The sequence below is a fragment of the Rattus rattus genome, chromosome 15 (assembly GCF_011064425.1).
Source record: "Rattus rattus isolate New Zealand chromosome 15, Rrattus_CSIRO_v1, whole genome shotgun sequence".
In the NCBI taxonomy this organism is placed as follows: domain Eukaryota; kingdom Metazoa; phylum Chordata; class Mammalia; order Rodentia; family Muridae; genus Rattus; species Rattus rattus.
The window spans coordinates 51,275,465-51,541,326 of record NC_046168.1 but is presented as its reverse complement, the minus strand read 5'-3'; the positions used below and the strand labels follow the sequence as shown (position 1 = coordinate 51,541,326).

Here is a 265,862-nt window from a genome sequence, read left to right as displayed (position 1 = left end):
AAGCTCCAGATCGACCCTCCGAGGCTTGCTATCCCATCATTATTAGGATTACTCTTACCACCTGGGCCCTGGGCGAGTGGAGGACAGAGCGCAGGAGCCAGGCTGAATCTCAGGTGCTAGGAGACCTGGGCTCTTGGGTTTCCAGCCAGACCCTAGAAGGGTCTCTGCCCTGTCTACCTGTTTCAGATTGGATGAGAAGGAATAAAGAAAACAGGGAGGACAGATGGAGAATATTTCCCAAGAGGATTTTTGTGAGAAAGGAACTGCATAGCCTCTCCTGCTCCTCCTGCCCCGGGGCAGGCTCGACTTCTGCATACCCTGCATTTCTCCTGTGCACCCAGCTTCCTCTTCTACACCGTGCTTTTCTCTAGCCACCGAGCGACGGCCTAGCAGCTGCAGCCGACCCAGACTCGTATCGCTGATGTTTTAATCATGAGAATGCTTTAGGCCACACCTGCCACGCGGCGTTACTTATGAAAAATGAAAACTGAAACAAACTAACACACTATCTGGAACACCGCGCAGGCGAACACCGGACAGAGCACACCGAAGTCACAGAAGACTTCTGCCTCGTCCTACATCTCTTGGTGTCCCAGTGGGGCGGAAATAGTTGCCAGTCAAGTTCTGAAAGTCGGTTCATTCTGTTCAATAAGGTGGCCACCTGCAGGGAAGCCACTGCCATTTATGGTTGTTTGAAGCACGCTCCCTCCCGTCAGCCATGACTCCCTGAGCTGTCGTGAGGCAGATGTTCCTCAGTGATCATGAGACGCAGAACAGTCTGGACACCCTGGCCCAGGGTTGGAGAACCCTGCACGCGCAGCCGAGGTTCTGCCTCCTGCAGAATTAACAACTGCCATGTGACCCCTATGCAACGTGCCTCAGCTCCCTTCCTAGCTTAGGAATTCTAGGCCATTAGTGTCAAGAGCTGCCCTGGGTTTCTAGATTCTAAGTTCTGGTTCCAGCAAAAGCAAGGTCATCATAGAAAGTTACCGCCTGTAGCTGGCCTGGGACTTTGGACACACAGCCACAGTCAGCTGCATGAGTTAAGCTGGGCATTTGCACAGGTCTCCGTCTATGTCATGCTCATCTGGGCAACCCAAGTGGCTCCTGTTCTGGAAGCAGCAGTTTATAAAGCAGGTGTAGAGCTGGATGGCCAGTCTATGCAGGAACAAGGTGCATGGCCAGTCCTATACCAAACCTCCTGGTGATGCTTGCATCGGAAGAATACACGCACATGATCACCATGTCCCAAAGGAAACCTTCCAACGGGGCTGGAACACTGGCCATCGTTGACAGTGACACACGTCTTGTCTAAGCTATTATGGCAGGTGAGTCCTCTCTGCCTTATGGGCGATTCACCTGGCAAAGGTCTGTAATAGTCCCTTGGACGTGGGACTTCAGGAGATCTGGTAAGTGTTCTCCTAATCCTACCCCAGATGCAGCTTCCCTGCCTACTATTCCAAGTACGGCGATGCCTGCCCCCAGAAGGGGTTTCAGAGTAGATGGCAAAAGGACAGACAAGGGACCATGGAGATGGCACCGTTAGCAAAGTGCATTGCAAGCACAGGGATGAGTTTAGTCCCCAGAACCCACAATCTAGGGGAAAAAATAAAGCCAGACCCATGAAGGCAGAAAACAGGTAGATTCCTTTCTGCTGTTCCCTGGCAAGCTAGCCTAGCCTGCTTGGCAAGCTCCAGACCAAAAAGAGTCTTTCTGTCTGTCCATCCGTCTGTCTCATTCTCTAGGGAATGACAGCTGATGTTGTCCTCTGGTCTGCACTTCCCCGTACATGCACACTCACACACTCAGGCACACATGCATGTATGCACACACCCACACCCCCACACACCCACACCCACACCCACACCCCCACACCACACCCACACACCACCACACCACACCACACCACACCACACCACACCACACCACACCACACCACACCACACCACACCATTGTCTCCAGCTGGGTTTCATCCCTAGGCAGAGATGTCGCTCCACAGGCAACCCCCAACTGTAACTACCAACGACTTCCCACAACTTTCCTCAGATAAAGCATGTGAGCAGAAACATGACTGCTTCATTTGTGGTCACTGGGGCATGTGGCCTTAGACACTTCCTCCCAGTCAGGTCTCTTAGCAATATGGGAAGTCTTAAAATTCAGACGGGGGAAGGCAGCAGAGGCAGAATAGTCCCAGACCTGACAGAACAACCTAGAACAGACACAGCCTACTCGCCCTCCTGGGGACATAAAGTTACATTTTGAATATTCTGAGACTGGCAACAATTAAGTCTAGATGGTTACACTTGAAAAGCCTGAGCTCAAAGCCTCAAAGATTGATGTCATCTTGCTCTCCCCCAAAAGGAGGAAGTGCACGAGTTCCGCTTTCTTTACAGAATGCTCAAAGGAAAACCAAAGGCCAGCAGCCCCCATACTGACAGAGCTTCGAGTTCACAGCCTCCTTGAAAGTCCGAACAAACACCAGGCTAGCTTTCCAGGCAGAATGAGGCAAGGCCCATTCTCCAAGTATCAAACTGTGAACGGACATGAGGAACCAGCCTCTCAGTCACCCTGTACCTCGGCAGAGGCACGAGGGGAGTGAATAGAGAATTCCATAGACAAACCTCCCAGGTCTTATATGTGGCATCCATAACCCCAAAGGCCCTAGAAGACAGTCCTATTCTCTAGGGTCTGTGAGTTCTCAGGCTCTGGCTCTGAAGCTCCCCCTCCCCCAACTATGTCCTTCCAAGGAGGGATAGGTTCAATCCTGCTCTGGAGCGCCTGCTGCCCCCATAGAGCATAGAGCACATTCGAGGGCTGACTCCACAGAACAACTAAGAGTGAGGAGCACACAGAGCTTACACGGGGTTCAGGCTTTAGGGTCAGCCATAGCGTCTGCCCTGGTTTTATCAGTTAGCATCTGGGCGTGTTCACAAGGGACCACCTTGGTTTTGTCAGTGATGAGGTAGCCGGACGGAGACCTGACACAGCCTGATGCTTCTTTCTCTGCAAAGCCTCCCTAAGATGTGGTTAGGATGACAGACACTTCTTCCCAGTCCCAAACTAGCCCTTCCTCCTCCTTCTCCAAGTCTCCAGGGATATCCAGGGTCTCTAGGAAGATGGGTATGGTACCCCACCTAGTGAGGCTGGCAGCTTGCTCTGCAAACTGGGGCAGGGACATCAGAGGCCAATCACAAAGCCAAGAAGAAACAACAGATATCTCTTGAGACCACAAAGCACATGACTGTGGACCCACTTGTCGCAACCTCCTTCTTTCCCACCGGAGCCTCTGCCTGGATGCCTTGTCTGTGCCTGTCACCTGCTGGGTGGGGCTGGCAGTCTATGTGGGCCCTCACATAGGCTAACTAACTAACTAACCAGGCACTAACTTTTCCCAGTCAGTAAGTTCCACTTAAGACCTATCTTTGAACACTATGCACCGTGGCCACTGGTTCGCTTGCCCTCCTGTGTTTTAGAGAGAGTCGGGGCCTTCCTAGACTCTTGCTTGCATCCAATCTACAACCATTATGGACCCAACGAGCCCACGAGAGCCAGAGACATGTATATTCTTGGCAGATGTCAGAGGTACAATTTGGCCAACAGAGCTCTGAGGTGGGCCATCACCCCTAAGGACCTGAGGACCCAGGAGCCAAAACTATCTTTCACTGATACCGTGCCTTCCCCAGGCTATGGGGACACCAGATTCACTGAACAGCTGTCCAAACCGAAAATCCCCAGATGAGAGTGGTAAGCAAGTGTGGAGGAAGGTAAGAACCGGATTTATCGTGACCCATCCACAGGCATATTTTATCTTATTCCCACTTAGGATAAACGCTGAGCTCTTCTGATAACCTCAAATGCAAGAGGACTTGTCAGACCTTTTGAAGCTAGCCCTTGTGTGGGTCATCAAAGCCACTGGTATCATCAAGGCGTCCAACATCACAGCCAAAACCCGAAAGAAACAGGGTCTGACCTAAACTGATTTGAACGCAGTGCCAGCCCCTTATCATCTGAACCAAGCCGCTGTCTGAGTAAAAGCTGTTGTTTGCCAAGTCTGCCCCACCCCCTGGGAGTTCTATCCTTTAGAAAGCAATGGCCGACCTAACTCAGCGAATGTGCCTCAGTGTCACGGACGCACTTAGTTGAAACGCTTCCGCTAGCCCCAAACCAGTTCCTCTTTCTCCGGATTCCTCATGTAACTTTGCCTTTCTATAGGCCAAGTCCAGGGATCATGCTGGCTGGGGACATTTAGACACTTCCCATGGGCCTGTCTCAGAAGGAGAGAAAATGCTACTGTGCAGAGCTGACCCGAGCTCTGTGTTCTGTGAAGTCTTGGCTCAGGATGGAATGGATCGATGAACGGCCATCTAAACTTCAGTTCTCTTGGGTTAATATGAAAGTTCTCTAAAGAGGCTGTGGATGGAGGGCGTTGGTGAAATGCCCGTTGTTTATGTCAACACGAGGACCTGACCTTGGGTCCCCAGATGTCACATAAAAGCGGGGTGCTGTGGGACGCATTTGTAACCACAGCACTCTGAGTAGGAAAGCAAGCAAGCGAATCCTTAGAGCTTCTCTGCCCACCAGCCTAGGCACGTTGGTGTGTTTCATATTTAATAAGGGATGCTGTCTCAGATAAGAAGGTGGGGAGAAATAAAGAAGACACCCAAAGTTAACCTATGACCTCCACATGTGCTCTCAAGCATACATAGACACAGACATATGCACACATGCACACATACACATGCATGCGTGCATGTGCATACACACACATATACTCACACAGACACACACATGCACACATGCATGCACACATGTGCACACATGCACACATGTACACACACGTGTACGTACATACATACATACGTACATACAACCACACACAATTCCCTAAAAGCTACCCTCTGAGAACTATATCCAGGAACCATCTCATGTAAACTGTCACCTCCAGATGCGCGTGCTCTGACACACACCCTTCCCACCTATGGGTGCCAGCACGCTGTCCCACACTGTCCCTCCTGGACTGTTCCTACCCACGCTCAGCAGGGACATACTCGGTGGCTCTACCTGCACAGAAGGTATCTGCCATCGGCGAGGCTCAAGCAAGTTCCCACGACCTCTGTGCCAGTTTCCCACAGCAACAGGCCGTTAGAGCCTGCATCTGAAACAGTGAAAGCCTTCGCCCTGTCCTTATTAGCTTCACAAATACAACTCAATTCAGTGGTAGCGAGAGCTCGGTGCCATTCCTTGCCCTGTTCTGTGGAGCTGACTGGAGCGCCCTGAATAGGAGAGGGAGTGGGTACCACAGAAAAGAACATCAAAATCCCTAAAGTAAAATGGCCCCAGAACAATAGGAGTTCCGCTCCGCGGGAAGCCCGCGGTGTGTTCTTTCTAGGCTGGATGGAGTGGAAATCCTGGAGAGGACACAGTGCCCGGCTGGGCGTGGAGGTGGATTCACACTGTGGGAATTCTCCAGCCCTACTCTAGAGAACGTGTGTGAACACAGCCTTTCAGGGGGACCTCCAAGTCCCCGCTGCCTGGTGCTTGTCCACCAAGAGCATCTGTGGGGAGGTGATGCTAGCTTCTTCACGGTGAGAGCCCAAACACTCCACATCATCACATGCCCTCCAGAGCTTCCAGCTGCCTAGAGCAGACATTGGTGAGTTTATGGAAACCCATTAAAAGGGACCAGGAAACATATTTTGAACCAAAACAGTGGGAAAAGGTGAACTTCAACCCCCAGGATGGGGCGGTGTTTGTTTGTGTAAGCTCATAGGAATGTAATGGCACCACAGCCACCCCAGGGGCTCTGAGACCATGAGATAAAGACCAGGGGATCACAGGCCACTGGGCCACGGTCAATGCTCCTAAGTAGAGGGAAAAACACAGCAACTGCTTTCCAGGGGCTGTACCACTGGCAGGCTGGGATGGGCAGGTAGCCAGCTGTGGGCCACCAGAAATGCTCAGCATAGTCTCTGAGAAGATAAAAAAAAAAACACACAAACCAAAATAAAACAAAACAAAAGAAAACGAAACAAACAAAAAAACAAAGAAGAAAAGAAAAGAAAAGGTGGATTTTATGTTTGAAGACATTTTTGCCATTTCCCAGAAAAAAATAATATAGGTAGCCATGGTCCCCAAGATCCTAATTTGTACTCTTAGCCCCAGCACCTCATGAGGGAGAAAGGACCTTTAAAGGTGACCAAGTTGGCATCACTTGCATGAGCCTAGATCCAGGTCTGAGGTGCTTAAGGGACTGAATGGCTGTGGCCCAGGGCAGGGTGGGGTGGGGGTGGGGGGTAGGGTTGATAGCTAGCGTAAGCCAGGGTAGCGTGGAGGAGGAACCAGCCACCACACATCCTTCAGTTTGAGCTTCCAGCTCCTGAGCTGGGGGAGAACATGTGCCTGGTGTAAAAGCCAGGCGACTGTCACTCCAGGCCCACATGAGACGCACGTGTGTGCCTGCAGCTTACCATGCATGTGTGTGTCTGATCTTAACTTTACGTACGTACAAGGTACACTGTCACTGTCTTCAGACACTCCGGAAGATCGGGGTCCATTACAGATGGTGGTGAGCCACCGTGTGGTTGCTAGAAATTGAACTCAGGACCTCTGGAAGAGCAGTCAGTGCTCTTAACCCCTGAGCCATCTCTCCAGCCCTGATCTTAACTTTAAAAAGCTTTTGCTGCTCTGCCTCCTGGTGTATTTTCGTTACATTTCTCTTCCCTAGATCTCAGGAGTTCTTCCATTAAGTCTCTATGCGCAACAATGACCCTCGCTCTCCACGCACCGCAAATTAAGAGTGTGATGCTGATGGCCGAGCTGAGAGGGGGCCAGCGTTGAAATATTCTTGGTTGTAGTTAAATAAAGGTCATAATGACGACATGTTGGGCACAAGAGTTCTTTATGGATTTTGGGCTCCTGACATGCTCTAATGACATGGCCAGCCCTCTGGGAGCCGCAGGTGCCTTAGTTCACGGATACATCCTTACTGACTTCACATGCACATCCAACAGCCCGCGTGGATGTTTTAATGCCTCAATGGAAAACTCTGGAGCAGAAAGCAAGGCTGCCAGGTGTCACACGTGGCACACCTGACAGGAAAGCTGTTTAGTTCAAAATAAAGGCACTGAGCTGGTTCAATGGAGCCGGTGAATGGCAAGGAGCCCTGCATCCCGTTAAAAAGAAAAGCCAACAGCTCGAGACTAGGGGTTTGTAGCACACTCTCGCTCCCTGTTAGCAGACGGCCAGAAAGACTGCGCTGCTCTCCCGGGAGGCTGTGCTGTCGTTGGAACACTGGTGAGCTCGCTGCTCTGAGGGACTGAGGAGCTGAGGGGCCCATCTGCCCCAGTGTGGTGATAGCGATGAAGGCATAGAAAGGAAGTGGGCGAGCAGGGAGCAGGAGGCAGAATGCACACAGGGGGATGGCTGCCTCACTCGCTTACTCCCAACACAGCTGTGCCTGTGTGAGGAACCTCGCTATAAGCAAAGCTATGGGGCAGCAAGGCACTCAGGTGCTGCGACCCTGACACCTTTGAACTCGGCCTCCAAAAGTTAGGGTCCCCTAATCTAGTTCAAGACGTCCTCCGAAGAGGGATAGGCAGGCGGTGATAGCCGTCACCACAAGAGGAGACAGAGGGGTCTCTCATAATTCCATTATCTCCAAAGAGAAGCCAGGGCAGGCTCTTCTCTAACATAGCCACACCCCCTACCCCTACCCATATGCCCAACTCTACTTGGAAGCTGCTTACCTCATGTATGACGTTGGGGATAGAGACTTGGGCTTTGCCCACTGATACGAGGCCTGTGGCACCGACAGATACTGCTCACAAAAGGCACCCTTCCGAAGGTGCTGGAAGGCGAACTCCTCGGGTGGGAAGTCAGAAGTGGGCGGTGTGGTGCCCAGGTCTTCCCCAGCCGGCTCTACCTTGAGGGCCACAGAGGGCACGTGCTCCAGGGCTGTCTTTCGAGACTTGATAGGGACACCGTCACCCAGGTCCAGGGTGCTATCAGTGGTCAGGGCGTTGATGGCCGCCACAATAGCAGAGCTGGTGTACTGGGTGGTGTTACCAAGCCAGGTGTCTTCCGTCACGCTGACCCGAGGGGAGCCATGGGGGGACGGTGTGGGTGAGTGGTGTGGTGAGCAGGAGGGTTGCCTGCCGTTGAGACTGTATTTGCGCTTGTTGCAGGGGGACGTGGGCCGGGAGCCACGGGCACCGAGCCAGCTCTCCTCGGTGACGCTTGCACGAGGAGAGGTGGATGGGGAGTGCCTTGGCGATCCCAGCAGGTGGCAGGCACCCAGGCTTCGGGGAAAGCCCTCCTCTGGGTCCGTGGTCTTGGGAGACACACAGGGTGACTGCCATGGAGAGGTCTGGGGGGATGCGTACGGGTATGAATAGTTGGACTCATAGGAGGACGCCTCAGAGTTACAGCTCCTGGAGGACAGGCTGCTGGCTGGGCTCAGGCAGGAGGGGTCTCTGTAGGCTTCCAGACTGGGCAGGTGCAGGGTTGCTGTAGATGGTGACCGCTTGCAGCTAGGAAGTACGTCTTCCACCTCCACGTCGTGGAAAAATTGGTTGCTGCCGTGGTGAAGGCCCAGATAGGAGGTGATCTCAATTCGAGGACTCTCCAGAGTTGGGGCCCCGTTGGGTCTCGTGTTGCCGGAGGACAGGAAGTATCCTGAAGGCCCACTGTCCACAGCGCCCCCATAACCAGAGGGATGATTGGCTGAAGGAACAGCTGAGATGCCCGGGGTGGACGTCTGGAGGTCATGGCATGCCGCTGGCAAGGCGGGGTGTGCTGTGGGAAGGGGCAGAGTTGAGGTGACGCTAGGGGACGCATAACTGTAGTGTTCTGGAAGAAAGAAGAAGAGACAGCCGTGAGGCCAGTGAGCAGCAGGAAGCACATACTCACAAAGGCAGTGAACCCAAGACCTGGTGCCAGCCCTGAGGACTCCAGGCCATAGGCGTAGCCTTTGGGAATGTCCTGAGGTCAGACTGCTGCAAGGCCTCCTGCTAGACTACAGACCTTACTCTATACTGGCACAGCAGCGTTCTTCAGACAGATGTCCCCCGCCTAATGTCACAGGGCTGACTTACTGTCTACTCTCTATTCAAACTCCACATCCCCTAGCCAGTTGTGATTTCAAATCCTTACCCAATAGCTGAGTTGCACCTCTCCCCCTCCCCTCCCCTCCCCCCCCCTCCCCCCCCCTCCTCCTCCCCCCTCCTCCTCCTCCTCCTCCTCCTCCCCTCCCCCTCTCTCTTCCTCCCTCTCTCTGGCATATATCACAAGTTAACACAAAGTTTTATCTATCCATCTCTGGCCAACAGAAGCCAGCTTCCATAGCAGCAAGAAACGTGCCTGCCCCATGGTTCACGGCTGTCTGCAGAGCCTCAAACACAGCCCAGCACAACACTTCTGCAGTTCTGGTATCTCAAAGGCTGAGCGAGGCAGGGCTATTTCAGATTCCACCTCGCGTGTTCATTTTGTCTCATGAGTAGACAGACTAGCACCTGAGAGGCAGGCGATGGATGGACAGCGGCAGAAGGAAGGATGGACAGCAGCTAGACAGACTGCAGAGGGAAGGAGGAAGAACGGTGGTATGTCGGTGGAGGGAGGCGCTTCAGACGTAGGGATCCAGGTGTTTAAATAGGTTTTAAGAAGCAAATGACCACCAAGCAGGCCAAATGTTTGACTCCGAAGAACATACCCGAAGGAAGGATGGCAATATGGATTCTAAGGTCGCTCTTGTAGCTACCTGAGGCTGGCTGGTCCCTGGAAATCTACCTTCCAGAACTTCTAAAACAAAACAGATGCTTCTAAGGCACGCCCTAGATCTCGCAATCATTGTGTGCTAATTATACTCTGATAAGCACGTTTAAAAAGTCATTGTTATAATTAGTACTCAACAGGAAAGCCATGCTTCTGGATTTCTTATTGGGAGAGGCTCTCGCATCGCAGAGCCCATTCTCATGTGTCTGCAGACAAGCAGTTCCAGGTCTCTGAATAATGGAAATGAGCCGGAGGAAGTCCTAGATCCGAGCCAGGCTTCAGTGACTGGCTGGGAGATGCTGTGTTCAAGGACGACGCTGCTCTCTGCTGAGCCCTGGCTCAGAAACCAACAAGGGAAAACTCCAGAAATATCATGGTCTCCAGGCACCAGCCAAACCCTAAGATGCTTTGTAGAGGAGCAGGCCAGGCCTCAGCTAGGTTAGGAAGTTTCCACGATTGCTCACTCCCAGTCTTCGACCGTCCCTGTGCAGACGGCCCACAAACCCTCTGGGTACACAGCAGCCTCTTTATGAGGTGGACAAGAGTCCCACTCCAGTGTCCCACTCCAGCGAGAGGACATGCTGCAGTTAGTTCTCCATCCCTGGGTCACAGAGACCCTCTGGCAAGGCCTGAACCGAGACAAAGAGGAGAATGGGGACAGCTAGAGGCATCAGAAGCAACGCAAGGCAGGGACCTGCATCTGTGCCCAGTGGATTCACTAACCAAGGCTGTGGTTGGAGGGTCCTTGTCATACGAAAGCACCATGTCCCAGGAGGCTGGAGCCTAACACTGAAATGACACTGTTCTAAACAAAAGCCACTTTCTAGAGAGAGTAACACTTCTGGAGAGACGGGATCGGTGGCTGGTGGCATCTGGGACTTTACTAGAGGTTTTTGCTGGGTTCCTAAGCTCAGGTTGATTCTATAAGCACTGGACCTGACTGCAGAGCTGTCCACTGCCAGTAACCCCGCTTCATGTCCAGCTAAGTAACCCAGCCTCAGACAACAGACACAGGCCACTCCACTCCCCCAAAATGCAGCCCCAGGGAAGACTGATCGGTGGTACAGGCTGTCCGTAGTACATAATGAGAAAGAACACTAGTGCCAATGATCCCAGTTGATAAAGATAGGAGACAGGTTCAAGTACAAAAGCTTAAAGACTGAAGGCTGGTTGGTGAGCCCAAAAGATGGTCTGGCTCCTCTGTGAGGTCACCAACTGAAGAGTCTGGAACAGGTTACCAGGGACCCTATTCAAGAGCAGCAGTACCAGATACCTATGCCCAGAGCTGTCTGCTCTGCTGTTCTCACCAAAGGCTTTCTAAACATTCATTTCAGCAAAAGGAGGGAGGAGGAGGAGGGGGGAGAGGAGGAGGAAGAAGAGGAGGGGGAAGGAGGAGGGGGAGGAGGGGGAAGAAGAAGAGGAGGAAGAAGAAGAGGAAGAGAGAGAGAGACACATGGAGGAGAAAATAAGAGAGAAGAGAGTTCTCTGTGCATCCTATGTTTTTCTGTCCCATACAGATGACAGACACAAAGAAAGACATTGCTGGAGAGATCTCCCTGAGGTGGCCCAGCACTTCCCAATCTAGAACTTTCTATGGAAAAGTACAGTCAGTGTTCCACAGCCCAGAAGATGTGGCCAGCATCTGCTCATCTTTGGGTAAGAAGTCAGTTCTTAACTAGTCAATCAAAGGCAGGAAGTGTAGAGTGAGGACCCCAACATGTCACCACGCTATTGCTAATTACAGTATTGATAAAAGGGAGGAAGGATTGATCCCAGCATTCCTTTCTTTGATGCTGGTGTCTCACAGTCTTGGAAGAACGCCTGTGTCTTTGCTCCGCCTCACCTCTGAACTTGGATTTCTGGCTTGGTACTGCCTGAGGTACCACACCCTCTGAAGCACGCCTCTGTCAGGAAGTAGCTCTCTGTCTTGCTGCATTCACATCCAGCTAGGCCTCTTCTGGGCATCTCCCAAGGTCTTCAGAAATTCACACACCCACCACCACCCACAGATGGGCGTGTCCTTCATGACCCCACCCGCTCATCGCCTAAAGGGGCCCCTCGGGATTACATCATCTGTGCGCTGTTCTCCAGCCTTCTGGGCCTCAGTACCACCACGGTTCAGAAGGGTTCGATACCAAAGCCCAGGGCACGGTCTCCAGCAGATATTGGGCACACAGCACAGCAATTCAAACTTCTGCCAGAGGCACCACTTCTAAACGAAGGTGCTCCAGGAACACATCCCGAGAGTGGTGGCACCCGTACCATATGGGTGTCATGGGCTGCCCAGACAGCACCCAGGTAAGATGGCCTCAGAGGCCCCATGCAGGCAGCTCATCTGCTTGGGAAGTCAAGTCTTGCCAATGGTGTATGCTGCCTCATGGTTCTAGAGCTCTGTGTGCTGTATGAAGCCTGCCAACGCACAACACTGGGCTTCCGGGTTTGGAGTGGGCTTAGCGGTTAGAAACACTTGTCGCTCTTTCAGAAGACCTGGGCTCAGTTCTTAGCACTCCCATGATGGTTTACAACCATCTGTAACTCTAGTTTCAGGGGTTCCGATGCCCTTTTCTGACCTTTGCAGGCACGTCTGTGGTATATATCTACACATGTAGGCAAAACACTCACACATTAAATGCATCTTTAAAAAAAAAATCCGTTTCATCTTAAGGGAACCCAACTCCAGAAGAAAAGGAAGTTCGAGGCTAAGGATCATGGGAGACATGGGCAGCATAGCAGCTGTGCACACACGGGGAAGGCTGAGCCCAGTGCCTGTCCAGATCTCCAGATGCTGAAGACCCAAACCAGTCCTACGTGGCCTTGAGCTGCCAGGTTCCAAAGGAGGCACACCTGCAGTTGGGCAGGGCCCGGTTCCTGTGTTCTCTCGCCCAAGTGAAAGATTCCTATTTAATCCAGACCAGGGCTGGCCCCACAGCTGACCACCTTCTGTTGAAGGGAAGGGAAAATTGGAAGAGTTCTCTAGAAAGTCCTAGCAACAAGCCAAGTTTAAGTCCAGCCTTGACACCCCTGCTTCAGTGTTTAGGCTAAGGCTTCGGCCGCCTGGGGTACTGGAAGATTCCAGAAAAATGGCATCAGGTAGACATACGGCAAATCTCTGCTTGTCTCCTCGGGTCTGTCTTAGCAACAGGGCGTCTGAGGCCCAGAGAATGAGGAAGGAGGAGGTCTCTCTCTCTCTCTCTCTCTCTCTCTCTCTCTCTCTCTCTCTCTCTCTCTGGGTCCAGCCAGATGCAGAAGAGGAAGTTGTGGAAAAGACACGTGGCCCCAGGGACGTTACAAGAGTGGCCTTTACTTTAACCAAAATGTTTGAATAAGATATGATTCAACAGGGCAAAGAAAAAAAATCCATAAACCATTTATTAAAAAACAGAAATGGGGGTTGGGATACAGCTCGGTCAGGAAGCACTTGACTAGCCTTCAAAGAGTCTTGGGTTCAATGCCTAGCATCACATATGCACACATATTTACCCATAAGCCCAGCGCTCAGGAAGTGGAGGCAGGAGATGAGGAATTAGAAGCTATCCCGCTACACGGTGAGTCTGAGACTAGCCTGGGACAACACAAGACCCTTTCTCAAAAACAACACATTAAAAGCAAAACCAATTAGCTCACACTTGGATTCCCTGGGTCAAAGTCCAAAACAAAAGCTTAAATGCCTAGAACCAGTCTGCGAGAACCATCTGCCCTCTCCTCAGAGTCCTCTGGAGCAAGAGTGCCCACTTGACTCCATGGTGAGCTCTCTCTCTTGCTACAAAGCCTGGACCAGAGGGGGCAGGACTAGCCCTCCACATGCACCAACTTCCACTTCAAAGGGTTCACTCATTGGGTCAATCGGGAATGCCCAGCTTCCCAGGAAATTCCTTACCAATCCTGAGACATTGGGGCTGATTACGTAACATCAGATGCTGAGGTGCCTGGCAGCCTGGCTTTTGCTGAATGGGTCAGTGAACTTGAAGTGTAGGAGACCATGGTAGACAAGCACAAGACCTCCCACAGGTCTGTTATGTCTCTGTCAGGTAACTAAAAGGAAGGTGCAGCCATCACCTTGAGGCATTCAGTCTTCCACAGTGGTGCAGCTAAGGTGCTGGCCAGCTCCCACCAGCTTCAGCACACTGGACAAGCTGGTCTTCCTGCAGCTATACCAGGGCATTGCACGCCACAACAGCACCTGGTGTCTGTCCTCTTAAGGCATGTGGAGAATGCCTGCTGCCCACCAGGAGATCTGTGGCTCCTGCTGGGAAATCCCTCTGTAGGTGCTCTAGTTCAGGGCACTTGGTATTTTACCTAGGGTGAGGAAAATGTTGTGTGTCTGCCACACCACATGCTGTGTGGCACTGCCATCGGCATGGCCTTCGGAGCCCCCACCCAAACTCATTGTTCGCAGAGCACAACGCATCAGAGCCAACTTTCACCGTTTTAAGCCTTTCCTGGAGCTGCACTGTGGGACTCGAAGCTAGAAATAGAACCAGGAAAATCTTGCCAGCCAGGTCCTGGCCTCCGATGCTCGCCCACCCTGGTCTTTCTACAAACCATAGAGCCTTCGGGGTTTGGGTGAGGGTGCAAGTCTCCATCCACACTTAGGGATGAAATAAAAGAATACAAAAACAGTTCCGGGGTAGCATAGTTCTTGTGCTTACTCGGTGCATTGGACGGTGCTCCCTAATGGGGACAGCATGGAGACTGGGTCAGTCCTGACATGTGACAGACAGCAACAGGTTCTCAATACTGTCATGCAATGATGTGCCGAAGGGAGATTTACAGCGCAGAGATCTGGGCTCGCTGGAGCAGCAGCAAATGTCACCCAATGATCCTCAAGTAAGCTCGCTACAGTACGCCTAAGGGTCCTATGTCCAGTCTGGGTCCGAGTCTTTCCTCGAAGACCTCCCGACATTCCCCCAGGCGCAAACTAAAGCCCTACTTTCCCATGGGTTTCCAAGGTGCCTCTGCTTAGCCGAGGGCTTCTTTTGAAAACCTGATCCCGAGCTAACATATCCTGCTGGCATCAAGGTTTGTCCTTGATTAAAACATCTATAGAACTTGAGCTCAGTGGGGCAAAGACAGAAAAGCCCTTTTCCAAAACCGCCAAACCTTAGCATTCTTGGGGGGCTCCTGGGGCAAGGCCCACTCCTCCCATGGACTCCTGTGGTGGGAATGACCAACCAACACAGGCTCCCCCACATCCTGCTGAAAAGAAAAAAGGTATGGCCCTCGGCAGAAAACAAATAGAGAATAAAAACTCTTCCGAATCCCATGAGGCAAAAGCCCCCTTTCCACTGGTACACTGTTTAAGCCTGGAGCTGGTGGGCAGAGCTGTCTGGGCCCAGGCCTTGGCCAGTTTCCTCTTGAGTTACCACGGAGACAGAACTAAGCGGTCAGGCCAAAATAACTTACAAAACAGGAGCCCTGGGGCGGGGACAGGCACACCCGCCTCCCAGCTGACGAGCAAAGCAGCTATTTCCTGAGCCCCAGAGGGGAGACTTTGGCCCTGCCTTCTCCCCAAAAGACAGACCCCAGCCCACTGGTTGGCAGGGTGGATACAGAAGGATGCCTGGTCCTAGAAGAGAATCTTACTCGGGTCTTGCTCTGCCCCAGACTGCTTACTTTAAAATGTTCTCTTTCTGCTCCCCTCACAAATGCCTTTTGTATTTCTACCACTGGCACCTGCTGTGTGCACTTTGGAAATAAAACAGAAGACAGTCCTTCCCTCCTAGCAGCCTAGTAAGGACCAGCAAGACGGGGGTAGGAGCAACAAAGGCCCCGCCCAGGCCCACTGCAGCCCAGCCTGTCCTCTATGGGTGAATTGGGGGAGGGGCCGTGTCCCCTTCATAGGGCACTGAGGAGGTAGGCTGTGCAATGAGGTAGCCATGTCCTCTTTCATGACGTGGGTTTGTGTGTTCAGTACCAGACGCAGACTCAAATATAACTCTGTAATTGATCTCAGAATTGTTCAGTCCTTCCTGAATTGATGTTTGGACCCCGTTCCAGATAACGTGGAGCCTGTTCTACTGTTAGTAACTTCATATGACTGTGCAGTTTAAATAATGTAACTGGACAATTGATAAAATGTAACAACATTTAGTATTAGTAATAAGAGACAAAAGCCAGAGTCAGTCAGTCTGTCTGTCTGTCTGCCTCTGTCTCAAAAATGACGAGTGTAACCTGTATTATACATGTCGCTCTCTAGCCCTTCTTTCAATACTGTAAAAGGGAGAAAACGTTCTTCCCGAGGCTGGCCCCCTTGCCCAGGGCTCTCTCCAGTGCCCTACAACCTGCAAGTGCTGGGCTTGCACTTGCCAAGTAGAAGTCAAGATGTAGCATCTTGACTTCACTGAGGCAGTGACTCACAGCTCACAGGGACATCCACGGGCATGTCCCTGCAGCTTCTCTGCAGTTCTAGGGAGCACTCACCTGTGTGCAGCTCTAGGGAGTGCAAGGGAGCACTATGTTATGGTCACAGCTGGCCTGGGCATCGGTGAGACGCAAGGCTTCACCTTTCTACCTGATCGACTTCAAAGCAAAACCCTCACAAGCATGTCTGAGGAGCATGGTTCCTCACATGTGTGAGGGGAGGAGGCCACCTAAACACATTTGTCACCCAAAGTTCAAGGAGACACCTATTTCCCAGGCCAAAAGAACAGCCTGGGGCTCGCCAGAGCCCCTACCGTATCTCCTTCATGAATAACCACTCAAGCTGACTTCCTCTGTGCCTTCCATGAATGGGCCTAGACGAATCTCAACTTTGCTGTTCTGTGTCCCACCAGTACAGCTCAGAAAGACGCGGTGAGAACTGCTGGGTCAGCTATGAGTTGGAGACTCTGGTGGGGCTGGGGACTCAGATCTACTGATGTTTTCCCCAGAACGAAGTGCAGCACCTTCCCCTCAAGGCTCTCAGTGCTGAGTCTATGGAGATGACTACCAAGTTTGCAACTTCCCAGGTAACTCTCTCCTCTCCCCAAGCAGTCCACAGGCCACCATGAGGTATCAAATACCACCTTTAGATCTTTGTGTCTGTCCCCAGTGTTGGACCTGTAGTCAGTTGTCCACTCGGAGTAAACAAGGCCACACAGGAAGGCTGTGAGGCCCTACCCAAACAGCAGGTAGCTTGGAGAGTCCAGGAAGACAGACAGGAGCTAAAGGCATCATAAGGGAACCAGAAGTACAGTGGTGCACACTCATCCAAATCCAACATGGAGACCCTAAGGGGACGTCAAGAGTAAGCTCTTCTGTCTGGAGCTTGAGAGCTCTGGAGAGAACTCAAAAAAAAAAAAAATGCCCCATGCACTGACACAGCAGCTAAATCCATACCCCGACCCCACAAAGCAACAGGGCCAAGAGCTGTCAAGGGTCTCCACGTCTAGCCCCAGATCTCTTCCCAAAGGTTATCTCTCTTTCAGTCTTGCCTGCCTTGGCTACCATTGACCCCAGAGCCTGTAACCTGGGCCCTGAAGAAGGGAAAGCTTTCAGAAAGGGGTCTTATTGAGGACGTTTGACAGTTGTTGGGTGGTGACAGCCAAGTTGGAGAACTCGACTTCAAAAGAGGACAAGATGTTTAGCTTTTTAAAAAGGGTGGTGAGTGTCATGGGATACAAGACAAGCTCGTTTCAGAGATGTTCTTTGCTCTACAAGTGTCCTGTCTGTTCTGTTGCCCTGCGGCTGGGAAGCAGACCCCAAGGAAAGCACAGAACGCCGCCGTCGGGGCTGTGTGCGACTTGGAACGGAAAGTCAAGTGGAGAAAAGAGCGAGACTGCCTGGAGGGGGACTGGTGCAAGGAATGGGCTGCCACTGTTCAGGACAATCAAGTTTGGGGAAACAGCACAACGATTGTTGACCTAGCTGGAAGCTTTACTTTTGACAGAGAAGAGAAAATGAAAGACAGCGAAAGCTCTCAGGTTCTGGTTGCTGAGGGGTGGACTGGAAACCCAAGTGGCGGAGCCTTCCTGCTGAGGGAGCGGCGGTGGCGGTCAGCACCGGGCCGGGCCTCCTGGCTCCAGGTCCCCCGGGCCAGGCGGTAGCAGCCGGGCTCTCAGAAAGGGCGGCTTCCGACCGCCCTCTGGCAGCACCGCTGACCATCTGTCCCCGGACTACGAGGTCCAAGTCCTGCGCCGGACACAGCCTCCCCTTAGGTGAGGGCCTCCTGGAAGGAGGGGGAGCCTTCTCCCGCGGCCCGGTGCTTGGATGCCAGGAAGTGCCCGGCGGGTGAGCGTGGCAGGCTCGCCCCACAGGTGGCCTCCCGCCTCCTTGCGGCCGGCGGCAACTTGGTCCGCGTCGCTCCTGGCTGCGCCAGGCAGCGGCCCGGGGTCCCGGCTGGTGCCAGGTTGGGGCGGGCACCGGCGACCTCAGCAAACTCGGGCCCTCGGCGGGGTGCAGTCGCCCGCCGCCCCCCGCCGGACCCACCTGCGGCCGCGGCGCCCCCGCCGCTCTGATCGAACTCGAAGAGGAAATCGAAGTCGAACTCCGGGTCCTGCTCCAGCCCCGTCATGTCGGGGTCGCGCGGCACTGGTGCGCCCGGCGCTCGCGCGCGTCCCCGGCGTGACGCGGCCCCCGCCTCCTGTCCCCTCCCCTGTCCCCTCCCCGGCCTCCCGCCCCGGTCCCGCCCCTGTCCCCCCGGGTGTTTCCGGGTTTACATAAACAAGCGGCTCGCGGCCGCCGGCTTCCTAGTTTTAAATAAACTCCGCGCGCGAGCCCGAGCGCAGCCTGGGCTCCACTCGCGCCCGCAGGACCGCGCGGTCCGGCGTCCACCCCCGGCCTTTGGCAACATGCTCGCTCTCCCACAGGACCCCGCGCAGCTCCCCCGTGCCCCCGCCTCCCGTGGGACTTGATCTCCCTTAGGATACCTCCCGCCACGCAGGAACCCAGCCCCCTGCCAGCAGCCGGAGCGTCGCGCCCCAACCTAGGCGCAGTCGGCCGCTGCCAGGCAAGCGCAACAGCCTAGGCCGGGCCGCGCCGTCGCTCCGGACCGAGCGAAGGGCCGACGGGGGCTGGAGCTGGGTCCTGGACCCGCCGCCGCCTGTCGCAGCTGGTCCCCCGGTTCCTGTTCAGCGTGGTGCGCGGTCCACAGCCGAAGGAGGGTGCCCTGGGTCTTGCTGTTCCCCTGCACCAGGAAAAAGACCAAAGCTTCTGAATTAGTTCAAAAGTTCGAAAAGAAAGGAAAAGGAATATATGTATGTGTATATATATATATATATGTATACATATATATATGTATGTATACATACATATATATATTCTTTCCCCCCACAAAACATGGCCTTTCTTGCTTCATCTAAGGCTTCTTCCAAGTTGCTGCCCGAGCAGAATGACTAGAGGACACCCACCTTCAGGAAAGCATCCCACAGCCCACCTCAGAGCTTTGCAACTTCAAGCAGTAAAACTCTGGGGCTGTCAATTTCTAGCCCTGCCTTTACTAAAGAAATGATCTGAAAGGGACAGGAACATGACAGTGGGGTTTCCTGGGGCCTGTCCTCTCCAGAGCACCCAGTTGCTTCGGAACCATTCAAGTTTACCCATGGTGGCCATCTCTCTCTGTGGGCATCTAACTCAAAGTAAATCTGGTTTTCATGCACTAACGACCTCATTAATCTTTCAGCTCCTAAAACACCACACACTCCTGTTTTAGTAGGGGTAATTTCAAAACTCCCAAAGAGTTTTGGGCGGGCGCTGGGTGTTACCCATTCAGACAGGGTACCAGGCACACAGCAACCAGAAGGAAGAGGCTGGGCCTGGAGAGCCCCGTCCATCTTTTCCTGTTCCTCCCAGCTTTTTGTTCTAACTTTCCTGGTGTCTTGGCACCACATAAACCAACATCTGGAATATCAGGAAAATGGTGGCCAGGGCAGGAGAGGCCAGTATCAGAACCCAGCCCTAGAAGGAGGCAGGAAGGAAAGGAGGAGGGAGATTAGTGTCTGCCACCAGATGCAAGTGTCCCCTGTGTCCTCCTGCCCTGCAGCCCTGGCTCTGGGGGATGGCTTTTTTCCGGAGGCTAACTTGAGTGTCACGTGGGCTACCACTTCTCCCAGGACCCTGTTTCAATGGCTGCTTTTCTCCCGTGATAAACTATAGTTCGGTCTGGCCTGATTTAGTTTCTAATAATAGTTCTCACTTTGAGATGCAAGTTGGAGGGTTGTTTTGTTTTAGTTTCCTTTTTTTTGCTGACCTTTGGGGAAATGGAAGTTCTGTTTTCTGTGGCAAAGCCTCCATCTCTCTTTTATCCACCTTTCCCACAGTTTACACACACAAACAGACCTTCTTGTCTACTTTTTGAGGAAAGCTTTTTTTTTTTTCTTTTTCCTAAAGTTACAAAGCACCTGGCTTCCCCTGGCCATATGCCCCCAGATGTTGGGACAACAGGAAGTCACAGGGCCTTTCTCTTAGAGGCTGGCCTGGCTCCCTCCGTGTCTTCTCCCTAACACAGGAGTCAGTCAACACAACGACTTCTAAAATGCTAGCCTGTGCCTCTGCCAGCCCCCTTGCCAGCCCTTCCTACAGCGTGAAGCTTGGTCTGCCACTTCTTCGGCAGACTCTCCAGTCTTGATAGAAGTGTTTAGCTTGGACCATGTCCTCCCAACTGTGCAAGATGCTAATGGGCCAGCCCCAGAGCTGGGTGTGATGAAGCAGGGTGCAGGGCCGCAGCATTTTCTAATCTGGATTAGGAAACAATGCCATGAAGCTAACTAACTGGAGAACAGGGCAAGCTTTGTTCAGCTCCCGCAGAGCCCCGTGGGGCATTGTGTGAGGCAACTCTGACGCCTGCCGTGGCTACCTACAGGCTTGTGTTTCTTGGAGTTCTTCAGAGCAGAGCAGCACAAGGCCTTCGAATATGGCCAGGCCATATCCAAAGGCAGCTTCCATCCAAATGCCCACCAAACTGGAAGAAGGCCTCAGAGAGCAGCTGGTGTCCCCATCAAGGCCTGCTCAAGAAGGACAGGGTGTTTCCCCCATGGCCCAAAGCCATGGCAGATACCGACCTGCAGCGTACAGTTCTTTTCCCTACCTGGGTCTGGCTGTCTCAAGGCTGGGCCACAGTTTCTAGTTAGCTCAGTTATATCTACATGCTCTCTACAAAACATGACCATTATTGTTTGGTCAGAGGGCATTAATGCCTCCAGTCCACTGCTTCACCGGGGACATTGTCAAACGTCCTTTTCCAGGTAGGTTACACCCAAGAAATGACCGCTACCCTCCACTCAATAGCTTTTCCCTTTGTTAAAAAAAAAAAAATTGTTTTGTTTTGTGACACTGGGTCTTACACTGTAGCCCAAGGCAGGCCTGGTTCTTATTTTGCTACCCAGGCTGGCTTCAAACTCATGCTCAGGTGCTGAGATTACACCTAGGGTTACAGGGGTGCACCATCAAGCCTAACTTAGAAGATTTTTTTCACTAATGGAACAGTAACCCCGAAAGTAAAGAATGTGAGCATTAAAGGCCTGGAGGAAGAAGAGGAAGAAGAAGAAGAAGAAGAAGAAGAAGAAGAAGAAGAAGAAGAAGAAGAAGAAGAAGAAGAAGAAGAAGAAGAAGAAGAAGAAAAAAGAAAAAAGTGACTGACAGATGTGTGTGGAAATAAATGTCAAGAAATTCACAGCCCAGACCACAACAAAAACACTGTAGCCTTCCTTGTAGCAAGAGCTCATCCTGAGAACACTTAGTAATATTTAGACCTCTTTAAAAATTGAGGTTAGCAGCATGAGACAATATCTGCCCCCTTTAATTCAAAGTTCACACAATGCTTTCCACCCAGGACACCTGGGCTCTGAGAATCTGGATCCGTTTGTGTTGAGCTGATGGCTCTTGAGGCTAAAGATAAAAAAGGTGTCCAGGGCTGACTCTCTGGGAACTGCTTCCTCCGCCTGACCCACTCATCAGACGCTCACAGGAAGCTAAGGTTTCCTTCCAAGTGCTAAAGGATGGCCGCCCTTGTAAATCAGAGTGCCCCAGCCCCAGCAGGGATCCAGCTGGCCTTCAGTAATTTTAAGTAACTTCTTTGGTGCCAAAAAGGAATTAGGAGACATGGTTCCCTGGGTCCACGCTACACAGGTCAAGTTATCCCCTGCTGAAAAGCCAGCCACCTTTTACCGGGTGTTTCAAAGACACCTGCAGGACCCTAAATGTTTTAGAAGTCATTTTGCTAGCTCTTTTGAGAAGACTTGAAGGCCCCTGACAGAAGGTCTGGGCCATGCCATTCTTGTGGCCCTGCCAGGTTAAGGCAGATTCCAGCGCATATTCTTTACTTGGAAGAATATGCAACTTCAAACCCGGCAGTCCTTCTTCAAGCTTTCCCAAGGCATTTTCCAAGGCAGAACTCTTGTCTGAATGCAACATTTGGCCACAAGCTTGAGAAACATTTAGAAGCCTGGACCACTTGGGACCACTTGGCCAAACCCTTACTTTTAGTGAGAGGCATCTAAGGCTCGACTCACTCGGGAGGATGCAGGACTCTTAATACTTCTGGTCATGGATTTGCTTGCCTTCCTGAGGTAGAGGCAGGGTCAACTTTCCCTCTCCAAAGCCGCCTCACTTCATCCCAGGGTGGGTTTATTTGTTTGTTTGTTTGTTTGTTTTTGGTTCTGATGACCCCCGCCCCCACCGCGCCTCATCCTCAAATCTCACCCCTGTGAATCTAGTTTCCCCAGCTGAGATCTCTGAGACCCCAGCCGAAGCTGTTTGAGTACTCCGCGCTAGAGAAGAGGAGACACCTATTGGCAAGAAAGCGCGCTAGAAATCTGGGCTGCGCCGGGGAAACACCAGGGGGACACCCTTCACAGTGTGTGCCACGCTGTCCGGCTGGACGCCCGCGCCCCTCCCTGGACGCGCAGACCAGCCCCGGCAGCCTGGCCGAGGAGGAGGACTCGAGATGGGTGTGGGGCGCGGGGAGCGGGCACGAAGGGCCAGGGCACTCGGGGACGAAGGGAGGGGCGCGGGGCTTACCTTCCTCGGCCGCCTTCATGGTGCCGCCGGCGAGCGGCGCGGGCCGCAAAGTTTCTCCGCTCCCGCAGACTGCGGCCGGAGGGCCGAGTGGAAACTTGGAAGGGACTGGAAAGCTGGTACTTGGCATCCACGCGGCGGTGGCGGCAGCGGCGAGCAGCAGGAGGAGGAGCGGGAGCTGGCGCCGGGAGCAGCTCCGGGCCGGCTCCCGAGTCCGACCTCTCCTTCGCCGACACGCGCCGGGCCGGGTTCAGCGCCGCGCGCCGCGGGGAGGTGACATGCGGGGTGTGTGCGCGCGTGGCAGGCCTGCTTGCGGCCGGGGACTCGCCCCAGGGGAGGAGGTGTGTGCGGCGCCGGGGAGCTCGTGCCCCGCCGCTCGAATCCGCGAGGCGACTCTGCCGCCCAGTTCGGAGCCTCTCGGTCTCACTCTGACGCAGGGCCGGGCTCTGCCTTCTGCCTTTTTAAAGCTGGAAAACACCTCCCCCGGCTCCCGCCCGCCCGGCCGCTCCCGCGCCCCCTCCCTGCAGTGACATCACGCCCCTGCCCGCCCGAGCCGGCGCGGGGCCCGGGGGACAAGTCGCGGAGCGCCGCCCTCTGTGTGCAGCGGCTGCCGATCGCTGGGCAAGCGGGGCGCCCTGGTTTGGACAGGGGTACCCTGGGGAGGACCAGCCGGGCGCAAAGGGAGAGAAGGGACGCAGCGGGGTGGTAACGAGGACTTAAGGGACCGGAGGGAGCTCCCAGAGGTGCGGAGAGGCACCTGGAGGACGGCAAAGGTGTACAAGAGGGAAGATGGGGAGCGAAGGGACACTAGGAGGGAAAGGGCTCATGGGGAAGAGTTGGGGGACTTAGAAACAGGCGGGGACGAGGTGGGAAGGAAAGGGCTTGTCAGGGAGCGATCAGTGAACGCGCCAAGCCAGGATGGTGGCGGCTTCAGGAGGGTGCCCTAAGAAGGCTACTCTCCCTTTTAATGAGGGGCTAGGGGTACGAGAGGCGGGGGAAGGGTGCCGAGACGCCTTGCATGCTGAAGTCATTATGTAAAATCGCAGGCTTCCCCCGCTGTGGAAATTTGGAAAAGCGCTTCCACTGGCAGGCAGGAGTAAGGAAATTCCCATCCCGCTAAATTACTAACAGATTGCATGGGCGTCCCGGGACAGCCAGATATTGTCATTTTTACTCTGTAAATATCTGAGCGAACTGGATTGCTTGCTGTACGAGAAGGGGAGGGGCAGCGCGCCTAAGAGCGCGCCCACCTGCGCAGCTCCTCCTCTGGGTCTTTGCCCCGGTGTGGGCAGACTCATGCAGGGACCACAGGGTGCTTTGTAGGCGCGACCACGAGGTTTCTGGCACCGGAGGCTAGAGCAGGGGAACTTCTGAGGATTCTGTCCCGCCTCGCTTCACACTTTTTCTCTTTCAAATCTCCCCGCATCTCCTAGGGCGCAACTCTGCTGCCAAACCCGACCATATTTTCTTGTTGGCTTTGGATGGAACGGATTGGAGGGTTGGGCAGTTAGAGCGTCTGGTGTATAGAAATCATAAATCTATTGGCCTACACCTCATGTGCTTTAAAATAAACCCCAAAGCAAAAAAAAAAAAAAAAGCGTGTCTGCTGTGGGGCGGCGAGACTGTGGGGCGCGCGGGGCGTGTACTGAGCCAGTGGGTGCTCCAAAGTACTTCACACCTCAAGACTTAGGGAAATCTGATCTAACCAGCAAGAACCAGCAAGTGGAACTGGCCAACTGGGCTCGCCGTTAAATAATAGGAAAACTTGGCTAAAACCCATCCACTCCACCGGCAGCATCGAGCGGCCCTTTCCAGTGGCCTCAGCGCCACAGAACTAAAAGCCACCTTTTTTTCTTCTACCGCGGCAGAGAAGCGCGGCCGTGGGGGCTGCATAGCCACAGGTAGTGCCCAGCATGTCTCAAACCCTGCTGGCCCGCTGCTACTCACTTGGAGAGCTGGGCGAGGCGCGCACCTCTCTACCTCTGGCGTTGAGAGGAGAGAGCCACTACTATAGGTGGTCGAGAGGATAGCGAGGCTGGGGGTGTGGGGCATGATCTATTAAGAAGCTGAAGGCTCAAAGGAGATGTTGGGATGTTCAAACCCTTCAGGGATGCGCAGGCGCCTCCCTGCACTCCTTGAAAGAGGCTGCCGCTAGGGGGTGCCAAGACCCCATTGCCCAAGAACCCCCCTCCTCCCTCCCCAAAAAATCTATTCTTCAGTGAGTCCCGGTGTCGCCAGACCAGGATGCCAAGATTTTGCCTGAAGAGTTTCCGTCCCCGCCCTCCCCTGTCCCGGACCGGGCGGGGCGGGGCGGGGCTGGGCGGAGGCATCAGCGGCGAGGCGTGGTGAGAAGACTAAGGCCCACTCGAGACCTTGGGGACTCCGGAGGGCAGAGGAGTTCCCACACCTCGCGTCAGAGACGCTGACCTGTCCGCACTCTTGGACTTGCCGAGCTGTGCAAAGCTGGAGGAAGCTGGAGGACTCTTCCGGGATCTGCCTTTATCCCCTCTCCTTCCTTTTCCTTTATATCCTCTTCCTTCCCCGGTTCCTCTTGATCTCTTTTCCTTTCTGCTCTGACCCTTCGTCTCCCCTCCCTTCATTTCCTCTCCTCCCTCCTCTTCCTCCCGCTCCTCCTCTTCCTCCTGTCTGCTCCTCCCCCTCCCTCTCCAATAAATAACTTTTCACCCCATCCAGAAAAGCCCTTTCCTGTCTGTCTCAATGCCCTCCTTATCCCCCGCGGGTGACGGAATCCCGGGCCTGTTTCCCTCTGTTTAATGCCGTTGCCGGGACCACGGTGGCCGCACGCCAGGCGCAGGGAGTTCCGGAGGCAGCGGCGCAGGAGTGCAGCCAGCTCCGAGCTGTCCGCCAGGCCCTGCGGCCACCTCGGGCTCAAGCCTGGTCCCGCGGCCGCGCTCCCTGCGCGTCCCTACCGCCTTCTTTCCTCTTCCTTCGGCCTCCTCGACAGGAGGTTTGTTTACAGCTGCTACTAGGAGAGACGTTACACGGGTTTTATTTTAAGGGTTGGCGATGACTAACAGAGTTAAAAGGAGCTTAGGACAGAAAACAAGACTATTTTTAGATTACTGTTGCTTCTGTGGATCATTGGGGCAAGTACACCCCAGAAGCTTACAATCTAAAAGGTGTCTTTGGGTGCTAAATCCTTCCTTCTGGGGCGCATTTGGGTATCCACCCAACGCTCAAAGTTTCCAAAAGCCAGACAACTGTTGATTCTAACTTGGTGTGAAAACATCCACAATATCAACAAGAACGGGGTGGGCTTCTTAGGCAAGAGCAGGGGGACCTGTGCTGCCAGGGGCACCGATTCTCAGTCCTGCAACTCGGAGCCTTTCTTGGCCTACCCAAGAGCTGTACCCACTGCCCTGTGGGCAGGTGTGGAGCAGCAGGCTAGGAGGGCTTCTTCGTACTGTGGAGCCACAAACCCATGCACATCTTGCTTGCATAAACCATGTAAAACACCTGTAACTAAATACACATCTCACTGCATCTGCAGTCTGAACCACAACAGCGGTTACTTTAAAACCCCCACTACTGCACCTGGGGCTTCAGGGAGGAGGCCCCAATCTGTGGGGCAGTGGGAAGGCTGGGGAACTGGGTCTTCCTCCAGAGCCTGTATAGGAGGGTGAAATGATCCGGCAACATCCTTTTTAAAAAGATGGTCTCAGGGGTTGGGGATTTGGCTCAGTGGTAGAGCACTTGCCTAGGAAGCGCAAGGTCCTGGGTTCAGTCCCCAGCCCCTAAAAAAAAAAAAAAAAAAAAAAAAAAGAAAAAAGATGGTCTCATGTAGCCCAGGCTGGCCTTGAACTCCCGGTCCTCTTGCATCCATCTTCCAAGTCTTAGGGTGACAGGCGTGCACCACACCTGGCTGGTTTGAGTTGGTTGGTTAGTCATTGGTGCCAAAGACCTCTCCTGACGTGCTGCACACTGATTGGTGCCCAGACAGGTTACTTTTAAAGTGCTTTAAAAAAAAAAAAAAAAAAAAAAAAAAAAAAAAAAGCTGGTCAAGTAAGCCTCACGGTTGCCCTTGAGTTTTTCACAGCAACCTCAGCCACTCCCTCCCAGATGCTGGTGTACTTTGGAGGACCACAGGTTTGGGATTCAGAGAGCTCAACCCTACAGTTTTACTTGTGAAACATCTGTTTAATCTCCCCCTCTTCCCCGGACAAGTGACGAAACCGTCTATGAACTGCTTTAACCAGAGCAACACCAATTTCACTACGACACCTAATGGTTTGGGTCAAAAAAGGTCTTGAAGGCCATTGTGAAAGACCGGTCTTCCAGTTTGGTGGGGCGTTGTCAAGTGGTGGGGTCGTAGGGGGCAGAACCTCATGGGAGGAGGCACTGGATTCAGTGGCATACTGAGACCAGGCACCCCACTCTGTTACTCAAGGTCATGAGGTCACCAGCTCTGCCCCAATGTGCTCTGTTGCCAGAATGCTTTGCTTTGCCACAGGTCCGAAGGCAGTGAAGCCAAGAGCCTGTGAAAGCAACAGTTGAACGCAGGCTTTCATCCTTTTAGGTTGACTTTCTCTGGCATTTTGTCAGGATGAGAAACTGACACAGCCCAAAAAACATCAAAATAAAACAAATACCACAATCAATCCGTCAATCACTCAGTCAGTCACTTTCCCCCAGGGCATATGTCCAAGAAATCAGGATAAAGACCAAATTGCCTCCTTTGACACCCAGAGTTCACTTTCCTTATCTTTTGCCTAAAGTAGCCACAAGGGAATTCCTCACTGAAGCCATTCTGAGTCACACTCACCCCCTGATACTAGAGTCAACCTGCTCCACCTCGGAAGGCAAGTACACACTGTCTCCCTGCCTCTGTCTGGGAGACCTGCCCTGCCCGCCTGCCTGCCTGCCTGCCTGCCTGACTGCCTGCGTGCCTGCTGCCTGCCCTGCTTGCCTGCCCTGCTTGCCTGCCTGCCTGCCTGCCTGCCTGCCCTGCTTGCCTGCCTGCCTGCCTGCCTGCCTGCCTGCCTGCCTGCCCTGCCTGCCTGCCCCCTGCCTGCCTGCCTGCCTGCCTGCCTGCCTGCCTGCCTGCCTGCCTGCCTGCCTGCCTGCCTGCCTGCCTGCCTGCCTGCCCTGCCTGCCTGCCTGCCTGCCCTGCCTGCCTGCCTGCCCGGCCTGCCTGCCCTGCCTGCCTGCCTGCCCGGCCTGCCTGCCTGCCTGCCTGCCCTGCCTGCCCCTGCCTGCCTGCCTGCCTGCCTGCCTGCCTGCCTGCCTGCCTGCCTGCCCCTGCCTGCCTGCCCTGTCTGCCTGCCCTGCCTGCCTGCCTGCCTGCCTGCCTGCCTGCCCTGCCTGCCTGCCCTGCCTGCCTGCCCTGCCTGCCTGCCTGCCCCTGCCTGCCTGCCTGCCTGCCTGCCTGCCCTGCCTGCCTGCCTGCCTGCCTGCCCTGCCTGCCTGCCTGCCTGCCTGCCTGCCTGCCTGCCTGCCTGCCCTGCCTGCCTGCCTGCCTGCCTGCCCTGCCTGCCTGCCTGCCTGCCCTGCCTGCCTGCCCTGCCTGCCTGCCCGCCCGCCCGCCTGCCTGCCCGCCTGCCTGCCTGCCTAGTGGCTAAAGGAGAGGCCTCTAGCACGAGCTGGAACTTGCTTTATTGCCTGGTATAATTTATCCTAGATAATGGATGCTTAGGGAGAGCATGAGTTCTCTGTTTCTCTTTGTTGTTTTGTGTTTTTTCCTTGTTCTGTTGGGGAACTGTGTTGTTAGGCACACCTAACACTTAAAACTGTTTCTCTTTTACAGCGATTGGTTCTTTTGTTACTTTGAAGCAGCGCTCTTAATCTGTATGGGTCAGCTTTCCATTACTGTAACAAAAACGCCAAAGACAACATATGAAGAAAAAGGGTTTTTTAGTTTACAGTTTGGGGCTGTTCAGCCCATTATTGAATGGCCTCATTACTTTTGGACCTACAGCAGTACAACTCATCACAGCAGGATCATGGGCTAGACCAAGACAACCTCATCTCAGCAGAGAAGCAAAAGGAAGGTGGGGGGGGCATCAACGTCTTGAAGGGCCTGCCTCCAGAAATGTGAGGCTCCTACCAGTAGCCTCACTGCCCAAAGGTCCCACTCATTTCTTCATGGCTCCCATCCCTCTCTAGAGACCAAGTCTCAATTGGAAAGACTTGAAGGGAATTCAGGATCCAATTCAGCAACCTTTGACAACGTTGTTTCTCTTTTGTCTCTTTTTCCACAACACTAGCACAGCCACTCCAGCTTTTGTGAAGTTTCCTTTTGCACGATGTATGTTTTCCATCTGGGTAGTGAATGTATGCTTTTCCGCCTACAGCTTTGTCTCCAGAAGACAAAATGACATTGTGCAACGTTTCACTCTCCAGTCTGACTGTTGCTGCCCCATGACTGGGATGTCAATCTCTTCACAGTTCATGTTTCAGGCAGTGAAGATGAACTTTACGTTTTCTCCCTACGTTCTCCATGTCCCTTTCCTTCGGTCTGTTTATGTCTTTCTTTGCGTTATGGGGTGTGTTTGGTGAGGATGCGCTTCCCTGGTTTGCAGCATCCCTTAGAGGCCTCTCGTGTTTGTCAGCTACACGTAACTTCACGATGGGCCTTAGGTTTATCCTGAGTCCATTTCAGTGACTCACAGAGGCTTTACTTCCACACGGTTCTCCCATTGCCCAGTGCTGTGATGCTCTACAGCACTACAGAGAGCGATATAGACAAAACTCACAGTGCATTGTGGGAATTGTTTCTTTGCCATCTGCAGTCCCTTAAGACCCTGTGTGTTGTTATTGGCAAACATATTATACCTGGGTTATGTTTCTGTAAGCTATGGACAGAACACTACAGTACGCACACATTGTTTTTATATGATTGTTTTTTTAAGTGAGTTGTCAGAAGAAAAGAAAACATGCGTGTATATTGTCTTGTAAAATCACGTGACTGCCTCCCGGCTCTGCTGAGGTGCAAGTTACAGTCCCAGCATTCCCGCCTTTGCCTAGGATTTCTTGCAAGGAGGTTCTTTGTGCTAGCAGCATATTCTTGGTTCCCGTTTCTGTGGCAAAGCATTTAATTCATCTAAAAGTTAGAAAGAAGCTTTTGTTGAGCACAGGGGGTCTGTCGCAAGTTTTTCTTAGTGCCTTTCGGACATGCTGTCTTCAAGTCTCAAGTTGCCGCTTCTAGAGGCAGAAGTTAACCTTACTGGGTTCCTTTGCAAGAGCTGACGCCCCCCCCTTCTGTTTTTGATATATCTCCTTTGGGGGGTCAGTTTGTTGCTGGTCTCTTGAAGTTTACCTTCCTTGGAGTTTGCTGGGATTTTCCTGGTGGCATAGGTTAGTTTACACATTTGTAATAGTTTCAGCGACCCCTCTTCCTCTCTCCCTCCTTCCCTCCTGCCCTTCCCCTCTCTGTGCACATGCTCTTGCTCTCTGACTCTCTCACTTCCTCTCCCCCTCTCAGTCCTTCAGTCCACGGCCTGCATAATCTCAGCTGGAAGAGCACCACATCCCCAGTTCTTCCCTGTGCCCGCTCAGAGCCATGGCTAAGCCCCCACTGGGGCACCATTTCCAGCACTTACTGGATTAGTGTGCCTTTCAGCTCTGGAAGTCCCACTTGGCTCTTCCTCACGCTTTCTTCTCTCCGCTGGCAGACTCTATTTAGAATTTACCTTCCTTGGAGTTTGCTGGGATTTTCTTCATGTGAGCTCTTCGTTAGCTAAGCCTCACTTCAGATCCAGGGACACTTTTACAGAGGAGAATCTAGAGGCCAAGCATTATTGCTTTGGTTAGATCCGACGCCTGTTAATTCTGCTAGGCAATTTCTATCTTCAGTGTTTGGATATGCGTGGCTTGTCTCTCTTTGCACATCTCAGGAGTTTGAGTTGGGAACGAGCCAGTTTAGACAATATATTACAGAATCTCTAGATCCTGGTTTCCACACATGCCTGCGACCTCATGTCCAGCTTGTTATTGCCATAGCTTGTGGTCAGTGCCCTTGGGACCACCATTAGTGAGGTCTGTGGCCTCTCCCAGCAGCTTAGGCTATTGCTTCTTGGGAAGCAAAGGTGACTCTCACAGTCACCTGCCTGACCAGTCTGATTAGAGACCCCATCCTCCCCTTTTGGTGGACTGGTTTGTCACTGTCAGCAATGTTGTCCCACAAATGACCTTTTATGATGTGCCTTTGTCCTGGGGTCATTCTTGCTGCTGCTCTGACCTCAGGGAGGCTCTCTCAGCGGTGGCTTTCCCAGCTCCTCTTCTGACAACCAGGCATTCTGCACTGTAGGCTGTATATTTCTACCCCATGACTCCCTGGCCCTCTCCAGAGCACCCTTATGTGTGAGCTTCACCATGTTCTCTGCTGGTGACATTGGTTCCTTTGGGAGAAGGCAGCAGCTGTCTCTCCCAAGGCGTAGATGAACCAGGGGACGAGAGCCAGGGATGGGGATGGGGACACACTTGGTCTAGATCATATCCCTCTCTTGGAGCTAGGCACTCGGTGAATGTGTGGCGACCTTTCCTCAATCCTCTCACTTCGCTGCCCCTCTCCTTGGTCCACTGCATCGTGGGCTGAAATGACCAAGCCATCTTCCTAGCATTCCACACGGTGGTGCAGCCTGCTGTTGGCTTGAGCAGAAATGGACCCCATCTCGGCAGATCAGAGCAGGCATTCAAGCACAGTGGACCACTCTTCCAAACCAAAAGCTGAGAGAGAGAGAGAGAGAGAGAGAGAGAGAGAGAGAGAGAGAGAGAGAGAGAGAGAGGTGAGGGGGGGGGGCTGTTTGGATTCCACAGATGCCCAGTCTCTCATTAAATCCCCAACGGGTTTTCTCCACAGATGCCTCTTCATTTGCTGTTTGCCCCTGGGCCCGTTTTACAGACTTTGGGGTGTCAGTTCCTTTCCAGAGACTTTAAATGGGGGTTTAAAAGTAATTTCACCAACCCCCTTGGGGATGGGTTAGCACGACTCATCAGCCTTCCTGCTGGGAGCTGGTCTCCCACAGACTGCGTTTGAGGTTCAGTTCCTCATCTACCTGTACTGCCATGCCAACAGACTCCGCCCTCGCAGGGCAGCTGTGAAGGATGCATGGCCTGGCACCTTTGAGGGATCAATCGGTTTTAGTTGTGGGTTGACCCCTAGCACCTGTGTATGTGAGCTGGCTTAGATATGGGTCAGTCACACGGAACTGGCTAAACTGAAACCAGAGCTCTCAACCCAGAAGAACTTCCCACAGAGGAGAGCAAGACAGACACAAGGTGGATACCAAGTGAGGACAGTGACAGAACTGCGGGAATGTTCTGCCAGCCAAAGGGTGCAGAGGGCAAAGACAGACCACCCTGGACTGGAAGAGGTAGGACTCCTGTGCCCTCTCCAGGTCTCAGGGAGCTTGGGCTTGCTGACACATTGATTTTGAACTTCTGGTGTATGCAAATAACTTTAACTTTCTATCCATTCAAAGCTAGTTAGTGGTTCCTGAGTATTGTCTCTCCAGAATGTAAGGTGTTGTGGCTTGATCACGGCTTGAATGCTTCCAAGGGATTAGTGTTGAAACATCGCCCCCTTCTGTGGCATTACTAGGGTGGGAAAAGTGCATTTGGCTATGGTGTTTAGAGATAAGACCTCTAGGGGTAATCAGCTAAGGTTGTTGGGTTGAACACACACCCACACATGAACTCTGGAGACTGTGTGAGACACCAGAACAGACGCATCTTCTTTTCTGTTTCTCCTCATTGCCCTGAGCTGCCTTGGAATTGTACTGGTAAGAAGCTATCACACAGCACCATGGACTTCCAGAACTGTGAGCAGAAACAACCTTCCTTCCTTGTTTCCTTCCTCTTTCCCTCCCCTCCTTCCTCCCTCCCCCCTCCCCCCTCTCTCTGTCTGTCTTTCTTTCTTTCCTTCTAAAGTGGCCTGCTCCAGCATAATGGCTATTCTTGGTAGTCAAGTGACTTCACCTGGAATTAACTAAAACCCAAGTGGTTGGGCACACCTGTGAGGGATTATTTTTCTTAATTAAATCATTTGAAGTGGAAAGATACACGTGTTCGTGAGTGTGTGCATGAGTGTGTGTGTGTGCATGAGTGAGTGTGTGTGTGTGTGTGTGTGTGTGTGTGCGCGCGTGCGCACACACGCTGCCCCAGTGCTTGAGAGAGGCTATCATTATGTCACTTTGGATGTCCTGGAACTCACAATGTAAAACAGCTTGCTCTCAAACTCAAAGCTCCTCCTGCCTTTGCCTCCTGAGTGCTGGGATTAAAGGCATGAGCTATTATGCCTGTTTGGGAAGACCCATTTTTTAATCTAGATCTTCTGAAATAGGAAGATTCACCTCTAATCTGGGTCACACCTTCGGCTGGCAGCCTACCAAAAGAGCAGGGAAGAAGGAAACTTGCTCTCTGCCTGCTTGCTCTCGCTGGCAAATCCAACCCTTCATGGGCATTAGAGCCTATGTCCTCAGGATTCTGGCACATATGGAAGACCAGCTGGGACAGTCAGCCTCATGGATTGAACAGCTGCTAGATTCTTGGACCTTGTATAGGTGGGCGGCTATCGTTGGACTAGCTGGACCACAGCCTGTAAGCCATTCGAATAAATCCCCTCTTCCCAAGTTCAGTTCTAGAGACCCCACCAAAATATATATTACTCAGGTTCCCACTTCAAATGATTTAATTAATTAAGAAAAAAAAATCACAGGCGTTCCCAGCTCCCTGGGTATAAGTTAATCCCAGACGTAGTCAAGTTAACAACAAGAATTGCCATTAGGGTCAAGTATTTGAACTCAGTGTCTTATCACACCACATGGCCATGTCCTGCAATGCTAGTTTCCTTTTCCTGGGGGTGAGGTGTTATCCCTTTTAGTCTTTTCCAAAGGAGCTACCATGGAGAGAATGGGATGACATCCCCTCTGGGCCAGTACCCCAACAGGTATAGCACAGCCAGGCCATTCCTGCCCAGTGTGTAGCTTGACCCATCCTATGACGTTTGCTGGAGGAAAGTCTCAATTCTGTGCGGGCCATTGGCTGCTCACTCCTCACTACCTGCCCTGGCCCAAGACGAGCACCTGACAGACACTAGCCACTCAGTGCTCTCCCCTAACAGAGGCTACAGAGACTCAAGCTCTGAGCTGTCTACTCCATCCCGAGGAAGTCACTCAATATGGGACCCAGTCCGGGGTCAGAATCTGAGACTAGTCTAAACCCACTATCCCTGGGAACCTGCCCCTAACTTCTCAGCTGTGAAGCACAATCAGTCCCCTTTTGGGCTGAAACCAGGCTGATTTGAGATCCTCCTCCTCCTCATATCTAGCAAGAATCTACAAAGCCCCAAAGCTATTGCTTGGGTGACAGTGGCCACTAGATGTGGGTGGCCAGTATCTGGTCTTCCTTCTCCTTGATGAAAAGAGTGGTGTTGGAAGGTATTGGAAAGCAAACACCCTCCAACTAGGAAGAAGATAGTGAGGGAGAGAGATACTGTCTCAGCCAGCCATGGCCCATAGACCTAGACATGCCATGCGGGGCAGGAGAACCTCTCATGATGAATGAAGTCTTTTGGAAAACTGGTGTGCAAGGGCGTGCTCGGTAGGGCTTCTGGCTGTGGGTGCAGGTTGGTTCAATCCCCTGGTAGGCTGAGAACAGATTGTGACTGCACTTGGAATTCCTGCTGGCCAGGTCAGCAAGGGGAGCTATGTTGGTAAGCAGTTTGTCATCCCAGTCTTCTGGGCTTCTTTGCTCCATTCTATAGGACAAGAAGTTGCCACAAGACACGACTGTCCTTTGCTTTCAGGTCTGTCCCTTTCTAACTTAGAAATTTCCGTTTGTTTGTTTGTTTTATGGCAAAAAGCTTGTAAGGAGAAACAACAGTTCAACAGTTTTCTGATGGCAACATTGTAACCTCCTGCAAACATTCAGTTTCTTAGACTACTTTAATGAAGCTGTAACCCGCAGTGAGCCACTTTGCCCCCAGCCCTAGGTAACGAGGCCACGCTTTTTCTTTTCCTCCTCTGATATCAGATGACTGCCGTCATTTCTCATGGGTGGTAGTTTTCTCCACTGCAGAGCATGCGGCTCTGGCTGCCCCAGGAGCCCCTCAGCCCTGGCGAGACGCAGCTTCAGCCACCCAGAGCAAGCCCAGCTTCCCAAACTATTTTTAAACTGTTTTGGTTCAATAAAGCTCTAAACAAGTTTTGCCAGGCACTTTTTCCATTAATTTTTAAACTGGAGTAAATCGCGAGGGGAATTTAATCCATGTGTCTCCACTTCCCTTACCCTCAACCCATCAAGAGGTTGTGTGGGGCCGTTTGATGTCCAAGAAGAGGTGGGGCTTTTTAAAAGTCTACTCAGCCCCTTATTTCTTCTTAGAAACAGGAAGTGGCATCGTGCCAAAGTGTAAATGAACGTGCGCCACTGCAAAGCAAGGCTTCAAGTTACCAGTGCAGCTTGCTCAGGCTGTCCCCACCGAGCCTGGGGGCTTTCCCCAGGGCTCCGGCTCTATCCAGACAGACAGTCTATTTTAAAGGTAGTTTACTTTTCCAAAACTGTTAAGTAAACATCACATGAAATTGACCATCTTGACCTATTTAAAGGATATTTTGTGTGTGAACACATGGGTATCCCCATGCCATGTGTGTGTGTGTGTGTGTGTGTTTTGAGTGTGGAGTGTGAGTGTGAGGGTGTGTGGTAGGTGTGTGAGTGTGTGTATGTGTTTGAGTATGTGTGTGTGGAGTGTGTGAGGGAGTGAGTGTGTATGAGGTGTGTGTGAGTGTGTGTGTGTGTGTGTGAGTGTGTGTGTGTGTGTGTGTGTGTGTGTGTGTGTGTGTGTGTGTGTGTGTGGTGTGTGTATGTGTGTGTGTGTGTGTGTGTGTGTGTGTGTGTGTGTGTGTGTGTGTGTGTGTGTGTGTGTGTGTGTGTGTGTGTGTGTAACAGAACAACTTCAGGGGCTGGCCCTCAACTTTCTTGGGGTTCTGTCCACCACTCATCTGCTTCGTGAGGGAGTGCTGTGTTACAGAGGTACCGCTGTGCTCAACTATGGGTTCTGGGAATCTGAACTCAGGTCCTCAGGTTTACACGGTGACAGCCTTCCCACTGGGTCTTCTCTGTAGCCCCGTGTTGCCCATCTGGTGCCTATTCTATGCTGTGTGACAGTTCCACTTCCATCTCTGGAACTTTTCTAAACGGAGCCTGTTCCCACCATGTCTCTGCTGGACTCCAAGCACTCTACTGTCTACTGGATCTGACACTCCCAGGCTCCATAGGAACCCTGGGGGCCGGACAGGTGGCTCCACACCGGTGTGGGGACTCAGTTCATCCGGATTCTGTTCTCAGTACACATGGTAGCTAACACATCCTTGACTTCCGTTTCAGGGGATCTAGTGCCCTCTTCTGACCTTTGTGGGCACCAGGCACCCACAGGACACACGGATTAACGCAGGCAAATATTCATATACATAAAATGAAAATTATTAATGGAGCACTGTTACACCCTGTCAGGCTTAACAGCAAATGCCCTTGAGTTTTACTGTACCGGGGCATGCACCAGGGCAGTCCCTCTTTTCTGAAGGCTGAATAGAATGTGGGATTGATGCGTTCATCTCCTTCCTCCCTCCCCTCCCTCCTCCCTCCCTCCCTCCCTCCCTCCCTCCCCCAGTCCTTCCCTCTCTACCCACTTCCTCCCTCCTTTTATCTTCTCTCCTTCCATCCCACCTTTCTCTACCTCCCTTCTCTTTCCTTGTGCTCTTTCTCTTTTCCTCCTCCTTTTCTTTCATTTCCATTCTGAGACTATCTCTAATCTCATTGGCTAGGCTGTCCTTGAACTCTTGGGCTCAAACGATCCTCCTGCCTCAGCCTCTTGAGCAGCAGTAACCATTGACACATGCCACGGTGACCAGCCAAACTTTTAGTTCCTGTGCGTCTCCCTGCCATACGCTTTGTCCTCCCCCTTCCCTCTCCTATGCAGACTCTCAGTGCCCTTTACCCATCAGGCAGTGCCCTGTACCCTATCAGTCAGTGCCCTGTACCCCATCAGTCAGTGCCCTGTATCCCATCAGTCAGTGCCCTGTACCCCATCAGTCAGTGCCCTGTACCCCATCAGTCAGTGCCCTGTACCCCATCAGTCAGTGCCCTGTACCCCATCAGTCAGTGCCCTGTATCCCATCAGTCAGCGCCCTGTACCCCATCAGTCAGTGCCCTGTACCCCATCAGTCAGTGCCCTGTACCCCATCAGTCAGTGCCCTGTACCCCATCAGTCAGTGCCCTGTACCCCATCAGTCAGTGCCCTGTACCCCATCAGTCAGTCAGTGCCCTATACCCATCTTCTTAAGCACCTACTGAGCACCTGACCATTATGTCATTACGCTCACACTGGCCTCCAGAGGAGGCCTGGGAACAGGCAGTGTGTTACTCTACAGTTTCAGTATCAATGCTCAGCATGAAGGAAGACACAGTGTTGAGACAGGTTTCTTTCTGGGACTCTGGGGTATGAAGCCACAACAGGGCCAGCGACAGCAGCAGGTCACAGTGAGGGCTCTGATTTGCCTGCTAACTGGTAGGGAGTGGAAGCCCGCTAGAGGCCTTGGCTATCCGGTGGGCAGGCTGCCCCGCAGGGCACACTGCCTCTCTCATGACGGTGATGCCCATCAGTTTTCAAACAACACATGTGGGTATTTGAGGTGCAGGCTCCAGAAATGGGCTCTATAGGAGCCTCCTTCCCCAGAGCCAATGGTATTCCCCGGCTGGTGCATGGCAAGGGTGAGAGCCAGCCTGTGGGTGGTCAGTGAAGGGGAATGGGGAGCAGGGAGAACCCAAAGGGGCAGCAGGAGATGGGGAGTACGACAGTGCTAGTATGTATTAAGAGATCAAGTGGCCCAAGGGACAGGATGTCAGCAGGCAGCCCTGGAAAGGGGTTCTTAACATGTCATGCCGTATCAGGCATGTTCTTGACGGTTTAAGTATGCCGTTACCAGGAGACCCATCATGCCCTCCAGGTCCCAGGATGCCGCTCTCCCCATTTCTGGATCCCGGGCTCCTTGGCAGCCCCCGGTGGCTCGCTCCATCATGCCTGGGTATTTTACAGTGTTGTGACTTTCCCCGATTCCTAGCTAAAGATCAGATCATGACCCATCTCTGGAACACCCCTTGTCTCTAACACTCCAACCATCCCCATGCTGGTGTTTTGGCTCCTTGATCCAGAACTGAGAACTCTGATAGGAGACACCCAGGCCTCTCATCCAGGCTGGCTTGCTGACCTACTGTTCCCATTTTCCTCCCTTTTTGTTTTGTCACAAATGGAGGGTGACAGCCACTCAGGCTGTCCCAAGAGAGGTCCTCACCTGCATGAGGCACCAGAAGATGGTGGCAGCCAGGGGATCCCCAGAGCTTCCAGAGCCTTGCTCCAGAAGCCTCTAGGCCTCTCCCTGCCCTCCCTGGACTTTCAGTTTCTAGTCTAAGACGTGCCCCACCTTCCTTCCTGGAGGTCCCCAGCCAGCTTGAGGCAGGGATGTATGGTCCCCAGCCAGACACATTCTTCACATAGCATCTGGAGCTGATATAGCTTGGAGTCAAGGTCACTCGTGGCGGAATGACCATAGGATTAAAGTCCAGAAGCTCTGTACCCATCCCTGGAAGCCATTCCATGTCCCCATTCCATGTCCCCCTGCAGTGAGAACAGCCACTGGGTTTCCTCATTCTCCCCTCATGGAGGACACCCTGGAATGGGATGCACGTGGCTGTCCTAAAGCTGCTGCTGGAGAGCTCCTGCTGAGGGCTGTTCCATGCATGCTATGATGGCGGCCATCTGTGGAACCCCATAGATATGTCATGGACATGAAGGGGCTCATCCTGGGAAACTGCATGTAGGGCATGCATGTGAAGGTGGTTAACCTGGGAAGCCCTGACACGAGTGACATGAACACACCATTAGTTACAAAACTAAGATACCCAGCAGCGCTTTCTCCCACGGACCCACAGCAGGTAATGTTAGCTTCACAACCAGGAGGAAATAACAAAGGATTCTTTACACACACACAGAGAGAGATACCAACAATTAACAGCACCCGGAGGACACAGGAGTCGGATGCATAATTGAAGGAAATGGTCCACATCTTTCTCGAGGCCCAGGTTAATCTCCTGTGTAGGACTTGACCTACATGCAGGGTCCTGAGCTGCTGCATGTAGAGGGGTCAGGCCAGGTAAGGTAGGACCTATGCTTTTGTCTTCTTTGCACTTCACCTGCCCACTCCAAGCTTGGGGGGGTGGGGTGGGGCACAAGCATCTCCAGGCTTATGGAGCGAGGTGGAGAGTTCCTAGTGTGGTGAGCACCTTATTCAACAAATGGCCAAAAGGAAAAATAAAAAAGAAGGATGCTGGGGACAGCAGGTCCTGGCAGGGTACCTCTGTTTCCAGATTAAGGATATAATGAGAAGCACAGCCTCTTTTCCAGGAGAGCCCAGGATTGCTCTAACACTGCTCTTTTGTCTTCAAAAACAGGCTGTTCTTCTCAGGGGGAAACTGAGTCAGGGCCACTCAGCGTTTAGGTCAAGAAGAAGGCTGCTGTTTGGGACTCTATGCTGGGGGACTCTATGGCTTATGGATGACACCCTGGCTGGGATGTTAGCAGTCCTGCGGCTTCTTAATGCTTCAACCCCATTTTCACATAAAACCCCAGATTTCCAACTTGCACTGATGTTAAGGCCTCATCCTCCTCCAGAGAGAAGTAGCACTTGACCCATGGCACCTTTGGGAATGTCCCAGTACATTCCCCTTGGGGATGGGCTTTCAAAGACAGCAGAACATTTGCTGCTGAACCCCACACTTGCAAAGCTGCCCACCTATGTCTGGATGGGCGCCCAGGAGGAAGAGGCATCTAGGCTGAATTGTCCAGGGCCTGGAGGGAGCAAACCAGTAGCTAGCGAGTTCCGGATCAGCAGAATGGATGGGAAGGTCTCAGCCCCCAGAGACCCCTGGCTCCTCAGGTATACAGGATGTCTCCTGTGAGCGGCAGCTCGTGAACTTCTCAGTCCCTGGCCCTGGGTTGTAGTCCTGGAGCCAGTCTCACTTGGAAGTCGGACACTGGGGCTCCATTGCAGAGGGAAATGAGCTCCCCACTTAGGCAAAACCAGATACCATCTGTACGCAAGCACCTGTGAGCAGCAGCATGTCCGTCCCTCTGTTAGAATAAAGCCAAGATTTCTCATCGGGCTCCATGAAGATGTGGCATTCAGGGACTGCTCATTCTGTCCAGAGGCATCCAGAGCAACTTGGAAGCACCGTTTCTTGGTTTCTACTGCCCCCTCCTGGGATGATCTGGAATTGCACCCACACTCAGGCACCAAAGCAGTCTGAGGGAGGGAGGGACAGTGATGCAGGGCAGTTCTTTTTAGAACTTTGTATTGATTCTTGGTGAATTTCACACCATGCACCCCAATTCCACACATCTACTCATACATTTGTATACAGCTTCCGCCCTTGTACCCTCCCTGCCAAAAGAATATTAGAAAAGTCTTTCCGCGGAAGCTATAGTGTGTCACGGTGTCACACAGCATACCCTTTCGTCCACACATCTTTACCTACAAATGTTCATTGCGAGGAGTCCTTGATCTGTTTGGAGGCCTCTGGCTTCTGCTACACTACACTGGATTCTCAAGGGACTTGTCTTGGGTATTCTGTTGTAGCCCTGTGTCATGGAGATCCTATAGCTTTGGACCTGCAAGATCAACCCTTTCACGCACTCCAGTAGATCATAGATGGGGTAGATGTTGGGGTGAGCCAACTCAGAGCTTTGGAGCTAAGACTGGGAGCTAGCTGAGTTGGTCAGTCCACCAGTTCTCCTGCTCCCATACCACCAGGATGAGCTCTCCAGCAGTGCCTCTCAGCTAACTCACCCAATCCTGTAGCAGTAAGGGTCAGGGTCAGCTCTTCTGTTCTCAGGTCCTCAGGGTTGGCTCACCCACGCCTTTGCTACAAAGGCCAGCCCTGCCATGCTGCTGCCCAGGTGAGGTGCAGGGATTCGCTCTTCTGAGTGCTGCAGCCAGAGAAAGGTGGAGCTAGCTCTCCCATTCCCGTGACCTCGGGACTAGCTCACCTACCTGCCACAGGCTGTGAGGGGCACAGGGTCATCTCTCCCAGTGGAGGACATTTTTATAAACTGACAGGTTGGTGTCATGTGCATGGGTGGGAGCCAGAACTAGACACTTTTCCCCTAGGGCCCTTTTCAGATGGACATCCTGGTCTGTCAAGTCTCTGACCAATAATGCCCAAAGGCAGGCTAGAGGGGAGTGGAGAGATGAACACATACCCTGCCGAATCCTGAGGACACCTGCAAGGAGCAGGGGGAGGATGAGTGGCTTGGCATGGTTGTGCAAGTTATGGTCCTAGCTGGGCAGCTTTGATAGAGGGATGTGAAGGTCAGCCAGTCTTGGATGAGGAGGGAGGTGTGGCTAAGGTTGAAACTGGTACCCTGTGGAGTCCCTGGTTGGCGTACTTGGGGATAAGGGAGAGGTACAGGTCCAGCTGGGTGGACAAAGGTGCTTGTCATTGTCCAGCTCTATGACCTCAGCCCATTCAATCCCTTCAGGTCTTGTATGGTAGCCGGGATGTACTAGCAAGGACGATTTAGGGACTTGCATGAGTGTGGCCCTATAGTTTGAGAAGCCGCATAGCCAGGTCCACACACGTACCGCTCTGAATGCAAGGCCAGTTCAGCTCTCTGCACTCTGAGAAACCTGTTAAACTTCTGTGCCTCAGTTTCTCCAGCCCTTACTTATTGCTACTGCACTCTCCAAGCACATCTGTGGTACTATGCTGTTCTCAGGAGGAATGAAGTCTTGCTAGGCCAGTCAAGAATGCCGGTGCAGGTGCAAGACTCCAAATGCGGTGGGGCAAGAAGATGCATGAGGAAGATAGCATGCAACAGAGCTGTGGGACTGACCCTAGCCAAAGTGACCACTGGGTGGTGAGAGTGACAGGTTGCAGCCTTCCCTCCTGGATCTACAGCACCCCCTCTGACCCCAAGGTGTCCTGTCCCTTGGCAACACAAGGCTCCAAGCTTTGGCAGGCAAGCATTTCCTAGGGCACGGGACCTGAGCTTTTTGATCCCTGGTTCAGGCAGGTCCTTCCCACCTGGGCTGGTTCATAAGTACTGGCCCACACAGGGGCCGTCCATAGGTCATGACTTGGAGTCACAGACAAATATACTCACAGTCGACTGGGTCTACCAACTGGCTTTCCTTTCAGAAAGAAACCAGTAATCCTAAGCGCTGCTGCCCAGGTCTTACATGTCTGACCTGGCCACTCAGTAGGTGTTCACTCACCTGAGCTCTCAGTTCCCGGTAGGTCTGCATTATCTTTAGAACTTTACAAAAAAAGTTAAAACAATGAATTGTGAGGAAGACCCCTGCCCCTGTCTCTGAGCTAAGGACCAGGGATAGGCCACAGTGCCACTGTTGCCTGCCTGTCACAGGATGTTCTGCAAGCCCCAAGAATGTTACCAAAGGCTGGGGGTGGGGGGCATTTCCAGACAAGTGTTGTGGACAAGTGTGGGTCCTAGTCAGAGGTGGGGCCTAGTGGGAGGTTCTAGGTCACTGGGGTTGTGCCTTGAAGGGGTGTTGGGAACCCTGACCCCTTCCTCTGCCTCTCTGCTTCCTGTCTACTCGAGTACAGCTGTGATCCTAGCACGCACTCCTTGATGCCCCAGAAACTGGGAACTAAATGAACCTTTATGCTTTTCTGACCTCCCTGGGTCTGCTCTGCACTGACCCTGGAGACCACCTGCTGCTGTGTCTGGTCAATGCAACCACTGGTGGGAATTTAGTCTCTTTTCCTCAGCAGCCTTGGCAGCAGGGTCAGATGACCGTCTGGCTTCTGGGATTATTGGCCACAGTGTGACCCTTTCTCTGCTGATACATTTTTTGCTTCTAGTCTTTGCTTGCTTTGCTATTTCTCTCCCTACCTTCCCAAAAGTGAAGTCTATAAGTGTATAAGCATTTAAATCTATAAATCAAATCCCTCATTTGATTGGCATTGACTCTGTCAAATTTTGACATTAAGTTCAAAATTGTTTTGCCTACTTTAGAAGTAACCATCTGGCTCTTCTGTTTTGTGAAACAGGGTCTTGTTACGTAGACCTCTCCGTCCTGGCTATTTGGGCCTCTCTTGTTTTGTGAAACAGGGTCTTGTTACGTAGATCTCTCTGTCCTGGCTATTTGGGCCTCTCTTGGGGCTCTGCTGGTGTTTTCTGCAGAGGCTGGGTGCACAGAACCTCGTACTGCGGGCAGTCTTGACAGTGTCACTTTAACTCCTCCATCCTTCCAGGTTTGCCACTACTGATGGTGGTAAAGATGCCAATCACAGAGGTGGCTGCTTTAGTGGGTGTCAGCACTTGCTATGCAAGTGTGAACTTAATTCAAGTCCCTAACACATAAAAATCTAGGTGTGGTTGTTTGCAAGCTGGTGAGGCAGATGAAGGATCACTGGGGAAATGTTGGCTACCGGATTGAGGGATTTTGTCTTAAAGGGGTAAGTCAGGGAGTGACAGAGTGGGCCATCTAATATCCCTACCTGGTCTCCACATACGCATATGTGAGAACACCTACATATACACATGCACACACCACACACACCTTATAAATACTAAGGGAAATCTTCAAAACGTAGCCTAGAGTGTTGTTGTTCATCTACTTAACAGAATTTCCATCAAGGGTTCTCTTTGTCCTGAGTGAGTTTGTATTATGCAGTCTGCTGTGAATGGCAATGTCGTAGACGCCTGGCTTCATGTTGGCACACTGCCATTGCTCCATCAGTTTGCTTCCGGTCCACTGTGCCTTTGTCCAGTATGTAGTCTGCTTGCTTGCAGTTGGGTCACCTGTCTTTTGAGTAAGACCTCTAGTACACGCATGGAAGTCACCTTCACACGGAGCACCCCACACCCCTCTTTGCAAGGATGGAAATGTAGATATGCTTGAACGCTGCACAGGAGGATGGTCCCTAGGCCTCCCTCAGAGGTGGAGGAGCACCTGGTCTTTCTACTAGTGTCTCTGCAGGGCTCTGAGCACCACAGGAAGGAACCAATGGGTACTTAAACTATCTGTTATGGTTCTATGGGACTTGCAGGCTTCACAAAGTGTCAGAAAAAAAAAGCGTAGTGGGTCCTAGGCTGAAATGTTATGAGGTCATGAAAAGTTCATCCACTCACCCAACCACCTAGCATCTATACCCATCTGTTTAGCTACACATCTATTTACCTGCCTATCTGCTTTTTACTTACCTACTGGGCTGGCCATCCATCCATCCATCCATCCATCCACCCACCCACCCACCCATCCACTGATCTGCCTCTTCACCCATTAATCTATCCACTCATCTATCTGCCTGCCTGTCCACCTCTCTGTCTAGCTACCTACCCATCATCTGGCCACCTGGCCACAGCTTCCTCATTCTTCCTTGTACAGGACCACCATGCCTGCCTCCCTGGCCTTCCTGTAGCACTGTTGCAGCTCTGCTCCACTGTTCCGCACGCTGCCTCTGCTCATCAGCTCCTCTGTCCCAGTGCTGCTTACTTCTTGGCATGAATGGATCTTTTCTGGTCTTGGCTCAGCTCCACCTCCGGGGAGTTTCTCCACTCGCTATCTGTCCTGCCAGTTTCCCTGCATACACATTTTTATGTATAATGAGCAAGGTCATGTGTGTCATGTCATACATGTACTGGAGGAACTTGGGGAAGGTTTCCTGCCTCGGAGTTTCCAAAGGGGAGGAAGGTTGGGACCAAGGTCAGGACCCTTCTTTACAGCAGAGGAGGGAGGAGGCCCGCGGAAGACACAGAAGCAGTGCTCACCAGCAGGCAGGCCTGTCCACGAGAATCTCTGGAGCCACGACAGCTTCAGAGTTGAAAACCACACCCAACAAGGTTGTGTCAGAAGCCAGCAGGAACGCAATGCTGCCCCTCAACATGGCTTCTCCCCGACACTTGACAAGCTACTTTATAGGACTGAGGTAGATTGGGTAATGATCCTTCATTAAGCAGCTGTTTTCTTCAGTCCGAGTCACCATGTGCCAGGTGTCTGCCCAGGGCTTCCTCTTGTCCCTGTCACATTTGACCTGAACAGCGGCATCCTGAAGGGGAGGTGATGTTCACGTCATGGATGAGAAACCACACTGGCTTCCCACAGCCTCTAATAGGACTTCATGCATCTTGACTTCTGAAGTCTTAAAGCCCAACTCCTGCTCTGTATCCATCACCGTGGGCAGAAGGCCTGGGCATGAAGGCAGCTGAACCACGGAGGGTCCTGGCAGTTTTCTGAGGCTTTCTGCAACTCTGACAAGCATGCTGGTTGGGTGAGTGATCTGCCTATGTCCTGACCCAAGCATCGTGTCCTCAGTCCATTGCCTTCCGGCATTTTCTTAATTGACGCTGTATCAATGAGGAGATGGGGCCATCACAAAGTCAGGTCATACATGCTGGTCAGTGACCTCTGGGCTCCCTCGTTCAGCAGGGAGAAAACCTGCCTGTGAACTGACAACAAACAGTGACACCTTGTGGAGAATATAAGGAACAGCTTTTCTGGTGCAATTGTGTCTGGAAAGAGAATGTGCTCGAACACCCAGAAGGTTCCTAACTAACAACAAAGACACTGCAGTCAGAAGGCACTGTGGGATGGAAGCGGCTTTATTTGCGGCCACTGTCTCTCCTCTGGGACGCGGTACTCACAGGAGGTCCTGCAAACACTCACAACCTGCTAGGCTAGGGTGATCTCAGGGCTCCACCCACAGCTTGTGCTTCCCCAGGGGTCAGGACCTGAGGGGCCCACATTTGAGGGGAAGTCGAGCTGAAGAGCACAGCATATACAAAAGACCAGTGCAGAGGAGACTCCCACAGCCTGCTTTCAAGCCCGAAGAGCCGAGGCCGAGAGGTCCACTGTGTCAGGCACACAGTGTACAGTGTAGAGCTGCACTCACAGTGCCTGGGGCTAACTCTAAAGAGCTCCATCAGCCCTCAGTGCAGCCCTGGACAGAGGCTCTGCCGTCCGTCGCAGGCTCAGAGGGTGTAACACATGGACTGAGCGTGTAACACATGGACTAGGTTCTCCTACTCGGGAAGCAAAGCACTGTGGTTGGTGCTGTGGCAGCACAGGACAGCCGAGCTCTACGTAAACAGTCTGAGTATGGTTTACAGGTATAAAAACGCATCAGCTAATAGCAATGCCTTGAGGGGTGGTTTACATTCATAGCTGCAACGGAATCAGGACAGCAGAAGTGTCACTGCTTGGCCGCCTGGGCTTGTGTGTGTGTGGTGTCCACTGAAAAGCAAGACTGCATCTGAGGAGGAGTGCCTGTGGCAGAGGGTGTCTCCTGAGGTGCAGTGGCATGTGCAGCCATGGCATCAGTCTTAGCAGGAATTACGCATCTGGTGCTCAGGAGCAAGCCTGCCCAGCTCTGCTGAGGCTGTCAGCAGCTGTACACTGCTTCAGTAGAGACACTAGCGAGTGAGTGGGGCCAGGTGAGCTCAGCCCTCAGCCCACCAGCAGTGCCAGTCCCTCATGCTGCCCACCGCATGAGTCATACTCAGGAGGACAGCTTGGAGTAGCTGGGAGGGGACAACTTTCTCTTCAAGTACTTGAGTACGTAGAGTGGGAGGCAGCTGACCACAGTGATAGCTGATACTTTCCACAAGAAGGTCACAGTTGTGATGAAGGCAACATCTGTCAGGAGGAGGTAGAGGAGAATGAGTGCCAACTATGGGAGCTCCCGGTCCCTAAGATTGTAGCCACAGCCCAGACTGAGCCCCCTCAGGATCCCCAGAGCCATTGGCTGCATCCTGGCTGTGCAGAACAGGTTTGTCCTTGACCTCAGCTGTCTTACTGCACAGTGGTTTAATCTGTACACCTGTCCAGTGTGTGCTTCTCTCAACAGTGAGCACAGCTGGCACTGGGAAGGGCTTGCACACGACCGACAGGCAGCCAGTACCTGCAGTATGACTTATAGGCCATGCGCCTTGCTGCTCTGAGGACACAGGTTCCCGTTCTGTTAACCAGGCCATGGGTGCCCTCATGTGCAAGCCTCATGCAAGCTGCAGAAACTACAAGCTGCAGAGACCTCGGACTGCTGAGAGCAGCCGCACTGAGAGGCCCTGCTCCCAGTCACACTCTCATATCAGGAACTGGAGCCCAGGCTGTGCTCACGTCCAGCTGGAGGGAGCCTCCAGCAAGTCTGTCTTAGGGAAGGACCACAGGCTAGACCCCAGACTTCCCTCATCTAGCTAGACAGCTCCTAGGAGCACACGTGTAGAGCAGGGGCTCAGGTACATTCATGAGGCTTCCCTGAGATAACAATGCCAAGTTAGCGGAAGACTGGTTTTTATTTAAAAATTTAAAGAATTAGTTTAGCATGCTTATCAATGTTATTTTTGCTAGATTTCTATACTCTGGAAGGGAATAACAACTTTACCTACCTAAGAAAGCGCCAAAAGACACTCTGCCTATACCTGTGCCGAGAGAACACATGAACAAGGCAGGTGAAGGACAGATTAAAAGAGGCTCAGACATTTTACGTGGTTAGTTAGCTGTTGATTAGAGAAATGCATTAAAAAGCAGTAGAATGTAATGTTAGCATGGAATGCACTTAGTTGGGATTTTAACCCTTCCTTCCATTGCCTGCTGCCACATCCTCCTTTAAGCAGATGACAATGTAACAATTATGTCACTAGCTTGGAAGCAAACACCCACACGTTCCCTGATCTGCGTCAGTGTCTAGGAGTGCCCACTGTACAACTCTGCCCCACCTGAGCGGCTTTCAGGCTTCTAATGCCTGCCCCATGCATGAGAAGGGGGCCTGACAGGGGTCAGACAGCATCAATCTGCAGGAGGAGCATGGGGCACAGAGGCAACAGCCCCGCCTAGGGTCCTGTGACAGGCTGTTCTGTGTCATGTGTGTCACTTCCATGTATAGACTCCACTGTACGTGTGCCTGTTACAGCAGTGAACTACAGAATGACCATCTGTCTTCCACCCTAGCGCTTTGACTGTCTGTGCACAGTGATAGACACATGCTGAAATGAATGCTATAAAGCAAACCTTTCCCTATAGGAGAGTGTGGTTCACATATTCTCATTTGAAGCCCTTTCTTACACGCCAGATACACCATGCTTCCTTTAGTGTCCAGCTAACTTTCCACTTCCCATTCGTATCATTCCTTGCCTGCTGTAAAGAGATGGCCCTGTAGCAACTGGACTCACTCACTGTGGCTGTGATTTAGGACCTGGAGCGGGTTTGTATTCATCAGTGTGCAAACTTCACACTCATCACCCAAAGTCACAGTGTCCCCATGTTGATGTGCAGGGTCCACAGGAATGTGACTAACGTGTGTGGACCACTGCCAAGATGAAAACTTGCTGCTGTCATGGGTGTGAAGATCACAAGAGGAACATGGAAAGGTTTCTCCTTTTGGAAGCCTGGGGCCTTTCCTTTTGTATCAAGAAGTCTCCTGCCTGGCTTTCAGGCAGCTAGAATCATGGGTGCACGGACCATATCCATACCATATCCCCACTCTGCTTTCAACTCCAGGAAGCTGGGACTTCCCACACTCTAGGAGCCCAGTGAGGCCCCACGCTTAGCAAGACGCAGACAAGCACATCATCCTCTCTGCCCAGCCACGCAGACCAGGTTGACATGATCTGGCTTCTTCCATTTGGAGCCTCTGGCTGGGAAGAAGAGTGATGAAACCTAGCTGTTCGTGACAGAGTGGGCCAGGAGCGGGCAGACCAGTGCTAAGGGGCATGGGAGGACAGAGGAGTGTAGGTTCTCAGATAGGGACTCCTGAGGAAACCCAGCACACTTCACGTAGGATCTTTTTTCTTAGGAACCTGAGCTTAGGGAAGCACCATAGTCCCCAGGCCTCCTGACAAGTAAATCACAATGAGCTGGGTTGGGGAAAGGTCAGGAACGAGATGGAAGCGTCAGGCCTGGGCTCCACGCTAAGGAGGCACTGGTGAAGACACCCTCTTTACATGGTGAGGAGCCTAAGGCTGCCATCGAGAGCCTGACTGGGCTGCTCGGGCTGCTGTAACTTCTGCAGACAGCGGAAGGAAGTGGGACACATGTGGCTCAAGCCTTGAAGCAGTCAGTGTCTCCACCATGAAAACATAAACAGTGCAGCTCTATAGGGAACATGAGTGAAGCAGGCATCAGTACGGTGCTGAAGGTCTTCATTTTATAAATCACTACCAGATTTTTATCTTTCCATAAAAATAGCCTGTGTGGTAAAGCTTTCTGCTATGGCATTTGTCCATAAGAGACGGTGGAGGTGATGATGGCCAAGGGTTAGGATCACTCGCAGATAATAAATCAAAGCCTCGAGCACTTACCAAAATACTCATTGAGAAAAGCGAGGGAGGCAACGTAGCAGCCCAGGCTGAGGAACTCCGCCACCACCATCAGCCAGTGCCACGTCCTGATAGTCAGGGCCACCATGAGCAGCTCGGTCAGGATCAGTGCTGTGAAGGAGATGGCCACAACATGGACAAACTCGGCCTCGAAGAGCAGCAGGGCCCCGTACATGAGGATGCCTCCTGGAGGAAAGAGTGGCCTTTCTCAGGGCAGCGTCCTTGCTGGCCTGGAAACTGCACTGTCATGTGACCTAGCTAGAAAGGGGGCATAGTAACAGCTGGCTCAAACACAGAAACGGGGACCAGGGACACAGACGGTCTTCACGGGGATGGAAACTGAACTGTGGTGTTTGCAGAGACTCACAGACTTTAAAGATCTACAGGAAGCCAACTTCCCCTTTGGCTGACTTCGCAGTATGTCTCACATGAGCCCTCTGATCGGCCGGCCAGTCAGTCATGCTAGGATAATCTGTCCCTCACTGGAACTCTAGCAGAGGGCAACGGTTTCCCATTTCATAACAGATGTCTCAAAGCCTCACTCTCATCGCTCTATGAAGAAGACCACTGTGCTTATTAAGGTGTTCTGACCAGCTGACACACGACAGTTAACAGTACCAGTTTGGGCTGGGGAATGCAGCCGAGTAGGCAGAATCCTGGCATCACACAAACTGGGCAGTGACACCCCTGGAACCCAGCACTTGGAAGGAGGGAATGAAAGGGTCAGGAGGTCAACAACAGCTCAGTTACATAATGGGTTTGACCAAACCCACCCTGGGCTACATGAGACCCCATCTCTAAAATTCAAAACCCCACAACAAACCCCAAAACTCTCCCCAGACTATCAATCAATCCATACATCCATATGCTGGAAGGCCAGTCTACCAGAGAGACACAGGACTGTATTTAACTATTAGAGGTATTTTAAGCTGTTGCTATTTAATTTGCAGGTGAAGACAATATTGCTAAGACAACACAGACAAACAGACAAATCCCCACGTTGTTGGGGACGTTCAGTGATGAACGGACATGGATGGGAAGATGCATGTTACAGGACACGTCTGGTAAAGTCAGGGTCCATCTTACCTTGGTAAATACTGATCAAAACCCAGATGAGGAAGGTCTTGAAGGAAAGGGATCTTCCCTGGGGAAACAGTGGAAGAGTCTGTTAGGACAGCAGGACAGTATGCCCGACTACGTCCCCAAGGGTCCTGGGCCTACCTCCACGCTGTCTAGCTGCCTTGCTGGGCACCGTGGGTGTGTACTGAATGCCCGTGGATGGCGGGACTTTCATGTGCCCTCTCATCTCATCTGTGGATTCTGAGTAACCAAGAAATGGGTGCCTACAGACAAACGCTTCACTGAACTAGGAGATAAAGACTGACAAAATGTTTTTCTCTCTCCTTTGCTACTTTTTGGAAATAATGTTTATTTCTCAGTTTCCTCTGGACCCCACTCCCCCAAATGAAAATGGTGATGATACTTCAGTTATGACATCCTAGCTGAAGTAAAATTTTCTGACTTGTTAATCATTTCAGGAAAATCTGCCACAGTAGTAAACCCAGCATAGAGAGATGGAATGGACTCTCATGGACTCTGCTTCACCATTTGACCTGAGCACAGGCTACCAGGGCGAGCCAGGGATAAGAGACGCTGCCTATGCACTCATCCCACCGAGTCTCTCAGCTTAAGACACTGCAATAAAGGAAACACAGTCGTGCGCTCAGTCCCACTCTCCGTGCTAGAGAGCTGCCGGGACGCATGCCGGAAGGAGGGAGGGTGTGCCTCTCATCTATGGAGCTCTTGCACACATGGTCCACAATGGGGGAGCCTGGTCAGCCAGCCTCAGCTTCTGCTTCTACCTGTGTGCCTCCCTCCCGGCACACCGTGATGTGAGTGAATCAGAGTCCAAAGTTCTACATTTAATGTTTCCCTTTCCTCAGCCTCTCTCTCCTGGGAGCCTTTCTTGTAGCGAATTCGGGCTTATGTGCCTACAAGGAAAGGCTGACTGCTGTGGGGCCCAGAAGACACATCAGGTATGCAAGGCAACAACACACCAAAGCTAGAGCCCACTGCACTGGTGACTGTTAGGAACCTTAATGATGAACGTATGCAATGGGAGGATGAAGAGACAGCTCAGGAGTTGAGGGAACTTAATGCCCTTCCAACTTGCCACATACAGCTCCAGTTCCAGGGGATGAAGACATTCTGTGGCCTCTGGACCCCTGCACACATGCTGGGCACGTATGTATGTATGTATGTATGTATGTATGTATGTATGTATGTACAGGCGCAGACTACAATTCAAGTTGTATTTTAACTGTAAACAACAGCTACACCTTTATTAAATATTTTCCTTGGTTGCTTACAAATGGATCTGTTAAGAGACCTCTGTGGTAAAATATATCAGCCACAGAAGCAATCCATTTACTGTGGACTTCAAGCTGATTATGAAACGGCTTTTCCTGATATAAAATGTCTGCTCTGTTCAGTGACAAAATGTCACTCATTCACGTCTCTGCCCATGGCACAGTATGAGCACACAGCTCAGGAGTGACATCCGTGTCCAACATACACCTCCTGCTTTGACCTTGCAGTTCTTCTCTTCTATGAAAGACAGAGAATAGCATGCACCTCCATATGCCATACAATGAACACATAGAGACTCAGAATGACAGCACATTCAATGGGTGTCACCACCGATGTGTCTCCAATTAAATATTTGACTGTAGATAAAAAAATACAGGGGTTGGGGGGTTTAGCTCAGTGGTAGAGCGCTTGCCTAGGAAGCACAAGGCCCTGGGTTCGGTCCCCAGCTCAAAAAAAAAAAAAAAAAAAAAAAAAAAAAATTCTACAAAAGGGTTTATTAACCTCAAGATGAATAAAAAATCATTAATATGAAAGCACAAAGTGTCACTGGTATAGAATGCATGTGCAGCTCACAAGTGACATGTGTTTATGACACACAGAAGTGGACTGGAACCATGCTGTAGTTATGTGCAAGCTATAGGTGTGTATACTACTGTGCACACATGAGCAGATCTGTCCTCTGGGTGCCAGCAGAGGGACATTCTTGGCTTCTCAGATGTTTCAGGACTCCCTCTTTCATTACAGTATTCTTCCAGCCCATCTCAACTTACTTTGTTTCTTAACAGAGGCACAGCGAAGGATCCCTTTTCTCTCATATTCCCAAGGTTGGAATGGGAACGAGGGGTGCGGGGTGGGAGGGACAACACAACTGTAGTACAAATATACGGCAGAGTCAACCATGAAATGAAAGAGAATGGGATAGAAACTCACAAAGAGCAAACCACAGGTTGTTTGATGCACAGAGTGATGTCACAGAAAGACCTGTTAAGCTAGCTGGTCACTTTGCCACTGCTCTAGACTGTGCAATCTGATAGGTGGCTTACTGCCCTCAGTCAATCTGCATCTGCGCCAGAGGCAGGGCTGACACACACAGTTCAAAAGATCACTCGGTGCTCCCAGGGAAGCTGTGATAGCCGAGGACAGTTGCCACAGTCACCAGCCTGGCCAGCACTTGCTACACCCACAGACAATCAGCAACAATTGGTACTAAATATTGAACGGGGGTACCACCTTGGCTATCCTAGTTGGATGTCACTAGTTTTCCATTAATGAATTGGAAATCATTAGGACCCCTTGCTATCACAGACATTCCATATACTAGTCTCAACTGCCATCTGGCCAGCATTCCAGGGTTTCTTTGCCTTCAAGAACCTTAATTCTCCTCAAAAGCACTAGCCAGGTGTGAGAGAAAGATTCTTTAAAAATAAAACAAAGCAACATTAAAACCTGGCTTTTTTCCTTCCTTTTTTCCTTCCTTCCTTTTCTTAGAGTCTTGTTAAGGAGCCTGGCTGGGCCAGTACTTACTGTATAGCACAGGCTGTCTGTCCTTAAAGGCAGGGCAAGCCTCCTATCCCGCCTCCCACGTGTTAGGATCACAGGTATCGGCCATTGTGTCCATCTAACAGTGACTTGAAATGGTGAGGACAGTACCAGGGGGCATTTGTACTCAAAAGAGTTTAGGATCAGGAGGCTGTGGCATCCACTGGCTGTCACTGGTCATATGGACTAGGATGGGCTTACTGAGGCTGTATCTACTGGGGTTTCACTGCTAAAGTGCTGCTGTCTGTGACCAACCAAGCATCTTGGGAACACACGTTCAGACAGAAATACCCACGTAGTGTCTTCACCTGTTTTATCAGGCACACCTGGGGGCTACTCAGAGCAGTTCCTGGTGTTCCTTCACATCAGGCATAGAAATCCTTCCTTACGGAGAAGTCTCCTTTTCATATTGGTGTAAATCTAGTAAGACTACTATGCGTTTGGTTTCTCCTGGAAGGGAGCTCCTTCTGGTTGAGTCACATGCTAGGCCAACGTCACCATCAACAGCTCTGCAGCCATACTTGCTTCCTGGTATCACATGGTGCGTCAGGCTGGCCTTCATTTTCTGTGCCTGACCTGGGATTGACTTCTCCGTCATTGCTCAACCCCACTGGTTGGAGAACACTGTAGCCCCAGATGCGCTCCTGGTCACTGGTTCTAGGGCATTATCAGGAGTTGGCTGAGATGTGTATGTTTCTTGGTGAAGTCATGCTCATGGCAGCCCTCTTCCACCTGAGCTCTGTTTCTGTCAGAGTTCAGCAGTGTGTGTGGCTTTACTTCTGGATTCTCTTCCACACACTCCTGTGTCTGTCCTGTCAGTTGTCTTTACTGTTATTACAGACCAAGTGCTGGAATAGAAAAGTGAGCCAACCAACTGTGCTCTTTCCCGAGTGGTTCTGACAAAAACCAGTTTCCTTGCTGTTCATCAAAATCTTAGAGGGGGTTGGGGATTTGGCTCAGTGGTAGAGCGCTTGCCTAGGAAGCGCAAGGTCCTGGGTTCGGTCCCCAGCCCCGAAAAAAAAAAAAAAAAAAAAAAATCTTAGAGCCGGTTTGTCAATTTTCAATGAAGTCCAGTCTCTAAATCAAAGTTCTTCCAAAAGTGTGTCACAGTTCCCATGCATGCTTTTTGCAATGTCTTATCAGAGTTACACTAGAGTGATTTGCTTGTTTAATAATGCTAATATTGGTATTATTTTTATATCTAACTCTTGCTAGAATTTAAGAATTAGAAATCACATAACATAATAGATTTTACTTTTGAGATTTCAAAATAATTATGGAACTTATAAAGAGAAATTAAAATTGTGCCTTTGCCAGGGGGTGGTGCACACTGAGGCACAGGCATGACTGAGTCTGAGGCTAACCTGGTCTACAGAGTGAGTTCCAGGAGAACCAGGGTCATTCAGAGAAACCCTGTCTAAAAAAGAAAGCATTATTTTAAAAATCACACATTTTAAAAGACAGAATCACGTTGGGAATATTTTACAGAAGAGAAGAAGTGACAGCTGCAAGGTTCATAAGAAGGGCCAGCCGCAATTACTTACTGGGTCTCCTTGCAAATGGTTAAAACCAAACTAAGTCTGCCGTTAGCCAGTGAGGCACACTGTGACCTGTGAGCCATGCCACTATCCCTATTCTCGGACTCGCTAGCTCCCTAACTGTTTGTCCATCCATCCAGGACACATGTACAAACTTGAAGTGCTAGGAGAGGCATGGGCATGTCGATTTTCTGTTTGATAGGGGTATTCCAAGATTGAGTGAACTCACAATAACCAAAGTTTAATACCTCAGAGCGTGACTGGGTTTCAAAAACAGAACAAGAAATACTTCAGTTACAAATACATTATTTTTTGTAAGGAGAGCAAGCTGGTATTTTTTTTAAATGAAGGAAATGTTGCTTTTTTATGTAGTTGACTTATATTTACTCCTTCATTCATTCATCAACTATCTAGTGAGCAGAGAGATACAGTTACATCTTCAAGGCCTAAAACATGCATGGCGACACATAAGAAGGGGCAGGTAGAGCTCAATCCGACCAGAGTAGTAAGATGGACCTGAAATGCTTGTACTGTTTACATTCTTGACTAAATGACTAAGTTATCAAGTATACATAGAAAACAGGATGTGGTGGCTTCAAACAAAATGTCCCATAGGCTCAAATTTGAACACTTGGTATGGAGTTTCTCTTTGTAAAAGATTAGAAAGTATGGCCTTGTTGGAGGACATGCATGGGTTTCAAGGTTTACAAAGCCCATACCAGGCCCCGTCTTGTGTTCTGCCCAGCAACTGCAGCTGCCATCCCTGTGAGAGGCCACACTGACTGGGAACTGTGCTCTTAAGAATAAGCTGTTCCTAAGGAGGTTGGAAGTTGGATGTGTGTGATGTCAAAGCATAATTTTAAAGCCAGAAACAATGAGGACAAGAATTTGAAGTAGATCATCACATCTTAACAAAACAGATAGTACAAAGATAAAACTGACAGATTTCTGGATCAAGGAACAAGAGGACTTAGAGACAATGGGGGCTGAATTGCTAAAGTAAGGCAGGGATCAGTCTGGGATGTTGAAACATTCTACTTTGTTGACCTTTACAGAACCGGAAACTTGACTGGGATGTAACACAGTTCAGACTGCACATGAAACTCCTTGTGCTTACCCAGTGTGAGCTTGAGTATACAGCTTGAGACTGAGTTACCTATTCTTGTCACTAGTGACAAGAGTTAGACGCCTGTACTGATGTGGGCTGGTCCTTACAAGGTCTAGGTCTTCACAAGTGGTGAAGGCACGCCAATGCCCGGGAGCCTGCACCATCACTCTGAGAACATGAATCAAAGTGTCCTAACTCCAATGGGATGCAGACTGTCTGGATATAGAGAGGGTAGGGGAGGAGACTGGGGTATTTAAACTTGTATCAAAAGCTGGCTTCTACCAACCTTTTGTTAACCAAGCATTTGCAGTATTTCTGGAGATAAGGAAATGCATGAGTTACTAAAACTCTGAATTATTTGCAGTTAACTTCCTACAGTTTTTGTTTCTATGACCTCCCCATGATCCTATGACAATGGTCTCTTTTTAGGATTCTAGACTCAAATGTTCCTTCTCGCTGTAATATGTATAAATCACAGAAGCTACAACTATGTTATCACTAGGACAATAGCTCACATTTATAACTTACTTATGGGATCACAGTGAATTTAATAGGAAAATAGAATTATTTGGATACTTTATAGCTCTTTTAAGAGGCTTTAAGTTTTACAAATTTGGTCTTTATACTAATATCATGAAACCCCCAAAGTAATGTGATTTACCCCACACCTATCCGGTGAGCTGATGGTTGGATGACTACAGTCTGGCCTGCTGGCTAGCAGCCTGCTGGGTTACAGTCTGGCTTGTTAGCAGTTAGCGAGGTTACATCTAATGTGCTAACGGTCAGCTGGGAAGCAACTAATTCCTCCTCACTGTACCATATTGCTACTGCTTTAAAATCAGAATTGAAAATTTCCGGTTATCAACTGAAAACCTAAATTTAATTGAAAGTTGGTGTTTTTTTCCTTCTATGCCAGTTTAGGAAAAGCTAGCTATGCAGAAAATTCTGAAGTTACAATAATTTATACGTGCAGGGCTCAGCTACTCTACTACCCTTGCCCTCATTGTTTCTGGATTTAAAAATATGCGTTCATGTCACACATCCAACTTCAACCTCCTTAGGAACAGCTTAACAGTTCCAAGTCAGCGTGGCCTCTCACGGGACGGCAGCTGCAGTCTTTGCTGGGCAGAGCATGCTTAGCACTGTCCCCACAGAAGAGTGCATGTTCCCAGGTCAGGAGTGAGAAGCACTTTTCAAGTATAATTCTGAAACCTACAACTAGAGACCTAGGGATGTCAGGCCACCCCAGCCAGGAACTCTAGGGCTCTGGAGAGCGCTAATTATGCACTGGGTTAAAGGCGATACTAGGCTAGGCAGGCAGAGCCATAGCTATGGAGGGTCCTTTAAAAGAATCCAAACACAGGCCTGGATGTCTTTGCTAAATTCACAAAAGTTCCATAAATGGTTCAAAACTCTGTTAAATTCTTATGTATAATATCACATGACTATTACAAAGAGTAGAAAACTTAAAAAAAAAAAGGATATTTTAAAATATGTTTTCCTAAGCTTGCCAAATGTCAGGGTGTATGTTATCTGAGGCTGCTGTCTCTGCTTTGCTGGAACACACAAAAGACCAGCTCTGGTGTGCTCTCACTGGACAAGATTAGCACTGGGGTCCTACCTTGGTGAGGTCCTTGTACAGCTCTGGGTAGAGAATTGCCATTTCTGGCTTTACATCTTGGTCCAACACTAAGGAGAACACTGGGAACATGGTGTAGATAGTTGCATACCTAGAAAACCAAGACTGAGTGAGTTACCCTAATAGATGCTTGTGACACAACTCTGATCGTGTTTCCAGGGTCACAGGGAAGTCAAACTCTCAAAAAACAGAAAACAAAATCTTACTCTGGAGCTTAGGTACCAAATGCAGCACAGACTGCTGTATAAACCATAAACACAGAGAAAAGCATCCATTTAAGATCAGCGTTTTCTCATTAACCTTTGCTATTTAAACAGGGTTCTTACAGCCAGGGACACAGAGTAACTTCCTAGAAGGAAGGCTGGGATTACATGGTGCTGCACCACCATGTCCAGTTTTCTTGTTAAATTTTGGATGATCCCTGCAGACTCACAGGCAACCATCTAATACAGAGAAATCTTAACTTCTTCACACTAGCACTCAAATGTGTCTCTTTCTCTCTCTCCTCTCCCCCTGACCCCCTCACCTGTCTAGATTATAGGTCTACTGTGGAGACTTAGGTAGAAAGTAAGTTTTATGGGTGGCTCTCCAGATTCCATGCCATGCCTTGGAGATCTATGCTGTGGGCCTACACAGGGCCTTTCTTACAATTTAATGGTGTCTCATGGTGGACAAGCCACAGCTGCTGAACCACGTCTTCATTTGTGTAAATATATATTGGTCATTCCCAACTTGGGTTATTAAAATAAAACTGGTATAAACATCCACTCCTTCCCCTTCCTTTTTGATACAACAGGGTCATACTCTGTTGCCAAGGTTAGACTGAAACTTACTACATAGCCCAAGCTGGCCTCCATCTGTCCCGATTCAGTCTAGTAAGTGCTGGGATTATTTACAGACACGCACCACTCTCATCAGTTTGTCTCCATTTTTGTGCAGATAACCTGTCACTCCTTTGGGATGCAGTGTCACGACAATAGGTTCTGGTGACACAGCAAAGGCTTGCTCATTTTAGCTTCTTTTGCATGTCTGTGATGTGTTGCACTCAGTGCCAAGCACTTGCAAACAGCCTATCTGTACAATCCCACCTGAAGCTCCTAATAATCCTGTTGGATCAGACAGGTTCAGGAGAGCATGAACATTTTACAGGGCCATAGCTACTAATGGTGGGAGGAAACCAACACATCTGGGGCTGAGATGTGAGGTCACTTAATGTGGTCAGAAACACACTGGTTTCCCAGAAGCCCACACAGATCCTTCAAAGAGGGTGTCTGTGCTGTGGGAAAAGACATGCTACTGTGCAGACACAGTCCCAGAAGTAGTTCTGCTTTGATGATGCGGTGAGATGGAAGACGGCAGGAAGCCCAGAGAGACACAGCACTCACCACAGATAGCAGATTCTGACAGAGGATGGGTGACTCACAGGCCCTTAACAAAGACATAACTCACCTGTTTTGGCTAAAGTCACTGAGAATTCTGGGAGGGGGTCACATGTACTCAGGATGTACTTGGACCAGCTGGCAGGTGGGAGGTCTGGCTTTGTCTGCCCTTTACTGGCCAGGAGAGTAGCAGAATACCGTAGAGAAAGGGGCTGGTGTGACTGCAGTGGAGGACAGCACCCATGCCAGCCCTCCATCTGACCCAGCAGGAGCCCAAATCTCACAAGCCTCACAGGGACAGCGGGATGGCTGCAAGCAGGGCAACACTACGGTCAGGGCTACTTTCCAGGTGCTTTCTGACCATAAGCTGGAGCCCTGGTTTGAGATGCATTATTAGTCTTAATGGGCACAGAAAGTGGCAGGGAGAGCTTTATTCTGTGGTCACACACAGACACTAAGACTTCTATGATTTCTCGGGGTAACAGCTGAGGAAGAGGAGGGAGAAGTTACTATTTCTTTACTTAGAGGGCGTTTTCCTTTTCACACTTGGTTGACAGTATCATCTTGGCACATGCACCACTATGCTTTTGAAGAACTTGTCCAGGGTTTCTTCTCAGTGACTGCCTTTGAATGCAGGGCTTTGTCGCTGCTAGGACAGACTAGTCATGTCTCTCCCATTGCTTTCTATCTCGTTTCCTGGATGGTGGCTGGTCCCATTCCCTCATGGTAAAGTCATATTCCCACTAGGACAGGGCAGGCTCAGGAGGCCTGCAGCTGTGGCCTGCAGCTCCAACCCCTGCTGATGGTAGTGTTGGCATGTACCCGCCCCTTGGTTCTGCCCCTCTCATTATGCTACGGGGCCCTTTTATAAAACCTCAGATCTGCCGTGGTTCTTGACACAAATTATGGCTTCCCCAAGAATACAAAGTCTAATGAGAAACTTAGCACAGTCTTCAAAGGCATATGCGTACAGGTGTTTTTCAAGTTTCTTCAAACTTAACATTTCATAGCAGTTAAGTCACCTTAAATGTCTATATGCAAAGAATTACCCCGAACACCTAAAGTACTACTCAATACGCTCTACATCTTTTTTAAATAAAAGTTCTCACACACACGAGGCTGAGAGGCACTGAGAACATGTTTCACTTACCCTACCATAAGGAATCCCTGGTACAGCGGGACAGACGCAAAGTAGAAGACCGAGGAGAACACAGCCTTAAAAGACAGAACATGGTAAGTTACACCAGCGCTACACTCGTACCAACTTTACAGAGGGATCTCACTACAGCACGATGACATCCAGTGGACCTCCCACGACACTGGCACAGCCCTCAGAGAAGCCACTGCCTGCTGCAGGACGGCGGCACAGGCTTGATACCTGCATGGTGGAAATGATGAGGCCCCTGTGCATGACAAACTGGCCGAGTGCTGCAGACCGCTTGTAGCTGTTCCGCCCATGCACCATGAGCAGCCGGCCGATGTGTCTGAACTGTGTGATGGAGAAGTCCGCTGCCAGTGAAGCCTGTTTCCCTTCCTGAAGAAACACAAAGAGCCTCTGAGAAACATCACATACTGAGAACCACATGAAGCTGGGTTTTAGAGCTCATATGAATTAAGACGCTAGGGGCAGTGTCTGCTTGACACCCAGAGCATCACCCAGGATGTCATCCATCTGTCTGTACGGACAGTGTGGGTGAGGTAGAGGACGCTGTACCACAGCCTGTGCACACATAGACATCGGCTGCTCACAAGAAAGCGGCTTTGATCTATTAGCCACATAGAAAATAGGAAGGGAGAGGTTAGCACTGGCTATGGGGTCACCTTACCCTATCACGTGGTTCCAGGCTACGTCAAGACAATTCTCTAAACCGTAATCTAAAAAAAAAATCTACCTCTGATTTTTCAAAGCTATCAAGGAGAGTAGAACAGACCAGTCAAGGGAAAAGCCAAAGTCAAGTTGTACAAGTTTTCTAGGTCTTGCCGTGTGTATTTATGTTTGGGTGACTATACAGGAACAATCAAAGTTAACACAAACACAAACGTCATCTGTGGCTTAATTGGCAGGAGAAAGGGACACCTCCAGAGAGTGAAGCATGTAAGCAGGGAAGAGGGAGGAGCCCAAAACAGGCAGAGAGGGCAATAGTGACACGGACCTGGGTCTAGGTGCAGAGGACCTGACAGAGTTCCTAAAGAGACGCCCATGCAGCTGGGAAGGCTGCTAGTGTCCTACTGTCTACCAGCATCACATGGCAGGATGTGAGGACAGAGCACAGACCTACCTTCCCTTCAATTCCAATCCCACAGTCAGCTGCCTGGATCATGCTCACGTCATTCCCTCCGTCACCTGAGAGGTGTCAAGGGGTGGAGAGTAAATAAATGTCTTTCTGTTTTGTATTCTGTACTACTGTTAGGGACTATTAACAATTTCCTGTAACACAGATGAAATCAATTTTAGGGACATAACAATTGACCTGTAAATGTTAAAGAGTTGGCTATTTTCACATTTCACTGCTGACAGGAAGATGGAACCCATCCCACCACCCACCCCTGGCCTGGCTGAAGCTGGGTGGGCTCACCAATGGCACAGGTGCGCTTTCTGGTATGCTGGCGTAACAGGGTCACGATGTGGGCCTTCTGGGTGGGTGAACAGCGGCAGCAGACCACAGCAGGGCACTGGCAGGCCAGCTCCACAAGTTCATGCTCGTAGTACCTCAGGCAGACCTGGGGGACAGTGCTGTGACTCTACTGTCTACACACAACCCTGGGCTCAAGCGGAAGTAAGCAGAATTGCAGGAAAGCCTCAGCCCCTCCAGTGAACAGACTGTGCTGCCTAACTTTACAGCATAACCTGTCCTGGGGCAGAGGGCTCAGTTGTTCAGGAGGGCAAGATGGGAAGATGAGCAGGGGTGGCCAGGCCCCTAGTAGGAAAGAGTGCAAAGTCTCCTAAAGGTACTACATTGTGGGTGGAGACAGTTCAAACAGAGGACAGGCTCAGTGGCTTCAGGACATTCGCCAGGCAGATGTGATCAAAAAATGTGTGTACTTGGGGTTGGGGATTTAGCTCAGTGGTAGAGTGCTTGCCTAACAAGTGTAAGGCCCTGGGTTCGGTCCCCAGCTGTGGGAAAAAAAAAATGTGTGTACTCCCCTGGAACCAGTATACAACAAATTCTGCCTGTACTTGGTTTCGGTGTTTCCCAGGCATGCATGCGGCTGATAAAGATCTTGGTTTGACCCATGACATCAGATACTCAAGGCCTTCCAAAGTGACAGTTCTAGTTCTTAGTTCTCTGTCTTTGAGAACTAAGTTCTTTGAGAAACCGAAAATCCAAAATCTCACAGTCCTGTCTGACAGGCACAAAGTCTTATTCATTCTCCAGGAACTCTAGCATCTTCTTGTCATGAAGGGACAGGTACTGGAAGAGTGGGTCTTCAGGTCCTGTGGCCCTAGAGGCTACCAACAGAAGAGAGACCAGAGACCTAACTGCCAGATCCGTGGTGGGCAAAAGGTGTACACTCTGCCAGGAGCTGTGGAAAACTCCTCCAATTGTAGCCAGGATTCATGCACCCTGCTTCTCCCTGTGTGCCTGAGCGGAGCCTGTAGCCACTCTGTTCTCCTGTTTCCCTCTGCTCAGAGGATGAAGGTGCCTGCGGTCATGTTCAGGGATTGCCTTGGGAGCCTCCCAGCACTCATTTTCACACACTACACCTGTCTTAACCTGCGCCTTTGGTGTGACTTCTTCTACAGCTTTCCCTCTCCTGTAAGAGGTGTGCTTTCTGTTAGCTACTTAAACGGTGTTTCAGAACACATAGAATACAAGAAAAGCAAATTAAAGAAATTGATAAATAGAAAAGACTATTTGAAACATATTAAAATATAAAAAACACAAAGTGAATGGCATCTTCCGATCCTGAGGCACCGATGCACCAGAGTCACAGTTAGCTATGCTGGGAGGTGTCAGCAAGGAGGGGACGGAGCTGTCAGCCCTTACCAAGCCTTGAAAGAACCGCAGGGTCGCTCTGAGGACACTGGTACCATATGCTACAGTGTGAGGCCCAGGTCCTAGGTGTGTTAAGAGGAGGATGGCAGCAGGGAGCACAGGAGAAGCTGGCCCCTCAGCCATGTGTCCATGGGGCTGAAGACCATGGTTAAGGACAAATAACAACTGCCCAGTGGCCTCTCCCACACGGGTTTTCCTGCAGTCTCCCGTAGGGCCCTACACTCTGAAGTGTTGTGAGAATCTGAATAATGCCACAGGCAACCTCTGTACCACGGGTGCAGCTAATAAGAAATGTATGTTTAAAAAGCAACATACGGTTTTAGTAAGTTGAGTAGAAAAGTATGTAGCATGCCTACTTACAATAGGGACTAACAACACAGGAAACTAACTGGAGGCCACTACCTCTTCTCAGGTAGCATCTGTCCCACACGCACAGAAACAGTGGTTTGGACAAACACAGAATATGTATGTGGGCAAATGTCATGACCACTGGAGGCTGATGCTATTAACAATGACCAGTGGACCCAGAACCAGAACAGGGCCTTGAACTGCTTAACTTAAGCAGCTTCTAAACAGGAAGGGACAGAAGATGCATCAGGGATGGCTGCCACATGTCCTTAGGACTGAGTGTCCAGCAGTCTCATATTCTACATAGGTACAAGAAAAAAACCCTCACAACTGCCACGACAGGAGTGGCTGGTTAGGCTGCTGAGGAGTAGGTCATCCAAGACCCCTGGTTCACTGGCCTGGAAAGACAGGCAGACACACACTTAATCAGAGATCAGTCTTAAGTGACAGATGGCCAATAGAATATGGTACGCTACTGACCAGTCCTATCTTAGAATTAAGATACACACTGTTATAGACTAGTCTGACCTCTGGAGACAGAGGTGCATGCACACAGTTAGTACATGCACATGCATGCACAGGGTTAGTACATGTATGCACACTAAGGCTTACCTCCAGAGAGTCCCCAGATATAACCAGTGCACAGTCATGCTTCCTTCTAAATGCATTCAGCTCCAAATGGGCCTCTCCCCGATTGGTTACCTTCATTGGAGGAAAAAAAAAATCATGAATTAAAAATGCAGGTAATAAGACATTTTCCAGGAATCGCAGTAAGATCCTTTAGGAACTCTTTAGAGTCTACAGGGGCTTAACCTCTGAACAGAAGTCCTGTAGCATGCATGCACCTCTCACAGGGACTGGTTTCTGGATCGTGGTCACAAAAGCATGTGAAGGAGACTACTGTCAAAAAACATTCTCAGAAGAAAGTAATGACCATGCATTTCCTACACTTTCTATAAGATGATTTATTAAACTGGTGTTGGGGTAAGTGAGTATTGGGAGCAGTGCTGAAAATTATTGGTTTATAACATCACAAACATAGCTGTAGAGAATTATAAATCGGAATACCAGGGCCCATGGAAGTTGAGCTTCCCTTTCTCACACATCAAGTAAAAGACAAGAAATTATATAAACTGGGGTACCATTTAAACACGTTTCTTCATAACAAGTGGAGTGATACAAAATAATCCGTGAAGTTGCTTCTATGTTCTCTGCCATGAGCTTCAACTCACCCCATCCATGTTTTGCTTAAACTGCTATTTGGAAATACTAATTTTAGAGTGAAGATATGCCAGGAATCAATGCGCTGGCTTTGCACATGCATTCTGTGAAGATTTTATGGGGCATAAAAGAAATGATATAGGAGTGAAATAAATTAAAAGTTTCACATGATCCAAGTTAATCTCCGACTCATCCCTAAGTAGGTAGGTTTTATTGTGAAAATTTTAATTTGTGGGGCCATAACTCTGAAAAGTCAACAAAAATTGATCGGAAGTTTTATCAGAAGCATTAATAATTTAATTGCAAATAGTAGTCTGCAGGGCATAATTTGTGATTCTGATGTTTCAAAATAAAATACATTTACATGTAAATGATACTGAAATAACCATTTCTGTAGGTGCAAGCACTTTATTCAGACAGCTAGAGACACATGGTGTCTGCCTGCCCACCATCAATCATGACCCAAGGAACTTCTACTTCTTGTTTGAATTAAACTCATTATTCCTAGTATGTACAGTAAACACATGCGTTCAGCTCTCTTCTGTCACTTTCCCTGTTCAATCACGGAAGAGCTTCTAATCTGAAATGGCAGTGGGCTTGAGGGGCTTCTGCTCTGGGTCCAGCCTCCCTGCACGGGAGCTGCCTCTGTTCTAGTGGTAAAGCTAACTAGGAACGTATGCTTAAAAAGCAACATACGTTCTTTAAGTTGAGGAGAAAATTATTCAGTATGACTACTACAATAGGGAGCAACAAAAATGATTCATGCAGTAGAAAAATGCTTCCCAACTTGCAACCTATTTACCATCAAAAAATATCTCAGTCATTCAACACGCATTTACAGAGTAAGAAAGCATCTCCAACATGGACTTAAGAGACGTCCAGCAGCTACTGTTAAGTACATTTAACTGTAAGAGAAAACACTCTATGACTCAGCTCCATGTGGTGTGTCCACCATTACTTAATCTCAGTACTTAGGAGGAGAGTCAGGTGAATCTCTGAGTACAAGGCCAGCCTGGTCTACATAGGGAGTTCCAGGACAGTCAGAGCTACACAGAGAAACCTTGTACGGAGGTGGGGGGATCATAAAACAAAATAAACTTCAACCCTTCAAACCAAAAAAAAAAAAAATCATTTAGCAATTCAAAGTGATTTAGGAATCTACTTACTGGTCTGAAAATATGAATGTCTTGTGTTCTGGACACCAAGTGGGAGCTTTTGGCAATGCAAGTAGCTGTTTCCAGTTTATCGCCAGTTAGCATCCAAATCTGCGAAATAAAGCAAAGTGTGTGAACCTCAGTTCTGCATTTCTAGTTCTTTAAAGTGTCCCTGTGCACAGATGTTTGCACACCACATTTACAGGATTTTCTCAACAGGGATAAGATGAGTCTATGGAGAAATGAAATGTCACTTTACTGATCCTTAAAATGGAGACAAATTCTGACAGGTCCTCGGGGATATTATACTAGACACAAAAGGACAAATACTATGTAATTCCACATATATGAGGTGTCCAGAGAAACCATATTCGTAGGGACAAGGAGTGGGAGCGTAAGCGGGGAAGTTTCAGGTTGCGAAAATGAAGAATTACGCAGATGATGATAGCAATGGCTGTGGAACGGAAAATGAACTCAGCTGTGCACCTAAAAGTGGCTGAAAGCCACTGTGCTTGTGTTTGGTACTGACTTGTGTAGGGAGAAGTCATCAGAAAGTGGTGCTCAGACAAACAGCTGAGACTAAGGCAGAAGCCTGAGGATGTCAGGAAGCAGCACAGAGCCAGAGACCACACAGACCTTTGTTTCAACATCGCTCTTCAGCTGGGAAGTGAAGTTCAAGCAGGCAGTGGGCCAGGCACGAGCCGAAATGGACTTTTATCAACTAAGGCATCAAAGTGCTCCTTCAACATTAAACTGCACACACATGCAGACACACTGTGAAGGCACACACTCGGACTCCAGCTGCTGAACTGTGGGTTAGGATTGCGTATGCAGTCACATGACCACTGGTGAGGGTTGTTAAAAAAAAAAAAAGGTTAACAAAGAAGTCTCTGAACATGCAATGACCAAGAAGTAATTTAGAGTCAAATGCATAAGGAAGCTGCAGTGCTTCTGGCAGTGCTGGCTGGATGCCCTGCAGCCTCGGTTCTGACCACACAATACACACACTCTGCACTGTGCAGATCCCATGCTATGCAACATCCACGACTTCTGTGGCCTGGGCTCTAGACTATTGACCGTTATGAAGTACTCGGCTTGCTGTACAAACTTTTTATTTCAAAAACATGTGAAATAATTGTGAAAACAAAGACTGCCAATACAATACGACTGTCATTCCTCAGTATGTAAGTATTTAGTATATGTTTGGATTGTATTGTGCTAACAATGTTTTATTTTAAAAGTTGTTTGAATTGTTGGTGTGAGTTTCACAAAAAAAAAAAACAAAAACAAAAAACTGTTCAATTCTGGCTTAAATTTGGGACAGAATTCCCAATTTTTGAAATCATCCTAAATAAACCTCTGCTTCACAATGTACTTATCGTAAAGTGGTATTCGCAGAGTAACTGTGTTGACAATACTCTGTACGTACACTGCTCTACCAAACAGTCAGCCAAGGCTTAACTGTATAAAATAAGGACATTGGTCTCATCAGTATGCAAATTTACTTGTCTTTAATGGTAAAATCATATGACTAAAGAATTATTTTAAAATAAATTTATCATTTATCATCAGTAAATATTTGGTTTTTAATTCTACTTAGGGTAATGGTTCTCAACCTCCCTAATGCTGAGACCCCCTAATACAGTTATTTATGTTGTAGTGAACCCCAACTTAAATTTCTTTCATTGCTATTTCGTAACTGTAATTTTGATACTGTTATAACTTGAAGTGTACATATCTGATACATGATCTTCAAAGGGGTTGCCACCCGCAGGTTGAGAACCACTGACTTAGGGTCATGTAAAAATAGTTCTCTCAGGCAAAAAGGGATCGTGAGTGGAAAAAGTTTTCAAAGGCCAGGACTATAAAGCAGTAGAACGATCAGGGCATTTATACAGAGGACAAGACAGCCATGCACACTAGTTCGCCGTCATCCGAGTCTCTTGGATTCTTTATCATGCAGAAAGATGTACTTGTGGAATCAGGAAATAGAGATGACTGTGTGGCACACTGATCACCCCAGTGGTGTAATCCTGTGCTCTTCTGCTTAATCAGCGGACTCTCATTCGCTTTGCTGCACCCCCAATGATAAAATATCACTATCATAAGCTGGGGAAGCACAGTCTGCACTGCCACTGCTGAGCGATCCCTGTCACTCAGGACAGTGAGCCGTGGCTGATAATCACTACACCTCAGAGTGGGATCTATCAGGTGGTCCAGAGAAGAGTTAAGAGGGCAAGGCTGCAGAGACAGGTCATGAGCCCAGAACTACTGCAAATACATGACATTTCTATACCGAGGAACTTTACTACTTTAGAACTGATAATCTAGCATGTACAGTCATAAAACAGACTATAGGTATCTACAACAGTCAGGTCATCTCTTCCAACTAACCATTTCTTTCCCTGGTGTGTTGGCTGCAAGGAAAGCTGAGTGCAGACGCCTGAGGTGCTGAGTGTGAGCTGAGGAAAGCTGAGTGCAGACGCCTGAGGTGCTGAGTGTGAGCTGAGGAAAGCTGAGTGCAGACGCCTGAGGTGCTGAGTGTGAGCTGAGGAAAGCTGAGTGCAGACGCCTGAGATGCTGACTGTGAGCGGCTTTCCAGCATGAGCTCTGCTTGCTGATGCTGTCCTGAGTGCAACCTCCTGTGCCGTCTGCTACCACTAAAGCTGATGCTCTACCCCTCTTGCCAGGCCTCTGCTCAGTGCTCAGACCCAGGTAGTCAATCAAAGTAGAGCCGGGTACCACGGTGCCTTCCTTTACTTTCTCTTCCTCATCCAGCTGGAGTGTTTTTCTTTCAAAGCCAAGTGGTACATTTCCCACACCAACTAAGAAAGCGGCTAACAGCACCGAACCCCTATCCCTAACCCTGGTCCTAACCCTAACCCCAGGACGACAGTTCCCACAAAGTACAATTTACTCTCTGAGTGCTAGACTTAGCCATAAGAGCTGCCAAGGAAGAGGACTGCAGTGCAGCAGGTAGGGAGGATGTCTCCAGGGACAGTGCTACCCTGGAGACCAACTCCACTGGGAAAAGGACTGGCCCTCACAACTCACGACACGCATGCCAGTTAGCTGGACTCTTGCAGACACTGTATTCCAACTGCCAGTTTGCACACAGAGCAATCTGGGAAGCTGGGCACTGAAGGGGAGGACCTCGGACAGGAGAGGACCTGAGAGCTGTGTAGTGGCCACATACTCATGTGCGGTGACAAGGAGTGCAGGGAGAGAAGCACTTCTGCACCTGAATGGCATTCTTGGGCATTCCTGTAGCAAAGACAGTGCTTCACTCGTGGCTGGGCAGAAGCAAGTAGTCCCTTCCTTCTAACTCTGGGAATGGACACACATTGCTTCAGAAGCATAGGGGAGCTGGGCAGATAATAGCATCTGAATGACCCTGCCTAACAACTGTCTACCCCAGGTCTAGAGCAGATAGAGTCTACTCAGTGTGAGTGGTCAGTAGCAAGTGAAGCTCAGAGACTGCACTGGGTGTCTCCTGCACAGAACTCCATAACTAGTGCCACTTGCAATGCAGTGTGACACTTGAATCTACTCAAGGCCCACCAATGCTTACTGGGTGATTTCTTATGGGGAGTATACAGGATGCTTCTGGATAGGTTCTGACTGTGCAGGATGTTGACATTGAACAGAAGGTGAGGAAACAATCACCAAGGCAAGTGCTGAACAGAAGGCTGTCCAGACCTGCCAGAAGCTGACAGGCCCTAGACTACTCTCAGGAAGTGCATGTGTTATGCGGAAGGACAGATCAGAGCTCTGCTTCAGGAAGGCTATGCTGTCTTGAACATGGAAAGAGAGCCAGAGAGAGGGGGCATTGTGTTAGTTTGATTCAATAAGAAAGCGTTTTAGCAGTCAGAGACTGCATGCTGTACCTTGATCCCTGCATTCCGCAGCATCTCTAGTGTGGGCCTCACATCCGCTTGCAGCTGGTCCTCCACCCCAGTGAGGCACAATAGCTCCATCTCTCTCTCCAGGCTTTCTACAACCGCAGCTACTTTCAGAGTCCGGTCATGGATGCTCAATTTGGCTTGACTGTATCGGCTCTGAGGACAGAGGGGATGGGATACGGTATACACATCTGAGGACAGAGGGGATGGGATACACATCTGAGGACAGAGGGGATGGGATACACATCTGAGGACAGGGGGATGGGATACGGTATACACATCTGAGGACAGAGGGATGGGATACACATCCGAGGACAGAGGGGATGGGATACAGTATACACATCTGAGGACAGAGGGATGGGATACACATCTGAGGCAGGGGGATGGGATACAGTATACACATCTGAGGCAGGGGGATGGGATGCACATCTGAGGCAGGGGGATGGGATACGGTATGCACATCTGAGGCAGGGGGATGGGATACGGTATGCACATCTGAGGCAGGGGGATGGGATACGGTATGTGCATCTTCCATGGTTTGACTCAGAGTTGCACCATATCAATCTGAGGGCACAGGAGGCAGGTAAACATGTATGTAGACACTGTGTGGAGTGCATCAGGTCTTGGGGTCAGGTGATCTGCTATGTTCATGCTTTGTATACATGCTCCGAGTATTTAATAATTACTACTACATGAACTCTGGTTTCATTTTCCCTAATATGGAAACCTGAAGTATTCGCAAGTCAGACACATCTTTTTTTTTTTTTTTTTTTTTCCCGGAGCTGGGGACCGAACCCAGGGCCTTGCGCTTCCTAGGCAAGCGCTCTACCACTGAGCTAAATCCCCAACCCAAGTCAGACACATCTTGAGCAATGACATCATGTTAAAAGAGTTTCAGATTCTGGGACATTTTGGATTTGGGGAGCTTGGATAGTTAAACCTGTCTTTGTGCAAATATTTCATAATCCATATAGCTACAGGCCTGCAGCACCTTTGTTTCCAAAACCAGCAGTGAGGGATGAGGTACACTCAGCTTCTGCTGAGGAAATGGAACTATTGTCTTTCGTGGACACTGACTTCACTTAGATTAAGAGGAGGGATGATCGCAGGGCCCCCAATCACTAAGATAGTCCATGCCCCCAAACTTGAGAAACACTGGCCTTGTACCTGTACAGGAAGGTTGGCCTTCATCAAGAAAACGGTTTTCATAAAGGAGGAAGAGACTTAAGCAGCAAGGACAGATGTAACTCACCTCAAAGTCCTGGTATTGCTCTTCTGTCAGAGTCCTCTTTGCCACCACAAGGGTCCGCAGGCCCTCTCGTGCCATGTTTCCACACTGTAAGGAAAGGGCTCTTAATTGTGGCTCCCAGAGAATCTGAACTGATGCACTGAGGTCTTGGGGTCCCCTCAAGAGCACTCACAGGCAGCGCTGCAGTCTGGTCCTCACTTCCCTGTAGGTGGCTACAAGGAAGCAGGGCACCATCAAGGACCACAGACTGCAGCGAAGCCTAGGAAGACACGTGGGATGTGTCTTCAAGTTATCCAACTTTGTCCAACCTCAGGAGGTCTCTACCATAACTGAGCCACTGAGGGGTGACAGAGACTAGACAGAGGCCTAAGATGGGTGGGCTGGACAACCACAGCAATCTGTGCTCCTGGGCAAAGAGGGACTGCTTCCGTTTCATCATAGAAATTGCTTCAACAGGGCTACTCTGTGATATTAGTCCACTGGTATAGTCACATGCCAGTGTCTGACAGAAATACAGCACCACACACATGCACAGGGGTGATCACACAGGATAACCAACCCCACGCACCAGGTTTGGGGCTCAGGTCTAAACTGGACAAGGAAGGAGGAGGCCTTAGATAAGTCATTATTCTATGGATGTAATAAGTGGGCAATGGAAATACATCCAATAGGTAGGTGTATAAAACATGCTAGCCTATTTACCATGTCATAATACCATGATGATTAAGACACTGTTTCCACTACAAGTGGAATGCTGGGCGAAGGTAAAGAAAGAGGCTTGGGGTACAGGGCTGCTTGTATTCTAGGTGCACCTGTTTGAAGGCAGCTGGTGACCCATTTCAAAATCTAAACTGCTCCAGCAGCATCGATCCCACTGCTAGACATGCCACCTATACTTGTAAACAAGCTGTGGCTTCCAAACAAAGGGGTCACTGCCACACTACAGGTAGGGGTCAGGTTGAAGGAGCCTGAATCCATATGCGTATCGGGAAACACCCCCAGGAATTTTGCTAAACCATCATTTCATTTTGTTTTGTGCTTGATAAAGCGAAAGGCTTTGGGGCTACAACAGAATTACAACACACATTCTGGTGAAGAAGAGGTAAAGATTTATCTATGGAAAGAAAATACAGTGTTGAGCACATAAATGTGCATAAGGTTTTAATGAAGTTATCTTTCTGAACAGCAATCTGACATTGTCTGTCTGTGGCAGGACATTTATTGATTTGACCTCATAAAGCTAAATAAATTAAACAAGTATTTTACAATTAATTGCATGTCATTATGACCAAAAGTAATTTTTATGGCATTTTACTAGGTCTTTGGGGAGTTTAATTTATTCATGTCTCTGATGAAATCAAAGTGGCCTGAAGGAGTTATTGATTCATATTGCTAAGCCCACCGTGCATATCGGGTGTGGCTGCTGTGCTGGCAGACCGTCTATGAGGTCTGCGTGGAACAGGAACAAGGACTAAGGCAGCTGCAGTAGTGCAGAGGAGGGCGGAGTCGGGCACAGCCTAGCCACCTCAGTCTCACTTTGGAACCCAATTACTAATCAATACCCAGCCTTAACAGTGACGATTATATCCTCACAAAGCTGAGTACCATCTATCTGTTTAGCAATAATAGTATGGGACTGCTTATGTCTGTATCTTTTCTTCTGCTTTTTTTTAAGAGAACAAATTAGCAATATTAAGTCTAATTTGTTATATACAGCCAACACTATTTTAGACCTATATATTATATTTTATATATTTGTACACTTCATACATAAATACAAATAGCAATTATTTCTATAGGAAGCAGAGTTTTTATAACTAACCAGGGTTCTTAAGTCTTTCTTTATATGTACCTACAAGGAACTATAAGCATTTTGAATAAATTTAGGGGAAAGAAATACGCTCCTTGGCTATGGATTCTGGTTTGAAATGGTGATGGCACAGTGTTACAGGTGTGGGAAAGGGACTACTTCTCTGTCGCTGCCTTACTAAACTTCACGAAGATTCTGTATGGTGCTGAGAACAGCTTGCTTACCTCCTCTTCTAGCCAATCATTGTACTGCACAATGGTGGACATTGCGACATCAGCACCTTTCATGTAGAATGTGATCTCGGCTGTGGCTTCATCCTGCAGTAGAGTAAACAGAGACAGTTGGGCGGCACTGCTTCTTGTGAAGCCACTGGACTGAAGACGCAGCTCTGGAGGAAGCAGGTCTTGGAGAATGCATCATGGGCTTTCTTTATAGAAACTGCTCTAAGACAGCAGTGCAGAGAGACCCAAAGTTGGCAAATGCCTGAGATGAGCACTGTAACTCTTGAAACAGTCTGGCCTAGCATAAGTAGTGATTCTCTTCAGTTTCTCAAGTGTGACAGAACACTGCTTAACAAATGCAATTCCAAAATACAATTCTGGTACTGAGTAAGATAACTTTAATAAAGGTATGTATTAGTAACTTTGTGGACATAAATATGCTATGCAATTTATGTTGAGGACAAAACAATTTTAATTAAAAAATTACTACTGTCTTTTACTTGTTCTGCTTCAGTATTTCCAGGAGAGTGACTTTATTAATTGGAGTCACATCAGCTTCTCAGCTGTGTTTTTTGTTTGTTTTTAAGAAAATAATAAAGCACAAAGTATTTGAGTAAATATTTGACTTTGAAATTTTCTGGGGGTAGTTTCTGTATTTACTTAGAAAGCCTGGAAATGACTGGGTAACTGATGTGTGGGAGTTGCCGTAAGCCATGACGTACTCTGACTATGATGCCCATCCGCTTGCTCTCCGAGGTGAAGGGGAACATCTGTAGAATGCAGTAGGTCAAGACCTGGCCACTGGGGGTCTTCAGCTGCATGGAAGCAAGGTCCCTGCTGACCAGAGTGAGGCCCACACTCTCTGTCCATCGCACCAGTGCCACCTGAGGAGACCAGAGTGTATGAGGAGCAACCACCCAGGGACAACTACATGCAGTTTTTTATGGCTGTTTTTCAAGAAAAGGGGTTATCTTTAAAAGCAATCTCATTTAAAGACAGTTCAAACAGTACATAATCTTATCAGCAACCAAAGAAACATGAGCACAGCCCAGCAAGGCCACAGCTTCCTGCGGTGCTCTCTGGGTGTCCCCCTTGCTTCTGTCTTGAAGGTACAGCTTTGCAAACTGTCAGGAACACGCATAGCTCTTGCAGACCATGAGACTCTGTTTTCAGTTTACTACCATTGTATAGCCAGTATTTATCTTAGGCTGTGAGAACTTAAGAAATATCAAGAAAACTTAATTTTGTGTTATGCCAGGTATCACGAATTCAATCTTAGTGTCTTGTGAAGGTCACAGGATGCTATGCCCACCCCTAAGAAACAACGTAGTAACACTTCCAGTAAAAGATCAAAAGTGTATGCAAATGGCGGCCTCCTGGAAAACTGGTGAGGATGACACTTTCACAGCAGAGGGTCCCCCAACAGGATGCATGTGCGGTTACCAGACAACGGCTGACCCTCAGTCCTTTGCTTCAGAAGCTGTTTTCATTTTGTGGGAAGCTCAGAAATCATTTGAAAATCAGGGTTTCTAGGTAATTTCCAGAAACCCAATTGGAAAATACTTTCAAAAAAGTTTCCCCCCCAAGAACCTGGGATAGAAAGCTGTTTCCTTTCCCTCAGTGCTGAGCTCCCAGGGCGCACAGCGGCACACGCTTTAAGACAGAAGATCTTGCACAAAGGGATGTGGGACAGGGAAGCAGTGCAGCCGCAGTGTCTGGCGCCCCCTACTGAGGCAGATGGGATGCTTCCCCGTGGGTTGTTGGGGTACAGCATGGACAGGCCTACAGCCGCACTGCAGGCGTCATGCACACGGTCCTGGGGTCTGCATGCTCTTCCGTACACTTCCTAACAGTGTGAACTTCACAAGTATGGGGGTTGCTTTAGATGACAAACACACAGATTTAGGCAGTTACCAGTTATACAAATAAAATGCAGTTAATTGCACTAGGAAAAATAACTATCTTCTTTACAATGTTTTGATACTTTTAAAATGTGAATAGTAGAGTTATTAGCCTATGATACATTAAGTGAAACCATGATCAAGCTGTAAAATATACTCAGCAGGCTAGACTAGAAAAGAAGACAGATCAGGGAGCTAGAGTAAGCTCAAGCCCTGACTTTCTATGCTCTGACCTGGCCAGCCCTCATCAGAGGCATTGTGCTCCATCCCCTGGATTTTGAGAGGTTTTGAGAGATTTTGAGAAATCCCCTGGATTTCTCTTTTGTATACACAGAGAAATTTGCCTCCTTAATTTGAGTCCTCCTTTCCCCTTTCTACACACGATTGATAGCCTTTCTCTTTTGTAAATAAGCATAGAATCAGTGAATCACAACTTCTGTACACTTGCTAGTCTTAGAGCTCTGTGCCCTTGTCCTAGAAGACAAATCACACGAACAGTAACAGATGCTCAGCGCCTGTCAAGTGCTACGAGAGACTGCCATCTAGAGATTACTTGCTCTGTCATTTCCTGTTTGTGAGGGGACAGCTAAAGACTATCTTCTAAGGACGCCTCTGACAAGGCGGCCGAGTCACTGCAGCTCTGTGGCCTGGCACCTTCACTGAGGGCAGGGGCGTAAGCATCAGAAGACTGCATGTGGACCTGCATGGCTGTAAAAGGATGTGTCTGTGGAAGTCGAATGGCTTTCTAGGCCCAGGTCTGGGGTGTTTTGCAGCACAGCACCAGCACCAGCACCTATCCCCTCAGCACTGGTGCTGTTTGCTGGTTAAGAGGTCACAGGCCACGCTCAGCAGTGTGCTACCGTAAAGCTGGAGTCAGGACTACTCCGCGGCCCTGCACCTGACGGTGATCTGGTGCTGTAACCAAGAGCATCAGCAAACCTGCTCCAAGCTACAGCATCAGAGGCGGCAGGTGGATGTTAACAATCCCACTACAGCAATCCCGGTACAGCGAGCCTGGCACCTGACCACAGTGTCTCTTCCTACCCAAGACAATGACTCCGTAAGTTGCAAATGATCTAATATGCCAAGGTTAATTTTCAATTTCCAGTGAAAGGTTACTATTACACTGTGACCCGTAAATTGCATCTTTCCGTGAATACCCTATCATCTCACAGTGCCCCGCTGCAGGCAGGACCAGGCTTTCTATATTTGGTGACTCACATCTGTGTATTATTTAGTTTATGCCTGGCTTCACAGTTCCTTTGAGTTAGGAGCTTATAACAAAATTAAGCTTAGCTCCTGACACCTAGCCCAGCACTACTACACTCAAAAGGTTTAGTCACCCCCAGGATGACATAGCCATATCCAGCCAAGCAAACAAAGGGCTTACATTTTGCACAACACAGAAACCTTAATTACTGTCCAGTTAAGCACTTGGGATTGGATAGAATTCTTTTGATAATGTAAAGTTGAGCACTTGGGACTGGGCAGAATTCTTTTGATAATGTAAAGTTGAGCAAGTGAGTGCAGAGGGGGCAGCCGTAGCAGAGCCTCGGTGCCTGCTGTCACCTAGGCTGATCTACTTCTTAACAGACAAATCCAGCAGCCGACTCCCAGGGCAGACAGCCCATCCTCAGCAGATCTCCAGCTCCAGGCTGAGCTTGGAGCCTGGTGCAGTTACTGGAGAAGCATGTAGCGGAGGAGAGTTCCAGTGACCTTCCTCTGTATATGTGAAATAAACTGAGGTGTTCTTTTAGGACTGGTATCTGACGACATTAAATACTGAGACAAAAGCAAAGAAGCTTTCAGCAGCACTGGCAGCTGGGCTCTACCTTCCTCCACAGACTGGCAGCTGGGCTCTACCTTCCTCCACAGACTGACAGCTGGGCTCTACCTTCCTCCACAGACTGGCAGCTGGGCTCTACCTTCCTCCACAGACTGGCAGCTAGGCTCTACCTTCCTCCACAGACTGGCAGCTAGGCTCTACCTTCCTCCACAGACTGACAGCTGGGCTCTACCTTCCTCCACAGACTGGCAGCTGGGCTCTACCTTCCTCCACAGACTGGCAGCTGGGCTCTACCTTCCTCCACAGACTGGCAGCTGGGCTCTACCTTCCTCCACAGACTGGCAGCTGGGCTCTACCTTCCTCCACAGACTGGCAGCTGGGCTCTACCTTCCTCCACAGACTGGCAGCTGGGCTCTACCTTCCTCCACAGACTGGCAGCTAGGCTCTACCTTCCTCCACAGACTGGCAGCTGGGCTCTACCTTCCTCCACAGACGCCAACAATTGAAAGCACACACTCCTGGGGGCTGGGGATGAGCCTCGGTTATAGAATTTATGTCCCACACCAATAAAATAAAGCATCCTTTAGAAAAGGATGCCTGAGGAGAGCATGCCAGCAGGCACCTAAAAAATGGATAAACTATCAAACTGTGTGCGAGCTTGAGGGGCTGTGGTCCTCTTCACCTTCATCCTTAGAGAGAGTACTGATTCTAAGACTAGAGCAAAACTAGACATAAGATGTGCCTGGAGCGTCTCTGTGCACACAGAAAACAAGGCAATGCTTAGATATGGAAAGCAGCACGGGAATTAAACAGGTATAAAACAAGTATCCAGGAATCCACTGTGAGAAGTAAATGGTTGATTAAATAAATCACAGAGAGTGTGTGGAGTGGGAGGGTGTGTAACTCCCCTTTTGGTACAGGCTATGTCCATGGGAGCTTCCAGACCAAGAATATGGGTTTTTTTGTTTGTTTGTTTGTTTGTTTGTTTTTTTAAAGGCAGGGTCTCTCTTTATTTCCTGGAATTCAATATGTGGACCAAGCTGGCTTCAAACTCACAGAGATCCTCCTGCCTCTGCTCCCCAGGTGCTGGGATTAAAGGTGTGCACCATCAAAGCCTGTTAAATGAAGAAATGAAACGGAAACCTTCAGTGGAGACACCTGACAAACACACACAGGCCATGTGACCAAGGGCGGCGGCCTCGGATTCAAAACAAAAAAAGAAGACCTCAGGCAAACACAGAGGACTCATGTAAAAGCAGGGGTGTGCTGTTTGCCCATTTTCCCAAGGAATCCAAAGTCACACTGTGCTTGCCCTGATGCAGACTACCAAGTGACAGTTCAGAGTGTTTACAAAGGACGTCGTCCTTTTCCACAGTCACTCTACAGTCATGACTTACGTGCTTCTCTAATGGAGTGCTGGACACCTAGTATTTGATTCTAAATTCTCTTATGTAAAGGGCACCAGGGTCATCAAACATCACCAATACCTAGAGCTCAAAATGTGAGTTTTCTTTGACACTTTCATGTAAAACTAGGTGAGAGCCCTGGGGATCATGTTCAAGTGCTTACTATTGTGGCCCCTGCACCCCCTTTTCCCTATTTCCCTTAGATGCTGTCATGAATGTAGAGGCAAAAGAATACATTTCTCAACCAGCACTGCTGTCTGCTTCTGTGTACCCAAGGCTGTCGGTTGGGTCTATTTTACAAGGCAATTTCGTAGGTAATGAAATAACTTACGAGTAGGGTATCAAATACTCCTTGTGTGTATCTATATTAAATGGGATTAATTGCTGCCTGGCATTATAACAAGAAATAACCTCTGGGATATTTTTCTCTGAGATATAAAATGATAATCTAGAGGTAAAAGGCTTCATATATTTCAAATGACTATTTTTATGACTACTGAGCTTTCTGAAATTTCTAATTCATAATGTGACTATTGATAATAATTCAAAGGCAAGAATAATTAAAATGAGAATGTACAAAAAACCTATCAGTGTGCGCCCGTGGGATCCTCTTCGGCCACTTAGCAGTCACTAAACAGCTGTCACAGGCACCTCCTCTGCACACGCCCATCCCCCAGCTAAGGAATGGAGTAGGCCAGTGCGTCCCAGGGCTACGGCAGCATTTTATCAACCTCCTTCTCTATAACTCCATTATCTAGAAATTTCTGTGCCACTATTCCTGAAACGCTTGGCAGAAATTTCTTTTATTCTATTAGCAATTATGCACACAGATGCCAGCCGTAACCCTCAGAGAACATATTTTACCATGTACTTTATAAATCATAATTTAATCATTGACATCTCATCATTTTTGATTGTGGTTATTACAATCATTGTTATAATTTAATAGAATTATTAACTTAAGATGCAATTTGATCATCTGGAAAAAGTGCTAATCAATATTCACAGACAGGCTATGCAGTATTTATTCTCTATTGGTCTTGAAGGTCACAGAGTGAAGGCTTTGTGTCACTGACAATGATTTGCTCCTCACAAATATATTGACAAAACACCACAATTAGTCTTGCTTCAATAGGCGCACACAATAAAATGAATTAAAAAATACAACACTCCACAGACATTAGTTCTTCGGTAAATCCAAACGCAATGCTAGTAAGGACATATTGTTCCTTCATTTAGAATAATAAAATATTACTTGTGATTTGTCAATAATTCTAGATGGTTCTTGCATATAAATGGCTGAGCAAGGCAAAGACAGCTGCATCTTGAAATAATATTTAAACAGAGAACTCACTAATGTGAGTAAATGTAGCCATCTGGGGAAGGAATGCTACTGCTAAGTAGCTAGGTTACAGGAATAAGCACTCATCACAGAGCCCCAGCCATCGATCCTTTGGTCTACAGTCAGCAGAGGTCATGCTAGGCCTTGATCACTTGTGTGGATGACCTCTGCACTGAGCCTGAGCTTATGCTGTCTTGTGAGTCAGTCCTGACTTGAGTGCAGTGCTGGCTTCCTGCAGCGCCACTGGATTTTCACTCTGTGAAGGGATTTCTGTGGAGCAGTTAACATTGTTCAGCTTGAGTTTGCTATGCTAAGCCTGTAGACACAAATTACAGGCAAGCAGAACTTCCTTCTGTCTTAGAGAAAATGAAATATTGATCACTTATCATAAGAACCAATGACCAGGGCGTAAATAGGTTCTGCCTCACACACACAAAGTCAGCTGTTGACGCTCTGACATCGCTATCTGTTAGACCTCCGAGTAGACATACACATGCGGCAGACAACGCACCACTGCGGGTACTGTGCCTAAGAGGACCTTTATGAATTACAAATGACTCCCCCAAGACTTCTACTATTTGTAGATTAAAATTGTTCAACTACATTAAAAGTACTGGTATAGAAAAGATCCTTCTTTCGTTCAGAAAAATAAATATCAAGGTGGCTTATACTACAAAGAACAGCACTGGCTCAAAATCTCAAAACCAGGAGCACTCAGCGACTTCCCTTCATCCTAAGTGTGTGGTGATGCTGCTGTGAGCGGATGGGGATTAGCATAGGGCAGTGTGAGACACACAACGTGGCAACAGTTCTCTGTAGGAATAACTGCTAGAGCCACGACGAAACGGCATGGTACGAATGCAGTGCTGATACGACTATAAAACTAGTTAAGTCTCTTAAATGATAACACTGCTTATTAACCATGGATATTGTGATAGGTCAACACTGAGGTTAAACAGAAAACATCAATTGAACCATTTCCCTAAATAAAGCTCCAGGGTGCAATATTCTGAGCACTTTATTCAATAAAAAATGCTTTTACCATGGTACTTTGGTGATTGGGAAACACTGCTGTCATCTGTCAAGCTAACGGCAGTGAGTTCAATATGCCAACACAGGCTATTTGGACGCCTTTCCTGCGGCTCTGGATCTGCGCACACCAACCACATCAATACCACACTTTAAAATCACGATGAAGCTCACTTCTCATTTTTAGATTTAAAATAGGAGTTACAGATCTTTTTACGTATTACTCATTCTGTCTTTAATCACTGTAAATTTTCCATGCAAGTCAAAAAACTTAAGTGTAAGGTTAGCAGTTTCTTTGTTATAATTTCTCTAAGCTCTTAAGACTTCAAATCAATGCAATGTCTTTCTATGGCAAATTCCTAATATTTTATCATTAAGACATGCAACAATTTATGATTTTGTAAGAATTTCAAAAAATTTACACTTCGTTTGGCAGGCAATAAAGTGAATATGTAAGATAGTATATTTTTGAACTTTGAATAAGAATTTCTTTGGAAAAACTCTGGTTTAGGCTTTCAAAAAATAAGGATAAAGAAATTCCTTCTCAATATGTAATTGTATAGAGTTGCTGAAGAGTTCAGGAATGCTACAGTAGCAAGAACCAGTGTTTAGGCCTAGCTGAGGAAGGGAACAGTAGCCCTTTTCTCCTTTCGTTAAGCAGTATGTCTGTCCTATATATGTCTCGAAAGCTAAGACGTCAGAAATTTATATGTCATACAGATATGCCCTACATACCTAAAATTTCCAAATGGTTTAGTTAGGACTGTTGAACTGTACATCCGGACTCCCTACCAGCACGCACATACACGTACACGCATGCACGCACACTAGTTTGACACACTGTAATGGCTTCAAAAGATGTAGTTAAGAGCTGATCAGCCTAGTCCCTAGACACAGTAGGGCAATAGTGTAGGGACACTGAGTTGAAGAGTATGTATGTACTACAGGACCAGGTAGGCAATGATGGAGCTCATTTCCCTAGCTTGTCCCTTTTTACCAAAACGGGATTTTATTCTGATACTTTTTACATATCATTTATGAACTATTGTTCAGCTAATTCTGATTTTCCCATTATGTCAATATTTTTATTGGACATTTTATGTATTTACATTTCAAATGTTATCCCCTTTCCTGGTTTCCCCTTTCTGAACCCCTTTATCCCACCCCTCCTCCCCCTGCTTCTATGAGGGTGCCCCCTCCCACCCAGCCACTCCCACCTCACCGGACCCTGGCATTCCCCTACACTGGGGCATGAAGCCTTCAGAGGACCAAGGGCCTCTCCTCCCATTGATGTCCGACAAGACCATCTTCTGCTACATATATGACTAGAGTCATGAGTCCCTCCATGTATACTCTCTGGTTGGTGGTCTAGTCCCTGGGAGCTTATCTTTTGTGGGGAGGGGAGATGGGATTTATCACTTTGTAGCTATGGTTGGCCTTAAACTCGCTATGTACATCAGGCTAGACTCAAAACTCAGAGATTTCCCAGCCACTACCTCTTGAGAGCTGGATTAAGAATGTGTACCACCAGCCCAGATACTCAGTGTTTCTAAAACAGTTGTGGTGTGATTAGAATCTTAAGTTCCTTGTCACTGTTTTATTATGCCTAAATAGGCAAATACTTGAGAGTGTGAAATGTAGCCTTGCCAATCCATAGAAATTAGACTCCACGTGAACTCTAAGGGTTTAGACCACTTGTTCTTCTGTTTCCTCCTCCTACCTTAAGTTTGTCCTGGCTTCTTTCCTCCACAAGAATTCTACATTCTGGCCATCTACAATTTACCTGGGGGTTTCTACTGAATCTTTAATTTGTCCCTGAATGCTGTGCCTTGCTTTCTCTGTAGCCCTTCGCAGGAATCCTAACTTTGCCACCTATTGCCTGGCCTGACAGGTTTTCTTTGGAGTCTCAGAGGCAATCTCCATGACTCTGTAACTGTCACATTCTACATGCAGGCAAAGTCAGTCCCAAGCAGACAATACCAAGGCCTACTTGCCAACTCAAACAGAACCTCAGACCACGGCCTATTGAACCTTCTAAGTCTCTATAGCTGAACCCTGGGAGCAGTGCGGTGGGCGGCCTGTAAGAGCAAGTCACCATGGTTCTCCAGGGAAACTCTTGAGATGAGTTTACAGTGTGAAGCCCTAGGTCCTGTGGGGGGTGGGATTTAATTCCTGAGGTGCCCTCACAGCGTCTTTCCACTGTCCAGTGCGTAGTCCTTGGCTGCCTTTAACAATGCTAGCTCTTAAACAACCATACCATATTTGTCTAAAGGTTGGCAGGAGCTCTAGGCCAACCTGCATACAGTTCACGCTCTCCTTTGCTCTGCTTTATGTTTCTAATCCTTACTACAACCTCCATAAGAACAGCCATCAATACACATGCCAAAATGTCTAGAAATTCTCTAATACATTAATTAGAATATTACTTTTAAATGTATCCATACTCAAAGTCTCAGAACACAGCCAAAAGACACAGTTTTGCTTGCTTGTTTGTTTCTCCAGAATGTGACGTCAATGTCTTTAGTTTCCGGCAGGATCCCTGCTCTCACAGGAGTCCTTGGAACCTGGCTCATGAGCCACACACCATTTGGTATTTCCATCTCTGATCTTACAGCACAACTACCTCTTAGGTCTGTCCACTGCTCATCAGCAACACTGGGGGTCTAGGCCTACCTCTCTATTACTTCCAGAACCAGAATTTAATAGCCTCCCTACCCATGGTGATTATGTACTTATATGATCTCATTTTGCAGGGTATTGAAAACTCTAACTTGTTAACACTGTCTCTAACGTTGGTTTGATTATATTACAAAACTGTCTAAAGTACTCTGCGGGGACAGATTAGACAAAGCTGTGTAAACACTCAGAATGGCTGCATAAGAAGTGGAAATTTTAATGACTTTTACCAACTCCCAATGGAGCAAAGCTGGAAAGGACTACGTTAACACATCTAAGTTTTTTTTTTTAAATCATTTCTGTAGGTTTCTCAATTATTTATACTCCAAATCTTTTAAAAGAATATTTATACTATATGTATGTATGCATGTCTGTATGTTCTACATAACAACTAGAAATCTAATATATAAGCCCAGTGACTCACTGCAACATAAGGACATAGCAGACATGAGGTACAACAATAGGATAAAGCCAGCTGACTTGTCTCAAGTTATTTCCAGTAAAAACTGTGGAATGTACTGGTATAAAACTACAAGACCAAAGTCTTTGCGACTCTTCCCTTAATGTCATAAGTAAATCTAGCCTGTAATAGTATGAATTTCAGAGGCCTGGTCTGTGGCTAACAAGGATCATGCAGATGAACCCTTAGGTATTAACATGGAAAGGTCAAAGGGAGCCCTGAAAAGTTTGGACTATATGCCCAGAGGGTCACACATACTTAGGTTAATGTCAGAATCCAGGACACAGTTGAGTGTCCTTGCCTTTGAAGTAACCTTCAAGCAAGGCTGTAGACTCCATGTGGAAACAGATCATTCAGGTTTGCACTGTGAAGACTGTCCTCCCCAAGCAAGATGCTCTAAAGAAGCAACTGACCTCATCGGGGCTGGAGGCCTGGTAGGTGCGGTTCTCATCACTAAAGTCTTGGTCTGCTTCAGCGAACTCAGTCTCTCCAGTGATGCCAGTCCGAGCCTCATACACAGGAGTGACATTATGACAAAGGGCGATGGCTTTCACTGCTTCATGGATTCTACTGCTGACGCTCTTCTTAACTTTAGGCGTTGAGGACTGGCTTCTTCTAAGTGGAGCAGAACTTGGGTTGTGCCCACTTGGTTGGGAGTGTACCTTTAAAACAGAGTGACATGGGCAGACAGAAAACAGTGATCCACACAGAATTACTGTCATGTTTCATGAACTAAAGAAAACAAGCTGTTTGAGACAAGAACAGTGATTGATTCTTTCTCTTACACTGTACAGAGGAATATAAATTATTTTTTATCAGTGATGCAAAATGCTTGGCCCTTTTGAGATTGTCAAACACACCATATATGTATTTGCTATGATATTTAAAGCCCGACATGTTCATTCCCTTTTCCTAAGTTCAATTAACTTTTACTTCACTCTTTAAGACAGCAAGATGAAGACCAAAGCGGAATGGTGTGGTCCACACTACACATGAAACAATGCCAAACAAAGCAGACAGAGCCCTTAAGACCTTCTCTGAATATCATTAATAAACCCACTTTGACTGTCTGGTTTGTAGCTAACAAAGATTAATACAGTAATGGTGTCAGGGAAAGCAAACGTCAGAGCTCAGTCCTGCTCACAGGAAGCACCTGCCCGCAGCACTGTGTGTCTGTGTAACTCCCAGCAGGTCAGGAATGAGTGAGTGAGCCGTCACCATGCAGGGGTGGGTTTCTATCGCTCACCTCCTACCAACCCCACAGGAAAGAGACACATTTTCCTGTTAACCTCAGGGATTCGGGACAGTACTCAGAAGAGACTAGGGTCAGAGCAACTGAGAGTCATTGACTACGAGTCCCTTCCCACTACGCTAAGGACTGCATGCAGAGGGATCTGCTCGGTGCCTAACTGTGCTACCCACAGCTGCATGGCAGCCCCCATCCGTGCCAAATGACGACGAGTTGCTTCAGCCATGGAGGAGCTCAGCCCTTCCTTCCCCTTCTGAATTATATAATGCTCACTGATGCTTGTACAATTTAATTTCACACAAATTCCATTAAAGAATAAGCTCTCACCCAGCCAGTGCTTCCAGTGGACAAAGATAATCAAGTTAAGAAAGATCTGTGCTACATTAAAGTGGGCTACAGACAACCATCATTACAACAACAACCTAAGTATGGGCTAACGCGAGTTCTACAGTCTTACCAGAAAAAAAGCCCACAGACATCCTTAGTGAAAAATCTCCAAATGCTCTCAGATACAAGTAAACATTAAAGAGCTGCTATATTTACATAATGATTCAACTCTTCTGCTTATAATATGATCCTGATAAAATGTTATAACAATAATCATGCCATGGATACAGGGTGTCCAAATGCCTCCTTAAAATGTACAGGGTATGGTCATCGCCCGTAGACACCTCCCTGAGGCTGCAGGCGGGCCCCTATTACTGAACACACTGCATACTTAGGACCTGAGAGTGCACTGGAGTTGGATTTAACGGGAAAGCTCCCTTCCTGTAGCACAGCCTCCAGTGACAGAAAGCACTCTGTGAGCTGCCCAGGAAGCACAGTGCTGAGGTGCCTACCTTAGTCACCGGAAAGATGGAGAACAGAATGGCCTGCTTGGTTTTAATGTGAGAAAGTATTAAGTATAAAGAAAAACAAAGGGGTTATTAGGAAACAGCAAAGCCAGTATCCTATTACCCTTTAAAATACTGTTTACTATTTATATAAATAATTCATTAAAAAAACAAATGAATAATTTGAGCGCATTATATTTGCCAAGAATCTGCTGATACAGATATGCTAGTCTTGGTCTCTTGATTGAATTGATAGAGAGGTAATAATAAAAAGTGAAATAATTGAATTAACATATTTAGCTCACCAATGTGGGTACACTGAGAGAAGACAGCATTCAGAAGTACATTCCCATACCTGCAAGTAGGAATTCAGGACGTGGCTTTGGATTTCGTCCATAGTGTCTGTTCCATAGGAGACAGTACCCAGATGGAGCCGCTTAAACACCATTTCGTTCTGAGTGAGCGTTCCTGTGATAGGAAGAGGAGCAGAGTGAGCAGAGGCAGAGTGAAGCAGCTCTGTCTGCAGTGCCATAAAGAGGGCTGGTCACATCCGTCACTGTGCCCTGGGACATCTGTTAGGTAGGCACCACAAAGTGCCTGCAGAATGGTCACTCTGACAGGGAGGCTTCAAAGTTTCTCTCTAAGCGTATCATGTTAATAGTCTTTAACAAGGGAAGGGGCTCTAGAAAAAAGAAAATCTAAGTCTCTGTGCCTGGTTCAGATCTGTTAATTGGTATAACAGCAACTTCTGCTCCTCTAAATATGGCATAAACTAGGAAGCTAAGCCACAGTACTGGGCTGGAGAATGACACTACCTAGCCCCAAATCAGCACACTTTAGTAGCCTTAAGACCTACTTCTGAAAAGCAATCATTATTGGAGAAAGATAATACTCCAGATGTTTAACCCTTCGTATACTGCCAGGAGCCAGCCTGGCCCGGAATGGTTAAAGTGGGACACAGTGTTGGAGGTAGAGGCAGCTTTAAAGACTGATGGCCTCTGGCCTTCTAGCACTCTAACCATACTGAATGTTTGCTGATAACTTCTAAAAAGTATCTTAAAAGTGTTCTTGTTTACTCTGTTGTTAAAATGATTAAGACCTGTTGCCTAGCAGTGGGGAATTAAGTAAAAAATGTATTGCTATAGCTCCCTTCTCTGTCCAGGCAGCCAGAAGCCTCTCTGGCTAGGCTGGTTAACTCTTTGGGAAGAGTTTGGAAGGAAAGAAAAAGAATCAAAGTGCTTTATACAGGCAAATATGCACAGACACATGTATATTCATACATCCCCACACTGGTTGGGCCCAACTATCTGTCTCAACCAATTCCACAAGTACTCATGCATGTTTATATACATACACATATGCCTACATAGGTGAGTCCAGACAAAATACACATTTGGATGGATGGATGGATGGATGGATGGATGGATGGATAGCATAGAGCCCCCCCTAAGCCAAAACATCCTACTAACAATTTTGTTTCTTTTCTCTGGCCTTTTTATACCTTCTCAGATAAAAAGTTCTTTAGAAAAGTATGTTTAAAGCAGTGTTTCACTCTAAATGCTCATTGTAAGATCAAAGCAACAACGTTTTACATGGCCTTGCCTTATCATCATGTAGCTTTATCTTTGACTTAAACTCTTTTCCTTGAACACAAATTTGTCCCAAGTCTGTATCTCTTTCAATGTAATTATGAAAGTGCATTGTGTTTCTTATTATGCAGCCTTTATTTACTATTATGAGGAGTGGGCACAGTCTGTTCTTGATTCTAACTTAATTATATCTTTTTAGCAAAGCAACTAAGGCCATCTCTTAAAACTTTCTTCCTAAAATTATCTGAATCAAATCAGGAATTCTATAGGTTTATTAATTCATCTAAACAGTATTAATTCATGAAAGTTCATCTTTACATTGATCTGCGGGAAACTGGATCCAAAGGGTGGGCTAATGCCCAGGGGTTCTTATATTAATTTAATGTCAGGAAAGGCATATCGGCTGCTAGAAGCCTTCCTTAGATTGAAGTCTCTCAGGGCCTTGCCTCCCATCAGTCCATGCAAACAGGTGGGCCACCTCCAGGAGGGCTACCTGCTAGCCTTAGCCTTTCCTGATGATTCCTGATATATTTATATCACCTGAAATGACAGGAGGTTTATGAAATGGGAGACAATTTCATAGGTGAGTTTCTGAGAGCGCCATTGGGATGTACTACTTAATACTGTCTCCTCAAACCAGAGCAGAAGCTTTAAAGTGACTATGCCCAGGACTGTCAATAAAGCGGCGACACACGTCTCGCTTAATGCAATACTCAAGCAGTGCGGGTTTCACAGACATCAACAACAAAGGGATGCTCCCTCAGAGCAAGAACAAAGGTGCCTCTGCCTCAGGCGCTTGCGTCTGGTCGCCACCGGGGCCTCAGCACTGGACTTAAAGAGCATGTCGCAGGGTTCCTGACCAACAGACACAAGAAGTGAGAGGCATGACAAGCAATGGCATAGCCATTTCCAACGAAACTTGGGCTTTCCCCACATCTCTACGCCTTAATTTCCGTTGGCACACATGAAGTTGACAATACCCATCATTGACAGTCGGGATTTACATTCAGAGTGAAATAGGTTATTGACTTGGAGCGTTCCTGAAGAGCACAGGGTCTTCTCTACAGAAGAGCAGCTTTTGTCTTTGTTTTTAGACGCTGTTTTGCCAAGCATTCTGATAATGAACATACTTTATTAGAGCTTTACAGACTCCTCAGGAGCAACAGTGGTTGTAGCCCTGTGCACTGACCATGAGTCCATACATCTTGAGTACACGGCTTCAACTTCAGAGAAGTGGAAATGAAACCAGTTATGTGAGACTCAATCTATGCCAGTCTCAAAGTGGAATTAACTTAAAATACATGGTTACATTAAATATTAAAGTCAGCAGCAACCCAGCTTCCAAAAAAGTGAGGAGCTCTGTAGGCAGCATTTAACAAAGTTGGACAATCAGAATTCTAGTGCTGTGTAGTGGAAGGCAGTGAGATAATACACGGCTTGGTAAATACGATGTTCACAAACCACCACAAAGTACGTGTTCCTGAAATCTGCAATATTCTAAATGTATTCCATATGAACGCTGTCTGTTTCAGATCGCTTGACATAAATGACAGATTTCTATAGACTTCTCTCCTTGTTAACTTACAGGAGGTCAACTTTTGATTATGAGCAATTTTATATGTAAAGTTAAAAGAATACTACAACAAACACTGATATACATTAGACAGACAGTGAGTTCTTTGTTTAAAAATAACTTAAAATATTTTACTAGTTAAGAAATTTATAGATTTGAGTATATTCATTCATCCTCCCCAAATCTTTCCAGCACAATCCACATCCCTTCTCACCTGACTCGTGTCCCTTTGCCTGCCCCTCCTTCACTCCACCCACCCCAGGCAGCATGAAGGCCAATTTGGAGGATCAAGCATTTTTAGATGTGTAGCCTTCCACTGGAATGTGGTTGATTTATTCCAGAAGCCAAGAACTGCCAATAACTCCTCCAGTGAGGGTGGAACTTCGAGCCCAACTCCTAGACTGTAATTTTCCGCAACTGTATGCAGGCACTAAAAGATCTGTGAGGAGCTCTTGCTGCCATGACGTGGCGCTGAGGTGCTTTGCTCAGAGCGTCAGTGGGTGTGGTCAGCATCTCCTGCTCCTGCAAGCCTCCCTGGGTCCACAGCCCAGATGTGCTGCTGCTGTGCGGCTTGGCATCCTCATCAGCCTTCTTTCCGTCAAGAGCCGGCAAGATTGATACAGGGAGGGACGACGTTTCCTTTACAAGCTGCCCTGCAGTCATAATGGACTCTTACCTCAGATCTCTATTAACTATGCTATAGGGACACAGTGGCCACTCTCAGGAGCCTTGGCTGATATGCAGGTCCCCACCACTGCCTCTTCAGTGTAATGCCACCAAGGGTGGATGTACAAAGTCCCAAACAGGCAGAAGGGGTGCCAACACAACCTCTACACATCGCTATGAGCATGTGCGCGTGTACACACACACACACGCGCGCGCGCGCGCACACACACTCTTCTTCTTTGCTCTTTGTGTTGAGTAATCCTGAAACCTCTCAGTTCTACCTCAAGAACAACATACAGCACAACTCTTCCTTCTCTGATCTCTACTTAGGAAAGCCTTGGCACGTCCCTCTTCACCTCTCATGCTAATTTGAGAACCTCTTGCAGGTATTCTTAAACTCAAGGTCTAATAGTTTCTAACACATTTCCCACCTGTGCTGTATTTCCGGAATGAAAATCTCTTCGCATCACTCTCATGATTAAGGTAAGCAGTAACTTTTTTTTTTTTGATGTATAATTGATATTTTTTTTGATTAACTTGAATATTTCTTATATACATTTCGAGTGTTATTCCCTTTCCCGGTTTCCGGGCAAACATCCCCCTCCCCCCTCCCCTTCCTTATGGGTGTTCCCCTCCCCACCCTCCCCCCATTGCCACCCTCCCCCCAACAGTCTAGTTCACTGGGGGTTCAGTCTTAGCAGGACCCAGGGCTTCCCCTTCCACTGGTGCTCTTACTAGGATATTCATTAGGTAAGCAGTAACTTGATCTGGTTCACGCGTTTCAACACACGCTGCTCGGGACAGGAACCGGGATCTCCTGTGCAGTCCAGAGCTACTTTCTTCACCCGGCTTTCACAGTCCCAACTGTTACCTTCCTCAGCCCCTCACCGCCCACATCCCACAGACGTCAGAGGACTTGGGAACTGCTTATCTGGCAAACACTCATTACAAGGCATCAGCAAACCCAGGGGTTAATGTAGTAGACAGCTTAGGTCCAAATGCCTGTACCCTGTACGCCAGCTGCTTTCAGCACTCCAAATCTTTGTCTTTAGCAGTGTGTGTGTGTGTGCATGTGTGCGCGCGTGTGTGTGCGTGTGTGTAAAATGTCCTGTAGGATAATGTACAAAGTCACCAAAACATAAAGCACGGTAGTGTGGATTTCGTCCCTCAAAATTCTGTAGCTAAAAAGAAAGGCAGGAAACAACCTTATTTCCAGAGGTCCCAAGTTCAGGGAAGGCAAGGCAAGGCAGAAAGACCACCAGTGTGATGTGGAGAGGAGCCCTCAGGGGTGAGCATGAGGCATGTCGAGAACTGTAGGCACACTGATGCTCCTTGAAGGCAGAGTGAAGGGACGGGGCCTATGAGAGGCCAAGAGGGTAATGGGAGAGTACGTCATGTCAAGAGGACACTAAAGAGGAGGACGAGGTGAGGAGGAAAGTCTGTGTTCTGTCACAAGGACACTATGAAGAGGAGAGCCTGTGTCACGTTAGGGTTTTTAGGTCAGGTGTAGAGGACACTGTAAAGAGGAAAACCTCTTTCCATCAGGATGACACAGATGAACCCGATTCCCCTGACAAGACTCTCCTTCTCAGAGTACCCTCCTCTTGTGACACACAGTGTCCTCTCATGGTCCCTTACAGAGTATACCTCACGCACCCTCTCCCACTGGCTAACTCTTATGCATCAGATGAGGAATCAGGTCCTGGCATACCACCTATGTGGAAAGTCCAGCCGTGCCCATGAGGAGAGGGGTGTGGTGCACTAAGGGTTCAGAAACGCAAGACTACTTATGTAACTCCACCCTGCAGAGCCTCTGACTTGTGTTTCTCTTGTTGCTTTTCAACTCAGTGTCCATGCTGCCCAGGTCAACGACAATTCCTTCCTAGTCACAAAATCACATGTCAGGATTAGTTTAAATATTGCATGACAGCATGAGCTACTTAATAAATGTTAAAAAAAAAACAAGAGACCCTCAAGTGATAAGACTTTTACAATTACACTTACTGATTATATAAGCACACATGCATGCATTCAGGCAGGCAGGCACGGGCACAGGCACTGGTTACATGTGCACGCCCACGCATGCACACACACACACACACACACACGCACACACACACACACACACGTGTCTGCCATGCTAGTCTCCAACTCTTGATCCTTTTGCCTCAGCCTCTGAAATGCTGGGATTACACACACCTATGTGCCACTGTCCCTTGCTCATGCTGTCCACCAAGGTGCTGGGGATCAGACCTTGGCTGGGCCTTGAGCGCGTAAGGAACACTTATCCCCCAATTCTACGTGCAGCAGAGTCTCTGCATCTACCTCAATGTCATCCACAGTCCAGCTCTTACCCTGCAGTGAAGTAAGGAAGGTAAAAGTTCAATTAAAACTGAAAACTGACAGGTGTGCTGCGGCCCACAACTTTAGTTCCAGCATTCAAGCTGCAGAGCCAGGCAGGTCTCTGAATTCCAGGCTATGCTCGTCTACAGAGTTCTAAGCAGTCAGTGATACCTAGTAAGACCCTGTCTCAAAAACTAAACCCCCCCTCCCAAAAAAAAAAAAAAAAAAACTGAAAACAAAACGAAGCTCCCCAAGCAAAGCTGGAGGATTAACAAGCCATGGAGAAGCAGACAACTCTCCATACACTTGAATCGTGTGTCAGTCACCTTTTTTTCCTTCCAGAGATTTCTGGCAAAGAAAAACCTAGCATTTCAAATCCAACAGGTGCACAATGATATCAGCTGCTTTCCAAAACAAAGACATATCATTACCATCATTCCATTCAGACTATTTCTGGATAGTAAATTTAGGGTTTGAATGTGGTTCCTATTTTAATACATCACTTTAGTCAGCCATTGCCTATGATATCACATTTCCAATCTAAGTTTCCTAAGTTCAACAATATCAACTGCATTTTGCTTCTGAGCATTTTGGAGAAATCTCAAGAGTAAGTCTACACATGCGCAAAGCCTGTGAACAAGAGAACGCAGAAGACATGAAAACATCAAGCACAGCGTTGCACAGCATGTTCAGTCGAAATGACGTAAAAGGTAACTGAAGCCCGGGTTACAGCTGTTATCTCCCCTCCTAGATCGAGCTCTGGGTTCAGATGTCTTTCCCTGTCTCGTAGCCCAGCTATCCTCACTTGTAAGCTTCCTGCCTGTGCCTTCTGAGTGTAGGTGTGTCATCACACCTGTCTCAGTGTTCACATCACTAAAAGACTTTCATTCCATGGTTTAAGATGACATTCTATTTAGGGGTTGGGGATTTAGCTCAGTGGTAGAGCGCTTGCCTAGGAAGCGCAAGGCCCTGGGTTCGGTCCCCAGCTCCGAAAAAAAGAACCAAAAAAAAAAAAAGACATTCTATTTAGGAATAGCATCCCTTGTGAGTGAACTTCATCATGAGGCAGGGTTCACCGTCACTGTGCATACAGATATCCACCTCTCCCATCCTAGTTCTGGGGCAGTCTGCTTCTTTTCTAGAGCACCATCTGGATACCCTTGTTGACAGGAGGCTGACTCCACCTTCTGCTTAACCTGGCACACCGTGTTTCAGTTCTTTGTTCTGCCACTCAGCCCTACTGAGGGCAGTCCTGTGGTCAGTTATGAAATGAGGCTGTTCCAGTCTTTCTAATTTCCTTCTTCGAGACTTTTAGTTTTCTGGTCCCTCCCAATATATCCACATGGACTTTTAGATGAACTATCAAGTATTAGAAAAGATAAGTAGCTGGGATTTAAATAGTTAGAATTTATAAATTAATTTAAGGAATTTAGTTGGCATACTTACAATAAGTATATTCATTTTTTATACCATTCTAAATGAAATTGCTTTGTAATTCAACTTTGGGACAGTTTAATGCTAGTATATAAAAGTACAATTGGTTTTTATGACTTTGTTTTATGTACTTTGGCTGTTGGGTTTGTAAGGGATCCATGCGGATTCCTCTATGTAAGTCTGAGTCATACGTAAGCAGATATGTTTACTGCTGCTACAGACAGACGGATGCCATTTCTCTTCCATGTCTACTTTGCCTTGGCTAAATGTCTGAATACTTTTTAGGAGAATTATCTATAATAAGCAAAAAGGGAGAAGCAACCCAAATGCCCATTTATTAATAGGTAGATAAATTAAATGTAGCATGTACATACAGTGGAATAGTATTTATCAGAAAAAAAGTGAAGCACTCACCATACACTGTAGATAAACCTTGAAAATAATTCTACTAAATGAGGCTCAATACACACAGCCCATGTGTTCTATATCATCCATGTGATGTCCACCAGGCAAATCCACAGGGTCAAGGTTTCCTGGGACTAGGGGTGGAGAAGCTACCGAGTGAGGAGTGACTGTCAGTGCTTGTAAGCACTTGCCTTGGGGGGGTGGGAGGGAGTAATAAGAAATTTCTAAACCGGAACTATGATATGCACTATATAATAATTACACAAAATGCTGTGCAAGATAGATCAAGCCTAAGTTTTTTTTTCATTTAACTCAAGCTATAATGTAATAACTGTATATCTAAAGTTTCTACGCTATAACAATGTTTGAATCAGTTCAACAATGATATACCCAAACCACTGACTCGTATTGCCCACCAGATCAAAACCTGAAGTGTCTCTGATATTCCAGTGTCCTATATAAGTACATCGTCTCTGGCTGGGTCCCAGGATCTGGGATGTGTGTGTAGACAGCGGCTCATTCCTTCAGGTGAATGCAGTCTTCACACAGCAAGCAGGATCTGGAGAATGTTTGTTGAAGGTTTCAGGGCTGCACTGTGTCTCCTTCCTACCCATCCAAGTCTCTTTACACCGTCAGTCACAGGTGAGCACAGCGATGCGCAATTCCTGTCTCACCTCTAGAGTTTCTCACAACGCAGTCACACGGTGATTTCTAGGCCCTTCTCATCTTAATATGTCAGAAACCAATGGGCTCCAAACTGGAAACTGTTAACAAGGAGATGCTGGCTTGAAACCAGACGGTAAGGCAGCCACCGCAGCAAAGAGAGTGACGTTGAGTTATTTATGATACTCAGGTCCTGTGACAACAGGCTTTCTTGTAATTTCTAAGACTAAAAGAATGTAGTAGTTTTTTTATAAAGCAGGCTTTCTGGACTGCAGTGAGCAAGGCAGGCAAGGAGGAAATTGATTTTTAGGAAAAATGTCCTGTGGGCATCATTTTCATGGTGGCAGCAGATGCAGTCCACGCTGGGAAGCAGATGCGAAGCCCCTGATCAGAGCCACTGGGCTGCAAGTTGCCGGCACATCAAGATTGTGCTGAGCCATAATACATGGACAGACAGGTGGTTTAAACAGACAAACAGAAGAAGCCACCTGCAGTGCACGGAGATAAGCTCATCCCAGGACAGCAGGGTTTCTTGTGAAAAGCGGGGCAAGGCAAAGGCATGACCATGACTGGTTTGTAGCAAAACAAATGAGCAAATGAAAACGAAGCTCTCAAATGATGAGTGAGTCACTAAACTTGAGCATCAGCACTGGTCAGTAAAATACTGTTGGGCTGGGCGTGATGGCACACACACAATCCCAACACTCAGGAGGCTGGGCAGGGGTATGAGATCAAGGCTAGCCTCGGTTAAACAGAGCTGTCTCAAAAACTAACAGGACTGGAAAAATAGCTCAGTTGGTAAAGTACATTATTCACAAGCATGAAGTCTGATCTCTAGAATCTGCCATCCCCCGCCCCCCTTTCTTTAAATATTTGGCTAGGCATGGTGGTACACGCCTTTAATCCCAACACTCAGTAGCAGAGGCAGGCAGGTGTCTGTGAGTTTGAAGCCAGCTAGGTCTGCATAGAGAATTTCTAATCAGGTTGACATAGTGATCCACTGTCTCAAAACCAAACCAAACCAAACCAAACCAAACCAAACCAAACCAAACCAAACCAAACCAAACCAAACCAAACCAAACTGGGCATGGTGATGCACGTGCACCTGTAACACCGTGATGAAGAGCTGGAGACAGGCAGATCCTGGGGTTCGGTGGCCAACCAGGCCGGCTTATCTGAAATTCCTGGTGAGTGAGAGACCCTGACTCAAAACACAAAGTAGAAAGCATCTGAAGAACAACACCTATGCTTGTCTCTAACACACACACACACACACAAACACACACACACACACACACACATCTATGCATACACATATACACATCAATCACACACACACACATACACACACATCTATGCATACACATATACACATCAATTACACACACATACACACACACACGCACGCACACACGCACACACACATCTATGCACACACATATACAAATCAATCACACACATATACACAGCTATGCACACACATATACAAATCAAACACACGCACACACACACATACACATATACAAATCAATCACACACACACATATACATACACATATACACATATATATACAAATCAATCACACACACACACTACTCAATGTACAATCAGTCATTTCCCCTGTAAATCAGGCCTTTTCCAAAGATTCTGATTCCTAGCACTTGTGTTAAGTGTCTCAATCAGTCCAAACTCCCGGAATGTTAATGATACAGCTCATATCCAAGTGCTGACTTTAATGAGTGACTGTCCTCAGAAGACAGCAAATGTTTGCTGTAAAGGAAGACTGTAGCTACTGTCATCATGATGGAGAGACCTTATGGCCTTCTGGTTTAGAGGACATTAAAAATTTACTCTAAATCTTACTTTAGATCTGCCTACCCTCTAACACTAACTAGCACACACATCATTTTTTGCTGGTTTTAAAAACGATGAAAACAGCATTCCCCTCCTGATGCTGTCCTATGAAACGCACAACATTCAAATCTGAACAACACGACATTTGGGGTAATGGATGCTATAATTAAATATAGGTCCAAAAGAAATCCTGTTGTTTTACTGGTTATTTCTAGTAATGGTTTTGTTCTACATGAAGACAAAAACTTCCTACCAAAGGAATTAATGTATTGCTTTAATAGGCTGCACCGTGAGTTAAGTTTTAAAATTTATGAGTTCACTGCAGCATTGTTCTTTAAACAATGGCATTGTCAGATGCAACCAGTGAGAAGATTAAAGTTCTCCCGGCAGATTAAGTACAAATTATCCGTCCTCCTGTTTCAGCATCATTTGTTCATTTATCACATAGTGTCTAGTGTTCCTGGTCAGTGTCAATATGCTCTGCATCCTTGCAGCTAACAGATGTCGACTCTTGTCGAATGAATTACTTTATGTTTCACGCGCTGCTGGCCGCAGATGTGTCACTATAGCAACATCATTAATTTCAGATCTTACCGGAAACGTGCACTCCAATCAAACCTAATTATACCACATTGCTTTCTTGTCCACAAGAAGGAAACTATAATGCAATTATTGGGACACTTCATTTTCTGTTCTGCTGTGGCAAATGAGAGAGCCACTGTGATGGACGCTTCTTGTCAAAAAGCTTATTGATGAAGCACAAACCCAATTTACAATCATAGGAAGGACCACCTTACAATTATGTTAGTAATGTAAGGCTCCTTGGGTGCCAGCTCATACTGGACCATCTCAGCAGGAATTAGCCCCTGTAAGATGTCTGAGAAGTGCCTGGCCCCAGTGCTGTGCCTCTGTTCTCCAGAACCAGAGCTGTGCATGCCACCATGCACTGCAGAGGACGTGCGGTATCAGCAGTTCACACTGATCAGCTCCCGGCACACGTGCTGCAGGGAACACACATACTCACTCGCAGGAGAATACAGGCCTTTGCTTTTGTGACTGAAACAGAGAAGATGAGACAGAACTAGAAGTTACACCCTGAACATAATGCTAGTCAATGTCGAGTGTGCACTGTCTCGGCAGGCACGATCAGGGCAAGAGGGGATGGTGGGCCCTGCTAGACTTACACAGACTTCTAGTTGTACTCTCGTACTGTCTTAGAGCTGTCCAACGAGCGGCCTTTGAGCTTGCTTGGCTGACAACTCTCACTCAGCAGAGGTGAGATGTGTCTGAGATCACAATTAGAGGGGTGGCCATCACTGAGTCTCCACTCTCTTCACCTGACTGTGTGGAACGCGCATGCGTTTGTAAGACTGAGGTGGGATGGGTACTGAAGTGCCACTTAGCTGATGAAAACAGTGGCTCTCTGTTATCTATCAGTGTGGCCTTCCTGAGAGGCCATGGCACATCTACACCTCCAAGAACCCTGGAACACTCAGGAAGCAGGGATGCAGAGACCACCGCCGCCACCTCAGCTCCCAGCAAGACAGGTCAAGATCCTGAGAATGGGTGATGTGCTAGACGTCCTGGGAGACAACTTCAGGGAGAAGACTGCAGGTCGAGGTACAGTAGGAACATTACATTTCTAAACAAATGGCCAGACAACTCAAAGACTCAGCCAAAGACGGCATTTTCTTTGGTAGCTCTTACACTGACAGACTTTTTAGAGAAGCAGGGGTGAGCAGGCATGGCAGCTCATCTATAGTCCCGAACTTGGGAGGAGGAGAGGAAGGAGGAGGAGGAGGAGGAGGAGGAGGAGGAGGAGGGGAGGGGAGGAGGAGGAGGAGGAGGAGGAGGAGGAGGAGGAGGAGGAGGAGGAGGGAATCAAAGTCAGCCTACAATACACAGTGAGTTTCAGGTCAGCTTAGGGAGCAGAGGAAGAACCTTTCTCAACAAATAAGCAAAGTGAGAAGCCATGCTAAGCTCCTCAGTACATTCTACACAGTTCTGCTGGGATTCTTAACCTCATGCCAATGTAAAAAATAGGACTGTCATGGACCATTTTCAATGTGAAGACAGTGTGTGAGCTGGGGGCTGCCCTTGGATGAGCCTCGGATGGGAAAAGGGGATAGCAGGAGTCTCAGGCCCCAAACTGTTCACTGAGAGAGGAGGATTTGTGCCCTCAGCCTGTGTGAGCTGGGCCGAGGGGTGGTGGCAGTACATTTGAAGCCACTGTCTATTGCCAGGTCAAATTATATATTCAAAACTGCTGCCCATTCTCTAGTCTTTTAGACTGCTTGTGTCTGAAAAGCCCTGATTTAGCTTAAAAACAACAACAACAACAACAACAAAAACCAAGTGGAAGGAGCTTAGACTCTCAGGAACCTTCCTTCTGACATTTTACCCTGATGACTTGAAATTTCATAATGGAAATGAGGAGCTATAAGTAAGAATCTTATCCTTGATTTTTAAAAAAGGAAACCAGCATTTTAAAGATTGTTGTCACAAAACATTTACACATTGTGGCCAAAGACATACATTGGAAGAACTTGTTTGGGAAGGTGGCTGGCATGGGCCTCTGGACCCATACAGCACAGAGCCTCCCAAAGTCTACCCTATGGAGTATCTGAGACCTGGCCTCCTGAGTTGTAGCCAATCTCTCCAACCTTCCCTCTAGATTCCATGGAGTCTGCCACCACTGGGGGTGTCAAGTGACTTTTAGAAAGCAATCAGGAAGGGAAGTGCTGAGGAAGCAGAAGACCTGCACTCCCCTACCCATCAAGTGAGAAGCTTCCCATGGACCCATGGGGTCCAAGGAAAAGCTGGTGGGAAAGAAGAGCAGTCAGGGACGACCCGCGGCTGGCAGGCTGGAACACTGCAGAAAAACGCGCCCTCTGCCTTGTACTAAGCTCTGGCATACTTTGTCCAAGGGTAAGCCTCTGGAAAGTAAAGGTCAAACGCTATAGAAAGTGTACTCTTTGATCACAAGGAATACAATCTATTAGTTACCTTAACTTTATGTCAGTGAACATCACTCTGTAAAGTTTTCAGGTTTTGTTATTTGTAAGCACAATAGATTTTTCTACACTGGTTTTGCTAAAATGACCTACAATTCTAATATCAGTCTATAAACTTATTAGATTTTCTGTGTATGTACTTCACTGTCCTTCCCACAACCTTTGGTAGTACTAGGGACTAAACCTAGGGCCTTGCCTATGCTAGACAAGCCCCTGCCACTGAGCTATGGCTCCAGCCACGGTTGAATTTTATCTTAAGGCAGAGTCTTACTAAGATGCTCAAGGCTGGCTTTGTTTTCGGGCATTAGCTAGTAACTCAAATATAATACTGACTATGCTATCTTTTCCTTGTTCCTAGTCTTGGGGGAAAGCTTTAACATGTGACTGCTAAGTTAGAATGAAAACAGTTCATCACTCCCTCCCCCGCCCCAGTTTGCTAATGAACTCCACGTGAATAGGCCCTAAACTGAAACTCACCAAACACTTCCCTGGACTGAGGCCTGAGGTTTTCCTCAATGCTGTGATTTCTAGCAATGAGCTTCTAAATTTAAACAAGCCTGAGGTCCTGGAGCACATCTATCTAGAGCGTTACATTATATTTTCATTGATTACAGGGCTTCAAACAGCACAGTTAGGGCATCCCAATGCACTCAAGCTCATAGCTGGGCAACGACTTCTAACACATGCCTTTCACCTGCTATGGCTCACCTATACCTCACTGTGGTTTTCTCCCTAACTTGTGCATAGAGTTTTAAATATTAAACATAACTAGCTTTGGCACTTTATTTAGAATTTTTAGATTGGCATGCCAACACTTTAACTTTTCTGGTTTTGCTCCCTCCTTACCTTGATGTGACTTCAAATTTCAATCAATAAATTATCCCGTTTACTTTTTCTTCTCCAAATGAGTGAGTTTAAATTATACAAAGTATGCCTTGAAAGGATGATAAGAACACCCATAGAACTATTTGGGGCTGGTGTTAGGAGAGCTTTTGGAAATAAGTTTTCATAGATTCAGCATGGGGTAGGTGAGATGGCTCAGCAGGAAGAAGCAATTGCTGCCAAAACCAGGGCCCCGAGTTCAATCCCCAGAAGCCACAGAGCAGAAGGAGAAAATGACTCCTTCAAGTTGTCCATGATCGCTTGCGCCCCATGATGTATGGTGGCATGTACATGCAGTATCTACCCACACAAGATAAATAAATGGGAAAAGTAAAAGTTTTCAGGTGCTAGAACCATTTTTATGGTCTAATTTAATGGCTTATATTTCCTTGAGAATTGTTCTCTTGGTTTCATTTTAAGCTGGTGACAATAATCAATGTTCTCTTATGATTTACTTTAAATACCATGATTGTAGCTTTGCTCAATATGCTTCTCTATTTTTGCCTTTTTTCCAGTTTTATTTTCAAGTTACACTTATTTCATAAAATCTTTTCAAAAGACTGTCCAGTTGTACTATGCTCCCTGTTTTATCTTTACAACTGTAGTTATGTTTTCAGACAGGGTCTTGCTGTGTTGTCCAGGCTGACTTTGAACTCAAGATTCAAGGGACTCTCCTCCTTAGCTGTCCAAGCAGCTGGGACTACAGATGTACCACTCCATTGGCTCTGGAGACCATGCCTGACTTCTGTTCTTATCTTTAGGGTTTCCTTCTATGTCTTTGATTTTCACTGCTCTTAAGATTAATCTTTACTCTCTCCTCTTTGGGGTTTTTCTATGTAGCCCTAGATGTCTGGATATTGATGTGTAGATCAGCATCGCCTATCTCTGCCTCAGAGTGCTGGAACTAAAGGCATACATTACAATGCCCAGTCAGGTCTTTTATTGGGAAAACAAAAACAAACAAACAAAAAAAACAGCTCACCAAGCTCTTTGAACATCCACAAGGCGAAGATAGCAATGATTCTATCTGCTAATTCCTCTGTGCTCCTAGCTTCCACCATTTCTGCTGTTTTACTCTGAATAGGAACACACACTGCCTGGAGTTCACTGAGATTACGTAAGTTCCCCACACATCACATGAAAACATGCGTTCCCTGGATGGCAGACACAGAAGCCAGTCTATCCCATGAGATCAGGGCTATTTGGACCTTCATTTGGCTGACCACTTGGATAATTGCTTGGATGATCAACTACTTAAGGTGATGCTAAACGCTTTCTTCTGTGACAGTAGCTGCTGTAATTTCCCCTGCATTCATCACTGTTCTTGTAGACTGAGGCCTTTAAAGTGTAAATGTATCTAAACTTCAACCTACTCGTCACATGTCTCGCACTCTCAAATCGTGCTTCTTAGAGTCTATCTTGTTTGATACTCAGGTAGAAGCCACTTTTCTTTCGATTCCTAGTTACTTCCATGATAATTTTTGCTTTCGTGTTTTGTCTTTGTTTTAAAGCATGATTGGTTATTTTTCCTTAAGTGTTAAGTGGTTTGTTTGCTTTAACACTCTCAGAACCAACAAACACCATGGACTTTGTTTTTCTTCTGTGTCTCTTAGTCTCTCACCACTGTGATTTAAAATCTCCCCACACACGCACATCTATCCTTCTCACTGCTGGCTGTGGCTCTGGGCAGCAGAACACCCCACACTTACCTAGTTTTAAAAATTAGGCTTTTTTTGAGACAGTGTTTCGCTTTGTAGCCCAGGCTGGCCTTCAACTCACATCTCTTCTGGCTGCCTCATTGGTTCCTGGAGTGCAGCACCAGGTGGCCCTAGATTCTACTTTGACAAAGGTTAGTTTGTGTGTACTCTAACTAGACAGCTTTGCTTCTGTTAAGGGACGCAACATCATCAGCATTTCTTATACTCCCCCAACCCCTTACAGACTCGCAGGCATTTCTTCTGGGAGGGAAAAAGTAGAACAACTACTGAGAAGTACAACACAGACTTTTTGATGATACAGCCAAAATCCATTCATAATGTGGTACACACCATCCCAGCACAAAGCAAGTAGGGACTTCTACTTTATCTTGTGCTTATTAAACTGAGAAACCCTGTCACAGGCATCATATCTATTAATTGAACTAGGTCTTCTTTAAGGGTTTCAGGTTTCAAAATTATATACTTGGATCTTGCAAACTTTGAACTTAATCCTGACTACATTATACTATCTGTGGCATTCTGATTGGTTTTTTCTCCCCCACTGAATGCTGTTGTGACACAGGATACTAGGTTTATACATTAAACTCTGTTAAGGACTAAAATTTCTCCAGAAGATTCTCCCCGGCTCTGTGCTCTTTGGTGCATACTGTTATTCTGATTTGACTCTAGAGACTCTGGAGAAAGCGGCTCACAGCAGTGGGGCACTTTTACCTGGTACAGAAGTGCACTCATGTAGTGCACTCATGTTCAGGGGCTGATTCTGATGGCCGCCTGCCTGCATAGGCATACTGGCTATGCAGTAGCCCCTCTCTCCAGGACTCTGGTCTGGAGAATTCTTCCCTCTGAGTGACTCATCCTAGCAGCCATCTTGAGCTTCAGGATACTTTGTGTTGACTTCCTCCTTCCTCCTGCTCTTTTCGGTTTTAGAATGGTGGATACTTTGCTAGCAGTGCACTGTCTTCTGCAAACGTCCTGTCAGGAAACTCCAGTGCACTCCCTTAGTCTACTCTTGAAGCAGAGACCTCTGATTTATGAAGGAACCACTTACACTTAGGAGCATCCCGTTTCTGATGGTCTTCACCAGGGGCTGTACTGACATCGAAATAAAAATCCCCAAACTGGACCCTCAGTTACACTAAACTTCCAAATTCCCCAAAGGAGCTGACACAGCAGAATACTGAATTCAGTTACATTTATCAGCAATGTCCAGTTGTTTTTTTTTTTTTTCCACACCCACCCACCCAGGTCCTCAAGTTCACAATCACATGTTGGATAACTGCATGTTATGGGAGCTTTATTTTCCAGTGTACTTTCACTTACACCCTTGTAAGTGGGATATCTGTGAGTGAAATATTTGAACCTGTAACTTGCCATTTTGCTGGGTTCATATATTTTAGAGTCATTAGTTGACTGCCTTGGTTCTCACACCTATAAATATGTGTTCTTTACTGATTATATACCTACTTCTATTTCTTACTTTTTTGCAAATTGAGAGCTTTATAACAATGTCGTCATGTTGTAAGTACATCTGTATTCTTTGTAGTTTAACTACTAACATTAATTAAATGTGATGTTATAGTTAACTACTAACATTAATTAAAGGTGATGCTAAATTGTGTTTGGAACATGTTTTATTTAATTATGCTATGCATGTAATTATGCTATGCATATAAGCTGTTATTTCTAGTTCAGTAATGATTAATTTAATAAATTTAAATCATTATTTTTTTATTTAGTACAATATAGATTAAGAATTCTTTAATAAAAAACACAAAATAAGGACAAAATAAAAATGGAGTACAGAGTGAGACAGACAGGTGTGGTGATCTATGTAGGAAGGTGCTGTTGTTAAAAGACTGAATTGCCAATCCTTCCAACAACCCGAGGATCACTCTACAATAAAGAAATACGGGCTGGAGAGATGGCTCAGCGGTTAAGAGCACTGACTGCTCTTCCAGAGGTCATGAGTTCAAATCCCAGCAACCACATGGTGGCTCACAACCATCTGTAAAGAGATCTGAAGCCCTCTTCTGGTGTGTCTGAAGACAGTGACAGTGTACTCGTCATATATAAAATGAATAAATAAAATCTTAAAAAAAAAAAAAAAAAAGAAATACATGTTTTGCTCTTAAGCCATTAGAGAGATATGAAGTAGCAGCAAGAAAAAAATTACATAAAATTCTAAAGATTCTAAATACAGAAAATAAGTGATTTAAAGCTATAGCAAAATTACATTTTGCTGATTGTGAAGATATTGAACATATGAAAGAACGGAGATTCAATCATATAAACAGTTTTCAAAAGTTGAGTGTAGAAATCTATAAATCCAACACATACATATGCTTATGTGCAAACAATATTTGCGATGTGACCTAGTCCGTTGAGAGTTAACAGACGTGAACAGTACCTGTTTTGTCTGTCAGTAAGTACACCAGGCGTCCAAGTTCCTCTGGTATAGTGCTGGTCCGAACTACTGTACCAGGAATATTCTCATCTTTCATAATCATCCATCCATATGCTGCTTTGCCCATGTCCAAGTTCACTCGCAGACTGCCAAGTAAAACATCACAATGGTCAATGTTTCCACACCTAGCTAACAGGTCCACAGCCATGATTTCACCTAATGTACTTGTATGTAACTTTAACTTTTATAGGAATATTAGATTTCAGACTTTAACAGATCCGTGTAGATTTAAGTCAACAATGCTTTTATACTGTAGATGTTTACAGGTGATTGTTGGGTAGACAATTCCTTTACAGTATGAGCTAGAAGAGAAGCAGGCAACTGGTTCTCAGTATCCAATTAACACCCAGAGGACTGTGGGTTTACAGAGGTAAATGTATATGCTTAGGCCATCATGAAAAGATTACTGTGCAGAAATATGTGAAGTGGGACCAGAAGCCTCTGGGGCAGGCGCATGCTCCTTACTGAGTCTTCAGTTATCACATATTTCTATCTGTAAGGCTAAAACATGTATGGAGTCATTCCACCTATCCCAGGTAGAAACTCTCATCACATCATAAAGTACAGGACTACAACAGATGGACTCTGGAGGGCCTTCCAGGCTTTAATTCAAGGGTGGCTATATGAGAAAGTACTCTAAAACGGGCCACTGGAGAAAACAGTCACAGCACACCGATCTGTGTCAGTTTACCCAATTAATCTACAGAAGCTCAGTGGACAAGACTGTGTAAACCAGTAGTTCTCAACTTGCAGGTTGAGAACCCTTTGGGGAGTTGAACAACTCTATCACAAGGGTCACGTATCAGATATTCTGCATATCAGATATTTATGGTATAATTATAACAGTAGCAACAAAGATAGTGCTACGGTGGATTCACCACTCATGAGGAGTGGTGTATTGAGAGTGACAGCATTGGGAAGGTTGAGAACTTCCCATGAAAACCATGGAGAATGACACTGCTATTCACCAACCATTTACTACCTATCAACATGGTCATTCAGGAGGTTCAATCTTTTTTATTAAAATACTTTATTTACATTCTAGATGTTGCCCCCCCCCCGCTTCCTGCCCTCTCATCCCTTTTTTTCTTAGAGGGTACTTACCCTCCCAACCCCCCCCCATCCATTAGCATCCCCCTTCCCTGGGGCACCAAGTTTCTACAGGATTAAGTGCATCTCTCCCACTGAGGCCAGATAAGGCAGTCCTCTGCTACATAACCTTTTAATAAATATAACTTTGAATAAACAATCTTGAGGAATCAGTCAGTGGCAAGTGTCTAAGAAGCATAACTTTATTAATCTGTACATAAAATTCACACCTTAAAAATCATAGGAATTACACTAATTGGCAGGAAGCTGTTACCTTGCAGTCACCTGTGGACATCTCTCCATCCTGTACCTCCCTATCTTTTGTTAAGAGTGAAGCTAACTAATAAATGGCATCAGCCCTTAAGCTGGAGGGATAGAAAATGTCGTTCTAGAAAGGACCAGTGGCCACACAGTGCAGTCTACCAATCAGAACCACCTCACACACATTTTCCCCAAGTCTCTGTGCCACAATGGCTCTACCTCTACTAGAATCTGTGAGAAGTGGGTAAGTCTGCATGTGTTAAGTGTGAGGGATGTCTTTGTCAACAGGTGTGACATCCTGTACCTTCTAGGCATGTCTGGGATGAAGGGGGGATCTGAAGAGGAAATGCAAAACATTCCCTTTGGGCTCTGATTTGATTTGGGCTGAAAAACAGATTCCTTATGAACAAGAGAGGTAATGAAGACCACAGCCCTTGTTGAAACAAACACAGAAGTTGGGAGGGAATAGAGCAGGTGAGGTGAGCACACGCCGTGAGATCTGACTTTCATCTAGGTTTTCCACACCTCCCATCACTTGGCTCATACACTTGCCTATGAGTTGGGTTCTTTCGGATTTTGGCCAAGGTGTTCTGAAAATGTCACCCTGCACTGGGCTCCAGCTTACAGCCCTTACCAGGCTTGGGGTGGAAGAACCAAAGAAGCCGCACCAAACTTATTTTGCATAGTTCTTTTCGAACCAGGAGCAACTTATGTTGTTAGAGAATTACAAGAACGTATTAGTTCATAGAATACTGCCTTATAAATAAAACCTCTGGGGCCATTCTAGGTTGAATACCAAGGGACGCAGAGAACACACGTCAGTGGTTGCTAGTGGCAGAGAGAGAACAGAAAGGAGGGAGGAGAGGAGAGGAGCAGGAGCCCAGCACTGAAAATGAGTCAACCAGGAACCACGGGTCCGCCTGGGCCATGATTCACGCTGTGAATTTGGTCAAATGCTAAAGGATAATTTGCTTTACTTGCTAAGTCTGTAAGACATCCAAACTCTATGGCAGCAAAGTAAGAATTGCACTGAATTTACTTCTTAGTAATGCCCTGCCTTTTTAGTTTCTAAACAGACCTTTATCCAGGAACATGCCAACTCTGACATGCTCTGTAATCCATGAAGCACATGATTAGAGAGTAGCGGATACCAGATGTACGGCAAGTCCAGTCTACTGCTGAGTAACCACCCGTGACACTCCTTCCCACAGACCTGTTCCAGGTGGAAAGCCGTTGACTTCAGACAGTTCACCGAGCCAGGACACAGTTATGACATTTACTACCATGCACTATGAAAAACTGACTGTCTGAGTAAGTAGTCTTTCAGGGATACATAAGAAAATGGCTACTTTTGCAATACCTATAAATATGAGATGTATTTCAAGATGTAAGACTGCCTTCATGATAGTTTATTTTTGTCCAAACAGTCTAATCTCACAGCTACAAATACTTGAAGAAGAAACTCAGAGTCTGAATAAATTTCAAGTGCTTTTTCCCAAAAATACACAATGCAATCCATTTAGGCCCCAGGATGCTTGCTATATTTAAGCTCTAATTTGTTACAATTAAACCTTAGCACTTATCACTGCCAGGTGAGCCCAGGCCCTGGCCCGCCTGAGAAATACGCACAATTCTCACTGGGGAACGAATCTACCTGAAATAATTCACATGCCAATTCTAATCTGAGAAAAAAAAAAACAAAAACCAAAAAACCCAGAAGCTACTTTCATCAGAACTTTTACCAAACATAATCAAAACCGTTAGACCCTTAGATGTTTGAAGGACACAGGGGTTTGACCTGAAATCTCCCTGCACCTCTTATTCTGATGTTACACTGTGGGCAGGAGCGGACAGCATCAAAGGCTTTAGCTGGGGAACTGCTATGCACCTTACTGTAGCTAAGGCTGTCATCTCTAGGACTAGTTGAACCCCCTGAGCTTTGTATCAGCACTGCTGTCTGAGCAACCTCTAACCTTAGATGTATCAAAATACCTGTGTCAACAGATCAACATGGCAGCTTCCTCACTTCCTGCTCAAAGCGCTCTACTACTGTGCTATATCCACTGTCCCTGACCACCTCTCTGGTTTTAGTCAAGGTCCATAAATGGCCTGGTTAGCTTTCAATTTACTTTGTAGTTGAGGTGGGCCTTCCCCGAACTACTGTTGCTAAAATGTTAGAAGTACAGTCTTGTGCCAACAAGCCCAGGTAAGGCCTAGTCCAGGTCTAGAACTCAAAATCCAGCTTCACCTTTTCCAGCAATCGGTGTACCACCAAATGCCAACACCGATGAGCCTTTCTGCTTACAGATGTATATGCTAGTTAGCATAAACTCATGCCAACCCATCTTTCTACATTCTCTGGTGAAGGAAGTTTAACAAGCTTAATGTTAGGTGTAACTTGTAGTTGTTCCTAATTTTAGCATATGATAGTTCTGTAATCTCTTACTAAAGGCTGACTTGATCTTCATTCCAGTGGTCAACCAAGGTTTCAACAGAAGGTAGACCTTAGGCCAAGCAAGATGGATTAAATCAAAGTGCATGCGCTGCAAGCCTGAAAGCTGAGGTAGATCCCCAGAACACGGTGGGGGGGGGGGGGACCAGTTCCCGCAAGTTGTTCTATGACTTCCATACACAGGTCATGGCATGCATGACCCAACAAACACATTTTTAAAACATTTTAGAAGTACCACAATCAAATCAAAGGTCCAATAAGGTACTAAATATATTTGCAAATATGAGAGAGATACCAATTATTAAAAAATTAAATTCAACAGAGCAATGGAAATAGAAAAAGTTCAGTGTGTAGGGCACAAAGAAGGAGAGCAAGTGCTTTATGTGCTACCTTCGGTCTAGTCATCCTTCTCGCTCACCGGGACTGTATCCCAACATCCCCAGTGGATCCCTGAAGCCAAGACTGGACGCAGGCCTAGGTATGCAATGTTTATTATAATCTGTAATATTTAGTGAAATTAATTTATAAACTAGCCATAGTAAAATAAATAGTATAAATATATTATATATTGTATAAAATATTATATAATATATAATATAATATAAATTATAATATAATAGTATAATATAAAATAGTAATATACTATTTTATATTGTTAAAATTATATTTTACAATATAATTGTTACAGTTATATATTACTATATACTACATATTACATATAAATAATTATATGCTATATAATATAAAATATATAACAATTATATAATAATATAAAAGTGACAGATGTGGTCCTTCTCAAAATATTGTATTGAGTATTTAATATTTTTAGACTACAGTTGATCACGGTAAGTAGATTAGTAGAGAGTGAAGCTATGTGCAAGCGATGGGGCTGACGACCAGCTTCACTGCGGGAAGAAAGAAAACAAAAGGGAGGCAGGTTGAGCTCTGCTCTGCATGTAACAGTAGGTGTGCACCCAACAGTACACACTCTTAGCTCCTTGACTACAGCACCTAAGACTTCAGCCTCTGATGTTAGGAGCTTTCACAAAGCAGGCTGACTCTGTTTTGTTTCTTCTTTTTGTAACATCTTCAAAGCAGAGGACTGACTGGCAAATCAACTACGCAGACTTGAGAGGAGCTTTGCGAGTTTTATAAACAGTTAAATTTTGTACATCACGATCCAATAGATGTGTAAGGCCAAGATATTGCCCACCCCTGGAAGTACCTGTAGTCGTCAGACCCTCTCTGTGCCACCCCTCCAAACTCAGAAACCCCTGAGATCATTTCAATTTCGAGATGATACGAACTATTCACATGCCGTATATATAGCTTTCTGTTTTACATAGTTTGAGCTTTTAAACTCAACATGGCACCTGCTATGTGTTAAATGGCTTCTGTCTTTGTCTTTTTCTATAATCCAAAGCTTGGATGAGGAAGAGGGCAGTGGCAGGAGGTGAGGTGGGGTGGGGGTGGGAGAACTAGTAGTTTGAGGCCATTCTTGGTTATATAGTTAACGTCATGGCAAGCTTGGGTTACAAAAATCATGAGATCCCGTCTAAAAAAGCAAAAAATAAACCCCAACCCATTGTTTGATAATAATAAAAATACTATAAATAAAAATTTTAGAGATGCAACCAACATAATATTAACAGAGAAATGAATTACTTAAATACATGTATTCAAAAGGGGAGGAGAAGCTCCAAATTAACCAGTTAAACATCCATATCATTTAGAAAAATACTAAATCAAAGTAGAAATAAAGTAATAGTATGAAACAGAAAATAGCATACAGTAGGAAAACTCAGAAGTATGCATTTACAAAAACCTACCAGTTTTAAGTTGGTTATTGGGAAACTGATTTATGTATATTTAACAAGGTAAAATGAGAATATTTTTCTCAGTTAAAAAAAATGTCAAGCTATAGAGTAAGATGTCAGCAAAACAGGAATAAAAACATAACAAACTGCCCAGAAAGACCACAACAAAGGACTTTTAAAAGTTCACAAAAGAGAAACTCTATATCACTGGTTCTCGACTTGTGGGTCATGACCCCTTGTGGGAGGGGTGGTCGATGCCCCTTTCACAGGGATAGCCTAAGACCATGGGAGATTACCATGCATAACCATAGCAAAATCAGTTATGAAGCGGCAACTAAAATGATCTATGGTTGGGAGTCAGCACAACATGAGGAACTGCTAAAGGTCTACAGCATCGGGAGGCCGAGAGCCACCGGCCTCTGTTGATGACGGGCTGCTGACTCGGAATCACCACTCAGACACACACTGGCAGTGTCAGCAAGCACAGCACAGCCACAGACAAGCACAGCACAGCACAGCCACAGACAAGCATAGCACAGCACAGCCACAGACAAGCACAGCACACACAGCACAGCACAGCCACAGACAAGTACAGCACAGCACAGCCACAGACAAGCGCCGAGCCAGGCACTCCCGTTCCTAGACTTTGCTACCAGCTCCAGCTACACACGTATTTACTGATCAGTGTGTACAACGACATTACAACACCCCAACGTGTGTCACACATGTACTTACTGATCAGTGTGTACAATGACATTACAACACCCCAACGTGTGTCCCATGTTCAGTGGTGCAGTGATAAATAAGGATGGCAAGGTATAAGGAATGGATGACTCTATAAAGCCATGTTAAACATAAGATGCAACACTGTAATGTAAAAGGATACGCTTCAATGATTTCAACTATATAAAGCAATAAAACCTTCACACGTTTTCATAAGCAAACATACATGCAATGTTCTTGAGGAAAAACATTCAGCCATGTAGCATGTGCTATATAGCATTCTACTGTACCCCATAAACATACAGGATTACTATAAACTAAAAAGAAAACTGAAATACTCCATTTACAGTAGAAGCCAGTGTTAATGCTCAGCAGGTTGCTGGAACACACTGACGGTATATAACAATGATGGTATTACAATCATTTCATGAGCAAGTACTTTAAACGACCGTAAGAACTGCAATAGCATATGCTGATACACACGAGGACACGTCACCCCCAGATGTGAGTGGCTGCATCTGAGTGCAGTACTCTATCAGAGCTGCTCAGAGTGTCTAAGGGTCAGCTGTATGCTGCAGTGTGAGAGAGAACTCACCCACTCAGTGTCTAAGGGTCAGTCACCTGCTCCAATGTAAGAACTCCTCCCTTCTCAGGTAGAAGAGTGGTTGGATAAGAAAACAATCAAACAACTGTAAAATGGTCCAGAACTAGCGATACTCGCAGACACTGTTAAGACGTCTCCTTTGGAAGGAAGAGTCCATTGCTAACCCTGGGGCGGCGCTGCACCGCTATCCCCTGGCAGGCATTTGATGGGGCCCTTCTGGGTGCAGATGCTGCCAGCTCATCTTCAGTCCCCAGGTCCTAGGAATTGCTCTGACGGTGACACAGGCAAAAGGAAAGAGAAACTATGTCTCCACAACACACAGACAGCCCTTGCAGCTCAGTGCTCCAGGAAAGACACTGCCTGACAAAGGTTCTTAAGAGTGCCTCAGAAGGGATATAATTATCTCTTTGTCTAACAGCATTTTTGCCTCTCTTGCTTATGTATGCCTATGCAGAAGCAAGTCTCTCTGACCCAGCACCGAGACCTTGGTTTTTGGGTTATCAATTAAAACACAGGCATTCTAAAGCATCTCAAGAAATCAGAGGAGGGACAGCAAACATGTGACCCTGGATCTGCTGATGTGCTAACAATTCCACTGGTATCTTCCAGTTAGGAGACACACACAGGACTAAAAGGACCTATGTTCATTTTAGAATTACAATAAAAGCTACATCATGCAATATTTCTCTCTGGATGACAAAAATATTGTAATTAAATTGTGATCCCAAAAAACCTCACAAAACAAACAAAAAAGACAACATAAATTTTATCAAGTACCTTAAAAATTATATTTAAAAGGTATAAAAATTATGCCTTAAAATTTATTTCATTATACTGAATAATTTTAATAAAATACTTTTGTAAATTTGAAAAGATTTCTGATTCTTAGAACACTAAAGGAAAAATTACTTCCTAGATTTGCATATTTTGCAAAATAACATATATTTAAAAGTCCAAAAGCACATTTAAACCCTAAAATGAATTGGTGTCCTTATTTTATGAAAACTTGGCAACAGGAAAACAAATTTGTTTTCTTTAAAGATAATTCTTAATTCTCTAAATAAGCCTCTCAGGTCCAGGTGTGCAAACACCAGTAGCGTGTTGTGTTAAAGTGAGCATGCTCATGGTAAGCTAAAGCAGAGGAAGGCCGCGAAACTGTCTAGTCAGGCTCGCACACCTAGATGAACATGCTTAAATACTCTCTGAAAAGCCAGAGCCTAAGACACTGTAGGCGGTCTGGTATTACCGCCATTTTTTAGCAAGTATTTTAAACGGCCATAGAGATAAAAATAGGGGTGTATGCAGATACATGTGTTTATGTATGTGCAAACACATGTTCACAAAGATAAGCATAAAGGCACATTGATATTTATATGTTTATCTAAACATATGAAAAGGTAAGAGTGTGTGTATGTGTGCACGCAAGTGTGTATGTGCTTGTAGGGGGAAAGGGTCAACACTTAATGTCCCCCTTTATTACTTTCTATTTTATTTTCGGAAGTAAAATTTCCGAAAATTTTATTTACATTTCTCATTGAACTTCAAGCACATGAGTTTGGAAAGGCTGAGTGACCAGCAAGCGTGAGGAGTCTCCTTACTCTACTGTCCATCACTGGGTTTATAGATGTGTAGTGCCATGCCTAAGTCACTTCCTTAAACCACTAGGCCGTTTTCCCAGTTCTAAACACATGAAAGGTTTTATATAGTTATATATTGATAATTATATTTATTTTCTTATTAGATATTTTCCATTTTCCAACTATTCAAATATAAAAACAACAGAAACCATTTTTAGTTCCAACAGTCCTAAGGCATAATTTTGTTATGATAACTTTATTAAATAAATAAAAGAAAAGAGGGGCGAGTACTTTTATGGTTTTTTTTCCCCAAAAGACCGAAACAAGACAGATAGTCTATAAATTTGAGTCCAGATCTCACAGAAGTGCCTCAGATCTAAGGAAAGGGCTCCTTTAGCCTTCTTCCCACTAGTGAACAGAAGCAGTTGTCAATGTATCACCGGGCTTTTAAAAAATCAACTCAAAGGAAGAACACAAGAAAGAGAATCTTGTCATCTGCCAGAAGATGGGAACTGCTACTCCTTCAGCAGGTGAAAGCAGGTTCCGTGCACAGGCAAACATGGAGAACGGGTGGTGGGTGGTCAGAGCAGGCAGGCAGTATCTTTTCTCCCTCTCTGTCTGCTTTGGTGCCTGTCATCACCCTCGCCACAGATGGAGAGTGTCAACAAGTGTCCTGGAATGCTTTCTGATAAAAACCACGGCCAAAAGCAGCTTGACTTTTGTGTATTTGGCTTACGTGTCCACATCACAATCCACCAATGAGGGAAGTCGGGGCAGGACCTCGAGCAGGAACCTGGAGGTAGAGACTGTAACCTCGTCCATGGAGAAACCCTGCTCACCGGCTCGCTTAGCTTGTTTAATCACTCGGCCCAGGGTCACCTGCTCAGGGTGGCCCCACCCATAACTGTTGGAACCCTTACACATTAATTAATCAAGAAAATGCCCCATAGACTTGCCTATAGGCCAATCTGATGAGGACATTTTCTCAACTAGAGTCCACCTTTCCCAGGTGACCCTAATCTTGTGTCAGCTCACATTAAACTGACCAGAAGTTGGCTACATAATGGGGAAAGGATATTAAGGTGGCAGGATACTGACTTGTTTGTGCATTCCGAGTGTCCAAATGAGCCTGATGCATTGAGTGTGGCCTACATCACCACCTAGAGTTGCTTTTCAATTGTTTTAATTATAAACAGAAAAGGATATAAGTAATAAAAAAAATCCAAGTCTTATTTCAAATACCATCCCTAAGGGTATCTGTAAATGGCATCAGCACTGCTCAGAGCCCATCCTTCTGTCTGCCCTGGATAAGCAGATGCCTCACTATTAGAACCTTGCACTACCAGGCCAGTGTGCAGGTCAGGCCATAGAGGTTGCATGCAAGTCTTGAGTATGAGGAAGGACGACAGAGAGATATGAAGAACAGAAGCCCTAAATACAAGTAAATACCACTGTGTGTATGTTGCAGGGAGGCATTTAATGATGAAATAGGGGGTGCTAGAGTCCAAATATTTTCAGGTCCTTGAGTCATTTTAAAGAAATGTTTTGTTTTGTTTTGTTTAATATGTACACTTGTACGGGAATAATAGGATATAATACAAAGAAATACAAGGATAGAAAGGGCTTTAAAACATTCAAAGGGCACAAAAATATAGAAGTAGAACAAAGAAAGTAAAAATAAATGCAGACAAGTCATTAACTGTAATGAATGAGGAGATCATAAAGGACTGAAAACCAACACTCTCCGCCACACACTAGTTCTAAAACCCTCTCATTCACACGAAATAGCAATTCTAAGCCTGTAAGCATTTAATAACATAGCTTTAAAACACACAAATACACCATGGGAAATGAATAAAACCATAATTACGATGAGAGATAGTTTGCTTATAAAGTTAGGGAGAGTTCCTTTAAAAGGAAGCATATAGATGATTTTAAAAACCCACAAGATCCATCTAGTAACATTTGTACAAAAACTCACTCCATAGAATAAAAAAATTTCTAAGCACACATGAAAGGTTTATGATTGACTACACCATGCAGAAATAAAAGTGCAATGAGGATCTGGAGGTAAGTTCCAGAAGCAGCCCTAAAATAGTTTGCCATTAAACGCAGATTAAAAACGAATGTATAACCTAATATAACCCGAGAGATTATATTTCACAGTGTCTACCAACAAGTCTGGAAGTCGGTATCATTGTTCCCACAGGAAAGAGCCTGCAATTTTCCGCCCAGGCACTAAGAAGTTTCAGCCTCTGCCTGGGAGGTGTGCTGCCTGGTTCAGGAAGAGCTAGTATGTGGGACTGGCCTAGCTAGAGTCCCTAAGCAGGGGACACATTCTTCTTTTTACAATAAACAAGTGAGTCTCCTCCTGGGCTGATGTCCAGTGGGAGTGGGTAATGTACAGGAAGATCTGTGTATACACAGGAGTGCAGGGAAACAGTGGGGAGAAGGACACGAGGCAGAAGGCCATGGATGATGCTAAGACACAGGAGGCTGGGATCACAGCGAGCCATGCATCTGCAGGCTGAAAGCGTACCAACAAATAGCTCCCCAAAGAATCTGCAAATCTGGGTAAACTCCGTCTTAACTGTTCAACAAAACAGACATGTGACTTCACAGTTATATACTCTTTGGAGACACATACGTCTGTCCTTGAGCTCACTTATGGTATTCAATACAAGCATACCTGGAATCTATGATGGTTTGTACATATGTAACTTTCCAAAGCAGTATGCCAGGAGCCCTTCCTGTCCACTGTGTCACCTGTCTCTGGCACTGGATACCAAACTGATTCTTCAGTCTGTATCCCTTACAGATTTTGGTGGTCAAGAGTGGTGGCCAACAAAGAAGACAGAGCCACACAGAATGGCAGCCACTGACAGACAACAAGTGCGTTGGGATGGCTGGGTGCGACCTTCCTCACACCTGGGGGTGTACTTGGGTGATGTCTGACTAAGAACTAATGTGGGTACCAGCAGACACCACAGCGAGGTGTGAAGAGCTTAGTGTGCAGTCTTGCATCATACGTGAGGATGGGAGAGAGAAAGCGAGCCCAGCCTGTCTGAGACAAGGCTTCCCAAGGATAAGGTGGTGGAGTTAGCTGGCTTTGAGGCTGTGTCAAAAGGTGAGGAATATCCACATGAGAGGTGCGGTGGGAAAAGCAATGGCAGCTACACACAAGAGCCTTGTTGCCTGGATCTCTGTCCCCTTAACTGACATTACAAATGAGTCTAGGTTCAGGCTTCATTCATGAGTCACAAGGTTTACTCATAGGAAAAATCTCAGTCTTTTATCTATGTAAGCATAATACACGCAGACACTTAAGGATATTTCTCTGAAGATATCATTTTGAGGTTGTTTGAGTCTTTAAATAGGGACTGGATAGTAACTGCTTTATACGCCGATCTCTAGCTGCACTGCTTATCATTTTGAAAACTAGTTCCTTCTGAAGAAGCCTTGGTCAGCATCTCATCTAATATGAGCCATCGATCAGATCCTCCTTAAACAGTGGGGACCTTCCTTTTTGTTTGTTTCCTGAGATAGGCCCTTTCTATGTCCCAGGCCTTGGCATCCTGGCCGTGGCTAAGGATTATAAGTGAACACTACTAGGCTTGGCTTTTAAAAATAGGTAATTTCAAATGTCAACAATGCACACAGGCCCTAGAGCACTGGAAATAAGACATCAACCAGCAATTTGCAAAATTTTTTCATAGGTTCATATTTATGTTTGAACTCGAAGCATTTTCCAACTGCTCAGACAACGCTGTTAAAACCAGGAACAGTGGCACTTTTCTCTAAGTTACCCTAGCAAAGCAAATCATGTTCTAAATTCCACTTACAGATAACTTGCTCTATTCATCTGGGTTCCCAAGCCCTTCCTCTACAGTTATGACTGGGTAACCTCTTTCACAGTATGGTAAGACAATTTCAGCAAAATCATACATTATAAAATGAGACATCTGTATTCTTCTAATTTTAAACATACCTTATGGGAATGATGTAGGAAAAGAGGAGGAGGAACCGAAAAAGATTACGGTACCATGGGCCTGCAAATCCCTGTAAGGTTACCATAACAACAGAAAGAACAACTAAAGCCAGAAATAGCGCCTTTGTCAGCTGATTGAGTTCGAGGTCCAATAAACCAACCTAAAAAAAAAAAAAGTGCAGCATTAATACATGCTCAGGCTGCCACCCATCCCTAGTGTCCTGATCAGAATGCCTGAAAATGACTTGAGAAAACGTAAGATTTTAATAGTCTTTATAATAATTCAACACAAAACTATTAATTTTCTCTTCACACACCTCTCACAGTTAGGTAGGATTTCTGAAAATGTACTGTAACCTGTACAGAGTTCTCAGGGAGAACTGCTGGCCAACAGTAGAGCAGAGTGAACAACCAACACACAGCTTAACCCGCCGTGTGCTGACAGGGAGAAGCCAGGAGGACGAGACCAAGAATCGCAAAAGCAGGGCTGCATCACAGCTCTGTGACACAACGGTCATGCTCTGTGGCATGCCAGCTGAGCGCATCCCTGTTGTTGCTCTCAGGTGTCCTCTGGACACCCTCCACTCAGACCCAGAGTCCCCCAACTGCAGGACAGTTTGTGTCAGTCATTCTGCAAGTTTCTGCAAAAGCTTGCAAAGAAAGATCAAGCATTGGGGTCAGTTTAGAATTGGAACTTTATGCAAGTCCCACACTTCTGATTTCTCCAATATGACATACTGCACTGAAATGCATCCTGTGGACTGATTGCTAGCTGAGCACAGAAATATAAGGGAAATTACACCAAAGAGCGCAATCGTTTCTCCTTGACTTTGGAAACAGGGAGCACTGATATCCGAATAGCCCCACCCTCAACGGTAAAGAGAACACAACCTGGCTCTTCTGAACTGTGCAGCTCCATTCTGAGTTCCACCAACTTCGTGATGGCTTTTCCCACTTTACCCATAAAGAGCAAAGCACAGTTCTGTGTGTGGGCAGGGAGGGGCAGTGCCTAAAGTTAACACAGAGAAGCAGGAGAGGGAGAAGAGAAGGCACACGGTGGCCAAGGCTATGAGCTGAAACCTGCTCACTTGGACTTGTACTCTACCTCCCGAGGGTGCATGGAACCCAGGGCCCTCGGCTCCTTACTGTACAATAAGGACCCAATCAGCAGCTTCTTGACAAGGCTCTGGGAGGAAGCAACACTGCCTGTACACAGCGTCCTATGGCACAGCTCCCTGAGTCTAGCAGGGAAGGAGGTGACACAGTGTCACAGCTGTGAGTCAGGCAGGCGTACTATCTTCACTGTTTACTCTTCAGAAAAACCGTGACTTTAGGGATTAGCCTCAAAAATATTTTAATTTATTGTTTTTTGAAAAATCAGGATCTTGCTATGTAGCCCTACTTGACCTGGAACTCCCTATATAGACAGGCTGGCCCCTAACTTACATTGATCCTCCTGCCTCTACCTCCAAAATATTAAAAATAGGCATGAGCCATTACATCTGGCCCAGCGCCAAACGCTCCCTTCCCCACTGAGGAGCGGTGGCTGGAGGAGCTAGGCTGTTGCACACACAGGACTGGACGAGGCCATGGCCATGGGACGTCTGACTCAGGTGCTGCCAAGAGCAGACCGAGTTTTCAGGCTAAGTATCTCCCTGCCACCCTGGATCTGGCAGTTTTTAAAAAAAGAAAGCAGGGCAATAGAGTTGTGACAGGGAAAGAAGAAAGAAGAGGAAAAGAAAAAGGAAGAGAAAAATGGAGAGGGAAAGAGAGTACAACTGTCAAAATCTTAATTAAAAAAATAAAAGAAAACAAAACACTAGCACTTAAATGTAAATAACCGAGAATTAGCTGGAGTACTCTGGTTTGTTTCATAGTGCCTCAGAAAATTAGCTTTTCCCATAGCTCATAATTTAGTTTAAATCTAGTTTTGATTAATATTTGCCACAAACTCTTATGAGACCATGAGAAGCTATTGCTAGAAAGAAAAAAAAAAAGCCAAGTTTCTCAGAAAGTTCATTAAGTTCATTGTAAAGAAAACTAATTAAACAAGTAATTACATCCCTCCTCCACCTTGTGTGCTAGACTCTGAGGTTATGAAAATGAGTTAGTTATGAGAACCTCCTTTTTACCTGCAAGAGTCTACTAAGAAAACAAAAATGATCACTAGTACTACATGTCTTATGAAAGAAAAATATCCAAACACAGTGTTCTCCTCTGTCCAGATTCATGTCTGAACTATGTGGGTAAATACATCATGACCACGGAAAGCACTACAGAAGCCAGAAGCACTGACCAGTCCCCAGAAGAACAACTGCAGTCTGCACCCATCCCAGTGCCCAGGCTGCAGAGGGCAGGGAGCAGAGCCAAGCGCATCTGCAGCATGTTCTCACTCAGGGGCTCTGGCCCTGCCATGACTACGTAAGAGGCCTAAACAAGCAATCTCAAACAATACTACACGGCCGCCTCACGCAGAGCATCACCTCACTTTGATGGTGACAAATGGGGCACGGCATGCTGCACAGCACACAACGGCTTGTGTCAACAGTCTCTGTGGAGACTGAAGACTCTCAGGTCTAAGCTCCCCTAAGAACATGTGCTCTAGTTCTCAGCAGCAGATGGACTGCCTCAGAGCCCAGTAAATCATGGAAAGCTACCCCCAACCCGGCTTGGCCCTTCCCACCTTCAGGTCTTGCACCAGAACAGTAAAGTGACGACTTCCCTGGAGCATGAGCTCTGTGAAAGGGCCGGAATTCAAGAGTCCTGACAATTCCCCGGCCTTGCTTTCCTCCTGAGAATGAGGCAGCTCAGACCTCAGTGGCTGATTTATCAGCTCCATTTAAAAAGCAGCACAAGGAGGACAAATACCATGCGATTTCCGCTACTTCACTACTACGTAGTTTATGCTTGAATTATTGAGAAAAATAGGGTTTTGGATTAAAATGAAGAAAAATTAAGCCAGGGAAGTAGAGCATGTTTCAAAGCCCAGATCTTTCTGCTGTGACAAAGGCGGTCTAAGTTTCAGGCCTCACTGAGGATCAGATGAAGTCATTATTCATTCAGTCAGGGAAAAAAGACTCAATTACCTCAACCTAAAGATGCTATCAATGAATGCAAAGTGCATATTTTACTCTATTCATCCAAATCCCATTAAAAAGTGAAAGGAATGATTTAATCTGGCCTTCCAGAGTTGGCCTTTTTTTTTTTTTTTGTAATAAAGAATTACTGTCTTGCAAAATGCATAACCACTGTCTCACACTTCCCCCTGCATAAGAGCAGTGAAAGACCAAAAGGTTGCATAAAACCTCCAAGAAACAAATGCCACATAGAGGCTGAAAACACTAAAGTTGCCCATACGCAGGATATGCAGATAATTCAAGACATTAATACCTTTCTAATTGACCAAGACAGATGCAGTTGACTGCCAACCAGTGACTATTAATTCTGAAGCCAAGAGAATGCTCCCTTCTCCCACTCCATCCCAGGGACAGGAGGAGCTGACAACCGGTGGCTCAGCAGGTCGGACCCACTCTCCGCACTGGGCAGAGTTACCCCTCGCACTCTTTCAGGAAGCCTTTCCTCACCTTCCTTGACTGAACAGCAAGCCTGACTGTGTTAACTCCAAGAAAGGGCAGCAGTAGGAAAAGAGGTTTTTAATACTAGATTGTTTTAAAAAATGAAATATTTCATCCAACAAACTTTTTATATTCAAGTTTTCTGTAAAACTTTTAAAAGTACTTCATCTAAAAGCTAAGATTAAAACCTAAAAAGAACTACAAAAACAGTCACAGATTCTATAAAGTGTCACCTTCAGCTTTGATGTGTCTTCGGTATTACTAAAGAGTTTCTTAAACACTTGAACAGGCCAGAACTTCCTGCTACGACTGTAAAATCTTTTTAATTTTAAGGTATATTATTAATCACTTGAAGTAATTATGACTATATGAAAAAAGGTAAATTAAATACTCTAGGAAGTAATCTCTAACATTTACTACTAAATTCTTATATTAGTAAAGCAAATTTTCTTCTACTTGTCATAATATTTGTTTTATTTGAAACAACTGTGATAACAAAATTAAATACGCTACTGGAAATTTTAATCTCCACGGGAAAATTTGTGCATAATGCCTAAGACAACCACAATGGCTCTGCAAAGGGGTTGTTCTAGGATAATGAACACAATAATTGCCTGTATAATCTAAAATGCTACTAATGGCAGCGATCACAAATCCATTTAGCTCCTCTTTAATTTATGTACCAAGTTTTAAATAGCTAATGGTTCTCAGTAAAATAATGGTTTATACCAACAATAAAGGGTAAATACGGTGTTCTCCTGCTTAATCAAGAAAAGATCAGTCAGTTGCTTTTTTTTTAATGAACGTATGGACGAATGAGAATCGGACTTTATCTCTACAGCACAGCACCACTCCCATCCATCTCAGAGTTAAAAGTACCCGCATAGACTAAGTTCCTAAGAAATCAATGTGCATACCAAAGTACAGCAACAACAATACGTTACAAAGCCTTACATCCTATGCATTCCTTAAACGTCCAGCTCTGAAGTTTCCACTGGCCACATCGCTGGTAGATTCAAAAATGGAACCATCAGAGCGCTTTTACCAGTCCTCTGGTTTACATGTGCTCATTCCTTACATAGAAGTATTTCAGAATCACAAAATTTCAGAGTCAATGTACAGCCCTGAAGAAAACTACATTTTAAACTGCCCTGTATTTTCCTTGTGCATACAGTGTTATTTGAAAGAGCCCTGGTAAAATGTCTAATTAATCTGAGACTCCATGAACATATATCTTTAGATAAGATGCATAAGAAGGAAACAGTAACTGTTCTTACCAGCTACCGTGGACCAACTCTTGCCTCTTCATTTGGATTTAGTACAACACTGACGGAGAGCTGCCATGAACCTAACTGGGTTCCTATGAAAGGACTACTTAACTTCAGTATCTTTGAAAGAAATCAGTCTGTACTATCACATTTAATCCAACATTTAAAAAAAAGTAATTTTAAGATCTGTATTTATTTAAATAAATGAAAGTTATACATTACATCTAACCCCTAACTCTTCCTGTCATGGAGCTTAAATTATTAGCAAAAATTTTTAAAGTTATCACTTCAAACAATGATAAAATGAGGTAGCTTTTTGCCACCTCAAGTTTGTTTACTTACTCATTTTGGGATATGAACTACTAAGTCTTAACTGTTTGCAGACATGCAGCTGGCCACGCATTGACGATATATCTGACCATTACTGTTGCCGCCCCAGTGATCTGTGAAATAAGAATTGCTTCTTTGGGCCATTATTGTCTATTGGCTCAATAATCTGTGCTTTAAAAGCTCTCTAAGTATGTATTAGTGTGACAATGCCTAATATTATAGTATATTTACCTTAAAATATAAACTCTGTGTAAGCCCTTCAGGTCTACAGTGAAACAATAATTCATAACCCCCGTTCTTATTTACATATAAATTTGACTATTTTCCGTTAGAGTTGAGGGTTCCTGCTTGGCTTACTAAATTTATTAGACAATGTGTTTTTTCCTTGGTTATTTACATTTATACAGAAAATGGCAGGTGCCCTGAGGGGACTGACCAGTTGGTGAGGGGCTTACAGTATAGCCATGAGTACCTGAATTCAATCTCTGATGCATGGAAAAGCTGGGTGTGTCAGCCCATATCTGTCATTTCCCTGATGAAAGGGAGAGGCAGGGGAATCTTTGGGGCTTGTTGGTCAGCAGACCAGAAGAATCAGTGTGTTCTGGGTTGAAGAGAACTTGCCTCAACTATAAAGGTGCAGAAGTGATTGAGAACATTCAACATCAACTTTGGCCTCAACATGTTTACTCACTGCATAAACGTGCGTGTGTGCACGTGCGCACACACACACACATACATTACACACACACACACACACACACACACACACACACACAGAGTCATCATTTGTTTCTAAATATAAACAAATGTGTGCCCATACAATTATCATGTACCAAACAAAAGAGGAGGTAATCAGCAGACAAAGGCTTTCAAGTGGCTCTCATACAAGGTAGGCCTCATTCCTTCTTAGTGAGTGACATGGCTTTGTCACAGTGAACCAACAACCTGCTGGCATCTGCAGGTACCCTCACTGCTGGCCTGAAGAACACTGTGATACTCATCTTCTCAAAATGCTGCCGTTCACACAGTGGCTCTGGCCTTTACTGGGACATATTTCATTCACCAAGACATTCCTCAATAATTGGCAGTAATGCCAGAAAACAGCACAGCACATGTGTCCATGCATGCATCAAATCTCAGGTCTACTCCTGAAAAGCTTGTGTGATTCTTCATGTTCAAGAGGGATCACCCTGTCCTGATTGCTGGCGAGCAGCCCTTATTAACATTAAAACCTTTATTGAAATGTAATCAATAGAAGCCAGCAAATATAATGGAATGGTTTTAACATGTTGATGTGCAAAAATTTTATTTTAAATAACTATAGATTTCAAAATTTTCAACAGTGAAACATCAAAATTGTGTTTAAAATTAAAATAAATGAGGGAAACATGTAAAAGATCTATCTGGCATCTTTGTTTTTACTTCATATATACACAGGGCATTGCAATCTAGCATGGTTTGAAGAGAAGCCCGTCACCTCCTACCATCTTACTTAGGTACTTAGGATCGCATCATGCCACAGTGCCGTTCTTTCTAAAGTTGGTGGTAGGAGGAGACTAAAGCCTAGTGTTAGGGCTCACTCTCATCGCTATCCTAGCCCATATTCCTGTGTTGGTGTCACTCACTGCTTCTTTCCACCAGGGAAACAGAAACCGAGTGTGCAGCATGTTACGGCTGCCAGCAGAGGGTGCTCCAGGCTGGCACAGTCTTCTGGAGTCTGTTCTTAGTAACTACGGCTTCATCTCCACGTCAACAGCACAGTTTATTAACCACATGGACTCCTTATTTTTGACAACTTATTTTGACCTAAATCTCTTCTTATCGTGCAGAATTCAGGGCAGAATTGGTAGGCTCTAACACTCCGGAGTATAGGACCGAGAGGTTCCTGCATGAAAATCTACCCGTATAAGGAGGAAATCCTATTAAAGATCTGAAGCCTCTGCCCCAGCTCACACTCAAATGCTATCTAGACAAAGTGTAAGCCAAGTGTACGGAATGGCAGCTAGAGCTTGCAGAGTGCTCTGAATACACTGAATACATTGATTTTTGTGGTAACAATACAAAAAAACTTTCAGTTTTAAACAGTTTAACCAAATCATCCACCAATTTACAATTACTTCAACAGCTTATGTTACCCACTCACCTCAGTTCTCAAACCCTTCATGTAACTGCTATCTAAGGTCAGTCGTTTGGTTAGCAATTTAGTTTAACTAAATGAAACTTGCAAGCTACACCTAGAGTCTTTTTGAACTATTCAAAGATTTTGTAGTTACATATGCACCTACTTGGTAAAAATTACTATTTACTCTGGAGTGAATGCTTTGGCAGTCTTTTAAAAATGTGTGTGGAGTAGCAAAACAAAAACAAAATACAAACCAAAAATCCACCTCCCGATGCTAGCATTTCATTGACCAAGCCAGTGAGGCAGAGCTATAAATTCCCTTCACACACTCCAGGAATCAAAGAACAGAGTGTAGCCTTCCACTTAAAGACTGAATGGGCTGAATAATTGTGATGAACAGCATCATTCATTTTTAACCTTACAATGTGTCATATATAACATACAAATGAGTGTCTGCATATCCTTGAGAAGACACACAGCTTTACTCAACTCAGATGGCCCTGTCTCAGGACACTTTCTCTAGGAGCCCAGTTCACTGTTCAGGGTTCTATGGTCACATGAGGTCATCCCTGGAAACCAGTGCCTTCTTTGGCTTGGCTCATCCATGATCCGATCCGATCCGATCCGATCCTCTCCTTCTCTCCTCTCCTCTCCTTTCTTTCTCTCCCTCTCCTCTCCTCTCTTCCTCTCCCTCTCCTCTCTTTCTCTTTCTTTCCCTCTCCTCTCCCCCTCCTCTCCTCCTCTTCCCCCCCCTCTGTGTGATAAAATATATGGTAGGGTTTTTCCATCTTAAGTTTATTTTTTATTTCAAGATATAAACTATGAAGTCTTAACTATCTGCATCCATGCAGCAGACACTTCAATTTATTTTGGCAATACTGTATGTGCTTTTATAGACATTATCTACCTTTTGAATTTACTTAAGTGGAAGACAAGCCTGACCTTTACTCTCTGTGCAGTGAGCTGCGCTGGGGTCAGCAAAGCTCTCACGGGAATGAGACAACACCTGGGAGGTCCGATGCTCATCAGGAAAACCACTACCTTCCTTCGTTCTTCCTCTCACTATTTTTAACAGTTCTAGCTGAAGAGAAGATATTATTTGACACGTTTTTATTCTGGAGGTATATATGCAAGTGTGTGTCTAATTCCTTATGTGGTCCCTTACTTTAAGTACCCGTGGAGGGAGAAACTGTTAGAACATCCTTCAAAGTTGCTCCTAAACATTCATTTGAAGATGATGGCTTGTAAAATATATTACTCTATAAAAAAAATTCTTGTATTTTTAAATACTTTGACAATAGTACTAAAATTCTGGACTCCATTCAAGCCTTGTTGTGGAAATCACTAAATCTCTAGTCCAGTGAATGCCTGCACACTGAGTTTCTGCAGAACGTCTGTTCTCTCTGGTGGTCTTTGCTAACTCTGAGGCACAGCATCTTCGGCATAACCAGAGGATGACAGAAAGCTCCTGAGCGCCTGGCCCCACAGTGGCAGGTGGGAGAGTTTAACTGTGCAAGCTTCACAGCTGAAGAACCTTCACACAGCCCTGCTGGAGCCAGTCTGTGGCACGAAGCTAAGAAGAAAGGAATGGCTCGGCTGTAAAGGACAGGACAGGTTCTACTGCTGTTACTGCCAAAGCTCGGGTCTGACTCTCCTCTAATGCTCCTTGGATGACTGAATATATGTGATATGTGGACCAATGAAGAAGGAACCCTCCTATTCTGAAAGTTTCCTCCCCATTCACCAGGACATCTATCACTACAAACAAAACAAAACAAAACAAAACAAAAAGCAAGAGTGCTTTTAACTCAAGAGCCATTCACTGACTCAAAGGGTCTATTGCTGAAATTATTACTGGAACCAAACCTAGGAGCACACTTTCAGTCTATTCATTAGATTTACTAAAGATTAGACGCATATCACCTATTTATAATAACACTAAAAACACATGTGAGGACATAAAATGCTGGCCAGTGTGTGAAGCACCTCAGAATTACTATCATCTCGAACAACTAGGTTCTGCCATTGTTGTTCCACCCACACATCAGCTTAAGTAGCTATTAAGTACAAGTTAATAAGAGGTAAACATTTTAATTTTTAGGATAGCACAGCAGAATGGCAGTCACAGAAAAAAAAAAAAAGAAAAAGAGAGAGAGAGAGAGAGAATGTGAGAGAGAGAATAAGAGAGAATGAATATGAAAGGACATTATATCTAACATTCAACTCCACATCAGTTCTTTAGTTCCCAAAATCCATAGACCTCATGTTTTGCATTTTTTTGTTTTGAAATGGAAATATAGTTCAGAAGATTTGCTGAAGAATTTAAATGATAATGGTAATATGGTTAAATAAACTTTTCATCTTCCTTAATCACTCTTTTATTATTAAAACTGTAGAAAGCTTTATTGCTGGTATCTTGGCAAATTTAACACTATTTTAAACCATCTAAAATTTTTGTGTTACTTTCTGTCTTTACAGACATTTTATGAACCATTTCATACTTAATGGCTTGTAAGCAATCTCAAGAGTTGGGAATTGTGTGAAAAGTTGCTCAGATTGACAGATAAAGTGAAAAGGTCTGTATTAATTTCCAAATAAAGAAATGCATGGCGTGGTATCTCACGATGATTATACTCTAAAGTACCAATTAGAACGCATCAGAAACTAGAGCAAGTTGACACTCTACAATAAAGCGAATAATTTCCAGTTGGAGGGGCAGAAAATGTTAATATGCAATGCTCAAGACTACAAGAATCTTTGTAAAAGGAAGTAGCTAATAAGGTTTAATGATGCATGTCAGGAAGCCACAGTATGTAGGGAAACACAGCTGGCTTCATTTTGTAAACTATTTGATATACACATCTTTCTCGTTCACGATTATCAGCTGTGCCAGTGCCACAGGGGACAGTTTAGACTTCAAATCAGGATATTCTTCTTGTTCTCTAAATTACACGTAAAATACATTAATATAATATGGTGCTACAGGCTAGTGCACGGACGCAAGCTCATCGGCTGTGCAAAGAGGGCTAAAGAAGTCTGCTGAAAACTGCGCAGAGACAACCTCACAGACTAAAAAGGCTACTAAGCACCAGAGCCATTTAAAGCAAATCATAAAGCAGAGAAAAATCACTTGGACATAGTGAATTAATCACTTTCAGAAAATTGTCACCATTTCTCATACCATACGTATTAAAATACAAATTGTCCTAAAATGCGTCTGCTAGTTTGAGTCCATCTCCCCTTTCAGGGGTGCATCTGCAAGTGCACCAGGAGCCGCCCTCCAAAAAGCAGTGTGTCTTGTTTCTAGAGTCTCAGTTATGAGGGACTGCAATGTGCAGGTGACAGCAATTAGCAGCAGATGACAGAAGCACTTTGAATCTGTACCAGATGGCAGCAAAGGGTCACTGGAAGCCAGCAAACCGTCCACAAGGAAACCCTTGTGTTAGGCAACTATCAAACTCAAAAGCTCTTAGAAACAAATTAATTATTCAACCAGCAGAAGACACTGCTAGGTCACAGCACCAATATCAAAACGCTGCTAAAGCACTTGGAGCGCACTTACTTTAAATGTAATTACACATATTAGCTGTTAAAAACAAGCATGCCACATAATGACGAAAAGGTTGCCCTAAACTCAAAGAGCTAAAATTCTAGTAATTAGTGAATTGTCTTATGGCAAAATAGAGTCAACAGGTTCTAATTCTGGATGAATGCTGTTCATGGCTGAACCAGAAACAGCCCAGTTCTGAGTAGAATCTCCTGAGCCCTCAGCATTTCTGCTGAGAACAAAGGTCAGGACAGCAACAAGCACTAATGCTAACCAGGATGAAGGACAGACAGACCAGACACAGCATTTCAAGGTCTGAAGGATAGGGAAGACCTTCAAATCCTAGAGGCAGTTGGCAGAGGCTTCCTGCTCAGAAGAAAAATGTGTTGCTACATTAAGTAGTTGGGAACACAAGAGAGGAGAGTCAGCAAGTAGGGAGCCCAAGGCTTTCCTATAGGGAGTGGGGGTGGACTAGGTCGCTACTGGTGTTCATTTGTTAATGTTCCACGGAGAAAAATGAAGATGAAATTGCTTAAATGGATAAACGATTTCCTCTGACAAGATTAACTCCATGTAGATAACTAATAACTAACACACATAAGCTTAATTTTTGGTTTACATTGCTTTACAAATAAAACTAATAATTTCTTTATCCTCTATGATCTCCAACAACTTATAAGTTAGCAGCCATCTCTAGCTTAGAACACTCCTTTGTACAGTCTGTTATTTAGCCTTCCTGACTTCAACCCATTTTATCATTCCTGCCTGACTCCTAAATGGGGCACGTATCAAACAAAGAGACGGGTGCCTGGTAACCCTTTTCTTCTCCTCCTTCAGTCTCTTCCTCCTTGGCCCCTACTTGCTGAAGCTGAGCAGTTAGGCCCCATGTCCCAAAAGTCTCCAGTATCCCCAACAGTGCCACCAAGTGGGTACCAAGTGTTCATACACATTCTAATTACAATAGCTGGACACACACACACACACACACACACACACACACACACACACACACACACACAGCTCAAGTTAGCCTCAAACCCCCATGTGTAGCTGAGGACTAAGGTTACAGCAGTGCACTACCATGTCTGGCTTTCTGTGGCGCTGCAGATCAAACCCTTGGGCTTTGTGCATGCTGGGCAAGTACTCTACCAAGTGAGCTCCACCCTCAGCCTAGGGTTTTATTTTTATATTGCAGCAAACATAATAAAAAAATTTAAAGATAATGCCTAAAGCAGCATAAAAATTTCAAGTAACAATAAAATTGTATGAAACTTTTAGAAAATTACAAAAATATTTAAAGGGTTACAAAATACTAATTAAAGATTAAATTATAAAATCAATTGTCTTGAAAAATTCTGCAGTGATGAAATGCAGTTATAACTGACTTGTTTACAGTCTCAAAATGTTTTAGAATACATAACAGCCCAAAGCACGAGGAGGCCCTGAGTGGCATGTATAGTCATGCTATGGAGATGACAGGATAAAGACAGACCAGACCAGGCACCGCTCTTCTGGGCTGAAGAGGCAGGAAATGTACTGAGGCGGACAGCAGCCACTGCACAGGGGTAATCTCGTCTCTGCTACATCAACACATTGAAAAGTAGAAGCTTGGGCCTTGTCCATACACACTCAAAACAATGCCAGGTGGGCAGAGATCTAACTGAGCGTGTCACTTAAGAAAGGGAAGGGAGTGTCTTCAGGACCTTCAGACGGCCTACTGTGAAGTCATTGAACTGATGGTTATTTTAAGTGCATTTAAGTAGTATTTTTGCATTATCTGTGTTGTCAATAAAAAAAATTAAAAAATTAAACCAAGATATATTGATCTTTCTTGCTAGCAAAATTCAAATGTCAGTCAGAAGTTTTCTAGTATGCTGACTGGTTTTGTGTGTCAACTTGACGCAAGCTGGAGTTATCACAGAGGAAGGAGCCTCCCATAAGGAAATGACTCCATTGGGGTTGGGGATTTAGCTCAGTGGTAGAGCGCTTGCCTAGGAAGCCCAAGGCCCTGGGTTCGGTCCCCAGCTCCGAAAAAAAGAACCAAAAAAAAAAGGAAATGACTCCATGAGATCCAGCTGTAAGGCATTTACTCAATTAGTGATCAAGGGGGAAGGGCCCAGTCCATGGTGGGTGGTGCCATCCCTGGGCTGATCATCCCGGTTTCTATAAGAAGGTAGACCCAGCAAGCCATGAAGAGCAAGCTAGTTAGCAGCACCGCTCCATGGCCTCTGCATCAGTTCCTGCCTCCAGGTTCCTGCTCTACAATTTATGAAATATAAGGTTATATCAGTTACTTCTACAGAATTTGAATGGACACTTTATACACACAGCTCTATATGGTCAAAAGATGACAACGAACCTTACATTGTCCATTTTATTGCCATGCCCAAGCTGCAGAAGCTCAGAAGACAGGTTACCATGTAATGGTGGAGATGACAGTAAAAGTTAAATGACTAAAAATAGGAAACTAAGAAAGAAAGTCAGGGATGCCAGTAGCAGGGAAATCACAGTTGGAGAGAACATAACTTCTGGTAATAAGGTGTGAGTACATTTATAATTTTGAATATTTTTGCTTTTATCATATAGATCCTGGGGGAAAGAGAGATGGCTCTGTGGTCAAAAGCACTGGCTGCTCTTGTAAAGGACCTGGTTTGGCTCTCAGCAACCAGCTCACAAGCATCTGTAACTCCAGTTCTAGGAATTCTGACCCTCCTGGCCTCTGTGGGCACCAGGCACAAAGGCAGTATGCGCGAACATGCAGAGAAAGCAGATAAAACATTGAAATACAGGCCTCTTGGTGTTCTATCCGCATGTACCTTCGAAAGCCAGAGTCATCCTCAGGCATCCTTTCTTCAGAGCTATCTCTGTTCCTCTGGGACATTCCTGGGGCTCACCTAGTAGGCGAGGCTGGCTGGCCTGAGAGCTCCTGGGGATCTTGCCTTTCTCTACTACCCCAGTGCTGGGACAGAACCCCGGTCTCCAGGTTTGTGAGATTAGCACTTTACCAGCTGAGCTGTCTTCCTAGTCCCCCACCATCTCCAAGCACATATGTTAACTTTTGGGCTCCAGATTGTGGGTTTAGCTCAGTGCTTAAGCACATTCCTAGCATGCATGAGTGCCTACTAACCTACTAAGAAGTCTGTCAACAGCATTCTTAGCACCCCGACCTTTCTGATTTTCCATCTCCTAAATAGACTAATCATCTACCAGGGCACGAGGGTGACTTTTCTATAGAACCCTTACTTTCAGCAAAAGGGATTTTCAACCCCTCCTCTGCTCATAACACAAAGTCTATCATACCTCATTGTGACTCTGATGCTTGCCTTGATTTTCAGCCTATTTTCTTTTCTCTTTCTCAAAACCCTGTTACCTCAGTACAAAGCAGTCCTAAGCTGCAGAGGATGCATGCTGTAGAGCAGTCCCTCTAGTCCTAGGGTCACTAAAGGGCCACTTCTTCAGAAGAGATCTACAGGTGCTGTGCCTGACCTCAGATGCAGAACATTCCAGGTTCTGTTTCTGGACTTCAGCTTATTCTAAGTTGCTTCCCAGACACCCCTTACAGCAAAGTCAACTCCTTATCACTGCCTCTACATCTGCACAAAGTCTGGCTGGCAAAAATCTCACTGCAGTGTAAGACAAGCCTTCACCTGCACTTGGCACTGTGCTCAGTCTTCTCAGACCTCCTCTGCAGGCTTTCTCTCCCAGTCTCCTCCTCCAAATTCCTAAGATTTCCCTAAGGCCACAGGTCTCACCTACTTCACTGAGGCAAACATACTTCCTACGTCAGGGCCATACAAATATACTCACTTGCACCTTCCCTGCAGTCAGCTATCATATGTTCTGAAGACTATGAACTTGCCTCCTTTGGGTCTAGCTAATCAGCCATCTTTTTTCTTTATGGATTCTTCCATACATCCTCCCTGATATTAACATTCCCTATCAGTGTGGACACCTCTATCTCTGGGCTAAGTTTAAACAGTTCTCTCTTGGCCCCAGACCTCAGAACTATCATCTTTTTATCTCCCAATATGTAACTTCTGGCTTTGTAGTCCTACCGATCTAAGGTCACTGGAGCCCTCCAAACAGTGAGTCCCACATCCATTTAGCCCATGAAAGTCAAGCTCCAATCAGACTCTAGGATGTGACACTTGAGAATCCATGCTCCTTAAAGGCAGCTTCTGCCTTCTGTTGCAATGTGATAGTTCTAAAGGTTTCCTGACATGACTGTCCTTGGCCCAACACAAAAAGTACCTATCCCAAGACTTCAACATCATTAGTACCTCCCCCCCCCACACACACACCTCAAAGAGAGATCCAGGATCTTCTCTAATGGCCTGTGGAATTCTCTATCTTGAGTCAAAGCTTGAGAAGTTTTAGGGCAGTAGACACTATCTTATAGGATGGGCTTATAGTCTAGGCAAACACATTAAATTTCTTCATTTATATGAACTCACACTCAGGTCTTTGTGACTGCTTCTTTACTCCACATCTAAGTTCTAGGAGATGGTGTGGAGACTCCTGTGGCATCTAAGGAGAAGGGCATCTTTGATGCTCACACCAATGCATGTGACACCACTGTCAGTGCTACAGTCCTGCCACAGGCCTTATCCCTTCTTCACAGCCACAGCACCATGGAGGAAAGTTGCCTGCTTTCCTCTCCAATTAGCTCCTTCCCAGGGCACAGAAGCTTCATACTCTTGCTTGCATGATTCTTAAGAGCCTGTGGGGTTTTCCATGGGATTAGGCAGCCAACTGAGGTAACTCTCCCACGGGGATGCCCATCATGCATAGACACAGGCAAAAATTGCTACTATATAGTTTCCACGCCTCAGCCCCAGGAGTGCAGCAAGAGGAAAGGAGCCTATATCCCTCAGGACCTGACTCTCTACCAGCTCCCCAACTTATGGCAGGCCACATGAGTACATCTGAGGGCCTTGCTTCTACATCACTGTCACTTAATCCCTAAACTTCACAGTAATTCCCCTGTCTCTTGGATCTCAACAGTATCCAGTTCCTCAAAACCAAACTTCTCTGTTTTAAAATGCCAGCAACTAAGGAGGTGAAAACATAAAGAGAGGCCACGGCCAGCTTCGGCTAAGAAAGCAAGTTGGAAGTCAGCGTGGGTCACATAAGACCCTGCCTCAAGACACGTTAAGTACACACATATACAGAACACACGTCAGCAGCTATGGCTGGTCTAAAACACACAGACATGTGTCTGCAGAAATCTGGAATCAAAGGTGTACACCACCATGCCCGGCCTCTTTTTTTGGGTAAATTAGATATATAAACCACCACTAAAATTGCTATGATTTGCTATCTAGAAGATCACCATTCAGGGATGTACATCAGAAGAGGTTGGACCACTGATCTAAGACTGCAAAGAGACTTGAGTCTAGCCTTCTGCCATTCAGCATCACTCTGATGGTGATGCTGGTTCTCTGTCCATTGGGAAGAGGCAGAGTACCTCATGATCTGCCTTCACCCATACAAGAGGCAAATGTATCATCTGAGACCAAGATTAAACTCAGAGTAGTCATTTTTCTTTATATTGTTTGGAATTAAAAACGTATTAAATTGATCCATTATGAAAATTCTATTCTCTACACTGTGTGATTCAGACCATGTCTATATCTTAAGGCTATGAAACAATTTTTGTAATTGTAATAACAAAACAAATTATTGACTTTAAGTTAAGAAAATTGTTCCTTGAATGACTAAATATTCAACCAAAACAAAACAAATCTCTCCCTCAATTGTGTCATATACAACTCGCTCATTTCCACAGGTTAATGAACTCTCTGTAGCTATGCTGTGTTCGTGTTTGTCTTTCATTTCTATTTTTAAGTCTTTATTTGGGAGTTAAGCAAAAGTGCCCACGATGCAGTTTAGCAATGGCATGGCTGTGTAGCACAGTTGGTGGTGGTCATCAACATTACTGTGATGCACAACATCTACTCCACAGCAGTACCAAAACATGGGGACAGTGATCTGGTTGTGTGGATGTGACGCTATCACAGTAAGTCACACCTCAAACACATTAGTACAGTCTATTCACCAAGTGCAACGTACAGGAGAAGAGGCTGAAGGCAAAGCCACTCTTTGAATTAATCTCTCACTAAAGCAGTGCTGTTTTCAGTCCTTACTAGAAATACAACAGGCAGTCCCCTGCTTAGAGGTAAGGCAGCGCAACTATTAGAAATCATGTTCAAAAGAGTCATTTTTAGTTCTTTTTTAACTCTTCGTTTGGTTTCCCTGCAGCTATTGGCTGTGTGAGGAACATGGGATATAAGAATGTATACAATCAGGGTTGGGGATTTAGCTCAGTGGTAGAGCGCTTGCCTAGCAAGCGCAAGGCCCTGGGTTCAGTTCCCAGCTCTGAAAAAAAAAAAAAAAAAAAAAAAAAAAAGAATGTATACAATCTAAGTCCTGCCTCTATGCTATTTAAAACTTACAGAAGACAGGGATAAGTAACTAAGTAGTTGTCTCGGGCTGACTCCTAACTTCACAGAGCATTTACTGAGAAACTAGCATGTACAGAGTGCCAGAAACACCAAGATAAATGGACAGTCCAAGCCAAGAAACTGTGATGAATAAGGCAGAATAATCATTGGTCTACACAGTGTGTGGCCAGATGGCCCTACAAGCTTAAGACAGACAAAGCAAGCCCTCCTAGGACAGCAGCACTGAGTGAAGAGAGGAGGGAAAGAAGAATAAAGAAGGGCTTGTGGCACACAGCAGAGAGGCTACTGTTTATCATCAGAGCAACGGCAAACATTTGAACAAGCTGGTGCAATAAGGAGTGAAAGAGTACAGCACAGGGAATGAGGGATGGAGGAGGGAGGCAGCCAAATGAAGGGAGAGAGGTGAGCATGCTCCACAGAGCCCATCCCCATCCACTGCAGTGGACTTTGGCAGGGAACCATGACAGCCTAAGGGCTCTACTTTTTAGCTGACTGCTGGCTCAAACTCGTCTCCAGTGAAGTCTGCCTCTGATTCTACAGCAGCAGTGTGACCTGAAGATACAGAGGATGGCCACGGAGGCCTTCCATCTGCACAGGAATGGACAGACGGACAGGTAGGGGTAAGCTGCTAGAAATCCTCTGACATAGCTGTCTGAGACCTTGAGTGACAGAAGCTGCTACCTCCACTCTTCTCTAACACGCTCTCTCTGCCCACTGTGCTACACTCTACACACAAGTCTGGGAACTGTCCTAGCTTACTCACAGGACACATCATCAGAACTGTGTCAAATGATATGGGAGAAGAAGATCTTACTAATGCCAGAAATATGAAAAATTAAGTATTATCACAAGTTCCTAACAGTTTTTAAGGCCTCAAGGTAAGGAATCAAGGAGTTTAATAAATACAATGAACATAATAATGAAATCGCCAACTCACAGTAAAATCTCTGCTGAGTTGAGATTACTGTACTAACACATAAGGAGACACTACCAAATGTATTCTTACCTAATATAGACAAATATACAATAAGCATTGCTTATGCAGAATGTAATGAAGAAATAAGCATTTAAATAACTCATTTCCTATTCAGGGCATTTGATTTATAGTCAAATTTAAAGGAATTCAGGGACAAAACTGACATTTGTACTTTAGAGGTTTCCGTGTTTGTAGAGCAGGTCTCAGTTATCATCAGCATAGCGTCTTTCCTGTCTCCTAAAGTCCTAAGTCCATGTGTGCTCACCATGCAGAGCTGTGTGTGGCTGTGAGGCCAGTGTGCTGGACACAGTGATGGTGGCCCAAGCAGATGTGCTCCATCCTATCTATGTGCTATTAGAAAGCTTCACGGTTGGCTTGATGATGGCTGATATTTTCCTGATGAGACTTGAAAACACTATGATTTGTTGATATTAATAACAGTTGTGAGAAAGGCATGAGTCTCTATCCAGGAGGCTGAGCACACCACCATCTTCTCCCCATGCAGCTCTTGGTGAAGCAGAGCAGCACACATTATGGAAACCATATTCTCAAAAAGGCAGCTACTAGAGAAACAAGGGGTCCTCTGATGGCATGGAGCCATAGAAAAGGCAAAAGCCAGCTGGTCTAGTGTGACATTTTACTATAGATCAAGAGGACTCTTAAAATATTAATAAATGGTCCTTTTAAAAATAAAAAGGCCATTTTCCAAAACTGCCTTGATTTCAACTGGGAATGTACCCCGCGGTTGACTCTATTTGGTTCTATTGTCTGAAAACGCCTTGCAACAATCCAGACAGCGCAAGGCAGCTCTAATTCCCATAATGGCACCTGTCACCTGTCTCTGTCAATGAGACATCTGAAAGCATCTTTTTATTAGAAACACAAATCAATATGCCCGAGGGATTACAATAACTGCTTGAAGCAATTTGTATTATCATTTCATCCTTGATGTTTCTGCTCTGAGCAACTTATTATTATGAGCGGCATGAAAATGGCAACCTGTCACGACTGAGTTTCCTTAACCTTCTCTAAGAATTTCCCTCTTAAATGTAATCAAGTATCATCTTATTAAATACATCTAAGGCTAGGTTTTATAAAGCAGTCCATTACTGAAGTGGTAGTCCTTGTAATTTAAACTTTCACCAAATTTCATTGTAAGTTGCCTAGTAATAAAAACTTCTTATTTGTTCAAAGTTTTAAGACTTCGATAGGAGTACAGTCCATCTCTCTCTCCAGTAAGTCACAGGATAAGAACCAGAAAAGTCAGAGAGCTACCCCTGCATCTGGATGATAACACTGCACTTTTAGCATACAGCTATGCTTCCTTGCTGTTAGAGGGCAGGAACAAAATTAACAAGGAATCCAAAACAGTCAGTCAGAGTGTTGCATCCGTCAGTTGCTCCACTTACAGACCCCTAACTCACCCAGGACATTCTAGGGCAGACATGAGAGCAGAGACTATCTCTAGACTGCACTACACTAGAATCTGGAAGTCAGGGGTTTGCATTTCCATGTCTCACGGGCATAGCACTGGGGCAGGCAGTACAGTTGCTGGCATGAAGAAGCAGTATAGCCATGCCACAGGAGGAGGAGCAAGGCTGGCAGCCAGACATGCTTTCTGTATATTTCAACTCCAATAAAATCTGTATCTAGGGCCTAAGTGCATGATAGCCACAACCACAGAGAAGAGAAAGGAGCTGGAGAGTACCTGGCTCAAGCCTGGGTGTCAGCGAGGCCAGGCCATTCTCCCTAATTCTCACAAGTCACACCAGGTTGAAGGATTAGCTTTTTATTTTTAATCAACTAGAAAAGAACAAACAAAAAGCAAGGTAACAAAGCAAAGAAATAAAGGAAATATGCCAAAGACAAGAGATATTAGCTAAGGCGGGCAAAACAGCAAGATTAAAAGTCTATTTATGAAGCTAGCTACCTATAAAATTGGGTGAATATTCAATGTTCACTTGTCCATCTGCTTAGCTCTGCAGACGTTTTAAAAGGCACAAAACAGTTGCCTGCTTGTGGTGGAGATGCCTTTAATCCTAGTTAGTACTCAGGAAGCAGACAAAGGCAGGTGGATCTAAGTATGAGGCCAGCCTGGTCTACAGATTAAGTTCCAGGACAGTCAAGGCTACACAGAGAAATGCTGTCTCGAGAGAGCCAATAAGATAAAATAGGCACAAACAGGGCCTTATGGATTCTCCAGCATAAGTGGGAAAGTTGACATTCTGTCAGGAATCCAGAGAGAAATGGGGCTGGTGGGAGTTGGTGCCTTCCTAGGTGTGGAAGAGGGGTCTACTGGAACAGCCTCACCAAGACCAGAGCCTGGCAGAATAACATGCCTTTGGGAACTGATGGTGAGAGGGGAGGTCTGAGTAGAAAAGCTCCAAGGAAGTTCAGCAGGGATAACCTTTGCTGGGTCCTGATGGGTGTGTCCTGGTGGGTGTGCATTATATTATGTCTCTGCTACAAACCATGTTTTGTGGCAATGACTACGAGTTTTGAGCTTCACAGAATCTGGAACCACCTGAAAGATAGGCCTCCGAGAATGCTTGTGGGGGATACCTTGACTGACTTAACTGGGATGGGAAGACCTGAGCACGAGGTCTCAGTAACGAATGAGTGCTGAGAAGCAGCTCCCTCTGCCTTCTGACTTGGATATGACATAATCAGCAGCCTCAGGCTGTGACACTAGCACTTCTCTGCCACGTTGACCTGGGAGACAACACCCTTTCTACCTTAGGCTGCCTTTGTTAGGGTATTTTATCACAGCAACCGAAACTTAACTAAGATGGATTCCAGTGCACTCACAGTAAGTGACAGACAGAAAGCTGATGGAGAGCCACACCCAGAGCAGAAGATACAGGGAAATGATGCTGCAGGTCAATAAAGTGCCCAAGCATGAACAGAAGTAGAAGCACAGAGGTGACAGATGTGGAGCCTGGGTACTGAATGTTTCATGAAAGGGAACTGCATCTCTCTGTTAGTCAACAAGTCCCATATGCTGTAACAGTCTCCAAGCCAGCGTGGAGGGCAAGACTTAAAGGCCTCCTTGAATAACAAAACAGTACTATCACAAACTCATGCAATGCTAGTCCTTGCCTTTGTCAATATGTAGCTGGAAAACACATTTATTTTGAGATAAAAAGGCAAGATGGCTCCTCAAAACAGCCATAGGTTTGCAGCCTGACACAGCCATACCGCCACTCTACAATTCCTTTCCCCAGCTGTACTCACTCCACTTTGTCACCAAGGACAGACAGCCTTACTTCCTTTGGCAGACATGCCTCTGGATAATCATTTCAGATCCCTCCTCTTTAGAGTTTGTCTACTTTCCAGCACAGGAGGCCTCTGGGTCACATCTGGACAGTTTCCTGGCCCCAGACCAGGATGGTCCTTCTCTAGGTTGTAGTTCCCCTCTCTGACACCTGTCACAGCTCTAGATAAACCCAGGACCTATCTGTTGGTGTGAGTAGAGACTCTTGCAACATGGATAATAAAAGACCTTGGTTTGTCACTAAATACATCACTGACATATAATTTCAAGAAGAGTTGTATCTTTGGAGCTGTTCAACAGCGTCAAAGCTGAACGCTAGGCTTTCATCCCTGGCCCTTTTGGGAACTGTGTTAATCCCTGACCAAGTTCCCTGTCAACTCTGCTACTGGACCAGGATTCATTATTTATCATTAAGTCAATTGGTTTTCCTGAACCATTTTTAATCTTAGGGGCCTAAAGGAGTTCTGCAAGTTTGCACAGTTCTCACATGTGTACATCAAAGTGAAGGCAGGATGTAAACCACCGGGGAAGAGTGGCCAGGTAACACCATGAGATTTTTTTCTAAGTACTTAACAATGTGTTTTAGGGACCCTTGGATGCCTGCACTAAACTTGCTCTTGTGGAAGACAAATAGATGTCTTGTGGAAGATGATCAATGCCCTTTATTCTTTCCTAGAACTGTTACTGTGATACTGAATTTTCTCACCAGGAAAAACACAATATCAAAAAAAAAATTCCTTTGTCTTATAGTACAATCTTTATTTCCTAAATTCTCTCTTGCTTCCTCCCTCTACACGTTCCTCTCTCTTCCTCTTCCTTCAGCTCCTTGCTCCTTTAATTAACATTACTTCTTCCTGGTCTGGGATCCTGGTCATAAAATACGTTAGTCTTCCCTTCCCTTAACCCTGAGCTCAGTTCCTGCAACATGATACCCACCCCCATCCTGAGGTCCCCTAAGCTTCTCTGACACTAAGAACACTAACCTGCATTTGTGTCTTGAAAACCTAAGGCACCTTCTGAGTTATGCTGGTATTCTTCAGACTTCTAAATCCGTGACCCTGCAATCTGTACCCATCGCTATTCCTCCCTCCTGCAGATCCAATGACCTCTTCACTCAGCTGTCTTTTGTCCTGGTTACTTTTCCTGTTTCCCCTGTTCAACTTTTGAAACAAACATTCTTTGGAATTCCACTTTTTTTTCCTTATCAGCCAGAAGACTCTAGGAGAATATCTTCTGTAAGCACACTGTAAGTGTGCCAATACTGCTCCATAGATATTTCCAACTCTCACACTGCTGGATCATAGGGAGGGCTGTACTTTCCTGATACCCTGAACTTATATGAGGCCATCTAATTGCTTTGGCCAATGATACCAACCCTGTGCACTCATTGGTAAAAGCCATTAAAGCCAGCATGTGAGATGCTGGCCTATCCTAGTGGTCATGGCTGCCAATGGCCTCATGATGAGCAAGTCGCATAGAGTCTGGCACAAAAAGTGTGTGAGAATGCTGCAGAGCCACTGTGGTCTGTATAGTACATTATCAGCTCATCCTGACTGGTAGCCACTACCCACTCATTCAGAATTATAGATATTTCAAGCAATACCTACTTTGCCAGCAGTGAGCTCCACAGTTAAATTCCAATTAAGCACCATGTCAATCAAGCTCCCCTGCTTAGGATCACTGTCAGAATTAAGAGGTCAAGACATATTTGCTAGTGGAAACCCAGCAGAGCTAAGAAAATTAATCCTCTTTCCCTTTGAAATGCTTAGTTTTGCTTGCACTAGTCACCTCTGAAGTCTAAAACCTACACCACGCTGGGATATAACTTTCAGAAAAACGCCATGCAAACAGCAAACATCCATTTCTGTCTCTTCTCTTCTGTAGTTACAGTCAACATCACATTCTTTTTCATTTAACAGAGCAAAACCAGTAATTGCCTGCAAAGTCCTAGCTGCCTGGTCCACAGCAGCCTGGCTGAAGTCCTTCCTTGAACTTTACTAATCTAAAACCAGCATTGAACACTTGGAGAGATTCCACTGCTTACACAGTAAACACAGATAATTCATTTATCCTTTGGGTTAAGTCTCAAGTTACAAGAGGGTCTGAATATCAAGCCTGTAGGAACGCCTCCCAAGGAGCCCCACTCTAGGCAGGTTCGGCTGCAGACAGAATGCCTGAGCTCTGAGGAGTCAGTTGAAGGGACATGGGCCAATGAAGAACCAGAAGAGGAAAAGAGACGGACGTGAGCACACAGAAATGACAAACTTGGGGAACGAATATAAAAATTACTTTAAGATTAGATTTTAGATAGCTTTAAAAATGTAAGATTAATGGTTTTCAGAAAAGATTCTAAGAATGACCCATGGTGTAGTAAGTCTATAGACCTCAGCTGTCATTTATATGAGTATGGCTAAAAAGGGAGGAGACTAAGTACCAAGTAAGGCCCAGCGTGGGGCCAACTGAAGAGACTTTTATATCTATCTGTGAAGGCTAGTAATGGCAGAGCCAAAGCTGTACTATAAGCCTGTAAAACTCCAACAATATCCTATCCTCACTAACACCAAGGAAACGAGGATATTTCAAATAGCACAAGAGAAGAGGTGCTGGAGAGAAGGCTCCCTTCACTGACTAAAAACACTTGATGTTTGGCAGGGGACTGGGGCTTATTGGCCAGCATCCACATGGCAGCTTACAACCCTCTGTTTCCTCTGTTCTAGGGGAGCCATTGTGCCCACAGAGGCCAGAAGAAGGGGTCAGATGCCCTGTGACTAGAGTTACAGATTGTGGGTGCTGAGAAGAAGAGCGCCCACTGTGCACTGCCCCAGCCCCAGCTGCTTAGGATTACTACATACGAATCAGCAAGTTCGTTTTTAATTTTAAATTGGAAATAAGAACTGAGACTGATAATATTTCACGTCACAAAACAGTATTAGGAACTGTGATGTAGCTTGAGTGTGGTGATGCACATTCCAAAATTCTGTTGAGGCAGGAAGGTACCTATGAGTTCCAGGCCAGTCAAAGTACAAAACAACAACAATAAAATAATAATTATAATAATAATTACAACATTAGCATCTACTGAGCACTTGTTAGGTATCAAGTTTTTTTTTAAAGCAACACATGAAGCAGCTGATTCTCAACCGCATGTTGGTACCATCTCTATTTTACAGATGTGAACATGAAGATGCAGAGTTAAAACATTTGTTCAAAGTCTAGAGCCTGGTCAATGGCAAAGCCTAGATTGTTCCCCAGTGACAAAGCAAATGTGAGGATCCTCAACTATGATGATAAACGCATCTGAAGCTCAGTGAGCCAACATGAAACGTGAACAGAAACTAAAGCTGTGAAGTTGTGAGACAATGAAAAACAGCAGGATGTAAGTGCAACTGGAGAGTAAGGGGGAATTCAAAAGTATAATTAAAAAGTAGCTTTTAAAATGTTAAACTTATTGCTTAAAATTAAATTATCCCCAATATCACCATAAAGACATGAGTGAAAACAGTAAGAAAAATCTTGATGGTGCATGTGCACTAGAATACTCTACCTGTTCCCTGGAGGAAACGATTGTCACACTTGTTTGAAAATATGTATAAATATGAACATCACTCTATAATTAACTACAAAATTGTTTTAACATAACTTTAGTTCTATTGTTAGAGTTGTGACTAAGGTCTATTTGATAGCCAGAATAGAGTTTGCTAAATAAATCTAAAGGGACATTTCTCATCATCACAGTTAAAGTTCATATAGAAATTACACACAAACCTGATCTCACTATCTGAATTCAATTTAATTTAACTATTTAATCTGGTGAAACGGATACTAAACATTTGGCACAATTTCATCATATACGCAAACTTTCACCATTCATTTTCTGTTGGATACTGTCGGCTGTCTGTCTTTCTCCCTTCCTTCCTTGCTCCCATCCATCCACCCACCCACCCACCCACCCATCCATCCATCCATCCATCCATCCATCCATCCATCCATCCATCCACCCATCCATCCATCCATCTATCCACTCATAACTGACAGCTGCTTTGTGGGAGACTTGCTAGCAGGCCCCACTCACATCAGCAAGCATGAGGGTTAATCCACTGTAGTGGAGTTGGGCCATATATGGGGCTGGTGATGTTTTTCTGTTTAGTTTGTTATTTTGTTTTGTTTTGTTTTTTTGAGACAGACTCTTCACTCTGAAACTCAGGGATGGCCTTGAACTTATGACATAAGCCATTACATTTGGCATACTTTTTGAAAGACTATTTTAAAATTAATTCTTAGCTGAAGAAATGGATTATATCATACCAGACATATACATGTATTGATAGGGGTATATTTCATTTCTACTGCTTAGTATGAAAATTTTCCAGCAAAAATACCTTTACTTTTAGTAAGCTACAGAGTAAGACATGGATCTGTGAGAACTATTTGCTCTATTTAATTATTTATATATATATAATTTATAATATTTAATATATAATTTTGTTTATACATAGTTATATATATTATATATAATTTCAAACAAGCATGAGCTGAACAGTAAGAACGTTTCTCATTAAGTTGTACTTTCAAACATTGACACAGAGTTAATTATGAATAATGAATCAGCCACACAGAAATACTGAGAATTCACACTAACTTTTTGTTGTGATTTAATGTATAAACACATTTTGATTGCATAAGTGATAATTTCAGGAGTATTACCAGGAGTCTTTATGCTTTTCCTGTGTTTCTGAAATGAAAGAAATAACCTGTATATAACAATAATATCAAGATAAATAATACAAAGCACTAATGGGTCGTTTTAAAAATAAACAATCAACATAAAGAACACAAACTATAAAGTAAACTAAGATGAGAAACCCAGCACTAACTGCCAGATATAAGGCATAGTGGAAACATAGGTAAGGCAAAGGATCATGACTGTGAGAGTAGATACAGACAGAGGGACGTACTACAATTTGCCAGCAATCAAATCTGTTTTTCATGTTATATATCATGCTGTAGAGATGGGCTAGTCAGCTCTACGTAGACTTTCCTACTGGAGGAAACAGCGAGTTCATTAAAGCAGTTGCTCCTTAATCTAGCCTACCTTATTTTTTGGATTGGATGTGTTCATTACACTTCGAGTCTCTTTTCCAGTATAAATGACAACACCTATTACAGTACCTGCAAAAACATGAAAGTGGTCCTTATAGCAATACTTGAAAGCATAGATAACACTTTCTAATTAATTGTCTTGATGGAAAATATATTATACTGTTTGAGCACATATACATTCATCCAACAGTCTAATTGATTTGGTTAGTTCAACAAAATTTAACCTTAACTTATAAAAGCGAGTTAGAAGTGATACCATTTGTTTAAACAATACAAATTTGCCTCTACATAACAGCAAAAAATGCGGTAATCTTCCTTTTCCTGACAGTGAGAGCGGCGCGGGTTTTTCCTTACTATCTACTGAAATGGTGCGCAGTCCACTGTTAGGATGGCATCGAAGGCCACATTCCTGAGAGCCTCACTGCAGTCTCCAAATCAGGACGCGATAGGAGTCAGTTCTTCTACCTGATGGTGGTGCTGTGCACGAGAGACCAGGGACCCTTTGTGGCTGTTTCACATGCTCATCAGGAAACAGCATCAGAGGACAGGACATTACTCAGTGCAGCACATGGCCAGCATGTGCTAGGCCCTGGGACCCACCCTTAGCATCACAAAAAAATCATGTCGTTGAGCAAACAAAAAACCCACCAGAAACATAATTTTAAAACACTTGATTTTACATTTAGAAGATGCTCATTTCCTTAATGGATATCTCTAAAGTTTGGTCTATTAAAATGATGGATCAGGAATGTGTAGTATTTTTTAAACTTAAGGAAATGATAACTAACCTGTATGCTATAAAGGTTCAAGCATTTATCTATAAACTGCCAAAACTAAAACCATGGAACCTATACATAACACCTGCATGCATCATTTATAGTCCTAGTTTTGTCCTTAAAACTAAAAACTCTGATACTGAAATTACAAAGTAGAAATATATATATATTGCATACATATAAACTACTGAAATTAACAATTCTAACAAATTTAACCATAAAAATTATATAAACTATTCTGCTTAAGGTCAGCCTGGGATAAACAGTGAGAACCAAAACAAAAACGAAACCCCAAAATGCACATGACCCTAGATTAACATGTGACATTGAGCAAAGCGTAAGTTAGGACCCATGAGATAAATACGAACTGTCATTTACTCCATCTGAGCAGGGAGAGCCACATATCCCACATCCTGGAACTCAAGTTTCTGCTTCACAAGCTAGTCCTCAGCGGTGGCGTGCAGCTACAGAGGCTCGTCTTATAGTTCTACCTGAGCACCACTGTCTGGAACTGAAGCAAGTTCTAGGAAGGTGTGATTGGCCAACGAGGGGCATGAAGCTCACCTGCCTACCCACATGTTGTCTCTCCGTGTTATGATCCATTCAAACTCCTGCACACGATCGATGACTGCCTTTAGGACAGAGAACTTTAACACTTGGTGAGGTAATACTATCAGAAACCTGCTCACATCACAGAACTGTTTCACTATTAAAGGACAAGTTAAATGTTAAATATAACCTCAACATCTTCTTCCTATTTTGCCAATCTCATTTATTCGAAATATAGAATTGCCATTAATGTTGAAGAAATCATATTCTCAGAACAAATGCAACTTCCAACGAGATTTACTCTTAAGATGAGCAGAACAAACAAGTGTCAGGGAAGCCTTCAGAATGATTTATCACACTCAAAAGCTCTATCGTAAAAACCAAGGCAGACTGTAAAGACTGGATTCTCGGCTGGTACAATTTACAGTACTGAAGGAGAGGAATGCAAGCCTAACAAGAAGCATGGCGTGCTGACACAATCCCTGATGCTACAGCTGTGGAACATATTAACACTGGAGAGGCTCTCACTCTCTTCTCTCATTTGATGGTTGCTAAAAATGACTACTCAGTGAAGTTAGTTTAAATGCACTGTCATTCAGAGTCTCATGCTTTTTAATTACTTTAAATTGCTTAAATTAGTTGAGTACTATACAGGACTTCTCACTCTCTCGGACAAAGGGTTTGTATATATAGACAGATGTAGGTCCCTGTAGAAAGACACAGAGAAAGGGAAAAGATGCTAGTCTTAAAATAAGCCTCTAGGACAAGGCGTGGCACACTCTTGGATACTACTGCAGCAGATAAAATAGGACAGAGGCAGAATGTGTGTTCAGAGTTCTCAGGGGTAAGGGCATTTACAAGCAAGAATTTCAAATCTTTTAGTCCATATTTTTTAGTCTAAAATTAAGCTCTCATTTTGTCTCCAAACTGAGAAACCTCTATAATTCTTAAATATATTTGCATGTTAAACCCAGAGCCACAAAGAAATCCCTATCAGGTATATACTACATAACAAAATCCCTAAGAGCAATGACACATACTACCTAGAAGTAAACCGAATTTTAGTTCAGTCTTCAGAAAGAAAATACTTTAAAAGTCTCAGGAACACTCAGTCCTAAAAGCCAATGTTATACTCATCTGGTTGAAATCTACACCTTAGATTTGACTAAAGTCATTAAAAAAATTATAGAAAGATTCAGATGCCAACTTTCCCAAGCAGTGTTAGCATAAGCATGACACCTAGCCTACACTGGCTGGTCTCTTGGGGTGAGTCTAAAGGTCACTTTGTAGTCCATCTATAGAACTTCAAATTTCACATCCATTACACCTGCATTTGAGGGGGTCAGTTATTAACACTCTGGCTATACTGCAGCCTCCCTGCTATCCATGTATCCAGATTTCATAAAATACCCCACCAATTCTAATAAATAGTTGAGCTATATTTTAAAGCAAATAACTTTTCTATGAAATCTAAAGATGCTAACAGCATCAATTTTAGGGGAAAAGGTATTCTTCAAGTAAATATTTAACATTCATGACTACAAAATATAATCCAGTAAATTGAGTTGACTATTGTCTTTATTTTAAATAATCAGCCTCTTACAAAAATTTTAGTTGTCACCTTTTAACCAGAGGTGACAGCATATGGAATTTACTCAACAACCAATGCTTATAAATTGAGAATCACTTTAGATGATCTAGAGAAAATTACGTATAGATGTAAAGTATAAGCCTAGACCCTTAAACAGACTGATTACTGGCTTTAAACTAACAGACCTTGTTCAAATAAAATAAAACAAAAACACAGTAAAAAGCAAAAGATGTAGTGTGCATTCTGTGTATGTATAAAAGACCTGGCAAGCAAAGTTTATGTCGAATATTGGTAATGCTTCCAGAACCTGGGAAATAGTATAAAGACAAGTCATTAGAACCAGCCAGAACCCAACTATGTTGACAGAAGTTCTCTGATACAATCTTTACAGATGCTCCCTGATAAGGAGCTTGACAACCAGGTGAAACAGGAAAGTACCAGGGACAGGGTACTGACTAGAGCAGACAACAGACTTGGCCTTGAAAAGTCAACAGCAGAGCTGAGGAACTCAACACACACACACACACACACACACACACACACACACACACACACACACACACCCCATCTATGTATAGATTCCATGTGGCCAGAGACAAAGGGAGAAAGACACAAGAGATCTATACCAGGAACAGCGCCCACATGGCTAAGGAGACCTACACCTACTGTCAGAGGCACACAAGTCATGGCCGTTAGCAATCACCAGGCCCACAGCAAGCTCTGCACGAGATTCTGATGCTCACTCTGCTACTTACACAGAACACTGCAGGAGACAGGCTCACCTGGAGCAGGAGTGCTCACCTACATTCTGGATCTTGGGTTGCAGCCTCTTCCTGGCTACGTCTCATACCTGTAAACATTACTAAGCAGCTAACACCTTCAACCATAGCCTTCTGTGGTTGGTCTTTGATTGATTTCCCACTGGACTCTTTGTACTCAAATACTAATTCTTAATGACCTATGCATGGCTAGAGTAGGAATATATTAAACCATACACAGAAAATAGCCAGACTTTATTTTGAAAATTTGATCACATAACTGTTACTTATACAATAAAAATGTGGTACTAGAAAAACAACTAAAGGACAAGCAAAAGAAAATATGCCCTCATTTAAAAAAAAAAGTCTTAGTAAACTGTACCAAATGCCTATAAATGTCTCCAAATATTGTCAGTTAATGCATCTTCCATAATGCTTCGACCACTTCTGAAAGCCCCATCTGCATACATGCTACACCATGCTCTAGAGGACAGAGATCATGGACAAGCCAGTCTGTACACATACACTCTCACATACTGCTTCAAAAGGTTTGCTTTTAGGTTTAGGGCAACTCCATGTGCTGGAGGGCCTGACCTACTTTTTAATGGAGTCTGCACACTAAACTGAATCCCACACTTGTAAAACTTGATGACAGGAAAGAAGGTCAGAACTGTTTTCATTCTAAGAGCTACTCCATACCTAGAAATGGAGCGCAGTGGCACAACTCCTATTATGTGCTAGGCCATGGGAGACAATAAAGACAGTGCAGCTTTAAAAAATGCCATGAAGGGGGTTGGGGATTTAGCTCAGTGGTAGAGTGCTTGCCTAGGAAGCGCAAGGCCCTGGGTTCGGTCCCCAGCTCCGAAAAAAAGAAAAAGAAAAAAAAAAATGCCATGAAGTCACACCAACATGGCTGCCTAAACACGAGTAAACAGGATGACATCAACAATAGACACAGTAGTAGGAAGGTTCACAAGGCCTAAACCTTAGACAAAGAACAGTAGGCAATTAAGGAAAGCTAAGAGCAGAAATGAGTCCTACTCAGGAGAGAGTACACCAAGTTTTACCCAACACCAAAGGTCAGCCCTGAAAACATACCCATACGAGCAATATTGTATGGATAATATCAGCAGTGGGTACTTATATCCACATGAGCAATGCTATATGGGTAATATCAGCAGGGGGTACTTATATCCACATGAGCAATGCTATATGGGTAATATCAGCAGGGAGTGTTTATATTTAGGAACATATATATTATGTATGCATGTTTAACACAGATACATATATGTACAACAACAACAAAGGAAAGAAAGACATGGATTTGAAAGGTGAAGAGGGATAAATGCATGGAAGGGCTTAAAGGGAAGAAAGGAAAGACGGAAGTTATGTAATTATAATCTGTTTTTTAAAGGTACCATCCTCACTTTAGTTAAAAAGAGTTCTAAGCTTGTAATCAGTTACAGAAGAGGTAAGAACCCTCAGGTTATTCCTGGCAATGTTAGACTTGCAATACTCCTAAAGTTTCAAATAAAGTTTTTAAATAAAGATAAAACATCCTTTAAAATATTTAAAATGAAAGAAAAAGTTTATATCTTTAAATGTCCAGACATATGTGAACATGAAAGGCATAATGATATTCTTTTCTAAATGGGTTGTCGAAAACAGCAGTTCTCAGCCCATGGTTTACAACCCCTTTGGCAAGCCTGTCTCCAAAAATATTTACATTACGATTTATAACAGTAGCAAAATTATAGTTGTGAAGTAGCAATGAAAATAATTTTATGGTTGGGGGCCACTACACATGCAGAACTGCATCACAGGGTTTCCATGTTGGAGGGCTGGGAACCACTACTCTAGAACATCCCTGAGAGGATCAAGTGCCAATCGACACCAGTGCTAAAGGACAGACAGTATGATGCCCATGCTACCATCTCTGTGCCTTTTCTACCCACCTTAGCCACTAACTGATATGTTTCATTACTGCCTCATTCCAGACTGTCTCAGCAGTATGGGGAAACTGAGACCCTATTCAAAACTGCTGAGTGAATAGGCAGGTTCTAGAAAAGAAGGGGTAGTACCACTGTGCCATTACCAGGAAAGAGACAATCTGGACCCTGAGCTTCATGCCCAGTAACTTCCTTGAGATCAACTGGCTTCTTCTGAGATTCCCTTCTAATGTTATCATTAACCTGCTTCTGACCTGGTACAAAACTTTGCATTTCTAATACACTCCATAGGAATTTATTTGCAGAACTGTGAACTTATGCAACTTCCTCTTTAACCACAAGGTATATTCCACCATCTTCTAATTTCCCTCAAAAAACACTCAGAATCTTCTATACTCCTGAAGACCTGGCCAGTTCTTTCTCCTGGCTTGTCTGTCTCCATTTTACCCTTTTCTCTCCTATAGCTACCCCAGCCAGTCTCTTCTAGGTCTTGTCAGCTGGACAAAAAGTAGGTAAGAGCCATTAAAAAATTATTACTAGTCTCCCCAGCACTCCCGTGACACCCCTCAGCAAAGCACTCTGTTGTGCACCAAGCAACAAATGTCAAACACAGAAAAATGGCCCTTGCTCCAGCACAGTGGCTGTACCACACCCTCATGCTTCTGGTCTTGCTCTGCCATGGGTGAACAGTAGCCCAGGCGTCCTCACAATCTCTCTATCTCCTGGTTTCTCAATCAGCAGATGCTACATACCTCAGGGAAGTTTCAGAAAGCTGTTGTAGAGTACCTAAACAACACTAACATCCTTTGTATGTGAGATTCATGCTTAAAAGGAACTTCTTTCTCCTTACCTGAGGCAACAATGGTGCTTGCCCACAGTGTGTTTTCTATGCTGAGACTCTCATGAATGGGAGGGTCACTGTCATCCTGTTCAGGGAGAAAAGACAGACAGAACTGGGAAAGGAGTCACGCTCTACTTACATTTCAGGTATCTACAGCATTAGGAAACAAACAGGTCCCTCTTCTGTACCCAACTGACTAGAAATGCAAATTTCAAGGGTGAATATAAAAACCTAAAAATTGTAACTTGATTGATGCAAATATAAACACTTACTTTGAATGTTGAAACCTGCAATACATAATTTAACTTTTCATAGATGTACTCATTGTGTGCTGGTTATTTTTAGAGCATGGACTGAAGTATCTTTCCATAGGCTCCCTTTCTGGGAAAGTTAAAGCAGGACCTGGCATGGACACACCTGCCTGCCTGTCACAACATGGTAAGTGTCCTCTCCAGTACTTTGTCAAGGAAAAGGCTGTTCCTTAAAACACAAATATGCTCGTGGGCAGGGAAAAGGCTGCTGTGACTATTAGTAATGCACATGAGAGAAACATAACTTCCCTTAAATCCACCTTTAAAATATGATACTAGATAGTTTTCATTAGGCAGAATTCAAAAACAAGCTATTTGTTGCTAATTATATATACGGCCACCAAAATGATAACAGCACAATAGTAGTTGCACATAGTTTCATGCTGATACTCAGAGACAAAACACATGAGCTGAGGATCTCATCTTAATGTAATGCCACTGTCTACCTTGTGGTTATGGTGCCTTGCTGGAGTCCAGAGTCACAGAAACCAGAAGCCTGCACCTGGCAGTGACTCAGGGAAGAAAGCACACACTGCGGCACATGGCTTCGATGTCCGCAAGGGCAAAAACACCTCAGTGTCTCAAATGCTGGAATTAGTCCTTAAAACAATAATTTCCACAGGATCTTTATTATAACTTAATAGTTTGCTATCGACATACCTTTCAAAATAATAAATGAAATGTGCAAAGAAAATAGAATTTTAAGCTACAGGTTTGTATTCTCCATTAATTTGTCAAGCCATCTTCAAATGATATCTTTCTTGGCCATTTTGGTAGCTACTGAATACACTTGGTTCACAATTCTCTTATCTATATGTAAGGCACAGAACACAAAGTCATTACTTCAAAACATTTCCAGTACTGTCCACATTTACAAAGGGAAAGGTTTTGTTTGTCCTAGAGGTGCCTTGTATGCATCTAACAAGACAGCAATCTGAAGGCTCCTGCCTCCTGCGACTGAGTTTAGGCTTGTGTCTTAGGATCATGTGATCCCTAACCCAAAGACTGGCCCTGAGTCTGGGGTTGTGACTGAAGGCTATCATATCAGTAAGTGTTTAAAACATAAGTATGCTTTAAAAATATGTGTATCCTCATGAATATGTGTGTGTCAGGGGAGCGGGGGGGGGGTGGTGGGTAAAGCTTGAACTTGTCCAAAAACACAGAGTGATTTTACATATGCCTAGATACAGTATTCATAAATATGGGAATAGAATACAGAGCTTCACACACGAGAGACAACTGTCCCACCACAAACCTAGAGAACCTATAATGCCTCTGCATGTGGGAAAGCTGGGGCTTAGTTCAACCCCATATAAATGCTCACGTTAAGTCAAGAGTTTATTAGTGTTTTTGAGGCTGGCAGAGCTATAAGCATGCTGCTGTAACCACTTCACTCTGCTACACCAAGGGCGTAAAAACTGTCTCGCAGTTACTCCCAACATTTAGGAAGCCACAGACAGACAATGCAGACTAGAGAAGACAGAGAGAGATGCAAAAAAAAAAAAGAAGAATGCAAATAGTATCCAAGATCTGTAATGAAGGCTTGACTAATTTTTTATATTAAGTGACACCTAAAGTGGCAGTTTTCCTTATATGCTAAAATGTTTTTTACAAGAATGTGAGTTTTTCATAATAATTTTGAAAAAGCACAGAAAGACCATAAAGCATCATGTGCACATGCTTCTTGGCCATGTACATCTTGGCATGTAGCTCTGCAGCACACATGTAAATATGTAGCTGCAACATGATAGCCCTCTTCCCTGTGGGTGCTGAATGCCTCACAGGTTTCTCCACTCGCACGCCCACACCTGTAGATTAACTGTCAAATAATTCTCTACCTGCAGGTAGGTTTGGAAGTGATGACAAGGGACAGGAAGGTGGCCAGCCATGCTCCAGTAGAACTAAACCTTTACTAAGAATCTAACGGTTCCGAGTTGTTACATCGAGTACTCAGTTCTTCTACTCCCAACAGGCATGAGCAAGTGGGGGAGTGGGGGAAGCCTCAAGGTTTACTTTACCAAGTTTTTGTAGTAACAAATACATGGATCAAAATACAGAAGTAAAGAAATGTGTAAATGAATGTATATGCATATGAATACATATTTACCCTTCCAGGTGAAGGAGCTAGAAATGCCGGGCAGCACCCCACAGTTGTCACAATTCTCCTAGGCCAAGGCTGAGTTAGCCGCACTGCGCTATTCCTTCTGGAGCAGGGGCTTATCAGCTCTAACTGACCTGCCATAGGCATGGGAGCCTGCACAGACCGGCCCACCAGCACAGGTGCTGCACGAGAGAGCGAAGACTGTGACACACTCTGCAGCTCCTGCTTCCTCCTTTAGAGCCTCTGTGTGAATGGACTCTAGACTGAATTGTCATCTCTAAACCAAGGGCCATCACCCTTAACTTCTACAAATAATGAAAATCTTTATATTAACCAACTATTTACCTTACCCTGGTAAATGTTCCTTCAAAACTATGAATATCCAGTTGTGGCTTCTGAGCATAAACATAGGCACTGATAGAAAAAAGGTCCTGGAATATAGAAAAGAAAAATGAACAACTGAACGAACACGTCACAATAACTGTCAACACATGAAGCCTCCACACCACACCCCACCTTCTGATACACGGAAATGAAAAGCACGCTAGCAACAATCTTCATTTCCACACGCACACGAGCATTTACAAGAGTGTGCTTCATTTACTATATCAGACATCAAATGACTGAATAATGACACAATAATGAGAGTGTCATTCGAAGCGTTTCATGATAATTTAAAAATCATTCCGAAGTTCTCAATAATGTAGGAAAGCCTCTGCTATTAGGTCAAGGGCAACATTTGTTCGCATTACTTAAAGGTCATTAAAATACATCCTTAATCATAACATGTGTTTCATTACAAATAAAATTGCCTCTTGTTCAATAAAACTAATTAAATGTAAATGGTATTGTTTACTGCTATATAGATCTTTTGAAATAAATCAGCAAGTCATGATTTATTGAAAATTGCTGGGCCTCATGGTTGTTAATAAATTCGCTTGATCACAAAAGCCAGAAGCATATTTCCCAAATGTCTGCAGTGTCTGGGAACTGCTGTGCAGAACCACAGCTGCGACTGCAGTGCAGCAGTGCAGCCTCAGCCACAGGACTGCAGTGCAGCAGTGCAGCCTCAGCCACAGGACTACAGTGCAGCAGTGCAGCCTCAGCCACAGGACTCCAAGCCCCACGCTCTGACCACATCAGTGGCTCAGAGAAAAGAAAGAAAACAAAACAAAACAAAGGAAAGAGCTGCAGCTCAAGCAGCTCACTGCATCACACGGCCAAGAGCCTGGAGAGGCACTGCTGGCAGTGTCACCCACACAAAGATCTCCAACCTCATCACTCCTACACGGAAGTTGAAACACGTGACCGCTGTGCCACTGTAAGCTAGGAAACGATGACAGCCTACACTGCCCACCCACAGTAAGAGCAGAACTTCTTTCCTATGGAACAGAAAATTAGTCCAGCTTTATCACGGTCCACGCAGGAAGGTCAGTTCTTTCCCAAGAAATATTGTTAGTGGACAACCAAATAAAAAATTAAAGTCAGTTCATGAATTACACAATTGTTTCACTCAAAATAATGATTCATACTTCCTATCAAATCATATTAGACATAAAATTTGAAAATATTCTATGAAAGGTATACCTCTTTAAATATGGCACTATATGTACCTTTAAGACTTTTAAATATAAATTATCACATATATTTTCCATTAACAAACATATTGTCCATGAAGAGAACGTCCTCCTAACACTGAATATAATAAAGCATGACTTCCTAAGGTGGTGAAAAGAGAAGTCAAAGTCGGACAGGAAATGGCATACTGATTTTTTGAACTATCTTCATATGTATGCACTACACATAATTAACATATAAAGCTCCATGTTTTGATTTACATATCCACCTATGCTTCCCATCACAAGAGAACAGCACTGCACCCACTGTTGTCTCCCTCCACCCTACCTCATTTTCTTCTACGTCCATCCTGCACCTCTCCCTCCGTCCTCCAGCTCAACTGTCCTTCAGCTCTGCTCCCCTCCCTGTACCCCTCGGCCTCTGCGTCTCTCCAGCTCCATTCTCCCCTCACCCACTCCCACCTCACAGGACCCGGCAGCAGTGTGTCTCTAGACCAGACCATCAACATATTAAAACAATAACACCAAAAGAAATGGTTGTTTTAATTCATGAAACTCTCACCACAGTAGAACATAGAATTTACATAGCCTGTGTGAGCATTTCTTCTAGGCTCTGCCTAACAGTTACCTAGCAACAGCCAGGTCAGAGCCTGGTTTGTTACTTAAAACAAACAAACAAACAAACTCAACAAACTGGCCTCTAGCTAGCTCTCCCTGATACCCCCATCTCTTCCTCCCTCTCTGTCCCCCCTTTCCCCCCACTCCCACCTTTTTCCCTCTATCCTCCCCCTCTTCCCCCTCTGTCTCCATATGTTTCCTGCCCTTCCTCCCCCCTCCCCTATCCCCTCTCTCTCTGCCTCTACTCCTTTATCATGCCCCCAAAATAAACTTGTTTTATACTAGACCTGTCCTATGGCTGGTATCTCAGCATGGGCCATAAAATTTATCAGTCTGATTCTATGCTCCTAGGCCATAACCACTCAATTTCAGCTCCAGAAAATAACCCATCTCTTATTACCACTGAGGTGAGAGTTGTGTTTTGTACAGACACTAGTTAGAGTAGATGTTTAGTATGGAAGATAGAAATTACTTCAAAATAATGTAGACTATAGAAGTAGGTATAGTCTAGGCACGAAATAAAGAACAGTATCCACTTTTTAGAAAAACGTTAAGAGGCTGGTAGACCATACAGCAAACTACCATTACATTACATTACATTAAATCTCACATTAAAAAATGACTCAAAACACATGTACTTAAATGTCCCTATGGGAAAGGGTATTCGTGGCACTCTCCTAACTGTGAGGTGCCGAGCATAACCAGGAGGCAGTTTCTCCTATGTTATTATGCACAGCATGTTCAATGGATAAACTGCTATTAAAGTCAGGGGAAAATGACCCTGATCTATTTTCTGAAGGAATGGTCCTAAGAAAGAAAGACGGCAGAGGAGAGACTAGAGATGACGCCTCTGACACAGAGAGACTGCCTGGCCTGGGCAAGTACAGTATTCTTCCAGGAACCCCTTACAACAAGCCAAGCCTCAAGAAACAAAGGCCTGTTTTCAACTTAGATATAATGAGCAGTAGTATGTATCTTGTGTAGTCCACTTGCTTCTGGTGAAAAATTAGTGGACTTTTCTAAGCTGTGTTGAGTCGACTAATATAAGACCTGCTTTCTCAGTGAAAAACAACTGTAAAAATGGATTAAAAATAGGAAGCAGCCCTATTCATATTCATACAGGGACACAATGGGGAGGACAGACATACAGCTATGTGCCCAGTCCTTTGTCATGAAGCAGCAGTTCACAGGCAGGAGAGGATGCCAAGCAGGAGAGGCACAGCTGATACAAGACTGAGCTCAGGAAAACTGATAAGGAAGCCTGCAGTAGCTGGGGAGGAGGGGGAAACAAAGAACTGTACAAGTCTGCAGAGGACTCACTGGAGTCTGTCACCCACAGTGACAGTAAGTACACACAGTAGAAAGCAACTGACCAGGCACTTGTTAACCCCCAAAATCACCCTCTTTAGAAGCTGCAGAGCTCACAAGAGGTCAGGTTTTGAGGGAGGTACCTTCAAGCAAAGAAGGAGATTAGTAGACCCCAGAGTGAGCTTGTCTTAGCCTGGGATTAAACCATCATGGCAGCTCAAAGGAGCCATCCTAAGACATTTCAGAACAAGCCCTGACAATACTATGTTGATCTACAAGTTTTTAAACCAAGAATGTACTGAATGAACCAAGAGTGTTAAGAGGCACTGAAGGAAAAAATTTCTGAGCATTGACTATAACTTTTATAATATCCAGCATTACAAATAAATAAATAAATCCTACTAGACATGCAAAGCAGTCAAGTGTGACCTGTGACAAGGACTAAATTTTTCAAATAGAGACATACCCAAAAATGACACAAATAATGAAATTACTAGTTTCAGAATTATCAGGCACTGATGAAAGATCCAATCAGCTCTATAGCTAGTAAAGAAACTCAATTCTTAATTAAATATTTTCCAGAAAGCTAAACTCTAGGACCAGATAGTTTCAAAGGTAAATCTGTTCAAAGACATAAAAAGCAGTAGTGTTTATCTGATGCCAACTATTTTAATATTACATGAGGCAAAGACACTCTATAAAATAGTTTATGGGCAGCTGATCCCTTACTATGAAATAAAAAACATTAAATAAAACTAGTACGAATCAATGTCCTTTGATATATGTGTGCATATACACAGTCTCCCCCCGCTCCCAGGCAAATAAATAGATATCAAGTGCTACAATGTATGAAAAAGGAGAAAATGAGATTTATCCCATTTTATGGGTGGTATGATAACAAAGCCAGTATAAAGACAGGCAACATTATGCATTAATATGCTAATAAGAGAAAAACACAGGATCATGGAAAGATACAGAAAAGCCTCAAAAGAATATAATGCCCATTTGTTACTATAGGCCTCAGTCTGCCCAACTATTTAGAAAGGAGCTAAAACTGAACTGTAGGAGGCTTTATGGACAGACGATAAAAGCAGCACTCCTCAGGAACTCGTGAAACATGTTCCCAGCTTCAAAAGCAAGTCACTTCCCTTAGCCTTGGCAAAAGGCTCTCCTGTTGTTGCATATCAAAGCTCACGCTGGCCTCCAGACTCCCTCAGTGTCTGTCTATCACGGGAACTATTCTACAGAGGCTCACCTTGTCCCCTACCTCAAACTCACTCCAGGTCCTGGGCTTCTCTTCTTGCAGCTGCCATCCTTCTTAGAAGCCGGCAGTTCTTATGGTCTCTCATTTGCAAGTGCCATTCTCCTTTCTCTCTCCTGCTACGCTCTATCTCCATCCCTTGCTATCCTGCCATCCCACTGTTCTCCCCTCTCTCCTGCTTCCATGGCCCTGGCCATATCCGGTCTATTAGTTCTCTCTCTGCTCCTGACTCTGCTAGAGGCCTCTGGTTTTACCCATTATACAGTGCAGTCTTGTCAGCAGTTTCTCAAGTCTCTGAGCAAAACAGACTGGGAAAAACTTTCTCACCCGATCAACAGCATCCATGAATAATGAAAGACTATAGCAGACTGCTGCAGGATATGTGGTCATACTGTCAACCCTGAGACTGTGTTATTTACTGAAAAGAATAGTTTCTAGTTGTGGTGTGGCCCAACCTTAGCGCATACAGTGATGGATCAGAGAAAGATTTGACAGAATAAGATACAGCCAATCTCATGGGAACACAGAGGAAAAGGAGGCCACTTGAGGGAGCAATGCAGAAAGACAGAGGAGGCAATTTTACTAAGAGTTTTCCAGAGATAGATGAAGAGAGAACAAGCTAGACACCAGTGAAAACAGAATGAACGAGAGAATGAGAAGGAGCCAGATTAGAACAAATTGCCAAAGTCAGCCATGAGGCCAAGCGGACACCTCAGGTGAGGCTGAGAGAGAAAAGGCAGACTGACTCAGTCATCTTACGAGGGGTCTGAACCAGAGCAGCTGTGCTAAGCCAGCCAGGCAGAGATTAGAAAGAACCAGGAAGGGGAGGGCTTATTCAGTAGTAAGTCCCAGAGGCTGTAAACATTCGAGGACTAGACTAGATTGTACAGAGGCTAGCAGCTTCCAACTAGGCCTAGGTTAGCAGACAGGGAGTGAACCTGGGAGATGACAGTTACATCAGGAGAATGAAAGATACACCAGACAGAAACTAAAATGCATCTCTGGTCCTCAACTGCAGGTGAGGATGAAGTGTTACATCACATGTTTGGTTCTGAATAAGGTGGGGAGAAGATACACATTTGGAGGTTAGAGGTCAAGATTTAATGTTGTTCCTTAGTAGCTTAGTTTCCCATTTTTGGAAAGAGTGTCTCAGTTGAGCTCAAGGGCTCTGCCTGCCTCTGTCTTCCTGGCACATAGACTATAAGTGCAGGCCTGGCTTTTTACACGGGTGTCAAGGATCAACAGGTTTAAAAACACTGGTTACTGGTTCCTGTCTACAACCCGATAGTAAAACCCACCTACTGAACACACCACTTATCTATGTCATCAAACATGGAGGAATTTAACTAATGTCCAACGAGAAACTTCACTCCTACTAACATTCCCTGGGGCTGCAAGGTACCCTGCATGCTACTGGAGGTGAAAATTAATCACCAGTGTCTCCCATCTACAAACCCTGTGACTAAACTGAGAGGACTTAGCCAGAGCCAGGCTGACTCCATGACAGGCTACGAAGGGCAGTTTGGGAGACTAGGCCTAAGTTTCTGTTTTCCAGAAATGAGAACCCAGATCCAGGAACCTGTGGTCAATCAACCATAGCCACAGGCAGCCAATCTGAGGACACCTTGTCATCTGACCTGAGATAAGAATAGGTAGCTAGATTGAGTATGTGACACTCCCCCCCCCACCCCCCGCCCCGGGAGGTCTCCAGAGTCTAACCAATTGTATAATCCATCAGAATCCTAGAGATAGAACTAACCAGCCAAACTAAAAGGGCACACAGCCCTCCCTGGAATTCCCCTAACTGACAATAAAAGCTGGGTCTGAGAACACACTAGGGGTCTCCATTCCCAAACGGGGAGACCCCTGCATGCAGGAAATTCAGCTGAATAGAGGCTCTTTGCTTTTGCATACTACGTGAGTCTGGGGTGTCATTCTTTAGTGATTCTTAACCCTTAACAGAACAGCAACCTGACAGCCAGACACACTGGTACACTAGTGGCATAAATGTTCTGGGAGTAACTAACCACATTTCCTATTGGATTTGGAGCCTACACCGTAGATGAACCCATACCTGACACCGTGAAAGTGGTCAAAGAATTGAGACGAGACAGGTCACAGGGAAAGCAGCTACTATGCTAAAGGAAGACTCTTAATGACATACTGACAGACAGACCCACAGACATTGGCTGGCTGAGTTCACATCAACTGATGTGAACTTCCTGCAGAACACGGAGACCGACAACTGGACAATGTGCAGAGGATACAAAATTTGTGAGCACTCAATCTTAAATGAGATGTTTTCATCCCAATAGCAAAATGGGAAAAATCAGCTTTCTTCAATGCAGGGTCACTGGGCCCAGAAGCAGTTGGCAAACGAAATATACTGCATGTGTTGTTGTTGTTGTTTTGCTTTTTTCTCCTTGGGTGGTTGCTTGTTATCTGTAGGATTTTAGTTTTGGTGATTGGTTTTTATTTTTCTTATTAGTTTTTTTGCTTAATTTTAATTTTTGGGTTTGTTTTTGTTTTGAGAGAGAAAGAGGAGGAACATGCAGTTGGGAAGGTAGAGAGGTTAGGAGCATCTACAAGGAATTAAGAAAAGGGACAAATCTAAATATATTGTATGGAAAAACTTAATCAACATAAACTTTTGGGAATGGTGGATGACCATATGCTATATAAAAACAGAACAGAAGTGATCTCTCAGGATGAACGTTCTGTTCATCCGCCTCTCAGTAGAGGACACTGTACACACAAGCATCACATGCTTGCAATGACACACACACCAACAAGAAATGGCAAAGGTGAGGAAGACCAGATGGCTAAGTAAGAAACACAGATGTCTAGTACACAAAGGATGGAAGTCTAGTCGCTATATAATCAAGATTCAAACAATGAACTATCCATATTCTCTACCCAGTCAACATCTTTTCTTCTGCATCTCATGATAGATCTTCTAAAAGAAAATTCCCACTGATTCTATATGTCTAATTTTATATGTCTGGCCAGAACGTTCTGATGGCTTAAGATGTAAATACAAAATCATTAAGATTATATTACCCCATAATTCTATCTAAGGCTTTGTTTAAGGGAGGAAGACATTATTTACCTGCCTTCTCTCAATGTTTACATTTTACAACTAAGTTAAAAATGTAAAGTTTCCTTTCCCTTCTCCCCACTGCGGCAGACCAGCAGAAGCGGCTGGTGAACTAACTGCAAAGGGCGGCTCCAACTCAAGGCCAGGAGCCGAGTGTGCCTCACATGGGAGCCGCGTGCACCTCACATGGGCCAGGCTCATTTTTCTGGCACCAGAGGTAAAAATGTGTTTTCCAGTTTTAACATGCTGGGGTAAAAATCATGGAGGAGGAGAGCATGCCAGTGACTATGGGACAATCTATCATACAGGAAGGAATAAGAAAGCCTGGCTAAGGTCCAACTGGTTCTGGCAAAGATACAAAGGAAATATAAAAGGAACAAATCCCAATTTAGAAATTACCTTAAATACAGGCAACACCAAAATACCCAAGAAAGCAAAATTTGTCCAAGTCTCAGCCATTTAACTTCCACAGTCCAACACACAGAGAAGAAAGCACCAGCCACCAAAGATACGGTGGACTGTGAAGATGCTAAGCTATGTAGTAAGCAGCTGCTCTTCCCCCAGAGGCCTTTCTTCTCACGACAATTTCAATCCTTCTGTCCACAGAAGGACAGCAAACCATGGAAGGAGACAAAGCTGCCTGTGTCCAGGTTGGTGCTATACATAAATAAAAACAAAAATATAAACACCACATAGACAACAACTATTATAACTGTAGGGCTTTATGTTTTAAGTAAGAAGGAAGTTGGGAAGAGAAGGGAGGAAGGGAAAATCAGGTGTACTAGCAAAAGAGATTCGTGACCTCTATGGAAGCTGCTTTAGAAGTTACGCAATCCACAAACACCTACGCCCCTGCGGTCTCTAGTTTCTCCCTGCAGCGTCCTGGACAGTGCAAGGGGACCCGCTCAGCAGCTGTGAAGCTGTGGTCTCACTGTCTCTCCCTCCCCTCAGCATAAGAAACACAGCAGTGCCCACTTCCTCTTACTCCATGTCGCCTGTCCTCAGAAGGAAGAGCTGCGGGCAAAGGACTTAGCTCAAGGACTAGGCTCAGTCAAGGTCTGAGCTCTATTCTCCCAGAATCCTTTAACCTGCTACCAAGTGAGCAACAATTCCCAGCGACACTCTCTTGTCTGTCCCAACTTTACAGATTACTCAACTTAGATTTTAAGACAGATAAAAATATAGACAGCCTAAGTGTCAGATCAGTAGGAACATTTCAAACTGCCTAAAATAGGCTGTGCACCAGAAACCACATCATTTTAATGGCCTCGAGGAGTAAGAAACTGACAGGTCACAGGCTTAATGTGTTCAAATTCGTCCACTAATATCAACGGAAACTTCCTCACCACCCCAGTACTACTGCTAAAAAACAAGGAGTACAGTGTCCCAGTGGTGCTCACCCCTAGGGCTGGCAGCCGTTGTGTGCAGCTCACCGCCACCTTCAGCTTCCAGTCGGTCTCACCATCTAGCTGGTCCGTTCGAATAAAACATGAACCTTGGAGGTAGAGGAGAAAACGTGACCATCTGTAACTGCACTGAAGGAAGTTTCTCCTGAGTCTAAGTATTTTCAAAGCAGATTTAGGCACATTGGGACCTGGAAAATGATTCATCTAAACAGTGCCAAGAACAAACAGCTTTAAAAAGCCTTGGTTTTAGATGACGTCATTTGGCTCAGAGAATAAATCTGTAAAAAGATAGTCACTAATCTATTTTTTAATCGCTTATGTCTTGTTTGGTGCCCTTGCTTTTGTTGTAGTGGTAATGGTGGTGACAGCATCTCTGTGTGTGTTACATGATGCTATGGTTCAAAACCAGGCCCTTGAGCATGCTAGACCAGTGCCCTACCACTAAGCTACAACACCAGCCCATGCCTATTAATGTTTAATATCAACTACTCAAAGCTATCTAGGTCATTTCTACTTTTAATCTATGTTTTGATGATAAGATAATAAGATACATACAAAAATATCTCTGAATCTGACATTACCTTGCTAATAAAATGTTAATTGACCACCATAAAATGTTCAGTGATACAAGCACAGCTAAAATGCTAATATCCAGGTAAGTGCTACTGCATAATAACAAACCCATCAAATTTCAGAAGAGGAAAAATCTGAATCACAGCAATCTAATTACCCCAAACCATACTCATCATCCCTCTTCTGAGAATTGATCCTAGAGATAACAGCAAACACATGAACCAAATGACACACACAGAACTACTCATCGCTGCAGTTTGTGATGACAGAGGGTTGTGCGGGGACTGGAGAGATAGCTAAATAAAATAGCAGAGGTGGCAATTTTAAAAGGACAAAAGAGCAAAGACCTCAGCATTATGAAAAGATCCTTAGGAGATATTGTCAAATGGAGAAAGTGGGGTACGAACACACTGAGGGAGGGAGGAGAGGGAGATGAAGAGAGAGAGAAACTCATGTCTGAGGCATGGTGGCATGCACTTGCAATGTCAGCAGTTGAGAGGCAGAGGCAAGAGGATCTGGAATTCAGGACTTCGTCCACTACATAGGGCGTGTGAGGACACTCTGGGCTGCAGGTGGCCGTACTGAGGTGGCAGATGGAGAGAGTCTGTTTAAGAGTAAGAGAGGCCATGCGTTTGCAATCAGCGTTTTCAGAGTGCGGGGCTCTTGCAGCAGCAACTGCTTGCTTCAAAGGGGTTGATAAACACTGTCATGAGGAGCAGGGAGGAAAAGAGGGGAGAGGAAGAAGGAGTATACATGTATGTTCACATGTCTGTGAGGTTATAGAACCACAAATATGCACATCTGCAAACTTTTATACCTGTTTCTGTGTGCATGTATTTTTTATATGTATGTAATGCAGTCCTGTGCATCCACAGATACCTATACATGTTCATACATGAGTTTCTGTGCTCTGTGTACAAGCACACCTAGATATATAAATCCATGCTTATGCACTGTTACACACATGTACAAGCACAGATGCATAAGATGCATCTATACAACGAAGAAGAGAACAGACAAAGAAACTAGAACCTTCCCGCTCAGACCTTATACTGTTCATTTGGAAATTGTGCATTCTTTCCATAATGTAAATACAAACAACAACAAGCCTGTAGTAAAGCAATTCTTAAACAATAAAAGGAGAAGTACATAAATCATGAAAAGCATAACAAATTCAAAGACAGCGATGTAGCCTATGGCACTGCAGTTGCCAAGTACGTGCAAAGGCCTTCCCACCTTTCATTCAATCCCCAACACCACAGAAGGCAGAATAAAGTGAAAACAAGTAATCATCAACGTTACAGCTGAATCACAGAGAATTCTTCTAAGTTACTTTTAGACTTTAATTATAAAATAGTTACAAAACCCACAATCCTTGTTACACTCTATGAATTAATTATAGAATAACAAACACCTTGCAAACAACTCCCAAGGCCCATAGAAACCCTGCATCCCCCTCATCCCCACAGCTGCCCTTCCCTCCTTCCTTAAGGAGTACCACTGACACCTGCCCCTCCCAAATGCCCGCATGCTCACATAGTCAGTACTGATTTTCAGGGTCCTTCCACCCCATCTCTTCTAAACTACCTGCCACAAGGCCTGGGTCTCTGCTCTGCTGACCTCACTCACCAGATCCCGGCCCGTCTTACCCTGGCAGCCTGCCAGCCTTCAGTCCAGAGGCACCAAGGATAGCTTCTGCTCTGCATGAAGGCTGCAGCCGCTCACTCAGCCAACACCCAGTGCTGCAGCAGCAGGTTACAGCGAGGTCTACCTTCCCTGCTCACTGGCAGTAAAATCCAAATAGAGACTTCTGCCCTTAGGACTCACTCAACTGACCTTGGAGTATCTCCCTAAGAAAGGGTGGTTTGTACGTTACTTACAATGTTTCCAGACAAGAAGCTTGAGTGTGGGAAGAGGGGGAGGAGCTAAGCACTGTAGGTTTCAGCAGAATGTCATCATTGTTGGTATAAGATCTCAAAGTAGTCTACATTTGATTTGGGCCTTGGGAAGGGCTTTTTGTTTCTGGGAAATACTTTGGAGTGTGTCCCAATCCCTTCTTGTGACTCCTAAGAACCTAGCAAAAACACAGCTTCTCACCACAGGGTGCGCCTGACCTAGGAACTTTCTTAGGAGTTTCTGGCTGGGTTGTTGCCACCTTTAAAATGCTGGCTTCCAGGCTCTCTAGGATTTCCCACAATACCCCTATTAGGTATGAACTTTGCCCTGCTCTTCTCCAAAGTCACATCATTACTTTTCTTTAATCCCTTTAATTATCTTAGCATGGGCATTATTGCTGTCAAACTACTCTGACGCACAGCTGTATATCAACAGCTGTAAGGGTTTTAAGGGACCTTCCCCAGAGTAAATGCACTTTGAAAGATTATATGCATGCATAATCGAGTAAACAAACTGCTGTCCACTGTCAAAAGGATTATGTAAAGGAAGACATTCTTCACGTGCTGATAAGAAAAACTAAAGATAAATAAAAGAAAAAATGTGCATCAGGTGACTCTAAAGTCAAACGTTTACTCAAGGTTGAACTTTTCCTGTCTTCAATGTGAGTATATATTCTGATGAAAGAGTAAGCGAAACTCAATGTACTAGATTCTAGTTTCTGTAAATGAGAGCAGGTGAGATGCTCTAAAATGTCTTCCACTTCTAACGTGAAAGTGAAACCAGCACACTGACCATTATAAGCACAATTCCCACTGCAATCTAAGACCTCTGAGGAGAAAGGATGTGTGTCCTGTTAGATGAGTGCAGACTAAGATGGGTGAGGATTACTAGCTTCCAGTCACTCGTGTGCTAGAGAAAAGGGCTACAGCAAAAGCTTAAGTGTACCCAGGGCAGCTTGTCTTACCAACACCAAGAACGTAATTTTTTTTTTTTAAAACAGAAAGCACTAGCTATAACTGATACTAGTTAAACCTCAGTAAAAATGAATTATTAAACTGGTCTGCTTATATCCTATTACAGACTTCTTATGAATACTTGATTTTATTTTGTATAATTGACAAGAGTTGACAGGAAAGGACAGATTTAATGACCTCGAATTAAGATCAGCTAGTGTATGTGACACATTGAGAGCCATATCACAGGATGATAAAGTGAGGGGACTCTGAGGAAGCTGAGGCTGTCACAGCATAACAAGTCACCCTGTAGCACCAGCAGGCAACCTGCAACAGCTCCCATATCCAATAGCTCTGAGAGAGATGAGCTACAGTGTCTGTCCTAGAAAAGAGAAACGGCCATTGACTGTGAAGTTATAATATCAGATCTTCGGTCATTAAACTTGATTTTTAAATCATTTATATGACTTAATGACTGCATGAAAATTTTAAACTGATGGCAAGATAAATCTTTCTACAGAGATAATGTGGGTGAGAACAGTGTCGCTGATCTCTCCTCACCCCACTGTAAAGAACAGTGAGGTACTGTACTATGTTCCAAACACTCAGGCTATAATGTTATCACTTAGATACAAGTGAAAAGGATATTGGCATTTATAAGAGATTGATGAAAATTGGTTCTAAAGCATTCACTTCTGCTAATACCACTAAAAGAGCTGTGTGCACTCAGGAGATGTTTGATCTGAATTAAGAAACTGATGGAGCAATTGATTAATTGGAATTTAAGTCATCCGTCACCAGATCCATCAGCAGCGTCATTTACATTCTAAGCAATCCAGCCGTGGCTCACCGGAATGCTCTCATTACTACTTAGTCCATATGCCGCCATGCACTGACTTCCATGCTGTACTGACAAGCACCCAGACGCTGTTGTGTAGGTCTAGACTATGTGTTATACTTAGGACTCCTACACTGACAAAAGTTTAGAATTTTATGATAAAAAAAAATATGCCACAGAGATTTCTTAACTAAAATTGAAACGCAACAAACTCAGTAAATAAAACAAAAAAAGCAGAATACTTAGTTTCTGAAAATAACTAGACAATAGTGAACCATGAGTAAATTACTAAGACATAAAAAGTTTTGCTGACCTTCATGTAAAATGTCCCTCTGTACCCCAGGGAGATGAGCTACAAGACAGTATGACATACAATTGCATGAATAAGATCTAATCCAGAGGAAGAAGTGATAGTCAAGAATGCTATAATTGGAGAAAACCTGTGATTATACAGAAACCCAGTGACAATCTCAAAATGAAGACCAGCAATCAAGAGTTGGGATAGTAGAAAGCAAAGAGAAGGAGTAACTCTGAATTGGAAGCCGGTCATCTGGAGGTAAGGCGCAGCCACGCAGCCGTAAGCTTAGAACAAGGGGAGCTGGAAGTGCACGCAACTGCTCTCTTTCAATTCTGACGTCACTTACAGTTCACAGAGCAGTAAATCACCCCGGAGTTTCTGCAACTGAGAATTCACAAGGAAGGAACTATGACACAAATTTTATCAAATTTGGAAGTTATTTAATCATTTTGTAAAAGAAAGGCACAGTAGAAAGCAATCTGACTTCTTCATTTGAATTTCACAAACAGAAGTCTGTAAAAAGACCATAATAGCTTAAGTCAGACTACAACTACACAGAGATCCTAAAGTCAAATCCACTAGTACTCATGCTATATATACAAATATATATAGACAGAGAAAATTATTTATATAAATAATACAAATTTAGTAACCATGTATACTGTGTATTTTTTCTAAAGCAAAGAAATTAAGCTTCTCAAGTGAATTCATGACCATCAAAATACTGAGTATCACTTGTCCACAGACAGCAACCTTCACAGCATTATGGGACACAGGGCAAGACTGGAGAAGGAATCATCAATTGGGCTGCTCCCTATCTGAGGTAAACACAAAATATCTCATCTGCTAATGCTCCACTCATCCTCTGTTTAGTCCCAAGGCCATGCAAAGGTGCAGTGAAAGATGAGGAAATAATTAGGAACTGCATAATTTTTTAAAAATGGTGTTCTCAGTCTCCAGCCCTTAGATTCCTCCTCCTCAAAAAAAAAAAACTTTAATAATATAATGTATAATGTGTAAAAGTACCTTTCAAACGCAAATATTTTGTTTACTGTCTTAGATACTTTTCTACTGCCATGACAAAACACCATGCCAAAGCATCTTATAAACCAAGTGCTAATTTGAAGCTGGCCTACAGTTTGAGAGGGTGAGACCATGACCATCATGGCAGGAAATGTGCCAGCAGTCAGGGAAGCATGGTGCTGGAGAAATAGCTGAGGACTTACATGTTGAGATATTAGCCAGGAAATGCCCCTGGGGCTGGGGGTGGGGAGGTGGGGAGGTGGGGGGTGAGGCTGGGGGGAGGGGTGTTAACTGGAGTGGCATAAGCTTTTTGTTTGTCTATTTGGGTTGTTTTTCATTTTTGTTTTTGTTTTTGTTTTTGTAATGACAGGGTTTCTTTGTGTAGCCATGACCGTCTTGTAACTAGTTCTGTAGATGATACAGCCCTCAACCTCTCAAAGATCTGCCTGCCTCTGCCTCCACAGTACTGGGATTAAAGGTATGGGTCACCAGGGACAGGAGGCATGGGCTTTCAAAGTTCAAACACCCACTCCCAATGACATATCTCTTTCAACAAGGCAATGTCTCCCAAACATAACATTCTGTCAACTGCAGAACAAGCATCCAAACATCCAAACACACAAGCCTGTGGGGGTCAGGGTGGGGCAATTTTCATTCAGACGACCACACTGACATATTACACTGAATATGCTACTAGCCATAGAGCCTAGCAGGTAAAGTCTATACTGTTATTAGGGTCCAAGAGTCGCTGAAGAAGACCCCAGACTCAAATAGTATGCAAAGACAAAGGTAACTGCAGAAATTAGGACATGCAGGGGTCAACCATTCATCAAAATGGCAATGACTTGAGGGGCTTGTATCTGTTTCATGGAGGGCTAAGAGAATTTTCCAGAAGGGTTAGGTAAAACCTAATATGAGTGGTAGGGGGCAAAGCGATGACATAAGCATAATTCTTATTGGTTGCTATGTTAGTTTGATACGGCCTTGTTTATCTCCTCCAATAGGTGCCCCAGGAGCTGACTCAGCTCTAGACTTAGCCCCCCTAAGTCAGGGCACTAAAGGCTCATTGTCAGGGCTTCCCCATAATTCCCCAGTATGCTTCCAGGGGAATTGAAATTTTATCCCCAAGGTTTTTGGACCTCTCAAATAGGAATGGTGGAACAAACAAACCTTTGAAACCCTGTTTCTCTATACTGACAATAAAAATACTAGTTATAAGTGACAGATGTAAATATTACCTTTTCAATAATTATACTATATAGAAATGGATTAAAGGCTCTAACAAAATGCAGAGATTAACCAAATTCTATTTCATTATATTCTTTAAGTTATCAGCCGTGGCATTCCTACCAGTAGACAATGATTATTAAAGACATATGTGGACATCATCTCCCCTCACCCCCTACAAAAATACAGAGCACATAGTAGGCACATCTGCAACAGAGCCTTGTGAAAAACTCATGCAGGAGGCCACGAAGGCAGCCTTCACGTTATCCCTTAGGCCCTCAGGGAACCCTGTAGGCTGCTCATGTATTTAGACACTGGTTCCCACTTCATAGTGATGTTTTGGAAGTCTGCCCTTACTGGTGGACATTTGTCACTAGAGGTAGGCTTTGAGGTTTCAAAGGCTCTTCTTATTTAGCCCCTTTTCTCTCTTTGCTTCCCAATTTGTTCAAGATATAAGTCCTCAGCTTCTGCTCCAGCCACCATACCCTCCATTTGCTGCCATGCCTCCTACCATGGGACACTACTTGCCCTGGAAAAGTATGAACCCAAATAAACTCTTCCTGCTAAAAGCTGCCTTGGCCATGGCGCTTTATCACAGCAGTAGAAAAGTATAAAGCCTCCCCTCAAGACAAATGGGAGAGCAACTGACTATAGTGGCTCCCAGAAGAGGGCTGCAGTGGAAGTGGGGTACAAGTAAAGGTCAGAGTAGGCCTAGAGGCACAAAAAACACCTAGAGCAAAAAAGAATTGGAGCTGGAGAATGCAGAGCAATCAACCTGTGAGGGAGGTCCTCTCGGAAGACAGGGTCCAAGGTAAAGAAGAGATTGGGTCTCAACAAAAGAAAAACATGGATGGAACTGGCTGAGTGAGGGCTTCTCTGTCCTCCTCAGTAATTACGGGGATTGAGTCTCTGATGGGAAGTGAATGGACAGGAGGTGGAGACAGGAGCCATGAAAGCATCGAGCAAAGCTTCTGACAGGCCGATTAGGTCGCAGAACAGCAACTATGGGTCTTTGCTGCACAGCGCTCCAACGGGCAAAGGAAATGCAGAAGAACCCGAGGGCCAAGCAAGTATGACAGCAGGACAAAGAGCATGTGAGGAGGGTGACAGTCATAACACAGGGGATACACTTGCAAACAGTTACGAGCTTCGCCTTCATCTGAGCAGCACGGTTAGAAGGCCAGCGCTGCAGACTGACTAGAGCTGACCAACTGCAGAGGAGCAGGAAGACTGCGGCTTCGCACAGCACATGAAGCGCTCGCAGACACTATGCCAAGCTGTGACCCAGAGTTGGCTGAGTCAGAATGAGACCACAGCATAATCACCTAGAAATCATGACAAAAGCAAACCTGGGAAATTCACAAATGTGGAATGAAGCAACATAGGAATCACAAAACAACGATGTCATTTCAATGGTGAAATGACAAAGGACTAGAGAGAATACCGTAAGAGGTACAGACATAAACCTCAGCACTGTGTCCTCACGAGCACAACCCACAAGAGAGCAATTTATGACTGCAAACACACACATTAAACACATCCAACCAGCAATCTAACTTTCTTCCTTAGGAAGCCACAGGTACAGAATCAACCTTAACCTTAACCAAAAACAATGATAGATGCCAATAAATGAAATAAAGACAGGCAAACAATTGAGAAAATCATTAAAACTCAGTTCTTTCAACAGATCAATGACATTGACAACCTTTTAGCCAGAGTAACAAAGGAAAAAGAAGAAGGAAGGATGGGACATGGCTACTATTGTTACAGAAACTCTTAGAAAAGATCCTGAGGGAATAAGTATAGCATACCACAAATCAGACAAGTTGTTAAAAAAACACACCCACACACACCATAAAAATGGATTCAAGAAAACGACAGAGTAGTACTTTAGCAAGGAATTAGAAATTAAAAAACAAAACAAAGACCTTCAAAGGCTAGACCCAAATCACTTCACAGATGAACTGAACCAAACATTTAAAGAAAAAAACTCTTCAAAGATTCTTCCAAAAAATAGGATGGGACAGAATAATCCCTAGTGGATGCTAAGGCCAGTACTATTCTGATATCAAAATAAAGGTCTCACAGAAAACCCAAAGGCATTATGCAATTCCAAGTGTGGCTTTTGTGACTAGAGAGGTAAAGGTCAGGTTAGACCACGGGAAACGAAGCCGAGCAGGATGAAGAGAACGTGAAGCCAGAAGCTCCATACACGCCCTCACCTAAGCACCTCGGCCGCTCCAGGATTCCCACCCTGCACAGCGCTGCCACTGGAAAAGTGTCACATCAGGAACAAAGCCCACTAGTGGCCTGCTACACAGGAGGCCACATGACACATGTTTGATAGAAATGCTTGGGAAACTATCCTAATATTGCCAAATGGTACTTGCAAAACAGAAGTAGAAACGTTTTAAAAAGGAAAGTTCTCTTGATAAACCTAAGTACTCCACCCTCTAGTATTAAGTAACTGGGAGTAGATAACTGCTGGGGGTCTCCAGACACAGTAAAGGGAAAACTTGTCATTTGAGTACTTAACACTAGGAGGGACACCTACCAATCTCTACAACAGCTAAAGAACAGAACAGATACTTACACCCGACCAATGGAGTCAAGTTGGGGACCCCTGTAGTTGAATCAGGGAAAGGTAAGAAGAAGGAGAGGAGGAGAGTGACCTCATAGGAAGACCAGCAGTCTCAGCTGACCAGGACCCCGAGATCTCTCAGGCACTGAGCTATCGACCAGTCAGCACACACCTGCTGGTGCAAAGCCCCTGACACATCTACAGCAAAGGACTGCCTAGTCTGGCCTCACAGGGAGAAGATGGCCTAACCCGCAAGAGACTTGAGGCCTCAAGGAGTGGGGAGGTCTGGTGAGGTGGGGGTAGAGGGTGGGAACATCTTCTTGGAGATGGGTGTGGGGATGGGATGAGTAACTGTTGGAGGGCTGACTGGGAGAGGGATAACGACTGGACTGTAAAATAAGATAAAAGAATAGTAATAATGAAAATGATAAAGTAAAACAGAAACGCACACTAAACAAAACAAAATAAATAACAACTTACAAGTCTTTCGGTTACCATGGATAAATTTTTTCCTGAGGGCAATGACCCAGCAAGGTAAGCAACCACAGTACTCTGTAGTGCTGTAGAGAAAGTAGCTCTTTAGCATAAGAGTGTGCTGCCTCGGGATGGAGAGACTGGTCAAGAGCCAAGACTATGCCCCTGCTCTAGGAGAGAGAGGATCTGAGTTCCAGTCCTGGCATCCACATGGGACGGCCCACGGCTGTCTTTAGCTGCAGCCTCCACAGGCACTGTGCTCACACACAGGCACTGTGCTCACACACAGGCACTGTGCTCACACACAGGCACTGTGCTCACACACAGGCACTGTGCTCACACACAGGCACTGTGCTCACACACAGGCACTGTGCTCACACACAGGCACTGTGCTCACACACAGGCACTGTGCTCACACACAGGCACTGTGCTCACATGCACAAACACACAGACGTGTACACATAATCAAAGACTTATTTTTAAAATATGCTGCTTACTCGTAGACAAATTAACAAATCAACTCCAAATCCAATCCCATCCTTTACAGGTAAGATATATGCTAAGGATAGAAAAGAAAATAACAGCTAGTTTTACAAATCAAAATAGTAATTCAGAAATGAGCTATATGCACTCCTTGATATATTTCTGTGTATAAAACCAGTGGAAAATAACTCTTTGCTAAATAAATAAAACCGAAAATGTAAAATAGCAATCAGATGTTAAGTAACACTTATTGAAATAATTAGGGTCTCAAAAATTTTTATGAATGAAATTTCACTCAGATAACTTTTCAAGTAGTTATAAACACTAAGACAGCTTTTAAAATATCAGTAGTTAAATGTCATTTAGAAACAATTTTAAAATATTAAGAAAAATTGTAGGCAGAGAACTTACTTTCACCTATTAAAACGGAAAAAAAAAAAAAAAACAAGCTAGCACATGGAAAGCAGAGGCAAGCATACCTCTGTGAGTTCAAGGCCAGCCTATCTCCAAGTCAGACACAGTTAAACAGAAATGCCCTGTCTAAAACAAAAACAAGCCAACCAACCAAATAAACAATACACTAAAAAAACTACTAAAGAATCATTTAAAATTACCTGCTTTCTCTGAAGTTCTAAGAAATACCATATCTGATGGAATTCTTTGGTTCTGCAAAAAGAAGTAATGCTAATTAAAGATAAAGATTGCCATAATTCCATTAAATAGTAGAAATAGTTAACAAAGACAATTAAAATGTTTAAAGTAAAATTGTACTGAAATAGTTATTATTTCTAATTTTCATATGAAAAACTAACATTTTAATTTACGATTTAGGTGTTTGTAAAATAAAAGCAAGCCATATACAAGGCATTACACAGCTCTTGTCTGGAAAAAGTTAGATGTTGTTATTTCCATAGCATCTTAACCATACACACACCACAGTATGCACACAGGAACTGCATTCTACTCATTCCAAAATGCCTGGGAAAATAGACATGGTTGACCCGTGGCCAACACCAAGGAGCACACCATCAGTAAGATCATTCATTACCTTGGATAAACAAATAAACGAGAATAAGCAAATATAGAAAATGTCCACAATTTGAGGAATTATTTATTCTCTAATGAAGCTGAACAGGATGTAACTAAAAATTCTATGACATATTTAAACTTTCACAAGTCACTATTCAAGCATTTATTATTAATAATTCTATGAATTAAAATACTAAAGAAATAAAATCAACCTAAAGGAAAAGTATACCATTAAAATAATACTTCATGTAATTTCACAAATTAGCATATATACCATAAACAAGTGCCTTACTCTCAAATCCATGAATAATGAAACAAATGCATGTTAGGCTAAAACGAGACATGAGATACAGCTGTTCCTTTCTAACACTAAGAATAAAGGTAATTACATAAGATCTACAGATCCTCACGTCAAAGAAAAAATCTGAGTGAAAACTCAATAGTATTTTTAAAGGAAAGTAATAATTATCTGACAAGAAAAGCTGGGAAAACATTAGGAGGAAACTATATGAGCGCATGGAACACAGTAACTCCAACAGAGATGGAAACATGGGGGTGAGGGGCTAAAATAAACAACGTTTAAGGGCTTTAGGATTAACAATGTCTTCCTCAGGCATTTGGGGAACTGTGACGGCCAAGAATTGAACAGGACATGCACAAGGACTAACTATAACCTAGGAAAAGAACATTAGAGCACAGTGACACGCCAAGACAGCCAAGTGTGCCAATGCCAAACAAGAAAATACAGAAGTAGACCCATTCACATGAGGACACCAGACTCATGAGAAAACTAGCCCTGTGGGCAATAAGAAAAACAGTCTTACAAGAAACAGTCCTAAGAAAAGGAGATACAGGCATGAGTGGAGATGATGCCTACACAAGAATGGATTCACATCACAGTTAAAGTGTTAAAAGTCAAAACAACAGAATTCGAAAAGTTGATGCAGATCAAACATCAGCAAATGACATTATGACTTTTATGAAGAAAAGCTTCATAACCAATATCATCACTACTAAATTATTTTGGAAAAAAAAACCCAAAACTTCTAACTTTAAATGAAAAGATATACTACATTAGACTTCCCTAAAACAAGGAACTTCTATTCAAGTATGCCTGCCTGGAAAGAAGCTGAAGCCTGCAACATATACATCAGTGGGTGCTGAGCACAAGACAGAAAGGCCTGAAAACTCACAAGCAAAAGAAGGGCCACTCAGAAGAAAACACAAGAGATTTCCTCAAGCTCTTACCCAAACACTACAGCAAGACACTTAAGCCATAACAGAAGTTACAGAGTTATTAGATACTGGAGAAATGTATTTATATTAAAACCACACTTAAAGCACACATATCAGAAAGGCACATTGAAAATGCTAAGAATGCCACGGTCGGCAAACATAAAAACACTGCATTTCCCACAGTCATTGGCTTGGTCTACAGGGAACGTACTTATGCTTAAAACCCATTTTCCTCCCAGGTACTTATGTAGCAGCATGTGTGCACAAGTGACAATGGCAAATGTCACAGAAGTAAAAGGAGCCACCTAAATAGACACCAATGGTAGAATGCATGAATGATGGCTCTCCAAAGACGTTGCTAGTCCACTGGACCTACCAGGGACCAAGAAGCCATAAATGCCAGGTTTTCTAATAGTCTCGTCACTATACTTCCATTAGGTGTACAGTGTAAAGACTACTGTAGCTTTGTAATCTCAAACAGAGAAGCATGAGTATGCAACATTTGCAAACTTCTCCCAAGATTGTTTCAGCTGTTCTGGGCCCCGGATGCTATACGGCATTCTCTAATGCGTTCATTGCTACCAAGAAGCCAGCTGAGGTTTTTAAGATGACCTAGCATGGATCTATGGAACATTTTCAGACGTACTGCTACCTTGACAATAGGAACATATGTATCCATGGGGGTTATCTCTTTAACATGTTCCAATCACATTTAAAACTTTGCAAGTTACGAGTTTAGGAGCTCCTCTGTTAGATTTGTTTTAAGTCTTTTGTCCTTTGGATGCTAATGTAAATGGGGTTTTCAGATTATTCACTTCCTAAATCCAGTCTTGGTATTTCCTTCCCATGCTGTGCCATGATGTGCTTACACACAGTATCCCAGACCAGTTGTCCGCTCAGGACTGCTCAACTACTTCTGACGTATAGCTATCTTGAATGCAAATACAAATATTCTTGCGGAGGATTCTGTATCAACATAAATTAATATATCTTTGTGCTGAAGGCACAGGAGTAATACTTATGTATTGTGTATGTGTGCGTACATGCGTATGCATGCATGAGCCATAGCACTCATGTGAAGGCCAGAGTGCAAGCAAGTAGGTCCAGGGATCACACTCGGGTCATCAGGCTTGGCCCCAGGCCTCTTTTATCTCTGCAGCCTCTCTCTAGCCCCAGATCCAGGAGTTAACTGCGGGGTCACTGCCTGTTCACACTGAGTTTCTGTTGGCTGGTTTGGTCTTTGTTTTAGAAACTGTCAAGTGATTTTCCAGAATAACTGTACCATCTTGGCGATGTCAATATTTAGTGACATGAGCATTTTTAGAAAGTTCCTCTTCCAATTCATACATCTTCCTGATAACTATTGAAAAGGGTTTTTGGTGTTTATTTTCATCTGAAACTCTTTGGTAAAATGTTTTCTTAAGTCTTCCATCCATTCTCTCAGGTGAAAATCTTTTACTTCTCAGATTTAGGAAATTTAATCAATCTTTATTAGATTTATAGCACTCAGATGTTTGCACCCAGTAGCGACTGCAGTTTTTTTTTGTTACTATTTTATTTGCAATAGTAGGTTTCTTCTTCCACCATGTGTGTCCCATGGATCAAACTCAGGTCTCTGGCTTGTCAATAACTACCTTTACTATTGAGCCATCCTGCTGGCCTCGTCTATCTCATTTAAACTATTATTTTTTTTAGCATTTCATATATAAGTACTGTATTTACATAATTTGTATAACCCTTTCTCTTTGATTTCTGCCTCAAATTTCTCTTTCAATCCCTCTCAAATGCATGACCTCTTCTTTATTTATTATTGATATAGTTTCGTTATGTTCTTTCAAAAAGCACTTGAATTTTAATAAGGTGAAATTATATTTTTTGTAGCACGCATTATTCCTTAGATATATAATCTAAGAACTGCATTTATATGCCTAGACTCGGACCATTTCCCCTGTGGTGTTTTCCTCGCAGTTACAGTCAACAGTAAGCCCAGGGGCTTCTTTCCCTGTGGTGTTTTCCTCACAGGGTTACAGCTAACAGTAAGCCCAGGGGCTTCTTTCCTGTGGTGCACCGCTTTAATCTTCCATTGTCTCCTTTTATTTCTATTGCTTCTATACCTTTCACCTTTTTCAAAAGTGACTTGTGCCTATCTGGGTGGGCCTATTTCTGGGTTCTTCCTAAGGTTTCATGAGCGTGGTTTCCACCTCTCTCCTACCTGCACTGATTAATGCAGTGGTGGAATATAGGTCTTGGCATGGCAGGAGTCTTCCCACTGTCTGCTTGTCACGACTGCTTGGCTGTTACAGAACCTTTCCAAATTGGTTTTAAGTAAGACTGTCTGTGTCTTTTTTTTTTTTTTTAAACTGAGAAAAGAGAAGGATGGAGGGAGAAAAAGGAGAAAAAGAGGACAGGACAGGAAAAGGAAGGGGAGGAAGGAGAAAGAAGAGAGAAAGGAGGGGGAAAGAAGGTGGAAGAAGGGACAGAATCTTCCTGTGGCTTTGACAAGACCTGTAAGATTGGCTGCGACTGGAAAGTGCTTTTTCAAGGTTGTCTTTTGCTGTGACTATCCTCCCTTTGGTGTTAGAACACCAAAAATTTTGGACTTATAAAACAAGAGTGTGTGCTCTACCCTATTTTCTGACAATCACTATACAAAACAAACGTCAGATCCTCTTTAAAGGCCCAAGGAATAAACCTCTACCTGAATATTTCCTTTTCAAATGTTCTACATTACTAATGCAACTTCTTGGTTGCTTTTATTTTTCATTATTCTACTGGACATTTTCCTTGACACCAACAAAGCAACCCCCTATTCCATATACCTTTGTTTAATTAATTTTATACGGTATATTTTTCTACATATTTTCTTCACCCAGCTCAAGTAGTGAAGTTGAGGTACTTTGCTGGTCAATGACAGAAAGCTCATGTCTTGATTGCTGTGTTTAGAGAATTGACATGAAAATAATGAAGCATTTTCATTATTTTCACTAGTGCCACTGGCTCTCATCTTGTCCTCCAGAGGGTGTCATCTGGGTCCTTTTCAGGAATCCATCTTTGCTGCCTTAAAGTATCCCAGGATGCTTCTTCTACTCATAGACTTTCTATCATACACTGTTCTGTTCTGGGCACTATGATATACACCATATACTAACTCATCAAATTGAAGTATAATAGAAAATGAAGAAAAAAATGTTTTTTTCTTCTTGCTTCTGGAAAAAACAATTGTTCTTCTTCCTTAAGCTAGTTCTGAAGACTAGTAAAGGAACATTATCAACTCCACTCTCAGTCCTGCCTGCTGGGAGTGTTCTAAGCCTTTTTCCTAAACCCCAGATCTTCAGGGACTGAATATATGTCACATACATGCATGTAACTTCTGAGTGACTCTAGCTCTACACAGGTGACTAACTTGATATGTGTAAAGACAGCAAACTATGGCTTTTTTCTTCATTTAAATAAAGGTATTTTCGACTCTGGGTAGATGGATTGTTTTGCTTATACAAATAGTTTGTGTCTTTATCTCAGTTATATCAAGTCTAAAACAATCAAAGCACTGCGGCGTTCTGCACATTTACAAAGTTGCATTCGTACCATGCTTATTTGTTTTAACAAAGATGGCTTCCTTTGGGGCAGGTTAGAAAAAACAAAACCAGAAAACTCTTGCAAATGGTTTCCCTAGAAAGTTACACCTTTAATATTAGGGCATAACTTAGAAGAAAAGTTAGAACTTCCAGTTTCCACCCAAAACACATACACTACAATATGTCAGGCTGTGAGTTAATTCACTGAAGGGAATTGTGGGGATGGCTGTGCTGCTCAATACTGTCACCAAAGCAACACAGGCCACGATACTCTGACGAAGTCTAAGGTGGAGCAGTGGCTATCCAGCATGTGCAGGGAAGGTCCCCAGTGCCAAGCTAATTCATTCTGCAAGTACATAAAGCAGCAGATTCCGTGTTAGTGACAGCACCAGACATTCTGAATTACAAAGAAAAATGTGCCGTTAGGCCATTAGTATAAGAAAATACTTAAATCAAGTAATTAGAATTAAACAGCAAAGGGAATTCATACTACGACCTTAAATTTGTGTATGGACTAAGCCTTAAGCTATTTTTTGGTGGTGGTGGTAGCAGTGGGTGTGGGTGGTGGTGAAGTGTGGTACTACAAGTTCCAAGCAAAGTGTTGTATACAAATGCCACACCCCTAGTCCTAAGACACAATATTTAACAAAAGGCGTGACATAGAAATATTGTACTTATTCTGCTCATAAACATAAAATAGCTTACACTTCCCCACCAGGTCTACGTCTGTACAGTCAGCACACTTTCGGCTCCTTCCCTTACTTGTCACAGCTTCCTTCCCTCTTCAGATGTAATACACAGTATAACAAAAGCTCGGCGGTAGAACGCATTCTCGGCAGAAAGGAGGCCCATAGTTCACTACCCATTATCAACATACAAGGCAAAAGATGAAATTGCATATTAATCAATACAGAAGGAATACAGCCTATGACAGAAAGAAACACCTTAACAAAATTAAGATCTACTAAGTCATGCACTTGGTCAGAATCTACCCTTCAGAAATGTGCAAAGACATAAAGAGGGTCACTATAAAATGAACAACATAATACAAAAACAGAGGAGAAAACTTTGAAAACCATGATGGATACAAGGCTAGGACTTTCTGGCATTTATACACGGAAACACTACAGATGTCTGTTTCAGTAGTCTGCATGCTAAGCACTGCTCCACTTTATAAAATCACACCACATCCCCTGTATACAGAATAAAGTAACAAGAAGATCATTTCTATGTGAAGAAGATACCATGAATCCAGGCAGAGAAGCTGCCAGCCAACAGCAAACTGAACAGTTTTATCAGCCCAAGTGGGAATCTATCTTGGAGACTTTTAAAAGTCAACAAGGAATTTCATGAGAATTCAGATCACAAAGTAAGAATATTCTCAGAGAAGATATGTCCACAGCACTGACATCATGTACCTGGGTGGTGTGCATGGTGCTTACACAGAACAGAATGAGGCAGAGACAGCACACCAGGAAGAATCTCTTACAGAGAGAGAGACACATATATGTATGGGCCCTTACATGTCACAGGATGAGACAAGGACAGCATTCCAGAGGAAAACCCTCGCCTGTATACTCCCCATCCATTCACTCTCCAGACCACAGCAAGCCTGACTGTCTCCATGCCTCATGACCTCTTTTTAGAACAGGGCTTCTTCTCATCATGGCCTAAACTATTTTCTAGTGCTCCTTAACTTTCACTCATTCTCTCTTTAAAATTTAAACCATAAGATTTGGAGTCAATAATTGTATATAACCATCTGGACAAGTAAATTCTGAACACTGATATAGAATTATTAACATTTTGAACACAATTCTGAGGTCAAATGAGATACACTAAACAATTAACATAGGTCTGACATTTAAAAGTATGGCTTTACCTACAGACATTGAAATATAAGGTAGCAAAATAGAATAATATAAATATCTAAATGTAATTAAAATACATCAAATCTTACACAAGCACATTAAGAATTAAAATAACTAACTCAATAGTTCATTTGAAGTCAACATTACTTGTAATTAGGCTAATTTTAATGACTGTTGTACATATAGATCTAAAATATATTAAAAATCACATCAACCTTTTCCACTATGATGAGGTCTCCAACTTGTATGTCTGAACTCTTAACTTGAACTTTACCTTAAAAAAAAAAAAAAAAAAAGTACAATCAACCCAGGCAAACAAAAGTGTACCAGAGAGTAACTATTAATAAGTAATGATTTAAAAACATATTTAGGAAAAACAATAAATAAAAATTAAAAAATTAAAAGCAGAAATCTCTCCTCATACTTTCAAGTTACATTTTGGATATACATAGTCATACATAATTAAACTTATTAGTAAACTACCAAACACACATAAATAACTACCCATTAATAATAATAACAACAGAGCAAGGGTTTTCTTGTGGTAATTTAGGAAGGATTACATGTGGAAGGCTCGTCATGTGGTTTTTTAGTGTTTCAGTTCTCAGTGAAGTAGGCAGTGATCAGGAACGTTGAGAAATAAAATAATCTGGTGTCTGAAGCTGAGTGCCATGGAGATGCACAAGTCCTTAGTACTGTGAGTCACTTGTGACTGACAAGGACACACAGAACGGGTAAAGGAATCTATGAATGAAGTCATCACCCATGAGCATTGTTGTCACGAGTATGACAGAACTGAAAACTGATAGTTTTACTACTCCAAGTAATTTTTCTATGTACATAGTGAGTAAATCCTTAATATCTATATACACACATGAAACAGCTATTTATAAAGGTGCATATATTATACTTAAGTAGCTATAAATACTATCTACAAAATGACGTTAAGCAGATAATATGAAAACTTAATCAAATCACTCCCTCCTCCCATCTTAGCCTCCCTCTGCCTTGTAGGACAAGGGACCACCAAGTGAATCTGTTTCCACAGTTTAATCTGTATCAGACTAACAGGTTTGACTGCAACTTTTACATTCACTTCCCTCTTGTCTAGGCCAGAGTCAGAGCTTTACCAAAACAACCAGGTTTTATACTGAACTTCACTCCTCACAATTTCTCACAAAGCCTTATAGTATGAGAGAGTAAAGATTGCCATTGACTTCTTGGCCCCTCTCTACAGAATCCCTGTGCTGTCTTTCAATTCCACTTTCTCTCCTAGCCAGCCAATTCTCTTTGCCGCCTTCTGCTTTTTTGTATCTGGATTAATACACACATTAAAAAAACTGTAATTAAATTATGTAATATACTAAAATGTCAAAAACATTTTAAAATACAGGAGACACCCCATTTTTATTCTTTTATAAAGCCCTAAAATCCCCCAAAAGGTCGGTTACTTTACTGCATGGTAACAGACATGATAAAGGCCACACACGGTCACTGCTGCCTGCTGCACTGACTGCTCTTCACTTCTGTGGAGTCGTAATTACATGGTCAAGGGAAAATCTACAGTAAGGTGTCAAGATTTCTCAGACATTAATAATCCTGCACTATGAATCAGAAGGCTAAACTGGTCACAGTGGTATATATCTACTGTGTCCACCACGCTGCGGGGAACAACACTGAGGCAGGAAGTCCACTTGACCACAGAGGTTTGAAATAAGTGTGGGATAAGGGAAAGGCTAACCTTTAAAAACCAAACTAGAGAGGTCTAAACACCAGTCCATACAGCATCTGCTCCAAACTCTCTGCAGTTAAAGTCCCCTTTTCACACTTTCAAGACTTGGTACATTGTTTTAACAGCACCTATTTCCTGAACAGTTTAACCTCACACTCGAGAGGCCGCTTGCTCTTGATGGTAGCACTGTCACTGCACAGCCTCAGTAGCCTCACTCTAGTCTCTGCAGGGAACCCTCGGCCCTGAGCAGACCTTGGGACTCTGCACAACCTGTCTACTGAGGACAGCATTTGATCTGCCACTGTCCTGAAGAGGCAGAATGGCTAAGTGGGCCCTGCCAGAAGAAAAGTATCGCTGTGGCTTAACCCCAGGAACCAAGATTTTGTCCTCCCTCTGATGTTCCTTGCAAACAGACCCAGTCTTTCAATGCCAGTCCTTATTTTTAAATTTTGTATGCAGAACATAGCGTAAAATAGACTCCACTGTAATTTCTCTAGTTCAACTGGAACTCCAAAGGAACTCAATGAAAAACCTAAAGATTAGGTTTATCTCCATACCAAAACTTCCAATATTTAACAATTCTGTAAAGATGACGTACAAGTTCTTTATGACAACCTCAACTCAGTGTTCCTTAATGAACTCTCCTACTCTCTGTATACTCCCTTAATGAACACTCCTACTCTCTGAATACGCCCTTGCTCTGTATCCACCTACAACTCACATCTGACAACGGTATAATAGTCCTTGCTCACTCTGACACACTTCTGGCACTTGTCCCATTAGTAAAGCCCCTCTATCCCAGAACTCTTAAGCACAAAGCAACAGGGTCTCTGTAACCTTGTAGTAGTAACTCAATCAACACCAGTCCTATTTTTTTACACATCTCTAATGCTTAAACGCCTAACTTTAAAATGCTATATATGTATCTGAGTAGCCATTAAACTTCAGAATATGATGGTGTATTGTGACATGCCTGCTTCACCTACAAACAAACAATTTCTCCTACAGAAACTGAAACTTAAATGAAAACATCCATAGAAGTTTTACTCAGAATGGCCAAAATCTGAGAAGAGCCAGGTACTCATCGAGAGGTGACAACTGCATACTGAAACCCTACAGGGTTGTGCAGAGGCTGGTCACAGGACATCAGCCCTAGATCTCCAAAGCTGTCTGAAAGAAGCAAACACAACAGAACACACACAAGTCTGTTCCTGGACTTCTCAGGGTTTTAGTGTTGAGACCCACTCATGTTGTGACACAAATCATCAATGGCTGTTCTGGTGTTTGAGGAAGAAGCACCCTCTTCTTGGGTAGAGCGCAGTTGGCTTTTATCAGTTGTTAAGAGGGAAGTGCGACAAAGCCCAAGTGGGCTATGAAGACCTTCCACTGCTCCATCCCTGGCCTAGGGACCTATCTTAGACATATGACAAACATCAACAATCTAAAAGGTCGGATGTGATATTGGAAAGTGGCTAGAATGACAGAAAGCCATAACATGAGCAGAACACAAGGCTCTGAGATGCTAGTGGAAGAGTGGATGTGAAGAGAGTTAGAGCAGACCCTGCCTCAAAGTTTAAAACAGACTGGTGGTATAGCTCAGTGGTAGAGCCTGTACACAGAGCCTGGGTCCAATTCCCTATATTACCAAAACAGTAGCAAGAAAACACCAGGAAAGAGCAGGCACCTAAGCCAAACCAAAGGATAGGACCTATGTCCTAAAACCCAAAGATGATGTACAAAACGTCTTATAGCAGCATAGTGCATGCCTGGGGTGAAAGGGACCCTGGGCTACATGGTATTTACCGTCTGGAAAAATTATTTTCAATTCTAAATATACATCTTTTATAGCTCAGAAGCTTATCTTACAACTGAAAATGTTACTATCAAAAAAATGAAGACTTCTGGCCTCGCGGTAGCCTATGTCTTTATTTCTAAAACTTGGAAGGCAGAGGAAGGCTTATCACTGTGAGTTCAAGGCCAGTATTGTCTATACAGCAAGTTCTAGATCATCTAGTCTACATAATAAAACTCTGTCTCACAACAAACAAACAAACAAACAAATGAAGATTTGTGTGTTCAGTTATCCATGCAAGGACAGAATTCCAACTTGATAATTAGCAAACAGCACACGGCTGGCCAGTCTCATTCACCCTAGCCAACCGTTGGTGCCTTCTATTTCTCTGGCTGTGGGATGATATAGTCTTCCTTGGCTACCTGATTTGAACTAGATGAGAAATCATAGTTCTGGAAGGCAAGAATTCTCCCCACTAACTTTGCTGGAGGCCACACTTCTGAAAGGCAGATAGGCTAGGTCACTAATGCTGCCCAAGCTGCTTTCTAGAGCTTCCAAGGCTGATGTGTTAAACCATTTTACTTTGTCCTACAGAGATGTCTGCTGAGTGCCCTTTCAATGTCAGAGGACCCAAAATATCACCCATAGACCATACTACCACTTACAGTGGTAGTATGGTATTTACCCTGTCTCCTTCTCTATTTCATAAATACCACTTAACTCAATTCTGAGAGGCCACTCCTTCCATGCTTCATCGCCTATAGGTAAATTGTTATTTGAAGAAGGGGGAGGGGAAGAGGAAGGGAGGGAAAGGGAACAGAAAAAGAGAAAGAAAGACAGATGGGGGAGAGAGATGGAGAGGAGAGAGAGATAGACAGGAAGACAGGGAAGGGAGGAAGAGAGAGACAAAGAAGGAAGAGAAAAGGAGAGAGGGACAGGAAAAGAGAAAATAAATAAATGAATGAGTGAATGGAGAGAGAAGGGGAGAGGGAGAGGGAATATGAGAATAAATGCCTGAACATATGTGAGGTAAGTCGTGGAGAAAACAGTGAGAGACTAAATCACAGAGAACACAGCACCAGTCACAGAACTATGAAATAAGAAGCCTACCTGCTAGATTACAAAATCAAGCATGTCAGACCTTTTCATCCAAACAGTGGATGGACAGATCACCTCTCAATGTAGAGCACAAGAGCACTGGCGACAGTAAAGGGCTGTGCATGAACAATTCCCAAAGTTCGAATTCAGCAGAGGAAGGACTCGAAGGCCCTCCAGACAGCCCTTGCTCAAGCTGCTCTGTTTCTTCCCTGCAGCCTGGGCTGACATACACAACATTCACACTTTGCACTAAGCATGTCAAGAATGCTTCCTGCAACACTTAGGCTCAGACAAGAGGCTACTGGACAGTATGACCCCCGGTCTGTTTACTGGTCTATCCAGTATTTTGCTCTTACAAAATTGTAATTGTTTAGCCAGGGAAAACAGGTTTTAAAAGTCTTTCTACTGTTATTTCTTAGCATGTATCAAAGTAATAGACATTTGAATGGTATTTTAAGTATTTTATTTTAAAAACTGCAGTTTGAAAGGGGGGCAGTTCAGCTATTAAGATAGCTTGCTACTTTTGTAAAGTTTCAGTTTTCAGCACTCACAATGGATGGCTTACAACCTCCTCTAACTCCAGGGAAATCAATGCCTTCTTCTAGCCTCCACTACTGAACACATGTGCATGCAGGATACACATGCATACATACATACATACATACATACATACATACATACATACATACATACATACATACAAAATCATCCATCCATCCATCCATCCATCCATCCATCCATCCATCCATCCATCCATCCATCATTTTTCAAGACCTGATTCTCTGGTGCTGTGATTAAGGGTGTGTGCTACCACTGCCTAGCAAATAAAACTTTCTGCTGAAAGACAGACACATGGAGCTTCCTGCTCTGCATGCTGTACTGACTGACTAGTTCACTTATCAATCTCCACTGACATCACCACTCCAATCACCAATGCACCAATGCAAACATCAATCTCTGCTCCATCACAAACACTAAAGTAAAACTAAATTCAAAGTAAGCCAGAGTCTATAAACTGCTCTCAAAATAACAATATAAAGTCAAACCTAATTTACCTGGCCTTTGAGGGTTCTTCTTATTAAAAGTAAATCTTACCTTCCTTTCTAGCAGTCACATGTGTTCACACGTGTGCACACAGGTAGAAGTCCATGTTAGGTGTCTTCCTCAATCGCTCTCCATCTTATTTTTTGAGGCAGTCTCTCTAACTAAACTTGGACTCACTTATGGGGCTAGACTGTGGCCAGTGAACACCAGGCATCTGCCTCTGTTCCCCAAACATACACCCTCACCAAATCCTGGCCTTACAGATGTTAAACAGTACACCCAGCTTTTTCCTAGGGTGCTGAGAATCCTAACTCAGATCCTCATGTGTATGCAGCAAGCACTTTAATAATTTAGAAGTGTGTAGTGAGGAGAGTAGTCTTCTCTGTGTGGTAGCAGACAACTTGATATTTACACAGACAAATGTGATGTCTGCAACACATTATACAGGAGAGTGGATCAGAGTTAAACGCAGAACTTAAACTGTAACTGCTAAAAGACCAGAAAAATCATTACAGAGTTGGCCAGTTATTTCTTTGCTACAATACCAAAAACACAAACAAGAGAAAAAAGTGAATGAATTTGACCAAACAAAATGTTTATGCATTAAGAAAGTAAAAATGTGAGCCCACAAAATTGGAAGAACTATGTGCAATCATAAATCTGACAAAGGATTTCCCTATGATACCTAAGAAACAAAACTCAGCAATGGACGCCTAAGGGCTCAGTAGAAAAAAGTGGCTGAGAGATCTGAATATTACAACATCCAAAGGAAATCTGCAAACGGACAATAAGCACACAGCACACCCAACCTCAATAGTCATTAGAAACGCAAATAAAACACACATCACTACAGAAACCTGGAAGACAGGGACAAGTACTGCTGAAGACATGGCAAAATCAGAACCCGTGTGCACCACTGGCAATAATGCCCAATGCCACAGCCAATCAGAACCGGCATGGTGCTTCCTTCAGAGTGCTGCACAGACTCATCACCCAAGAGAAGTGAAACAACGTTTATGAAAAAGCTGGTACAAAGTATTCATGGGAATGTTAGTCACAACCATGAGAGAATATCAACAACCCCAACACCCGCCCAGTGTTGAGCAGGTAAACATGTGCTGTGTAGAGCTGCAGAATGTTACCTGCCAACAAAAAGAAAATACCACTTTATGCTATAACATGTATGAGCCCTGAAAACATGCCAAAGGAAGGAAGCCAATGACAAAAGACGGCCGTGGTTTATGACTCCACTCATATGAAATGTCCAAAACCTGAGGAGGCAAAACCTGAGAGAGACAGAAAAGGCAAAGCAGAAGTCACCCAGGACTTTGGTGGAAGAAAAGGAGACAAAAATGAAGAAGGAGCCCAGTGAATTTTGGTTTTGTTTTGTTTCTTTTCAGGAAAGTCACACTTTAGAGTTCAGTGTGCCCCATCCTGTTCAATCCTCAGTTCTTCTACTGTCACAGAGTCTGTAACAGGCTGCCCCATTCTCTTCCTGATAGACTGCTCCTTTGTCAACTACACACTAAAAAGTGAGGAAAATGAGCTCTGTAAGCATTTGTTAGGAGGGGAGCTAATGCCCGAATGGGGCAAGGAGCGCTAGGTATGCACCTCTGGCCATATCGAATGACAGCACTGACTTCAGAGGCTTAACGCCATGGTAACTGACCTTTATGGGTGTGATGAACAGTAAGACACCCTTCACAGTATTACTGTGCATCACAGGACACGTGCAGCTGGGTTTCCTTTAAATCTATTACAGCATTCTAACAGCACTTCATATAGATTTATGTCAATGTGTGCACACATGTGTGTTTGTATATAACATGAAAATATAGCTATGCATATACATACAAACATACATGTCAAAAGATCAATCTAACTGAGATTCTAGCACTATGTACAGTAAGAAATTGGATCCCATATACAATCGTGTGTGCTTTCAAGAACAGGATGAACATGCTTCCCTTTCTGTGTTAGCTCTAACATGCTTATGCTAAGCAAATGCTAGAAAAATTAAGTCTCTTGCTAACCTCTTACTGTAAGCTTGCTATATAACTGTGAATTCATTTCCTTGTCTCGCTGAAAACGTCGAAATTCATCAATTGCTTCACGTGCAATAGTAACGGCCATGACAAATCCCTATAAAACAAAAAAGTATTTTAGAAAGCAGAACAAATAAAGCAGAGGAAAATGCTTTATTATTTAGTTTTACTTCCCCCTTCAATTTATATTACTCCTCCCTGAAACACAAAATACATGAAAATAAAAACTATAAAAATGCATACAATGTGTAGTAAAACCTGACAACCCTCAGACTAAGGAGACAGCTCACACACTGTTATACTGACTGGACTGTAGAGATGAGAACGATTTCATTTTGCTTTTTAAGTAAACTGTCAACTGGTAGCTTGCATGCTATCTAAACGAAGCTTCAACAAACTTATAATCTATTGTGAAACCTGACGCAGATAGTATCTGTCATTTTTAAAGGCTACATATGCATTTTCTGATAAGCTACAGGGAAATTCTTCCAAGATGGGCAGAGTGGCTCACCCCTATAACTCTAGTGCTAGTGAAGCTGGGGTCCTATCAAGAGTGTGCGGCCAACATGGGCTAGCTACATAGTGAGTTCGAGACCAGCCTAATCTATAAAGTGAGATTCTAACATATAAATAAGTAAGTAAATAAATAAATAAGTGGAAAAAGAGTGGTATTCAGGTCACTTTGCCCATGATAAAGCAAAGATCCTTCTTCAACAGCCATAGTCTTGTTCTGATGACTTAGATTCAGCACATTGTAAACAACAGAGCACTGAATGAATTCCATTCAGAGGGCAGTAATTGTTTATTCCAGCGTTTCCTGCATAAAACCAAAGGGTTGTATTAAAGAGGTCACTGGAAAGAATAGGCCCTATAGCCATTGACACAGCATTTCTCTAAATACCCTGTTACAAAGCACTGTGTATAAACACAACTTAAAATGTCAGGGCAAAGAGTGGAGGGGTGGAGAGATGGCTCAGCAGTTAGGAGCACTGGCAACTCCTCCAGAGGAGGTTAGTACTACAATATGAGAACACAAATGGTTTTGTTATCTTGTATCCTACAGCCTTACTAGCTCACTCTTCCATTCCAACGTTCCTCTGTGTATGGATTCTTTAGATTTTTCCCCACAGGGCAGCTCACAACCACTTTTAACTCCAGTTACAGGAGATACAATGCCCTCTTCTGGCCTCCATGGGCATCAGCCAAGCAAGTGGTGAACAAATACATATGCAACTAAAAGACTTGTACAGTACAGTTGTCCAAGACAGCCTAGGAAGATAGACTCAGCAGGTAAAGTGCTTACTACACAATCCTGACAATGTGAATTTGACCTCTGTAACCCACATTTTAACACAAGACAAGTGCTTGTAATCCCAGCACTGAGATCTCTAGGGCTTGCTTTCTATTTAATCTAACCTACTTGGAGAGTTCCAGGCCAATGAAAGGCCCATATGGAAGGTGTGCAGCACCTGAGGAATGACATTCAAGGCTGTCCTCTGGAAACACACACACACACACACACACACACACACACACACACACACACACAGAACAGAAAGAGAGAGAGAGGAGAGAGAGAGAGAGAGAGAGAGAGAGAGAGAGAGAGAGACAGACAGAGACAGAGACAGAGAGACAGAGAGAGACAGACACAGGGGCAGAGACAGAGAGAGACAGACAGACAGAGAGAATGAGACTGTCTAAATTAATCTGACAGTCTTATGTCCCTCATCCCCTGTTACCTCACTGTAGCTACAAACCCATGTATTCTTCCTAATTGTAAACTTGTTACATTTCAATGGTCCTATGACATCCGGGCTCAACAGCTGTCTAGCCATAAAAACAGTGAGGGTAACCTCTTTAGTGTATTATCACAGAAACCGTCTCACACCCCCGCTACTGCCTGACTCCCCACAGTTGAACTCAAACTGCCGTACAGCAGTGTGTGGACTGACCAGACTGACAGTATGAGATGAGCTTCTCGTGGAGAGTTACTACAGTCCCTTTATTCCTAGTGGACTAAGGGTTTCTACCCCACTCTTGGTTGTATAGATCCTGAATAATGAAGCAGGAACACTACAGTTTATTAATAAGCTGTAGGCACTACTGGGCAGGTTTTGAGCCATCAACCTGTTAAAACCCACACAAATGTTAGTCAGTTGCCAATCCGGTGTCTCCTGGGCTGTTGGCACTCCATCAGGCTGTGCTCAGGGTGATCTTTTGGCTATGTGCTCTGGGTCTACCCTGTCTGATGGCAGCCTCCTCTCTCTCACATTTCTCTCTCCTCCCTATGAGATCTCTCCAGACCCCTCACTTGGTTCTAAGCCTGGCCTTCCTATCCTTTTTGCCCAGTCATAAGCCCCAGCCACTTACTGACCAATCAGGAATTAATGGGGAGCATTCTTTACAGCACACTGGTTACAGTTCAGTCTGGGGCAGAGTATTCAGCTGAATACACAGTACAAACTTCTGTGCTGACCACTGCTCAATATCCCCTTGACCTTAGGTCCCTGTCTGCTGTACTGCGGAAGCTTTCTTTCCTGCACGTTGTGGGCCACACTGGCACAGCCATCCACAAACCCCACTGCATCCCCAAAAGCAGTGCTGCTGCTTTCTCCAACTGCACTTGCCTGCCTGGCTGCCTGCACTCGACACATCTGTCTAGCCTGGTCAGCCTGTGTCATGAGAGAATTTATCTTTGCTGTCTGTGCGGCTTTCCCATTGTTCTGCTACTAATTCTGATAAGACCACTCTTCCACCATCGGTGAGTTCTTGTACTGGAAACCAACTAGCTGTAGATACAAAGGCTTATTTCTGGACTGCTAATCATATTCTCTCGTCTATACGATTACCTTACACTAGTAGCTCCTGTCTATCTGACTATGATAGTTTCCAACATGGACATGTCAGTTTCCCATTTGTATTTACATTTTAGGATACACTGGCTACTGAGTCCCTGGCACTTTCAAAACAATTCTTACAATCAGCTAGTAATTTTCTAGAGGGAAGTAGGAGAAGGAGACAAGAGGAAGGAAGCCAGAGAAGCCATGGCAGGTGATGTTAAGATTCTGCTCTGTGTATTTACAGGTTGTTATCAATGTTCTCAAGGGATGGATGGCACCGGGCTTTGTATGTTTAAGTGGGCAATTATATCTTACCAATTGGGTCAAAAAAAAAAAAAAAAAAGAGGAAGGAAGCCGCATGGGATTTTTGATAGAACATGGATTACACCCACAGTCTACTGGAAGGATGCTGCCACCCTAACACTGGTCCACAGTCTGGACTCACTTTGCATTCAGTCAAATCTCCATGTTTGTAGTTTTCAGTACTTTCACATCTTTACTAAGTTTGTCCTAAATAACTCTTCTTCTTGATATTATTCCAAGTGAAGTTGCTATCCTAATTTCATTTCAGATGGTTATAGCTAATATATAAAAATACAAATGGTTTTCACATCTTGTATTCCATTGCTAACTCTCTTTTCACTCCCACATTCCTCTGTGCACAGGCTCCTTGGATTCTTCCTCCATACACAAGGATGCCTTCTGTATATAGAATCGGACGGCTGCAATGGTTAGCAATGGCAGGTAAAATGACAGGCTCTAGAATCAAAAGTCCTCGGGGCATGGGTCTGAAGAAGGCAGTGTGCTTCTGAGGGCTGTATTAGAGGCTGAGCGTTCCTCTCTCTGACTCCTGAATGTGGAATGAAGAGAACAACCCCCTTGAGTTCCTGCTACATGAACTCCCTGCCATGATGTCTGTACCCTCAAACTGTGAGCCATGTTAGGCCCTGCCTTCCTTAAACTGTTTTGTTCAGAATGTCGTCTGGGTCATATGAAAAATAATTAAATCTAAATGCCTCTGGTTGCTTATCTTGCTACCCTGTTCATTTTACTTCAACACTGTTAAGTGTGTGATCTCACACTTAAAAAGGAAGTCCCTAGGAAAAATACCAGGAACAACTCGTGTGAATTATGTGAAATACAAAATTGTAGAAACAAGGTCACCTTGCATGCTACCGTGACACCTCCGTGGCAGAGAAAGAAAAGGAAACACTAATGAACCTATGAGAGACAAGAAGCCTGGGTTCGTAACTTTATTAGGCCTACAGCAACAAAAAGTATGAACCACCAAAGGAACAGAATAACCTGCTCCTCCCAACCAAAGAAGAAAAAAACAACTTTAAGAAAATTGCCGAAGGATTGCAGCTTATGCTTGTACTCTCAATACTCAGAATGTTGAGGCAGGACAATTGCCAGGATCCTGGGGACAGCCTGGACTATACAATGAGTTTTATCATGTGATTCTGGTATGGGAAATGGTATGAGATTTTTGTCTAAAAATTTTTCTTATTTACTCCAAAGAGCCCCCACACACACACACACACACACACACACACACACACACACACACACACACACACACTCTTAATCTAGAACAGTATCCCAAAGGGGAAAGAATCAGGAATCCCAGTATATATGAAAATGAATTGTTTTAATTCAATGACATCAGTGGTTAACACATACCAGTATTATTTTAGCATATTATGGATGGTGGGACAATACCACTGCAAGGACATCTATGCTCATTCACAGTTACATGTGTATAACATGAACTGTACACATCTCTGAATCCGGAGAATGCACTTCTGTGCAGCTATTCCCAGGTAGGGCAACATTCACTATCATGTACCTGTGAATACACAGGCCATGGTATAGGGTGATTTCTTGGAGTTCTACTCATAGCTGGCTCACTTTGAAAGGCAGCAGGATAAAAGCACATATCTCACACTGTAGACAGTATTTTAAAGGAGGACATATTAAAGTCACCTGAAAAGGTTCTGCACGGTAGCCGTGCTCAGGTCCTACCCGAAGTGCATTCTGCTACTTTTGATCTCCACACAGCAGGTTCCCAGCATGGGTATTTTTCCGAATTCCCCAGGTGACCCTAACTTTCAAACTTCTAAATCTCTGTCTTAAAGACAACAAAATTTACTCTAATTTTAACAAGTGAATCATATTATAAGCTAGAAGAAAAACAAAACGTGCTACTTCCCAGTGCTTCTAAAAACTGAAGTCAGTGGCCTTCTAATGGAGGATTGTTAAAGGAGTAGGATTAGGAGGGCAAGGCCAATTTCTGAAAACAAGAATCAAAGACTCTCGAGAGGAGAGTGAACCTGTCATAGGCAAGGAATGCTGGAACTGTGCTTCATAACACAGTTCTAAAAGAAGGGTGAACTGAGTAATGTATGGGTCAGCAAAAGCCAAGAGCATCAATCAGTATTATCATATCTAGCAGTGAGGTTGGCCAGGGAGCCTTACAAATACCTCATGCCTGCCACGGGCAGAAATGATGCTACAAAACATGGGCAGGTTCCACTGTCTCCTTCTTCACTCCCAGGGTCTCCAATCAATGTGCCTCTCCATGTGTCTGTTCTGAGTCCTGGGCTGATCATGACAGACTAACCAAGGATGAGAGATCTAGAGAAACAAGTCAACAGAAGAGTAGCTGGGTCTTCCCTCTTTCCCATTCTCTACTGAGACCAGGCAGAGATGCTGGCTTCGGGACCGTTTCCTATGAAAGCCTAAAGCACACACGCAACAGCTATTAGGAAATAAGGTCACCCTGAAACAGCAGCATGAGCCTGCCAACAAACCTGGACACCGGCTGGGTCACGATGCCCTGCCTGCCTGTTGCCTTTCTTTTTCTTTCTCTTTCTTTCTTTGGGGGTAAGAGGAAGGGGTTGCAGTCTTCCTCATAAACAGGGCAATCATGTGTCTCAACAGCACTGGCTTTTCTTCAAGGCCTTATCATGTGTCAGCCCATCCTCCAAGTTCTCTAAATGAGTTGCCTCTAGTAAATGTCATAGATAAGCCTGATCTATGTCCCCTTTACCTTTAATGTACAGATAAAGATATTCAGAATCAAAAAAGAATAAGAATAAACTCACCCCCTCACTAACAATGTATGTGGTATTGGTATGTCTGGATGGTAGGGTTCCTAGCACATTTTCCACCAACAAATCCAATGTAGACAGTCACAAAAAAAAAAAAATGAGTTTTAAAATCTGACTGATTCGGGAGAATCGATTTGTAAAAATGATCATCTTACCAAAAGCAATCTATAGACTCAGTACAATGAACATTATTCTCCACAGACAAGAGAAAATAATCTTAAAATTCACTTGGAAGCACCAGAAGTACATCAGAGAGCTAAATCCAGCTGAGTGATGGCTCAGTGGGTAGAGGCTGCTCAGTAGGTAGAGGTGGCTCCAGAGGCACTGGCACTGCATCTGCAAGCCTGAGGGCCTGGGTTTGAATCCCCAGCATCCATGTAAAATGTCAGGCATGGCTATGGGCCCCTATAACCCCAGCACTGGGAAGCAGAAATAGGTACATTCTGGGAGCATGCTGGCTGACCACCCTCACCACAAACCTGCTCCTGGTTCAGAGAACCTGTCTCAAGGCAACAGCACTAAACACAGACACCATTCTCCTCTGGCCTCCATGCATACACATGGCACATGGACTAATGCATACAACACACAACCACACAAAACACACACACACACACACACACACACACACACACACACACACACACACACCAGTAAATATTACCAGTAGATACTGCTATGCCTGATTTCAATTGTACTGTGAGACACAGTGATAAAAACATCACAGTGCTGGCAAAAAGCAGACACACGGGTCAAGGGAACAGACATCCCAGACATATATTCATGCAGCTACAGCTACCTGATCGTCAACAAAGACGCCAAAAACTCCCAGTGGAAAACTGGACAGAGACATGTAGAAGACTGAAAGGAGACCTGCATCTTTCACTCTGCCAAAAATGAACACCAATCAAATGGATCAAAAACTTTAACATCCAATCTGAATCTCTGAAACTATAGAGAAAACACTTCAAAATATGGGCACAGGAGAGAACTTCATAGGGCTCCAGTAGTAGAAAATAAGGCCAAATATTAACAAATGGGACCTCTTGAAATCAAAATGTTTCTGTAGAGCAAAATAAACTGCTAATCACAAGAAGAGGCACCTACCTTCTCCAAAGAAGGGGTAGAGGGTTCTTATCGATGAACACAGGAGGAACTCAGAAAACTAAACAATAAAACAACCCAATAAAAAATAGGATGCGCTGAACAGAGAGCTCTCAGGAGGAGAAACTAAAATAGCCAATAAATAGTTTTAAAATGTTCAACATCCTTATACATCAGAAAAATACTAATTAAAACCACTCCAAGATTCTCTCTCATCCCAGTCAGAACAGCTATCTCAAGAACATATACGGCAACAGATGCTGGAGAGGGTGTAAGCACAGAACACTCGCTCACCACTGTTGGTGATATAAGCGGTAAGGCCATGTAGAAATCAGTTTGGAGGTTCTCAGTAAACTAGAAACACAACTCCCAAGCATCTTCCAAAGGCCCTGTACCCTACAGCAGACACCTCCACATCCATGCTGAATACTGTTCTATTCAAATAACCGGAAGTGGATTCAGCCTAGATGTCCATCAACAGATGAATGCACAAGGGAAATGTGGCCACATGAGCACAGTGCATGCTGTTCAGTCAGAGAAAAATAAATATGCAACTTGCTAGATAACTCATAGAATTGGAAAACATTACATTAACTGAGGTGACCCAGGCTTACAAGGACAAAAAGCATGAGCGCTAGCTCTTGCGCTCTCTCTCTCGCTCTCTCTCTCTCTCTCTCTCTCTCTCTCTCTCTCTCTCGCTCTCGCTCTCGCTCTCGCTCTCTCTCTTATGTGTAGCTGAGCTTTTCAGTCTTTACATAAGTGAAACTACGTGGGAGTGAGGAGGGTAAATGCCAGGAAGCTAGAAAGGGGGCCTGTGACGAGGGAAAATTACTTTCAACAGAAAATTACCCTATAATTAAATCACAGTAAATGTTATCTATGCTATATTTAAAACCTAAAATGTCGTGATTGATTCTATTAGCAGCTGATCAAAATATGAAAATATTTTAAATTATGTTCTTAGGAATAACTTAAATTCCCTACCTTGTGTATTTCCTCTTGATTAGTAGTTCTACTGAAAATGTTGTGGTATTCTGTTTTTGTAAATTTCTACATACTTAACAATTTCCTGTGAATCTCATTTTTATTTTGATCTTGATACCTTTCATCTTTTGCTAGTTCTTATTGTATATATTTAAACTTTCTAATACAAAAAGTTGAAAAATGAATGGAAGGCTTACGGACTTAAATTTCATAAAAAAAAAATATAATCTACAGAAAAATTCAGAGGCTGGAGAGAAGACTCAGGAGTTAAGACTACATATTAATATTCCAGGACCAAGATTCTATTCTCACATAGTGTCTTATAGCACCCTGTAACTCCAGTTCTAAACATCCATACACACAAAATATAAAAGAAAAAGAGAGACTGAAAAAAGAAAACAAAATGATACTTAAGCTGATTCTAATCCACATTGACTACCTGCTTGACAAAAAAAAAAAAAAAAAAAGGTATTCTATATGGAAGAAATACAGTAACTTCAAAATATACAAAGAAAAGAAACAAAACAAAAAAGTCAAACAACCCAAATGATAAATGGGCCAGTAAAATAAAAACAGGTCTCAAAAACAAAACACAAATGGCCAAGAAGCATCTGGAGAAATGCTCACCCGCACCAGACACCAGAGAAATGCATATTAAACCTACAGTGAGGCCCCACCTAATCCTAGTGAGAATGTCAGTCATGAAGAAGACTGTTAACAGACTCCAGCCCAAGAAGCAGGAAGGCTAACTGCAGATGGCGAACATCTCACTCCATGGATCTAAACCAAGTCCCCAATCAGGTCCCCAGTTCTGTAGAAGACTATATATGTGACCTCTCCTCACAGCTCTGTCCCCAGTCACATGGGCCTAAGCAGATCTTGGTGGAACACCCTGCTTACCCCCTTGTGCCCTGTGTACCCCCTTGGCACCCCGGCAATCAGAACATTCCTATTCCTAATTGTCAGGTCCCAACACTAAGGAACACATTTTACCTGGAACCCCCAGTGGCCCCAGGATCCCAAAAGAATTATCTACCAGGCAGCACGCAGGCACCACACTGACCTAAGAACCAGAGAGGCAATGAAACCCAAGTAACAAACACCTACCCAACAAAGACAAAACCAATTATCAGCACCTAGAAGCATGATCATTCCCAAACCCAGATGCCTAAACATCGGTGTAAAAACATGCTGACTAACGGTGTGGACAGCACACCTCCACCAGAGTCCAGCAACCCTATGCCAGCAGGCCCTGGGCATTGCTGCAGCACTAAAGCACAAGACAATGCCTAAAACAGCCCTTATAAATACAACAGAACTCCTTAAAAGGAAATGAATAAACATCTCTAAGAAACCTATGCAAACTAAAATTGTATTTCTTCAAAACTAAAAGAAAAAAGCATTAGTCTCTTTTAAATACAGAAATCTATGTAAAATAAACAGTCTAAGACAATTAAATAAAACAAATCAAGACCTAGAAGTGGAAAAAGAATGAAGAAAAAAAACAAACTGAGGAAAATCTGGAAATGAAAACTTTAGGAATTCACATAGGAACCTTGCAGGTAAACCTCACCACTGGAATACAAGAAATAGAAGAGATAATCTTGGGTACTGAAAACACAGTAGAAAAAAATAGGTATATTTTTTTCAGTCAAAAAAATGTTAAATTTACAAAAAAAAAAAATCCTTACACCATGAAAGAAACAAATCTAATAATAATAGAAATAAAAGAAAAAGAAACCCAGGTTAAAGGCAAGAAAATATTTTTAAGAAAATCACATAAGAAATCTGTCCTAACCTAAAGAAGGAGATGCCTATCAGGGTATAAGAAACACACAGAACACCAAATAGACTAGATGAGGGGGAAAATCCCCTCAGCACATAACTATCAAAACATGAAATGTACGAAACAAAGAAAGAATATTAAAAACTGAAAGAGGAAAAAACAAGTAAAATATAAAACAGACTAATTAGAATCACAACTGACTTCTCCATGAAGACGTTAGGGCCTGGAAATGTTCTACAGACTCAGAGACCACAGATGCTAGCCCAGACTATACCCAGCAAAACCTTCAATTGCATTAGATGGAGAAAACAGACAATCCATGATAAAACCAAATTAGGTGTCACAAACCTAGCCCTATAAAAGGCGTCAGATAGAAAATTCCAACTTAAAGAGGCTAATCACACCCAACAAATGATCCCAGAGAAGCAAATCAAAGGGGGAAACCCTCATATATACCACTACCAACACCACAACAAAATAACAGGAACCAACAAAGACTGCTCACTGATATTCCTCCACATCTATGGTCTCAATTCCTCAATAAAATGTTACTGACAAACAGAATGGATGCAAAAGCAGGATCCATCCTTCTGCTTCATCCAAGAAACACAACGTCAAGGACAGATATTACCTCAGGGTAAAAGGACTGAAAAAGACATTCTAAGCAGGTATAGCCATGTGAAAAAACAGACTTCAACACTAATCAGAAAAGAAAAGAACACTACATACTCACTAAGGAAAAAAATTCAAGAAGATTGCAATTCTAAAATGCATACACAAAACACAAGAGCCCCGGAGTTCATAAGCGAAACATGGTTACAGCATAAATCACATACTGACCTACCCACACCGATAGTAGGAGACACCAATGCCCTACTCTTACAATACAGGTCATCCAGATGAAAACTAGACAGAGAAGTGCTCAAGCCTGCAGACGTTATAAACAAATGTCCCTAACATTTGTCTATAGAACACTGTACCCAAATACAAATCAATATACCTTCTCAGCAGCTCATGGAACTTTCCTAAAACTGACCACATACTCACAAAGCAACAAGGCTCAACAGATAAAAGAAAACTAAAAACATCACGCACCCTATTTCACCACCATGGATTAAAACTGAAATGGGGTGGGAGAGGAGAAAGGGAGGGGAAGGGAAGGGGGTAGGATCAGGTATAGGGAGAGCTGGGGAAAGAGGGCCAGAAGAATGAATGGAAATTAGTGTGTGCATGTGTGTGTTGGGGGGAACTTGGGGGGTAACTTTAGGACTTACCAAGAGACCTGGGATGGGTGTCTTAGTCAGGGTTTCTATTCCTGCACAAACATCATGACCAAGAAGCAAGGTGGGGAGGAAAGGGTTTATTGAGTTTGCACTTCCACATTGCTGTTCATCACCAAAGGAAGTCAGGACTGGAACTCAGGCAGGTCAGGAAGCAGGAGCTGATGCAGAGGCCATGGAGGGATGTTTCTTACTGGCTTGCTTCCCCTGGCTTGCTTAGCTTGCTCTCCTATAGACTAACAGCCCAGGGACGGCATCACCCACACTGGGCTGGTTCCTCCCCCATTGATCACTAATTGCTGAGTCTCATGGAGGCATTTCCTCAAGGGAGGCTCCTTTCTCTGTGATAACTTCAGCGTGTGCCAGTACAGATGGGGGAGTCTCCAGGGAGTCTATGGGGATGACTCTAGCCGAGACTCCTAGCAGTGGGGAATATGGAGCCTGAAGTGGCCACCTCCTGTAGTCAGGCAGGACTCTCAGTAGAGGGATGAGGAAACCAACCCATGCACAAAACCACTGACCCAAACTCTGTCCTACTTACAAGAAGAGCAGTGCCAAAGATGGAGCAGAGACTGAGGGAACGGCCACCCATGACTGTCCCAGCCCCTCCCACTGGCAAGAACCAATTATTAATGAACTCTGTTATACTTGCAGACAGGAGCCTTGCATAACTCTGAGAGCTCTACCTAGCAGCCAATGGAAACAGATGCAGAGACAGACCCACTGCCAAACATTAGACAGAGCTCAAGGAATCTGGAGAAAGAATTAGGGGGAGGATCAAGGGATCCAGAGGGAATAGGGACACCACAAGAAGACAAGCAGAGTCAACTAACATGGACCCTTGGGGACTCTCAGAGACTGAACCACCAACCAAAGACCATGCATGGGCTGGATCTAGGTCTCCGTGTACATACATAGCAGATGAGCAGCTTAGTCTTCCCCTTCCCTTGGATGCCCCAACAACTAGAGCTAGGGCTGTCCGTGACTCTGTTGCCTACCTGTGAATCCTGTTCCCCTAACTGGGCTGCTTTGTCTGGTCTCAGTGGCAGAGGATGAGCCTAGGCCTACAGTGAGTTGATGCAGGAAAAGGGAGACTGGAGGAGGAGGGGCCTGGGGGCGATTTAAAGTAAATAAGTTACTGGGAAAAATGAATACCAACAAAAACCAGAATAGAAAGCTTGTAAATTCAAATAAAACGAACTATTGAATAAAAAAATAGATCAAGAAAGAAATTAAAGACCTTACGGAATTGAATGAAACTACGCATCATACCCAAATTTATGGAACCGAAAGAAGGAAGTTCTAGCAGGCAAATTCATAGCACTAAATGCCTACAAAAAGAAATTTGGAGCAATCCATACTAGTAACTAAACAACACATAAACACTCTAGAACAAAAAGAAGAAGTCACATCCACAAAGTGAAAACAGCAAGAAATAAGCTTAGGAGCAAAATCCATTTAAAAAAAAAAGATGAAAAACAAAGAATCAATGAGACAAATAATTGGTAGAAACCAGTATGGCTGGACAGACCCTTATCCAGATTAACTAGGAAGCAGAGGATGAATATCCAAATTAACAAAATGAGAAAAGAAATGAGGAACATAGCAACAGAACCCCAGGAAATCCAGAGAATCATATATATTAAAACCTGTACTCAACCAGACTGGAAAGTCTAAAAGAAATGGATGATTTTCTTGATAGATACCACTTACTAAAGTTCAATCAAGTTCAGATAAGCACTTAAACAGACCTATCACACCTCGTCAAACAGAAGCAGTCATGAATAGTTTCCTAACAACAACAACAAGAGGCAGCTGGTCTCAGCCCTGATTTCTATCACATGAGTTAACATCAATACTCCTCAAATTATTCCGCAAAATAGAAACATTGCCCAATTCTTTTAACCAGGCCACACTTGCCCTGACACCTAAACCACATAAAGACCTAACAAAGAAAAGAACTACAGATGAATTTCCCTTATGAACATAGATGCACAAACTTCTCAGTAAAATTCTTGCAAACCAGCACAAAGATCACCATCATGATCACTAGGCTTCATCTCGGAGATGCGAAGATGGCTCGGCATGCGTAAGCTGATACATATAACCCACACACAAACAAACTGGACGCAACAGTGCACACTCATCCCATCAGCAAACAAGGACCTCTGATAAGATCCAACACCCCTTCCTGACACGCTTGAGTCCTGAAGAGATTTGGGATGTGAAGGGCACACCTAACCAAAATAAAGGCAGTTTATAGCAAGCCCATAGCCAACAGCAAGTTAAATGGAGAGAAACTCAAAGCAGTTCCATTAAAGTCAAAAACAACACAAGGTTGTTCACTCTTTCTACATCTACTCAATATAGTAATTTAAGTCTTAAATAGAGCAGTAAGAGAACTCAGGAGATCAAGGAGATAAAGATTAGAAGAGAAGAAGTCAAAATATCCATATTGGCAGATGATAGGATAAGATACCTAAGTGACCCAAAAATTCTACTAGGAAACTCCTATACCTGAAAAACACTTTTAGCAAACTTAGCAGGATACAAAATTAACACACAAAAATCAGCAGCCTTCCTACATACAAATGAAAAATGAACAGAGAAAGTAGTGGGGGAAACACCACCTTTCACAATAACCTCAAGTAATATAGAATATCCTGGGTAACTCTAACCAAGCAAGTGACAGACTTGTATGATAAAAACTTCAAGATGCTACAGAAAGAAAATGGAGAAGATAACAGAAGACAAAAAGATCTCCCATGCTCATAGATCAGTAAGACTAACATAGTAAAATGGGCCACCCTATCAAATCTGCAGACTCAATGCAATTCTCAACAAAATTCTTCACAGGTCTTGAGAGGACAATTTTCAGCTTCATATAGAAACACACACACACACACACACACTTTTACAGGAAAAAAAAACAGGACAGCTGAAACAATCTTAAATAATAAACAGCTGTGGGAGGTACTGCTATCCCAGGTTTCAAGTTGTACTATCGATCTATAGTAATAAAAAACACCATGGTATTGGCACAAAAAAAGATTCAAGTTCCAAGATGTAGACATAATCCACACACCTATGGACACCTGACTTGATAAGCCAGAAATACACACTGAAAAAAGGACAGTATCTTCAAGCATATGGTGCTGCTCAAACTGGCTGCTACATACAGAAGAATGCAAATAGATCCATATTTATCTACTCCAAATCGATCAAAGGCTTCAACATAAAATCAGATACACTGAGCCTGACAGAAGAGAAAGTGAGGAACTCACAGGAAAGGGCTTTCTGAGCAGACACTGTTAGCACAGGCACTAAGATCAACAAGTAGTAAATCGGACCTCGTGAAACTGAAAAGGTTCAGTAGAGCAGTGTACAGATAAGTGTAGAGTAAAAATACCAACGACAAGTCCAGTAAAGAACTGAAATCCAAAATAAATAAAAGACTTAAGAAATGAGGTATCAAGAAAACAAATAACTCAGTTAAAATATGGGGTACAGTCTAAACAGTTTTCAACAGGTGAAACACAAAGGCTGAGAAACACTTAAAGAAATGTTCAACATCTGGAAACATCAGGGAAATGCAAATCAAAACTACTTTGATCATCTCACACCTGTCAGAAGAGTTGAACTTATAAGGTAACACGACAGCTCACGCTGGTGAGGGTGGAGTAAGAGGGACACTCATTCACTGCTGTTCGGAGTGTAAACTTGTACAGCCAGTATGGAAATCATGGAAATCAGTGTGGCGGTTCCTCGGGAAGATGGGAATGGACCCAGATACACCACTCTTGGGCAGATACTCAAAGATGCTTCAGCAAAGGATGTGACAGTCGAGTGTCACAAGGACACCTGCTCATCTATGTTTACATCGGCTTCATTCATAACAGCCAGAAACCGGAAACCACCTAGACGTCCCTTAACATTAGAATGGATTTTTAAAAAGTGACATATTTATGCAATGGAGTATTATTCAGCTGTTTAAAAGAATAGAATTTGCAGGTAAATGAATGAAACAAGAAAAAAAGGCAAAGTACCCTAACCCAGGTATGTATTCACTTCCATGTGGTTATGAGCTGTTATCCATAGAACCACAGACGCTAGGTATAAAGGACTGGGGTGTGGTGACACAGATCCCCCTAGATAAGGGAGGTAAAATAGATAAACATGAACGGAAGGGGAGGGACAGGATAATCAAGCAGAGAGGAGGAAGGACGAGAACAAGGGCTGGAATACAGCTAAACTAAAGAGCCATTTGAGGAGTATGGACGCCTAATACAGTAGACACTTCCTACAATATGTACACAGACACAGGTAATCTAAATGAAATCACCAAATAATGGGGGAGATCAAACCCCAACTGGACATCCTTTCAATACTGGGACTAGGTTACATCTAATTGAATTGTTGGCCAAATGAATCTCCTGGGAATCCCCAAACAACCCAGGCTGCTGCCAAAATTATAGATTGTTTTACACAACCTGATACAAAGTCCCCATTGCTGGTACCTACCTACATAGTCTTCTCCTCGCTGTGCTAGTGTGCTTGGTAAAGAAAGTATTCCACAGGCTATCGAAAGAGAAATCTGAACATCAATCCAGCTACAAACCCTCTGATCAATGATAGCACTCTGCCTGCGGGGTATGCTGGCACAATGGTGGCACAAAGTCTGTGAGAGTAGCCAACCAATTTCTGCTTTGTCTTAAGGACCACTCCACAAGATGGAGACCATATCCGACAGTGCTTGGATGACCAAAAACCAGCGTCTATACAGCCCACAGACCTAGCATGAAACCAACTACTACTGTTCTGAACAAACAAACATTCTGCTGCTGCACTCACAGATTAGCGCCTACCGAAAGTCATCATCAGAGAAGCACAAATCAGAGACCCACAAGCAGACGTTTATGTAGTGAGAAATCTTGGAATATTCAGCCCTAAACAGGATGTCTCCACCAAATTCCCAACCTCCTTCCTCCCCCAAGGGCTCAGGGAGTACCAAGAAGAAAAGGCAGAAAGAGTGTAAGTACCAGAGGGGAGGAGGACACCAAAGGAAATAAGGCCCTCTACATGAACAGGCACAATGCACATATGAACTCATATGCTGAGGCATCAGCCACTGAGCCTGACCCAGTTGTAGCTCTAGAGCTGAAAGGAGCCGTGGACACACACGCCCCCATCCCAACTGAGAACCACTTACAAATGAAAATTTAGTTCCCTCCCACTGAGTCTCCCTGGGGAAACAAAGTGCTCTTACAGGCAGCTGCCTGCCCAGCAGTGGGTGGCTAAGGAAAAACGAACTCAAGGGTGTCCCTGGAGGTTATTTTTTATTTTCAGGGTGTCTGTGGGGGAGTGTGGGGTGGGGTGGGGTGGGTGTGTGTGTTACTGTTTGTATGAGATTCCCAAGCATATGAAGAAATCTGAGTTTCTTGTGCCTCCTTCTAGGTTCTTTCCCTTCTGTCTGTGTGGTCCAAACTATCATGTTAGTTTTTGTTTTATCTTATTATATTTTATTACCATTTCATAGACACCTGTTTCTTCCTCCCTCCCTTCCTTCCTTCCTCCTTCCTCCTTCCTTCCTCCTTCCTTTCCTTCCTTCCTCCTTCCTTTCCTTCCTCCTTCCTTCCTCCTTCCTCTTCCTTCCTTCCTTCCTTCCTCCTTCCTTCCTTTCCTTCCTTCCTCCTTCCTTTCCTTCCTTCCTCCCTTCTCCTTCCTTCCCCTTCCTTCCTTCCTTCCTTCCTTCCTCCTTCCTCCTTCTCCCTTCCTTCCTCCTTCCTTCCTTCCTCCTTCCTTCCTTCCCTCCTTCCCTCCTTCCTCCTTTCCTCCTTCCTTCCTTCCTTCCTTCCTTCCTTCCTCCCTCCTTCCTCCCTCCCTTCCTCCCTTCTTCCTTCCTTCCTCCCTTCCCCTTCCTTCCTCCTTCCTTCCTTCCTCCTTCCTTCCTCCTTCCTTCCTTCCTCCTTCCTTCCTTCCTTCCTCCTTCCTTCCTTTCCTTCCTCCTCTTCCTCCTTCCCCTTCCTCCTTCCTCCCTTCTTCCCTTCCTCCTCCTTCCTTCCTTCCTTCCTTCCTTCCTCCCTCCTTCCTCCTCCTTCCTTCCTTCCTCCCTCCTTCCTCCTTCCTTCCTCCTCCCTTCCTTCTTCCTTCCTTCCTCCCTTCCTCCTCCTTCCTCCCTTCCTTCCTTTCCTTCCCTTCCTCCCTCCTCCCTCCTTCCTCCTTCCTTCCTCCCTCTCCCTCCTCCCCTTCCTTCCTCCTTCCTTCCTTCCTCCTCCCTCCTCCCTTCCTCCCTTCCTCCTTTCCTTCCTCCCTCCCTTCCTTCCTTCCTCCCTCCCTTCCTCCCTTCCTTCCTTCCTTCCTTCCTTCCTCCCTCCCTTCCTTCCTTCCTTCCTTCCTTCCTCCTTCCCTTCCTTCCTTCCCTCCTTCCTCCCTTCCTGTCTCCCTACCTTCCTCCCTTCCTTCCTTCCTGCCTTCCTTCCTTCCTCCCTCCCTTCCTCCCTTCCTTCCTTCCTTCCTCCCTTCCTCCCTTCCTTCCTTCCTTCCTCCCCCTTCCTTCCTTCCTTCCTTCCTTCCTTCCTTCCTCCCTTCCTCCCTCTCCTTCCCTTCCCTCCTTCCTTCCTTCCTTCCTTCCTTCCTCCCTTCCTTCCTTCCTTCCCTCCTTCCTTCCTTCCTTCCTTCCTCCTCCTTCCTTTCCTCCTCCCTTCCTTCCTTCCTTCCTTCCTTCCTTCCTTTCTTCCTTCCTTCCTTCCTCCCTTCCTTCCTCCCTTCCTTCCTCCCTTCCTCCCTTCCTTCCTCCCTTCCTCCCTTCCTTCCTTCCTTCCTTCCTTTCTGTCTTCCTTCCTTCCTTCCTTTCTGTTCCCTTCCTTCCTTCCTTCCTTCCTTCCTTCCTTCCTTCCTTTTCTTTTTTCTTTTTTTCTTTTTTGTTTTTTCAAGACAGGTTTTCTCTATAAACAGCCCTAGTTGTTCTAGAACTTGCTCTGTAGACCAAGCTGGCCTTGAACTCAGAGATCCATTACCTCTCTGCCTCTGCCTCCTGAGTGCTGGGATTAAAGGTGTGCACCACCATCTCCCGGTGAGTTTTCAAATGAGAGGCAGAAAGTGGGTGAATCTGGATGGGAGGGCAGGTAGGAAAGAGCTGGGTGTTGTAGAAGGAAAGGAAATCATAATCAGGATACATTATGTAGGGGGAAAAACATCTACTCTCAAAGAGGAGAACAAAAAACAAAAACAAATGCTGATAAAGATGTGGACAAAAGGGATCCTCATATACTGCTAACCTAACAAGCCCAGCTACTGCAAAAGCAGCCCAAGGGTGTGTAAAGTAACCTACCACATGCTCAGCTATTGCATTGCTGTGTATCCACTCCAAGGAAGCCTAGTCAACCATGACAGACGTACTTTGCTCACCAAAGACTCCATGAGGACCAGAATCAGAAGAGAAAGACACCCAAACCTGACCTCTGGTTTCCACATACGTGCACACAAATACATACAACACACACATATAAACTTATGTATACAAATACATAATTCTTCTGTAAGTATAGATCTGGTCCCTCTCATTAACTAAAAATAATTTTTACTCTGACCCAGAATGTTTAAAAAAAATCACTTTATTTTCATTTCATGTTTCTGGGCATATGGGAGCACAAGAGATCAAGCTAATGAACAGCATCAATGAGAATAATCCTAGTTTTGAGAGTACTGCAGTTTGCAGGGTACAAGAGAGATGGACCAAGCAATTAAGAGCACCAGTTGCTCTTTCAGAGGACATGGGTTTGACGCACAGCACATACATGGCAAAAGGGGATCCAATGCCCTATTCTGATCTATAGCTACACATGCAGGCAAAACACCAGTGTTCATAAATAAAACTTAAACTTCCCAAGTTAGTCACAAAGCAGAGGGATATTACACTCTCAGTGATTCACTGACTATGAAGCAGTGACAACAGACTCAGTTCTATGAGCAGCAGCTTTACGATGGTTTTATGTTTTAGTGGCTTTCAGATAAGAGAAATCTAGAAATGCTAATTGACATCTTTCTCTGAGCAACGTGACCAATCATAAGAGCAAGCAGAGAAAAGATATCAAAATGTAAATATGTGTATAAAGAAAATGTGCCCTGGACACTGTGTTTTTAAAAGATGTATATATACAGATTGTAGATGCTATATTTCAGTTTTCTGGTTAAGATTTTTAAATTTTATTTTAATAAAAAGATCTACAAATATCTGTGGATTCAATCTTCTTAATTAAGTTTTACAGCTGATTATTACTCCATTTTCTATGTTCCATATTTTCTATAAATTCACCTGTTGACAAGCACCTTGATTGGTTTCATTTCATTGCTATCATAAATAAAACAGCAATAAACATGGATGTGCAAATACCTCTATGATAGGCTATGGACTTCTATGACTATATGCCCAGGAGTGAAATAGTTGGGTCCCATTATAGTTCCATTTATCATTTTCTAGGAACCTCCAAAATGATTTCCATAATGGTCATGTGCATTAATTTGCACTTCTAACAGCAGTGAGTAAGGGTGTCTTTCCCCATAGCCTCTCCAATATTTGTTGACATATTTCTTGATTATAACCATCCTTTTTTAAGAGAGGTGGTATCTCAAAGTAGTTTTAAGAGCATTTCCCTAATAAATAGGGATGGTAGACATTTTAAAAAATAGTTACTCAGCTGTAAAAAAAAAAAAAAAAAGAAAGAAACCATAAAATTAACAGAAAATGAACAGACTTGTATAGTATTAAGCAAGGTAACCCACATTCAGAAAAAAATCATGTTCTCTCTTATATGTAGATCCAAACCTGTAATGTGTATGTGTGTACACACACACACACACACACACACACGAACAGATGTGAGTGTGGGTAGAGCAGAACACTTAGAAAGACCAAAAGGAGGTAAAACCAGGTGATAAAGGACAAAATGGAGTCAAAGGACACAGGAACTGCACAAGAAGTCAATGGAGGAGGGGAGGGGAGAGAAGGGGGGGAGAAAGAGGAGGGAGGAGGAAGAGGAGGAGGAGGGAGGAGGAGGAAGAGGGAGGAGGAAGAAGAAGAGGAGGAAGTAGCAGCAGCAGCAGCAGAGGAGGGAGGAGGAGGAAGAGGAAGAGGGAGGAGGAAGAAGAGGAGGAGGAAGTAGCAGCAGCAGCAGCAGCAGCAGCAGCAGCAGCAGCAGCAGCAGCAGCAGCAGCATCTCACAAGAAGTCAAAGTTTATGGTTTCCTATTTCAGCTGTCATGGATGGGAGCGGTGTTTGTTTTTGTGGTGATGTTGAGCATTGGGCTTTCCCTGAGTCCCTGGGTACTGAAAAAGAACAGATTGCTCTCTAAAACCAGGAATATACCTGGCACAACCAGGATTGCACTGAGTTCAAAGCTAACCGAGACTCTAGATCCTGAGACTCTAACTCTTCCAACTCTAAGGCGCTCTGGTTATCAGTCTTGAGAGCTGTGCTAAGTCTGTAAGTGTTCTTGAGATAACCTGTGCTACCTTTGTGCAACACTGTCTGATTAGCTTCCTACGAACTTCATCTCATCGTGCGACAGCTTTCTTCTGTGTTCCATTTTTCTCTTGCAAATTGTGTATGTGTGACTCTTTTTTTTTTTTTTCTTTTTTTTTTTTCGGAGCTGGGACCGATGTGTGACTCTTAATAAACTTGTTTTGCCTAAGACATAGCTTGTGTAAGACTTGTGTAAGACCTTCTGACCCTAGCTTTTCTACCTTTTGTATCTTCTGATCTCCTACCTATGACCCTTAGTTGTCACTGAAGAATAGACTGTTTGGTCTAGGTCAATGAGTAAGTGCATAAAATTCTAATTAAAATGCAAAACCCTAGCTAAGTCCCATGGTTTTAGAATGTCTACTCTATATTCCACTGAGATGTAGAGTTTGGGACTAGACATCTGCTTGAGTGATTAACTTCCTTAGTCTAGCTGTGCAAGGTCTTTATTTGTGAATTCAGTATAATAATAAAAGTATCGCGCATGTACACACACACACATTCATTCCAACCATGGCTAAAGTAACCAACTTTATGAAAATATCAAATAGAATTCTTCATTAAGTATCCAAATAAAAGGTTATTTCCTTTTTGCTTAAAACCTGGAGGAAACCACTGTAAGACAGATGCAGACAGATCTCTATGAGTTGAGGCCAACATAGTGTGTAGGGAGTCCCAGAAGAGCCAAGGATACAAAATGAAACTTAGTCAACAAAAAATAAATTAATGTTTAAAAAAATAGTGGAACCAGAGTTAATAATAAAAGCAAAGGGTAAAATCAAAATATAACTGAATATACCTTGCTTCAGATTTTTAAGAATTTGTATTCTCAGACTACCATTGCTTAAATTAAAATAAAATTTAACTCAAACTACAAATAATATTTAAATGGTAAGCAAAACTATAGAAAAAGAAGCGAGAAATAAACACATTAAAATCATAAATATAGCTGTTTTTAGTATTAGCAAATACTTTTCCTGTTGTAAAATTTTCTTTAATGTTATACTGCCTTCAAAAAGTAAAAAAAAAAAAAAAAAAAAAAAAAAAAAAAAAAAAAAAACCCAGACATGGGACATGGTAGTGTACCTTTACTCTTAGCACTGGGAGAGCGAGGCAGGCAGAGCTCTGTGAATTTGAGACCAGTCTACATAATAAGTGACAGGACACATAGCCCTACATAGTGAGACCTGTCTCAAAAATAAATCAATAAAATGTCTAAAATAAACTCCTTATAAGTGTGTAGCATACATACTGTTTTCCAAATGCACATAAGGAGTTATGAATAAACACATTATTACTTACAACAATCTCTCTTCACAAAATTTAGAAACAACCTAGCAAGAGAAAAGACATGGATATGGTGTAATCTTATTCTAAAAGAATAGAGAAATGAAAGATGGGGCAGATACACACACATGTGCAAACATGCCCTATTCCATAAGCCTGTGTTGGTCAGAAAAACGTGTTGCAAAGTAAGGTAGCTTTTATAAAATGGTTTTTTAAAATGCAAGACAATAAATAGTGCATACTATTTTAATGATATGTCCCTGAGTCCTTAAAGTTACTAAGAAATGCAGAAAATTACAACCTTACATTCAGTTCTAAAGACACCTCTAGAGAGTGGAAGAACAGTACCTCTCTTCACACCTCTGTGAGCACATCCCCTCAGCACAACTCAGGGAAAGACTTGTTTGCTTCTGTATTTTAGCTCATGGTGTCAGTCCATCACAGCAGAGAAAGCAGAGCAACTCTAGACCAGAGCCTCCTTGATCTAAGTCTAATTATTCACAAGTGCATGTGTTTTCCTGACCTCCCGGGCATACAGCAATCCAACCAAGTTGCCAATCAACATTCAACCATCGCAGCCACTTACCTGAAGCTACTCTTCTACTTTCTGCATAAGCAGGCACACTGGTTCACATTCATCCACAGCAAAATCCACCCCACCCCACCCCCATTCTACTCGCGATGTTCTCTCCCATCTCAAGTACTGTCTCCTTATCCATAGTGTTCCGCTGTAGTAAGTCACATGGTCAGGCCCTAGACTACCCCCAAAGTCTTTCCAACCACTGTGTCCTCCCACCCACACTCTCCTGCAGGATGGCATGCTCATGCCCTGGAGTGTGTTACTCACACTACTGTTCCTCCTGCCTGAAACGCTTTTTCTGTTCTGTATAAGGCCAACTATCTTGTATATAATTACCACTCCCTCCAAAACACCTTCCCTGACCCATCTTACCTAAACCTACCCTATCTTCCTCTACCCTTGACTCTGTTTTCTAGTTTCTTCCTTTCAGCCATGACTAGGAAACCTAGCCCTGTGTATCTGTCTCCTGGCCGTCCTCTCCCTGACAACCAAAGGTCGATAAGGTAGGCTTTGTCTAGCACTGCTCCCCGCTGCATCACATTGCCTACACTAGCGCTGCTCACCGTTACATCACATTGCCTACACTAGTGCTGGATACAGAGGACCTGGTAGAAGGGCTGTATGTTCACCCTACACACTTCAAATTGTTCATTAGCACTGTCTTCTTTTCCTCCAGGGCTCTCATCATCCTCTATGCTGCCCTGTACACCTCTATGCTTCCTTTCTGCTCTCATGCCTTTGTATGTGTCCCACTGTTCTCTCCACATTCCTAAACACCTCTCTGCCCCCTCTTGTGGGCTCCTTTCTACTTTCTTTGTAGTTCTATTTTAAAACTTACTCAAAAATAATACTAAACATTCTTTTGTCTTACCAATTACCACACCTCTAAAGACTAAATCCCTTCAACAGAGTAAACTCATTTTAAAAGTCTTCCATATACACTGACAACCCAGCAAATGCTGGCCCAGACAGACTGCCATGCTACAGTGGAGGTGTGTCGTATGTCACTTCTGCTCCCAGATCTATGCCAATGTCTCCTTGAGCCTAACTTCCGTCAAGGGAAATGTGCACGCATTGATTCAGGAACTTTGTGTTTATATTCCATACAATTATGGAATGTTGCCGGCACTCCTCGAGTCTACCCTACCCTTATGGCTTTGTGGGCTAGCAGTCATTAACAACACCTCAGTATGACTCTACTAATGATGAGCGCTAAGCCTGACCTGGAACAAAGGTCCCACTGTCATTTCAGGTCTATGCCTTACTAGGAAGTCTCTGGTTAAGAAAGGGACATACATGAGGCAGCATGGACCAGCTCAAGAACAAATCCTTGGACCTTCAATCCTGAAGGTCACGTTAGGGAGGTGTGAGCACTCACGCAGAGGGAACCTTACCTGCTGTACTGCCTCTAGTTACCTAACCTAGTGGTTCTCAGCCTCCCTAGTGCTGCAACCCTTTAATACATTCCTCATGTTGTTATGACCCAGACATGAAATCATTTTTGTTGCTACTTTATAACTGCAATTTTGCTACTGTTATGAATCAAAATGTAAATATGTTTTCCAATGGTCTTAGGCAACCCCTGTAAAAGGGTCATTTGACACCAAAGGGGTCATGACCCACAGGTTAAGAACCACTGGTCTAACAACAAAAAAGAGCAACCAAAATAACCAACAAATCATAAAACTACAAAGACAGAATGTATGTAACAGAGGTGTACCATTACCAGCCTTTCAAAAACACCATATGGTTGGCAAATCCTGCAGTCAAATACCTCAGAAGTCACCATCAGGCAAATGGCAGGAGAGTAACTTGACAGATCCAACCAGCGCCATTCCCAGCATCCACAAGCAGGCTACTGCTTCCCCGTCAGGATGCAGAGGCGCCAGGCAGGAGGGCCATGCGCAGCTGCAGCTCTGCAGGCAGTGCACAGACAACACCCACAGGACTTGGGAGCTCAGTCACTAAACTCAGCATGTGCTTTAACCAATGTCAAAGCCAGCCAACTTACCCCAAACACCTCAATATTAAAGTTATATACTAAGTATTAAAACGCAACAGAGCTATAGAAGTACTTTACCAGAGGAGCCCAGTAGGTGTAGAGGTAGCCAATTTTCAATGCTGGTACAAACTGTGAGCAGGACACTACCAGAAAATAGAGATTCAAGAAAAACTTGAATTGTTCATACAAAACCTAAAAGGGAATAAAGAAATTAGTACAAACCCTTCAAAAAATGTATTAACACTTTAATCAATTAAACTCAGCACAACATGCAAACACATTTCCATCAGTAAAAATATGATTAATTAATCATATTAAGTAAATTAATTCTGACATATACATACGCGCGTGTGTGTGTGTGTGTGTGTAGATACAAACATACATACACCTAGGATGTAATAGTGAGCTTTTTTAGTACAAACACTGAGCTTTACAAATATGTATTAAACGAGTTAATGGATTCAAGTATGACTACATGATACTTGACTGATCTCAAAATAGAACCCACTACCAAGAAACCATGTAAACCGACAGTTTTCAGGGGGAAAAGGACACATGCACTCTTTAGTGTCTTTCAGTGCTTGATTTTTCACAATATTTCCAAATAGGAAATAAATTTCATCATTTAATAATTTTAAGATTGTTAAAACTAGAAAGGTTTGTTTGCTTGTTTACTCACATAGAGTGAGTCTTCTCCAGAAGGTAACAGCTAAAGATAACAGCTCAGTGACAGAACACTGGCCCAGGCCAGCATACTGAGGCCCTAGGTTTAATCACACCATTGCAAAAAAGAAAAAAAATTAAAAATAATCTATTGGAGTTAAGAACAAGCAATAACATTATGTGCCTTTAATCCGAGTTCTGGGGAGGCAGAGGCAGGAGGATCTCAAGGCCAGTCGGGCCTACATAGTAAGTTCTAGGACAGACAGGACTACATAAAGAGACTATCAAAAACAAAAAACAAACAAGAAACAACAACACCACCAAACCAACATAAAAAAAGAAAACAGAAAAGAAGAAGTAATTCAAAGCAGTCTGCTTTCAGTTAGGCTTACAGAGTTGTAAGCTGTAAATCAAAAGCTCCTCGGAGCCACTCCTTGTGCGAGGTGACAGACAGCAATTTCAACAAGAGATCGATGGGTTAAATGGTTTCTGTTGGCTTAAAGACTAGAACCAGTTTGCAGAGACTGAAGTACCTGCATCATCACACAATTCTGTGTGTAACAAAACAGCTACACTCAATATGTTTATATCCATAATCATGCTCAATTGCTGTCTAAAAATGTTTTGAATTATTTCATAAATTAATCTCAGCAGGAAAGAAAGCTCTTTTTCTTCAGCAATTTCTATAAAATCTCAGCACAAATTATATCTATTAGCAATTCAGAAATTGCCATTTGTGCTAAAAATGGCATAGAATTCCTACTGTGTAATTACTAAATGTTTCTGAAATACTCCGTTTTAGATGAAAAGACTAATTTCAGAGACGTGATGAGGAAGGAAGCCGTGCACACAGTAACCAGGCACTGTGCAGAGCCATCAACAGGTGTCCTCAGAACGCAGCCAACGGCTGGGAACTCACACTCAGCAAAGCTGAGTTCTGCTCCTGGCCTTAACTATGACCGATACTTTACACTCACTGACCTTGGTAGCCGTTAGGACCATGCATCATTCTCAGACACTGGTATTCAATAATTTACACTTAAGGAGAGGCAGTGACTTTGTTCAAAAAGAGATGGGAATATCTCACTGAAAGACAGTTTACATTTTGTTGTACTAATAAAAGACTGCTCTGTTGATTATGGAGATCAAGCCTATTAGTGAGTGGTTAGGGACCTAGAGTTGGGAGGACCATTATGATCCAAAAGAAATTCACTGTAATTAGTTTATTAAACATAAAAGGTAAAGAAACTTTTATTCTACATAATAAAGAGCTCTTCTTACAAAATAGAGTAAGAACTAACAGCTAAACTATGCCAACATTTTTGTTATGGAAATGTAAGATACATGATTGAATTCTTTTGTACAGATCAGCCATGTTAATTTCTAAGAATCATTGATTAGAAAGAAAACAAATTCCTGTAAAATAAAAAGACTGATAATCCACATCGGCTACCTTTATACTCATAAAGTATGAACTTATTAAAATAGGAAATGACATATAGAAAGCAAAAATTAATCCATCATTCCAAACTCCTGATAAACAATTTTATAATTTAATTAAAAGTATTAGAAACAAGATAAAAATAAGATTTTTTTTTTTTTCCGAGCTGGGGACCGAACCCAGGGCCTTGCGCTTCCTAGGTAAGCGCTCTACCACTGAGCTAAATCCCAGCCCCAAAAATAAGATATTTAACCTTCAGTATTTAACAATATACTCAATTACAGGTAACTAATGAGTTAGCAATGTAATAAGGCATGAGGTTAACAGTTTAATATAAAAAGGTGTCTATAAATCCAGAGACGTGTAGTTACTACGAACAAATTGTATACTTCCTTTGTGAAATTCCTTGGCAAACTTCAACATTTATTCTAATTTTCCCTCCAAACAAAGTTCAAGTGTCCTCAGGATTAAAACTGGTTTACCTGTTCTTTACTATTTCTATACTTTTATATTCGTAAATGTTTCATAAACGTAAATGTTTATCAAGAACTGAAAGCAATAATAACATTATGCATTTTCTTAAGTATTGACCGAACCAAGAAATGGAAAGGTGTGAAACTGTCAAACAGTGATATCAACAAGCAGTTTCTACAGTGTCTTCAGAAGCAAAAGTCTGGGACATCAACTGATATTGAAGATGCAAACATCTTACCCCAGGTATAAAGGTAAATACATTGTATTTCTGATTTTTGATAGAGTTCCTAGGATGTTTTTCTTCACACTTCTCTGGACATCCAAGCCATACTGTTCGAGCTTTTAGTTCTTTCTTCCTTTGACAAACATTTATCAGCCAATCACAGCAACTGCATAAAACAAAAGATACATATACTCTATGCTTTTTGAAAGGTCTAAACTAAGTTTACATATTTAGAATATGATTGTTAATATTGTCTATATTCCCTGAACATTAATCTGTCTAATGCTGACCTATCATTACCCTATGCCTTTGAACATTCTATTACAAAGTCACCATCCTTTTTCAATCCTAATTTTTTTTATTCACTTTACATGTCAATCACAGCACCCCTCAGTCCTCTCCTCCCAGTCCCACCCATACAAATCCCTCCTCCCATAGCCCCCTCCTCTTTTCCTCACAGAAGGGGGAGCCCCCCTTGGGTACCATCCCATCCTGGGACATCTAGTCCCAGCAAGACTAGGCACATCCTCTGCCACTGAGGCCCAACCTTGCAGTCCACTTGTTAGGGGACCCACATAAAGACCAAGCTGCACATCTGCTACACACATTAGAGGACCTAGGCCCAGCACCTGCATGTTCCCTGGCTGGTGGCCCAGGTTAGCTGACTCTGTAGGTCTTCTAATAGTGTCCTTGGAAAGTCACCATTCTTGAACATTGACTCTGATACAATAAGACCCCACGCTGACACTATCCAATACACAATCTAGTAGCCATAGACAGGTACGTTAATTTTAAATAATTAAAATTGACAACTCAGATCTTCAGCTAGCTTCCATGGGACATAAAAGATCTAAAAGCTCCCATTATTATAGTGAGTCCTATAGAATACCACCAACAGGACAAACTAACTATGGGTCAGGAACCTCAAAGTGAATACAGCTACTTATAAAAAACGCTTCTTTCCCACTTTCATAATTCAACAGTAATTCCTCAGGAATGCATTGTATTACAAAATTTTGATGTGCTACAAATAATTAATCTGATATATAAATAAACAAAGACAGATTTAGTTAAAACAGTAAATATACAAAGCTGAGCATTTAAAAAAGACATTGCAAATTTAGGAAATGTATTATTGCTAGTTTTGTCATGGTGCACAGACAAAATTAAGTAAGTGTTAGAGTGTCAAGTGTCAAGTCCCACACTACTGCATAGAACTGAACACATACGCTCCTAGCAGGCTAGAGGTGTGCAAAGACTGAAACCTCCTCAAATCCCACCTATTCATATCAACCATAAATTCCACCAGAAGAGTTAGGTGAGTCCAATGCTCAGAGGAAAAAGCATAAACCTCAAAAATATTAAAAAAAAAAAAATACTCTAATAGGACTGGGGAGATGGCCCAGCAGTTAAGAGCAATGGATGGTTTTCCAGAGGACCCAGATTTAATTTCTAGCACCCACATGGCAGCTCACAACTGTCTGTAATTTCAGTTCCAGAGGATCTGACACCTCACATAGACATACACACAGGCAAAACACCAATGCACATAAACTAAAAATAAATAAAATTTTAAAAAACTACTCTAGGAGCTGGGTGTGGTGAGTGACACTTGTAACCCTAGCACTTTGGAGGCTGAGACAGGAAGACTGTGCAGCACAGTGAGCTTCCAGCCAATGTGTGCCACAATGTGAGACCCTGAGTCTCACCACAAAACCTGTGTGCGTGAACCCTGCTGACTTGCAGAGGTTAGAAGAAAAGCAGAAATCCAAAAACTATGGGGAGGTTTTTAGGACAAAGTTATGTAACCAAAAGATCAGAAAACACTAAAAATAAAAGGAACAATGAAAGAGAAGTCTCTAGAAGAAAAACTGGGTATTTCTTTATTAACAATTCTAGTATCCTAACAACACTTTTAGACATACACAGTGCTTTATGCTGCCAACCCTAGTAAGTAAATCCAATAATACAAATGACACTTTCCCTTGAAATGTTTTAGAATCTGCTTTTCACAAATTTGTCTACAATCAAAGCACTGTTCTAGCATTAAATAAACTATATTTACATGTCAAGAATCTATCTTCTAAATTCTTATTTATAATTAGTCACCAAAATATAGACCATCTATCACATTATCTCCTACAAGTTAGACTATTGTACCTAATAGCAAGTATCTTTGATTACCATGACCAAAACAACATAATATTCATTTCATCTTACAAGATGAGAAATTCCCCATGCTACAGCACCCAAAGGTTTTATTCAATGTGCAGAGGCCTTTGAGAACCAGGAATAATTCTAACAATCTAATTGTATTGAAATAATCATTAAAAACTTCTTCCTGAAATTAAATTTTATACACTTGCTGTGAGAACCACCATAAGTAGCTGCAATAATTCAAAATATAAGAATGTCTGATTTTTGCAAACAAAGTAACAAACATTTAAAACTGAAAATATATAAGCAATAAAGAATTTGGTCCAAGATGATGCTAAATACATGACTGTTATAGGATTCCCCCAGCAAACAAGAATGTACACATCCCATAAGGCAATGAAACGTGCATTAATGTCATATCCACTGATTATCAACCTAGCACAGATGGTTCTAGTGGCTGCTTCTGTAGGATCACAATCTATTCACATAAAGTACTTTATAAGTACATCTACAGATTTTATTGAGCTGTTTCAATATTCTTAAACCTGGGTCCTTTTGCTGTTGACATATACATTTTCAAATATATTCTTTGTATTTTCCAAGGAGAAAGCTCCATATACATATAAAATGTAAAACGGCTATATATTCCACTTAAAAACAAAAGTTGTCAAAGAGGAAAAATGAGAAAATTTGTTTACTAATGTATGTAGCCTTAGTGGAATCAGAGAAAACCAGTGCTCAGGCCTAGGCCAAACACTATCCTGCAACCAGGAATTCATTCCAGTGGTTTCAGAGATCAGTGTAGGATCGGGGCTTTGGCTCCAGTGTGCTCAGGGTCCCCTGGGAGTCTGAAGCATTGGATCCAGGGAGTCTCTGAGGTCATTATGGGTATGAGATTCTCATCTCTGAGGTGCTAGTGGCCACTGAAGGAACTACTATCTGTACTACTATGGCCCCAGAGGTTACTTTATGACTCCGCCTCTAACCATCATGCTCAGAGAGAAGACAGATGTCATTTGGACCAGAAGTTCTATAGCTTGTATCGAGCACATATGTATCTTTGCACATAGAATGCAAAGGGTGACCCAGGTTTTCATCCTATCTGGTCACCATGGTATTAGGTGTCCACATGGTCCTATTGGCACACAGCCAAGAGAAGACCACTTCATCAACCCATCCTATAATCAACACCAAGTGTCATCAGTCCCCTTAGATGAACTTCATGCATATATTCCTCTAGGAAGACTCATAGGAAAGAGAATATCCCAAAGGCTTGGAAGAAGATATCAAAATAAACTCACTCCAACAGTCACAAATCAAGACAAAGTTAAACAAAAAATATGGCATATCCACCACCCAGACCTATCACCAACCAACCAACTCCCATAGAAGGGAGTCCAAAACTAGAGAGCTGCTGAAATGTCTAAGAAAGAATTTAGTCTTATTGTTCAGACCAACTAATGATCAAATCAAACATACATGAATTAATAAGAAAATCTCCAAAGTAAACACAACAATAAATATGCTCAAAATATGGAGGAAAATATTAACAAGACTGAAACACTGAAAAACAATCAAACAGAAATAACTGACATAAAAGAAATGGTCAGCCAAATAAAGTCCACAGCAGACATCAGCAGTAACACATTTCAGAGAGTAAGGACAAAGTCACAAAAGCAATACTAAGACAACATAAAAGGAAAAGTAAGGAGCGGGAACACTACTTCCACGAAGTCTGATGCATTCAACAAGCCACACCTGAGAATTCATGGAGCTAAAGAAAGAGCAGAAGTAAAGCTGAATGGAATAGACAGGGTATTTAATATAGTACAGCAGAAAACTTCCCAAATCTCCAGAAAGAAGGCCTCTTAACAAAAAGGGTAACAGAACACCAAATAAACGTAACAGTGAAGAGACTCTGTGACATAGTCAGGATGTCAGAAATACAAAGCAAAAAGACAATCCTAGAAGCAGTCTGAGTAACACAATTTTCATACAGAGGCAGAATATCACCATTACCAGACACTTTAGAGCTACCAGAAAAGCCAGAAGAGCTCAGAGTGAAATATCCCATGCTCTGAAAGTAAACTACTGTGACCTAACACTGACCTCTTGCACAGCTGCATTTCAACACTGATAGAGTGATAAAGGGGTTTGAAGAAAGGTGGTCCATGGCATAACCAAGGCGCACACAGGAGTTCTTAGTGAAATACTCTAAAGTGGGCAAGAGGAAGAATCATAGAACTCCAGATAAATAAACCATGTCCAAAACAGCAACTCAATAAGCCCTCAAAGCTAATTCAGGAAAAGGAAAAGAGATCCCAATATCCAACAACAGAGAACATCACCAAAAACATACAGACAATACCAAACCCCTGTTCTATAAGAAACTTAGATGCAAATGGCCTCGGCTCATCACTTAAGAATCAGTCAAATGGACGGGTGACTCCAGGGCACGGCATCTGAGGCAAACAGTTGCACCCTACCAGGATCTAGTCAAAGGCAATCAGACCAGTTTAGCTTAATACCATGGAAATGCCTTGAAATCTAAGAACTTTTAATAACTTGATTAAACAGAAGAATGTCATTCCAAATCAAATCATTACTGCTAAATAATGCACATAATTACATTGTTATTAAATTACATTTTTAAAGTTTGTATTAACCCTTTTGATAAAGGAAAAAACGTCATTTAAATTGATATACCAAATAAAATTCTGCTATGCATCAGAACAAAATTATTAATTTCCCCCAGGTTCTAATCATTAAAATGTCTCATAAGATAATAAATTGCTGTTCCCTTTCAGAACAGCATCCTCTGATGTGGATCAATGTTGTCAGCACACTCCACAATGAAGGCAACTTCTTTAGCTTTCACACCAACGTAATAGACACCACGTCACAGGAAAGCTAGCGGCTAGATGACACATGTAATCTCTGTGCACCAACCTTGTACAGAGGAACTTCCATCCTCCACAGACAAACCACTCCAGTCCTCTCTTTCTCCGTGTTATCCTAGCTCGAGGTAATGTGTGGTAATCACTTTCGTCATTCTCAAAGCCTTCTTCAGACATCATCAGTGGCATTTCATCCAAATGGGCAGACTCATCCTCCAGCTGGTACCTAGTTAAAGGTAAGAACAGAGAGCTAAGCAGTCTTCTGTGACAGTGTATTTCATCTACGAAAACATCAGGCCAAATTTTGCTAATCACCTGTAGTGGTTTGAATTGAGAATGGCCTCCAAAACCTCATGTTGGAATGCTTGGTCCCTTGTTGGTTGAACTGTTTTGGGAAGGATTAGGAGGTGTGGCCTTGGAGGTGGTGTGTCACTGGGAGTGGGCTTTGAGGTTTCAAGAGCCCATACCAGGCCCAATCTCTCTCTATAAACCTCCAACTTACAGATTAGATACAATCTCCAGCCTCTACTACAGTCCCGTGCCTGCCTGCATGCCTGCCTACTAGCAAGCTCCCGGCCACAATGATAGTAGATCACACTCTGAAACTGTAATCAAGCCTCCGATTAAATGCTTTCTTTTATAAGTTGCCTTGGTCATGCTGTCTCACAGCAACAGAAATGTAACTAAGACATCTTTTGTTTCTCTTAAACTAAGCTGCGTTCATCTGAGGCAAACCATTGTTTAAAAACAGAAACCTACTACATAATGATATTACTTCCCTTTGGGTGGGAGATTAACGCTCCATAGTAAACAGATGAGGAAAAGGTTGTGCAAGGAAGCCTGTGCTAGCTGAAACAGCTAACAATCCTCATGCTATAATCTCAGAGTGACCTCTGAGAGATGCAGTTGAGTGACTAAATGACCAAGGCTATCTAAAACCCACTCACTGCATTCTTAGTCAAAAAGCTACATCTCTAAGATATATCACACAACTGTACAGTCACCAAAGTTCTAGAAGGTGACTTTTGAAAGCATAGTTGTCTATATAAAGAATGTTCTAAGCACTGTCCTGGTTTTGTAGTCAGATACAACAATCATGGTAGTCCCATTTATTTAGCATCTCTGCCATCTATGCTCTGTTATCTATGCTTAACTTATACTCAATGGAAAAAACTCAATTGGCATACCTTTTCAAGCTCAATAGTCTGTGTGTTTGTATGTGTGCATGTGTTTGTGTGTACACATGTATACATGGGGTGCATGTATGTGTGTGTACCTGAGTGCATGCAGGTGTACATGCATGTACACCTATGTGTGTATGTGTTACTGGAGGCTGACCTAAGGCCTCACACACTAGAAAGTGCTCTACCACTGAACTATCACCCAAACAGTACTCTTACAGCAATGAAAGAGCAGCCTACCATCAACACTGTCCTCAATCACAATCACAATCTGACACTAAAAAGATTCACCTTTTGATAATGGTTTTTCAGAAACTATAATGATTTATCAACTGCTATTTCATTGAATTTTACAATGGGCTTCTATGGAAGGCATCATCTCAGACTGAAAAATAATGAACCAGACCTCTGAGTTTCTGCAGCCAAATGGAAATCGTTCAAGCGTCCTGAACACCAACTCCTTCATCCCAGATTCATACAAAAGGCAAACAGAACCAGTTAGAATCCACAACAGAGAGAGAGCACTTAAATTTACTCTCCACATAAAGAGAAGTATTCCAAACTAACATGGCTGGTGGAGGTACAGGAACACTTACAAGCTTCTCCATAAGAAAATGGAAGCCCCAGGAGAGAGGAACAGTAATTTTAAGAAAGGAAAAGAATTGTATTGACCCCAAATACAGCTCTCACTCCAAAGATAAGAAGAGATGCTTTGTTCTGAATCCAGTAGGTGATCAACATGGATTTTGGCTGCCTGTAAAGATACATTCCACCATACAGGCCAATACACTAAGATCTTATTCTTATGAAACAAAGAAAGTCATTATCTACGTCACTTACCAAACATTTGTGGATACCACAGGTTGGCAATTTATAGCAAAGCAGGAAAAAGAATCTGCTGTAGGATCAGATGTTATTCGATGCTTACGTAGTGTTTACAACAGTAGAAACTAGTGGTCTGCAAAGTATACATTGTACAGGTTTACCCTGACACAAAGCAAGTGAGGTGATGGTGAATACAATTCAATACGGAGGCAGGCAAGTTCTCTCTGAACAGGACTTTAATGATACAGGAAATGGCCCCAAGAATGACAAATAAGACAACATGACATTTTAAAAGCTTCTGTTCACAAAGGGGAAACTGTCAACAGAGTTAGCACATAGCCTAAAAGAATTAATTTTTGCCAGCAAAACTTGAGCCACATGTACTACAGAGACAGGATTATCCAGAAAATAAATATTTGTGTGTGTGTGTGTGTGTGTGTGTGTGTGTGTGTGTGTATGCAAAAGAACTGCAAAATCAAAATCACACCACACACACACACACACACACACACACACACACACACACACACACACACGGGGGATGGGAGGATCTGCACGACAGATAGTCCTCAAAAACAGAAGCATAAATGGCCTATGAATGTGTTTAGAAGTGTTCAACTTTGTAAGCCATTCAAAATTACTTCAAGATGCCCAGTCAGAATGGCACCAAGAAAAGATATAACAAATGTTGAAGGATATAGGAAAATGGAAGTTGTATTCATGGCTGAGAGGGGTAGAATGCACTATGGGCATATACCACAATGGGATTAGTACAGCTGCGAAAGACCAGGAGCTTTGCTGGAAAATGCAGCAAATGGAGATGTAGTCCATCACCTGACCTAACTCATAAACATCCTATGTTCTCTCTCCCACAGAAAATCTTATTTATGAAGGCTTCAATACTAGAAAGTAGACCACGAGAGGAGAAGGGTGTTCAAGGAGGAGGCGGCAACAGGAGACATCAAAGGGGAAGATTATGTTAGAGGCTGTTGGGTCAGCCTCAGTGGGAAATAAATGGCTATGGAGGAACTGAAGCAGGTAGACACCATGGCTCTGGGCCTCCTGTGCTGACACCTCCATAACTGGCCGCAGCACTGCCACCCTCCATAACCACTAAGTTCTAGCCAGTCATTTGGTTCTGTAGCATCTTTACACAGATGTGACTTTTTTTCTGGAAGCTTTAGTTTATACCAAACAGAACATCATGTCCAACGACCCACAATATCTAGATGAAAGAAAACCAGGAGAAAGTTTTATCAGCAGCTCTGCCTTTAAGAATGCTAAGCAAGTTTCAAGATAAAAACAGTATCCGGAGAAAATTAAGAATTTTAAGAGCCAAAACAGCAACAAAAGTTCTTTAACATATGTAGGGCTATGCAGAGTAAAATGACAGCTCTGGGTTGGTAAGCTCCAGTCAGTAACTGCAAAGACAACAACACTACAGTAGGCAGTGTCGGGTCCTCTGCTTTACCTGAGGTGGGAAGAGGACAATGCTCAAAGTGCACTGCTAAATTAGCTTTGGATACTGTGACCTTCAAAGTGGGCTTTCCCAACAGAGCACAATCTACATCTTGATCAAATATCCTTACCGTGGAGTGCTGTCCTGTGCACACAGAAAGTTCAAAAGGATCTCAGTTCTAGGTACTAAAGACCAACAGCATCACCCTTGTGGGACAAGAAAAGACTCACAACAGTGTCTTTGCACAGTATCAGACAGCCACTGGAGTACAAAAATCACTACCTCAAGGAGGTGCCTTAAATAAAGGGATACATAGGGTGGAAAAATTAAAAATAAAAGAATGGAAATGGTATGGTGTGAAGACTTCTCAAAAGAAAGCTACATAGCTGTTATTAACTAAGACGACTAAGACATTTTTAAATATGTATTTTTATTTAAGTGTATATGTATGTGAGCATATGCCACTTAGTGTGGGAGGCCATAAGAGGCCTTGGATCACTGGGAGCTAGAGTTACACAAGGTTAGTATCTGCCTAACATGTGCTGTGAACTGAATTCAGGTGAGTCATCTCTCTCCAGCCCCCAGAAGGATTTTTTTAATCAGCCAGGACTACTGTAATTTAAAGGGCTTAATTCACCAATAAAATCTAATAATCTTAAACACACATGTACCTAGCACCAGATCTTCAAAGTACATGCAACAAAACAGATAGAAATCAACTGTGAAATTAACAAAGTCACTCTGTGCCCCAACTCTTCTCTGTTTATAGAAAAGGTGAATCAAAAAAGAGATAAAGACACACTTAATACCAACTGTGACCTAAACACTATTTACCCAAAACCACTACCCAACAACAAAAGAGCAGTCTCCTTAGTTCACTTGCAGACCACATCCTGGGCCACAGCACCAACTTGTCAACTTTAAAATAAGTAAAATCATACCACATATATTCTCTTGTCAGGTTTTTTTTTTAGACAGTAACAGAAAGATATCTTAAAATCTATATACACTTTGTTGAGGCACAAACCAGTCACCAATAAGACAAAGAGGAAAATGTAACTCCATAAAGACTAGGTGACCTGATGACAATGGCTAAACTAAGTGCTGACTTCCACCAGGCACCAGGAAGGCTCTGCAGGGGTGCGGGTGGGGTCATCTTTATAAATAGTTCTTATAGAAATATATAAAAGCATACTTCAGATGACAAATGAGCAAAGGCAATTCATAAAGAAATACAGCAAACTCACAAAACTGTGTTTACCACACTATACTTTAGCACTAGACACTTCAGGGCCCGCATATGCTCCGCCTGTCCTAGGCAGTGAGCACAACGCATTAAGGCAGTGCAGATGCCCAACTCACATTAGGCTCTCAGACACACAGGACGAAACAAGTAAACTAACAGCTCACTCACAAAGGGAGACCTAGAAAGAAAACAAATCCAGGAGCCTTCCTGTGACAGCAGTCTTCACTGTCTGCCTATATCCATGAGAACGCTCCAAGGGAGGTTTGGCTGAAGAGGGAAAACCCATTCTCAGTGTGTGTGGATCCATCCCATAGACTGAGATCCTACATGTGATATCCAGAAGACAAGCTAGGTGCCAACATTGTCTCCCCGTGCTTCCTGACTGGATACAATGTGGCCAGAGTCTCACAGGCCCCTCTCTCCCAGTGAGGACAGACATGCTGTCAGGAACCAAACAACCCCTTCCTTAATTTGTTTTTATCAGGTATCATCACAGCAGTAAGGATGTACTTCCCTATACACTAGAAAGCAGTCGACTAATTAAGGTTCTAGAAGGAGATGAGGCCCTATAGAGCAGCCATGTGCAAATGCTGGGGACGATGAGGTGCCATGGACAAGACACACAACACCAGGGAAGCATCAGAAGGAGTTTTAGTCTCACGTCAAATGATTACTGTTCATTAGGCACTCTAAGCTTGAGAATAATTTGTTTCTAAAAACAGGCTTTGCCTTGTTTGTCAAGTGGATAAAGTAATTCCTCTGTTATTGTGTGAGATAGGGGCTCACTATACAGCTCAGGTGGCCTAAATGAAGCTTGAGACCTTACTGCCCCAGCCTCCCGAGTGGTGCAATGACAGGCATGCACCACCACCTATCATTGTGAAAAGTAAGTCTTACATTTAACACCCTCAGCAGTCTTCACTTCTAGCGGGAATAGTGAACTATTCATGAAGATTTATTACAAGTCTTTATGTTCCTATACATTAATACACAGCTACTAAAGAGCAGGATCTTACCCATGAAATTAAACATGTATACAGTTTACCTAAAAAGAAAACCATAACTACACTGAGCTGTTTAAAAGAGGAACCAAAGAAATGGAAAAGGTTATAATACCCATGACCAAAGAATGATTCAAAGTATGGGGACTGGGGGGCTGAAGTGATGGCCAGTAGTTAAGAGCACTTGCTGCTCTTGAAGAGAGGACCCAGGTTCAGTTCCCAGCACTCAAATGGGGCTCCCAACTGTCCATAACTCCAGTTCTAGGGAATCTGACACCCTCTCCTGGCTCCCACAGGCACCCCAACACAAAGCACTCATACACAAAATAACTCACACACATATAATGGGCTGGTACAGGGCAGGAAAACAGGGGAAACTAATCATGGAGAAGGAAAGGGGCTCCTAACTCTGCTGACGGGAATCAAGAAGGGCTCACAGAACTATGAGCCTTGTTTTCAGTGAAAACATGTCTAGGTTTGTGATCTGCTTATACAATAAGGTAGTCCTTTGAACTTTGTGAGTCATGCATTTATCTTATGAGCCTATAAACTATATCAATGCACCTCAGAAACCACCTTATGATCTCATTCTTTTATTTGTTGGGGTTTTAGATGGGAAAGGGTGGTGGTTTTAAGACAGGGTCTAATGTAGCCCAAACTGACCTCTGACTCTTAAACTCCTGATCTTGTCTCCATATCCTAACTACAAGGATTACCAGTGTGCACCACCTGTGTCACCACCATTGTTTTAGCTAGGCTGGGGATAGAAACCCCAGCTTCAGTTTCACAGAGCTAGTTAAGCACTCTACCAACTAAAACACATTCCAACCCATGATCTCATTTCCTAAAGAAGATTCATTAAACAAAGCTTACTAAAACTTGCTTTTTACAAAACCTTTTAATTTCTCACAATAATTTCAAAAGCCACAAAAATCATGTAGATAGCTTTTATTGAGAAATGTAAATGAGACTGTTTTGAGAAACCCAAGACCATTTAAGGACATGTAATACTACCCTTTTCTTTAATTTTTTTATTATACATGTATAGACATGTCTGTATATATCTAGAGGTCAGAGGGCAACCTTGAGGAACTGGTTTTGTCCTTCCATCTCCTCAGGCTTGCATAGCAAGTGCCTTGACCTGAGGAACCCAATGCTGTTCTACGGTTTCATTTATTTATTTACTTACTTGTGTGTGCGTGCATGCATGCATGCATGCGTGTGTCTATGTTTGACAGTCTCATTATGTAGGCCAGGCTGACCTGGAACTCAGGGATCAGTCGGCCTCCACTTCCTTTGTCCTGGGATTAAAGATGTGCCTGACACTAAGTAAGCTTGTTCAGGCCTGTCTTTCTTTCCAAATGCCTAGCTTCAATCTGTATTTCTACTTCACACTGACTTGGCCTGAAGTTCTCTTCTGCAGCAGAAGTGGAGCATCCTGACTTCCACAGAGTGGTCTCTGTGAGGGGCTGCTGAGGCTACAGGCAACACTGTGGGGATCCATCTCCCAGCTCTCACTGCCACCAAGAATGCTGATGTAAGCACAAATGCACCGGGAGACCTGGCACTGATCCTCACCTCTTTAAACACTCCCTCAGCCAACCAAACTGCCAACTATTTCACTGGCTCCATATAATCTTCTACAAATTACACTTTAGGTGATTTAGGGGGGAATCCATAAGGAGCCTGAAGAAAGTATTTTCCCTGAAAAAGTCCTTGTTCTTTCCTGCATAAGATTATGTCTTTCAGTGAAGTTTTTACATAAACTAGAAAAAAAGAGTATTTATCCAAAATGTAGTCAAACTTCAGAACACCAGTTAATATATATAAATAAGGTTTGGGTTTGGGTTTTTTTCCTCACTGAGGCTCTCTCAATGATCCTGTTGAAAAATCTCAGTCTCACCAGCTTGAATGCTGGGGAAGCAACATGGGGAGCTCAGAGGCTGAGCATATGAGCAGCACCAAGTTTACCGACCGCGACTTCAGAAATGTAGCCTTTGAACTGGCAAGCACTCTATTCCCCCTCCAAAGCAATTTTCCTATTGTACTTAAAATTTTACTTCAGTATTTAAAAACAATAAGATGATGAATAATGGATTTTTTCCCAGACACAGGATAAGCATAGAATCCTAAATGTCTTTGTTGCCTGGTGTCATACACACTTAATTGGTTTGTCACTCAAGAGAAATCAGCGTTTCCAGCAATTAAGTATAATTCTGGGAACATTTTTAAATGAGTAAAAACAATGTGAACAAAGAAAACAGAAGCAATGACATGGACCCAAGTGTACTGCTCATTCAAGGAGGAAGACACACCACCTCAGCCGCTGCCACAGGCTTTCAATGACTGCTCAAGGACTGTACACACAGGCACAGGGCTTTCACGCCTGCAAGCAGACGCAGGTCAAGGAGTGGGCATCTTATACCTTAAGCATCTGACAGCTCTATTGTTTCTACCTGAATGAAAATAGTGAGAATTTATGTTAAAGTACATTAATCTAAAATGCATCTAATGTTCAAATTTTTAGAATAAATAACATAATCTCCTCTGCCTGCACACTAACAAAGAAGAAAGACACCTCAGCCATAGATGCTGTGTAGGGAACTGTGCCTCTGTCCTCCAAAGAATGGAGCTCAATGGTGTCAGCTATGAGTCATTACCAAGGCTGATGAGAAGCCCGGCTTCCCCGCCTCTAACACAGAAAGTGAAAAAGGTACTGGAGCTGAAATGCTCTGTCCCCTGTGCCTGCCATAAAGACGGCTTACGGAAGGCAGTAGCACAATGGGTACAAAGAACTCACCAAACGAGAAAACAAAGAGCAAATTTATAGAAACACAATGACACCAAACAACAGGAGAGTCTCCAGAGGTTACACTACAGACACTGAGGGTGCTACTGTTAAAGAGAAGTTGCTTGGTCTCAGAACCATGGGCCATTTAAGTGGGATGTACATATAGATGTGGAAGGCATCTCATATAAGTTGTTTCTGAGTCTGGTCTTTTCGGTAAGGGGGCCCACATGTCTTCGTAAGATCCCATGAGTCACTAGAGATCAGGCGTGACTATTAACATGTGCATACTTGGTTTTTATTTTGTCTCTATACTCTCCAAACCTGTGACAGCAGCTTAATGTATATGCCTCAGTGTCAGGCGATGGGACCATAACCAAAGACATTTCTGTCATGAGGTCCCCCTCAAAAAGGGTGAATGCTACCAGAAAGAGGACTAGCTCTCTTAGAGTCTTCTGCCACACAGAAAGAACAGCAAGAAGATGTGCTTGAATTGATCTGCCTTAATACTAAACCACACAGCCTCTAGAACTGTAAGAAAGCAACTGCTGCCCTTCATATATTGCCTATGCTCAAACAGTCTGGTTTTGTTGCACAAAACAGACCAAAACTAAAACTAAGGCAGCAATAACCAGCACCATCATCACCAAACTAATGAAGGAGAGGGCATCAGAAAACATGCCACAGTCATAGTGGAAAAAGCAAGAAACAATGAGGAAGGCTAGCCAGTTCCTTAAGCTGAGAAGTGACTATAATCTTGAACTAGTTCTTTCTCTCTCCTCTTTTCCTCTCCTCTTCCTCCCTCTCCCTCCCTCCCACCTCCTTCTTGTCTTTTAAATTTTTTATTTTATTTCTTATGTGTATGGGTGTTTTGTCTGCCATGTACGCCTCTGTACCACATGTATGGTTAGTGCTCATAAAGGCCAGATGTGGCCACTGGATTCCCTGGGGCTATATAGTAACAGATGACTGTAAACTGCTATGGGATGTAATTATTATGGACCCTCAATTCTACCTTCACAGAGAGAACTAATGAGACACACCTATTCTGACAAGTGTAAAGAAGTCCTTATTCTCAAGGTGAACTGTGGATAGGGATCCAGAGTTCCTTTCCAGTGAAATTCTGCATTTTTTTTTTGTTTTGTTTTGTTTTCTTTTCTTTTTTTAGGAGCTAGGGACCAAACCTAGGGCCTTACTGAGCTAAATCCCCAACCCCACTGCATTAACTTTTATAATTTCTGAAAGCCCAAAGAAAATCCTGGGCCTGAACAAGTAGAATAGCATCATCTTAGCACTCATTGTAAGGCTGAGTACTCCTAACACAGAGTTCTAGACTCAATCCCCAACACCACAAACAAGCCAGACTCTTCAGCTGTAATTATCACAGAAATCTTAATAATTACTAAAATATTAGATCATAGTTATAAAACTTTTAAGAGTCAAAAGAAATTATGTATAGATCCTCAAAATAAGAAAACCAGCATTATAAAAATCTGTGTTATATCTACTAAGAAACACTAATTTTTGCAGATAATGAGATAACACTCATCTGTTCTCAGAATGAGTTTCTTTTTAAACAACAAAATTTAGCTGTTATAATATGGCAAGTGGGGGTTGAGGATTTAGCTCAGTAGTAGAGCGCTTGCCTAGCAAGTGCAAGGCCCTGGGTTCAGTCCTAAGCTCAAAAAAAAAAAAAAAAAAAAAAAAAAATGGCAAGTGCCTCTATGCGAGGCCAGTAACTCCACCACTTTGAGTTTAGAAAACTCAAAAGAAAAAGCACTAACAAACACGAACACTCTCTCTCTCTCTCTCTCTCTCTCTCTCTCTCACACACACACACACACACACACACACACACACACACAGAGTGGAGGGCGTGAGAAGAGGAAGGAAAAGAATAGGATATGGAAGAATCCCTAGCGCTTTTAGGATATAAAGATCTTTTCAGGTCAGGTCCCTGGGGCCTTCAGGCTTCAGTAACCAGATACTCCTCTCCCAAACAACCTAAGACTAGTGGTCATCTCACTGGAGCAAATAGGACAACCTTATCAAAGCTATGCAGGGAACCAGCCTTTCAAGACAGTGTCTTCCACATTCCCCGCCTACTACTAACATGGTATCACAGAAGTCTGGTAAAAATATAGAATTAAATAAATCTCATCTTATCACATAATACTCAAAATGTTTAGGATGCAATGAAAATGGAATAAAAGGAAAACCTCAACTTGAATCAGAAAAAGAGAATCCAGAGATGTTAGCCTCAAAATTACAGATAACAAAATATTCTGACATGAGTTTTAGAAAGCTATCACGTTTTTAAAAGTGCCCCGCAGATGACTCAGTGGGAAACTGCCTGCCATTCAAGCGTGAGGATTTGAGTTTGAATCCCACATCCACATAACAGCCAGGAGCACTGTCTATAACCCAAGATGAGGACATGAAGACCACACAACATTGGAGATCATTATCCAGACAACTAGTGCACCCAGATTCAGCGAGACCCTGCCTCACAAAATAAGGAAAGACTAAGCACAGCACTCAGGAAGAGAGGCAGAGCCAGGTGCATCCCTGAGTTTAAGGCGACTAGGGCTACATAGAGAGTTCCATATTAGAGACCCTGAGAAAGGCATTACACATACGCTCATGCTTCAGTGGGCAATCCTGAGCACATGAGTAAAGAATGGAAAAGCTCATCTAAAGAGGAGAGCTAACATGAAGGATAACCAATTGAAAATTGAAACTGGAAAAGGCGGGCTCACGAGCAGAACAGAAGAAAGATTTGGTTAACGTGAAGACAGAACAGGAACTGAACAATTTGAACAGAAAATGCACCACAAGCAAATGACACACTCAGGACCTGGGGAAAACCTCAAGAAAAGACTTCTGAAGTCCTACTGGAAAGGATCTAAAAAAAAAAAAAAGAAAAGAAAAGAAAAAAAAAGGAAAAAAAAAAAAAAAGGCTATGCCAAAAGAAACACATGCAGAGCTGATCCCATCAAACTCCTGAGTGTTTCTTTAAAGGCTGTAGCAATGAGTCAAACAATTCAGCTGACAACAGATGTCATCGAAAGTCACGGAAGCTCAAAGTGTGGTGACCTTTCCACATGCTGGCTGCACCGTCATTCTCAATCGCTATGCCGTTCTTTTCTCTTTTCCTCCAGGAATGTCTCCGTCAGGTGTCATGCCTTGGGTACTGGGGAACATTACCAGGTAAAGTGGGAATCATTTAAACACTGAGCTTCCAGAACAGTCGACACCACAACAGTTGGGAAAACTTCAAGTGGCAGATCACTGGGCGATGCAGAGAGCACAGAGAGATGGCTCACATCTCAGGAGGCAGTGAGACCACTAGACTTCATAAATATTCAGAGCGGCACATGACTTCAATATCTGAATTGTTTGCTTCTGTAAATTCCCATTTAATATTTTCAAACTATTGCTGCCTATAACCCATAGACCTGCAAGCACAGAAAGTAAAACCGTGAGTGAGACAGCTTAGCAACTGTGAAATCATCCTTCAGAAATGGTGGGAAAACAGAAACACCCTCAGATGAAGGAAAACCAAAAGAATGGCTACAGAATGTTTAAATGGAACAGAAAAAAGAAATTCTAGAATAGCAGAAAATAAGCAGGCAAGAGAAAAGGCAAAAGATATAATCCAAGAATTTCTCTTCTTGAGACTTCTAAATTAAGAGAAAAAGTAGAAGCTATAACACTGTCAGATGTGAGCTTCCGATAATACATAAATGAAACATTTACATACTTTTACTGTGTATATACACTGTAATGCCTAGAGCTACTCTAAGTAATAGCTATACAAAGACATTGAGTCAAAATAGGACTATGGGTGTTAAAGACTAGTCTGGCTATGTGCTGAGTTCCTGGTCAGCCTGGTCTACAAAGTGAAACTATCTCAAAAGAAAAAAGAAAAGTTTACTCAATAGCCCAAAATAACTCAAGAAAAGAAGTTTTGGGATGAAAATCAGAAGAAACAAAATAAAATGCAACACATAGGTTCTGATTATGGAAAATCAGCTTGAATATAAATGATCTTAATAAATCAATTTAAAAAAAAAAAAACTGGTTTATGCTTGCAATCCCAACACCTAGGTCATGGGATCAGGAGGATAAGGAGATCTAGGTCATCGTGACCTACACTGTCAGACCCTGAAGGGAGGAGAGGGGAGGCAAAAGGGGCTGATGGAATTGGGTGGGGATGACGCAGATAAATTGAAAGGTAACAGAAAGCCATGTGGTGGTAGCGCAAATCTTTAATCCCAGCTCTACGGGAGGCAGAGGCAGGTGGATCTCTTTAAATTCAAGAACAGCCTGTGGACTACAGAGCAAGTCCAGAACAGCCAATTCTGCACAGTGAAACCTTGTCTCAGGGAAAAAAAAACAAAAATAACAAAACAAAACAACAACAACAACAAAAAAAACCCATGAATAATCAGAAACGGGAAAAACAATAAAAGCAGCGACCCAACACTTAAGACACTGGATCCTGAATATGCAGCCATTAAGCAGTGGAGCTTCTGAATATATAAAACAAGAAGAATATGACAAAAATGAAATTTTACACGGCAGCACATATCCAAATAAACCCCTAAGATTAATCACACAACTCCTATGCAATTACTCTTCAGGTACCATCAAGAACAGGAAAATGGCGGCTTCCAGCATCCACCTCCGGGCAAGCACTCCAAAAAGGGGAACCTTACAGAGAGGTTCTGTAATCCTCAGCCAATGTTCCCATGGGACAAAAATACGAATCGCCAGTTTAAAGATGAGGAAACGAGGGTGTAGACAAAGAAACAAGCCCAACTCAAACTACTATTAAGTACAAGGGCCAAGATCCAATTCAGTTCTCTAACATATTCCAACACTTGCCCTGTAAGTCTCTCAAAACAGCCAAAAGCCAGACTTCCAACAGTTCTCTTACCGCCCATCCTGATAATCCTTGAAGCATACTCAGTACAGGCTTTTCAGAAAAAGAAATATGGCTGGGCTTGGTGACCCACGCCTTTAATCCTAGCACTGTGGGAGGCAAAGGCAGGCGGATCTTTAGGACTTCGAAGTCACTTTGGTCTGCAGAGCAAGTTCCAGGCCAGCCAAGGATACACAGTGAGACCTTGTCTCTAAATAATGTTCAACCTCAAAAGTATTTAAAAGTTCTGCTTCGGAACAAACTATTCAGTGAACTCTGTAAATTTTTCTTCTTTTTTAAAGTTTCTTTCATAAAGCACGGTATTATTTTCTTTGGGTAAGAAACTATATGAGTATGAGACGTCCACTTAAAGCAAGGTCTGGTCATTTCATTGCATTGGTAAACCATGGCCCCACTAAACAATTTAACCTCGCTAAATCTTCACTGTACTCTTCCAAAACATCTCCTGTCAACAGAAAGTATTGTGTACACTCGTGGCTAAGTATAAAGTGGGCCTAATGAGCCCTCCACGTCTGGAAAAATCAGTGAGACTCTGCAAGGCGTGTTTGTCACACTCATTATGAGTTGCACCTGTCACCCCGGCCTGCTCGCCCACACAGTAAGTTTTGGAGCTCCCGGAGCGACAAGAGAGGCGGGCGGCGTCTCCGAATTCCTGGGCGCGGCTCGGCCCGAGGCCCTGGGCTCAGGAATCCGCCGCACGCCCGCGCCCGGCTCTATGGCTCCGTGCGGACTACGGGCTGGCAGGGAAGACCCTCAGCGCCGGGAAAGGTCGGGCCCGCCGTTACCTGCCGCGCCGGTCGGCACCCGGCCCGGGCCCGACGGCGCTGTAGTAGGCCGCACGTCTGTGGCTGGCTGCCGCGGCCGCCGCGCTGCGCACGGGGTACAGAGGAATCTGGTCCGCCATGCTCCGGCCTGCCCTCCCCACTATCCTCAACTCGGCGTAATCTCGGAGCCGAGTCCACTCAGTTTCCAGTCAGGGCCGAAGCATATCAGGGCGGCGCCCCGCCCCCGCGCGGCGCCCTCTGATGGCGTCACAGAACAGCAGAGGAGCGTTCCGGGGGCGTGGCTAGGATAGGCCCCACCTCCATTGGCGTTGCCTGATGACGATTTTGAAAAGCAAGGTGCTTTGGTGCCCTTAATCCCCGCTCCTATCTTGTTACCAATTTTTGATAGTGTGGTCAGAACTTTACACAATATTGTGTCGACATATGTTTTGTAGGGTAGAATGAAGATTTAGAGAAATAAAACTGTTTAGTTTAGCAATGCGATTAAAATGTTCCGACCTGACTTTAAGTGGAAGTCCCACACTCATAAAGTTTCTCACCCAAAGAAGGTAATACTATGCTTTATAAAAGAAAGTTTTAAATAGTTACGTTGTAGTTACCAAATTTTAATTTTGTTGTAGAGGTATTGAAGAAACAACCCTTAATACATAGAAGAAAAGAGTACAAATCTCAAAATCTAGTTGTTCTTTCTCTCCTCTCTCTCCCCCTCCCCACCCCCCCACACAGAGACACTCCTCTTCTTTCTCCCTCTCTTCATCCTCCTCACAACTCACAAAAAGACATTGCAACTGGGCCCTCCTCACCTGAACACTCTAGCCCAGCTGTTCTACATTGTCCAGGGGACACAACTCCATTTCTCAAAAGCATGGCTACAGGAGTGAAGGTTCACGCAGCCCACAATTTCAGATCAGGCAAGATCCATACATGAGAAAACCCCTGCCCTGGCCCACTGCAGGTCTGAACCCATCCAGGTACCTAAGGTCTTGCTTTATTTTTGATGATACATTGTAAAAGTCATTTCCCTCGCTGACCTAAAGCTGACCTTCAAGAGCTGTGGGACTGACAGCAGTCTCCCACCTGCCTCTGCAGCAGGGCTAATTCCTCTCCTGTGATCAGTCTTCTCCCCATGCTCCCCCTTTATGTTGTTGATTATCTTTGCCTGCTCTGAGTCACTGTGTTGTATAGAATAGTCACTTTCAGGTTTTTCTGCCTAGCCCTGAGCAACTGCATGTGACAAATCAAGGCCCTTGACATGAGTGATTCTGTATCTTGTTTATACGGATAAGCACCCACCATCTTCCAGCACAGCAGGATGCACAACTGGTCAACTATTTTATGCCAATAAATAATGACACCTTTAAAAGTACCAAATCAGGAACACCAGGCTCATGCACTTATCGGCCACACCTAAGCCTCCACCTGGGACTATAAAAGGAACACCTCAAGACCAAAGTATAGCAGGCATAGCTTAAGGAAGCTCATCTAGGAAACTTCCATTTCAAAGGACACCCTCTGCCTCTGCCTCTGCCTCTGCCTCCTCTGCCTCTGCCTCTGCCTCTGCCTCTGCCTCTGCCTCCCTCTGCCTCTGCCTCTGCCTCCTGCCTCTGCCTCTGCCTCTGCCTCTGCCTCTGCCTCTGCCTCTGCCTCTGCCTCTGCCTCTCTGCCCCTCTGCCTCTCTGTCCCTCTGCCCCTTTGCCTCTCTTTGCCCCTCTGCCCCTCTGCCCCTCTGCCCCTCTGCCCCTCTGCCCTGCTGCCCCTCTGCTCCTCTGCCTCTTTCTGCCCCTCTGCCTCTTTGCCCCCAGCTCCAGAGGCTCCAAGACAGTTCTCCTGATTGTAACTCCCAGAGCATTCCATAGTGTCACTAGAAATGCCCTGCTACCCAGACCTCCATCAAAGAACTGTGCCATGTTGAACACTTCTTTGTCGCATGTGCCTTCTTATGTAGTCCCTCCAGAGGCTCAGTCTCCCAGTTAAGACAGTTTTTCTGAACTCTGCATCCTTTAACCCTTCTTTTGCCATGGAGAGAGGGAAAGTGCATATGAATGAGTGTGACCTGTAATCTGTGCTTTGAGAGTTAATGTTAATGAATTAAGATGGTGTTTCATTTTGATTGTCTGATTGATCTTGAAAACCACCTGAAGGATAGTCCTCTGGACTATTCACATTTTCTCTGTGAGCGTCTTCATAGAGAAGTTTAAGTGAGCTGAGAAAGCCCACACAGAATATGGGGGCCCAGGGTGAAGGGAAGGAGAATATGAGTAGAGGGTTAGCGTTATCTCTCTCTCTCTCTCTCTCTCTCTCTCTCTCTCTCTCTCTCTCTCTCTTTGTGTGTGTGTATGTATGTATGTATGTGTGTGTATGTGTGTATGTGTGTGCATGTGTGGGTATGTGTGTGTGATTGTTATTGTGTGTATTGTGTGTGATGATTACTCTGTGTGTGTGTGTGTGTGTGTGTGTGTGTGTGTGTGTGCATGAGTGTGTGTGTTCCTTCTTGCTATGGCCACCATAGTTCAAATTGCTCTCACCATGAGACAAAGTCAAGTCTTAAGTTACATTTTTTTCAGGTACTTTTGTCACAGCAAGAAAAGTTAATTAATACAAATGGGAATAAAAGAATCTGGTTTCCAGTGGCCATCCTGCAAGTAAGATGTAGGTGACATGGTAACCTGCAGCGGGTGAGACTGGCCTGCCTTGTGAATCCAGTGTCTGCTAAATTTTGACACGGAGGAAGACCTGAGGTCGTACATCCAGGTTTCTGACATAGTACAGCTGGTAACACTGTTTCATGTCTTCCTCAATCTTCTTTTCCACATTGAAACATGTTGAGATTTCACTCTCACTTCAAAGATGTGGGTTTTCAATACTGTGGTTGAACAACTAAATCTCCAGAGAACTCTGAATTGTGTTTGCTGGTTTGTTGATTATTCTTTGCTTTCTGAAAATACGATTTACTTTCTGAGCAAATATTGTCATGTCTCCAAGCTCTACATACTAACTGGGTGGGCTTTATATCCAAAGATGAAGAATGCTGGGATAGTTTATATCAGTAAGTAGTGTGGTCCAGGGAGCACGCCAGCGGAACCTGAGATGTTCTCAGACATTGAATGTAGTGACCCACACTTCTTACAAGACACTGATAGGACTCTCGAGTGTCTAGCTTCTTAAGATTATGGGCCCTGACTCCACATGGCTTAACAGAAGGTTAAAGTCACAGAATTTTGGATACCAGTAATAGCTTTCTGACTGTTTGACACACAAAAATTAGTTCAAAATCAAACAGTGAATCTGAGAAGTTTTGGGCAGTCCTCAACTGTGTTGTATTGTGTGACTTCAGTGTGACCTGGTGTCTGAACACACATCATATGCCCTTTGTGCTGTGCACACCGTCACACCAAGCAGTGCCGGTGAGCACCGTCTAAAGCTCCTCAGGTCGGAACTGCAGCGTTTTTTATTTTACATCCAAAGTTGTCTGTTCCTGTGGGAGCACAGTGGTTTAATTAGAAACATTATCAGTATTGATGATTATAAAATCAAACTATTGATCAGCTCTGGAAATTTTTGAAGACTCTTTGAGTCCTGCAGCATCAAATCTCCCAACAGTATTTAATTCTTCATAGGAAACTGAGCAGCATCTCCTGCTAGTGTATACATTTTCTTCCGTATTGAACAGTTGTTCATTTCTATTCATGAGTAAGAACTGTTTTGAAGAATTATGACTTGCCATCAGTAATTGTCTCGCTTGGATACCTACCTTATATACCTGTTATGTTAGGATTTTCTTGTAGTGGTCCCCAACCTTCCTAATAGTCTTAATACTGAACTCTTTAATACAGTTCCTCATGTTGTGGTGACCCCTAACCATAAAACTATTTTTGTTGCTATTTCGTGACTATAATTTTTCTACTACCATTATGAATCATGATGGAAATATATCTATGATTTCCAATGATCTTAGGTGATGCCTGTGGCCCACAGGTTGAGAACAACACTGCTCTATATTATAAAGAGAATTTATTGGCTCTGCTTACACAGTTGGGACTGGGTAATCTGGTCAACTGCACACTACAGAGCATAGAACCCTACAGCTGCTCAGTGCCTGAAACTCTGTGCATAGGTCTAGCATGGCCTCCTCATACCTTTTTATTTCTGGGCCGAGCCACCCACTCAGGAAAAGGGTCTGCTGCCTCAGTTATCCTTTCTAGAACTGGGTACACAGACATGCCCAGAGGTCTGTCTCGGTTGACTCCAGATCCAATCAAATGAGCTATCAGTATTAACCATCGAATCTATGTATGCAGGAGTCATGAGAAAGAGTCAGGGCAAAGTGGTCAGAACTGGCAAAAAAAAGTTAGGAATCCCTGCTACAGGGGGTGGTTCTGCTGCTCTGATCAGGAATCTGCCTGCGAACCTTGAAGGTCCTGTTCCCCAGTTGGCTCTTGATAGATCAATAAAGATGCTAGCAGCCACTGAGCTGGGTAGAATAGGCAGGACTTCCAGTTTTCCTCCTGCAGGCAGGCTAGCAGAGGCAAGGGACGAGAGAAAGATTTGCCATGCTTTGGAGGGAGAGAGTAACCAGCTATGTGAGATCTAGGGTGGAGTGGCCATTGGACGCTTCCTCAACTGGGCCTGGGGTAGAAGGTGGGAGATTAGAGGCCAACTGAGCTCAGTGCTGAGCTGGGAGCGAAATGAAGGGCGTGATGGCTGAGGAAGGCTTAGAAGAGCCCGACCATTGAGCTAAAGCATATCAGAAATAAGCTAGTAGTGTGTGTGTGTGTGTGTGTGTGTGTGTGTGTGTGTGTGTGTGTGTGTGTGTTTCATCCTCAGATCCAAGAGAACCTGGGTGGGGCTGGTAGCGAGGTCCACCTGTAGCTTAAAGAGGGGTTATAGGAACTACATGCTACACTGTTCTCTAGAGAAATAGGACCATAGGTGATCCTGTGGATAGGTATATGAAGAGCTATGTGTGATAAAATGCTGACTCACAGGATTATTAAGGTGGACAAATAGCAGGATCTGTGAGGCCACCAGCTAGAAACACCAAAAGGCCAATAAGATCATCCAAGGCTTGGGGAGTAGGTTCCAGGCTGTACCTGAAGCCTTGAAAACCAGGGATTCCACAGATGAAGTAGACCAATATCCAGCCCATATAGAGTGAATTCAACCTTCCTTGGCCTTTTGCTTTTAGGTATTCAGTGGTGTATCAGATGATGCCCACCCACGTTGGAGAAGGTCATCTGCTTGACTCAATCCACAGAGTTAAATACCCATCTTCTCCAGGGGGGCAACTTCAGAAAAGGAGGAATAGTGTTTGCCAGATATCTGTGCGTATTAGTCAGAGGAAAGACTAAAAATATCTGAGCAAAACAACCTAGGAGAAGGATTTATTTTGACTCACAGTGGCAGAGATTCAGTTCACCAAACAGTGAGGAGGCACAGGAAGTAACTCACATCATGGTAGACAGGTACAGAGAGAAAATGTTTTAATTAACATGAAATCCCCCCCTTTGATATCATCAGGGACCCCTACCTGGAGAACGCTGGCATCCACATTCAAAGCATCTAGTTAATCTCTAGAAATGCCCTCAAAGGTGCACGTCGGGCTGTGATTTATTACTCTCTCAGGCTCTCCTTAATCCAATCAAGTTGACAATCAAAATTAACCATTACACACTGGTGTGCCCATGGCTTCCTTGTACACATAAATTCAGTCCTCAGTTCACATGTCAAAAGCAAAACAAGCCAACCAAACAAAAACAACAAACCACAGAAGTGACAAATACCATTCGTTCTGAAACAGTCAACCACACAACCACCTTCTGTCCCTAACTCTGAACAGGGCTTTGGGGATGTCACCAAACTTTGCATTGTCTTCTTTAATCAAGGACTGTCAAGTGTACCCAAGGCCTGTTGGACTGTTTCCCATGCTTCACAAACTCTTAGCGTAATTCCTCTCAGGCTGTCTCTGGATGTCCTGCTTGCTGTCACCCATCAGTTCACTCCAGCTGAACTGGTCCAGCTGGAGTCTTCCTTTGTCCCTATTTCTCTAAAACAGCCTTTGTGAAAGCTCCCAATTTCGGTTTGATATTTAGTGCAACAATTTCCATCACTTTTATGTCAACTTGTCACAAACTAAAGTTATTTGAGAGGAGGGAACCTAACTAAGAAAATGCTTCCATAAATTCTGTTCTGAATGTTAAATGTCTCTACAGGATTGTGTTTGTCACCAGTTGATGACACTTCGAGGGGGGCTGTGTGTGTACTGTCTTGTTTCTTAGCTCTGCTCCCCACTAGCTTGAAGCTCACTCTCCTCAGGGTCACCTCACTCATGACCTGTCCTTTGCTTTCTCAAATCAAGCTCTCTGGTCCATTCTCTTTCCTCTGGTAGATTTCTTCTCATCAAACAACTTCTTTATACTCATCTCAGGAGTAAATGAATGGATCGAGGCTAGAGGACCCAACCCAACACCGTGTTCAATCGGGTATTAAAGCAAAGCAAAACCCAGAGAAGGAAAGAATTCATTTTGGCTCTTGGTTTTCAGACTTCCAGTCTGTGGTCAACAGGTTCCATCACTTTGGGTGAAAGTGTTGTGGTTTGCCCTGAGGTTATCTGTATTTTGATGCTAATTCCACTGCCCCAAGGACAGCTGCCTAGTCAAGGACTCAGAACTCAGGTGACTTCACCAGAACCACCTCTCCATTGAATTTGTAAAGTACAGGTGAGGGGCAGGTACAGGATAGAAGGAGGCCTGTCATTGGAGGAGAAGGAAGGATGGGCGGGAGAAAGTTTGAAGGAAGAGGAGGAGACTAGAAGAGAAAGGGAGGACAGGAGAGAGAGAGGGGAGAAGCCGTGGCAGGGGATGTTAAGATTCTGCTCTGTGTATTTACAGGTTGTTATCAATGTTCCTAAGGGATGGATGGTACTGGACATTGTATGTTTAAGTGGGCAACTATATCTTACCAATTGGGTCAAAGATTATTGTGTTGTGTGTTCTTTTATGTGACGGTTTGAGTGTAGGAAAGTGTGTGGCTGGGATGTGTTTCCGCCAAGATATCTAACAGATATCTTGGGGCACCGCGGTGCCAGAGCTAGCAGGGTAAAGGAACCAACAATATCTTTTTTTATTTTTATATTTTTACAACAACATGAAGCAGAGACAAAACACTTGGAAAGAGCATGGAGCAGGAGAGACGTCTCACTCCATAGTGAGTGACACTGGGGTGGGCAGAGACAGAGAAGAAGAACCAGTGTCTACTGACTTACCCAAGCCTCTGCCTGCTCGTCCCCACAGAAATGATGAAGGCTGATAAGTGTTGAGGTCTTGCCCTTTACTGTCTATTGTAATGCCGTGTGCTGGCCCAGGAGACCTGGAATCTGCCCGTGGGACCCTCTCCCCCCCAAGTTAATTCTGAGTGGTGAATAAAAATGCCGACAGCCAGTAGTTGGGCAGAAGAGACATAGGTGGGCTTGTGGTTTCATAAACTTGGAGACACAGGACCTTGAGGAGGGAAAGGGGAAGGAAGCCACCCTGGAATAAGGGGAAAACGAGCAGGAGGGAGAGAAGACAGCACGGGCTAAGGGCTAAGAGAACGTGACCCCTAGGGAGATAAGAGCTGCCCATATGGAACATTAACCAGTAAGTGATGACTTGGGGTTATCAATGGGGAAGATTCTAACAGCATGGAGGGTAGGCAGATGCCCAGCTAGTGTGCTGCCTAAGACTTAGTAAAAATATAAAGGCTGTGTGTATGTGTGTCTTTCATCTGGGAGCATAAATGGTCTAAGGTGGAGAAGAAGCCCTGGGATTATTAATTTTTATTACTACAGATAAAAAAGTGTTCCCCTGTTTGGGGAAATACTCCATGATCTCAACCATCCCTAGGCTGAGTATTTGGCCATCGGGTTTTAAGACAGGTGGGTACCACCTAGGAGGCTTCCCACTATCACATGTCCTACTCTAGTTACTGGGGCAAGTGGGTACTCCAAGCCTCTCTTCCCTCTAGTTCCCTAAGCATCCAGAGGTAAATCGGGGGCGGGGTTAGAGGCTGATCCTCAGATTCCCCACTACTTTCTGTTGCCTGTTTGCCGTAATGGTAGGTAGAAAGTGCTGGAGTTTGTGTACTTTCACCCATTACACCTCTCTTACTTGGCCCAGAGCTGCCAGGGTCTGACTTTAGCAAACGCCGTAGGGACAAATAACTTTATCTGTCCTTGATACTGGGTGGACGCCTGCTTTCCCTATTAATAGCTCCCACCTCTTACTTTGTCCAGCCATTATCCTGTGAAAAACAAACATGTCTGTCTTCTTCACTCTGATACCCTCACACCTCCACAGGCAGAGACGGAGGTCTCAGGGATGCACATGGCCTATCTCGTCCCTCTCTCGGTCAGTCCACCCTCACGTTCACAGTTGGTCCCGCTCACCTTTTAAAATGAGGAGCACCCCATCAGATGCCTCCTAATTCATAATTTATAGGTGTCTCATTCATAACTGCCTCTTCCCCACTCCAAACCCACCAGCCGTGCTTGGGGGGGAGGGGCGGCAATTACTCATGATAACTTTATTAGCTATAATTTGCATTTATCTTCTGAAAGGACAGAGCGATGCTTCTGGGAGCTGTATATTAAATCCAAGGGCTTATACTTGACCCTGCCCTGATTCATTCCACGCACAGCAGTGTCCTTTCTCTGCCTTGAAGGATGGCTACAATTTGTCACTACACAAATTATACTGTACTTGATGTTGACATTCTTTTATCAGATAAATTACCTGGACCTATTATGCTGGAGGCAATTTCCATGAAAATTTCATATTGTGAAAATCTTAGTTTAAGTTGAAGACTGAAAGAAGTGAATAGAGAAGCCAGGCTCTTTCCAGGGATGGTCCCAGAATAAATCAGCTTCCTGTGCCTTTCAATTTGCTGCATGGTTCCAAACTCCAGTCGCCAATCCTTGTCTGGATCTAGGACTGTGTAGTCCTGCATACAGGGACATACCTGTTCATACCCACATCTTCCTAAACACTGGGCAAAGCTCCAGCTAGCTGATCTCTCTCCTACTCCCACTGGAAAGCAGGAAGTGATATCAAAATGTTAATTGGAGCAATCTTTGTAACTTAATCACAGAAGCTTAAGAAAACATGTTATTGACATAATTTTACCCACTATTTCCAAAATAAAACCAGTGCAAAAGTCCATGTAGCACTTTAGCAGATACATGGTTGCTACAAGGGAAAGCCAGGGCATCTAACATCTCTCTCTCTCTCTCTTTCTCTGTGTGTGTGTTTATGTGTGTGTATATGTATGTAAATGTATGTGTGTGTGTGTGTGTGTGTGGTATATGTGTGTGTGTGTGTGTGTGTGTGTGTGTGTGTGTGTGTGTGTGTGTGTGTGTGTATGTGTGTGTGTGTGTGTGTGTGTGTGTGTGTGTGTGTGTGTATGTGTGTGTGTGTGTGTGTGTGTATGTGTGTGTGTGTGTGTGTGTGTGTGCATGTGTGTGTGTGTGTGTGTGTGTGTGTGTGTGTGTGTGTGTGTGTGTGTGTGTGTGGTGTGTGTGTGTGTGTGTGTGTGTGGTGTTTTGTCGTGTGTGTGTGATATGTGGTGTGTGTGTGTGTGGTGGTGTGTGTGTGTGTGTGGTGTGTCTGTCTGTCTGTCTGTCTGTCTCACAGGACAACTCTTGGACGTCAGCTCTCTCCTACCATGTGCATCCTGGGGTCAGAGCTTATGTTGTCAGGCTGGGCAACAAGTGCCTTCTCCCCTCAAGCCATCTTACTGATCTTTAGTTTGGTGTTTGATCTGAGCTCTATTATCTCTTATTCACTAACAATGGGCAAGTTTATATAGGGCAAATATCAAAAATTCATGTTAATTTTACAAAAGAAAGTATGCTGGTATTAGCAGTTTCCTTCATGTCAGAATTTAAAATTTTTCTATCAACTTTTTTTTTTTTTTTAAGTAAAAGGCTTGGTATGTCGATTTCAGAGAGTTTAGAACGGGAGATGTAATACTTACTTATACCAGATATTGTCTGCTCCTACAATATCAGTATGAAAAGCCCAAAGCCAGGTTACACTCTGGAATTCTATTTGTCAAGTCAGTAGATTGCTTCACTTCCTACCTTTAGCTGGCTAATTGTAAATGTTCTCAACCTGTAGTTTCAGAACCCATTTTTTTTTTATGTTTGTTTTGAATGTTTAGATTTGAAATAAAGCCGAAGACAGCTGGAGGTAGTGAGGGTACGGCACAGTCAAACTGTGGCTAAGATGAGCTTGTGTGCGGCTCTGGATGTGCTGGGGTCCAGAAGTCAGAGTGGATGATCCCTTGTCTTCCTTCAGCAGCATCTGTAGATCACGTGGTCTATCTAGAGGGAATGTTTGAGCATTTAATTCCCAATTTCAGGTCCATCTCATGATCCCCTGGGCTTGGGAAACCACCCAGAATTCATATCGGGTTTTTTGTTGTTGTTGTTGTTTGTTTGTTTGTTTGATCCAATTGGTAAGATATAATTGCCCACCTAAACATACAAAGCCCTGTACACATCCATCCCTTAAGAACATTCATAACAACCTGTAAAGGTACAGCATGGAATCTTAACGTCAGCTTCTATGTTCTCTCTAAGCAGCGGCTTCTCTCCAAAATTCATATCTTAATTCGCCAGCTGTCACAGACGCTGGCACACCTCCCTTCTGCCCTTCATCTCTGGGATCCCACAGTCCTAGGAAGCACACACGGGCAGCTCACCTAGCAAGCTAGCAAGCCAGGCTCTCACGAGACTAGACAATGCTCTGCCCGGGCAATCCTCCGAACGTCTACTCTCTGTACTGAAACTGTTTCGAGCGTGTGTGTTTGCGTGTGCTCAGGTTCAGATGTATGCCTTTGGAGACCAGAGCTCGGTTTCAAGTATCCTGCCTCCGATGCCAGTCTGAGCTTCTGAAGTAGAGTCATGGAGGTCTTCGAGTAGGTGGGGCTGGTTAGCATTGGAGCTTCAGGAGTCTGTCTGTCTGTCTGCCTCTGCCTTACCAGAGGTAGGGCTACAGGAGCACAGTACCCATGTAGAACCAATTTCCACAGATGCTTGATACCTTTAGTACCTGGGCCAAACTGCAGCTTAACCCTAGCTGCTTCTAGGATGAGGAGGACCATGTGATCCCACCTCCCAACAGGATTCTAGCGTGTCCTCTAGATTACTTTCTCCTCCTAGAGCATCCTTTAGGGCCTGTGGCCTGTGACAACTAGCATGTCTGCCTGTCACAGCACTTCATGGGACCCACAGCAACCACCGAGGGGACTCTAACCCCTCTCCGGGGGTTTGGGGGACTTGAACCCTTCAGACAGCAGACGCAGACAACACAAGACAACATGAAACAAAGACAAGACATGACACAGAGATAAAACAGAAAGTAACACAGAACACAAAACACAGATTTGCTCGACCTTACCTCGGATCTCCTCGCCAGTTGTGGTCTGGGGGGAGTGCAGTTCCTGGCTGATGCACCAAAATGTTGTAAGACCCCATTGTGGCCTTACCTCAGGAGCGCCACCCACAGAGCACAGATTGACAAATTGACCGCTGCAATAGCATGAGGATGTAAGGTTTTTAATCCACATATGTGCGGTTGCTCATCCACATAGGGAGAGGCAACCTTGAGCCCAAAAAGCACACAACTTTTATTCATTACAGAGGGCAGACTTCAGCAACAGGGTTAGCTGATCCATTAAACAGTCACTAACTCTGCGCTATCTCTTGTATCAATTGTTCCCTCCTGGGGGAACTATGGACAAATATTTCCTATAAAATCTAAGAATTTATTTAAATTTTTTTTCTTAACCCTATTCTTCGCGTCCTGAGTGACTCCCTGAGTCCTGTCACAAAAGGTGACTATAGAATGCTTGTCCCATTCATTACTCACCACTGAGATCTGCGTTGTCCGGGGAGAAACACACACCAAGCCTATGAACCAAGGTCGGGCAGTCCATGGTTACCAGAAGCGGGGGAGCAAAGGCTCCGACAAACAAGGAAGACAGGCTTGCCTATTCACGGGGGACGACGTTCCCCTCCAGGAGACCTCCAGACAGCCCCACGTTGGGCGCCATTTGTACTCGAAGGGTGTTGGGGGGTACCTGGAAGAGAATGGGGGACAAGGGACACGAAGAAGGATGCCAAGACAAGAGTCTGATCAAGGCGACAATTTTATTTTTTCCCAATGCTGAATTTATACCATAACATGGGTAACAGAGGGAGGGGGAAAGTGTGAAACATTTCCATGCAGGCCAAGGACACAGTATTCGTGTGGTCAGGGAATCGGCTGATGTTGACAGGATGTCAGAAAGGTCACAGGTTTGTCATATTATTAGTCAGCAGGAGAACTTTATTATATTATTATTTATCTTGACCACCAGATTTGAATTAGTCTTCTGCAGCTGGCTGGGGATTTTCCATGAACCCAGTTATACTTAATTCTAACCATAATAATAACATCAACAATGGAGGGCTTCAAGGGTATCGCTCCCAACACATGGATGCTGGAGATCAAAGCTCAGGTCCTCAGGTTTCCATGGCCAACACTTTACCTAGAAAGTCTTCTCCTTGTTTGAGAAACGCTTCTAACAATAGAAACATGAGACCCCAGAGGTATGAAATGTTATTTTCTGACATCGTTCAAGAAGTGCTGCTACCAGTGTCATGTTAGTAGGGCTAGCATGGTTTGGCATGTGTGAGAACATTGTGGAATAGGACACCAAAGTTTGTTCTTCTGGGTCCTGCTTGCCCACAGTGGGATTTCAAGCCTGTTTTAGCTCTGAGTGACAATCTCCTTTCTCCTTTTAAGATTATATTTGCTTATTTACTGCGTGTGTGTGCATGTGTGCACAGGTATGTGTATGTGTACGATGGGCATGTGCCATGGCATGTGTGTGGAAGCCAGAGAACAATGCTTAGGAGTGAGTTCACCATGTAGAACCCTGGAATCAAACTCAGAAGTTAGGCTTATCCACCTAATTGTCTTGACAGCCTGTGTATCCACTTTCCTCCCTTTTTTATCCTTCTTTTTAAAATTTATGTGCCCGTGTGTTGGCCTGCATGCGTGTAAGCTTGGGGCCAGACAAACCAAAAAGAAGGTATCAGATCTCCTAAGACTGAAGTTAATAGATGCATGTGAGCTGTCTATCATGTGGATACTGAGACTCAAACCCGGGTCCTCTGGAAGACCAGTAGCCAGTGTCTTAACCACTGAGCCACCTCTCTATCTCTATGATCATTTTCCTGCACAGAAAGTGGGGCTGATCGTAGCAGAGACCTCGGAAGATTTGTGTGAGAGTTAAAATAAGGGTACACACGTATGCAGCATTCAGCCTGGTGCTGACTCACTAGCACATGGATTATGAGCAGTGTTGGTTAGCAGAACGCACTGAGTCATCTGCAGGACTGTGCCTCCTCTCCGATTTCTTCAGCCGAGAGAGCTGAGATGCAAGGAATCATGTCACACATCAAGCCTGCCTTTCGAGAAACAATAGACGGCAAGACAGGGTGTCAGACTGACATTACAGTCAGTGGACTGCATTGATGTTCCCCCAGAACCTTAGAATTATAGCAATACCCACTGTGATTAGAGTGTGCACCCAGTCCCTCCTCCTCTTCCTTTTGTCAAAAGTTCCTAATACACTCTGAATATTTCATCGCTCCGAGCTTCTCACTAATGCTCAACACTTCTGGAAGGGGGAAGGAGAGCTCCCTCCTCTCAATGGCAACAAAAACCTCAAAATAAAAAAAAAAAATCCTCATTAAAGAATATTAATACTCATGGATTAAGAAAAACAAAAGGAGAAATTGTCTGGAATAAATTCAGATCACCCTTTGATTCTGTCCACTGAAACGTACAAATGACAGCTGCACTCAACAGAGGTGGTGTGGATCAGAATGGGGTTCCGGCTCCGAGCCTGGCCTTTCTCCCTCTGGCTCATTACTTCAGGCCAGCCTCAGGTGAGGTGTTCATCCGACCTCAGCCTTTAGCTGGAGAACTGAGTGGTGGGGAGCGGCACTAAAGTTATCTTCCAGTGAAACACAAAAGTGCCTGCTAACAAGTCTCCCTCCCCAAGAGAAAGGAGGATGTCACTGAAGACACCTGGAGAGCTGGCCTCAGCCTTTGTTGCAAGAGGCACTGAGATTTCAAATGACTCTGAATCACACAATGCCCAGAAATGCACAGCAATTCTGCCTTAGCTTGGGTTTCTATTGTTGTGATAAAATACTGACCTAAGCCAACTGCAGAGGAGTGGTTTATTTCATGGTAAAGCCAGTGAAGTCAAGGCAGGAACTCAAGCAGGGCGGGAATCGGGAGGCAGGAACCGAGGAGAGGCCATGGAGGAGAGCTATATGCTGACATGCTCTTCCTGACTTAGCCTGCTTTCTTATAAGGGCTGAGCAAGCCTCATGAGCCTTCTCTCTTATAACACCAAGGACCACCTACCTAGGGGTGGTTCCACCCCAAAAGAGCTGGGCTCTTCCACATCCATCATCAGTCAAGAAAATGCTCCACAGACTTGCCAACAGTAAGTCCGGTAGGGCAACCTCTCAATTGAGATTTCTTCTTCCCAAATGAAGCTAGCCTGTGTCAACTTGATACAAAATGAGCAACACAGGTTAGATGTGAGTGTTCTGTCTGCTGATACCGACACGGGCACCTTTAGACATAGTTGCCACTAAAGAAATACAAGGAAACCATTTTGCTTTCCTCCTTCCTACCTGCTGGTTTGCTTTGTTTCTCTCTCTCTCTCTCTCTCTCTCTCTCTCTCTCTCTCTCTCTCTCTCTCTTTCTCCCCCCTCCCTCCTTCCCTCCCTCCCTCTCCCTCTCCTTCCTTTATTTTTATTTTTCCTAGTTGTGACCACAGATAGTCACCAGGCCCATGTGTGGCGGAGTACCTGAGAAGCATCTTACTGTGAAAGTTAACTTCCGTTGTCAGCTTGGTTGGATTAAAGTGAGCCATTGGATGCTGTCTGTGAATGCATTTCTAGGGACTATTAACTAAGCCAGGAAGGCCTGCCCTGAATGTGGTTGACACCATCCAATGATCTGGTATTTAGACTGCATAGGAACAGAAAAAGTAAAAAAACCAACCCAACACCAATTTCTCCCACTCTTTATTTTCTGGACCAGCCATTCTCAACCTGTGAGGCGTGACCCCTTTAGGGGTCACATATAAGATATTCTGCATATCAGATATTTATTTATGTTACCATTCATAACAGTAGCAAAATTATAGTTATGAAGTAGCAATGAAAATAATTTTATGGTCAGAATCACCAGAACAGGAAGAAGTGCACTAAAGGGTCTCAGGGTTAGGAAGGTTGAGAGTCACTGCCCAGATGTGGGCAGGCTCATGCTTCTGTTGGCCACAGACTAGAGTGGCTTCTGCCTTGCTGCCCTCTCTATCCCGTTGGACTGCCTGTTAAACTGGGAATCAGATTGAGCCTTTCACCTCAGTTGCTTCTCACTGGATATTTGGTGACAGCAATGACAAAAGCAATTACTGCAGTTCAAAAAGTCAAAAGTGCCACAGAAGCAGAAACCACAGTTTTAAAAATAAATCATGAAGAAAGGGAGCAGTGTGAGAGCTCTGTTCTTGCTCTGAGGGGGTCTGCTCATATCGATGTGTGCTGTAGAAACTGGGAGGGGGGTTGTCAGCAGTCCTGAGATTGGGGGTGTTTTTTTCCCATTTTCTGTTGAATTACTTGCCACATTTCTTATAATGAATGTAAATAACTTCACGGTCAGCAAAGGAGAGATCGTAAATAAAGTGTTTTCAAGGACTTTTTTTTTTTTTCATTTTAATCTCCTAAGTTAGAAATATAGTTTAGGGCTGGAGAGATGGCTCAGTGGTTAAGAGCACTGCCTGCTCTTCCAGAGGTCCTGAGTTCCAATCCCAGCAACCACATGGTGGCTCACAACCATCTGTAATGGGATCTGATGCCCTCTTCTGGTGTGTCTGAGGACAGCTACAGTGTACTCATATAAATAAAATAAATCTAAAAAAGAATATAATTTAAGTTTAGATACCCTGTGAGGAAACACACTTCGTGTAAACAGCTCTAAAATTAAACAGTTGCCGTGTTCTAGACCCTAGGGGCACCACAAAGTCTTTAGACAGTCTGAAAGTACTTTGTGTCTTTTCATGTGGTTTTCCACAGGAAGAAATAGTATTCAGCCATAAAAAAGAATAAAACGTCTGCCCTCCACCACACAGATGGGTGTGTGCCTCTTGAAGGAACCAGTCACCAAAGGTCACATCAGGGCAGTTTGATCTGGGTGGGTTATCTAGACCAGGGGAAGCCACACAAAGCAAGCAGATTAGCACTTGCTTAGGGCTGGAGGTTTTGCAGAGTTCTCTTGATTTATCTGTGTTTGAGCAGATCTCCTCACATAGCTTTTTGGCAATTACTCCTCTTATTACATTATATATGCATAACTACGGCAGCCTGTCGGCATTTCAGCAGTTCAACTTCAGCAGCACGATCTTAACTCCCAGTTCCACGTCCCTTTAACATCTGCCACTTCTAATTGTCTTAAATATTCCTCTCTGCGTAGTTACAGCCGCATAAGACAATGTTATAATTTACTTCAATTATCAAATATAATCGAGTCGATTCAAGAGGAGATGGAGAGGCCATTACATTCGCTCATATTTTGTTTGCTCTTTTATTTCTTCTGCTCCGGTCCTTTCTTTGCTCGGGTTTGTTTTTTTGTTTTTTGTTTTGTTTTGGTTTTTTTTTTCAGAACTTCGTGGACCCACTTTCTTCCCAGGAAAGTCCATTTGCAGCACTCTCCTCGCCGGCCAACCTTGAGAATATCGATTTCCCCACGTTTCCCGAATGACACCGCTTGCTGAGGGTTGGATCTGGAGTTGCAGGCTCTTTCTCGGTACTTGAAAACACTGTGCCGCTCTTTTGGTGTTTGGGGTAAGAAATCTGCCGTGACTCGGGTCGGTGTCCCCTGTGAGGAAAGTAAGTAGAACTTACCACCAGCAGCTTAAAGAGGCGTTTTGTTGAGGCTGGGGAGGAGGTCCAGAGCACTTGCTGGCGGAAACCCTGAGAACCTGGGTTTGATCCCCAGCACCCACTAGTTAGCCGGGTGTGGCTACGCCAGCTGATGCTGCGAGTGGGGGGAGGGGCATAGAAAGAGGAGGGCTGCTGGGTTTTGTTGCCTTGACCCTCTAGCTGCCATCTTGTCTTAAGGAAATAAGGTGAGAACCAGGGAGGGGAGTCCCAGGCTTCTCCTCTGGCACCCGATAAGCGTTCCAGCCCGTGTTCTTTCAGCCTCTCTCTCTCTCTCTCTCTCTCTCTCTCTCTCTCTCTCTCTCTCTCTCTCTCTTTATTTATTAATTATATATGAGTACACTGTAGCTGTCTTCAGATACACCAGAAGAGGGCATCGGATCCCGTTACAGATGGCGGTGAACCATCATGTGGTTGCTGGGATTTGAACTCAGGACCTCTGGAAGAGCAGCCAGTGCTCTTAACCACTGAGCCATCTCTCCAGCCCCAGCTCTCTCTTTTTTAATGTGACTTCTTAATTATCTGAGAATTTCGTGCATTCATACGGCGTGTTTTGATTATATTCATCTCTGTCTGCCACTACACCCCTGACCCTTCCCAGATTCATCCTTACCCTACTTCCTATCAGCACTGTTTCCTCTTTTTAAAATCTGTCTGTCTGTCTAATGTGTATATATACATACATATATTTACGTATATACATACACACACATATATATATCATCCAGTCCAATTTGTGATGTTCACATATACCTTCTGTGCAGACATCTGCTGAAACATTGTCAACCTACCACGGATCACACCCTGAAGAAAAACTGACGCTCCGTCGTCTCCTAGCAACCATAATCTGCCAATAGCTCCTCACCTGTGAGTGGGGGGCTCAGGAACCACCCGCTTTGTGCTGTGCTGTTGACTGCCTTGAATGTGCCAAGCTTATCAATACAGAGGTCATGTCCAGAAAACACTGCTTCGATGCAGACCTCCCCCCCAGACCTCTAGTTCTTACCTTCCTCCTGCCCCCTCTTCAGTGATGTTCAATGAGCCTTGGAGGAAGCTGAATGACAGATGTTCCATTTGTGGCTGCCCACTGTATTAATTCACTCATTCTGTATTAACTTCTGTCCTGTGATCAAAGAACCTTCTCTGGTGATGGTGGGGAAGTGCACTGAGCTATGAGTATAGACAGACAAATTTTGAGGACAGTTTGACACTACCTTCGTTCTTCTGGAATCCTCTTGACAGTCTTTTCCTGAAGTCTCACAGGTCTCCAGGTTGTTTTGTTTTGTGGTCTCTCTTGTCCCTTGCTCAGTCCGGCTGATTTCTGGTATTCCGTCTTCCAGCTCACTGATCCCTCAGCCCCTTCCTTCCTGCTTATACTGTCAGTTTTTGTTTGTTTGTTTGTTTGTTTTTACGACACTTACCTTTCTCATCTCTAGGATTTCCCTCCATCCTTTCTACTTTCTTGGAAGGCCTCCCACTCCCCTTCCATTTCAGATATTCATAAATGCTGTTTGAAGTCTTTTTGCCATTGGATATCTTAAAATCTTTGTCAGATAAGAAGACCTCGCCTTGTTTTGACCCTGTTGATCGACCTTTCCATCATTTTATGGGTCCGAGGTTCCTGCATGGCAAGTCGTCCAGACAGGAACCTGGGTCCATGGCTTTCCCCTGGAGGTGAGGACCTGGGTCCATGGCTTTCCCCTGGAGGTGAGGACCTGGGTCCATGGCTTTCCCCTGGAGGTGAGGACCTGGGTCCATGGCTTTCCCCTGGAGGTGAGGACCTGGGTCCATGGCTTTCCCCTGGAGGTGAGGACCTGGGTCCATGGCTTTCCCCTGGAGGTGAGGACCTGGGTCAGTTTCCATCTTGCTTTTGTTTTTGTTTTTGATTTCCCTCTCATTCGTTAATTTTGAATTTCTCATTGTTCATTAATGTGCCAAGAAAATGAAGCACGTGTCTTGGACTTTATAAGCAACTCCTAAGCCAGACCTGGAAATTCTAGCATTAGCCTTTTGCCATGCACGTTCTGCATTTATTGATCGCTCTTATTATGCTTCACCAATTTTATTCACAATTCTAAGAGATTTCTGTTCCATTGCCGTGTTATTGTACGCCGAGCTGCAAAGATGAAATAGTTCTCCCTAAGTTTTTCAAACTAGGGAAACTATTATTCTTAACCCTGGTGAGTACAATCAACGCGTGACCAATCTAGATTCTGAAATAAATAAGCCGTTTAAAAAGAACATTTGAAAAAGACCAGCAAGGGGGCTGGCGAGATAGGTCAGTCTGTAAAGTGCTTGGCCTACCAGCATGAAGAACTGAGTTTGATTCCAAGAACCCACATAAAAAGTCAGGTGTGGTGGTGTGTGCCCTTATAGTCCCAGAGGCGGGGGGATGGGAATCAGTAGATCAAAGGCTCACTTAGCTAGGCTGCTGGGCCTAATCAGCAAGTTCCAGGCCTAAGCGAATGACCCTGTCTCATAAAACAAGACGAAACAGCCGTGGGTACTTCCTCTGGGGTGGCCGGGGTCAGAGTAGAGAATGAGGCCTCCCATAGAGCCCACCTCTTTAGCTGCAGGAACCTATACACCCACTTGACCCAAGGCCTCCCTTAGGGTCTTAGGCTTTGCTGAGGTGTGCTGTGCTGACACTTCTGATCTCAGGAACAGCATGTAGGAGGAGGGTGATAGACACTTGATGCCTAGCGCTGCCCAGAATGCCTCCTTCCTCTTCTGCCCCACCTGGTGCGCCTGCAGAGGAAGCATTCCGCAATTCCAAGATGGAGCCTGATGCTCCTACCTCATCTGACACCCTGCAGCAGCAGCAGAGGAGGAAGCGACCCCTGCAGGTGGCATGGATGGCCTCCCGCAAGGCTCTGCTGACACCCGAGATTGGAGAAGGTACGGTTACAGCTGTAGGGTACACAGGACCAATTCTCGCTCCCCAGGGCCACTTCTGGGATATGCAGGAGTGTTCCTAAGTTGCTGATGCTTAATGGCCATTGGGGAACTGAGAAAGACATGGACTTTATTCAGTATTGAGAGTGACTCATTTCAGCAGATGCAGCACACCATCCAGAGGGATGGGAAGGAGGAAGGAGAGAACATGGCTGTGGAATGTGTGGGACAGGTCTACCATCACAGCAACTGTCCTCAGCCAAAACCTTCCCTAATATAACTTTCTATTTAATTATAAATTTACGTTTTAAACTGAACAAAAAGCAAGGGGATCAGCACCTTATACCATATGCAGGGATATGATGATGGACACACTATGTGTAGAGATAGGCCAGTGGACACACTATGTGCAGGGATATGCCAGTGGACATACTATGTGCAGGGATATGCCAGTGGACACACTATGTGCAGGGATATGCCAGTGGACACACTATATGTACAGGGATATGCCAGTGGACACACTATGTGCGGGGATACACTGGTAGACCTCTCTGGAAACACTAACATCACACAACAAGGAAACAGGGATATATTTTAGAGGTTGCCAATCCCAGGTCACAAACCACAGGTCCTTCCTGTGAATGGAACCAAGAGACTATGGATGGGTACAATGGCATAAAGTGATTGGTCACAAGGAGGATGAACCTGTGGACATTCCTTTCCTCCCTTTACCTGCTGGGTTGGGATGGAGTTCTGTCACTTTAGAGATCACCAAAGGTGCCCCTGTGTGAGTCACATGAGTGAGTCATTTCAGACTGAAAATATCCAAACTAGTTGATGAAATGCTCTAGTTAAACCTACTAGCACGTCTTCTGCCCTGATTACTACTCTGTACCACTGACCTTAAATCAAAGGAGACCTCTACTTTCTGTCAACACCAATCATAGTCTAGAAAATCTAATTAGAATTTCATAAATATATACATACGTGATTTTATTATTTATGTAAAATCTAGAAACTGCAAAAGGGAAAAGACCTGTGGTATTTGTCCTTTTGAGACTGGCTTAATTTGCATAAGTTACATCCATTTTCCTGTAAAGCACGTAATTTTGTTCTTCTTTATGGCTGAAGAAAATTTGCCCTGTGTATAAAACTCCTTTTCCCTGTCCATCTGCCTGTTGTTGGATATAGCTTGATTCCAAAACGTTGCTATTTAATCTTAAATTTTTTTTTTTTTTTTTTTTGTTTTTTTTTGTTTTTTTTTTTTTTTTTTTTTTGTTGAGGACTGAACCCCAGGACTTTTTTCTTGCGCACAAAGGCAAGCGCCCTCCCCCTGAGCTAAATCCCCAACCCCATCTTAAATTCTTTTTAAGAAGTAAAAGAAGATTGCATTTCCCAGAAGTAGATAAGCCGTGTATTTCATAAAACCCTGCGTATTTTCTACCCACACACAGTGGGCACAATGGGCAAAGAAGACATTACAGAGAGAAACCTCAGCTTCCTTTCTGCAAAGCGGCTGATATGTCTCTTTCCCCCGGTTGTAGCTTCTCTATAAACAGACACAAAATGCTTGGCTAATTCCCTGATTTTGATCAACACTGTGGCAAAGACACTGTTATAACAGTAAATTCCACAACCTTGGGATATCTACAGATACTGACAATCAGAAAGTCAGACATGTCCAAGTGTCTAAGGAGAGGCAGCGTCTTCCCCTCCTGGCAGGAAGCAGAAGGTCGATATGAGCGCTGCCATCTTGTCTCACCCTGAGTGAAAGGCTGTCCAGAGGCATTAGAGAAAAACAAGAATGCACGCCGAAGGTTTCCTCAGGCCCACCCCACAGCACCGGAGCATGGAGATTTCCCATCATGCACTGGGCATGGGGATTTCCCACAGTGCACTGCTGTTTTCCCTCTTGTTCCGGTCAAGTCTGACAACTCGGATATTCCTGAGATCTGTGGATGGCCGTTTTCATGTTTGCACAAACCCCAAAGCCCACAAAGATCTATGTGGACTTCAGCGCAGGGTATGGTTGTTAGAGGAAACTAAGGAACTATAGAACTGCTTAAGTGTCCCCACCATGGATCAGAATAACCACACACCATACCAGTGGGAAGATCCACACAGCACTGTGCACCTTGCAACTGGTGACACTGAGGCGAGCATCTCTGGAACGGAACGTGGCCTGGCTTGGCACAGCTTGATGTTTCTGCCTGGCTTTCCTCACCTGCAGAGGGTGATTTCTGAGTCATTTTAGTTTCAACTACTTGACCCCGATAAAACACCTTAGAGTTGCGGTTCCGGAAGAGTGAGGGTTCCAATGTAGTTCCCACCTCACCAGGACCTTGGAGAAGGGAAGGTTGACATTTGAGTCTTGCTCAGGGTGAGAGTGATACTAACAGCTGGAAACGTCATCAGCCACACTCTCCAGGCCCAAAGGAGCAGATGGTCCAAGCAGAGTGGAGCATTTGCTTTGCCGCTTCCAGACCCACCACAGCTTCTGCGCATCTCTTTTCCTTGCTGGGGTCACTCTTCCGAGGTACCCCATAGCGGCCACCTGGAAGAAGACTATGACCCAGGAAGGTAACAAGGCTAATCTGGCTGCCTATTCTCTCTCCAGTAGGCTAGTTGGGTAGATATGGGGGTCAGCGGCCAGAGTGGTCTTCTCAAAACTTGTTTCAGCCAAAGTGGGTGTGGCTTGACGGTGCGTGCCATTCGCGAGGCTGAGGTAGAAGATGGCAGGTTCCAGGACAGCTTGGGCTACAAAGTGAGTCTGTATATCTAAAAATACCAAGCTTTTTCTCCCAAATACTAAGTCAAAAAAAAAAAAAAAACCTAAAAAAAACCAACAGGCTCTCCTGAGGCCCATTTCCTGAAAAACGGGGGTTTAGGTGACACAACAATGTTTTAATCTGAGTCCAAGAGCCCCTAACCTGACTGTGACTATTAAATGAGTGGGAAAGCAGGAAGACAGTTTAGACAGAAATAGGTAAGAAACAAAGCAAAGAGCCAGTTAAAAGGCTCCACCGGAAGTGCCAGCGGCCAGGGCTACCCTGCTCAAACTGTTTGCTCAAGGATCTGCAGAGCTAGCTGTGGTGAAGCTGTGGTGAATCTGGCACAGACCTTGCTTCAGCATGCTCGGTAGAAGTGTCTCGCCCAAGGCGTGACTGCGTGACAAATCATGTCAGCTATAATGACCGCCTGGTGTGGATGCCTTCAACTTGACCCTGGGGGTACTGGGGTCAGTCTTGTGTGTGTGCTGCACGCCCGTGGAAGGGATCCAGTCCTGTATGTTACAGACAAATGAGCCTTTCTAGGTGGCCACATTGGCAGGTGTCATCCAGATGGTTTCTAGAGAACTCCTCAGTCCTCGTGGCTGTGCTGGGGAAAGGACACTGAAGCCCAATTATCCTGCCCAGAGCTGCATTTTCTCTGATGCTGGCTCTGAACCATAACCTTCTGTGGTATAAACTGCAGCACACACGTTGTAGCTGTCTTTTCTGAATCCCAGAAGAATATTTTCCTCTCTTCTACTGGAGAGAACAGATGTACTCCGGGTCAGTGTGATGATTTGCATATTCTATGTGGTGGAGTGTAGGGAAGAGCGTAGGACCAGCCATGTCTGAAGTGCTAATGTAGCTGGGAGACACTGCTGCCCTGGGCATCCTTCCTGGGTGTGGGGGATGACCAGGCCTCGCAGCATAGATCCCAGGGTACAGGGTGGCCTTCGGGCCACAACCTTTGCGCAAGGTCTCTGTTGTTGTGAAAATAGACCTTTTAGTGGCTGCCACTGGAGACTCTGTCCCGGCCAAGCCCTGCTTACCTTCCTTCAATACGTTTGGCCCTATCCCCAGGAAATCACACATATGACATTTTCTTCAGTGCTCTGTGAGAAGGACACAGCGACAGTAGGCACACAGAAGCCATTTCCCAGGATCTTCTCCAATCCAGCCCGCTTTGCTGAAGGTCAGTGCTGTCACCTGGCCAAGTGGTCCCTACTCATTGCGGGGCTACAGTTGTAAACTGCAAGGGAGGAGAGGAAGCTGGTGAGGCACTGGGTGAGCACGACTTAGCGCTCAGAGTGGATATGTCTCAGGGGGTCGGAAGTGAGGTGCCTACAGTCTTGATTAGCCTCGGAAATGGAGGCGGTGCCTCAGCTTCGCAGATCCACCCGAGTTTCCTGAAGCGCTAGTCTTGCTTCCTAAGAGCGCAAACGATTTTGTGATCCTCAAGGGCTACTGCTGACTGTCTGAAAAGTACTGCTCCTTTGGAATGCCATAACCCTCTCTTAACCCCGATGCAACCGTGAGCACGCAACTTAGAAGAGAATATTGTCTCATGAAAAACAACAACAACAGCGAAAACAAAACCTCCAGAACTTTGTGTTTTCTAAAAGGGAGACAATTTGTACAGTTACCCAGCCAAGGATGGCAGGGAAACCACAGGGTTCATTAGCAGAGGGCCAGAACTCCAGTGATGTCTGAGAGATTCCTAGGTTAAAAGGGTTTGTTATATGAGCAACAATGGAACATACTAACAACCCGAAGCTACAACTTGTAACTATTTCTCAAATTGTTGCTAAGTCTCAGTTACTCAAGAGGCAGAAGCACAAAGATCACTTGAGTTCAGGAGTTCCAGACCAGCACGGGAACACAACGAGACCTGGTTTCAATAAATGAATGAGTGAGTGAATGAATGAATGAATGAATGTTTAGAAGAACGTTTATAAGGAACAGACGTAATGTACTTCAGTCACACTTTCTTTATTTAAAAATGACAACTTCACATGATCTGCTTAGGAGAAACATCTCAAAACAGCATATTCTGACCATCCAACTTCAGGATGATGGAAGCCCAGTGGCCAATGGTCAATGCCATCCTGTTAGTAATGATGATTCCCCGGGCAAGCAACCCGAGGAACATAATATTAGACCAATCCTCAGTGGCATCAGATGACACAGCTGCCAACTGTGACAGAAATACAAGAGTGTGAGGCAACAGCTCAGTTGGTAAAGTGTCTACGTGTGACACAGGCATTAACCCAAGTCCAGAATCCCAGCACAGCACTGTACCTGTAACCTCGGCGCTGGGCAAGAGGGTTGGGATGGAAACTGAAGGTCGCTTGTGCTTCCAGGGTCTGTGAGAGACTATGTCTCAAAAAAAAAAAAAAATGTGCGAAAATAAGCTTGAATAAGAATGGCCCTCATAGGCTCCTATAATTGAATGCTTGGTCACCAGGGTGTGGCACTATTAGGCGAAGTGGCCTTATGGGAGTGGGTGTGAACTTGTTCTAGAGAGTGCGTCATTGGGGAAGGGCTGTTGAGTTTCAAATGCTCAAGCCAAGTCCAGTGGCTCTCTCCCAGCCAGTATCCTGCATATCTGGATATAGAACTCTCACCTACTTCTGCAGTACCATGTCTGCCTGCTTGCCGCCGTGCTTCCCGCCATGATGGCCATGGACTAAGTCTCTTAAACTGTAAGCCAGCCCTGATAAGATGCTTTTCATTTAGAAGAATTGTTGTGGCTATGGCGTCTCTCCACATCAATAGAACGTCATTAACTAAGACAGGAGTGATTGAGAAAGCTACTGAACATTGACTTCTGGTCTCCACATGTGCATGTATACAATATCTACACCTGCACACACAAAGTGAACGAATGAATGAACGAATGAATGAATGAGTATTCCTTCTGCAGCTTCTGTGTTGAAAGGTTGCACTACTGGGGACTAGAGAATTTAAGAGCGGCTCTAAACTTCACAGTTTTCTGTAATGGCCGCAAGTTCAAACTTGATCCTAACATAGCTAAGTCCAATCGTGAAATCCAGGGTTTCATAACCATAATCCAGGGTTATAAACTCTGAACAGAGCATGCCTGCAGAAATAGAGTGAATTTCCCTTCACTCTATTTCTAGAGTAAGTTCGCCTTCTGGTTTGCATGAAACTATGCCAGCATAGCTTACTACATATAAAACATATGAGGAGGCACCCAGCATTTCATTCCTTTTGCCGGCTGAATTCCAATGATGGTCCCCATGTTTCGAGATCTTAGGTCAACAAAGCGAGAGCTCTGAACAGACCATCAATTCTAATAAGAATATTGCACTATGATTACAACGAAAGCAAGACACGACGTACGTTTAATAAATGGGAACACGCCATCTACCCCGGCCTGCTTATTCATTCCAGGACCAAAACGGCTCCTGAAATTTCTGAGTTTCTAATTTAGACGATCTTAAATAGGGAGAGAACGATTTGGACAAGGCTGGCTAACAGTTTTCAAAAACTCATTAGCCCTGTAAAATTTCAATTTATCCTCTCAAATTTGCAAGGGCTTCCAGCGCATTTACCAATAATACCCTTTTCTTCTCCAGTTATCCTCACCTCCATCTGCCGTTGCCCGTGTCATTAAAACAAACACAGCGATGTGACTGCAAGAGGAGAGCCACTGTGCCTTCCCAGCCAGCGGCTGCTATTAAAACAAAGGAAAGGCGAGGGCGGACACGATCGAGTTTCTTGGGAGGACTGCCTTCTTTCTGGTCATCAGACTTCTTCGGGTTCTGAGAACACTTGTGCCCGCATGACACTTACTTCAGCTGTCCGAGGTACTCAGGGCACACCCAAGTGTGGAGGCTCAGGTCACAGCTCCCTGAAGAGTCAGCATTCACCAGCACCACCTTCAGGCAAACGAGGTTCACACTGGAGGTCACATTAACCACCCCACCGTAAGGCAACTGCCTGCAGGGCCTGGGTCCCCGGGGTCTCTCCCAATTCGAGTGTCAGCGGGCATCGTGAGCAGTGGACAGGCAAATATTTCTATGATGGGGGTGGGGTCTCTGAAATGTGCCAAGACAGCAAACAGGGCTGCTAGCTCTGGTAACGTTGTGGCTAGGGCTCAGACTGGGGCCCAGGAAACCATGATGTGGTATGAGACACAGGTACGAGATGCCTTCTGGTCGCGTAATGGACGGTCACGTGTGCACCTGGGGCCGCACTCATTCTGCTCTTATCAATGCAGCCCGCCTGATTCTATGTTTTGATTTTTTTTTTTTTTTTGAGACAGGGTCTTATTCCGGATGTAGGTCTGTCTGTCCTGGAACTCACTCTGTAGACCAGGCTGGCCACAAATTCACAGAGATCCACCTGCTTCTGCTTTTTGAGTACAGGGATTGAGGGCACGTGCCAACACGTTCGGCTGCCTATTCTTTTGTTTAAATGTTTAAACCTTTTTATTTATTTATTTACATTTCAAATGTTATCCCCTTTCCCGGTTTCCCATCCATAAACCCCCTATCCCATCCTCCCCTTCTTCTATGAGGGTGTTCCCCCACCCACCCATTTCCACCTCCCCGCCCAGATATTCCCCTACACTGGGGGGGGGGGTCAAGCCTTGGCAGGACCAAGGGTTTCTCCTCCCATTGGTGCCCAACAAGGCCATCCTCTGCTACATATGCAGCTGGAGCCATGGGTCTGTCCATGTGTACTCTTTGGATGGTGGTTCAGTCCCTGGGAGCTCTTGGTTGGTTGGTATTGTTGTTGTATTGGTATTGGTTGCAAACCCCTTCTCAGCTGCCTATTCTTAGACTTAACCCCTACCAACCACTCTTGTGTTCACTGTCCAATTGAAAGGCTGTCTCCCCCTGAACGCTCCTCTGCATAGGTCTGACCTTGCCTGTCCTCTCACGTTGGCCATACCTACTCTTAACTTTCTCGCTAGACATCAATAGAGAGACTGACTAAGTTTGGTCTTCTGACGTAGCCCGCTGTCTGTTTCCGCACCAGCCTTTTGCAGGGCTTCTGGAGCAACACCCCCAGACCACCTGGTGCCACTGATGCTCTTGCTTATTGAGGTGTTGTTGAAGACGCGGGTGACAGGAACAATCTGGGGTCTTGGACACGCCCAGCAATGGTGAAGGGGTGTATCACACTGGTAAGTCAGAGACTCATCCCAACCAAGCCCCTGTCTCTAGGGCCCCACCTCACAGATCCAGAATTTAAGAGTCAGCGGGTACTCTGTGGTTACAAAGTGACCACTGTGAAGCTGGAATCTGCAGGGGTCTGGCTGAAGCCCATGCACTTCAGGGAACATTGAGACAATCTCTCAACTGTGTGGCTTGCAGACCACACTGTGTATCAGGTTGAATGGTGAGAGCCTAGAAGATGCCACTGGCCAGGTACTAGGAAGATCTGGCTGGAGGCTCAGGCAAGGGTGCTTGGCAGGACCCAAACCCTGAGAAGGATAGCAGGACATTGTGTACCCCCAGGGGGTGTGAAAGGCACATTGGTCAGATGTCAGCTGAGGGGCAGGTCTGTGTTGAAGCTTATTTCCTCTTCTATCTGCATACAGTATGTTTCAGGGCCAGCAGCAGCATCTGTATCAGCATCATCAAGATCTTGCTAAAATGGGTGTAGGGACAGGGGGATTCTCCCAGGTCCCCCATTCCAGAGATGGAGCCGTGGCTTATCAGGCTCTTCGCAGGGCCCACTCAGACCCTATGGTTCAAAGAGCCCTCGGGTGGAGGCTTTAAATCCTGGCCTTAAGTTGACCAACGCCCTGGATGCACTCCTAGTTATCTGACTGGCATGGTCCTGAGGCTGAGCTTCAGACTGATGGGCCCTAGGAGGCCAGAGCAGCTCTGGGCATCAGCAGTGGTCTCCTGGGAAGGGCCAGGAGTCTCGGGTTTCACCAGCTCAACATTTACATGTCTGATCAGGTATGGGAGCGGTACAGGAAAGACCAGGAACGACTACCAGAAAGGCAGCTGGGAGCGAACTTCAGAGGGTGCACACACCGAAGACGTCGATTGTGACCCTGTTCTGATGGCTTCCCGAGCTCTCACCTTCTCCCCCCAGTGTCACTTCCCACTAAGCAGGGCCCCACCCAGCAGGTGTGCAGTGCCTGTGATTATCAACCTATCACCCCCACCCTGCCACGCGCCTGTCACCCACATCAGTGAACAGTGAGGGAGGGGACGGAAGGACGTCCTGAGCCAACAGAACCCTTTCCTCTAACTGTAAAGGACTGTGGTGTCAATCCCTGGGTTTTTCACAGTGACTTCTACAGTTGAACCAACTGCTCCTGTCCTTGTGCCCTCCCCACAGGAGCCTGCATGGCTAATCAGCCCTCCCAACTGGAGTGGCTCTACCCTCTCATCCTAGAAGAGATGATTTAGTGGTCATTGACCCTGTGGGCCTAGCCATGCTGGGTGGCTGGGGTGTAGGAGAGCCAATATTTAAAATAACATAGTTGAATGGAGATAGTAGCTCACAGCTGTAATCCCAGCACTTACGACAGGGGGATTGCTGTGAATTCAAGGCAAGTCTCCGTTATATAGTAAGCTCTAGGACAATCTGAACTACAAAATAGGTCCATCTCAAAGCATAAACAAGATAGAAAGCTGTGAGAGGGGACATTTGGGGTTTACAAGGAAACGACATTATTCTCGCCCTGAGCGACACCTCAGGAAGCCAGTGGCTATGGTGGCAGGCCGATGGGCAGGGAAGTGGGCCATTCCTGTGAGTTGGTGGTAAGGTGCATAGGGAGTAAAACACTGGGTTCGCCACCCCTCTGACACATCTCCTCCATACACTGCCCTGAAGGGAAGCACCTATGGAGACCAGCAGAAACTCTGATGGTTTGGAGTAACTTGTCCTTGGTGAGGGCTGAGCTAATGTGTACACCACTCCAGGTGACAGAGGACGTCCCGGTGCTGTACCCGCTTGGTGCTCCATCCACCTCCAGCTCACCTTGCATTTTAGAAGGACAGGGACAGCAAGCTCTGTGGACAGAGTGCCTGCTTGTGCTGCTCTAGCTCAGCCTGGTTGAGCCTTGGTCCCTCCCACAAGGCTGCAGGATCTCCTGAAGCCAGGAGAACCATGGGGTCCTGAGCAGCCATTCTGCCTGCTGTAGTTCCAGAGTGGCTGGTGTTCCCTGCTCATTCTGCTTGCCTGAGTCTTGTTGATAGGAGCTGTAAAGGGGCCTGGATAAGGATGGGCTAGGAGGCACTGTACACCCAGGGCCGCAGAGCCCCCACATTGTTCTAGCTGATCATTAAGCCTTTCAGTCCCCATATCCATCTGTCCCCTATACCCAAATCCTTAGGTTGTTCTGTGGGTTCCCTTCACTGTCTAACTACACCCATTACTGGGTGCAGGCTCCAGGGGTCTGGGTGGGGACTGGGGCATTCTCCCCTTGATAGAGTTGCTGCCCTACCCTCAAAGTCCATGGCCAGGCCTTGGGAGTGTTTGCGTGACTCAGGTATGTGGAAACGGACATGCGCAGACATGAATAAACCCTTAAATGAACAGCATGGCACGTGACTGGGGTCGCTGTCCAGGACGCTGCGGTCAGAAATAAGCTCTTATCACCTGTAGACCTTCAGTTCAGAAGTCAGCCCTCAATATCTGATGGGGTTCGAGCCAGGCGCCCCCAAAGGCACACCGAGCACGGAGAGCCTCATGTGAATTTCCGGGTATCCGCGTAGCCTGGCGACTCGTTTGAACCCATTTTGCTTATAATTCCAAAAGGCACTCGAAATGTTCGGAAAAATCACATCTCTTTTTATATTGGGTTTCACACTTTGGGGAGGTTCCCTCAGAAGCTTCTAGAAAAAACAGCAAGTGAGACACGACACTCTTTGAGGGGTCTGGGATCCTGGGCCCATGAAGTGCTTCCACTAAGTTATAGGAACATTGTTACCAGAGGAGGAGAGGCCCCGGTCTCCTCAGTTACGAAGCCCGAGAAGATGCAAGTGATACTGAGCCGGCCGGGGAGATTCCTACTAGGCCAGCTTTGCAAACACAAGCTGGCTGTTTGCTCCGCGTCTACAGAGTGGAGGAACTGTTGCTGTCCCTTTAGAACAATGACTTGAAGTACCTGAGCTTAACCTGTTTCCTAGCCAACGCCCGAACTTGTCACCCTGCAAAGGCAGATGCGCCCGACTCCGAAGCAGCCCGCCTCTTTCAGCAAAGCCGAGCCTCACTTTGAATGCGTCCATCTTGGTCAGACTCATTGCCTGCCAGCAAACGCCGCTTTTACTAAATGCTAAAACGCAGACGCAAACAACCTGAGTCTGTTCTTACCGAAAAAAAAAAAAAAGCTGTTAAGATTAAAAACCTGGGTTCGAGATTTTTAAAAGTGAAATTTTCAAAAGGCTGTTTTAAATCAAAAGGTTCTGCCCCAAGCTCCTCCACGTAGGTTCCACCTTGCATTGCCCAACAGAATACTTGGGGGTGGTGACCCCCCTTTTTTCTTGTCTGTGACTACAATGCTTGTTTACATAGCCCATGGCCTAGAGCCTTCGCGTTCTTGATGAGTATCGAGACAGCTCTATCCTGTGCATGCTATGTGCAAAGGAGTCCCAGTCAGGTCCTATGGTTGTCTTTACTACGTGACCAATCCCGGAGTGACCCCATGGCAGGCAGTTCGCTCACTGGTGGCAGACAACACACCCATGGAGCATAGCTTGCCTTAGGCCCGTCCACAGATCCCTTGACCCACAGGTACCAGGAAGGGCTGGGCTGAACACAGCCACGGTCCAGGAATGGCGTCCAGGCACTCAGCAGCAGCGGACTTCCCATGGCTTGCGACATGTCTTCTAGTCACGGACTGCAGGATCCATCTGTGATCTTAATTTTCCCTAAGACCCCTGAGCCTGCATTTTCTTTTTTTTTTTTTTTAGTTTTTTAATTTAATTTTTTTTTTTTTTTTTTTTTCGGAGCTGGGGACCGAACCCAGGGCCTTGTGCTTCCTAGGCAAGCACTCTACCACTGAGCTAAATCCCCAACCCCGAGCCTGCATTTCTAAAACCGAGAATCTAATCCAGGCCAGGAGAAAAAGATGCCATGGGTCACAGCTTGGCTTAAAGGACATCCTGACAGAACCAGATTATTATTATGACTAAACTGATATCCCCCTACCACCATCTTCCAGAATAGACGGGGGAGAACACAGGAACAGGGACAAACAGAAAGGAAAGACGCCAACAAGCCAGGAGCTAAACCCTGGGTAAGGGATGGTGGCAGCGTGCATGGGTGACAGAGAGTTGTACTTACCTGCCTGGCTGGGTTCCAGATTGTACAGAACACCCCGAGATCATTTAGAGCATGCTTGGAGCTCAGCCTAGGAGAGCTGTTCATAAGGATTTACCAATGAGGCTCACTTGTACCAACTGTAGGAATCCTGCCTGAATCCACCCAATACAGTCCTTTCTTTAGTAATAACAACCCAGGCGCTTCTGGGCTGAAATTATAACTGTTTCAACTCATTACTGGAGAAGTTATCTATACACTGGTGACACATAATAGAACTGTGTCTCGATGCTTCTGTCCTTGGGATTCGAGTATATATATATATATTTTTTTTGGGGGGGGGTTCTTTTTTTTTGGAGCTGGGGACCGAACCCAGGGCCTTGCGCTTCCTAGGTAAGCGCTCTACCACTGAGCTAAATCCCCAGCTC

The 265,862-nt window shown here is 44.6% G+C and overlaps 2 protein-coding genes across 3 annotated transcripts in view; both read right to left on the bottom strand.

Annotated features, from left to right (window-relative positions):
• Nfatc1 (nuclear factor of activated T cells 1) overlaps positions 1–18,304 on the bottom strand; it is a 105,583-nt gene extending 87,279 nt beyond the window's left edge. Inside the window, exons 1-2 of the mRNA XM_032885878.1 lie at positions 18,176–18,304; positions 7,747–8,848 (exon numbers count right to left, since the gene is read on the bottom strand). Of these exons, the coding sequence (XP_032741769.1) occupies positions 7,747–8,848; positions 18,176–18,260 (1,187 nt within the window). The 5' untranslated portion in view covers positions 18,261–18,304. The remainder of the gene's footprint in view (positions 1–7,746; positions 8,849–18,175) is intronic.
• Positions 18,305–45,311: 27,007 nt separating this feature from the next.
• Atp9b (ATPase phospholipid transporting 9B (putative)) lies at positions 45,312–233,711 on the bottom strand. 2 transcript variants are annotated; one of them, XM_032885744.1, is made up of 30 exons: positions 233,470–233,711; positions 219,289–219,462; positions 214,198–214,348; positions 211,460–211,573; positions 186,874–186,982; positions 179,390–179,448; positions 172,078–172,129; positions 161,112–161,206; positions 152,201–152,281; positions 149,448–149,523; positions 142,967–143,043; positions 116,319–116,479; positions 103,751–103,893; positions 85,557–85,669; positions 83,533–83,781; positions 73,242–73,403; positions 72,523–72,615; positions 70,492–70,575; positions 69,225–69,395; positions 65,350–65,448; positions 63,575–63,664; positions 61,193–61,337; positions 60,896–60,960; positions 59,995–60,150; positions 59,767–59,831; positions 57,220–57,328; positions 50,130–50,187; positions 49,026–49,229; positions 47,115–47,147; positions 45,312–46,365 (listed from the first exon to the last, which is right to left on the bottom strand). In XM_032885744.1, the coding sequence occupies exons 1-30, from the start codon at positions 233,586–233,588 to the stop codon at positions 46,229–46,231; spliced, it is 3,444 nt and encodes a 1,147-aa protein (XP_032741635.1). In that variant the 5' UTR covers positions 233,589–233,711; the 3' UTR covers positions 45,312–46,228. The 2 variants fall into 2 exon arrangements, with proteins under 2 accessions (XP_032741635.1, XP_032741636.1); XM_032885745.1 differs by lacking the exon at positions 47,115–47,147.
• Positions 233,712–265,862: the final 32,151 nt, after the last annotated feature.

Excerpts from the sequence above, each read along its gene's own strand:
- Atp9b (XM_032885744.1), bottom strand. The coding sequence starts at position 233,588 with ATGGCGGACCAGATTCCTCTGTACCCCGTGCGCAGCGCGGCGGCCGCG. Across the intron at positions 161,207-172,077 it reads TAGAACTTCAGAGAAAGCAG|GTTCATGTTTTATTCGAACG; the intron begins GTAATTTTAAAT and ends TCTACCTCCAAG. Across the intron at positions 50,188-57,219 it reads TGTACAAGGACCTCACCAAG|GGAAGATCCCTTTCCTTCAA; the intron begins GTAGGACCCCAG and ends CTGTTTCCCCAG.